This window comes from Rhamphochromis longiceps, linkage group LG23 (assembly GCF_057381845.1).
Source record: "Rhamphochromis longiceps isolate RC_006_pf linkage group LG23, R_longiceps_female_GT1.1, whole genome shotgun sequence".
Lineage (NCBI taxonomy): Eukaryota > Metazoa > Chordata > Actinopteri > Cichliformes > Cichlidae > Rhamphochromis > Rhamphochromis longiceps.
In genome coordinates this window covers 46,413,395-46,672,106 of record NC_140578.1, presented here as the reverse complement: position 1 = coordinate 46,672,106, position 258,712 = coordinate 46,413,395, and the positions used below count along the sequence as shown (strand labels likewise).

Below are 258,712 nucleotides of genomic sequence, written 5' to 3'. Positions count from 1 at the left end.
TGTTCTCTCTCCCTACTCCGTTTCTGTGTCAGAACTCTTATGTTTTCATAACATATAAAATACAGACTCTATGCAGTCCAGTGAAAATCAAAGTACAAAGAGGGTAAGTAGTAGCCAGGTGCTGCTATTCAAATGGACGTGATAATCCGATCAACAGCAAGTGTGAGTACGTCTGTAAAAGCAAACATTTAGGCAGTTTGGAGGTCCGGATCATTCAGCTGTGTGTTAGCACAATGCCACACTGTTACCAGGAGAGCACGTACCAGCAAATTCACCCCCATCAGACCGTGCGATACTCTAAGAAACTGCAAAAAAACCCTATCTCTAAGGGAGAGGCCAGCCACCCTTCGGAGGAAGCTCATTTCCGCCACATGTATCCGCGACCTCGTTCTTTCGGTCACTACCCACAGCTCGTGGCCATAGGTGAGGGTAGGGACGTAGATGGACCGGTAAATTGAGAGCTTCGCTTTAAAACTCAGCTCCCTCTTCACCACGACGGACCGGTACAGCGTCCGCATCACTGCGGCCGCAGCACCAATCCGTCTGTCGATCTCCGGCTCCCTTCTCCCATCACTCGTGAACAAGGCCCCGAGATACTTGAACTCCTCCACTTGGGGCAGGAACTCGTCCCCCACCCGGGGATGAGTAATGACAGAACAATTAGAAAAATACTGAACAAGTATGGTTTGTTTGCCAGTTTTTCCCAGGAGAAAGCCTCCCGTCTCACAGAAAGAACAGCACAGGTTTGCAAACCAGCAAACTTGGAACAATGCATAAATGTTTGGTCATAATGCACATGTCTACCACACTGGTGCTAAACGTAGCTCTACAAGCTATTGAATCATCGTGGGTGTACTTGGGTTTTCATACAGCTGCATAGATTTATGACTGCTCGTTGTATTGCCAATTTGCTGAAGAGTGGATTGAAAAGAAACACCCCCCACACCCCTCATGAAGCTCCAAACATGGCGATAGAGTTCTGCACGTGATCTACTAACAATATGATCATTCATAAACACAAAAGCAGCCGAGTCATTCACCATAAAGTGAAGCACAAACAACGAATAACAAACAAATAAAAAATGACACAGCTGATGAAGAAATGGGTAATACAACTGCCAATGAAATAATACTCTTCAAGAGCAGGTTTTCTGCTAGTGTTTCGCTACGGGAACAGCATGCCCGTTCAGAGAGGCACCTGAAGGAAATCATTAGGATATTTGATATAAGGGGGAGTCCTTTTGTTAGAAATTGCTGGGGATTGTGTGGCCTGTGTGTTATACCTAACCTGTACAATGCATAGAAAAACACAACGTATTTATTTACTGTCACATCCTGCCCCCCCCCGTGCCTGGAGAAGGTGATGATAGACACAAAGCAAGTCTGAAGACAGTTTGTTAAAGATTTGATATGTTATATCTATAAAATCATGTTCATGAACACAGAAAGTTGTGCTTTGATTTATGAAAGCAAAAACGTACACTCTGAAAAGCAGAAGACTGTGTAAAATAAACCCAATTCAATTTCTTATTCTTTCTTCATGCTTTTGTATAGTGCCAGTTAACAACAACAGTTGTCTCAAAGCGCTGTACAACAATAGTCCACCAATTAAAAAATCTGTCATGAGCATGCACGTGGCAAAAGTAGGAAGGAAAACCTCCATTTTAACAGGAAGAGGCCACTGGCAGAAACAAGGCCAGGGAGAAGGAACCATGTACTGGAGGATTGGAGAGGAGAGGAGAGAGACAAATGCATCAGAAGTGAGTGGAGAAGAAATGCCTAGTGTGTCATGGGAGGCCTGAAACTAAAGCCATTCTTGAGGGATGGTGGATGATCTCCGGAGCCAATCTTAGCTGGTTCCACAGGAAAGCGGCCTGAAAACTGAAGGCTCTGCCTCCCATTCTACTTTTAGAAACTTTAGAAGCTACAAGTTAATCATCAGTCTGAGAGCAAAGTGCTCTCTGGGGATAATATATCTGCTTCTTCTTGGTTCTGTACTGAGAAAGCACGGCATTGCTTTCCACTTTTAGGCTGATGACTGTCAGATCTATGTCCCTCTAAAGAAAAAACGCAGATACTTCAGACACATCTAAGCCCTGCAGAACACCGGCCCTTGAGGCCTGGAGTTTCCCACCCCTGCTGTACATGGACTCTACACCATAACACTTACCAGCACGTTTTACTGGCAGAACCTGATATCAACCATACACAGCAGAGATTTACTGGATACAAAAGATAATAAAAGTATCAACCACTTGTACAAGAAGGAGCAAAGCAAGGGCAACCGTTAACTTATAAAAGGCAAATGTACACTTTAGCTTCCTGTATGGTGGCAAAGCAAAATTGTTGTGACCTAACGTTTACATTCCAAAAGCTCCGCTGCACCTTGATTCAAAGTGATAGCACTTTTTACTGCATATCAAATTATCTCCAGTTTGCAAACACTAGCTTTCTGGTCTTTTATTTTCAGATAGTTGATAGAGGTCTTTGGGATATCATTATGTGTACTGTGGGTGCTCCTGTTGACTGATGTTCACTGACTTTTCTCAACCAGAACTTACTGGTTGATGACTATATAGCAATTTTTGGTGCTATTGAATGCCTTCCGTGGTGACCATGCTGAGGCTACGATGGGCATTTGGCATGCAGACTGGAGCAGACTGGGATCAAACCTCTTTACTACGTGTGGAGTTTGATATAAGAAAGCAGAGTCCCTCTTTGTCCCTGGGTCGATTAATGCTTTGTCATGATTTTCTTTTTATATCCCCATATGAGCCATTTTTCTAGTTTCCCTTTATCACCACTAGGGGGTTGTATTTCATTTTATGTACTGGTTATGGTTATTTAAGGTGAAGGGCAGTGTTGGGAGGGTTACTTTTAAAATGTATCCCACTACAGATTACAGAATACATGGCCCAAAATGTATTTTGTAACATATTCCGATAAGTTACTCAATGAGAGTAACGTATTCTGAATACTTTGGATTACTTACAGTAATCTAATGTCAGTTGGTCTAATGTCTGACAGGTTCCTGAGCTATGCTAAGCTGGGACAGCCACATTATAAAAAGACACAAGTCCTTCTGAGCCAACAAGGATTTCATGCAGCTGCCTGAGCAGTCACTTGATTTCTCAGATGGGATAATGACATTTGAATTAGGCCGAGTCTTACAAAACCTAAACCTTGTGTGAAATTCTGACCCAAATTCCCTCTTCATTTTTGAAAACTCACTATCAAACACCTTTATGACTCACAAGTAAAACTCACTGTGAAATATCACAAACACATAAGTGTTACTACATTAAATAGAGTTAAAATGTATCCTAATAATATGGTGATAAATGACAGAGGTAACATCCTTACTTTTGATGAATTGTTGTGCTTCAGCCTGTGTTTCTTATTTTGTCTCCAGCATGAGAATTAGGGTTGGGAGACCAGGACTAAATCAGGGAATGAGTCCCTCTGTTCTCCTCCTATCATGCCCTACTTTTCTCCCACAAGCTCAGGATTGCTTTCTCTAATACTCTTTTCCCCATTTCTACCAGTCTCTCATTTTCATTTCCTCATATCCATGTCATATGTCTTTTCTCTCTCCTCTCTCAACCTGTACTCCTTTTTATCTCTCCTGTTATTTCAGCCATCTGCACATTGCACTGCCTTCTAAACATGGCTCTTGTTTTACCTCTGTGTGTGTGAATGTGTGAATGACTGAATGTAGTGTAAAATGCCACACTACACTGAGTAAAGCGCTATACAAATGCAGGCCGTTTACCATTCACCTCTCAGTCGACCTGCTAACTGGCAAGATTTTTAGAAATTCACAAATAGTTCTGTGAAGTGTTAATTCTAAAGAAGCTGTATGTGATGACTCGTAGACACAAGACAAATCTGCAAAACTGCAGGTCAATGTGAAGCAAACAGGCGCAGTAACTGCTCGCTCTTGCTCCATAATATGGAAAATCATTAGGGGCTCTCACAGAACAAATCCTCAATCTGAGCAAACTAACTGAAATAAAGTGAATAAAATGGGGGGTAAACAGACTTAGGGATACAAAGTTGTGCAAAGTTGTTAGTGCAGTTTATTGCAAGGAGCACTTGATCATCTGTGCACTTTCTGTGTGGATTTTTTTCCACCAAGTTTCTTGTCTAAGGACATGACCAGGTAAAGTGGTGATTCTAACCTGGCCATGGGTGTGGATACAAGTACATGTACACCGGAGAGGACTAATGTCAATTAGTCTTCTGACTCTGTCTTCTGACTGGCAGCCAAGGTGCAGCAGCGAGAGTACTGACAGGGACTAGAAAGAAAGAGTGAAGTTCTCTTTATTGGCTCCATGATAAATCCAGAGCACTTCGCTCTCAGACTGTTGACTAACTTGTTGTTCCTTGGATAAAGGAAGTATGGGAGGCAGAGCCTTCAGTTTTCAGGCCCCTCTTCTGTGGAACCAGCTTCCAGTTTGGATTCAGGAGACAGACACCATCTCTACTTTCAAGATTAGGCTTCAAACTTTCCTTTTTGCTAAAGCATATAGTTAGGGCTGGACCAGGTCACCCTGAATCCTCCCTTAGTTATGCTGCAATAGGTGTAGGCAGCTGGGGATTCCCATGATGCTCTGGGAGTTTCTACTTCACTCACCCGTATCATTCACTATGTGTTTACTCTGTCACTCTGTATTTAATCATCCGTTATTATTACTCTGTCTCTCTTTCACAGCACGCCACTTTCACATAGCCCCAGCTGGCAGATGGCCGTCCCTTCCTGAGCCTGAGGTTTATTCCTGTTTATTCCAGGAAGTTTTTCCTTCTCGCTGTTGCAAAGTGCTCGGTCATAGGGGGTCATGTGATTGTCTAGATTTCTCTGTATCATCATAGAGTTTACTTTACCTTCCAGTATAAAGCACCTTGAGGTGATTGTTGCTGTCATTTGGTGCTATATAAATAAAGCTGCATTGAATTGCATCATTGTTTAGTGTTAAATTATCAGTGTGAGTCTGGAAGCTATTTCTGGACTCCAGTAGTTTTACTGTATCTGAAAGACGTCTGGTGTTTTGGTGCATCTTAGTTTAAGCAGGTTGGGTATGTTAAGTAAAACTCTGTTTTATGCTATATGAACAAACTGTTGTTGCTAATCTCCTGTAGCCTCCATTTGAAAGGCACCGTCCAATGAATCTCTGGTATTCATTTGTTTAATCAGTCTTGGTTACTGGCAATAATAACAGTATTTCTTCTTACCTATTCTTCCTTCCCATTCTTCTTTTCTCCGTCCATCTGATATTTTGTGTTGTTGTGACTGTTGCTGTGTAACATCCCAGACTGATAGCAGAGTTAATAACACAGCCAGTAGCCAACTGCTCATGCCATGTCAGGGACTCAGAACTGACAGTAGGTTGAGCTCAAACTCTAGAGAATAGAGTCTAGTTTAACATTGCTTTCTTAGATATGTTAATGGTAAATGGTAAATGGCCTGTATTTATATAGCGCTTTTCTAGTCCCTAAGGACCCCAAAGCGCTTTACACAACCAGTCATCCACCCATTCACACACACATTCACACACTGGTGATGGCAGCTACATTGTAGCCACAGCCACCCTGGGGCGCACTGACAGAGGCAAGGCTGCCGGACACTGGCGCCACCGGGCCCTCTGACCACCACCAGTAGGCAACGGGTGAAGTGTCTTGCCCAAGGACACAACGACCGAGACTGTCCAAGCTGGGGCTCGAACCGGCAACCTTCCGATTACAAGGCGAACTCCCAACTCTTGAGCCACGATCGCCCCTTGTGTTAATACATCAAGAGATCCACCAGTCTATTTATACATCTAGCTATACATACATACATACATACATACATATGTACATACACACAGCACAGATCAGGCAAAGCCACTTTCTCGGCCACATTCTCACGCATCACCACGCAGATCCAATCACTGACCTCTCCTTTTATAGCATCTACATCTTCATTTGAAATTAATTTCTGTGTTAGTGAAACCAAATTTCTACTCACAGTGCAATTTTGGGTAGCTTGACAGGTAAAAGAATAAAAGAATCTCTGGTTTACACTCACGTGTTGCTTGGACTGTATGAATAGGGAGCACTCATTCATTTGTAGAATAAATACATTTACTAATCTGCTCCAAGTTTCTGGTCTCTTCAGAAGGCACCCATCACCCAGTTCTGCTATTCTTCATTCAGTTCCTTCATTTTTCTTTCGCACAACTTCTTGCAATGATTTACAGCTTTGCCTTCCATCCTATCTCAAATATCCTCCTTCTATCTTATCTTGTTCCTATATTTTTATATTGGCATAGCAACAGGTTCTTGAAAGTCTTTTTAAATGTGGCATTGCACAGTGCATAACAAGCTGGGTTGATAGTAGAGTTGACATAACACAGCCAGTAGCCAATTGCCCACACTGTATCAGGGACACAGGACTGGCAGAAGGTTGAGATCAACACCATCACATTATACGGTGTCCATGTTATGATGAAAGCCAGCAGGATGGCAAAGATAGTCTTGGTTACCTATGAAGAATGGAAGAAAGGAGAGATGAAGAATAAATAAACCGGAACATGTAGACACAAAGTCCAAAGATAGATAATCTGTGAACTCTGTCAGCTCTTTGTTTCTCACACACTGCAGTGAGATGACAGTCACATAACTCACAGACGAGCTGACCATGTTAAGTATGCATAATGTGTATTATGTAAAAAACGACAGTGCCAAACCTTTTAGTATGAGCTACGTTAAAAACATGTCCAAACGTGCTAAATTGCCCTGCACCTCAATTAATATTTGCACACACAGGAAAACAGCCGCTCACTGTTAGCTTTAGATAAAACATATCTGCTCTCTGTGTCTCGGGTAATCTCAAGGGTGAGACAGCATTAAAGCGACTTAAAGCTGAGATCCCAAAAGGTTGATTCTGTTCATCTGGACGTAGCGTTTCCAGTGAAAACGCTACGTCCAGATGAACAGAATCAACCTTTTGGGATTTCCTTACCTGGATGATTGAGCGTGCACCAGGACATTAAAGCTGAGATAATAGTGACATCTGCTTAACAACTCTTCCTATGACTGTTAGAACCACTGACTTACATACGCTGGGTTTTAGCTTGAAACAAAGTGAGTGAGGGTCTTCCTGTCATATTTTATTTATTCTCCAAGACTTCTGTTCTTTGCTTGTGCAGAGGCTGAGTCCGATAATCAAATCTAAATAACGAGTTCCTCTATTATTTCCATTATATGTCTTAAACTTATGTCGTGTATTAACCTACTTTCTTTTCTCTGGCAGCCATCTGTCTTTTCTTTCTCACTTGGCTTCTAGCAATGCTTGCAAATTTTCTTGCCACAGTTCGAGGACGGCTGATTGGGATTGAATGCCTCTCGGCTCCATCTACAGGTGGAACGATCTCTAAAGCTGTGATGCATTCATCCCCAGACTGCTTTGTCACAATCTTTAACTTGGACCACCTTGAAGAGGGATTGATCTTGTGGATGGCAGAATTGGTTGTTGTCGGTACTGGAGTGGGGTTTGCTAGCACCTGTAACAAAACAGAGTACTGTTAGGACATTTCACAGCAAGTTTGACCTGTGACTTGCACAGTATCCTGTCTTCCTCCCCTTAACCCCAACCAGTTGAGGCAAATGGCTTCCCCTCCCTGAACCTGCCTTTGGTGGAGATTTCTTTCTGTTAAAAGGGAGTTATTCAATATTTAAATGTTGATTGTATTATGTAAGGTTCCCCGGCAGCTGCAGCCCAACAATGATAATAGTCCAGCGTCACCTGATAGATGCCAAAAAAAAAGCTACATCAAAAAGTAAAGTTTTAAGCCTAATTTAAAAATGAACTGTTTCACCCATATTCATAAGGAAAGCAATATAATAACAACCACAACTTGAAGCAAAAGTTCACAGTCCTGGCAAAATTTGAGGAAAAAAGAAATCCACGCAACAAAAAATACTCCACTCCGGGTTTTCCAATGAATCCTATGACTTTTCATGACATGGTGTCAGAAGTAGTCAGTAGGGATAGTAGGGATCTCTGGCAGGTAGCTCCATGCCCTCCTGGGTTTTAATTGCACCTTAGAACACACATGCATCAACATTACAATGAGCGGGTGGAGGGAGGTTTGGAGTCTTCTCTCACCCCCATTCTCTGCGACCTGCTGGAGCAGGGGGGCTAGGAGGAGGAGTTGGCCGTCCGACTGCGGTCTGGAGTGTGGAGCCTTCCTGCTGCTGCGGAGTCGGGGCGGTCTGCCTCCCCCCACCGCAGGGAAAAGGGAAACACCACCTGGGTCTGGGTGCAGTTCCCCCCTCCAGGGGCGGGGGCACCTAGACCCGGTTTGTAGAGTACGCTTGGGGAGTATGATCGTGTGTACAGCGTCTCTTTATGTCTGTCTCCACGTTGGTTGAGTGTGGAGTGAGTGCATATGAGAGCATGAGGGGGGGAATGGATGTTTGTATCTGTGTGTGCCTGTATGTCTGTGTCTATATGTCAGGTTGGGTGTCAGGCGCCACCTCTCTGGGGACATCTCAGGCCCTCCAAGGTTTGGAGGCCTATCTCCCCCTACCACCACTTCCCCTGCCAGTGGCGGACTCCCTCAGACATCGGTGCGTTGGTGGTTCTTTGTGTCCGGGGATGGGCGTCCAGGTACACACCGGCTCACTCCTTGGCGGCCGCTTATCGGGGCCTGGAGCCTGGGGCTCGCTCGGGCCACTTCGGAGGTGGGGTGCCCCCGGCCTCTCGGCCTGGGGCTCGGTCACTCAGGCGCAGCTGGCTGCCGGCGGAGCTCACGGGCGCGTCACTGCAACTCCCCCTGGCTTCTGCTCCGCGGCTGCTGAGTGAGCCCTCATCTGGGACTCTCCTCAGCTCTTTCCGGGACAGTGGCGCGGCTGCCCCTCTGTTGGTCTTCCTTGGTCTCTTGTGTTCTGGGGGCCTCTGGATGTCTGGAGTTTTGATCTCCTCCACACCTGCTTCATGCCCTGGAGGACGGGGCTGTGGCCCCCCCACACCCTCTAGCAGATTATTACATGAAGGAACCTTTTAAAAAACAAAAAACAAGCGCGTCCATGCTCACAGGTGTACACACGGGTGATCACACCCACAAACTACACCCTTTTTGGCTCCTACCTCAAAGCACACTGTGTTCTGTTGATCTTATGTGCTGCACAATAATGTTTAATATTTAGTATTTACTGTCATATTCCCATATATCATTGTGATGTTGTTTATTCTATTACTCTTGTTCTCTTCTGCTTGCTTTCTTTTTTCTTTCTCAGCAGGTGATCCAGGTGATTGATATATGCATTTTTTTTTTCTCTGCCCGTTCTGTTGGTTTTTGGTTTTTGCCCTTCTCCCCCGTCCCTCTTCTCAGCTGTTTCTCTTTCCCTCTTTCTTTCTCCCCTTCTTTCCCCCAGTCAAGTCTGTCCCGTATTCAGTAAGTGAAAATAAAATAAACAATAAAAGGTGAATCAAATGGACCATTACGGCAAGGCTGGGATGGTCAATTTGGTAAAGTAAATCCGTTGGGCATCTTTCTTTGCCTTTAGACAATAATTCTGATGCAAAAGAGCCAAACGGGACAGGCCAAAAAAAAAAAAAGAAAGAAAAAAAAAAAAGAAAAAAGAAATAAAGAACATGTTAACTTAAAAAAAATAAATAAATAAAAAAAAAGTCAATAGGGATAGGAATCGGTAAGAATTTAGCGATTCCCATGCCATTATCAATATAACTTGATTTGATTCCTTGTCGATTCTTATTGGCTCCACTTTGAGAGTCACCACCATGTCTAAGCAGCATATCATGACATTACATTCATGCAAAGTAATTTCATGCGTGTGGTCTAATGCGTGTGCATTTTAGAGGTATTTCCCCTCTTTTTTGTGTTCAGTGTTGGGGTCATTATTTAAAAGTAAAGTAAAAACGTTATTACCCGTATTACACAGAACACTTTTCCTAAAAGTAACGCAGTATTTTATTGCATACTGTCTTTGAATGTCTTTGAACAAAGACATTCATTACTCATTATGTTACCTTCATGTTACTCTGCAAAATGATCTGAAAAGCACTGTCTCATAATGGCCATTTAACAATATAAAGCTACAGTCCCACACACCAACACAAATCCCTATCCCAGTGAGGACACATGTCATCTTTGTCTTAGTATTTAGGTATGAAAACAAAGCTGACAATACAAAGCAAAGATGAAAACCAGCACAAGCAATCATTGCCGTGATTCTACTGTAGAAACATGAACAGGTAGAAATAGAAGCTGCAGCCTGACTGATCATCAGTTTGTTACAGGCTGGCTTCACCAGCCTGTAACAGTAAGAGCAATGTCAGCATTTACTGAGCTTTAACACCACTCTGGGGTTCTTGGCTACCTTAGCGTTAGCATGCAGTTTTGCAAAAGGCGAAGTTGTGTTAACATTATAACGCAGTTGTTTCTGTCCTGGAGCAGTCGTCACTTTGCCATCTCACTCTCCATCCCTTTGTGCATTAATGATAAAAGTAATGTCCATGTCTATGGTGAAGAATGCACCATTATTTTTACTTCCGACACACGAACTGAAATCAGCTGATCTTAGTGAGAGGGCAAGAACCGATAAGCGGGATCAGTAGGCAGGCAGACTAACCATTCCAAGGAACTGGACTACTAGGAACCTATTCTTGATTCCATCCCTAGCAGTCGATCATCACGTCTCAGAAATGTAGCAGGAGAGGGAGGAAGTCTGTAGAGTTGCAGAATGTGGCATGGTGGAATAACTGAGAGAATCTCCCACTAAACATCGGGTTGGCGTTTTTGTCATTTTAATAATTGCATGCTTTGGTGTTTTTGTTTTGTGTGAGATGTGGGCCACACCCATGTAGGAGTGGTGATTCTACTTTAGAGCAGCTGCAAGCTATTTGGAGTTGAGTACAGGGAGCCGTTGAATGGTAATGATTTGAGACCTTCTCTATAAAGGAGAGAGAAAACAGGAAGGAGGAGTTGTTTTTTTGTAGGACACAGTTGCAGCAGGGAAGCCAGTTGACACTGAAGACTCCAGTATGAGAAGTGCACATTTTAAAGGAAAATAGTTTTAACCTTTTTAAATAGCAAATGGGGTGATATGATATAGTACCATATCACCCTATTAGAGCACTTCACTCTCACACTGCAGGCCTACTTGTTGATCCCAGAGTATTTAACCCTTTAAGTCCTACCATAGAACCAAGTCCGCCAGAGCTTACTTTATATTTTTACATGCTGTGGAGCCATTTTTGGGAGCATTTCAAGTTGCTATACATCAATACAACTGTTATAGCCCAAATTTTAACAATATGTATGCATTAAGTCCATAGTAATTACATAAATTGCAAAAAATTGCAATAAACTACAAAAAAAATTGAAAATCATTTTTGTTTTTTGTTTTTTACATATATTTCTACTTAGAGATATTTAAAAGGTTTGTCCCTCAAAACTTTAAATACAAAAAAGTTGCAAAAAATAGTTTCCAACCACAGGAAATTTATTTTGAGCTGGAGCCTATCCCAGCTATCATAGGGCGAGAGGCAGGGTACACCCTGGACAGGTCGCCAGTCTGTCGCAGGGCCAACACACAGGGACAGACAACCATTCATGCTCACATTCACACCTAGCGACAATTTGGATTATCCAATTAACCTATCCCCACAAGCTGCATGTCTTTGGACGGTGGGAGGAAGCCGGAGTACCCGGAGGGAACCCACGCAAACTCCACACAGAAAGACCCCGGCCTGATGTTGGAATTGAACTCAGGACCTTCTTGCTGTGCGGCAACAGTGCTAACCACCGTGCCACCGTGCTGCCTCCACTGTTCAAGCCATCATTCAGAAATGGAAGGAGTATGGCACAACTGTAAACCTACCAAGACAAGGCCGTCCACCTAAACTCACAGGCCGAACAAGGAGAGCGCTGATCAGAAATGCAGCCAAGAGGCCCATGGTGACTCTGGACGAGCTGCAGAGATCTACAGCTCAGGTGGGGGAATCTGTCCATAGGACAACTATTAGTGGTGCACTGCACAAAGTTGGCCTTTATGGCAGAGTGGCAAGAAGAAAGCCATTGTTAACAGAAAACCATAAGAAGTCCCGTTTGCAGTTTGCCACAAGCCATGTGGGGAACACAGCAAACATGTGGAAGAAGCTGCTCTGGTCAGATGAGACCAAAATGCAAAACGCTATGTGTGGAAAACTAACACTGCACATCACTCTGAACACACCATCCCCACTGTCAGATATGGTGGTGGCAGCATCGTGCTCTGGGGGGGCTTCTCTTCAGCAGGGACAGGGAAGCTGGTCAGAGTTGATGGGAAGATGGATGGAGCCAAATACAGGGCAGTCTTGGAAGAAAACCTGTTGGAGTCTGCAAAAGACTTGAGACTGGGGCGGAGCTTCACCTTCCAGCAGGACAACGACCCTAAAATTGAGCTTAGACCTGATGCAGAACCCTACAGCATAACCACACCACGTTGTATTCCTTTTCCTATTCTACCACAAGTGGAGAAGGAAATTAAAAGGATGATGGCACTTGACATTATTGAGGAGGTAACCGAAGCCACAGACTGGTGTGCCCCAATGGTGCCAGTTATTGAGAAGAAAAGAAAGCCAAGGATATGTGTGGACCTCATGAAACTCAATAAAGAAGTAAAAAGAGAGAGATTCATTTTGCCCAATCTGGAGGATTTTGCACCAAATAAAACATACGGCACCACTATATTTTCAATCTAAGGAGCTTCGAAAGAAAAGCATCTGTAATTCTTGAAGACGTTTCACCTCTCATCCGAGAAGCTTCTTCAGTTCTAAGAGTAAATAATTAATAATTGAGTGCTCAAAGAAAGTCAGGGATCAGTGATCACTTTGTCTGTTCAAGAGATTCTCTGCGAATGTGGGAGGCCATCCAAACCATAAGAATTATAAGGCCCCACCACGTTTGTGTGTTACCGACACCGCTCTGCCAGACGCACCTAACACATTCAATGCCAAGTTTGAGACCCAAAACAACGAGCCGGCACTGAAAACCTCCCCCTCACCAGACATATGTTTATATTTTAAATATAACGAGGGTTTTTATAGACAAAAACATGGATGCAAAACATGGGCTCCCCGGTGTCACCTTTTGTAGACCAAAAGGTGACACCGGGGAGCCAAATGTGGTGGAGTGTGGCTTGGGCGCAGCTGCAAGGGAGGCTGAGACACACCGGAGCTCCATCAGCTCATCACACCTCCCCTGTTTAAAAGAGTGTACCGGGACCTAAGGTGAGCTGATAGTGAGTCTGGTAGCTCGGGTTGGTTCCTGGCCGACACCGCCGTTGGGCCCACCCGTGTCCTTCGACTGCATGGGGGAGGGAGGCAACCCCCACGCCTCCCTTCCCATGAAGGTCAGCCTGGTCAGCACTAGGCCAGCCCGAGTTCGGGGGCAGCATAACGGAGGTGCCCTTCCTACCCGAGTTGGAGGTTGCCGTGCTGTCTGGTCCAGCGGTGTCCATGCCAGAGGCAGGTGCGCCATCTGGACCTGGCTTGTCTTCGCTGCAGGTCAGCGTGCTGGCTGGACCTGCCACGCCCATACTAGAGGTCGCAATGCAGCCTGGTGCAGTGGCATCTTCGCTGGAGGTCAGTGCGGCATCTGGTCCTGCACGCTGGCCACCTGTCAAGCCACCCGTGAGCCACGGGTCATGTCCACGCCTGCTGATGCGCTGCTGCGCCGCTGCTGCCTGCCATGCGGTTGGGCTCCAGATCAGCTCCGTCACCGCCGCTGGGCACGCAGTCAGCCACTGAACACGTGGTCAGCCGATCGACCCACCTCGGCACTGCGGCTGCTGGACACGCGGTAAGCCACTGGATCCAACTCACCCCTGCTGCTAATCCATAGGCCAGGGACGCTGATGGCCATCGCCGATTTCCCCTTCCGTTTGCGAGGGGGAGGGAGAGTAGGCTAGGCCAGATTGCTCCCCGGCCTAGGTCGGGCGATATGGGTATGTGGTGGGATGTGGCTTGGGCTCATCACACCTCCCCTGTTTAAAAGAGTGTACCAGGATCTGAGGTGTTGTTGTGCGTGGGGTTGTGGCTGAAAAGCTGAAACTGAGTCTCATAAAAGAGCAACCAAAATAATAGTGTTAAAAGTGTAAACTATGTGGTTGAGTCCATCATTCCCATTAAACCAACCTTTACATGGAGGAAGTGGAAAGAATGGCTCTTGGCTCTTTTAAAGGGACAGTACCTAGCCACTGGTACAGAAATGTTGATGACACCTGGGTCAAAATCAAAACCAAAGAAGTGGAATCCTTCAGTGCTCACATCAACTCAGTGGATAAAAACAAAGTTCACCAGGGTAGACCCAAAGGATAGCTGTTTGCCATTTCCTTTTTCCTTTCCAGTCACCTTTCTCACTCACGATGTGTTAACAGACCTCTCTGCATTGAATCATATCTGTTATTAATCTCTGTCTCTCTTCCACAGCATGTCTTTTATCCTGTCTTCCTTCTCTCACCCCAACTGGTCGCAGCAGATGGCCCCTCCCCACCTGAGCCTGGTTCTGCTGGAGGTTTCTTCCTGTTAAAAGGGAGTTTTTCCTTCCCACTGTCGCCAAAGTGCTTGCTCATAGGGGGTCATATGATTGTTGGGTTTTTCTCTGCATCTACTGTACAATATAAAGCGCCTTGAGGTGACTTTTGTTGTGATTTGGCGCTATATAAATAAAAGTGAATTGAATTGAATTTCTGGACTTTTCTGAATGCATTGAAGAGAATGGAAATCTCTACATTGAAGTTTACCAGAAGCCCACACACCAGGACCAATACCTATTCTTTGCCTCCCACAAGATGCATGGAGAGAAGGTCAGACACCAACTAAGGAGGATCAGAAGGACAAATGAAACAATACTGTCATCCCCTATGTAGCAGGTTTGTTAGAGAAACTCAGGAGAGTCTTCTCCAAGCATGACATCCCAGTGAACTTCAGACCCAGCCACACACTGAGACAAAAACCTCTACACTGGAGAAGCCAAACAGCCACTTCATAAACGCAAGGCACAACATAGAAGAGCCACCTCGACGGGACAAGACTCAGCAGTCCATCTGCATCTAATGGTCAAAGGTCACTCTTTCGAGGATGCCAATGTTCACATTTTGGACAGAGAAGACAGATGGTTTGGAAGGGAGTGAAAGAAGCCATCTATCTTTTGGCTCTCAGCGAAGGCGGTCGCACTTTTCTCCTCTCCTGCCCTTAGCTTCCCTGCTTAGCTTCTTATGTCCTTGTCTTGTCTTGTGTTTTTACTTTTCCCTGGAACATTCTCTCACAGTCTGTTCTCTAAAACCTAAAAGAGGAATTATGGATTGGATCAACTGGTCCCTAAATGCAATTGACACCCCTTAACGAGAGGTTTGGGCTTGGGTGAGCCTGAGTGCTGAAGATATCTACCTATTCGGAACCATGGTAACAGGGTTCTGGCTGATCGGAGCTGGCTTGGCCCTGACTTATCAAAGAATTAAGGAAGCGGAACCGGCTGTTCAAACCCCCACAAGGCTGCCCGCTGGGATTGGAATGATGGGAGAGGCGTGAGTTTCTCAAAATGGGCTCATTGAGTGCAGCACGGATAAGATCTTGGAGAGGCTACGGCTGCTGTGAATACTCAGAATAAGATCTCTGACTGCAGACTGGATACATCTCGGAAGGGCTCGCTCGGAATAACATCTCTGGGCGCAAATTGGATGACATCACGGGGAGGCTCACTGCTGTGTGTTCTCAGAAATTGGCTCCTTGAGCACAAGAAATGACAACATCACAGAACGCAAGTATGGCGAAGCTCGCGGCTCTCCAACGGGAGATTGAGAGACCAGTGTTGGACTGTAGAACTGCTTTGAAATTCATATGAGTTGTTCGCACTAAAGTAAAAAAATACCATCACTTATGCAGATACCCCTTTGGCGCCATCAGCCTACCTTTCTGACATGTCTCCCCAATGTGATGTTTGTGTAAAGTTGGTCAGAAGGTTTCTTTGTAAGTGCGCATGCACCATTAGCGTGCTGCCTGCTGTAACCCTAATTTCCTTCGGGATTAATAAAGTATTCTGAAGGAAATTCTAATTCTGATTCTATTTCCACTGTAAACGACCATCTTTGAACAGAGGGAATAGCTTATGACACCAACTGTCTGCCATCTATAATCCAGTTTTGAGATCCCAGACGCCTTAATGCCCACTCACACCCTGGACTATTTGCCCTCGTTAAATCGCATGAAACCCCGAAACCCTGGCTGATTGTGACCTACACCTGTTTTCGCACCTTGTCTCGTGTGATTATGTAGAGGATCATTAAGGGGTCCATGTTCTCTTAGGGACCCTCCCAATAGGACTTCAATCTGGGACTCTCCAACAATTACTCTTAGAAATGAAGAAGCTTCTCAGGTGGGAGGTGAAACGTCTTCAAGGAAACTCAAAGAAGTCCAGACGCTTTTCTTTCCAAGCTCCTTAGACTACGATGACCTGGATGACTGAGAATCTTCACAGACATATATTTTCAATCCTTGATGCCTCCAGTGGGTTTTGGCAAATACTGCTCAATGTTAAGAGCAGGAAGCTAACGCCATTCATCACGCTAGTGAGTCGCTTCTGCTTTTAAAGATTGCCCTTTGGGATAACGTCTCCTCCAGAAATATTCCAACGGCAGATTAGCACCCTTCTCAAGGGTTATGCTGGTACTGTGGTGGTAATGAATGACATCTTAGTGTTTGGAAAGGAAAAAGCAGAACATGATCACAACCGTAAGGCAGTGCTGCAGACCATCAGGCATTCTGGGCTGAAATTAATCCAAGATAACTCCAAGATTGGAAAATCTAAGATCAAATGTTAAAGACACGTCATTGTGAAAGATGGTATCAAAACTCATCCAGAAAAACTGTGTCACTGAAATGCCCAGCCCCTCAAATGTCTCTGAGCTTCGTCAGATGATATGAATGATAAACTGTCTGGGAAAATTCCTCCCAGACTTCTTCACCGCTATGCACCAAAGCTACAATTTGCTCAAATCTGTCGATGTGTGGACATGGGGGGAATTGCAGAAACAAGGATTCACAGACATGAAAGCCATGTCAACTACAACACTGGCATTAGCACATTATGACGCTAGCAGACCAACAACAGCAAGCACTGATGAGAGCAGCTCTGGTTTCACAACAAAAGGAAGTACTTCTTCAGATACACAAGGATCACTAAGGCTTCACTAAGTGCCACAGAAAAGCTAATATGACTGTGTGGTGGCCAGAGATTGGACGAGAGATCACAAAGATGGTGGAGCAATGTGAGTTCTGCCTGAGAAATAACCCCACTCAGAGAAAAGAACCACTAATCATTAATATTATTATAATCACTACACCAAATAGCTGCTGATATATGTCAACTGGACAGTAAACACAACCTTGTAGTTGTGGATTATTACTCGCGCGACATCTTGATTGTACACCTCCATTACAAGCCAGCAAGTGATTGCCTGCTTGAAAAGCCTGTGTGCCATTGTCTGTGATGAGCTCAAACGCTATCCCCCACCTCACATATTATCTCAGCAAAAACTGTTCAGTAAGACGTACAACACTGGTCACACAACTTCCAGTCCCCATTATATGCAAGCTAATGGTGCAACAGAGAGAGGCATTGCTATGGGGAGGAGGATTCTTCGGCAGCAGGACCCCAACTGGCTCTCATACGCTACCGTGCCACGCCCATCACAGCAACTGGCCTAAGTCCTGCATAACTAATGAGTGGCTGACACATAAGGACAACAGTTCTCGTTCTAGCTCAGCAGCTGCAACCTCATTATATTCATTACACTAAGGTACAACAAAAGGATCTACAGGCGAAATGAAATTATTGTATCTTCTACAACAGATGTCATTCTACACCTCACTTGTCAGAGCTGCGCCCTGGTCAACTTGTGAAACTGGATGGTTAGAAGGGTTAAAAGACACTTGCAAAAAACATTACCAAAGCTCCATAGCCTGGATCATACTTTGTACCGAGGGTTTGCTCACTTGCAGAAACTGAAGACAGGAGGTTCCACTGTCTCTCTATCAGACTCCAGAGTTTCGGGCCCGTTTGGTGTTTCACCCGACACCCTGCCCGCAAGGATCCTGTATTGGAGGCCCTGCCAACCAGCTGTGAGAGAACCTTGGACAGAGAAATCAGCTTGCTATGGGGAAACAGCTTTACCCTTTAGGTGTGTGGAAGTATGCTTTATTTAGAGTTAATGGGGAAATTGTGGTCAATTTTGATTTGTTTGGTATTCATGCTTGGATAATTGGAAAAATATATGTGTACTGTTGATCACATTTTGACCACATGTTAATTTGTGGCCCCTGTTCCAGGCTTGGCACACAGTCTGGAAGACTGAGGAGACAAACTGAGTCCCACGACTGGACAAGATGTATTTAGGCAGGCACCAGCAAGTGAAGATTTCTCTCACTAGAATCTGGGAAATCACTTCAGGCATCTCAGGAAGTGGAAGTGCTGCTGGACCTTCTTGGTGATGGAGGTGGTGTTGGTGGTCCAGGTGAGGTCGTTTGAGATGTGAACTCCCAAGAACTTGATGCTGTTAACAGTATTTAACCACTTTTCTGAGAATACGCGCTTCTTTTGGGATACGGACTCCTTCTGACATTTCTTTGGAGGTGGAGGAACACCAAAGTAATTGCTTAAAGGAGCTTCTTCGACATCTTTAAGAGTTCTAAAAAAATGTCCTCCTCCAGAAAATCTTATGTACGCAAACGCGTGTTGCACCTTCTTATCGCGCGTCTTTTATTTTGAAAGCGCATGCGCACCTGCAGACCACTTATGTGCACCCCTGTGTATAGAGTTTGCAGGATGCAAAGCGACCTTCAATAACAACTACTTCCACTGCTAATAAGAAATGACATCATTCGACCTGTGGCTTTGAATAAAAAAATTAAATAACAAAATTGCCGCGCTGAGTAGAGAATTTCTTGCCTTCTTAATGAGGTTGGGACCATCAGTTGTGCAGAAGTCAGGTTGGCGCACGGCTGACAGACCTATTAGACAACTGTTAGAATTCATATTATGACAAGAACCAATCAGCTAAGTAAAGAGAAACAACAGCCCATCAATACTTTAAGAACTGAAGGTCAGTCAGTCCAGAAAATTGCAAAACTTTGAATGTGTCCCCGAGTGCAGGAGGAGGTGTGAGGGTGTGGGGGTGCTTTGGTGGTGACACTGTTGGGGAGTTATTTAAAACTGAAGACACACTGAACCAGCATGGCTTTCACAGCATCCTGCAGTGACATGCATCCCATCTGGTTTGCGTTTAGTTGGACCATCATTTATTTTTTCAAACAGCACAATGACCCCAAACACACCTCCAGGCTGTGTGAGGGCTATTTGACCAAGAAGGAGAGTGATGGAGTGCTGCACCAGATAGCCTGGCCTCCACAGTCACCTGACCTAAACCCAATGGAGATGGTTTGGGATGAGATGGACCGCAGAGTGATGGCAAAAGGGCCAACAAATGCTCAGCATCTCTGGGAACTCCTTCAAGACTGTTGGAAAAACATTTCAGCAAGAATGCCAAGAGTTAAGAAAGCAGTAATGAAAGCAGAGGGTGGATATTTTGAAGATTCTGAAATTTAAAAAACAAAACAAAACACGTTTTATTTCACAATGTTTGTTCACTACATAATTCTATATGTGTCCATTCATAATTTTGATGCCTTCAATGAGAATCTACAATGTAAACATTCATTAAAATGAAAATAAATGAGAAGGTGTGTACAAAACCTTTGACTGGTCTTGTACACAAAAAATAATAATCAATAATCAAGTGTTATTGATGAACACATTTCCTAGTGTGTTTCAGATTGTCCATAAAAACACTTGATGTCCAAGAACAGAACAGATGTCAACATGTCCTATTTAAATAAATATAAATATAAAGTATCAAGAGTAATGTGTTCATAGTGTCATTTTCACTTAGCCTCCATCTCACCCTTCTGCTAGCATACTCTTGCCCATTTCCTTATGGTTGACTCCATGTACTTAACCTACATCACTACTTCTGCTCCACTGTTATACCTCCCGCTCCTTCACACACATGTATTCTGTCTTTCATTCCTCAATATACCTGCTGTGAATCCGTTCCAGTTCTTTCTAGCCAACCGCCTACACTGCATGACAACTGCCTAAATGCAATGCAGGCAACTGGCTTGAATGTGGCCCCAGAAAGTACCGGGTAATTATGGCGTTACATGGTGAAATATTGTTTGTTTTTCTGAAAATTCACCATGAAATAACCCAGTAAAATGACTTACGCTGTACTTAAATTTACTTACAGTCGAATTATTTAATTGTTTCCTGTAAAAAAAGAAAAAACATGAAATTGCACATAGTTACAGAGTACATGTGCCTTAGTCACAGCTCTTACAGTGAAACATTTCACTGTTTTGCAGGTGCTGCAGGTGACTCCATAATATGACCGGCACCCCAGAAAGCACAGGGTACTTACAGTGGAATTGTTTCACTGTTTGCTGCAAAAACCTGACTTGTTGCTCACAATTACAGACATACTTGCGCCTTGTTGCCCTTACATTGCATGTAATTAAAGGGTACTTGCACCCTGGAAAATACAGGGTGTTTACAGTGTCATTGTTTCCTTGTTTCCTTCCTCATGGGACAATCTATGTATTTTTAAAAATTATTGAGTGACCTCCTAAGTTTACATTGATTAAAATTACCATGAAGAATTGGCGGCGCCTGGTGCGATGCATTAAAAACTTTGCATCGTCTCCAGTATGGTCCGAGTGGCAGCTTCCACACTGGTCCTTGGCCCTGGGCCATTTACACAACAGTAACAATGCACTGTGAAAATTCTCTTAGTAAGTGAAGCAAACGCAGGGAGACAGGTAAAACATCAGGAGAGAACAGGGATTTCTTCACCACTTTGTTACTCAACTAATTCTCATTACTATAAAGGCAGAGACCCCTGCCGAGGGCAGAGGTTCTCCAAAACCACTGATTTCCAAGTCAGAGTGTAAGTCCCGCTGCTGGAGCCAAGTCTCCTCAGAGGGATGAGGCAGGCATTTCTGTACTCAACAATGCCACCTTTATTATGTAAAGTCTCTGTTGCACTTCTCATCTGCCCCTCTGATTTAGTTCTCCAGCACTTGTTAACCATGGAAAAAGTATGTCAAAGGATTTTGCTGAGTAAGGGTCCCTGAGCTGCATGTTGCTGACATCAGGATCCTGAAGGAACAAAAGGGACTCTCGACTGTATCGAAGAATAGTCGAGAGTCCAGATGTCCAACACTGACAGATAAACATCAGGGTGAGGAAAATTAAAAACTAAAATGAGCCATAGTGACTCAACATCGACAGTCGTGAAACAAATGATTAACAAACATACACACTGCTGCTGCTGTATGTCTCCATTGTCCAGTGCCACGTAGTAACCCTCGGCTTGGCTCTAAACATTTAGAGTGAGCACTGAAGAGTCAGAGGACACAGCCAAAGTTTGGTACCATGAGCACAGCTTTTTGCAACCAACCTGCACCAACTGTGCACTTGTTTTGACATCTTCTTCTGGTTTTCCAAATAAATGAAGACTTATCCTGGCAACTATCAAGAATTAATTACTTATAATATTAAAATGTATTAAAGACATTGCACCACTCATGTTCTCATTCTGTGTAAACTGCCCTTTAATGCAGCAGTCACAATGACTATGTTACTAAAATATTATCAGGATATCTTCCAACGGTTCTGACACATCGTTCAACTGCACAGACTTTTTCCACCATTAAAGGAGGACAATTATCTGTCATAGTATAATACAATGACATAATATCATACAGTGGGTAAAGTAAGTATTGAAGTATTGAACACATAACCAATTAGTAAATACATTTCTAAAGGTGTTATTGGCATCAATTTCTCACCAGATGTTGGTAACAACCGATCCAATCTATACATGCAAAGAAATCAAACCATGTCCCAAAGTTAATTTATGTGTAATACTGAGAAATGACACACGGGGAAATGTATTGAGCACATGAAGAAAAGAAGGCACAAAAAGGATGAAAAGTCATTAAACCAGGTGGAATCTGTCAATAATTAGAAAGTAATCCTGCCACTTATTGCAAATTAAGATTAGCTGTCAGTGATGGCCTATAAAAATGTGTCTCATTACAAAGGTGTCAGAAAAGAAAAATTTCACGATGCTCACAAATTTCAGAAGCTCTTTCAAGACATTTGCAAGTTTATTAATAACATTTTAACCCCAAAGGGACCCGACATGACTCCGTGGGTGTTTTTGCCTTTTTTTATTTCGGCACAATCAGTTTTTACTGTAGCACAACGGTGCTCTCCTCTCTCTGGCCTGGCTGCTACTGAAATAGAGAAGGCTGTGACAAACCAGCCCCCTGATACCACACCCTGAACCTGCTGCTCCCTCCTCCACCAACCACACCCCACCACAAACATATTTATGGCATTGGTTACAGAAGAATTTCTAAAGTACCATTTCTAAGGTACTACTGAAGGTACCAGTGAGTACTACTGGGGCCATAATCCTGAAGTGTGAAGAACATTTCATCAAAAACTGGACACAGAGTTTTGGACAGAGGAGTAAAAAGAATTATCAGAAAACTTGTCCAAGAGCCAAGTACCACTTGTGGAGAGCTATGGAAAGACCTGGAATCAGCAGGTACAATTGTTTCAGAGAAAACAATAAGCAGCCATGGCCTTTATGCATGCCAAACACGCAACACTTCATTGCTGGAAAAATCTCTGGCTTCATCCAAGCCTCCATCTTCATCTCCAGTCCGCACCTGGGTCCATATGTCTCGATATACGGTCTGCCTACACAGACTGTGACAGACAGGACTTATACTAACTCATAATAAAATGGATAATCAAACACACGGTGAATGAAAAGGGGTGAGAGAGGGAGAAATGCTCAGTGCATCATGGGAAGTCTATTGCAGCATAACTGAGGGTCACCAGATCCAGCCCTAACTATATGCTTTATCAAAATGTTTTAAGCCTAATCTTAAAAGTAGAGAGGTTGTCTGTCTCCAGACTTCAAGCTGGTAGCTGCTTCCACAGAAGAACAGCCTGTTGGAGCAGCAGGAATGGAGTCTAACAGACACACTGATGGTTTGGAGGAAGTAATTACTGAAGTTATCTCAAAAAGATCAATTGGAGAAAACGTCTCTAGATGAATATCAATGGTACTGAAAGTATTGGACATAATGGTCATGTCATGGTCCCCGTGTCTCTCCAGCTGGCTCACGTTGGGCTACGGTGTTGTTTTTGTGTTTCTCCGTCCCTCTCGCTCTCTCCCTCTCTTTCCCTCATTGTCCTCAGTCTGCCTGGACGGAGCTAATTACTGGGCTCCTGCTTTTGGCCTACGCACCTGCGTTGATGGTCCGCACCTGCCACTGATTAGTTCCTGTTTTCCCAGGCCAGCTATTTAAGGTTGTGTCTCAGAGCAGCTCATCGCTGGAACGTTGAACGCCCGGTGTTCATAAAGCCCCAGCTAGTCTACAAGTTGTCTTTGTAATTGCTTGCTTCTGTGTAGGTTCCCTGGACCTGTTCCCTGGACCTGTTCCTGTTTCCTGCCCTGGATCCCCGTGTGGCTGTATGACTAGAGTGTGAGAGCAGAAAGGCGTGAGTGGCAGAAGAGGAGTGAGTGCAGACTGAGGAGAGTGTCACGGAGGACAGAGTGGACGAGCTATCACTGAAGATTCGTGTGTTTGGATTTCCTTCCCCCCCTGGAGCCCTGGACCCCCGCCTGTCACTTGTAAAATTATTATTCAAGAGACAGGCAAATTTATTATAATGTTGCAAGATTATAAATTTGTGAAGTAATTCATGAAGTCATTACTTCCTGTCATCAAGGTTAAAGTTCTTCTTCCATACGAGACTCACTCATCCATGTCTTTATAGGCCTTGCTTTGTGTTTTGGTGTGCAGTCATGTTGGAACAGGATGGGGCCACAAAATTGGTTAACAATTCCTTTCACTAGAACTAAGAGGCCGAGTCCAAGTACTTAGAAACGGTGCTTGCTGTCAGACAAGTTCTCCGGTCAACTGCCAAACCCAGACTCGTCCACTGGACAGAGAAGCATGATTCATCACTCCAGAGAACACGTCTCCACTGCTCTAGAGTCCAGTGGTGGCGTACTTTACACAGCTGCACTCAATGCTTTGCAGTGTGCCTGGTGACGTAAGGCTTAGATGCAACTGCTTGGTCATGAAAACCCATCCACGAAGCTCTGCACACCAGGGGTCGACAACTTTCTGTTGATGAGTGCCATGTAAAATTTCCTCAGAAGTCAATGTGCCATATCAACCACTGCATTAACAATAAATGTGATAATGCTCAACAGTTTCACACTATAATGAACAACTTAACAGCAAAGGAACGGTACAACAGAAAATGCAAATGCTATTTAAGGTCTCATCACAACAATGTTAAGAAAAAATAAACTGGGGCAATGTGACCTGTTTGTTAATACAGAGACACATGTTAATGTGATCCTGGTCTCCCACTCAGAGACACAGGTCTCCCACTCAGAGACACAGGTCTCCCAGTGTCCAGCATTCAGAGGCTGCCTGAGGACTCATGTGAGAGAAAACCTGCTCACACAGACATGTAGAGCCAAATACTGTCAATAAGGCCTCTGCAATGTTCTGAAGACAGTTAAACCTGTCAGGTAGTGACGTCCAGCAGGTGAACATGCAGCTCCATGAACACGCACAGCTGTGGATTCCAGCTGTGTTGGTAGTTCATTCGGATGTATCCGTGTATCTCCGTGGTGCTGATGCTGCGCTGAGCCGACAGCTCCTGAAGCTTTTGAAGAGTCGGGATGCGGAAATTTCAACATCGCTTGAAAAAACTGTGAGCTAGCAACGTCGCTCTCACTGGTAGGCTAAGTGATTTTTAGCCAGTTACAAGTTGAATCTGGGAGTTGGGGTTGTTGGCTAAGAGACCGTCATTATGCGAGCTAATTTGCGATGTGCACTGGTGGCTTGGCCTTAGATACTTGCTTTTTAATGCACCCTCTCAAATTAATTCACTGCGTGTTGTGCCATCAGTTAACCCTTCACGTGCCAGTTGTGTCATGAGTGCCCAGGGTTGCCGACCCCTACTCTACGCACTGTTCTTGAGATAATCTGAATCTGACTCTGCAGAAAACTGCCAACCTCTATGCACTATGCACCTGAGCATCCGCTCTCTGATTTTACATGGCCTACAACTTCTTCCCAACTTGCTGTTCTTCTCAATGCCTTCAACTTTGTTATAATGGGGGTGGCTGTAGCTCAGGTAGTAGAGCAAGTCACCTACTAACTGGAAGGTGTCAGGATTTGTGTGCGGATGCGAAGAAGTGACCCAAACGCAGGACTCGTGGATAGTGATGAACAGAAGATGGTTTATTATAAAGAGTGGATGAACAGAAGATGAACGAACACTGACTGGCTGGATAACTGAGAGCACACACGGGAACGATGACATCAATGACACGAGGTGAACAGAAGGAAACTGAAGACTTAAATACTCTGAGTGATGACGATTGGAGACCGGTGAGTACACAGCTGAAAAAAGCGCTTGTGCGAATGGGTGTGAATGGGTGAATGAGGCGCTTTGAGTGCTCAGAGTAGAAAAGCGCTTTATAAGAACCAGTCCCTTTACCATAATACCACTAAAAGTCAACTGTGGAATATTTAGTAGTGAGGAAATTTCATGACCAAGCACAGGTGGCATCCCATAATGGTACCATGCTGGAATTCACCGAGCTCCTGAGGGCAACACTTTCTTTCACGAACGTTTATAAAAGCAGTTTGAGAGTAGGCTCTGATTGGAACAGCTGAATTCAATGATTTGGATAAGTCAGTGAATACTGTTGGCAATGTTAGCTATGTGCAAAGCTGTTCAGTCTTTTCACTTAATTTCTCTATGGAAATACGTATTTAAATAAAAGCAGTTGTATACATTTTAGACACAGACCTCAGATGTTATTTGGTTGTTGGAATTGTCCTTTGGTTCTCTGGGGGGAATAAAAGCTGTGGAGGAATCATTGGAGCTCTCTTTTTCTTCCTAGATAGATCAGACAGATAAACATAGTAGCCATGAAGTTTTCAACTGCTCACATGTTGTAGCCATAAGCACTCACTTCAAAGAATTATTAGTAGATGGTACCTGTGTGAGTCTTGGCTGTGCCAGAGGCTGAGGCTCAGCAGCTTTTGATTCATCCACTTTTCCATTCTTCACAGCATCCAGTGCAGTGGTGGTGGAGTCCAAACTGAGTTTTGGAGTTGAGTGGGGACTGGCATGAGGACTGGTCTCATTGTTGTTGTTCTGCTTCAACAGGTGACTATTCATTAGGCAGGGAGTTCTAGGAAAATGACACGTACAGTAACTGTTGTATTAAACAGAAATTTAAGAATGAATTGGTTCAAAATCTATATAAATGTGATAAACGTGTCTGGCTGGATACATAGATAAGTTTGACATAAATGTCTACCACTTTGTCTACATTATAAAATCCAGAATGCTTCATTATAGATTTATTTATTGTTAATACCCTCGGTTTATTTTCCATGTTCTAGATACCATCAAATTTTAGTTAAGAGCAGCTATATATATAAAAAATCCAACGATACTAGCAACCTGCAAAATTTACTTTAAAAAAACTTTCTCCATCTTGTGGCTTGCATTTTTGTTGCTCGTCTTAAAGTAATTTGCAAGATATGCGAATGAAATAATTGGATTCCTTTGATGTCTTACTTCATTCCCTTCTTTTCTTTCTTCTCCGGTTTGTGTTTGGAGACCCTGCTCCTTGAGGCCAGGGAGATATGGATGTATAACACTGTCATGATGATGACAGGGAGATAAAATGCTGCTATTGCTGTTCCAAATGTCACAGCAGGATTAGAAAGGAACTGCAGGAAGGAAAGAAAGGAAAAATGTTACATAAAGCAAGTATGGTCAATATTTTTACTACATTTACAGATACAATATACATCATGTACCAGAACTTTGATTATTGTTGTATTTGTAAACTCACAGAATTAGTTTTAGCATTTCTCCATTAAAGTTAATCACAGGTAAACATTTAAGAGCTGAGGGAAAAACCACGTTAGTGTAACAATAAGAATCCTAGCTGAGGTTGACTGGGGTAGACTGAAAACAGATAACACTGTTTATAAACTCCAGACCAACATCATTATACGTTATGGAAGCTACCTCTGCCAGCTGGGGGTATTTTTACTCCCTCTTGACTACTTCCAGGTATCTGAGCTTTTATTACTGATTCCCGATTACTGAAAGGGAACTTCATGAGCAGGCCTTTTGTGGTTTGCATTATTAATGACAAATAGATGAAAATCTGTGAGGCCTCACATTTTAAACTAACAATTACTAAGGATTTTATTCAGAATAATGAAAGACCATTCAATAATAACCTTTACAAAACCTTGCAGTCATTCATTACACATGAAGTTACTGATGGTTACAGCTTCCAAAGACAAGTAGGAATCTGACTTTAAGGAACTGAATTTATCTTTCCAGGATCTTACTGGTTTCTCTAATTGCTGTAGTCAAAGGAGCTTGCAAAGAAAAGCGTCTGGACTTCTTTAAGTTGCTTGAAGACGTTTCACCTCTCATCCGAGAAGCTTCTTCAGTTCTAAGGTCAAATGGTGGAGAGTCCCAGATATAAACCTAGTGGGAGTTTCCCCCCACAGAGGGACAAAAGGACCCCTGATGATCCTCTAATCGCCTGAGCCAAGGTGTGAAACTGGGTGTCGGTCACAATCAGCCAGGGTTTCGGGTGAGCTCATTGTGAAACCTGGCCCCACCTTATCATGTGATTTCCTGAGGTCAGATGGCCCAGGATGTGAGTGGGCGTTAAGGCGTCTGGGAAGGATCTCAAAACTGGATTATAGATGGCAGAGACACCAACTCTCTGCTTTTCTTTGCAAGCTCCTTTGACTACAATGACCTGGATGACTGAGAACCTTCACAGACATTCTGAACAAATGCAAATTCCAAGATACATTCAAACAACATGTATACAACACTGGTCAAAAGGTTTAGAACCCCCCAGTGTTTCCAGTTATTTATTGCATTTCGAGTCACTCGAGTCCAGTGAATAGCTTGAAATGGTATAAAGATAACTGAAGTGCAAGAGGTTTTAAAAAAAAGGTAAGGTTACACAGAATTAGACAAAAAGGCCTTTTTAGGGAACTCAAAATGTATTTAAAGCTGTTCTGCAGCAATGGAGGTTGATCGAGTCTTGAAAGCTGGTGCTACTAATTCCAACTTTTCTGGATTGGGCAGCAGGATTTTTGTATTGTTTAGACATTTTTTTAAACAATACGATCAGGCTTTCAAACCAAAGAACTCATTACCAGCTGTTATACTATACAGATCTGTATTTTAGTGGGTTGTTAGCCACTTTCAGTTTGTTCAGTGAGATAATGTTATTGTTCTAGTTTATCAGTTTGCATCTTAACCTTTTTATTACCAAAAACTAGAAAAGCTATCAAGACTGCCGAAATCACTGACATCTCTGGCAGTCACAGCTGAATCAAGAGTAGGCTAACAGCACACAGTGGACAGCAGGACACTTCTACTAATAATAACAAAATTAAGTTAATTATAATGATTCAATGGAGCCTTTCTGTTCGAGTAAACTTAAACTTACTCGAACAGAAAGAGTGAAAAACAAAGTCGATTTCTCAGTAACTTTGTAGACTCTGTGTTTGTTTACATTGCACTTCCTCATTCCCTGCTGTATCTGATCAATAGGATTTTATACACAACACTGTACATAGATTTTGTTGTACCTGAATATAACACTCTCCAGGTGGCACCGTTCTCTGTCCAACGATGAACTGCCAGAACAAGATGGCAGGAGCCCATAAGATGAATGACAGGATCCAAGCCGCTGCAATCATTAATCCTGCCATCTTAGTTGTCCTTCTTGTGGGATACGTAAGGGGTTTGGTCACACAGAAATATCGATCGAAGCTGATAATTAACAGATTCATCACAGAGGCGTTTGACACAACATAATCTAAAGCTAGCCACAAGTCACAGACCACCGGCCCAAGTGGCCAGTAGCCAACAATAATGTAGACTGTATACAAATTCATACTGAAAACACCGATGATCAAGTCAGCGCATGCTAATGAAAACAGGAAATAGTTATTGACAGTTTGTAGGTGACGGTTCACTTTGATGGAGAGCATGACTAAAATATTTCCTGTAACAGTCACAAAGCTCAACGATCCTGTAACCATAGCAATAAAAAACATCTCCAAAGCTTTGTATGGACTTCCTGTTCCCACTCCACTCTCAACAGCAGAACAAGATGTTGAATCATTGGTGGATATGTTGCAGGATGTGTTGGAGAACAGGTCAGTCGTTTGGTTGAGCAATGAGCCTAAAAGAAGAGAAAAACAAGAGGATCGATTGAGAGAAATACGCACTGTGCTGCTGTAAGGTAACAACAACAAAAGTTGATTTTTTTAAATGTGGGAGACGGATTTAAACACCCACAGCAGCAGCTGGGTTTGTGACAGATCAAAATAGAGAAAGAAGGCTTTGCTTTCTAAACAGGGACAGTAAGAACATTTAGATGCAAAGTGGAAAAAGTAACAAGGTGATGACATCAGGGTAGACAGCTACATATAAAAACATTTACAGCTGTTTGAATTTAAAGAACTTAGTTGTAAACTTATTAGCTTCTCAATCTCATTATCCAGTATGTTCTGTCACACACACACACACACACACACACACACACACACACACACACACACACACACACACACACACACACACACACACACACACACATCTGTATCTTGTGTATTTTTTTAATGTTGACGACCCTTTGTGTTTTTGTTCTTATTGCATCGCTTTTATTTTTGCAGCCTTTGTTTTTTCTTTCCCCTGCTGGTCACCGTTGTCATTGCTGTGTTTCACATGTTTTGAGTAATTACTTGGACCGTTTCTCCCATTCTTCTTTACAAGCTCCATCAGGTTGGATGGGGAGTGTTGGTGAACAACCCTTTTCTAATCTCTCCAGAGATAATACATTGAGTTCACATCTGCGCTCTGGCTGGGCCACTGAAAGTCCTTTGTTATCTTGGCTGTGTGATTAGGGTCATTGTCCTGTTGGAACATGAACCTTCTCCCCAGTTCATGGTCCAGAATGCTCTTGAGTAGGTTATTATCAAGGATGTCTCTGTTCATCTTTCCCTCAACCCTGGCTAGTCATTCGCCACGTCATTGTAAGGATGGGCACCACTGTCAATAAGCACCTATGACTGCACACCAGCCCACCCAACCAGCTTCATTGTCAAATATGCCTAACATCTCATCTCGCTCATGTCTGCACTTCCTCTGTGTCCTAAGCAAGAATAACCTGGACCAGAGGCTGCTGTCCTTCTATCGCTCCTCAGTGGAGAGCATGCTCTCCTACTGCCAGGGTGCTTGGTACGCATGGGTGACTACTGAGACAGGAAAGCTCCACAGAGGGTAATTAACACTGCCCAAAAAATCATTGTCTGCCCTCGGGTCAATCAGACTCACAAACAGCTTCTTTCCCTGGGCCATTCGGATTGTTAACAAACACTAACCTGCCACACCCCCCCCGCCTCCCCAATCTGACCCATGATCTGAGTAACCGCCGTTACTCAGGCCACACACACTGACTCTATTCGGACCAAGTCTTTTTTTCTTTGCACTACTTTCACACACTTTGCAACCTGTTCTCTAATGTGTGTCCGTTCATCATGTGCCTTTCTTTTATTTTCGTATACATTCCTCTTGTTTTGTATATATTTCTCCTGGCTGTTATTTATTCCTGTCTACTATTTATATTTTATTCCAGCACAGTTGGTGTGGAGCAACCTCAATGTCATTGAACATGTACAATGACAATAAAGGGCTATTCTATTCTATTCTATTCTATTCTATTCTATTCTATTCTATTTTGCTAAGTGGCATTTTATACCTGAAATTAGTTAAAGGTTTTCAGAATAACTTTTTTGTCTACTCTTTAGACATTAAACATTGTGTCCCACAGAAAGAAAGCAACACTGAAAGTTCTGCCCAGCTTTGTCCAGGAAGATAAAACACACAGTTATTCATGAAGGGTTTGATCCATCCAGCCACAATTCTTTAAAAGAAAAATCATTTATATGGGTTTGGGTAGCAGGGACAGCAGCAGTCTTAGGAGCTTATCTGGGTGAACATCGAGATGTTCCCAAGCCCCCCCAGAGATATCATCTCTTCCCTAGTCTGCCCCTGGACCTCCTTCCATTTGGACACCTAGGAGGTGCATTATCCAGAGGTATCCGAGTCAGATCATGGAACCACCTCAACCGCCTCCTTTCAATGTGGAGGAACAGCAGTTCTACTCCAAGTCCTTCTCGAATGACCGAACTCCTCAACCTATCTCTAAGAAAGTGCCCAGCCACTCATATCATGCCTGCGACCCGATTCTACCCAGAGCTCATGAAGTAAGGGTAGGAATGTAGACTGACCAGTAAATCGACAGCTTCACTTTTATGCTCAGCTCTCTCTTCTGCAAGTTCCCACCTCATGAAGCCAACAGAACCACATCATCTGTAAAAAGCAAAGATGAAATCCTGGGAGACCCTCCACCACTTGGCTACCACAACAGATTGGCACAGCATATGCATCAGTGCAAGTGCCACCCCAATCCACCTGTCAATCTGTGTCTCCCTTGTGAACAAGACTCTTGAACACCTCCACTTAGGGCAGTACTTATACCTGACCCGGAGTGGGCACGCCACCCTTTACCGGCTGAGAGCCACCATTTTGCTACGCCCAGCAATTCTGTCCTTAAAAATTATGAACTAAATTGGTGACAAAGGGCGGCCATAGTGGGTTCAAAACCACCGGAAACGATGGGTGTTGACTTAATGCCGACAATACCAACCAAGTTTCTGCTACCGTTGTGCAGGAACTGAATGGCCCGTATCAAAATACTTGACAACCTATACTCCCGAAGCACCACCCACAGGAATCCCCCAGGGACCCGGTTCTTCTCCACAAAACTACAAAAAACTGTTTGAGCAACCCCCACCCACCCTGAGCCAATCCCTCAACATGTTTGTACTCACTGCTGATATTGACGTCATATTAAATAATGTTTTGCTTTTTAAAGTAGTTTGAGAACAATTTGAGAGCCACTGCACCAATCCTGATTCTGAATGCACTGATGAGGTGGTCAGCTGTATCAGATGCTGCAGTCAGGTCTAAAAAGAGTACTAACAACAACACTACTACACTGCACTTATTAAAATGTCATTCATACCTCTCAGTAGAGCAGTTTCTGTACAGTGCTTCCCCCCTACAGTCAGAATGAAATTATAAAGTAAGTTGTTGCCTTTCGTGTTAATAGGCTTTTTTTGTATATAGCACTTTTCTACTCAAGCATCTCACTTTTACACAAGTACCCAGTTTTCCTTCTGTGCCTAAGTGCTTTCTATCTAACATTCACACTGCGATTGGATGCAACTTAGGTTTCAGTATCTTGCTCAAGGATAATTTGGCATGACCAAGACACGCTGACTACACTGGATTAAGCATTTATGCAAAATTACGAACACTATAATAGTTTTATTTGATTTTGGCGAGAAATCAAGTCAAGCTGATCTAGAAAGTCTTACAAATCAGATAATCTCAGTACGACTTCAAATTTCCCAGTGTGAATCCTATTGGCAAATCTCATATAGGGTATGCGATTTAAGCTGTTTCAGCCTGCATACAGATGCTGCTCCCTCAGTAGGCTGTTTTTGCCAACCAACCTCCTTTCATGCTAATCATGCTGTTTCTGACTTAATTTTTTTCTGCTATCATGGATGCAGACTGTGTTCTGTGAGGGAGTCTGCTATCCTATCCCCGCATTAAGCTTTCCATGTATGCCTGCAGAAAGGGAGGGGGAAGGTCTCTGAGGCAAGCTGACAAAGGGAACACACAGCTCAGACGCTACAGTCAAATAATGTGTGTGGACAGAGCAGATTGTTGTTTGGTGAGTTCATGTTCAATTTGGCATTGTTGTTTAAAAGAAATAATATATTAACATGTGTATTAGTTGTATGTTAGTAATCTAGCTAACAAATTAACAGTACAGAGTGAAGCTAGATGACTAGAAATCTAAGAAGCCAACATGTGTGTGAGTTCTGAGGGACCACTTCAGCTCTGCGCTCCTCACGGGGAGAACATTGACAGCATGATCTCATCACAGACTACATTTCACTTCTGTGTGGACAACACTGTGCCCCTCTTGAAGGTAGAGTGTTTCTCCAATAACAAGCCCTGGATAAGCCCTGAAATTAATGCACTCCACAAGGAAAATAAGAGAGCTTTTAGATCAGGAAATAAGGAGGAGGAACTGAGAAGGAAGAAAACACCTACAGGAAGACGACGGAGGACCAACTGCTGCAGAATAACATCAGTGGGATTTGGAAGAGGCAGGAAATAATTTTAGGTCACAAAGCAGCCAAACGCAGTATGTGAGAACACAGGGCTGTGTCTCTGACGGGCTGGTCTGCTGTACTGGGGCCCTGCAGGAACGGTGCTGGGACCCTCTACACTGCAGACTTCTCCATCAGGCTGCTATCTACAAACGTTTTCCGATGACCCTGTCATAGTTGGCTTCATCACAGGTGAGGACGATCAGAGTACTGATGGTAGATTCAGGACTTTGTGAACTGGTGCCAGCTGAACCATCTCCTGATCATCACGGGGAACCCACCACATTGAGATAGTAGACTCTTAGAAGTACCCGGGTGTTCACCTGAGCAATAAAGTGACTGGAGTCACAACATGGATGCTCGTTACAAGAAGGGTCAGAGCAGACTCTACCTGCTGATGAGACATCTTTTGGAGAGTTGGGATGTGCTCCTAAAGACCTTTTTTGACTCTGTGGTGGCGTCAGCCATCGTTTATGGCATTGTCTGTTGGAACAGCAGATTATCTACAGCTGAGGGGAAGCGGTTGGATAAGCTCATCAAAAAGGCCAGCTTTGCTCTAGGATGCCCCCTCGACCCAGTGCAGGTGGTAGAAGACAGAAGAACTATATTTGAAGAAGAAAAATAATATCTCTCTTGGACAATGTCTCCCATGGGATTCATGAAGCTGCAGCAGACCTGCAGAGCTCCTCCAGTGACAGACTGCTGAACTAGATGCACAAAGAGGCATGATCATATAGCAGCTGTTAGACTTTATAACCATCACTGCTTCCAACACACACAAAAGGTTGTTTACATCCCACATTGTAAATATATGATCCTATTTATTTTGATATTTGTACATATAGTGCCGCAGAGCTGTGCACCTTTCTCCTCTTTTTTACACGTCTGCTCCTAATCTTATTGTACATGTGTATAGTGACAATAAAAGGCATTCTATTCTATTCAATTCTATTCTATCCCTGCTCTTATTTGCAGTTTTTCAATTTTCTTTAAATAGTCTGTCTTTGTTGTTTTTAAGCACAAATATACAACACTTTTTGTACATCTTTTTTTTTAAGTATCCTACTCAGATGCACATTTCTTTGAGTCTGAGCGTGGTATTTTTAATACTGTACAGTATCTTTCTTGCTTTTTTCCCTTATGTTGTAAGTTTGCCCTGTACAGTCTCTTATTTCTTGTTTTTTATTTTAAAATCTTCACTTTTGTGTGAACCTGCATGCTTGATAGGCCTGTCACTTTGCTGCTGGAACATGTGAATTTCACCAAAAAGGATATTTCTATTGTGTTCTATGCACACAAAAGAACAAAATAATCTTGAAATGTGCACAACAGGCTGATGAGAGGTATTACGACGGATTTCATCACTACCATCTCACACACTCATATATACATAAACAGCATTCCTGCAACGAGGCTCCAGACAGAAAGCTGCTGCGACTCTTGAACACAGGCGCACACATATGCATTCCACTAGTAGCAACTATCAGAATTCCTTTTGTATCAATGCTGAAATATTCATCTAAAGGAATTTATATTAAATTATACAAGCACAGCTGTTCACTGGTTTTATTCCTTATGTGCCTACAGCAGCTGCTGTATTTGACAGGAAATCTAAATATATATTCCATAACACTGCGTAACATTGTTTCAGGCTGACTTTTTAAAAATTGTTATGGACAGTCTATGTACAGCTGTACAGAGTACAAGCTTTGATCATTCAAACAAGGACAACACTGTCAAATAATATGGATAACTTTTCTTATTTTGAACGTGCAAATTAAAAGTTGCATCTTTCAATGGCAATGACGCCTACAGTGTGGTGACCTTCTGAATCCAAGTACTTCCATGGCTGGTATACCATTTAATGTCTTCTCTATGTTTCATGTAAATGTGCTTTCATGTGGTTCTACATATAACGACTTTTGCAGGCGTCTCACGTAAATGCTATTAGTATACATGAAACAAACAGGGGTAAAAGACAACCAGAATAGTCCAGAATAGTGTCCCAACACCTTCAATTATTGGAGACAGTTTAAATTAATTTTGTGAGCAGGACCACACATCATACGTTCCCCTTCTAGTTCTTTGTCTGTAGATATTCTCTTGCATTTGAAACTGTTTGTTCTCCTATCGACAACTAATCCTAGAAGAATCCTACTTACCCTTTTAATATGCTCACTATTGTCCCTCAGACCATCTGGCGAAGAACTCCATAGCCTATTTTCATCTCTTTCATGCTGTACATGAAACCTAACAAAACCTCTGACCAACATGCCCAGGATGCAGCAGAACGGCAGAACACCACTCCTGACACATTCTCACTGCCTGAGAACATCTTGTTGCATTGTTTGGCCTTGTTTCTCCTGATGCGACGCCACTGACATGTTATAACTTGTCATAAGACAAGGCTGCATAGTGGTTGGAGAGGCTATACCCTGGTGGAAAAGCAACACCATTCAAATCGCTCTTGAGCAAACTGGCAACCCTCTATCTCTCTCCTCGTTTTCTTCTTTACAAAATACATCAACAGACATTCCCAGCACCGGAAGGCCAATTTCTTTCTCTTCAGTCCCTTCTTTATAGAATTCCTCAACTAATATTCACCCCAGCTCAGGATACTTCACAACCCAAAAACTGCACATCCACTCACACCTGCTTAGCTCCAGCTGCTCCTCCAAAACCCTAAACTACTGAGCCCACACTATCTCTAGTCAGGGTGCCTGTCGGGATGACTGTTGTTGTGATTTGGTGCTGTATAAATAAAATTGAATTGAATTCATTGACTTTGGATGTTGCTACTTTCAGTTCTGTTCTTTCTGTAGATGTGTCCATCCCCGCCAAATTGATCACACAATCCAACTCGCCCTCAGTAACTACCTATCCCGTTTCAGGCTTCAGTGCCCACGGGGAAACTCATTTGTGTAAATCTCCTCCTCCAAAATTTACTCTGCCTTTTTGCACCAAACAATAGCTGCTCCCTCTTTTTGGACACCTCTGCAGTGCTCTGCCCATAATTCCTCAAGGCTATTCTTTAATTTCTCACTGATTCCAACTGATTCCAAATAGCTTTTCCCAGTAAAAATCTGGCTTTGACAACATCTCCTTGAGGTAACTGTTGTTTGGATTTGGCAGAATATAAATAAAATTTAATTGAAATAAACTGAGAATCTCACCAGCTTGAATGACATCACCTTCCATGATGATCAGCTGTCAAAAGCTGATAGTCTGAGCCCTAATGCTGCACCTTCTGCTGGTTTTAAGTGTTATCAGGGTAAATGGCCTGTATTTATATAGCGCTTTACTAGTTCCTAAGGACCCCAAAGCGCTTTACATATCCAGCCATCCACCCATTCATACACACATTCACACACAGGTGATGGCAGCTACATTGTAGCCACAGCCACCCTGGGGCGCACTGACAGAGGCGAGGCTGCCGGACACTGGCGCCACCGGGCCCTCTGACCACCACCAGTAGGCAACGGGTGAAGTGTCTTGCCCAAGGACACAACGACCGAGACTGTCCAAGCCGGGGCTCGAACCAGCAACTTTCCAATTACAAGGCGAACTCCCAACTCTTGAGCCACAATCGCCCCTAATAGGCGATATACAGAAGCCTTTTCCTCTAATAGGCTTCTGTATATATTTTGTGCTCCATTTTCGCCTCCCAAGACAAAACTGTCTCCCATCACCTTTGTTCATTTACAAAATCTAACCAGTAGTCGCTGCCTCACCTCACAAAGAAGGTCAAACTAACCAGCCAGGCAGCTCCATTTCCATATTCTATTTTAAGATAAACTCGTCCCTATGTCCTTACAAGGCTCCGTCCATTATCCTCATCCTCAAAGATTCCAGCAAACAGATCCTTTGTTCATCACAAAGTCTGGGCACGTCACTGCCAGATTTTTGTTCTTCTCACTCTTTCATCAAGTTTTCTCGCTGCCTGGAAATTCTCATGATCTCTTCTGTGGCCCTTCCTTCTGCACTGATGCCACCCAGATCTCATGAAGGCATCCTGATCAAGGTCATGGGACATATGGGTCATCACAAGCCTATCAGTTATATATTTGCAACAATCTTCAAGACCTTTGTAACGCGCAATCATCACTGCTTCTAAGGAATGCCTTTTTTGATTTGGATTTTGTTTGAGGTTAGCGCTGTGCAGGGTATACCCCAACTCTCATCACATGACAGCTGGAACAGCCTCTACCCTTACCACAGAATTAGATAAGTAAGTGAAATGAATTTTAGATAGAAAGTTGGTGTTAGAAATATGTTCATTTGTGTACAAAGTCACAAAGCCTAGCCTATTTTTATCAGACTTGACTGAATCTTCTGTATATGTAGATTTTTATGTTCCCTTAAAATTTGAAATGAAAATACATAATGTTTTAAAATATTTGTACAAATAAGCTCATTTTAATATGGCTGCTATGGCTGTTGAGTAATGAGAATGTTTTATAGGAGGGTTCAGATTTCAAGCCAATAGCCCATCAAGTGAGGGATTTACCAAGGAGATGCTCTGTCCCCATAGGCCTGAACCCCCTCAGTGAAATCATTGACAAGACTGGCTATGGATACAGAGTATAGAATGGAGCAACCTTTAACCACCAATACAAGGATGACATCAAGGTGCATGCCAGGAGTGAACGTGACATTGGTTCACTGATCCACACCACAAGGATATACAGCAACGGCATCTGAACGTCATTCAGACTGAAGAAGTGTAGTCAGATGGTAACAAAGAGAGGGAGGGTAGTCAGAACTGAGGGCATCACACTACCGGAAGGCAACATTGCAGACATCAAAGACAACTACAAGTACCTGGGCAACAGGCAAATGGAAACCACAAAGAGGCCGCTTGGAAAACTGAAACCACCAAGTACCTGCAGAGGGTAGGCAAGTCCTGAGGAGTCCGCTGACTGGTAAGAACACCTGGACCACACGGTGATCAGACACCTTGATGATAATAAGCTGACTAAAGGAGGAGATAGAAGCCACTGACATCAAGACAAGGAAGCTCCTTACCATGCATGGAGGGTTTCACCTCAAGTCCAGCAACCTGAGGCTGTACACTAAGTGAAAGGAAGGAGGACGGGGACTAATGAGTGTCAGAATCACTGTCCAGGATGAGACGATGAACATCCATGAGTACATCAGGAAGATGGCCACAACTAACCACGTGAAGAAAGAACCCCGAGAAAGAAGAGCAAGAGGAGGAGCCATCATGGAAGGACAGGCTCCTGCACAGTATGTACCACCAGTAGACAGGAAGTGGCTGACATACAGAAATCCTACCAGTGGCTGGACAAAGCTGGACCCAAACACAGCACAGAGGCACTAATCATGGCAGCACAGGAACAAGCTCAAGACTCATTGAGGCTGGGGTCTATCACACCAGGCAAGACCCCAGGTGCAGGCTGTGTAAAGATGCCCCTGAGACAATCCAGCACATAACAGCAGGGTGCAAGATGCTAGCAGGCAGGGCATACATGGAACGCCATAACCAAGTGGACGGCATAGTGTACAGGAACATCTGTGCCAAATATAGCCTGGAAGTCCCGACGTCAAAATGGGAGGCGCCCCTTGATAATGACCGAGCTAAGATCCTGTGGGACTTCCAGATATAGACGGGTAAACAGGAACATCATCTAAGACAGGGACTCTAATCTCAGGTGTGATTTCTGAGGCTGGTGACTCGGATTAATTTATCCTCAGTAGCAAAGGTGACTCTTGGTCTTCTTTTTCGCCATGTCTCAGTGTCAAATTTGCATCTTTGTGAATGTCTCGTTTCCTGCTTTACTTTGGGGTGGGGTGGCTGTAGCTCAGGAGGTAGAGCAGGTCACCTACTGATTGGAAGGTTGGTGGTTCGATCCCTGTCTGCATGCCAATACCATTGGGCAACCCCAACTAACCCCAAGTTGCTCTCCGATACAGTGTGAGTGTGTATGAATGTTAGATTGGGTGAATGAATTAGTTGTAGTGCTCTGAGTGCTCAGATAGAGTAGAAAAGCTCTATATAAGAACCAGTCCAATTACTTTGACAGTCGTGTTTTCAGTTTTCCTTCCTTCCCGTCTTCTTATGTCAGATTAGTCCCAGTTGTGTTTCCTTCCTGTTTCCCATTTCCTCGTGTTGTTTTTCTTAGTCTGTTGTCATTATGTATCCCATGTGCTATTATGTGCTCTGTGTTTCTTGTGTCCCTGGTAACGTCTAGATCCCTGTTTTCTAGTCTCTTATTTCTCAGTTTTCCGGTTTCCAGTCTAGGTTTAGTTTCCTGTTTTGGTTTTGTTTGTTTTCTGCTAATAAAGTTTTTGAGTTTACGTCTCTGTATACGAGTCCTGCATTTGGGTCCTTTATCCTGCCTGCCACAGCACTAAACATGACAATAATAAATAGCATCCCTTGGAAATGTTGCACTGTTTTTCTCTCCTATAAACTTTGTAATAAATTGCTTTACTCTCTCGTCCTCAGCAGTTGTACTGTCATCAGTTTCAAAAGAAACATGAGGCCGCCTTCATAATCCATCTGCCTTTCTGGGGGTCAGCAAACCCAAGCACTGGTGTAGATGTCAACTTCTCAATGAGGGTCTTGAAAGCTTCCTCACATGAGGGAGTCCATTTCTCATTAAAAGGGCGGTTCAGGTTGCTGTTTGATGGTGATTTGTGGTATTTCAGCTTCCTGGCAGGAACATAACCAGCTGTCAAATCATTCAATGGCCTTGCAATTTTAGAATAATCTTTGACAAACCTGCGATAATAACCGGTGAAGCCTAAAAATGACTTCAGTTCTGACAGGTTTGTGGGTCTGGGCCATGTAGTGAGTGCAGAGATTTTATCAGGATCTGTCTCCACTCCCTTTTCTGAGATAATGTGTCCTAAATACCTCACTGACTTTTCGAAAAAGTGACATTTTTCAGGTGAAAGTGTGAGACCAAATTCTTTCAGTCTGTTTAGAACTCTCAGGGGCCTTTCTTCGTGTTCCTCCAAAGTATTGGAGAATACTATAAGATCATCAAGAAAGACCAGTACTTCCTTGAGGTTCATGGAGCCCATGCATTTCTCCATAACTCTTTGAAAAGTGCTTGGAGCATTTGTGACTCCTTGGGGCATCCTGTTGAATTCCCAAAACCCAGTGGGTGTGACGAAAGCTGTCTTGTGCTTATCCTCTTCTTCAACCTCGACCTGGTAATATCCAGACTTTAAATCCATAACAGAAAACCATTTGGATCCTGACAGATCTGTAAATGCCTCCTCTATATTGGGCAAGGCATAAGCATCTTTGATTGTCTGGTTGTTCAACTTTCTGTAATCCACACATTGGCGAATCTGCCCATTTTTCTTTTTCACAACTACAATTGGTGAAGCAAATGGGCTCTCGGACTCTGTAATAATGTTGCTGTCGCACAGCTGCTCCAAATGAAGGCGGACAGCTTCATAATCAAAGGGATGAATGGGCCGTGGCCTTTGTTTGAAGAGTGTTGGATCAGAGAGCCGATCCTGTCTTTCCACTCGTTTGACAGGGGTGAGTCACCAAAATCGAACTGAATTTTGTCATTTTGTGGGTGGTGTAACACTGAGCATGTTTCTGCTCTGAACTTCCAGTTCGATTCCTACATTCAGACCTTGCAGGAGAAACTGAGAGTGGGACAGATATCTCTGTCAAAGGTCAGTGAGCTGGCAGAATGATATTGTGAGTTGTCTCATTTTTTTAGGAGAATGGGAACTTTAAAGGATGTGGGCCGTGACTTTGACATTACATAGCTGGAAAATACCTGCCAGAGAAGCATGCATGCAGATTTCTAATGAGAGGGGCATAAGTACAGTGCTCAGGAATGGTCATTTGCTTATTGAAGTCCTCATACAAGATGTTGAGGGCATTTGTACCAGTGAGGACTGGAATCTCTGAATTTGCTCTAATATCTGGGACAATTAGGGCTAGAACAGTTACAACTTTATCCTCCCAGTGAAACTCTGTGGGAAAGTGATGTCAACTTCCCCAAGATAAGGGACAATTTGGCCTGCAGCACCTTAAACCTCTAACAGATCATCTAATGGCAAAAGAAGATGAGAAGGTAAGTGGGTCAACTGAAATGATTTAGAAATTGTGGTAACCTGAGACCCTGAGTCGATGAGGCAACTATGTGGTAGTTCCCCAATCTTAACCTCTGCAAGAGACCTTGATCTGACTAGTCCATTTGGAAGGTGATTCGGAATGGATTCAACATGTTGTCGTTTACTTTGACATCTCTGTTCTGACTTGGGACTCTTTTGAATGTTCTTGGTTCCCGTATATCCCATTACAGGAAACTGCTCCAGTTTAAAGCTTGACCTTGGGGTGGCTGTAGCTCAGGTGGCAGAGCAGGTCAGCCACTAATCAGGAGGTCGGTGGTTCGATCCTAGGCTGCCTCCTGGCTGCATGCCAAATATCATTGGGCAAGATACTAACCCCATGTTTGCCTACTGGTGGTGGTCAGAGGGCCCGGTGGCGCCAGTGTCCGGCAGCCTCGCCTCCGTCAGTGCGCCCCAGGGTGGCTGTGGTTACAATGTAGCTGCCATCACCAGTGTGAATGTGTGGATGACTGAATGTAGTGTAAAGCGCTTTGCGGACTAAGTAAAGCGCTATACAAATGCAGGCCATTTGACCTTGCTGCTGGGCTTTCCATTCTTCCTGTCTGGCTTTTTAGTTCTTTGAACTTTTGATCAGCCACAGCCTTGTTTATAGCATTTTTGCAGTTCCTGGCTATGTGACCGTCTTCACCTAAAACAGAACCAAGCCATAGGCTCAGCTCTCACTGGGGTTTGTGGTAGAACTTGGAGTCTCAACCACAGGTGCGGGTGGCTCTTGTGTTTTTTCCATTGCTATAACTTGTCGCTTTCTTTGCTGTTTAGGTGGTTTTGTTGTCAGTTCCAGCTGCAGTTCTGCAACCTGCTTCTTTAGACTCTCAGTTTTAGAGATATAGGCCTGCAATACACTTGCACTTGAGTCAGTGTGATGTGGGAAGTCAGGAACAGAATGCATGTGCACAATAGGTTTTGTCTTACTAGACACAAAATGACGTTGCATCCTGTCCAGTTTAGAAGCCCTTCTGTCTTCCTCAGTCCTCAGCTCTAGCAGAATCTCTGCAAACTCAGGTGTGGTCTTTTTTTTTAGTTCCAGTTGCAGGACCAAGTTATGGCCCCAACAACCCCGTTTGAACTGCTTTAGCAAATGTCAACTTGCATCTGCTTGAATCACACCCTTCCTGCCTACAGCAGTGTTAAGGAGAGCTTGCAGCCTCTGTAGATAATCAGATGCTTTCTCGTCTGGATTTTGATTTGTGTTCAGGAACCTGGCAAATATCTCCTCACCATCCTCCATAAGACCACATGCAGAATCTAGCAGCCTGACATATTCTCGTGGATGTGCTAAATAACCAAGTTGCTTCACAACATCTGATGCTGGGGGAAGAAGACTCTCTAGTATTTTCCTCCGCTGAATGTCAACTGGAGTGCCATCACTGAACATTAGTTCAACATGCAAACACCATGTTTCGAAATCCACTTCTCCTGGGGGTTTTGGCACCCAGCCTGAGAATAAACGTAACCATTTGGATTGGCTATCTGTAGTGACAGAGTAATTTCTGATTACATGTTCCACTACTGTATGCTGTATCTCTGGTGGGTTAGTTACTTCATCTGTCACCACTGGAAGACTGGTTGGAGTAGTCTTTGGTTTAACAAATCTACAAGACTGAGATTTAGCTGAATGGGTGACTGGCTGGGATGTAAGGGGCCGTCTGTGGTCGTACTTCAGCTTTGCTGTCTTTATCAAGGGTGTAGTACTGTGGTCAGAATAACCGTCAACGTCAGTTTCATCACTTGAGTCAGTCAAAACAGGGTCTGACTCTGGAGTATGATGCAGTTCTGACCTTTCAATGCGACTAGCCTGCCAGTTTACATTCTTGTTGGTCACATTTTCAATCTCAAGGGGAAATTCTGACTCGTTATCACCCATCGTAATATCTGACTCAAACTCAGCAATAACAGTTTCCCCACACTCTGTTTATGCATTTGGGACCCTCAGATTCCTTGTTACCACCCCATACTTCTCCAAGGAAGCAATAATATCAGTATCAGAATCTAGACTAGTAACTCCAGTAATACTGATGGACCGTTTAACATCCACCCCGTAGTTCTATACCAAATCCATCTTATTTCAATGTTGTCTTAATTGAAAGCTTATCACAATAATCACACAATCCCAAATTTAACTAAAGTGTGCAGAATCCTGTAATTTCAATATTAGCTGTACCTTTTCGTGGCTGGCTCACCACAAAAAGGTACTATGTAACACACGATACTTTACCACTACAGAATGTAGAGAAAGTTAGGATCTTAGGCTTATGTTCTCTAGGAATCGGCTAAGGAGCGAATGACACACAGCTAAAAGAACAGTCAACATTTATTCAAAACAAAACCATAAACAGTCATTCAACAGTTCACAACAGTTCCAGTAGTCCATATTTGTCAGTCCGTGTATTCAGTTTCATAGTCCAGACTTCAGAGTTCAGGATTCTTTTCAGTCTTTTCAGTTCAGGTGTGTGAAGTGTGTGTGTAGGGTGTTAATGTTAGTGGTACTACCCTGGTAGTGTATTGTTTTGAGATCTCATAAGCTTATCTGTCAAGAAGTAACACAATTGTCACTTCTAAGCAGGCTGGAAACCTTCCTGCATCACAGCTGGGGATCCTGAATCCTGGTTCGCAGCAGGTGAATTTACTGGCCTCGCTCTCACAATTTTAGACTCCAACAAAGAAACAACCGGAAATGAACAGAAACCACAAAAACAGAGGTACATCGGCATCAACAAAAAGTGTCCGCGTTTCCCAACAAGCGGAAAAGTAAAATCCAATTTCGTGTCTTCACTCATAACCTTTTTTAAACAAGGATTAAAGAAAAACTCTCGGTGAGTAGCTCCAACCAGCATACGTAGCCTTAGCGTTGTTCTCCTTCTCTACATCAACTCAAGTTCACAAGCACTAAACAATCTCATAGTGCCACCTACTGACATTCTTTGGGAACAGCAGTTCATTTTCATGAGGCAAATTTTAGGTGGGTTGCAAACACAAACTGTTAAAATCCTTGAAGTGCAGGCTGATGAGTAGAGGCAGCGATCAGTGGTTTAAATAATTTAAAATCCTTACTCTTATCCATCCTTCTTGAAAAAAAAATCAGAAAACAGTTTTATTAACGGCAGTTTAATGTCCACCTGGTCCTCACTCAGTTTTTAATGCAAATGTGCTATCGTTTTTTTCATCAGATTTTGGGCTTAGTTCAGATAAAATAATTACTGTAGCTGATAAATCCCACAACCGCTTCCGTCAACATGTTGATGTCATCAGAGCTGCGCCGAAACATGTCCCAGTCTGTGTCATCCAGTGTATCTTGCAGCGCGGCCACTGAGTGGTCCATCCAGCGTGCGACTTCCCTCCTGATTGGTGCTTGCTGCTTTAACCTTACTTTGTAAGCAGGCATAATCCACCCAACCAGAAGCTGTGGGTGGATAGAAACATCCACGACACTCTGAGATCGCACACCGCCGCCTACAATGAAGGGCTCCGGTAATATGGACCAATACAAGGCTGCATCTTACAACGTGCGCAGCGCGGTCAGAAAGGCAAAGTGGAGCTACGGGGAAAACTGGAGTCACAGCTACAACAATGCGACTCTAGGAGCCTGTGGAAGGGACTGTGGACAATAATGGACTACAAACCAGCTTCTTCAGTGATGAATGCAGACGCTTCACTGGCTGTTGAGCTTAACATGTTTTATGCTAGCTTAGACGCTGCAGCAATTAAAACAAGAAATGGCTCAGCGAAGACAACACCTTCATCCTCACAGAGCATGCCATGAGGAAAGCTTTCAGGAGGGTGAACACGAGGAAGGCACCAGGACCAGATGCAATCCTTGGTCGGGTCCTGAGAGCCTGTGCTGACCAGCTAGCACCGGTGTTCATGGAGATCTTCAACCTCTCCCTGGCCCAAGCTGTGGTTCCCACGTGCTTCAAAGAGTTCAACAACAGCCCGCTTGCCACAATGATTACCGTCCAGTAGCACTGACTTCAATTGTGATGAAGTGATTTGAAAGACTGTGAAGAGATCACATCATTTCTTCACTTCCTGCCACCATCGACTCACTTCAGTTTGGACTAATCGATCCACAGACGACGCCATAGCTCACCTGCTCCACACATCCCTGAGTCACCTGGACACTGGCACAGGGAATTATGTTAGGATGCTGTTCGTGGACTACAGTTCAGCATTCAACACAATAATTCCCTCTAAGTTTTTCACCAAGTTGAAGGATCTAGGACTCAGCTCATCACTGTGTCAGTGGATCCTCAACTTCCTCACAGACAGACTCCAATCAGTGAGGGTGAGGAAGTCTCCCCCTCCATCTCACTCAGCACTGGAGTGCCCCAGGGCTGTGTTTTAAGCCCCCTGCTGTACTCACTGTACACTAGAGCCGGGCGATATGACCAAAAATATTCATCACGATATACATTTGAAAATTTGCGATAACGATATAACTGACGATATAATTGACACGAGACAAAATACTTTACAACTCCACAACTTTATTAGTGCAAAAAAAACCCCATCAATGTATTTTCACTTAAACAAGCAGCTGTTTTTTATGTGCATTAAAGTTATATAAACATGTAACAGTGCAAATGCAAATTCCTCGCTGACAGTTTAACCAAAAGGCATTTCCAGTGGAAACTGGCCGACATATCCTCTGTAACAGTTGGTGAAATGTTAGTATTTGACCACTAGGCGGAGCTCTTGTAATGATAATGTAACTAACTCATTTTATTTTGTATGTTTTATTTTTGTGTTGAGCATGTTAACATTTTCCTTTTTTGCCTACCGGATTGGTGTACAGTTAATTTGATACATGGAAAATAGCCGGTTAATTTTGTAAATATAAGGTAAGGGCAGAGGTCACTTCCTGTTTTGGGAAGTAAGGCCAGAGAAGCTGCTCATGGTGACGGTCTAGCCGTGTGAATGTTAAAGAAGAAATAAGTCCTAAGTTCCAATTACACCGGTTTGTCTACTTGCAGGCCAAAGTGGTATGTTTGTTTATATTTTGTGAATTTTATATTGTAATATGTTTTAATGCTGAAATATAATTTTCTTGTACATTTGTATTCACCAGTTCTACGGTGTACCTGTACGTTAAGAGAAGCACAGTAAACATCAGTAAAGAAGAACTCTCGTGTCTCTCATGTATGTGTACAAGCCGGCATAGTAGAACACTCCACTGCTCCGGAGAAGGCAACGAGATGGTTGGACCGACGCTACTAGCAAGAGACGCTACTAGCAAGAGAAGCTACTAGCAAGAGAAGTATCACATGCTCCAGCAAATGCATTGAATACGTAAAGAAGCAAGCTAACAAGTGAAAGATAGTCAAGCAAGCACAAAAGTCCGTGTCTTGGAAGTAACAAAGCACTTGTAAATTGTTATCAAGCCTCAGCTCCATTTGAAATTCAAAGTGACCTTTCATACTAAGGAGCAGCTAAAATCAAGATTTATCAAGTAAATGTTAAAGTCAAGTGAAAATACTATGAAGACAACATGGCAGATGAAAATGAAGATGCAATACAGCCCACTGAAGAAGAAAGTGCTGATGATAATTTTCAAAATGATGAAAGTAAAGAGCAGACAAATGGAGAAGAAACTCCACAGTGCTCAGTATTTACTGAAGGCACACAGTCAGAAAGCTTACGCAGAAGCCAGCACACACGCACTCTCACTGAAAAGGGACAATCCTTACAAGAAGCCAAGTTAAATGACTTGACAAACAATTTTGAGCGAGTTTACAAGAAGTGGAAATACCACATAAACTTATTTAAAAGAATGGTGAAGAGTAAAGACATTGAGTTAATACCTGAAGCTGTAAGTGTTATAGACACTAGTACGACTGACATCTGTAACATTCATGATGAGATCAGAAAAATACAAAGTCCTGATATTGAAATGCGCAGAAGATGTGATGTGTGCATGGCTATCAGTGAAACTGCCAGAGCAAAGGCTCGGTGCCTTTTAGAAGAAGATGGTGATCCAAATAGTATACCCTGGCCTGATTCAGAGTCCGTGTATGACAGCAGTTCATCCAGCGCTTCTTCAAGGATCACATATAAGTCAAGGTCTATCTCTGGAATGTCAAAGCAATCATCTCTGGTCACACTACAACAAAGACAAGAAGCTGCAGCTGATGTAGCAGCTACAGAAGAAGTCATTAAAATAATGAAAACACAGCATCAGTGTGAGGAAGAAATCAGAGAACTTGAAGTTGAGGATGCAAGGAAAAGAGCTCAATTTCTAACTGAGAGCACCTCAATAAAGACAAGGTTAGATGAAAAGAGAAAGGAAGTGGAACTTTTGAGAGAATTGCAAAAGCGTAATGCAGCACAAGCAAGATTGAAAGTGTATGCTGAAAGTGTGAATAGTGAGGATGAAGACAAATCTCCTGTTCATTCCCAAGTAAGACAAGATAGTTCCGTCCCGCAACCAAGCTTTCCAAATGTGAACTCGAAACCATTCATCCCATCTGAAGTTAGAGCTCCGCAACAAACTGCACCTCTCCGAGCCTCTGTCCCTCAAACAGCAATTCATAGTGCAAATGAAACGCCCTCCACTGATCTTGTAAGGATGCTCGCTGAAGCTATCACTGCAAACAGAATCCCAATCCCAGAGCCTCCAGTCTTCACAGGTGATCCACTGCAGTATAATGACTGGAAGTTGTCTTTTCAAACATTAGTTGACCGCAAGAATCTGCCAATTCAAGAAAAGCTATTCTTCCTGAGAAAGTATGTTGGAGGTTCAGCGAAGAAGGCTATTGAAGGACATTTTCTGGTTGGAACAGACACCGCTTATCATGCTGCCTGGGAGATACTCAACGACAGGTTTGGAGATCCCCTTGTGATAGGCAAATCATATCGTGACAAGATTCAGTCATGGCCAAAAATGAACAACAAAGACACTAAAGATCTACGTGAGTTTGCAGATTTTCTAAGCAGTGTTGAGTCAGCCATACCTTATGTTCAAGGTTTACAAGTTTTGCATGACTGCGTGGAAAATCAGAGGATAGCTGCAAAGTTGCCTGATTGGCTAAGTGCACGGTGGAACAGAACGGTGACAGAGTTTCAAGATGAACACAGAATGTTCCCAGATTTTAGTCATTTTGTCAAATTCCTGAATAAAGAAGCAAGAATTGCATGTAATCCTATCACTTTTCTGCCTGCAATAAAGCCAACTGAACAAGACAAGCATGCATTCAAAGACAAGCCCAAAAGAAACTACATGCTGAATGCTAAGTCACTTAGTACAAGCTCTAGTGAAAGGACAAATGTCACATGTCTCTTTTGTAAGAAACCTGGTCACACGCTTCAGAAATGTCGCAAGATAATGGACAAGTCAGTTGAAGAGAGAGTAAAGTTTGTGCAGTCTGAAAAACTGTGCTTTGGTTGCCTCAAGACTGGTCATAACTCTAAGAACTGCACTTCCAGAAGTGTGTGTGACAAATGGCAAAAGCCTCACCCAACTTGTCTACATCAAGACAGAGAGAAAAGAGACAAGGAACAAAGAAAGAATAGCCAACAACAATTTAAGGATAACCAGGAAACAGAGGTTTCTGAAGTACAAGAGCAAGTATCTAACCAAGTTACATCCAACAGAGTTGTGCAACAAAAGTCAAAAGGTTGTACTTCCTCAGTTGTCCCAGTTTATGTATCCACTGTGGATGAACCAGAGAATGAAAAGTTGGTGTATGCTTTGCTCGATACTCAAAGTGACACCACTTTCATCTTGAAAGACACAGCTCAGTCGCTCAATGCCATGTTAGAGCCAGTTAAACTCAAGATTTCCACTATAACGTCCAAAACAAAAGTTGTTTCAAGCAGCAAGTTAAAGGACTTACAAGTAAGAGGCATTTACTCTGAAACGAGAATCAAACTACCAACAAGCTATACCAGAGACTACATTCCTGCTAACAGATCACATATTCCCACAAACAAAACAGCAGAGAACTGGTCACATTTGAAACATTTATCAAAGGAGATGGCTCCCAAGCTTGATTGTGAAGTTGGACTACTGATCGGATATAACTGTCCTCAAGCATTGCTCCCTCTAGCGGTGGTCAGTGGTGATCGAGACCAGCCATTTGCACAGAAATCTCTGCTTGGCTGGAGCATCATTGGCTACAGTGACTCTGAAGGTGATTGTGAAGATGAAATAGGAGTAAGCCATCGTGTTATTGTTAGACAAGTCTTGCCAGCTGTAGGACCAGCTCACAAGCTCAAAACGGAAGTTCACTTTGTAAGCAGAAACAAAGTCAAAGAAATACTTACTCCAGCCGAGATACTTAATGTGCTAGAGATGGACTTTGTTGAAAAAAGTGTTGAAGAAGAGTCAATGTCACAAGAAGATCTACTGTTTCTAGCCAAAGTAAAAGAAGGCATAAAACAAAGGCAAGATGGCCACTTTGAAATGCCACTACCCTTCAGACAAGAAAGACCTGACTTGCCAAACAACAAACTTTGTGCAGAACACAGACTGAAGTGTTTAGAAAGGCGTCTCAGAAAAGACGAGCGCTACTACAAGGACTACGTGACTTTCATGCAAGACATCATAAAGAGAGGTGACGCAGAGAAAGTGCCAGAGGCTGAGCTAAATAATCAACCAGCATGGTACATTCCTCACCATGGCGTCTACCATCCGCAGAAGCCAAATAAGATCCGCGTCGTCTTTGATTGCTCTGCAAGGTTCCAGAATACATCGCTCAACGAGCATCTCCTGTCAGGACCTGACCTCACAAATACTCTTGTTGGAGTTCTGTGTCGTTTCAGGAAAGGACGTGTAGCTGTCATGTGAGACGTGGAGCGCATGTTTCACCAGTTTCATGTTGCCCCAAAAGATCAAGATTACCTCCGATTCCTATGGTGGGAGGATGGTAACATGGAAAAGTCCACATCAGTGTTTCGCATGAGAGTCCACTTGTTTGGTGCAGCATCTTCACCAGGATGCGCAAACTTCGGATTCAAGCATGTCGCTGCGCAAGGTGAAAATAAGTTCAGTGAAGCCACGGTGAAGTTCATGCAACGCAACTTCTACGTGGACGACGGTTTGGTGAGTGTGGATTCAGTGCAAGAAGCTATTCAACTTGTAAAGGAAGCTAGAGAACTGTGTGCCACAGGTAAGCTGCACCTGCACAAGTTCATTAGCAACAGCAAGGAAGTGGTTGCTGCTATCCCAAAGGAAGAATGTGTAGCAGGAGCAACTGATCTGGATCTGGCACTAGGAGAGCCAAAGATAGAAAGAGCCTTAGGGGTCCAATGGTGTGTAAGCTCAGACACCTTTCAATTCAGGGTGATTGTAAAGAATAACCCCTTCACTAGAAGAGGAGTGCTCTCGACAGTGGCCTCAATATTCGACCCACTTGGATTCGTCGCTCCGTTCATTTTAGTTGGTAAGAAACTCCTCCAAAGAATGTGTCAGGAAAAGCTGGACTGGGACGAGCCACTTCCAGAAGATCTCAAGCCTCAATGGGAAGCTTGGCTCAGAGACCTCCAGAACCTGTCCTCCATAAAGATATCACGTTGTTATGTCCCATCAACATCCGACCAAGTGAAGCAGTATGAGTTACACAGCTTTTCTGATGCCAGTGTAACCGGTTATGGTGTGTGCTCATACTTGAGAACAGTGACCAAGTTTGGAGAAGTACAGTGCACTCTTGTGGTGGGTAAAGCAAGAGTCGCTCCTACTAAAGTGACAACCATCCCAAGATTGGAGCTTTCTGCGGCTGTAGTAGCTACGAGAGCAGCTGACTTTCTAAAGAGAGAATTGGAGATCCAAAATATTCAGGTGTACTACTGGACTGATTCCAAAGTTGTCCTTGGTTATATTAACAACGACGCAAGGCGCTTTCCTGTATTCGTTGCTAACAGAATACAGAGAATCAGATCAAGTACAGAACCAAGTCAATGGCGATATGTTGCCTCTGAACAAAATCCTGCAGATCACGCATCACGTGGAGTCATGACAAAAGAACTAGTACAGTCCAACTGGTTCACAGGACCAAGTTTTTTATGGCAAAAGGAACTACCACAAGAAGATGCTAAAGTGAAAGAGATCAGTATCGAAGATCCAGAACTCAAAGTCACAACAGTATTCGCAGTTAAGGCAAAAGAAGAGAAATCCATTTTAGAACGACTGGAAAAATTCTCAGATTGGACGAGAGTTGTGAAAGCAATAGCAAGATTAAGATGACGTGTAAAGTATGCAAAGAACTCAAAGGAAATGTCCAATGAAAGTACTACGTTGGAAGAAAGGAAAGAAGCCGAGGAGTTCATCATACAGACAGTTCAACAAGAAGCATTTGGAAAGGAAATTAAGATCATAAAGGATAAGGAGGAAGTCAGACCATCTCACTCAAAGCTACTTCAGTTAAGTCCATTCCTTGATCAACACAATATCTTGAGGGTAGGAGGAAGACTTACAAAAGCATCAATCCATCCCAACATCAAACACCCAGCCATTCTGCCAAAGAAACATCATGTGTCGCACCTGCTCATCAAACATTTTCATGAGAAGACGCATCATCAAGGCCGAGGGATGACAGTAAATGAGATACGGTCCAATGGCATATGGGTAATTGGCTGCAGTACTGAAGTATCGTCATTTATATACAAATGTGTCAAATGTAGAAAGTACAGGAAAGGCAATCAAGAACAAAGGATGGGAGACCTGCCACCAGAAAGACTGGAAGCTACCCCTCCATTTACATACAGCGGTATAGACTGCTTCGGACCATTCTGTGTAAAAGAAGGGAGGAAAGACTTGAAGAGATATGGACTCTTGTTTACATGTATGTGCTCGAGAGCTATACATATAGAAGTTCTAGATGATCTCAGTGCAGACTGTTTTCTCAATGCACTCCGTTGTTTCATAGCAATTCGTGGCAACGTAGGTCAGCTGCATTGTGATCAAGGCACCAATTTTATTGGTGCAAGAAACGAGCTTCTAACGCAAGCAACTCAAGAGAAAGTCAAAGAGCTGGGAATAACTTTCGTTTTCAACCCACCTGCTTCTAGCCACATGGGAGGAGTCTGGGAGAGGCAGATTCGGACAATAAGAAATGTTCTGAAATCCATTCTTGACCAGTCAGCTTCAAGATTAGACACTTCATCATTGAGAACGTTCATGTATGAAGCTATGGCAATAGTAAACAGTCGACCACTAACTGTAGAGTCTATCAACGACCCTGTAGGACTGGAGCCGTTGACACCCAACCATATTTTGACGATGAAGTCAGCAGTGATCTCACCACCACCTGGAGAATTCACTAAAGAAGATCTCTACCTCCAGAAAAGATGGAAACGAGTACAATATTTGGCGAATGTATTTTGGACAAGGTGGAGAAAGGAATATCTGTTAAACTTGCAACAGAGAAGCAAATGGAATAAAAACAGAAGAAATGCAAAAATAAATGACATTGTGTTATTACAAGAAGACTGTCTTCCAAGAAATCAATGGAAACTCGCCAAAGTTGTGGAAGTCACTCCAGGAGCTGACGGCAGAGTCAGAAAAGTTAAGCTTCTCATCGGTGACTCTACTAGAGACAATAAGGGGAAGCACACAACTAAGACGATTTTAGAGAGACCCATACATAAGACTATACTTTTACTTGAAGCAGAGTAAAGACTCAACATAATGTTTATTGGTTAACCTTCGCTAAGTTCATTGTTGGGTCAAATTCCTTTAGGATCACACATGCTGTTGCGATAGTGTGATGGTGGGAGTGTAACAGTTGGTGAAATGTTAGTATTTGACCACTAGGCGGAGCTCTTGTAATGATAATGTAACTAACTCATTTTATTTTGTATGTTTTATTTTTGTGTTGAGCATGCTAACATTTTCCTTTTTTGCCTACTGGATTGGTGTACAGTTAATTTGATACATGGAAAATAGCCGGTTAATTTTGTAAATATAAGGTAAGGGCAGAGGTCACTTCCTGTTTTGGGAAGTAAGGTCAGAGAAGCTGCTCATGGTGACGGTCTAGCCGTGTGAATGTTAAAGAAGAAATAAGTCCTGAGTTCCAATTACACCGGTTTGTCTACTTGCAGGCCAAAGTGGTATGTTTGTTTATATTTTGTGAATTTTATATTGTAATATGTTTTAATGCTGAAATATAATTTTCTTGTACATTTGTATTCACCAGTTCTACGGTGTACCTGTACGTTAAGAGAAGCACAGTAAACATCAGTAAAGAAGAACTCTCGTGTCTCTCGTGTATGTGTACAAGCCGGCATATCCTCAGCATAACCATGTATAATATCCACAAAACTTAAAAAGAGGTTATACACACACAATACGGTAATATCATGTTGAAGCACAGCACGTCTTATTGCACGAGGCTCCTGACTACGATAGCCGTAACGCTCCGTCAATCCATCAAGCGGTGCGGCTTCGTAGCTTAGCAAAGTCGTACTGAAACATTTGACAGATTTTCGAGCGCCGTGCACATAAAATCGTTTCCAGGTCAGTAAACACAACCAGAGTTCAGACATGAGGCACACGGGATTATAAGGGGCTCTGTCGATTTTCAGAAAAATCAAAGGATTGATTTTAAGTGCGCCGTATTTTCCAAACAACACGGTAATAACGACGGCCCGCTAGCATGCGCTACCAAAAATAGTGCTTTGTTGTGTATCTAACGGACGAAAGCTAAACCAGTTCCACACCACTGAAGCTGCAGCATTTTTACAAACCAGTTCAAGTTCATCTGTTTCATTCAACGATCCACTTTCGCCTTTGTCATTCTCCGTCACCGCCATGCTTTTTCTGCCATGTGCATATGAAAACAAAGACACTGTGCGCGCGTTTTACCCATATTCTATTTTACCCATAACGTTGCCCAACATTATAGCGGTATTACCATGAACGGTTTGATATGGCCCAGCCCTACTGGCAGTGTTGCCAACTCCTCAGTAAGGAAAATCGCTATTGGTTGTCCTAAAAGTCGCTAAATGACGTCATTGCCTGATTTGCATAATTGATCATGCTAATCTAATTGTAACCTACGTTGTTGGAAAGAGAAATAACATCGTGGAAGAGACATAAAGTGAGTAAAAAAACGTCCTAAATGCATTTAGAGTTTATTTAGAACTACAAATTAAATTTATTTTAGCAATTATTGTTTTTTTAATGTCACAATTCCAACCCTGCTCCTTTACCCAGGCTCGGACCGGCAAAAGTGACCCGAAATAGGCACTCTGGTGGAGTTACTTTGTGTGTGTGCGCTTATAAGTAGTTTTAAACCTTGTGATCCACAAAACAGCATAAGAGTAAAAGAGTAAAAGAAGAACTGACTGCGTTGCAGCACCCGCTGCTTGTTGAGAGTAAAAGCGATACGCGCTTTCACGTCTTTTTCAGGGTCTGAAAACTCGCTAAATATAGCGACAAAGTCGCTAAGTTGGCAACACTGCCTACTGGACACTTATGACTGTGTAGCCACATCGGACACCGCCTCCATTGTCAAGTTTGCTGACGACACTGGGAAGGGCTTGCGCTCCCTTAAGGCCAAAACAGAGCAAATGAGGAGGAGCTTCTTCCCCCAGGCTATTGGGGCCCTGAACCAGGTGTAGGACTGGACTCTTTCACACACATCACATCACCACACGCACTCTGGTTTTTCTTTTTGCACACTTCTTATGATTTATAATTTCTTTTTATTAATAATTTCTTACGTAAACTGTTATTTGAACATTTTTTACTGTAAATTTCTAAGTTAAAATCTGTAAATTTTTGTAGTAATCTGTAAATCTTTAAATCCTACCGTCAATTCTTACTGTCATTTAATGGTCGGGCATTGCACAGCAATCAGCATTTCACCTCATGTCACACTCTGTATGGTTGTGTGTGTGACAAATAAAATTTGAATTTGAATGTGATTTTGAAAAAGAGGTTTTTGATCTCAACGGGACATTCCTGGTTAAATAAAGGTTAAATAAATAAATAAAAAAATTTAACATTCATCTAGAATAACGACTGAAATGCTGAAAACAATTAGACTCAACTGTCTTTTATTAAAATGGAAAGGAGGCGACTCCTTGGATTAATCATACGCTAGGTCTTGTTTTGACATGTGGCATAAGACACTGAGCATTTAACAGTATTTCACAAAAACCTTCTTTTGTCTAATCATTTCTTAATAACATTTAGACTACACAGAACTGGATAATTGATGTCATTACAGTAGATGTCTTTCTGAAAGGGCTCTAAGTTTAAGGAAATAATTCATCTACTGTTGTCATGTGCCAAAACAATGCCGAGCAGCCACTTAAACTTTACGCACACAGAGGTGTACTATCTTGTTAATAATGTTGCATAGTCACTACAAACAAAGCTGGACACTGTGGCTGTACTGTGGCAAATCACAGATGGTTGACTCCCTGGTATAAGTCAAACACATGTGCCTTTAAAGCAGATATAGTCTCCAAAGTGCTAATTAAACAAACATGTAGGACAGCCTTTTTTCACATGTGTAATATTGGTAAAGTGACACTGAACGAATGCATTTATTACACCTTGGAGTACTCTAATTCATTGTTATCAGGATGCTCTCACATTTCCTTTAAAAGCCTTCAGTTGATCCAAATGCTGCAGCGAGAGTACTGACAGGGACAATAAAGAAAGATTTGTGTGTCATCATTAATAACTGCTAAACTCGGCCCCTCTCCCAGAGTGTGTTTTTGCTTTTAAAAGACATTTCAAAAAACAAAAAAATCGTTATACATGCTATATTTCTCAACAGTAGTTCCATCCAAATATGACCTAGTGTGTGGAGGCTGGGGGAAACACATGTAAAACCACCTATCTGCTACAGAGGTGTCATAGTGTCTGGGTCTTTGACTCGTGGTTTTGAGTTTTTGTTATGGACTCATGAGCCTTTCTTCTTGATATATGAAGTTATTTAAGTTATAGTTTCATATTGTTTAGTCTTGAGCTTAGTATTTCATAGTGCCTCTGAGTTATGTTATCTGCATTTCTAGTTTATGGTTTCTTGTGTGATTATGTTAGTTCTTTTTCATTGTGTTTTGTCATCAGCATCAGGTCCTTGCTTTGTTCTGTCAAGTTCATCCTGACCTGTTACGTCCCATTTTACTGTGATGGTCCCCCATCCCATCATCTGTGTTCCCTGGTGTTTCCAATCTCCAAACTTAACTCAATTATTGTCTCACACCAAAGAGCTGATTCTGTTCTAACACTTTATCATTGATCGATGGCACTGATTAATAGCCATTGATCAGTGCCATTCACAGAGTTGGGGAATGACTGCAATCACAATGTTGTGAAAATGCTACATGCAGATGAACCGAAACATTTTGTGGTTTACTTACCTGGATGATTGATCATGCATCAAGACAATTACTGTCTCAAATTTCCCTGCTTTTTGCTACTTTCTCCCACTTGCTGTATGTCTCATGTGTTTCTTGGGAGTTTTTGTGCATTCCTAGTTTTTGCCTGGTCAGAGTTATTTTGTATTATGTATTTACTTTACTTCACTGTAACAATAGAGCTACTTTTTAGTTTATCCTTTGTTCCTGAGTCCTGCATTTGGGTCTTACTCTGCCTCCACTACTGTCCCTGAGAAGAAGAAAGCTTTAAGAAATCTAAATGGATCAGATTATTATGGACAAACTAATGAATTATTCATTTAATTTAATGCCTTAAAAATAACAATTTAATTGAGCTTCGCACTGAACTAATATTGTATAAATCAGCAATTTAAAAATAAAATAAGTTCACATTGAATTTAATTCTGTCTAGTGAATCTTTATTTGTTTAGTCATAAAAACTCATTTTGTTGTTTTGACATCAATCAAACATAAAACTAAAGTTCTTATCTTAACTTCTGTTTGTTTCCCAGAATCTGTTGTTGGACTGACTTCAGACTCCAGTACAAGAACCAACAAGGATTTCTGCAATCACATTCAACTCTCCATCACTTGACTGAAAGCATTCTACTGATGTAGTAAAACTCAAGTACAGAACTAAAGTACATTTACTTGAGTGATGTCATTATGTCAGATTTTGAGGTACGTGTATAATAATTTCCTGCTTTTTTAAAAATAGGCCACTACATAACGTACTAAACTAAACATAAATATAACCCACTAAACACTGGATGTTGGACAGATGCTCAGATTATGTCTATATTGGCTCCTTTGGTCCATGACCAATTCTGGAAATCGATGTCCACACTAGGTCCACAATTTGAATGTCCAACATTGACCAAACTTGGACATCCATGTGATGTGCAACATTTGAACATTGAACTGGGTAATTCTGTGGATGTCATGTGGACGTCTATGACAGGTGTAGGAAATTTACATGAATTCTAAATGTAATATTGTTTTATTTAAAAATATCAAACATTTTTATTTATTAAAATTTGTTGTATGTATGTATTTAGTAAGTTTAAAAGACCATTTGCATGATATATATAGTTTATTTTTACAAGTATCCTGTTTAATTGTGAAGAGCTCATGATTGTAAGACGAAGTGAATATGGCTATGATCAGTAGCTGGACTGAGAGAAGTTGCGACGGAAAGTACGCAATTATGGGCAAGCGTGTATGTATGAACTGCATTATATGCTTGCAAGTCTGTGCCGACACACACATTTGTAAACTGCCTGTGAGAAGCTGGGGACATGCTCAAAAATCCACCGTGCAGCTGTTCACTATTATTTTTGCATCAAGACATCTTGGAGATGTCCGCTGACTACTCTGCACTCCTTCACACATGGAGGACGTGCTATCGGCTCCAGATCATTTGATTGCCCCAGTCTCAGATGATTACTGGAGAATCATACAGTTATAAAGGTGTAAACAACAGTACAGAAAAATTAACTGGTAACCTATAGAAAACATGTCCACCCTCTGGAAACTTGGGACTACAGAGCCCATAGAAGCAGTATAAAAACGACGTCTAAAATACTAAAGACATTTGGACAAGTCAACACTAATCACTCAGTGGATGTTACAGAACAACCCCTTCAGTGGACCAAAACTGGACATCAGAAAATGACATATAAAAGACATCACTCTGACGTCACTTTACACAGCTGTTACTTTTAGGAATATTTGACACATGCTTTTAAAATCCCACATACACTATGGGTCAGAAGTTTTAGAACACCCCATTTTTTCCAGTTTTTTATTGAAAATTATGCAGTTTAATATCTCGTCGCACTCTGAAATGAAAGCACAGTACAAATAAGCAATTGGAGTTAAAAAAGAAATCATGGAATCGATTTATAGACCAAAATGTATTCTAACCTTTGACTCATCAGTAGCCACCTTGGGCAGATATAACAGTTGAACACACACTATTCTACAATAGAAATCAAATATTCTCCCATGTCTGTTGCAGAAGTTCCCATAAATGTGGACCTTGTAGGTTGCCTTGCTCTTCTGACAGTTCATCCGATGGGATTTAAGTCTGGAGGCTGTGCTGGACTCCATGTTTTCAAGCTCACCATCTTGTTCTTTTTCCTGAGGTAGTTCTGGCACAGCTTGGACTGATGTTTTGGGTCATTATCTTGCTGTAGGTTCTGCATGGTGCTGCAGAATGCTGTGGTAGCCACTTTGGTTCAGGGTGCCTCTTACTCTGTACAAGGGTGGATCCAGGGTCGGTGACTATCACACAAGCTGTTAACTCTCAGAAACCTGTCCTCTGATTCAGCTGTTTTATAACTTTGGGTCTGCCAGGGAGGCTGGCAGGGCAGCTGGGAGCAATTTACTAATCACACCCTCCCTATTTTAATAGGACTGGAGAGGGGAGCTAACTGGAGACAAGGCAGCTGGAAAGCTGCGGGAGCTCACGAGTAGATGTCACCATTGTAAATAAATGACCACTGCATGTTATCTAATGCAGCATTTCTAAACAGCTATGATAACATTTCATAAGCCAAAACATGACTGTGTTTATTGGAAAATCAGCAGATCAAACATGATGTTCAGAGCATTGTCGTTTATTTCTCCTTCTTTTTTTCTTAATTACATTTAGTCACATCTGATGCTGTTTTTACTTTTTTAAAAACCACATTGACCAATACTCATGTCGTGGTTACAATATCTGACACTAGATGAATTTATTAGCATTACAAAGGTTTAGCTGGTTATGATGACTAGAAGAATGAAGAGAAACCTTCCTGTAAGTATTGTTCTTCCATTTAAACCATAATTTGCCACGGCAATCATACCAGAATAAAATTAATGCTTTTAAAATCTTTATTTTGTGATCAACATCAGTACTCTCAATCCCAAGTTGTAATGGAACATAATGGAATGAGTGTTGTTTGATTTTGTCAAATACAAAGGGCTTTTACACAGACACACTCCTACTGAAACTGGTGTTATCTGCATCCCATCCAGGATGTAGATACGGTCTGATCCAGTTCTGGTTACTGAGAAAAAGGCTCTTTGTTCTGTCTCTATCAGTGCATTAATTGCCTCTCCTACATAATTATGTACTACACATTATTTTACACCAACTGATGTTCAGACGTCTCCAATCTGGAAAACATTTAATCTTATTAGAATGTGTTTGTCTTTGTAGAAGACATGTCAGGTAACAAAGAGGCTTAGTAAACAAAAAACAGTAAAAAAGATTCATGGCATTATCACTTCCTGCCATATCATTACTGTTTCAATGAGCTGCCATACTATGTGTAAAGTACTGTACATTACACAACATCAACACATATTACATATTAACAAATAGTTTTAAATTTAAACAGAAAAAGAAGGCAAGATTAAGCAGCTATTACATATTAGTAAATCTGAAGCACTGTTCTGGGCCCCTTGCACACATCCTCATCGGCTTGATGCCAAAACCCTGTCCTCTAATTCCACTATCACTCATTTTGATAGCAGCTTACTGGGAATGTACCAGTAATAATATCTGCAGTTAAAAAAACACTCATTCAGACACAAATGCACAGCCTGATGCAACATTGTATAATCAAAAGCCTGTAAAAAGTAGGCCATTACAAAACAGAAGTGGTGTAGCTGCTGTTCACAATCTGACAAAATAAATAAATAAATAAATAGTTCCAGTACTTATTTATCATAAATACTTGAAGTAATATCAGTAATGTCATGCAGTGACAGTAGGGTTAGTGTGGAAACTCTAAATTGCCCACAGGTGTGAATGTGAGTGCGAATGCGTGTCTGTGTCTGTGTGTTGGCCCTGTGACCGACTGGCGGCCTGTCCAGGGTGTACGCTGCCTCTCGCCCTACGACAGCTGTAATAGGCTCATGCCCCCCGCGACCCTGAGAAGGATAAGCGGAAGAGGATGGATGGAATTGTAAATTACTTCTTGGCCTATAATCTGTCAAACAGATCTTCTCGAGCTCCTCTCTCAGCCCTCGGTATTTCTCTGGCTTCTTGTGTTCATTTCCTTGATGTTGGTATAGCCACATCTATCACTACGGCCGTCTTCTTCTGCTTGTCCATCACCAGTTTGTCTCTTTGTATCTGGAAGTCCCCCAGGATCTTAGCTCAGGTCTGTCTCCAGGTTTGTCCAGTCACTGGTAGGATTCTTGATGTCAGCCATTTCTTCTATCTGATGGTGGTCCTGTGCAGGAGCCTGTTCCTCCCAATAGTTCCTCTCTTTGTTCCTCTTCTTTCTCGGGTTTCTGCTGCCAGATGTATTGACTAAGCACATGATCAGTTGTCCATCTGGCTCATGAATGCTTGTTGTCTTATCCTGGACAGTGGATCTGACACTCACTGGTCCTCGACCTCCTTCCTTTCACTTGGCGTACAATCTCAGGATGCTGGACTTACCCTCCATAAATGCTATATATATATCTCTATGTGACTTTTGTTTTTACACCGAGAAACATTGTAAATGACTTTTTGACAGGCAATGGCTTTTTGGCACACTAGCAGGAGGAGGAAAATAGCAGAGTGGTCTACAGCTTTTGAGAAGTGGAGATGCGGAAATTACTTTTATTATATCACAAAAGGACAAGAGCATGATGGTAGGGTGGAAACTGTGTCCATGACAGAAACTTCAGCGTGCTACTTATACAGCTTCTGCACAGATAGCTTTGCTACCACAAAGCTAGCCAAGAACCCAGAGTGATATATGAAAGCTGAGTGCATGCCAACCCAAGCCCAGCAGCCATACTCAACAGGTATTAAGGCAGCAATGAGCAGTCAAGCTTGCAGTGTTGTAAGAATCACCGTGGTGTTGGTCTATTAGTCTATCTGGGCTGGTTTTCAGTTTTGGTTTGTGTTGCTGAGTTTGTGTTCATATGTAAAACCTAAAAGAAATATTGTCCTTGTGTAGGGATTTGTTTCAGTGTGCGCGACTGTAAACCAACGTTTATACTGTTAATTGGTAATTTTGTCATATTATGAAACAATGAAAAAGTAATTTAATAAATAGAGTAATAAATTCCTTTCTTTGGCAAGTAGTACATAATGAACTGCATTACTTTTAAGAAAAGTCACAAGTAATATGTACTTTTGAATTTTGTGAACATTTTCCTGAAAAGAAGCTCATTGGAAATCCTCCTCAAGTGACTGATTTAAGAATAACAACTGAGAACAGGGTATGGACTCATCAGATGGCTATTACTCCACCAGTAGTGTAGTTTAACAGTCTAATGCCAATGTGATCACAGGATATCACACTAATTTTGTTCCTCTTTACAGTACTGATGCTTTGTGGTCAGCAAGACCAAGAGCCAAAGGCTTTCAGGTTTACAAATGTGTCAACTTTCTAGAAACCCTTGAACATTTTGTCAAGAAAGAGGAAGAAAAAGAGAGAGAAATGTTCTACTGTTCTGTTACATTTTCAGTCTTAATTGGTTTAATCACATGCTCTAAATGGAGGCAAGATCCTGCTACACTTGGACACCACTCAGAACCACTCTAAATCTGTGAGAGGATGACTGATTTTTGATGTGTATGTACATTTTCTCCTCTTGGATTAGAGAAATTTAAGCAAAACTCAAGAGATAGTAACAGGAAAGCAAAGAGAAGGAACTGAATGCAGAGGACCCAGCCGTGCAGATTGCTACATTCTGTTTTTAAATGCAACTATAAGCATTTAGGTTGCTTGCTACACAAGCAGGAAAGGAATTTGAAATCTAGGGACCAAACAAAGGAAACACAGGTATGATTGTTGTATAATGCCGGGATAAAGTTTGTACCTGGGCCGTTTAATTTTGATGTCTATCTCAACATCAATGGGACTCAAAATGAGCAGGTAAGGAGGGTGTGTGCAGACAGGTGAATGGAAAACAATGGAAAACTGAGGACATCTGGTGGGTGGACAAGGTGAGACAAGATGTACGGGGCAAAATAAAAGACAAAAGCAGGTCTCATGACTGAGAGAGTAGAAATTCTGCAAGTATTTTCTACATGTAATTTGCTAAAATTTGCTAAAATATTTATACATTCACAAAAATACATCTTTTTTGACTGTGTCTTGATGCATGCTCAGTCATCCAGGTATGTAATTTCCAAAAATATTGATTCTGTTCATCTGGATGTAGCATTTTCAGTGGGAGAAAGTCCATTGTTCATTCAGTGGGCTGTTTGTCATTGTGCAAATGTACTGTTTGTAAAGTTGAGGAAACCTGCAGTCAGCTGAGACTGAAGAAGTCAGTTGGATGAGTGTTGATGTGCCATCTCCTCCAGGATGGCACATCAACACATGCCACTGGCCCAAGGTTGCTGTGTCTCCCAGTAACGTCTCAAGAGCATCGAAGAGATTGTAGGAGAGCTAGACAGCAATGGAAAATCATTAACCATCTAACATATTCAGTATGACTGGTTTGGTCAGTGATGGTCTGGGGAGGCACATCCATGGAGGGACGTACAAAACTATAGGCTAGGCAACGGCACCCTGACTAGGGGAACCCAGGACAAGCTGCACCAGCATGGGGTCTCACAGTATGTCCAAGATGCATAATAATACCTGGAGGATGAAGGAATTGATACCACTGACCGGCCCCCCACACTAGCCTCACCTAAATCCAATAGAACAGCTTTGGGACATGTTTCAGTCCATCTGACCCCCCCCCCCCCCAGCTTACAACTCAGATGATCCAGGAGCTCAATGATGCCCTGGTCCAGATCTGGGAGACCCCCAGTACACAACTGCACAACTGATTGTCTCATTAGGAGAATGCCCCGACTGGGCATGCATACAAGTACGTTGCAAACTACTGAGTAGTTGGTATGAATGTCTAAATGTAGCATTTTGAATTGCTGCGAGGAAATTCAAAATGAATGAGCTTGCCTCATCATTCTTCACTTCATTATTTGGGGTGTCGTTGAATTCAGTCCTCTCTAGGCTGATAATTTTCATTTCTGTCAATCAATGTGGCCTCTTCTTACTTCTGTTTGTGTTGAATTCCCTCCTAAAGTATTTTATTATATTCATTAAACTGACTATGAGTTGCTGTAAGCTGTTTAGACTGGTTAAGTGGTATAATTCTGCATATTGCTGCATTTCATCATAAAAATAATAATATATCCTTTACATATAATTACATTTATTGTTATTCATGTGGTGCGTTATAATTCTATTCAGTGCCATATCCCCTACAGTAGGTTCATTTCCCCACACTCACTTCCAGCTCTGGTAGATAACGCTGGTAAACTAATTTAATAGAAGTAGAGTGATTTCAGCTTTTATGAATGATAAATCTTCCCACATTCCAATTTTTAGAGAGCTTCTCACATAAACATTAGCAATGATCTAGTAGGCCTAGAAGCATCTTTTCTCAGTTAGTTTGTATTGTTTAGTCAAAGGATAAGTATCACTGCTCACCGACCAGTTTTAGGAGATGAGATCAATCTTTTATACCCAAGAATAAATTTGGAAGTACATGCTATGACATTTTAGACAATATGATCTTCATAAAAAAACCCAATATATTGAAATAAATACACAAATGAAAAGAACAACAAAACAAGGGATCGAGTTAAAGTAAAAATCACTGCTCGGGGTAATTAAATATCAAAATTGTGTAATATGTAAAGAAAGCTTTGATGCTGATTCACTACAGGAGGAGAAAAGTGCCTCGGACACATTTATTAAGATCGTGTACAGCATAAGCTTATCTAGCTTCTCATGTGGAATTACAGATCTTAGATTACTGGTATATTTCTTCCCATAAACTCGATTCTGTTCATCTGGACGTGGCGTCTTCAGCGGGAGAAACGTTTCATCATCCAGGTGACTTCTTCGGTCTCAGCTGACTGCAGCAGTTGTCCTTCTTCTCTCCTGGATCACCTGGACCTTTCTTCCCAGCTTTGACAAACATTCAGCTTAGATAACCACATTTACTCAGGGCCTGTTTGATGGGATTTTCTGGCTGCTGTGTCTGTGGGGATGGTGTTCGCTCTGTGCTGTAGCGTCCTGATGACACCCATCAGCTGCTCCAGTCGAGGATGAGAGTCAAACCTTAATTACTGATCCATACGCGTCGGCTAACAGTACACATCAACTTTTAAATGCCCCCCATCACTGATGGAAATCTCATGGAAATGTGGGGTTGCTGTTGTGGTTCTATTTCAAAGGCCTGTATTTTCAGATCATTTATTACATTACATTACTATAAAGGGTGTTTTCACACTAACGTTTAGTTCTTCAAAAGTACATTTTACTGCTTTCATTTATCACAAATTGTGTTTTCTTTTACCTGATTATACAGGATACTAAATCTGAGTTGTTTCTATTTCTTTAGCTTCTCACAGTTGCCTCAAGGCCTCAGCTTTATTTGCTAAAGAAATGTCATTTTAGCTTGATTACTAAGGCAGTTAGTAATCAGACTTCTTCTGTCACTGCTGTGTGTGGCTAAGAACCCCCAACGTCAGGCAGGGCATTGCCACAAAGCATGCTCATATTTCAGGTAATTTCCCAAAAGCACACATTACACTTATTGTCTCACATAAGTTTTGTTTGGGGGTTTTGGGTTTTTTTTTTTTATTTCAACATATTTTATTATGTAACATGTATTTACATAATACATGTTACATAATATATGTGAAAAGTGTTGCCCCTTCCTGATTTCCTAGTGTTTTCCATATTTATCAAATCTACATGTTTCAGATCATCAAACACGTTTTAATATTAGACAGAGATCATCTAAGTAAATACAAAATGCATTTTTAAGTTTAAGCATTTCAGTTTCACTAAACACACTCAGGCCTGACTACTGGCAGACCTGTTGAATCAAGAAATCCCTTAAATAGAACCAGTCTGACAAAATGAAGCAGTGAGAGCCCCACTGGCTCTCTCACTGAACCACGGTGAGAGCCATTATCCACAAATGGCGAAAACATGGAACAGTGGTGAACCTTCCCAGGAGCGACCAGCCAACCAAAAATAACTCTACGAGTAGGGCTGCTCAATTAATCGAATTTTAATCACGATTACGATCTGGGCTTTCAACGATCATTAAAAATGACTGAGCCGATTATTGGCCCCTCCCTCATTTATCCGCGACACCTTAAAGACCGGTCCGTGAAAATATTGTCGGGCATAAACCGTCCGTGGCGCAAAAAAGGTTGAGACCGCTGATTAAGAGGACCCGAGGGAAGCTCGAAAACTAAGCAGAAGTTATTTGGAGAGGAGAGAGTGACTGCTGTTGGTTGAAAAGAGGTAAAAAAAAACTTCAGTGGTGTTGCACACTATTTTATATTATTTTTTAAAGTCATTATTCAATACATTGTTAACCCTTTAAAGCCGGTCAGAGCAGCACACTGTTTTGTGTAACTATTTTTAAATCCCTGTAGAACCTGAACCGTGTAAGCTAGCGCAATATTTTGTTTTGCATATGAAACTTACATCTGATGCCATCAGCTTGTCCTCGGTCACGGTTTCCTTCCACATAAACTGCATAAAAAGCTCTTGCAGGAACAAAAACATAATATTCCAGAAACACGCTTTGCCGATCCGATCAGCTGTTCGTAACACTTCGCACATTGAAACAGACTCACCGCTAACTATCGCATGTCCGCCATTTCCTGCCCGAAACCGGAAGTGACGTCATTTTCGCGGAAAATGTCGTTGTTTTTTTTTACTTGTAGGCCTTAAAAGCCTATACTGGTCATGTTTGACTTTTCTGAATAGTTTCTGGGATGCTTAGAACTCGAATTCCACAGCTGGAAATAGTTTATTTTGATGCACCTGCTGTTTTCTTTGCAAATTTGCATCATAGGATTGTTTTTGTTTTTCCTGCAGTATATAAAAATTTGTGTATCTCCAAAATAAAACTATGAAGACACTCAAAATAAATTTCCTGTTGTTGTAAACTATTTTTTGCAACTTTTTTGTATTTAAAGTTTTGAGGGATAAGCCTCTTAAATTTCTCCAAGTAGAAATATATGTAAAAAAACCAAAAACGATTTTCTATTTTTTTGTAGTTTATTGCACTTTTTTGCAATTAATGTAGTTACTATGGACTTAATGCATACATATTATTAAAATATGGGCTATAACAGTTGTATAGCAACTTGAAATGCTCCCACCAATGGCACTACAACATGTAAAAATATAATATAAGCTCTGGCGGACTTGGTTCTATAGTAGGTCTTAAAGGGTTAAATAAATATCGTCAAATAATCGAGATCTCAATTTCAGTGAAAATAATCGTGATTATCATTTTTGCCATAATCGAGCAGCCCTATCTACGAGCACAACGATGACTTATGGAGGTCACAAAAGAACCCAAGAACAACATTAAAGAACTGCAGGCTTCACATGTCTCAGTAAAGGTCAGAATTCACGATTCAACAATAAGAGAGAGACGGGGTAAAATGGCTACTATGGAACAGCTTAAAGAGAAAACCATTGCTGACCAAAAAGGACACAAAGGTCTCACATTTGCAAAAAAACCATCTCGATGATCCCCAAGAGTTTTGGGGAAATATTCTATAGACTGGTGAGACAAAAGCTGAACTTTCTGGAAGGTTGAGTCCCATTACATCTGGCATAACTCTAACAGCATTTCAGCAACATTAAAAGATGGTGGTTGTAGTGTGATGGCCGGGGGCTGTTTTGCCACGTCAGGACCTGGAAGAGTTTTTGTGGTAAAGGGAAACATGAATTCTGCTGCCTCCCAAAACATCCTGAAGGAGGATGTTCAGCCATCAGTTGAAATGCATTTGGGTTCTGCAGCAGGACAATGATCTACACCAACACCACCACCTCTGAATGTCTTGATGCATGGTCGATCATCCAGGTGAGGAAATCACAAAAAGTAGCGTTTCAGTGGGAGAAACATTTTGTTACTCAGTGACTTGGTTGGGGAAACCTGCAGTCAGCTGAGACTGATGAAGAGACGAAATGTTTCTCCCACTGAAAACGCTACGTCCACATGAACAGAATCAACGTTTTGGGGTCCACCTGTTGGAGTTTCCTAGTCCTGACCTGAATCTGACTTATCCCTCCACCGTGTTGTAAAGAACTCATTGCCGGTTACATCACTGTGGCTGTTGCTGCTAAGGGTGGCCCAACTACTTATTAGGTTTAGGGGGCAATCACTTTTTCACACAGGGCCATGTGGGTTGTTTTCCCCCTGATCATAAACACCTTTTAGAAACTGCATTTTGTGTTTACTTGTGTCATCTTTGTCTAATATTTACATTTGTTTGTTGGTCTGAAATATATAAATATATTTCAAAATATACAAATAAATAGGAAATCAGGAAGGGTGCAAACAATAAACACAGTGGTGTGAAAAGACCACACTGTATTTATTTGTTCAGTTTTTGTTTTGCACGCATGCTTGTCAATATGTAGCAGTACTCAGCTTTACCTAAGGAGGTAAGACTTTGTGTTTTCTACGGTGTATCTGAAGATGTTGTGAATTGTAACACTGGTAACGTTTTCCCTCACTGCATAATAACCTATCAGAATAACAAAGGTCTTTTCACACTAATTCATATAACTACAAACGCATAAAAACAAAAGCTTTCTTTGTTAATCGCTTAAGCAGTAGACACATCAAAGCAATAAACATTCTGTACCACTGCTGAAAAACACAAAGATTTTTCTCCAGTTTACGCACACTGTCTCTGCTTACATAGAACCTTAAGTAGGTCATAAAAGCACTTTATTTTACACAAAATGTTTGCAGTCACCAGCAACCTGGGCTTTAGTATCTTGCTCAAGGGCAACTGGCACTAGGAGATGCCAGGAAGCAAACAGCCAACCCTGCAATTAACAGATAACCTGCTTCTGTTATATGAGCCACAGCCACCTTTGTGCATGGCTACATGTACACACACACAGACATATTCTAGTTAGTTTTATCTACATGTCAAATACAATGTACATGCATATAAGCAGAACAAAGACTCCCCCCTCTGTACAGTGTAAATAGGACAGATCGGGAAAGAGAGAAGATATGAGAAGCAAAAAGAAGGAGAAGATCAGATAACTTACTGATGGGGGGGAAGTTGATGGGATAAACAGGAATAAATGGTGAGGAGAGGGGTTGTTACATCGACCCCCTGATGTTTTTATCAGGAACTAAAAGCTGTCAATTGTCTTATTATATTTATATTGGAACTCTTTTTGCATTTGAAATGCTGTTCTGTACATATAATATAATATATAGCAGCATAAGCACTCAGGAAAGAGTGCTTATGGATATGAACCTGATAACAGCATTTCATTAAATCTAACCTCCCCCCCAAGGATGTTCATGTGAATATTAAATCACTTACCTGCTGATCAAAGCATATTTTATTAGTTGAGTGGGCATATTACTGATAATAGAAAAATATGAAAGCATAAATACAGCTCTTATTTATTTACTGCAGTTCAGTCGCACAGTGTGTCCATCCTTAACAGTGTGTGTATGTTAGTCGTGGAATTTTGCGATGTTATATTAATTATTAAAATGTTTTCATTTTTGTTCATTCATAAATCAAAAAAACATACTTGTCATTGCACATTAATTCACTGACTTGTATTTCTGATACGTATTTTCTTTACATTTACCAAAGGACTGTGTTATTGTTATATGCCTTACCATATAAAGCGCCCTGTTGTCATTTGGCGCTGTATAAATAAAACTGAGAATAATTTAGCGGGTCTGGCTGTTCAAACAAGGCTGCTGTCGGCTTTTTCGTATCTGTATAAAATCCATTTAAATTACGCCCAAGACGTCCTTAAACTCACTTCACCCACCTTTTCAGGAAGGCATAAACCGCTGTGACAATATTTCTTTACAAGTCAATGGACTGCACAACTGATGACATTTATATGGAAGACCTGTATAGTTTTTGTCCTGTAAGTCATTTAACATCACACGCAAGTGAACATACTCAAAGCTTATTGGCAAAGCAGAAAAATATTCCCAAAAACCACTCACCATTGATGTTCCAGAGAGGCTGAAGCCCTCCAACTCCGTTACTGTCGTTACTCATGATTCATGGCGCTGAACCGACAACAGCCAAGACGAGACTTTTCTCTCCCTCCTTTTCTCTTTTTGCTCTCGTCCACGTTGTTTTTCTTTCTCCAAGTTTTCTACCCACTGTCACCCTTGCGTAGATGATGTTTCCGTCAAGCACACTCACAGTTCACATTATGTTCCTCCTGCTTGTGTGGTGTTTTCTCTTTAACCAGTTTTCATAGTGTAGTTTCCCTCCCTGGATGCGTTTTCTAATAATAATAATAATAATAATAATAATAATAATAATAATAATAATAATAATAATAATAATAATAACGGCGACAAAAATAAATTAACAGCTGTTATAGACTTAACACCTATCCATATCCCAGGCTTCGCTCATTGATCGCAAATCCAAAACGTGCCCGCTCAGCTTCAGCCACAGGGTTCTCGTTCTCGCGCGCACCGCACGTTCGTTCTCTCACAGCCTGTAAAGAAGGAGCGCGAGAGAGGAAGAGAGACGAGGAAGGACTTGTGATGTCATGTCCTTCAGCCAATCCCGGTAAATAACTTGGCATTGAACGTTGACTCACAGTGCTGTTGTACCAAAATGTTAGTTTAGGGATGCTAATAAGTCACTCCTGAGAATTAGCAGGTTGATATTCTCTAGTCTATGTGAAATACTTTAATTTAAAAACATGAAGTTCAGCTCAATGCATCTTTTTTTTACTAAATTTGTGGTTAAGTTTGCAAAAGCTGGAGATGGGAAAGCAGAGAAAGGAGAGCTGTGATAAGAGCAGAGAGGAGTGGGGAAATGCATTTTCGTGCATTCAGCAAACTAAAGAGTTTAGAAATGAGGCTGTTTATAACCAGCAAGTAAAAACCAAATGCTATGTTATCAGTTTTCTTCCACAAGGAGTGAAAATCATTTGCAAGAAATACTGCTTCGAGCCATAAACTACCATAAACCCTTCACTATATCAACCAGCTGTCTTTGTTTCACTCATTTGAAATGAAATAGGTCCTACCCTTCAAAGGAGCCCAGCTGATGTTAAGCTGTCACTGTCAGCACAGTAAGTAGCTTTAATTGTGACAGAAAAAAGAAACACACATAACCTACTGGTGTTGAAATAAATGAATCACTAAAATATTAGACAACAAAAGAACATGTGCCCCAAAAGTGGCCTCTTTCTCTGCTCCATCACCTTTTTCTGAGCAGTTCTGAGCATCTCAGCTGAACGACTGAGGTGGGCTGCTAATCACAAGGAGAGTGGAAATAAGAGAAATAATGACGACCAAGCTTTACAGCTTGATGAACTAGCAACTCGTGGAAATGACAATGTTACAAGTGAAATACTTCAGCACTCTGGTAAGCCAAGTTAGCACATTAGAGCATATTCTATTAATAAAATGGTAATGTTAGATCCCTTCCAGCTACAGGATATTAATGTTTTAAAGACAGACACTGCAAATGATGACACACCTTCCACGAACCAGCAAATGCTGGAGAAAGCACTGAGATGATGTCGTTAAGAGGTTAGACTGAGGCTGATGTCTCAAAATGCAGAGGGCAGTTATGTGATAAAGGGAAAAATACAGAGAAACAAAAACAAAACAACACTGCTCATGCTGTGCAGCACCCACAGCCTAAAGTTAATTATTGCACGTTCCAAAATTACAGAGCAGCGTTTGAGTCTCTTTGCGGTGCTTATTTAAGTCTTATATATAAATATATACACTGCCAGTCAAAGGTTTGGACACACCTTCTCATTTAATGGTTTTTCTTTATTTTCATGACTGTTTACACAGCAGGCATCAAAGGCATCAAAACCATGAATGAACACATATAGAATTCTGTGGTAAACAAAAAAGTGTGAAGTTCCTCAAAACATGTTTTATATTTTACATTCTTCAAAATAGCCACCCTTTGGCATTCTCTCCATGAACTTCATCCCACATACCAGATCACACAATGTGCTTACACATGGCCCACATACCGGAAAGAATGACGGCCCTTTGGTAGCCCAGATCTGGTTTGCCAGAGATGGCCCACACATGGACCAGTTGCATTCACACTGGTGGTGCTGTGCTGGCCCAGAACAGTTTCAACACTGGCCACAGATGTCAGCCTAATGTGTACCTTAATCAAGCCATGTAATAACGAAATGTGCCGGAACATAATAGTGCAACAACAGCATGACAGAACCCTGTTCACACAGTGAATGGACTGCTTCTTATGTAGCACTTTTCTACTCTCCCAGGTTACTCAAAGTTCTCTATACAACATGCCACATAGACAAACTTTCTCTAAGCTGAGTGCTTCCTAACTACATTCATACTCTTGACATGCAGACTGGAGGAGCTAGGAATCGAACCACTAACCTTCTGATCATTTGGTGACCTGCTCTACCTCCTGAGCTACAGCCACCCACTGGCAAACATGAGTAAACCCTTACTAGGGTTTGGATAAAATGTATGTTTCCATATTTAAGTCACAACTCAAAACACATCTGTTTAAACTGGTTTATTCGCTTTAGTGCTGATTTTATCTGTTGTCAAGCTCTGTTTCGCAATTTTAACTTGTTTTATGTATTTTATGACTGTTGTTCCTTTTATTAATGTTGTTCTTTGTAAGGTGACCTTGGGTTTCTGAAAGGCGCCCTCAAATAAAATGCATTATTATTATTATCATTATTATTATCATTACACCCACAAACCTGTCAAACCTGCATTTGAAACGTTGGCTACCATAGCAGTATAGTATTGCAACATGTCATTTGGGTCTTCTAACTAAAATAGGAAAATAGGAACTTAAATAGTGCCTCATTGCCAGACCTGGCCCACATCTGGTTGACATGCACCCTGCCATGACACCAGTCAGTCAGAAGTGCCAGCTTGACGTTGGATCCGGTTTAGACCTGTTTTCTATGAGCCTGGGCCACATAACCCAAACCACAATCAGGCCAGATGTAGCATGCCATCACATAAGCAGTGCCATCTACGCCAGGCCTGGCCCATGTCTGGATGACAAACCACTTACCATGCCAGAAGTCAGCCAGCAGTGCCGGCGTGACACCAGATCCAGGCCAGACCCGTCAGCTATGTGGGATGAGGTCGTCACCTGAAATGTTTCTCCAACAGTCTTGAAGGAGTTCCCAAAGATGCTGAGCACTTGTTGGCCCTTTTGCCTGCACTAGTCCGTCTCATCCCAAACCATTGGGTCAGGTGACTGTGGAAGCTAGGCCATCTGGCGCAGCACTCCATCACTCTCCTGGTGTTGAAAATTAAATGATGATCCAAATACACACAAACCAGATGGGATGGCATGTTGCTGCAGGATGCTGTGGTAGCCGTGCTGGTTCAGTGTGCGTTCAAGTTTGAAATCACATCTCCTCCTCCATGCTTCATGGTGGGAACCATGCATGTAGAGACCATGCGTTGACCCTTTTCTGCGTCGCACGAAGACACTGCAGGTGGAACCAGAGATCTCAAATTTGGACTCACAGACCAAAGCACGGATTTCCATTGGTCTAATGGTCATTCCTTTGTTTCTTGGCCCAAAAAATCTCTTCTGCTGGTTGCTTTTCCTTTGTCCTGGTTTCTTAACAGCTCTTTGACCATAAAGGCCTGATTCACACAGTCTCATCTGTCTCCACTGAGCGAGCACACCTGTGATGTTAAAAGTATTTCATCATGATTCTCACTGAGCCAAGGGTTTGCAGCACTGTCAAAAGGCAAAAGCTGGCTACTTTCAGGAATCTATAATATAAGACATATTTAGTTATTCATCAATTATCTCTTTGCTACATAATTCCATATATCTTGTTTCATATATCTTATTCTTTCATATATTAAATGTCTTCAGTTTGTATCTACAATGTGGAAGGTCGTAAAAAATTAAGAAGAACCATTAAATCAGAAGATGTGTCCAAACTTTTGACTGGTAGTGTAAATAATTATATGATCAACAATGAGATGAGAGACTTTTTGTCATGGCTGGGGCAGCAGACGTGTGGTGGAGTTAAATGAGGACCCAAGATGCAGGAAACGGCTAGATGCAGGTGAGTGTTTGTTTACAAAGGGTGAAATATAAACAGAAACAAGGGTGGCGAGGACTGCACAAAGACACGAACCTAACCTGGGAAAAACTAATGAACCTGGAACACGAGATGAGAACAGACAGACACGGAGTAATACCAACTAACACAGAGTAATGCAGACGACGCGACAAGGAACACAGGCAGACACACACTATAAATACACACGAGGTAATGAGGGGAATGACACACAGGAGGGGAGCACAGCTGAACCACAAGACGAGACACAAACCTTCAAAGTAAAACAGGAAACACACAGACTGTTTTACAATACAAACTTGGGGACACAAACAGAACAGAGGAAAGACACAGGTAGGGCTGGTAAAACACTAAACACCAGATTCAACCCTAAGAACTAATACAAAATCAGAATTAGCACAAAACACAAGATGAAACCAAAAGGAAACACAAAACGCTGCGACCATGACACTTTTAGATGACAATGAAACCATTTCTGCAGTAAGAGGCCTAAAAAAGGAGATAAGATCATGAAAATCCCTTCTAACTGTGGTCATTCAGTACAACATGTGTCTGCCCAGATCCCAGAAGTGGGAATTAATGAGGTATAGCATGACTCTGAATTTCATCCAGAAAAAACCCAAAACTCCATCTTTCATCAGCCCAAAGGGATGATCGAGATATAAGACTTGGAGATGACACTTCCCTTTCTGCCACATAAATCTGAAAAGCAAATCACCAATTTCAGTATGAGTCTAAAAATGCAGACTTTCCCCTGGTGGTAACATACACTGAACAGTTCAAGAGAGATATTCTCCTCCCTCTTGTGAACTCAGTACAGACATTAGGGAATGCTCAGTTTGATGGAGTAATTTCACACACTGTTGGGGATTAAATATGGAAGTGGGGACATGAAGCAGGCTCTCCGAAACCACTTAAAGATGGGCACAATATTTGGTGATGTGGATATTAAGGAGCATTTGACCAAAGTACAGTACTGTGTCTGTGAAGGAAACCACTGGTCTGTATGGTCTTAGTTTTTTCTACAGCAGCAATTTAGCTGAACTGTATCCCAACCTCAGCTCTGACGTGTGACTCAAAGCAAAAGCTCAGAAATGCATCTGAGGTCAGGAGCATCTATCACCTCTTGCCCAGATTTATTAGATATTCTTGATATTCAAACACACGAGGGTGCAGTAATGATAATATTAAGTTTAAGTTATTAGTAAAATATTTATTTTACTCAGCATGTGTAACCTGCCTAATTTCTTTCCCTCAGCATTTTGACATGTCCCATTCTTCTTTCGGGTAGTCAGTGAACTGTCCATGGTGCTGAAGTTTATAGGCAATGACTCTTTCACTTACTTTAAATTTCAAAACACGGACAAACCACCAGAACACAAAAGTAGGAAAATGACGAGGCGTCCCCTCATTCTATTCCAAAAACAGCATTGTTTTAGTCAAGGCAGTTGGTGTCATTTGTTTGTTATGCTTAAAGCTGTTACCAGCTTGAATCCTTTCCCTTTTTTATTGGGGTGGGGTGCATATTACCTCTTTAAACAGTCCCCCAAACGCTTAAGGTCAGTACTGGTTATGGCAGTAGTAGTCTCTAATGGTGCACCAACAGCCACGACCCAGATCACAGAGGAACCTCAGATTTGGGGAGTTTAGGCAGCAAGTGTCCTGTGAACAATAATGCAGCTCTCAGTTATAGCTGTATCCAGTCGTCTATATGGATATAGACATATTGGATACTGCTGTACACAGTTAGAAGATGTGTGCTTGCTGGTAGTAAGAATAGAATAGAATAGAATAGAATAATCCTTTAATTGTCCCACAAGGGGAAATTTGGTTGTAACAGCAGCCAGAAAGACACAAATACAAACAACCAGGACACAGAACAGAAACATACACAATTTTTCTTACATATTTACATCAAGGAGAATGGTTACTATAAACAGAGTACTGTACAGTTATTAAATTAAATTAAATTAACTACAGATAAGAGGCAAACTCAGGTTGTAGTGATTAAATTATTGCAGTTACAGCGCAGACGTAAACATTTACAGTGGGGCAAAAAAGTATTTAGTCAGCCACCGATTGTGCAAGTTCCCCCACCTAAAATGATGACAGAGGTCAGTAATTTGCACCAGAGGTACACTTCAACTGTGAGAGACAGAATGTGAAAAAAAAAAAATCCATGAATCCACATGGTAGGATTTGTAAAGAATTTATTGGTAAATCAGGGTTGAAAATAAGTATTTGGTCAATAACAAAAATACAACTCAATACTTTGTAACATAACCTTTGTTGGCAATAACAGAGGTCAAACGTTTACTATAGGTCTTTACCAGGTTTGCACACACAGTAGCTGGTATTTTGGCCCATTCCTCCATGCAGATCTTCTCGAGAGCAGTGATGTTTTGGGGCTGTCGCCGAGCAACACGGACTTCCAACTCCCGCCACAGATTTTCTATGGGGTTGAGGTCTGGAGACTGGCTAGGCCACTCCAGGACTTTCAAATGCTTCTTACGGAGCCACTCCTTTGTTGCCCGGGCGGTGTGTTTTGGATCATTGTCATGTTGGAAGACCCAGCCTCGTTTCATCTTCAAAGTTCTCACTAATGGAAGGAGGTTTTGGCTCAAAATCTCACGATACATGGCCCCATTCATTCTGTCCTTAACACGGATCAGTCGTCCTGTCCCCTTGGCAGAAAAACAGCCCCATAGCATGATGTTTCCACCCCCATGCTTCACAGTAGGTATGGTGTTCTTGGGATGCAACTCAGTATTCTTCGTCCTCCAAACACGACGAGTTGAGTTTATACCAAAAAGTTCTACTTTGGTTTCATCTGACCACATGACATTCTCCCAATCCTCTGCTGTATCATCCATGTGCTCTCTGGCAAACTTCAGACGGGCCTGGACATGCACTGGCTTCAGCAGCGGAACACGTCTGGCACTGCGGGATTTGATTCCCTGCCGTTGTAGTGTGTTACTGATGGTGACCTTTGTTACTTTGGTCCCAGCTCTCTGCAGGTCATTCACCAGGTCCCCCCGTGTGGTTCTGGGATCTTTGCTCACCGTTCTCATGATCATTTTGACCCCACGGGATGAGATCTTGCGTGGAGCCCCAGATGGAGGGAGATTATCAGTGGTCTTGTATGTCTTCCATTTTCTGATGATTGCTCCCACAGTTGATTTCTTCACACCAAGCTGCTTGCCTATTGTAGATTCACTCTTCCCAGTCTGGTGCAGGTCTACAATACTTTTCCTGGTGTCCTTCGAAAGCTCTTTGGTCTTGGCCATGGCGGAGTTTGGAGTCTGACTGTTTGAGGCTGTGGACAGGTGTCTTTTATACAGATGATGGGTTCAAACAGGTGCCATTCATACAGGTAACGAGTGGGGGACAGAAAAGCGTCTTACAGAAGACGTTACAGGTCTGTGAGAGCCAGAGATTTTCCTTGTTTGAGGTGACCAAATACTTATTTTCCACCCTGATTTACCAATAAATTCTTTACAAATCCTACCATGTGGATTCATGGATTTTTCTTTCACATTCTCTCTCTCACAGTTGAAGTGTACCTCTGGTGCAAATTACTGACCTCTGTCATCATTTTAAGTGGGGGAACTTGCACAATCGGTGGCTGACTAAATACTTTTTTGCCCCACTGTATGTTTGCTGGGAGCAGTTCTGGTTGTACAGTCTGACAGCTGCAGGGAGGAAGGACCTGCAGAAACGCTCCTTCATGCATCGAGGATGCAGCAGTCTGTCACTGAAGCAGCTCTGCAGTTCAGCAGCATTTACATGCATGGGCTGGGAGACTCTGTCCATCAGAGATGTTATTTTGGCCAGAGTCCTTCTGTCTCCCACCACCTGCACTGGGTCCAGGGTGCATCCCAGAACAGAGCTGGACTTCCTGATGAGTTTATCCAACCTCTTCGTCTCAGCTGCTGATAAACTGCTGCTCCAACATACCACACTGTAAAAAATGACAGATGCCACCACAGAGTCATAGAAGGTCTTTAAAAGCGCTCCCTGGACTCCAAATGACCTCAGCCGCCTCAGCAGGTGGAGTCTGCTCTGACCCTTCCTGTAAAGAGCATCAGTGTTGTGGCTCCAGTCCAGTTTATTATTCAGGTGAACACCCAGGTACCTATAAGAGTCCACTATCTCAATGTCCACTCCCTGGATGTTCACCGCTGTCAGTGTGGTGGGTCTGCGTCTCCGGAAGTCCACCACCAACTCCTTGGTTTTCCCGGCGTTTATCAGCAGGTGGTTCTGCTGACACCAGTCTACAAAGTCCAGAGTCCACCGTCTGTACTCGGAGTCGTCCTCACCTGTGATGAGGCGACTATGGCAGAGTCGTCAGAGAACTTCTGTAGGTGGCAGCGTGGGGAGTTGATGGAGAAGTCTGCAGTGTAGAGGGTGAAGAGGAACGGTGCCAGCACAGTTCCCTGTGGGGAGGGAGAGGTGATGAGCTGTATGCCTCCTTGGTGTTGGCATACAATAAGTCCAATGTTTTATTGTCTCTGGTGTAGCAGGTAACATACTGGGTGAAGGTGGGGAGAGTGGAGGACAGGGAGATGTGATTAAATTATGTGTATAATGATGTTCTCATTTGGGCTGCAGGTACCTGTGATAACATTACACATCAACTATTTTTTTGATCAATGCATAACCAATATATATCAAAAAATAAACTGTTTTTTCACACATTTTCTGTATATGAATTTTACTTAAATCTTTAGTTTAAGAGGATGACGTGAATACATGAGAAAGAGATGGCATGTCATGAGAAATGTACCACTACACACCAAAGACAAGAAGGCAATCACTTAAACATCAACCAACATGCTCTGGTTGGACATATATGTATGCATTTGCATGTATGTATTTCTCTTTGTCAGTTTAACAGTTTCTGTTGTGCCCGTCACTGCTCCCTGTCTGTTTTCTTACCTGGTTCTTCCTGACCTTGTACTTTCTCCTCACGTTCCCTCTTTCCTCGCTCCCTTTGGACTGACAATCATACACAAATAGATTGTATGCAATGAGATGAAAAATTACATTAATATGAAAAAAATTCTGTTAAGATCACTAACAAAAAGTCCTCTCAGTGTACTTTCAACCAAAAGGCAAATAACCAAACCACATGAACATCTAATAAAAGATATAAACATTGATACACTGATCCAACATTATTCTTGATTGACGGATCATTTGATCTTACACTTTTACCTGATGTGGCTCCTTTTTTTGAAAAAACGTCCTTATATCCATTATGAACCTGGCTGTCTCTCTGTACACAAACACACACGCACACAACAGTTATAAGGTTAATGGGCATTCAGTCAGTTAGCATCCATTTCAAACAGGACAGTGGTAACAACAGCAGGCTGCGGACAATCTAAAGTTTTAGATTTTAAATAGGCTGTATACATTTCAATGGGAGCAACAGGACGGGTCAAATGTCGCTGAATTTACTACAGAGTAGGACGGATTGTAGGGCAGCAAACATCGTCGGAAAACACGTTTTCAACACTGCAGGTTACCTGGTGTAATGCTTTTCAGCTAAAAAGAAACATGGTCTGACTCCTACCTAACTGTAGAAAGAGTAACTGAAGGTTAAATGCAGCTAACATGCCCTGTTTTAAGCCAGGCACTTACACCTCTGCACCGCTGCGTCTCAGCCACCATCGCTCTGGCAGCCAGAGCGCTAGAGTCAGAGTAGGGGAGAGCTGGAACAAACCATTTTGGGAGGGGGGGTTATCTATACTTTTGTTGTTAAAATATTACGCCTCAAACAAGTACAGTACTGTATGCTTTTTATATTTTTAGTAGTGTGTCACACAAACAGCAAATATTCTCAAAAAAGTAAGAAATCTTTGGGGGTGCTTTGATTAATTTCGCACAATTACACTGTGCTATCAAGTTGCTTGACCATTACACAACTTAAATTTAGTCCCAACTTATCACATATGATTAGGTGGTGTATTTGTGAATCAATACAAGTTTGTGACATGTTCTTTTAAACGACTCAACCTAATAAATTAACAAGACACTGTGCTACATCGAGAAATATAGAAACCAGGTAACCAGGTACTGCTCAACAGTAGCCGGGGGTGGAGCTTAGCAAATGCGTCAGATGCGTTCTGTTCAAATGAATGTTGTCATAGCATTTATGGAAAAAACACATTTTGAAAAATGCTGGCAGAGCTGGTACATGCACTTTGGATTACAGAGGAGAAAAAGAGAGGAGAGGAAAGAAAAAGAGATTATTTTTTAAGGTAAGGACCGCTCGACAAGTGACATTTGCTAAAGTGGAATTATTAAGGGGACATGCAGTGTCCACGTTTATGTTAAACTTTTCTAAACACAGTGTGGAGGGACCTGTACATGTGTTGGTCTTCTAATGCTGGGCAGACACTGTGCGATTTTTTCAGTCGCGCGATTCAGCTCCTGCTCAAACTGTACGGTTGACTCGCAGGGGTCATAGGTCACGATGCAGGGTCTCACACTATACCGCCCGATGCTCTGATGCGACCTGAGTGCTCACACTGTGCGTCCATAAAATGAAGGTTATAACAGAAATTCTGTCGCTCGCTCTCTCTGTCTTTCACTCACACAGACACACCACCACCATCAACTTTGCTAAATTGCTAATGAAAAACATTGATCAGCTGTGATTGAGCAGCAGTGTCGATCCAACTATTTTCACGGTTGTTGTGGTCGTGATAATTTTGTGAGGCCACATCGAAAAGGCTCGGATGAGCTTTCCAAAGTTCTACAAGTTGTTCCTCCATCGCTTGTGTCCAGATCACACGCTGCACTGCTGTGCTGCTCCGTCTTTTTCGCTGACATTTGTGTTTGCGCGTGCGCAGTGTGACAAACTGCGGTGACACCCTCACGACGGTCGCGAGGGTCGCTCACGACCAAGCGATTGATGATCGGGAGCTGGTCGTGAGGGGTTAATCGCGTCTCGTTACCCCACGTATACTATACGATGCATGACGCACGATGAAGGCCAAAATCGGGCCGATCGCCAAAACGGTCGCACGACTCAAAAATCGGCTCAAAATGGGCCAAAAATCGCACAGTGTGAGCCCAGCATAAGGCAGCGGTCCCCAACCTTTTTTGCGCCACGGACCGGTTTATGCCCGACAATATTTTCACGGACTGGCTGTTCTAAGGCAGGGGTCCCCAACCCCCGGGCCTCGGACCGGTAGCGGTCCGTGAGTCGTTTGGTACCGGGCCGCGAGAGTTGAGGCTCAGGTGTGAAATGTCTGGTTTTCAGGGTTTTTATCGGTTTTAAGCGTTATTTTGTTATCGTTTTTATTGTTAACTCGGTTTTCCTGGGTCTTTTCACATGTGTTATGAATAAATCTTATTTTTTTCGATAATGATACTAGTTTTATTTTGTTGTATTTATCTGAGACACTGGTCCGTGAAAATATTGTCGGGCATAAACCGGTCCGTGGTGCAAAAAAGGTTGGAGACCGCTGTTCAAAGGTACCTTCTTGCTGCATAAATGCTTTAAAGAGTAGAATTTGATATTCGCTGCATGCATGTACATGGGTGCTCACATTTTGTAATTTCTTTAGTGTGATATAACCAAGCAAGTACTATCTTACAGCCTGTTCTTAGACAAATCATGTTTGTGTTCATTTTCCTGCCTACCGCTAGACTCTGAGTAACTGCTAAAATCTAAGAGGAATGAAAATGTTTGTATCTTAGGATCTGTTATCTTTTGTTTGGCTACAGAAGCTATGTGTGTGTGTGTGTGTGTGTGTGTGTGTGTGTGTGTGTGTGTGTGTGTGTGTGTGTGTGTGTGTGTGTGTGTGTGCTTCTCTTTCCTAAAAAAAAAGTGAGATTTGTGCCATAAATCAGGTCGATTATTTTAATTAGAATGTGTTTTGTTCAAATGAATGTTGTCATATTATTAATAGATTGAAACCTTTTGAAGAGTGCAGTAAGGACCGCTCAGCAGGTGACATTTGCTAAAGTGGAAATGTTAAGGGGACATGCAGTGTCCACGTTAATGTTGAACTTTTCTAAACTCAGTGTGGAGGGGACCGGAGTGTTTTTGTGGCGTGGGTGTGGTGTGATCCTGTGCGCGTGCAGGAGTAGCTCGGAGTGACATAATCTGGTGCGCGTGCGAGAGGTGGCCCGGATTGAGTGGTGGCTGGGTGTGGCCCCCTCTCGTGCGCGTGCACTGTAAAAAAGAAAAAGTTGAGAAAACTTAAAATTTCAAGGCAACATGATGCAAGAGATTTTTGAGTTTTCTCAACTTCTGCCAACTGTAGTTGACTTAACTAATATTTTCATGTTCTGCCAACTTGGATCTACTTGTTCACCTAATTAGGATAATCCTGTAAGTCTAACAAAGAAATTCTGGTTTCAATGCCATGTATTTCTGCCTTCACCAAACAAAGATATTCCTGTTGAATTAACATACAATCATTCCCTCCAAGGCCATGTATTCCTAAATTCACCAAACACAGATATTCTTGTTGAATAATCATACAATTCTTACTCCAGTGAGTTGAAAATTTACCAATATTAATAAAGAAAAATGTATGCTGTTATCGTACTTGAAAAAACACTCAAACAGATATAGAATAAAACAAAGCACAACTGAATGTTATGTAAAAACGTATTTATTTTTTTCAACAGTGCTTTCAGTATATTTCAGAAGGTCATGGGCAGTGGGGTGAATTTCTGTAAAAAAGCAAACAAACAGAAAAAAACGTGTTGCCAGTTTCTTTAGGGTGCTTTGAGCACCCCAGCAGAGACATTAAAATTCCAGAGTCCAGAAAAAAAGAAAAGTGTCCAGCAGCTTAGTCATTCACGTTCACACCCTGACTGTCCTGTAAAAGCTTAACTTAACTATTGCACACTAAATAGGGTAGTGCAACAAACAATTGCCTTTGTACCCAGACATTGACATTTTACATGGGCTCACTATGATGAACTACAGAAGTCAAAAGTTATTAGAAATGTTACCATCAATGAACAGTGAACTATCAGGTAAAATGAACGATTATATAGAGGGAAAGGGGTTGAACTACTGGGTTTTGTTTTGTTTTTTACATGACTCTACAATGCACTTGAACATGTTTAAGAACAAGTTAAACTCATGTCTGGCTTCCCCGTTAACAGTCACAGCAAAAGCTTTGTTTTTAGAGACCTTGTGCGCTGTGAGCATCGAGAGCCACCGAGTTCAAAAAAGATGCCCTGAATTGCTTCAAAGGTAAACTCATCTGCTTTGGATAATCAATGTTGAGGGCATACAGAAGGCCAAAGAGGTATGCCAAGGCAGTAGAGAGGTCTGGAATGTTATGTAGCACGATGTCCCCTTCCAACACAACAGCCTGTTCTCGCACAGACGTATCGGCATCGTCATCTTGCAGGATGGTGAGGATGGCAACTGATGCACCGTTCAACACTGGTTCCAAAATGTCAGTGTCCTGAAGAGAAGAAAAGTAAAATATGAATTATTGAAAGCTAAGAAAAATTAAAGACAAAATACATTTCTAAAGATCTTAACTTTAACCTCTATACCATGATGCTCATTTGACTCATGGAGGTTTTAAAAAGAAAAAGCTTATTTTCCTTTAATTAACAGCACAATATCTTTCACCAACCAACCTTGTGATGAGTTTTGTACAAAAATATTTTCTGCTGTTGAACACCCGCTAACAATGCCCAGGTGCTCCTCAGCAGAAAAAAAAGCAGCGAGAGTTATGACAACTGCAATCCTCACCATAAAATTATCTGGACTGCACTGAGGAAGTGTACATTTCCATTTTGGATTAAATCATCTTTTAAAAACATCTCATAGCAACTAGTTTTTCTTGCATTACTTTTTTGTACTTACTAAGCACTTCAGGAAAACCTGTGTTGCATCCTCTCCGAGGAAAATGGGCAGGCCTCTCAGTGCTGCTGTCTTTTGGTGGGACACAATGTCAGATGTCTAAAGAGTATTCAGTGGAAAACAGACATTTAAATTAGTATAGTAACGTGGTGTACCTACACACAATGCAAAATCAGAACTCTTATAGTAATGAAAATAAAATACAGATCAGGCCCAGCAACATGTAAAACTTAAAAAAACAAAACACCATTTTAACAATTTTACTTTCTTTTTACAAATTAAATAAAATACCGCCAAATAAAAACAAAGTAATGACTGATGACATTCATTTCCATTGATGTGTTTTGGCTGAAGCCAACATTTTTTTCTGTTATGACAAAGGTATACTCTCTTCTAAAAATGTCAGGTAAAGGAGCACTTACCTGTTCATCAAGTTTATCCAAGATGTCTTCCATCTCCTCACCAAGAGCTCCCTTCTTAGACCGGTATAGTTTCAGCAGGCCAGGCACAAATTTGTCCAGGGATGCATTGAACGTCCCCAGGAGGTCTTTGCTTGTGATCCGATGAAATTCTTCAGATATCTAAACAAGACAATAACCAAAATATTGCCATTTATTCAGCACAGAAAATTTCTGGGTAGCTGCCTTGTACAGTCTGCACCATGTTATATGCCTGACTGTGTTATCAACCGCAAAACCTACTTCAAAAATCTCTCATGAATACACATTTTGCACAGGAATAGAAACACCCTCCACAAAAAACAGTATCAATATGCAAATATATATTATGTTCACACTGAAATGTGGAATTTTTGTGGATTTTTACTATTGAGTGTGACCTTGAGAGGTGTGATCGTAATGCTCCAGGTGTTTTAAATACACATACACAGTCTGTGTGAATGCATGGCCAATGTGCACCTTGTCCGTGATGAAGGCGGAAATGTTTCAAAAGAGTCTCTTGACTGGAGCTTGTGAATTTGCAAAATCGGCACTGCATGAACTCCACCCCTGAAACACAAGAGACATAGTCAATTTTGCCAAAAGCACTTTTGCAATGGGATAAAACATCCATATCTAACACACAGAAGGAATCCATAGATGCAGGAGCTGAATGCATCAACAAGCCAAAACCAGAGACATCATGAAAAAAATATGTAAGGAATCATATTAACTTACATATGACCACTTGTCTACTATATCAAGTATATGATTGATAACATACATGACATGTAACATAAATGCAAGCTTGAATTCAAACATTTTTTTGTTACTATGATAAAAAAATGCAATAACTATAGAAAAATTAATACTATCTGTAACACAGTATACATCAGCAACACACAATCATTCCTTTAATATTGTCTCCTTCCCCACTATGTAAAAAGCTCTGAAAATGTAGCAATCTTATAATACAGAGCATGAAGTACAACTTTAATTTGCGTGTGACAATTAACTTACAGTACATTAGGCAATCTTACACCAGCTGACAAACTGTCAAGTCAGCTTTAAACATTACTTTAAAGTAACAGTGCTGCACCGGATAAACGGTGACTATTGAAAAAGTGAAAAAACAATATTAGACAAATATTAGACAATATGCAAGTTACTTATATCACTGTCATATAATTGGCGCACATATCCTACACCGACCCATGAAAGAGTCTCCATGACAACGCGTGCTTGGCCCAGTTTGTTGTCAAGGTTAACATAACGTTTTCATGCAAAGATAACATTGAAACTGGTTACAAAACGGGTAATAAGCTAATAAGTTTTACCATGGCAGAAGTGCTGTAAAAAGCCAGTGTGAGATACCGTCATTTAGTGATGTCTGTCTGAATTTCAGAGTGTTTAACATTAAACATTACTTTTTGCGCTGGCCACTACTCTGAGCTAAAACCTTTTTTTTTTTTTAAATATTAAACTTTATTAAGAAACAGTATACAGAACATGTATACAATCAGAACAAAATTAACATATGCCAGGGGGTGTAATACAAAGAATTACATACATTCAAATAATTTGTAATTACTACAAATGGTAATAGTTTTCATAGCCTTTTTGTTAAGTGATCCACTAATCAATTTTATGTAACATAAAACATCATTATAGTAATGTTTAAAATTAGGTTTTTTGTTACTGTATTTGCATTTGTGAAAATAAAATTTAGCTAAGATAACTAATAAGTTTATTATAAAGTAAACATCTTCTTGTTTTTGCCTTCGAAAGAAACAAAATACAACATTTTCCCATTTCACAGTAAAGTCATTATAGAGATGTCCAGCAATGAATCTACTGAAGTCTTTCTCTGAGCTAAAACCTTCAGAGGCTGCTTGTAGCCCGATTACGACACAGCGGCGCGACGAAGGCTGCCCAAATTCATAGTGGACTCCTCTAAATGCGTCCGAGAAATACGTCCTCCTTATAATAAGCATCTCTTAAAATGTTTGCAATATTGAAACATTTCAATATAATGTAGAAAAAAAACGAGAGAAAAAAGTTACGGATCGGACTCCCCGATCCTTATTGCGCATGTGCAAATTCTATCTGTGGAATTAGTTTTAATATTACTCTTTCTGGGTCACAAAATAAACTTTTAAGATATTTTCAGGCGTTAATGTAGCTGTGTAAATTGCTAATATCTGTTCAGTTTATTAAGACAACATATATTTGCAAAAGTGCTCCGACGCTTTCGGAGACGTCTGTTACCCACCAGCTCGATAGCTAGCCAAGGGGGGGGGGTCAATTAAGTCACTTAGATAACTTAAAAATGCTATAGTTGGCCTTTTTCAGTGTTTTACTAGTTCCATCCTCCCGGGTCCTCAGGAGGATGCAGCCTAGGCGCTTGTAGAAAATCTTAATAACACATGTAGTTAGCTTACCTGCTAGGGTAAATGGTCGGCAGCTCCAGCACCTGTCCAAAACTGCAGAAGTGAAAATCCTCAATGGTCGAAAAATTGCATTTTACATCCAAATCTAGCCACGATGGTTCAAATTTTCTTAGGAGGTTTTTAGTCTAGAACACATGGTAAACCACTATCACACAGCTCAGGTCTGCTCAAGCTCAGTTGAAAGTCCGTTTGGTTTAGTTCAAACTTGTTCAGACCACATGTGCCAGTCATCTACGGGGTTTCCCACTGGTTCCCAACTTGACTCAGAAACTCTGCTCAAAAGTTGATAATCTTTGTTATGCTGTCTAGAAAATCTTAGTTAGGACAACAATGAAAGAAATTTGTTGGGTAGACAAGCTTTTTTAGGTTGTAAATGGAAAGTTTTATTTCTAAGTCAGTTTAATTTAAAAACTTTAGTGAAATCAACAATTGCTAGTTATCGTTTTTACAGTGTGTAGGAGGGGCTTGGAAGGGTGTAATCTTGTTGCGAGTGCAAGAGTTTGTCCAGTGTGACACTCTCTTGCGCACGTGCAGGAGTGTGAGGTTCAACGCTGGAACGTTGAGCCTCCTCCCCCCCACTTCCGGACCAGGTTATGGATCGTTCCTCAGTGGGTTTGTGAGAGGTGGCCCAGATTGAGTGGTGGCTGGTTGTGGCGTAATCTTGTGCATGTGCAAGAGGTGTGTAGGAGTAGCTCAGAGTGTGAGGTTCATCTGTAGAACGTTGAACCTCCTGAATCCCTCCTCCCGGACCAGGTTATGGACCTTTCCTAAGTGCATGTGTGAGAGGTGGCCCGGATTGAGTGGTGGCTGGGTGTGGCCCCCTCTCGCACACGTGCAGGAGGAGCTCGGAGTGGTGTAATCTGGTGCGCATGCAAGAGGTGGCCCGGATTGAGTGGTGGCTGGGTGTGGCCAACTCTCGTGTGCGTGCAGGAGGAGGTTGGAGTGTTCAATGTTCCAGCGTTGAACCTCCTGAATACCCCCTCCCGACCAGGTTATGGACCTTTCCTCAGTGCACGTGCGAGAGATGCCCCAGATTGAGTGGTGGCTGGGTGTGGCCAACTCTCGTGTGCGTGCAGGAGGAGCTCCGAGTGGTGTAATCTGGTGCGTGTTTGAGAGGTGGACTGGATTGCGTGGTGGCGTGGGCGTTGCGCACTCTTGCAGGAAGGGCACAGAGTGGGTAATCTTGTGCAGGAGTAGCTCAGAGTGACATAATCTGGTGCGCGTGCGAGAGGTGGCCCGGATTGAGTGGTGGCTGGGTGTGGCCCCCTCTCGTGCGCGTGTAGGAGGGGCTTGGAAGGGTGTAATCTTGTTGCGAGTGCAAGAGTTTGTCCAGTGTGACACTCTCTTGCGCACGTGCAGGAGTGTGAGGTTCAACGCTGGAACGTTGAGCCTCCTCCCCCCCACTTCCGGACCAGGTTATGGATCGTTCCTCAGTGGGTTTGTGAGATGAGCCCAGATTGAGTGGTGGCTGGTTGTGGCGCCATCTTGCAGGACGAGCTCCGAGTGGCGTAATCTTGTGCATGTGCAAGAGGTGTGCAGGAGTAGCTCAGAGTGTGAGGTTCATCTGTAGAACGTTGAACCTCCTGAATCCCTCCTCCCGGACCAGGTTATGGACCTTTCCTAAGTGCACGTGTGAGAGGTGGCCCGGATTGAGTGGTGGCTGGGTGTGGCCCCCTCTCGCACACGTGCAGGAGGAGCTCGGAGTGGTGTAATCTGGTGCGCATGCAAGAGGTGGCCCGGATTGAGTGGTGGCTGGGTGTGGCCAACTCTCGTGTGCGTGCAGGAGGAGGTTGGAGTGTTCAATGTTCCAGCGTTGAACCTCCTGAATACCCCCTCCCGACCAGGTTATGGACCTTTCCTCAGTGCACGTGCGAGAGATGCCCCAGATTGAGTGGTGGCTGGGTGTGGCCAACTCTCGTGTGCGTGCAGGAGGAGCTCCGAGTGGTGTAATCTGGTGCGTGTTTGAGAGGTGGACTGGATTGCGTGGTGGCGTGGGCGTTGCGCACTCTTGCAGGAAGGGCACAGAGTGGGTAATCTTGTGCAGGAGTAGCTCAGAGTGACATAATCTGGTGCGCGTGCGAGAGGTGGCCCGGATTGAGTGGTGGCTGGGTGTGGCCCCCTCTCGTGCGCGTGTAGGAGGGGCTTGGAAGGGTGTAATCTTGTTGCGAGTGCAAGAGTTTGTCCAGTGTGACACTCTCTTGCGCACGTGCAGGAGTGTGAGGTTCAACGCTGGAACGTTGAGCCTCCTCCCCCCCACTTCCGGACCAGGTTATGGATCGTTCCTCAGTGGGTTTGTGAGAGGTGGCCCAGATTGAGTGGTGGCTGGTTGTGGCGTAATCTTGTGCATGTGCAAGAGGTGTGTAGGAGTAGCTCAGAGTGTGAGGTTCATCTGTAGAACGTTGAACCTCCTGAATCCCTCCTCCCGGACCAGGTTATGGACCTTTCCTAAGTGCATGTGTGAGAGGTGGCCCGGATTGAGTGGTGGCTGGGTGTGGCCCCCTCTCGCACACGTGCAGGAGGAGCTCGGAGTGGTGTAATCTGGTGCGCATGCAAGAGGTGGCCCGGATTGAGTGGTGGCTGGGTGTGGCCAACTCTCGTGTGCGTGCAGGAGGAGGTTGGAGTGTTCAATGTTCCAGCGTTGAACCTCCTGAATACCCCCTCCCGACCAGGTTATGGACCTTTCCTCAGTGCACGTGCGAGAGATGCCCCAGATTGAGTGGTGGCTGGGTGTGGCCAACTCTCGTGTGCGTGCAGGAGGAGCTCCGAGTGGTGTAATCTGGTGCGTGTTTGAGAGGTGGACTGGATTGCGTGGTGGCGTGGGCGTTGCGCACTCTTGCAGGAAGGGCTCAGAGTGGGTAATCTTGTGCAGGAGTAGCTCAGAGTGACATAATCTGGTGCGCGTGCGAGAGGTGGCCCGGATTGAGTGGTGGCTGGGTGTGGCCAACTCTCGTGCGCGTGTAGGAGGGGCTTGGAAGGGTGTAATCTTGTTGCGAGTGCAAGAGTTTGTCCAGTGTGACACTCTCTTGCGCACGTGCAGGAGTGTGAGGTTCAACGCTGGAACGTTGAGCCTCCTCCCCCCCACTTCCGGACCAGGTTATGGATCGTTCCTCAGTGGGTTTGTGAGAGGTGGCCCAGATTGAGTGGTGGCTGGTTGTGGCGTAATCTTGTGCATGTGCAAGAGGTGTGTAGGAGTAGCTCAGAGTGTGAGGTTCATCTGTAGAACGTTGAACCTCCTGAATCCCTCCTCCCGGACCAGGTTATGGACCTTTCCTAAGTGCATGTGTGAGAGGTGGCCCGGATTGAGTGGTGGCTGGGTGTGGCCCCCTCTCGCACACGTGCAGGAGGAGCTCGGAGTGGTGTAATCTGGTGCGCATGCAAGAGGTGGCCCGGATTGAGTGGTGGCTGGGTGTGGCCAACTCTCGTGTGCGTGCAGGAGGAGGTTGGAGTGTTCAATGTTCCAGCGTTGAACCTCCTGAATACCCCCTCCCGACCAGGTTATGGACCTTTCCTCAGTGCACGTGCGAGAGATGCCCCAGATTGAGTGGTGGCTGGGTGTGGCCAACTCTCGTGTGCGTGCAGGAGGAGCTCCGAGTGGTGTAATCTGGTGCGTGTTTGAGAGGTGGACTGGATTGCGTGGTGGCGTGGGCGTTGCGCACTCTTGCAGGAAGGGCACAGAGTGGGTAATCTTGTGCAGGAGTAGCTCAGAGTGACATAATCTGGTGCGCGTGCGAGAGGTGGCCCGGATTGAGTGGTGGCTGGGTGTGGCCCCCTCTCGTGCGCGTGTAGGAGGGGCTTGGAAGGGTGTAATCTTGTTGCGAGTGCAAGAGTTTGTCCAGTGTGACACTCTCTTGCGCACGTGCAGGAGTGTGAGGTTCAACGCTGGAACGTTGAGCCTCCTCCCCCCCACTTCCGGACCAGGTTATGGATCGTTCCTCAGTGGGTTTGTGAGATGAGCCCAGATTGAGTGGTGGCTGGTTGTGGCGCCATCTTGCAGGACGAGCTCCAAGTGGCGTAATCTTGTGCATGTGCAAGAGGTGTGCAGGAGTAGCTCAGAGTGTGAGGTTCATCTGTAGAACGTTGAACCTCCTGAATCCCTCCTCCCGGACCAGGTTATGGACCTTTCCTAAGTGCACGTGTGAGAGGTGGCCCGGATTGAGTGGTGGCTGGGTGTGGCCCCCTCTCGCACACGTGCAGGAGGAGCTCGGAGTGGTGTAATCTGGTGCGCATGCAAGAGGTGGCCCGGATTGAGTGGTGGCTGGGTGTGGCCAACTCTTGTGTGCGTGCAGGAGGAGGTTGGAGTGTTCAATGTTCCAGCGTTGAACCTCCTGAATACCCCCTCCCGACCAGGTTATGGACCTTTCCTCAGTGCACGTGCGAGAGATGCCCCAGATTGAGTGGTGGCTGGGTGTGGCCAACTCTCGTGTGCGTGCAGGAGGAGCTCCGAGTGGTGTAATCTGGTGCGTGTTTGAGAGGTGGACTGGATTGTGTGGTGGCGTGGGCGTTGCGCACTCTTGCAGGAAGGGCTCAGAGCGGGTAATCTTGTGCGCCCAGATTTTATGTGGGAGCAGCGCCCTTTCGCACATTAGCGAGAGGGCGCTGCTCCCACGCGTTTTTCCTGTCCCTGCAGGAGCAACAGGAACTGAAGGAGGAGCAGGAGCGGCTGGAGATGCGACAGGAGTAGCAGGACCTGCCGGACGAGCATGAGCAGCATTCTTCACCTGATGGAAGAGACAGGAGCAGCAGCCATCATTAATAAATGCAACATCATATCAAAATAATAAAATCAATCAGTGTCATTCATAAAGTTGAAGTTGTGTCACTTCAGTCTTCAGCACTTCCTCAAAACATGAAGAAATCCTTTCTCCTTACAAATATCTCTGCCTCACATGATTCTTTGATTAAAACTCATTGTTTAAGTTTATTGGTAAATATTGACACTGATACACACTGTGAATGTGTATGCCAGTGTTGGTGGTCATCTCAAGTTCACTGTACAGATAAATATATATATACATATACATAAATATATGTAAATACGTATAAAGTATGCATTTTTAATGTGCCGTGCTCAGTTATGTTGCAGCGCTGACTCAAAACTCAAAAGAAACCCTTCAGATTTTTCAGCAATGTCTTCAAACCTGGTTTTTTGCTCTTCAAACATGGGAATTCCATTTAATATCACATATAATTGTGGGAGCCAAACTTAAGGTGCCAATGCTGTAATCCACAAACCTATGGGTGATGTCAGGGTGGCTGCATCGATCGTTTACATACAGTCTGTGGTTAAGATGCAGAAGTGCATCTTTTGTACCACTCTAACATAAACTGCATCAAGAAAAAAACATAAATCTATTTTTAAGTAAACTGAATTCACACATTGATCACACTTTCTGCTTCTTTTACCTGCACTGTTCACTATTGTCTGCAATGGATATTTAATCTCCTTTGTTTCAAGGCTTGAATTAGTCCAGCAGAAACTTCATTTAGATGAGAAAGAGAGAGAAAGTTGAGGGGTGATGATTATCCGGTTGTTCAGTCTAACGTCACTAGCCGTGTCTGGGTCTAAACTCCGCTGCAGGTCCATATATCAAACGATCACTATGGCATTACTGAGAGTTGAAAAACTGTCTAAAGTCTTTCATCTTTAATAAAATGATCCGCGTTCTTCTCTACCAGGTGTAACAATTGAGTTTAACATCCAGGCATCCATGAAAACGGAATTTATGACATTTAACAGAGTTAGAAGTTAGCAGGGAGTTAGCTCGCTAGCTTCTATCTAAATACAATATAGCATGTCCTGACTGCGGGGTTTTGGAAACAAATTCAAACGTACAGCTCTGTTATCACTTCCAACATAAATGAAGACAGAAAACTAAACAGCAGTGACGTTTGTAGGGTCACTGAAGTTTGGCTAGCTGGTATATAATGATGTGCTACGTGACCGCTAGCGACACAGCTATGTTAGCATAATATAAACAAGCTAACTTTTTTTCCACTCGATAAAAGTTAACGTGAGTGTTCTCGGTGGTCAGGAACAAATGTAATTGCATGGCAGGATGCTGTAAAAGGACCAAACTTCAGGAGAACAACTGAGATAATCCATCCATAATATGAGGTTAGTCATTCATATACTGCTGCATGGGCTGGGCTGTAGTTACATCCTAAGGTTTTAAAAACTGAGCTTAAATAAATGATTAGTGGTAATAAAAGCCGAGGGAGGTCAACAGGGATCACTGACTGTTTTAGGAGCTTTTTGAGATCAAATAGAAGAAAATACAAAACATTAAACATGTTAACAACACAAAAGCCAAAGCTCGCTTCTGTCAGTCTGCCCCAGGGCAGCTGTGGCTACAACCGTAGCTTGCCTCCACCAGTGTGTGAATGTGAGAGTGACTGAATAGTGGCATTGTAAAGCGCTTTGGGTGCCTTGAAAAGCGCTATAAAAATCCAATCCATTATTATTATAACTCTGCTTCCTGGGGCCCGTTCTTCGTACGTCGCTTACTACATCCAAGATCAAATGACACATCCAAGACCAAATCATCGCGCTAACCGTGAACTCGCTAATCTGGTTCTCCGAACACACCTGCTGTTGACGATTAGTACAGCTAGATGAAGTAATGTGACATCACTGGGTGTCATAAAAGGGGCTACGCATCGATAGTAGAAACATTGATCGGCAACCCTCTGATTGGTCGGCGAAAATGTGGAAGGAGCGCGCTCGGCTCGGTATTTGTCGGCAGCAGAGCAAGAACTCTTGAGTGAGGGATTTCAGGAGTTTCAGAGTTTAATCAGAACGCAAGGGAACACTGCAAAGGCTGCAAAAGCAAGGAGAGAGGGCTGGCAGAAAGTTGCTGACAAATTAAACTCGTAAGTAATTTAATAATAACAATAATAATGGAGTGGATTTATATAGCGCTTTTCAAGGCACCCAAAGCGCATGACAATGCCACTATTCAGTCACTCTCACATTCACACACTGGTGGAGGCAGCTACGGTTGGCCCCTCTGGCCAACACCAGTAGGCGGTAGGGTAGATTTATCATATCACACTAAATATAGTGTGATATGATAAATATATCACAAAAATATAAATATATCCAATATTATATTACATCATAGCTTTGGTCTACAGCAATTGATTCATTTTGCCAACTTACTCCAAGAGCCATATTCTTGATATTATCTGTTGTTCTGGTGTTACTCCTTCAACCTCTCCATATCTGATCTCAAGCTGGTATCTTTTGATGTCAATTTAATATTATCTAAGTCAAATTATTTTCCCTCTGTTTCATATCACAACATAACTCGGGCGTCAGAGGGAGTGCTCGCCCAGAGCGCCAAACAGGCTAGGACCGCCACTGCTTGGAACACCTTTGCACAAAGACTAGTCTGAGGATGTGTCACTAACAGATGTGACAGTATAAGGATGCTCTCTCTGCAGCCAAATCTGAATATTATGCTGTTCTAATCAGGTCTGGTGAAGGAAAGGGTCAGACCCATCGGTCTACTTTAAACTGCATTCTTCAGTCACTTGACAGTTTTCCACCCCGGCTTCACTGGACTGGGCAGTGTAATATTTGTATGACCTTTTTTAATAGTAAGATCAGTAATATCTACTAACAGCTGGCTCTGGCACCTGCAGCGCTGTGCTCTGAAGCCCATTACATTCAGAAGTTTGCAGACGACACAGCCATCATGGGGTGTATCTGGGATGATCAGGAAGAGGAGTACAGAAGTCTGGTGAGGAACTTTGTCGCATGGAGTCACACAAACCACCTGCAACTCAACACCTCAAAGACTAAGGAACTGGTTGTGGACTTCGGGAGGTCTAGAGCAGGTCCACTGCCGGTTCAGATAGAGGGGGAGGAGGTGGAGGTGGTCAACAAGTACAAGTACCTCGGGCTGTGGGTGGACAATAAACTGGACTGGTCATGCAACACAGAGCACCTGTATAAAAAAGCCCAAAGCCGACTGTACTTCCTCAGGAGGCTGAGGTCTTTTAACATCTGCAGGAAGCTCCTGAGGATGTTTTACCAGTCGGTGGTTGCTGGAGTACTTTTCTATGCTGTGGTGTGCTGGGGGAGCAGCACAGCAAAGAAGGACTCATCCAGGCTGGAGAAACTGATCAGGAGGGCTAGCTCTGTGGTCGGCATGAAGCTGGACACTCTGGTGACAGTGGCAGAGAAAAGGACATTAAAGAAACTGATGGACATTATGGACAATGCTGGGCATCCTCTGCACACGGCCATAAACAACCAGAAGAGTCTGTTCAGTGACAGGTTGCTTCTCCCCAAGACAAGAACTAACAGACTTAAAAACTCCTTTGTCCCACACGCCATCAGACTGTTTAACTCCTCTCTGGAGGGGAGAGGGAGGGGAAACAGGAGGACAAAGCAGGGGGGAACAACTAAGCTGTAGTGCCTCTTCACCTCACTGTGCAATACCTTTTGTGCAATACTTTTGTAAATAGTCAACGGTGCAATAGACTCAATACTTGAAATGTGCAATTCACTTGTATTTTTATTTTTATTCCTATTTATTCTATTTATCCCCTTCGTATATTTTATTTATATTTGTCTCTGTATTTATATATATGTGTGTGTGTATAACTCTGTAACTTCTGTCGGTGCTGTGCTTTTTTGGAAATCGAATTTCCCAGAGGAACCCACCCGAGGGATTAATAAAGTTCTATCTTATCTTATCTTATTTCATTTCAGTAGTTGGGACAGTTACAAAGCTTTCTTCTTCATGAATAAGCAACACATGTTTGTTTTAATTTATTAAACATAATACAACACAAACTATTGTAGAGGATACAAAGTCAGAAAGATAGAAGGACCCTGTGTATCTAGTGGACTTAGAGCGAACACACAAATGACGTGTAGGCAGGGTGCAGCCTACAAGTTCCTTTGCTCTGCGGTCAGTGCAGCACATGCACCGTCCTTTGTGAAAAGGCCTTTAGGTCCCCTTCTATTTATTATTTATCTTTTACCCTTTGATGACATATTTAGGAAATTTGGCATATATTATCACTCTTATGCTAGTAATACCCAGCTCTGTCTGTCCACTAAGCCTAATTAGGCTCTCCCACCACCTTCTCTCACTTACTGCCTACGCGAGATTAAATCATGGTTGTCTGCTAAACTTCTTAAATTAATAAACACGGACAAAACAGAGGTTCTTCTGGTAGAAACTAAAATCGTTTTAGACAAAAGTGAAAGATTCTCGCTGTGCACTGACAATTTTCAAACGTCTTCCTTCCAGGTTAATAATTTAGGTGTTGTTTTTTAAGCTCCTTAAATTTTGGAGCACATCAATATTATTACTGTCTGCACATTTCCACTTACGTAATAGTTGGCTGTGCCCGTCCCTTACAGCTAACAGTACTGCTCTTCTTGTACATGCTCTGGTTATAACCCGTGTTTATTACTGTCATTCTATCCCCTCTGTCTTTGTATGCAGATTTCTTCACAGACTTGGTCTAAAATGCAGTCGCTTGTGTCATTAACAGAAACCCTTCTAGTACTCCTGTCCTTCAACAGCCTCACTGGCTTCCTTTAAAACATCGCATTCATTTTAAAATTCTGCTTCTTACTTTCAAGCCTCTTCATAATCTCGCACCTCCATGGCTCTGTTTTTTTGCACAGTGTCACTTCTGCCCATACTTTCCCTATCTTTAAAGCCGTTCTTAAAACACATCTTTTCTGTTTGATTTTAGTTTATGATGTTAATTCTATGGCGTCTTGCCACTGTTATTTTATCTATGCTATGATTTTTGTTTATTTGCTTGTAAGGTGTCCCTGAGTTTCTTGAAAGGTGATTATGAATGAAATGTTGTGTCTACATGGGAAACTCTTCACTATCATTCGCCTGCACTCAAAAACCAAGGTCAGGGCGGTCCTCATCCACGAATTGCTGTTGCAAACTGCACAGCACTGATGTCACACAGAGAAGCTGGTTTCCAGCAGGGACATGCGAATTATACTTCTGCCAGGCACGTTGGAGGCATTAGAGCTCCAAACCCACCCACTTCCTCATGCCAGAGGAGACGAGGCTCCGCGAGTAAAATTAAGACTGTGTTCACTGTTCCTGAGTTGGCTGGTAATAAGACTGTGTTTTCTGTTCCGATGTTAAAGACATGAAGACAGTAGTCTCTGCTTGTAAGCTCTCTGTGAGCTGGCTAAGAGACTTTAAGTGTTTCTGAGACGGCTGATCAGGTTACGTTTTGTGTTGCTGGCCGGTATTATAATAAAGAAATGAACTGTGTGTCTGGTTCGCTGAACTTAAAGACTGTTTTTGAAGGCTTAGACACCTCAGTGTGAGTCTAGTCGACATGCTTGTGAACAATGTGTGTTACCAAAATGTTCTTGTGTATGAAAGACTCTTAGGTTTGAGGATAAGCCTTCTTTGTCACCAGTTTGTTACGCTCATTCTCAACCATCTCCTTGTGAGCCATTGCTGACCTGATACCTTTTAACGGACTCAAATTTTGCTCACTGTGAGCCAAAGCCAGCTTATTCAGACATTTCATGCATCCAAACCTGTTGCTCCATGCACTGCTTGTGGTCATTCTCTCTGTGTGCAGGCCTTGGCAATAAGTGTTTGTGTCCCAGCCTGCACCTTAAAAACTGATTATGCTACAGGACCAAAACGTCCCAGCTTACTGTGTCTACATGCCTATAATGGCACTATTTATGCACCACAGCCTGCACTCCCAACAACTATTGCTCTTGAGCCCCTTTTCAGTGATTTGCATCCTGAGGACTGTTTTGCTCCACAGCCTGTGACTTCAAAGACTGTTGCCAGTGTCCACCCCTGAGCCTATTACTCAACCTGTTCCAGTTCCCCAGGACAGACTGGCTAGGGCCCAGCTAGTCCCCTGTCTCTATTCCCAGGGAAGGTTGGGTCCAGCTTTTCCCAGCAACCATTTCAGTTCCTGGAGTAAGGTTGGTTAGGGCCCATCTGGTCCCTGTTCCAGTTCTCAGAGCAGCTAGGTCTCCGCCGCTCAGCTGCACCTGTTCCTATTCCCAGGGAGAGAGTGGCCAGTCTTCCTTATCAGCCTCAGCTATCAGTGGATGCAGCTAAGTGCCCTGCGCATCCCCAGTCGCAGCACCCAAAGCAGATTGAGCACCCTGTGTCTGGTCCTGTTCCATCCCAGCTAGAGGTCTTCATTTAGTTCTAAGAATCCTCCTGGGTCCAATCCTTCCTTGCTTCACACAGCGTACATGACAGTTTGGCCCAGGATCTCTGCCCTAGACAACGTACCTCACCTACCTAACTCTGGCGATTCTCGTACTCTGTCTGAGAATGAGAATCGCCAAAGCTGTAACCATCATGCCAAGACTGAACAAACCCGTGTAGAGCAAGAGCTAGCTGACTTAAGACACCAAGCGGGAACAAGGCTATGGCATACATGGACAAGGGAGAGAATAGGGGACTGCTAGAATGCTGCTACACATGTAGCCTCAGTTAAAGGGGTTACATGAAGAGGATGTGGGAACTATGGGTTCTTTGACACCCAACTTCTACAATAACATCAATACAACTAGTAACTCATTGTTAAACATCCAGCACCCTGAGACTGTAGGCTAAGCTGAAGAACGGGGCACATGGACTAGGCCGTGTAAGAACCACTATAAAGGTCGAGACAACAAAGATCCATGAGTACATCGGAAGATGGCCACAACCACTAATGCGCTTAGTGAATACCTCAGGCGGAAGACACCAGAAAAAAGAATAGGAGCAAAAGGAGGCATTATGGAAGGACAGGCCCCCATATTCAATGTACCACCAGCAGGGAGAAGAAGTGGCTGAATAAAGCTGAACTAAATAACAGCACAGAGGCACTAATCATGGCAGCACAGGAAGAAGCTCTGAGCACAAGATCCATAGAGGCTGGGGTCTATCACACCAGGCAAGACCCCAGGTGCAGTAAAGATGCCCCTGAGACCCTCCGCTATTGATTTGGGACCCCTGGCAGAGTATTTTAAATCTGTTGTTACAAACCTGGGTTTTAAGATGGACAGTGATTTTAAATTAGAAAGTCAAATTAGGGGTACTGTCAAGTCCAGTTTTTATCATCTAAGGCGCTTGGCAAAGATAAGACCTATTTTATCCAGGCCGCATATTGAAACGGTAATCCATGCTTTTATTTCATGTCGTGTAGATTACTGTAATGCACTATATTGTGGAGTTAGTCAGCATCTTCTCTCTCGTCTGCAGCTGGTCCAAAATTCTGCTGCACGACTTTTAACCAGAACTCGTAAAAGAGAGCAAATAACTCCCGTCCTGGCTTCACTCCATTGGCTGCCTGTATATCTTAGAGTTCATTTTAAAATTCTCATGTTTGTGTTTAAATGGTCTTGCCCCAACTTACCTCTCTGAGCTTCTGCATCCTTACTCACCCCCCAGGTCTCTCAGGTCAGCTGACAAGCTGCTCCTGGAGGTACCCAGGTCCAAGAGGAAGCTCAGAGGGGACAGGGCCTTCTCTATTGTTGCTCCTAATCTGTGGAACAATCTTTCCCAGCACATTAGAGAGGCCCCTCACTGTCCACTTTTAAAACACGTCTTAAAACCCATTTTTACTCTTTGGCTTATGACACAGTCTGACCCTGATTTTATTGTTTTAAATGTGTTTTTATATATATATATATATTTTACCTCTCTTATATTATTATTACTATTTTTCTCATTTTTTTAACATGCTCAATGTATCATGTTTGGCATGTCAAGTGTACAGCACTTTGTGCTCAGCTGGTGGCTGATCTGAAAGCGCTATATAAATAAATTGCTTGCTTGCTGAGACAATCCAGCACATAACAGCAGGGTGCAAGATGCCAGCATAACCAAGTGGCCGGCATAGTGTACAGGAACATCTGTGCTGAGTACAGCCTAAAGGTGCGGAGGTTAAAATGGGATATGCCCCCCATGGTGGTTAAAAAAGACCAAGTTAAGATCTTGTGGGACTTCCAGACAAACTCGCAATGGCTAACAAACCGAACAATGCTTGTTGGTTGGCAAACAGTGGAAGAAGGCCTTAGTGATAGATCTAGCTATACCAAGTTAGAACAACATCAGGAAGAAGAGAAGCTGGAGAAAACAGCCACCACCACTCATTCATGTAAGTATCTAATCAGACAGTCAAATGGTAACAACTTACACATGATAAAGATGACGTGATGAAGCAGTGACTTTGAATGTGACAAGCTGTTGGTGTAAGACAGGCTGGCCTCAGAAAATCTGAAACTGCTGATCTACAGGGACACACAGACATCCTCAGGGTTTACAAAGATGGTAAACAAAAGAGAAAATAGGCCGTGAGCGTCGGTTCTGATGAAAATGCATTCTTGATGCTGGATTTAGAGAAGACTGAGTTTGAGCTGATAGGAAGGCAACAGAATCAACCACTCATTACAACCAAGGCATGCAAAGAGAGTATCTATGGATAAACAACACATTGAACCTTGAGGCAGATACACTGCAGCAGCAGAAGACCAAGCTGGGTGCCACTCCTGAAAATCCCTGGATGGTCTAGTGATGAGTCTGGACTCAAGGGTGATGGTGTAATGCTGTGGGAGGATACTTTCTTTCTTTGAATGCATTAGTCCTAATTAAGCGCCGTTCAATTAAGCACTTGTGATTCAGATTAAGGTCGGCTCAAATTACAGTGTCTGTCTCTGCACGTGTACACTGCTCTACAGTTTTTACTGAGGAAATTAGGATTCATATACTTTACAGGTGTTTTTGGATGTAATGCTACAAGAAAAAGTGGAACGAAATGATGCTTCTTGAATTCACTGAATACAGCAGTAAGATGAACTGTGTGCTTGTGTGTGTTTGATACAACAAGCTTACATAAGGAATTCTACTCAACCTCATCTCTGACTTGCACAAAAACACACTGCATGTGTCATTATGAGTTGAAGTGGAGCAATTTTGGCTCAGCCATTATCTGCTTACACAACCCACTACAGTGAGGAGAGTCTTGATGTGTGCTTGTGTGTGCGAGCACTAGCTGGTTTTTGTAGTGTACAAGGACAATGTCCACCACACGTTTTATATTACGAGGACTGGGCCGGTGCCCTCATAACCCACCTCCACGATTTCTCCAGATGTCATCATGGCTCAAAATAACTCAGCTTTTGTTTCAGGAATCTGAAATCTGTGTATTTAAACAGTGCCCCTTTGGTGGGCGTGTATTGGTTTGTAGCTCTTAGTTGGCAGCCTCATCAAGTAACCTCTTCTTTGATCCTCAAGCCCTATGTTGACTGCTTCACTCTAGCCCAGCCAGCTGCTGAGCTATTCAGATGGCATTCATGACTGCTCTTTGTTGTTAAGGTAACATTCTGTGATAGAGCTGAGTAATGAATAGCATCCCTCTCGGGACACAGCCCAGGGTGCAGTTATTAAATATTCTGTGGTTACAGAGAGAAACAGCACAGCCTAGAAGAGGAACTATGTGCTACATGAAAATAAGGTGTTTCCTGCATGGGAAAAACAGTGTTGAGCATTCGAGAGCTGTGCCACTGCAGATATTACCAGGAAATACAGAAGAAGCCTTACATAAACATGCCTTTGGGACTGTGCAATTAGGGAAGAAGGGAGACCTACTGTGTGCTATTTCAGTAGTACACACAGACTGCATGTTAGTACTTGTGATTTAGTTGTGTGAGAGACGATGTGAAGCACTACTCTCGGTCATATCAAAACCCTGTGACTGCTGGCTTGTTGACTTCTTGTCTGCTAGAGGTCTGTGCTGCCACTGCTGTCCCTGGGATGTGAAATTCTGCCTATTTGTGCATGTTGCCCATTTTCTCACGAGCACATTGTCTAACACAGGCCTATGTCACAAGCACTGACATGCATTATTTCAAACTGGATAAATCTAGCTAGTTACAATGTTACTGTAACCTTTCCTGAGCCTGCTACCCCAGACCTCTGAGGTCATCAAGGGTAACCAGCAAAAATATACATTTCTAATTGGACTGGCATCTAAAATAGCAGTGTTTTTACACTAAAACCCAGTCTCTAAGCAGTTTTATATATAACAGCCCCAACATTAATGCATTGGTTTCACAAGAAATGCTAATATAGATTAACATAGACCTGCATTACAATTCAAAGGTTTGGACACAACTTCTCACTTAAGTTTTACTTTATTTTCATTTTCATTGTAGATTCTCACTGAAGGCATCAAAACTATGAATGAACACATATGGAATTCTGTAGTAAAGAAACATGTGGGGAAAAACTCAAAATATGTTTTATATTTAGATCCTTCAAAATAGCCACCCTTTGCTTTGGTTACTGCTTTGCACACTCTTGGCTCCCTCGATGAACTTCATGAGGTTGTCACCTGAAATTATTTTCCAACAGTCGTGAAGGAGTTCCCAGAGATGTTGGCCCTTTGCCCTCACTCTACGGCCACGGCATGTCACTGCAGGATGCTGTGGTAGCCATGCTGGTTCAGTTTGCCTTCAGTTTTGAATAAATCCCCAACAGTGTCAGCAGCTCCTGCACTGGGGAACACATTGACTGAGAAACTGTCATTTCTCTTTAATTAGCTGATTGGTTCTTGGTATAATATGAATTCAAATAGCTATCAAATAATGCTTTCGGCTGTGCACCAACTTGACTTCTGCACAACACAACTGATGGTCCCAACTCCATGAAGAAGGCAAGAAATTCCACAAATGAACCGTGACAGGCTCACCTGTGAAGTGAAATGTATGGTTTTCGGGGTTTTTAACGTGAACTCTGTCTTTTCCCGTGTTGTAGCTGTGCATCTTATTTTGAAAGAAATATTTACGCGTTACCATAGCGACCAGAGAGCATTATGGGGCAGAGAGGAGGATGTTACTCTCTGTCGTTGGTGCATTTCAGGAGGACGCTGCTAACAACGTTGCACAATTACACAGTGAATTTGTGTTTATTATTATATTTACAAAATACCAGTTTCTGTCTCGGCCGTATGGTTTTATTTTGCTGTATTTATCTGCGACAGCTTAAAGGCCGCTCCGTTAAACTGGTCCGAGGCGCAAACAAGGCTGCGGAGCGCTGCACTAAATGTTACTAAATTATATTATAAAGTCCCACATTTCACCTCAAACGAATTCTTTATACAGAAACAGCATTCATATTTAAAGCTTTAAATCACCATTGATCCTCATGATACTGATTTAATTTGTTCAAATACTGACTTAGTTTGGTGAGCAGTGTGTATTTTACAGTGATGTCCTCAGGCTAAAATATCAGCATAATCTGTCTCCATTTAGGTCTATTTTTAGGAGGTATAATACCATGTTTATGCCTCAGCAATACCATTACACAAAGCTCTGATTAAAAAGTGTGTGGAGCACCAGTTTAGGTCCAGGTGTGACTCTGAGCGGAGGTCTCCCCCTCCCCTTTCTCCCTGCTTTCTTGAGTCACTAAAACTATTTAACAAAGGTGACAAAAATCTCCCCCAAATCAAAGCATCTTCTGCCATTTATAGTACACAGTTTAATATGAACGATCAAACGGTTCTTTGCCTGACTGCATGTAATGTGTTGACATTTAGACAATATGTTGGTGTTCATGTTCACGGCAATTTAGCAGGATAAGTTACACTAAACATCAGGTCGAGACTCCAGAACAACGCCACCCTCATTAAAAATGTTGGTCTGAAGTCAAAAGTGCTAAAGAGTGCTGGTATAGGACTCTGAACAAAGAAAGACAATGCAGTCCGTCTACTAAATAACATAAATATAATCTTTATTTCTGTATACATATGTTTAGAAGGCCAGAATAAAAGTTTAACAGCCTTGTATGAGAAACACTTTTGTTTAAATTTAGGTCATCAATGTAACACAAAGACTAACATTAGCTGTCATTCACAGATACAACTTTTCACTAACAGTCCAGTTTGCTTCTGCTTTTGTGTGACTATGAGAAATGTCCTGCAGACTGTCGGCTGTGTGTTAGACGTAAGTGTTGATCAGCTAATAGAATATAGGGCTAAACTGCTACTAAACTATACATTTGTCATACATATGTACACACACGCATGCACACATCGTCCACTTTTACTATGATCACTTTTTACCACTCCTACCCCTACAAAAACAAACAAGGTGATCATTCAAGTACCTTTAGAAAAGGTGTGATGTCTTATAGGCATAACACTGGTCACGATCAGCACTCTGAACCTGCTTTCATTGTTCTCATGTTATGTGCCAAAGGTGGTAGTTCTTGAAATATAAATGAGCCTCCAGAGTGGAAACACTGGTTAATCACTGGGACTGAAACAAACAAAAAAACAACATTGGTGACAAACTAAAACTATCTAAACCACTCATGGAAGACCTTGTAGCAGTGCTGTGGTAGCTGTCGTTACTTCACAACAGTTGGTTCCCCTTTTTGTGTGGCATTTTCTTCAGGTGTTCTCTAACAGTACAAAGACACCTGAGTCTGTTTTCAGGTACCCTGTGTGATTGGTGTACCTGTGCCTGTTACCCAATGGGTGGGAGGACAGGGCCACATGACCCTGGTTGATTAAGCAATTAAGGAGCCAGGTAGACACTGTGACACTGGGAAAGTAGATGGACCATGGCACAAACCACAGGACCAGCTTCAGAGCTCTGGGCTTTCCTACTGTGACAAATCAAAATGTTTGCCTTGAACAGGGTCCATATTACATTTGTAATGTGTGCATGACTATGTAGAGAAAAGCGGGCCTGTAGAAGCAGCAGTGAAGACAGGGCCAGTGTAGAGTCCTGGTCCATCCACAGGAACCTTTGGATAGAAGAAAATAAAAAATTAATGCAACCTTGCATTTTTATTATTGATTATGCCACCAGGATTTAAAAAGCAATAAAAGCTATTTAAATTCTATGTGTAGTACAACTTTCAGAATGCCTTAATTACATTACAAAAACATTTACGTTAGTCTTCAAAATAAAAGGAATTTTATCATTTTAGTCTATTTTCCTACTGTATCCTATAACGTCTTTAGATTGTTGATTCTGTGCCAAAGGTTTTGGCTCCTTTAAGGACGCAAACAGAAGTGATTACGTTCACGGTTCATACTATCCATCTGTATATGTTTAAATAAAATCTTTTTGATGTGTTTTCTTTGTTGATTTAAGCACATAAAGACATTCAGAAGAAGTGCCCTTCAACTGCACACTATCACTGCTCTGTGAGGCTGAACCTGCACGGTGACATAAAGGTTCTCGATCATTTCAGGGTCACAGCACACAGACTTATGACTAACTACATAAATAAATGCTACATTTATTTATGTAGTTAGTCACAACTACATAAGCAATAGATTCTTTGAATTGTGTCAAAACTTGTTGAGTTATTACAGCAGCCAGTGTAGACTGAAGGCTCTCGCTGAGCAATCAGTTACAGCGGATCCACTCTTTTCTTTGTAGTTACACACTTGCAGGGTGACTTATATTAAAAGTGACGTGACTGTCAGAGCTGTGGGTTACCTCTCCCAGAGCTTGCAGGGCAACTGTGGCTGCCATGGCCTTGGCGTGCTTCTTATTGGGACTGGCTGTCTGGGGTTGGTAGTCCACACCATTCACTGTGACCTGGAGATAACACAACACATAACTCTGTTCACTAACAACATCCAACAAACACAGGTCCAGATTAACAAAATCCACTTTCTGGGATCGTAAACAACACGTGAATCTGATGCATTCAATTAAAACACATTTTTAGCAGTTTTTAAAAAGGTTTTTAATTACATGCACTCTCAAGGATTTAGCATGAGGGACAATAACACGAGCTAGGAAGTACACCTGTGTGGTGCTCAATCATCTTTGATCAAATAGATTGAAATAAAAAAGTATCACATATACAAAAACATGTGTTTAAGAGTTGGCAATAGGGTCACAAATGAAGTTAAATAAGGCCAAAATGCATACGAGAGGAATAAAGAGCTGGCTGTATATAACAGAATCAGGTGCTTCCCTTTGTGACATACATTTCTTGGTACATCTTTACAGTCACATTGTACCACTACAGTAACATCTTTGAAACTGACACCACACCACAACAACTGGGAAGCAGCAGAGACTCCAAACTCCCCCTGAGATGCTGGATATTACGAACACAGATCACTATTTATAATTTTCATTTTCTCAGATGCACCTGTAAGTTACCCAAAAGTAATGAGATTACTGTTACTTTCCCATAAGCACGCTGCGTTACTGCGTTACTAAACCGTGGTTTGTTTGTGAGAGCGTCTCATGACAACGACGTACGAGCGTGCGACGCCCGTGGCAGCAACAGACGTGTGCAGATCAACAATGGATAAAATAGTGCAGAGAGAGTACATGCAGCGTTCAACGCTTGGAAGTAATCACATTACTTTGAGTTTGATTCTGTAAAAATCCACTGTTCACTCTGCGTGGGAAGAAAACTTTCTACAGCGAAAAATGAAACTTCAAATGTGAGCGAGCGGCGAGTGGCGAGCGGCGAGCATGCTGCCACGGGAACGTGACGCTCACAGAGAAACCCCTGAATGCGTAAATGAGTAAACAGTAAACTAATGGGATTACTTTCTTGGAGAAGTAATCAGTAATTAGTAAGTAATTACTATTTTCAAGGCCAACACTGTTTGTCATATAAGGTGATTTACCCACCACCAGCAGTAATGTGATTACTATCGTCAGATGATTTTTGTTGCCTCTCGATTATAAAGCCCTGCAGAGCAGGAAGCTCCAGCTGCACAGAGTGACTGTGTGGGGTTTAATGACGTAGTGGAGAAGGTGCAGATTGTCGCCAGCTTCACGCAGAATGAAAATGACCCACCTTGAAAAGAAAATTCTTGCGGTGGTCAGGACCACTGTGATGGACCATAACAAAGTCTGGCTGCATTATCTTTCTCTTGTTACACAACTCAATGAGAGCAGACACCGGGTGCTTCCCTGCACACAGATAAAAGGACATCGTTAGATTTGGACAGCGCTCAGAGGAAGAGATGTTCTACAGAAGCATTGATATTTATGATGAATATTTTTTGTCCTTGTTTATGTTTGACATGCAGCTCAGACCCTTGCAGGAGCTTTTGCGGTTTACTGCAGATTTAGAAGTTACTATTCCTGAAAAAAGATCGACTGCAAAAACAGTTCAGAGAATTCTGTTTATTGTTTATGTGAGATCGCCATCTTGTGGAAAATATCAGTACTGCGGCTTGTTTGTTCTTGTTTTTGCACATTTTATATGTTGGAGTGGCAGAGCTGCGTAAGTATGTTGCACATAATCACGTATATCTGCACCTTTGTTCTGATTCACATCACTTTGCTGAGGATAAATTACACACACTGTTCTGATGCTACCGATACTTTGATCCTGTGGATGAAGGCTGAGAGCCAGACTTACAATGCAAACTGCACGTTGGAAATGAAAAGTTACTTCCTGGATTTACCAAAGACGTGCAGCAGCATGTTTGTAATTGACAGGCATGGTTGTTTATTGTTTATGTATTTGTTGGAATTTTCCTTTTAGAGGTGAATGCCTAAACATGTAAGTGCTGCTGCGTTTATGGACTTAACAGCAACTTCTTTAACATGCAAATTGGTTCGTTTCTGGACACAAATACTGTTTTATCTTCTTCTGTCAATCCTAAATGTCAGCTGATACACACGGATTTCAGATTTGGTGGAGTAATATATTCATTCTGTCAGATTTCTCCAGCTATCACACCCTCACAGATGACACTCACGCAGCAGAAACCTCTAACAGCAGGGTCTGATTCTCTGCCTCTCACTGGTCCTAAGCACCATCGTTATCATAAAGAAATGCATGTAGAACAAGTTTACTCTGTATTTGCTCCTGTGGGTCTGATTGGGTTTTTTTGATGAGCTGCAAGACTAAAGGTCAACAGTATCACCATCTTTAAGGAAACAAATTCAGGTGTATTTTACCCATTAGGTCCTTGGTTACTACCAGTCCACCAGTTTGCTTCTGTAGTTTCTCTCCTTCAGCAACTAGACCTAAAACATTAAAGTCAACATCAATAATGTGGTATTATTTATAATATCACCCATACACTTCCCTAAAGAGTGAAATGTGAGAATCGTACTATAAACTAATATTTGTGGCCAAATAACAGTAAATCCATGCAATATGACACCATAAAGATCCCACTGCCTTCACTATCACCGTCTTGCAAAGCTTGTGTGAGCATCTATTGTCGAGACTCAGCAGCAAAAAGTGCATCACTTGGTTTCTCGTACCTTTGCGGTCAACCTTAAAGTCAATAACGATGGGTTCCACGGTACCCTCGCGGTTCCTTCCGAGCCCTTCGCCTGTCTTCCACCCCATCTTTCTCATCAGGAACTCCCCGACACCCCCTGACACTGGAGCTGCCCTGAGAAACTGGTCCTAGTCAGAACACAAACAACACAGTAAAAAGTCAGAAGGGAGAAAAGAAAGAAAACAACATCTACACGAGCGCAGGGATGGACAGGATGTGTTATCACATTTTCATCGCAAACATTTTCTTCTCATGCTCCTTGTCACAGTCGCAATTGTGTGGTGTCTCTTTAAGACAGCCTAAGGTGATGTTTTGTGATGTCACAAGTATGCGCTGCTGCCCATGCTGCACATGAACGCTGACTGAGATGAACCTCGTATCTTTACCTCCCTAACTCAAAGCAACGTTACGGGTTGTGTGAACACTGCTCGCTTCATATATGATGAGACAGCAGCCGTTCAACCGGGCCGTGTAAGGTTGATGAAGAGTGTGTTTATTAACGGACGAGCACTGTGGAATTCCCAGTGTGGTCGTGAGTTTGTGACCGTCCTGCCGAGTGTTTCTGCCGCCTCCTCTCAACCACTGAATACAACCCACGTTGCAGCATGCAGTGAAGTACACGCAGGTTAAATGTAGGTAACACTTAACTCGAACTGAACGTGAACCAGCGATCGATTAGAGCAGGCAGATACGTCTTCTTCATGTTTATGCTTTGAGAACATGCGATTCGATAAGACTCCAAAGGTTTTGATCACGACAGCAGTGATGAGTGCGGCTGCTGTCTTAAAAACACACTGTTTGTATTCCAGCTGTGTCAGACAGGAAGAAGAGGCTGCACAATAACTTACACACTTCTTTGCTGCTGTTGTTGAGAAAAAAAGGGTTGAATCTTGCATCACTTTCTATTTGCACTCAAGCTTTTGGATGTATATTACAGTACGCATGTGATGACACGGCTGCACTACTGCACGTCTTTTCTTTTATATTCTCTAGAAGAGTTATAACCTCTGCTTTCTAACAGCCTCAGATGTGAGGCTCAGTGTGAAAATACTGAGTATAGTATACTAGACATGGTGCAGAGCTTCACTAGGAGATGACTACCAGGGGGTTAAAACTAAATCAAGCTTGATTTTTGCGTTGAATGCTGTGTACATTACCTTCTTCAGCCATGCTTGTGGTCCACTGGTCGAGAGCTCCTCAGAGCTGAGGACCTGGGCTCCAGTTGAACCAGTGAAAAGACCAGGAACCGTGTTGGATTGGGCCCAAGCATCTACCTATTGAAAAAGGACACTTCTATAAAATAAGAGCGTTTAAGCATGTCTGTATTTGTCTGACACAACTGTCAGTATTCCGAGATTAGCTATCCCCATTCTCTGGGCTTCACGTTTGCTACCATGGGTGGGAATGCAGATTTGATTTGGCAGGTTTTCTGACAGATCCACAGGCCTCTGGCTGCTCTTTTTGATTTTATAGAAGAAACACTGTCACATAAATCATTAAGACTAATTTCATTCACGAAGCGTCTACAAAACATCTGCTTCCAAACAGATCAACTGCAGCTGCTGCAGTCAGTATCAAAGTGGCAGCTCCACCTCACACTCATGACAGCCGCACAGATATTTATGAGGCTCAGTCACCACTTAATCAAAGCCTAATGTTTTCCCAAGTTTACGCTTTTGTGAAATTGTATAATACGCATAAAATACTATAACACTCAGAATTAGCTGTGAACTCACCAGCTACAACATTATACAAGTATTAATATGTGAGTAACGTCTCAGCAGTGGTACACCAGGGACAGATCACCTACTACCAGTGTGTGAATGTGTGTGTGACTGAATGTAGTGTAACGCACTTTGGGGTCCTTATGCACTGAGTAAAGCACTGTGCAAATACAGGCCATTTACCATTTTTACCATCTACTAATCAGAAGGCTGGTGGTTCGACCCCCATCTGCTCCGGTCTGCATGTCATCCTTGGGCGACATACTGACGCCAAGTTGCTCGAATGTGTGTGACTGTTGGGTAGAAAGCACTTAGAGCGCATGGAACAAAGTGCTTGTGCAAATGTGTTTGAATGGGTGAAGGAGGCAAGTTGTGTAAGCAGCAAAGCACTCTATAAGAACCATTTACACTGAACATGAAATGCTTTTGTATCTTTTGTCCATTTTCCTGTTTTACAAAATGCTGACCTGACAAAATGAGAAAAGCCATGTTTTGTTTTTATTGAAAAAAGATGATATTAGGAGCTGAAACCCAGAACAACATATACATGCTGCACCTAAAACTGAGGCTGCCAGAGTGGTGATACAGTGTGATTATGCTGCTATTATAGCATCTTCATAGTTTCACACTTGCTAATAATATAAAGTTTTTATGGTGAGCACGTTAGCTGCTTTAAACGTTTATTCTTTTGAGACTTATTACCTGCTCTTGTGCTCGGGTGAGCATGCGGATGGCACTGATGTCATAGGGGTTCTCAGCCAATCGCCTCTGAGCTTTGATTCGTTCAGTTACAGCCTGGGTGATGTCTACTTGCTGGAGAGACAGAAAAACAGAGAGAGTCAGACACAGGTTTGAGGGTTAAGAAGGAGAGAAGACCCAAACTAGAGTTGTTTTAAACTCTTACAGTCTGAATAAGTCCGTGATACAAAAATATCTTAAACCATTCAATTGTTTTGCAGCTAGTTTATCCGTTTACCTGTAATTTGGAGAAAAAAGCAAACTGAATAAAAAAACGGAGCTTCCTCCAAAACCCTAAATACAAGCATACTGGGTTCATTGGTAACTCTTAACTGGTCAAAGGTTTGGCAGCTGTGTGGCTGAGACTTTGTGTTAGCCCACTGCTGGCTGGTTCACACTCCAGGGCCCCACTTATCTAGAAATCTCTGCTCACCTGTTTGTTCATAAACACTTCACTTTACTGATGATTACCTCGTTAAAGACTAAAGCGTTGGGAAGTGTTTTCAAGAAACTGTTTAAATTCCATTTTCTCATTTTATATGTCAATAACAACATTACAAATTCAGCCACTTTATGTGCAGAATTGTGGTTTCCAAATCAATCCATGCCTGCCACCAAATCTAGTGCTTATAAATCAGAAGGTGTGGAAACACAGCAGTTCAACAATTCAGAGAAGATAAAATCTCGAACCACATAAAAAAATTGCACCCTATGTTTCAATTACATACTTCATTTAACTTTTGTAAAGCATTTAAACAATGTTTCCCACAGACAGGCAGTGTAAAAATAAGAGCTCTCCCACACAGCAAGACAAAATATCCCCAGAGATCCTTCCAGGAAAATTCATGTCAGCTCTGCCTTCACCACACAAAATCTGTTTCAACGCTGATATTGTCAAAGTTGAACATTAATTAGCATCTCATTAAGCCGCATTTTAAAAACAGCGACCTTTCCAGTCCAATAAAAGTAATGTCTCTGTGCCTTCCCTCAGAGCACGTCTTTGGTGGGACGGGAGTAATCTTGTCCCATCACTGTAGACAAACACTGTCAAATCACGGTCCAGGCAAATGGCAACAACATACTGTTTGGATCGTTTTGCATTTTATGTTAAACGAAACCTTCTTTGGGGAAACACATGAGGAAGGACGCATGAAGGAAAATGCAACAAAGAACAGAAGCAAACTGAGGGTTTAAATATGGGAAGAGTGAAGAAAGACAGAAACAAACAGCGAGAAAGACACCAGACCTTAGGGCTGCTCGATTATGGCAAAAATGATAATCACGATTATTTTCACTGAAATTGAGATCTCGATTATTTGACGATATTTATTTAACCCTTACGACCTACTATAGAACCAAGTCCGCCAGAGCTTATATATATATATTTTTTTTTACATGCTGTAGTGCCATTTGTGGGAGCATTTCAAGTTGCTATACATCAATACAACTGTTATAGCCCAAATTGTAATAATATGTATGCATTAAGTCCATAGTAATTACATTAATTGCAAAAAAGTGCAATAAACTACAAAAAAATTGAAAATCGTTTTTGGTTTTTTTTACATATATTTCTACTTGGAGAAATTTAAGAGGTTTATCCCTCAAAACTTGAAATACAAAAAAAGTTGCAAAAAATAGTTTCTCACCACAGGAAATTTATTTTGAGTGTCTTTATAGTTTTATTTTGGAGATACACCAATTTTTATATACTGCAGGAAAAACGAAAAAACAATCCTATGATGCAAATTTGCAAAGAAAACAGCAGGTGCATCAAAATAAACTATTTCCAGCAGTGCAATCTGAGTTCTAAGCATCACAGAAACTATTCAGAAAAGTATAGAGTCAAACATGACTTATAAAAACACCAGTATAGGCAATTAAGGCCTACAAGTAAAAAACTACATTTCCGCGAAAATGACGTCACTTCCGGTTTCGGGCAGGAAATGGCGCACATACGATAGTTCGCGACTTCCAGTGTTGCCAACTTTGTCGCTATATTTAGCAAGTTTTCAGACCCGCTAAAAATAAAGACGTGAAAGCCCTTATTGCTTTTACTCTCAACAAGCAGCGGGTGCTGTAACGCAGTCAGTTCTTCTTTTACTCTTATGCTGTTTTGTGGATCACAAGGTTTAAAACTACTTATAAACACACACACAAAGTAACTCCACCAGAGTGCCTATTTCGGGTCACTTTTGCCGGTCCAAGCCCGGGTAAAGCAGCAGGGTTGGAATTGTGACATTAAAAAAGCAATAATTGCTAAAAGAAATTTAATTTGTAGTTCTAAATAAATTCTAAATGCATTTCGGACGTTTTTTACTCACTTTATGTCTCTTCCACGATGTTATTTCTCTCTCCAGCAACATAGGTTACAATTAGATTAGCATGACCAATTATGCAAATTTGGCGATGACGTCATTTAGCGACTTCTAGCGACTTTTAGGACAGCCAATAGCGATTTTCCTTACTGAGGAGTTGGCAACACTGCTGACTCTGTTTCACTGTGGGAAGTGTTACGAACAGCTGATCGGATCGGCAAAGCTTGTTTCTGGAATATTATGTTTTTGTTCCTGCAAGCGCTTTTTATGCAATTTTTGCAAAGCTTTATGTGGAAGGAAACCGTGACCGAGGACAAGCTGATGGCATCAGATGTAAGTACAACTCCTCCGGTTTCATATGCAAAACAAATTATTGCGCTAGCTTACACGGTTCAGGTTCTACAGGGATTTAAAAATTGTTACACAAAACAGAGCGTGCTGCTCTGACCGGCTCTAAAGGGTTAACAATGACTTTAAAAAATAATATAAAATAGTGTGCAACACCACTGAAGTTTTTTTTTTTACCTCTCTTTTCAACCAACGGCAGTCACTCTCCTCTCCAAATAACTTCTGCTTAGCTTTCCGAGCTTCCCTCGGGTCCTCTTAATCAGCGGTCTCCAACCTTTTTTGCGCCACGGACCGGTTTATGCCCGACAATATTTTCACGGACCGGCCTTTAAGGTGTCGCGGATAAATGAGGGAGGGGCCAATAATCGGCTCAGTCATTTTTAATGATCGTTGAAAGCCCAGATCGTAATCGTGATTAAAATTCGATTAATTGAGCAGCCCTACCAGAAGGCACAGGGAATAAAGGGAAGGCATAGTAGGAACAACAAGAGAATATAAACAAACTAGATAATTCAACTAAGGAGAACTAAGAATACAAACACTCCAAAAAACTCAGCCTAAGAATTTTATCTCCAACTTCCTTTCAGATAAGTGGTAAATCCACCTCTTGGAAGAAGAGACCTGGTTGAGCTTGCTAGCATTAGTACAGGATATCCAGTGGATTTTGTCCAACTAAACACTGTAATGCCTGGCATAGTGGAATCACACAATCACATTTACTCCATGCACTGTTCACCAGCATCGCCCAAATCATCTTTAAAAAGGTGAGAGGTGTTCACTTCTGTTGTATCTCATTTCTCACCTGCAGTTGTGGGTCAGGAAAAACTTTGTCACTGTTTGTCACAAACGCTGGCTGTTCAATAACTTCCTGCAAAACCGCTGCCGTTTCCCCTGATGATGATGAGGAGGAGGAGGGTGCTGCTGACAGAACATTTGTTTGGGCCTTTGTTGTAACAGCAGCCTTCTCGGTTGTTTTGTCAACTGGCACCCATTCTCCATAAGCACCCAGTCCCTCTCCTTCCTGTAACACATTACATTAGATAAGTAACTATGGGTTTATATTAAAAGACATTTTCTTTGATAATTACCTGCAATTAATCCGTTTAAAGGGAGACATTTATTCTGTGGAATACAAAGTGCAGCTCAAAGAATAAACTGAAGCTAGAATTGTTTCAATGCTTACTGTTCATATAGATCAGATTCAGATCATTTTATTGATTCTGACAATTCATTTGCAGCTTAGCCACAACCTGCTCATGCAATCACAGGCAAAAATAGAAATGTGTCCACCAACGATCATACAAAGAAGTCAATCTAAGTGTGTCAGAGTTAAGTGATCTAATAGCCAAGGGAATAAAAGATTTGAAGTATCTGTTTGTGTTTCACTGGGAACGAGGTAATGGTGACCTGAGAGGAACTTCCTGAACTCAAATGACGAACATGGTCAGGACAGCTGATTCTTTGGGGGGTATTGAGAGGTGCCCTGCTCCTGTGGATCAATCAGGATGCAAACTGACATATCTAATGCACCACCAGCTACAGGCTGAGACGTCTGCCACCGTGCACCTTTCTTCTCATACAGCATTACCCCATTTTTCTTTTTGTGGTTTTTAAATTTGTAAATGTCTGCATGTGATCGTCCCGAGATGAAGAAACAAACAGAATATTGTTGAGATATTGATGGTGTGAAAAGTGCCTCGACCATGGCCCCAGAAAAAATATTAAATATCCATTAAACTCGAAAGCCCAAAAAGTCTCCTGAGATGGAAACCAATTCCTAATAAGACAAATGGCACAAAAATGTAGGAAATGTAAAAGTTAAATGTTCTCTCGACATCCTGCAAAGTTCCCACCACGACCACAAAGTAAGATCCACAAAGATGTTCATTCATTCAACAACAAAAAGAACAAAATTAAGGAAGAACACCGTCGTAGTCATGGTTACTGCTCCCACAAACTATCCTGCAACACAATTCTTGGGACAGATAAAAATTTGTATTCTTAACTTTTCAACAAAAATGCACAACACATGTTTGGGAGAAAAAAAGATTTTGCACACCAACAACAAAACCTCATATTTACCATAAAGCATGTTGGGGGGGTTCGTGCTTTTATCTCAGCCCCTCAAACCCTTGAAAACTTTGTAAAGAAATCATAAATAAATAAAATTTAAGAAGAAAATTCAAGGCTAGAGTCCGTTACTATGTTGTTTATGCAACAAGACGATGACTTGAAAGCAGCAAAATATTATGGTTTTGAAATGGCCACGCCCCCTGCTGACCTAAAGAAAGGAAGATGCTAACTCAGACATCCCGGTTAAGTGGAACAGAAACGTAGCACTGAGATGCACACTGGAAGTGATTCTATTCAGTCTAATAAAAACGAGTTTCATACCTTCTTACGATGCTGTGTTCCTGAAGACACTGGAAACTCCTTGGCCATGCCTGCATCACTACGGACTGCTGGACGAACTGTTGAGTTCTGATTGGACAAAAATTGGAAATGGTTACTTCTTTTTTCGAAAAAGTTACTTATTACACAACTGCGACTATATCCACCAGAAAAACCCTATGAAGGACCAGGTGACCCCATCATTACATGCCTCTCTGCAGCTTCTCTCCTCCTGTCCCTGCCCACAGAGAATGTGCCAGGCCATCAAAAATAAACCCAAAATGAGCCAAGCAAAAGTCAAACATAAAGACTCACAAAGCTATGACTTTTCAGCTGGTGGAATACATTTGAGGTACTGCTACCTTTTGCAGCAATAGTTTTGCTGCATGTTTTGCAAATTACCGGATGTTTGACATCCTCTTTGTGAAATCCAAACGGCAGCGAGTCTCATTCCCTCGCTCTTCTGAAACTCCCACTTTCACCATATTATTCCCTATCTGGGAATTTGAACTGAGTTATATAATTGACATCAGCTCAAGAACAGAAAAACCACTCAAAACATCTGCCCAGTTTTGGGATAGCATTCTTCAGAAAGTTGAAACTAAGATAATCAGTTCACAGTTCACACCAGAACCACAGGAAGAAAACAGTGTGACAAAGAAACCTGCATGTGATGACAGGGTCATGTGTATAGGGACATACTGTCAGCTCAGATTCAGTTAAATGAATCGCACAGACAGATGATAACCTTCAGCATACTCCGCAATGAGCCAATCATGCGAACTTGGCCTGATGAGAAAATGGATTTTAATGCCTGTAAAGAATTCCTAAAATATCCAAGATAAATAAACCTCTGAAATGAAAGGATTGTGTAACAAAATGATTGTAAATCCTAAAAGTTTCACGTAACATTTCAGCTGTATCACTTATATTTAAGTTAAGTCTGCATCTAATTGGTATTTCAGCTCCTGCATTTCAGATGTGTTGTGTTGTGGGTGTACAAAGACTAAGCTATGAAAACTGCGTGTTTGTCCAAATATTTCTGGGTCTAACTGCATTTAAAACAGACACGATGCAGCGCACGTGTGCATATTACATTAACACTGAAGGTGATTGCTTTTGGTTCTCGTAGAGCTGCTCCTCCAAAAGGTTTCTCATCATCCTCTTCATCTGAAACATGAGGCACTGCCACTGGCAGCTCTTCTGTACTGTCTGCAATCATCTTGCATTTCTGCAAACACACACACACATATAAAGAGTAAGCTATGTAACTACGACGCATCGCTCTTGTTTTTCCACATTGCAGGCTGCAGATCTCCATGGCTGTTACAGAACACTGCAGAACTGTACTTTAGAACTGCTATGATCTGAGTAGGATCCTGTATGTAAGCAGACAGAGACCTTTCCACCTATAAAGGTAGAGCGGCAGAGCTTTAACAAAACGTAATGCACTTGTCCTTTAATGTAAGGCTCACTCTATGACATTAACCAAATCTGGAAAAGAAAATCCCACTTTCCCTCTTTGAATCAGCTCATATTTTATACAACAACTGTTGGATGTATGTAAATCCATGCTCTAAATCCAAAATCATTTTTAAGTATCAGGCTCATCGTTGCTATGTGAGCATGCACAAGGGCCTGGATCACAGAGGATCATGGAGTGCTTCAGTGTTTTAACTCATTGCCTGTTCAGCTTGTGACCGTTTTCTTTTGGCATACGATGGCCTGTCCTTTGCACTAACTTTAGTTGTTTTGATACATAGAAAACATGAAACTTACGTCAGTAAATTCTTTAATGCTAATGCTGTTCGCTTGCTTTGCTACTTTCCTTTTCACCTCCTCCAAATTAGCGATGTTGGGTTGGGCAGGGGCAACGGGTGGCTTCTGCATAATGGAAGGCAGTGGAACCAGTGACGACAAAGTGCCAATGTTAGTCAAGGCTGCTGTCACAGTGGCTACAAGTGAGAGGAGACACGGCAAAACACACAAATCGGTGAATAAGAAGCACAACAGCTGACTCAAATAATATTCGAACATTTCAGCTTCAGTCGTGTAATTCTGCTTATAGTACTTATTTTATTGACTCAACACACTCGACACTTCACTTGACCTTCATGGTTATTTTGCTCCAGAAAACTTACTCATCAGCAGTAGAACTACTCACACACAAGAAAAGACATCAGGGATTAAGGTTAGGTGATATTTGAAAAGTTTCCAACCGACAATCGTCAGTCCAATAAATGACAACAGGTGATATATTCACGCAGGTGACTTTTCGATGGGCGGAGCAACGTAATCATGCACGTTTAGAATTTATAAGATTTGTTTGAATATTTTACCTTCTTTTCTTGTTTCAGTATTAATATTGCTACTTTTTGGATTATTCATTCATTTATTTATTTATCTGAGATGAGCCAAAGCACACAAAAACCTCAACATTACATCAGATTTTTTTTTAATGTTCGCAGGAAGAGACATTTGGATTTTTAACTTACTTATTGTTTAATTTTGTATTTGTTGTTTGGTCGAGTGTGTGATAAGATAAACACAGTTATAGTGCTAAAAACAGCGCTATTATGTTTTCCGTTGACTGCTTCTCTTAGTTTCAACCAACATTATTAGCAAACCAACTCATGGGCAAACAAATAAATAAATCGCTCTTGTAAAAAACGACTGGTGAAAGGCTCAGCCTATAGTCAATATATCCGTCCAATTGCCCAACTTTATTGGAGATGCAGTTTACTGTTGAAGAAAGAAGTCAACTGGATGTCTGTATTTGTACATTTTGATAAATTACAACTTCATTCCAAACAGACAGATTCAAACTAAGTTAAACAGTCCCCTCAAGGAAATGACCAAATCTGTATCGATGGAGCAGCGGTAACTAGGGATGGGTAACGGTATCCAGTGTTCTGACATAAACGGTAGTAACCAGACCGAAAAGCAGCGCACATTTCGGTGCTTTTTTTCTGTGCTTTTTTTTTTCTTGACATGTCACACACTTTGGATTTTAGCCAATCATTTTACCTTTCCAAGGATAGTAGGCGGGCCCAGGTACGTACGTTCTTTTAGAGCAGATGGATGATGATGCAGCAGCAGCCGTTCTTCTCTGCGTGAGTAGCTTCATGTTGTTCGTGTGTAATTTACGCTGAGTAGGCTAACCACGTTATTACATTAATGCATGTAAGGTGAACTAGCAAACACCGTCGTAGTTACATGTCTACCTGTCTTCTTGTTTGATAGAGAGATAGCATATATGTCCTATAGCTGCAGAAAAGGCTAACATTGTTATCTTTTTACAAAAAAACAGCTAAACATGAGAGGTTTTAGGACAAAGTTTGTGTTCTCCATTCTCTAAGCACCGGTTCGAGCACCGTTTAAGCACCGGCACCGTTTCAAAAGTACCGGTTTGGCACCGGTATAGGATAAAACCTAAACGATACCCATCCCTAGTGATAACAGGAGGAAAAAATCATGCAGGAAAGAGGAAAGTCAAATTCCTACCAGCAGTCATACTGGCCATTGCAGCATTCATAGCCATTGTTGGCAGAGCCAGGGGAAGCACTGAGGATCTCAGGCTAGCAGGGATAGGCATACCAGCTTTGGCACACATGGCAGCAGCATTGGCCTTAGCAATTTCCAACAACTGCTCCTTATCTGAGAAACAAAAAAATAAATCTTACATTTTTTAGACATAATACATAATATGAAGTTTCTAACAGCTATATACAGTTTTATTTTCCTTTTTTTAAAATAGAAATCTGAGCATATGATTTTAGCGGTAAAGAAGATAAGAAAATTGTAATCTCAAGTAAATCATCACAACAAAATGAATTAATGGGAATTAGTGTGATGATCACATAGTCAGAAGCAACATATAACCATCATCTTTCAGAGGTAATGGACTCAGACTCAAAGTGCTTTATACTACTTGCCTAATTCATCATTCAGACAAGCACTTTTTCTATTCACACTAACTTGGAGTTCACAGCCACCCCATAACATACAGGATCCCACATATATTTACTGGTACTGACTCATGATAGAGTACAACATTGAATCCCCTGTTGTTCTCACAGTATTTAAACTTGAGCTTTATCATGGGGGGGGGGAAGCATCAAGTTGACAAGGAAAGGTGAGCAACTAAAAAATGAAGTAAACAAGAGGTTTACTTCATTTTTTAGAGGTTTTTTCTAGTAAAAACTGGCACCTAGTAAAAATCAGGCGCTAACTTATTTACAGTTACTTTATGACAGCAGCCTCCTCTTTGTTATATACAATAGCACCAAAATACAAGTAACAAAAAGGAAAAATGGCACGTATTACATTCACACGAGTGACTTCATAATATCTGACCCAGTTCACTGATACGGTGAGGGCTGTTGCTCAAGCTGCCGTGTTTCCGTGAGGGCGACCTGTTTTTGCGTAGGATTAGCACAGGGGAATGGCTCGGCTCACGCTTCCAACGGTCTCTCTGGCTGTATGCAACCCTCCGCCGACTTTGTGACACTGACCGCGAGCGTGACCGCCGTGGCCTGCGGCCCCTTGACCTACAAAGCAACATGCAGTCTCATTTATCTTTCAAAAAACCAACTGCTAAACAACATCTGTATACAAATATTCATAGGTGAAACTTTACAATGTAATAAAAGCACTCACAAACTTTCAAGAACCACTGTGTACAGCTACAACTGTGATAAATATTTTGGGCACCCTCCTCTATGATTCTGTTCCATGGACTGAAAAACTAGATGTGATGAAGACAATGTGGTGATTGCAAAATGGCCAGGAAGCACTAGTTTCATCAGAACACTCTTGCCAACACATAATCAGGCAAACTGCATTTGCAACTGTGGGGAAGCAAGTTGCCACCTCTAAATGAGGCCGTGGTCCTGTGGAACAGGATGACTTTGACGCCATCGTGCACGCACGGGCGTCTGCTTTGCATGCACTGCTACAGTTTCAGGGTCCTGCAGGTACCTCCCTGCACTCAGAGAGAAATCCTGCTCACGTGAATAAACTTACTTTTGACTGTCGGGAGGTAGAGCCCAAAGGAGGATGGGCTCCTGATGTGATTGGCCACTTTGATGGACACTTCAGATTACTGTGTTAAACTGAGTTACACTGTGCCAGCGACAAATGCTGTTCTAAAGCGCATTTGTTTACAATTTGAAAGATAAAGTTTAGTGAATTAAGTATCAACAGCTATTGTTTACTGAGTGGAAATACACACAAGTGTCACTGGATTACTTTAATGCTGAAGAAATATTTGAAACCATTAATCTGTGGTACAGAATAACACAGCTTCTATGATTTAGAAAGAAATCATCATAATGAGGACGCATCATTCCTCAAGTCAACTGAGTAAACTTAATTTTATAAAATGTGAACAAGTATAACATGTTTTATGTTTTTGCCAGTGGGTGGCTTCACTCAGTGAAATAGCTTTACACATCTGGCTCAGGCTCCACTCACTGTGGGCTCAGAGCTCCACTCACTGTGGGCTCAGAGCTCCACTCACTGTGGGCTCAGGCTCCACTCACTGTGGGCTCAGGCTCCACTCACTGTGGGCTCAGGCTCCACTCACTGTGGGCTCAGGCTCTACTCACTGTGGGCTCAGAGCTCCACTCACTGTGGGCTCAGAGCTCCACTCACTGTGGGCTCAGGCTCCACTCACTGTGGGCTCAGGCTCCACTCACTGTGGGCTCAGGCTCCACTGTAACAGGTTCTCTGAAAAGACAGTCTGTGGGCTGGACAGGAGAGCAGGACGTGACGAGTTGTCCAAGGTAAGCAGCTAATTTGTCTGACAAGCAGTTCAGGTTGTTCCCAAAAGTTGATTCTGTTGATCTGGATGTTTTGAGTGGGAGAAACATTTCGTCACTCATTCAAGTGACTTCTTCAGTCTCAGCTGACTGCAGGTTTCCCAGCCTTAAGATACACGTACTGTTTATGTACGACTGAAACTAGCACCAATGGTGAGCAGTGGGATATGGGGTCAGTTCTTGAACTCAAACTCGTGCACTCAATGCTAGTTTTTTAAACGTGTTAAAGATGCCTGGAAAAGGAAGAGTCCAAAGAAACGATTAAAAGCCTAAAATTACTATGACAGTCATTTCTACTGTGATGGGTCTGTATAAACTTTATATAGGGCTTTTTTGTTCACTCAAACCACCACACACACATTCATGCAGCACTATTTTATGCCTTATCTACACACAAATGCACACACTCAATTTCACAAATGTATTTTTGTGTCTATTTTAGCACTAAAAGCTTTGTCCTCTTTCACTGAGTGAAATTAATGCTTTACTTTACCAAACAACAGGATTTTTTCAATGTTTAAATTCTTTGTGCAAGAGCAGTGATAAATTATAAGCAATGGATGAATACTACTGCTAACAATTAAACACAATCTAGCAGTATGCAGACTGGAGGCAGACTCCCGTGTACTAATGAGAGGTGAATGAATAAAGGGAGGGAGGGTCCATGGGGCTATTTGGTGTATGGATGTCATGTATAGAACAGAACCATAAGGCGTGTGTGAGGTGTGATCATGCTTCTCAAATGCAGATAAATTATCTCCAGGTAAGTAAGCCAGCGCAAACACACTCCACCCCCTGACCTACCTTGAGCGTGATCTCTTCCTAAGTGAAGGGCTCGTGGATCTAGATTCTCTCTTGTAGCCTCTACGTGGTGACTTGGATTTTTTCTGCTTCTTTGATGACTTCTCCTCTTTTTTCTTCTGTGGTGACTTTTTTCTTTTCTTTCCAGCAGATTTCACATTTGCAGGAAAGGACGTTTCTGATGCCTTGCACTGAAGCAAGCCAGGCTCAGTGCTCAGGTGATGTTTAGCAGATATGGACTGGCTTGGCACGGACGTGGATGCACTAGAAGCTGAAGTTTTTAGAAAATCACATGACAAAGACCACAGCTTGAAAAAACCCAAATACATCTAAATTAAAAGCCACACCTATTAATAACACAAAGCACTGATTGGACATTACAAAGTATTTATTTTAGTTTTATTCTAGTATTTTAGAATAAAACTGTGTATGTGTCTGTAAGACTAGAGAGGAAATGACATTTTTCAAGTTATCTCTATTATCACCAGATTTATAGTGTGTATGTGTGGCAAGTTGAGGCTGATGGCTCAGCTGCAGGGGAGGAGTGAAGCAGCAGGTTCAAGGTGTGGTATCAGGGGAGGCTGGTCTTCGCAGTTGGCGAGCATCATCTAATCATGCCTTCCCTATTTCAGTAGCGCCTGGGGCGAGAGAGGGGGGATATCTGATCAGATCTGCTGGAGGTGGAGGAGCTGGCAGCGGAAATCGCAGAGAAAAGAGAGCAGAGCACTGTAAAGTGCAAAACATAAAATAATAGTTTGCACAAGAATCTGGGTGGAGCCGAAACCCAGGACACCAGCATGTCATAGCCCCAACCCCCGCAGCCGGTGGAGGCACTGGCGAAGATTGGGTCTGAGCTGGTGGCAATACACCGGGAGTAGGTGGCGGTAGGGCTGGGCCATGTCAAACCGTTCACGGTAACACCGGTAAAATGTTGGGCAACGATAAGAAAATGAAATATCGCGATAGAATTTGGGTAAAACGCGCATGCGCAGTGCCTTTGTTTTCATACGCACATGACCGATAAAGCATGGCGGCGACGCAGAACGAGAAGAGCGAAAGCAGATCGTTGAATGAAACGATGACCCAGAACTGGTTTGTAAAAATGCTGCAGCTTCACTGGTGTGGAACTGGTTTAGCTTTCGTGCGTCAGATACACAACAAAGCACTATTTTTGGTAGCGCATGCTAGCGGGCCGTCGTTATTACCGAACCGATTTCATGTACACGGCGCTCAAAAATCTGTTAACAATGTTTCAGTACGACTTTGCTAAGCTACGAAGCCGCACCGCTTGATGGATTGTTGGAGCATTACGGCTATCGTAGGCGGAGCCTGGCGGAGTGATACGTACTGTGCTTCAACATAATATTACCATATTGTGTGTGTATAACCTCTTTTTAAGTTGTGTGGATATTCTACATGGTTATGCTGAGGATATGTCGGCCAGTTTCCACTGGAAATGCCTTTTGGTTAAACTGTCAGCGAGGAGTTTGCACTGTTACATGTTTATATAACTTTAATGCACATAAACAACAGCTGCTTGTTTAAGTGAAAATACATTGATGGGGTTTTTGCACTAATAAAGTTGTGGAGTTGTAAAGTATTTTGTCTAGTGTCAATTATATTGTCAGTTATATCGATATTGCAAATTTTCAAATATATATCGTGATAAATAGTTTTGGCCATATTGCCCTGCCCTAAGTGGCAGTGCATCAGAAGCAGAAGCATTGTGTGGACCTCCAAGCTTTCTTGGAGGTGTTCCAGGCGATGGCCGGCAGAGGAGTCGGCTCCCCGGCTGCTCCCGTTGCTCTTAGGGGAAGCCCAAGTGGTAGCGCTGAGTCTTCCCACAAGGCATCCTGGACCAGCTAGGGCTCTCCTCCGAGGACCATCTGCACCACTTTCCAGGAGGGTCGGATAAGGCCGGAGGTCCACGTATGTCAGCCGGCTGCAAGACACCGGGATGGCGAAGTGGGTCTGTTGCCACCAGCCGCCGAGCCTTGATGCTGCGGTGAGGCTGACTTAGGACCAACTGGCAGCGTGGCAGGAAGGTCCGCAGGAGCAGCTGTGTGCAGCAGTGGCTAACTGACTGTTCCCAGCCGTGCGAACAAGGGTCCAGGTACTGTTTTATACAACACTATTTCCCACACAAATGTGATCAGAGCTAGTTCTTACATTTTCTACTCAAGTCCTTAAAGCCCTTTATACAACATGCCTCATTCAGCCATTCGCACGAGCACTAAGTGCCTTCTATTACACACACTCCAATGAACTCATCAGAGAAAATGTTGGGTTCAGCGTCTTGGCCAAAGATATTTAAGAGTGAAGACGAGAGACTCGAGCACCGACCTTTCAATTAAGTGGAAACTGGCCGACATATCCTGAACATAACCATGTATCATATCCACAAAACTTAAAAAGAAGTTAAACACACACAGTACGGTAATATTATGTTGAAGCACAGTACGTATCACTCCGCCAGGCTCCGCCTACGACAGCCGTAATGCTCCAACAATCCATCAAGCGGTGCGGCTTCGTAGCTTAGCAAAGTCGTACTGAAACATTTGACAGATTTTTGAGCGCCGTGCACATAAAATCGTTTCGGTAACAACGACGGCCCTGCTAGCATCCTCTACCAAATAATGTGCTTTGTTGTGTATCTGACGCACGAAAGCTAAACCAGTTCCACACCACTGAAGCTGCAGCATTTTTACAAACCAGTTCTGGGTCATCGTTTCATTCAACGATCCGCTTTCGCTCTTCTACTAAACGACCCTGCTGTTACAGCCACCCCAAATTTGTGTTAATAGCTTTTGAGTAAGATTTACAGTATTATTCCTGGATACATGGTGTTTATACTGTTTGAACAGTGATTTCCTCAAACTTGAAATTTAAGATTTTAATATTCTGAGATCCTGGATATCTGATTCCCATGAACTATGAGCCACAATCATCACAACACACTCAGGACCTGCTCAGTCATGGAAACCAACGTCCATTTCATACAGGTCTTACCTAGTTTTTCTGTTTCCTCTCCTTCACTGTGGTTAGAGGTCTGCCGTTTTATTACTCTTGATTCAGTCAACTCTTCTGCTTGTAAATTACTTTCAGTGTTGCTGAGGTTGCCCTGAGGTGGCTTGGGCCAGTTTGGAGGCCATTGGTGGGAATGAAAGGATTCATCTTCTACATCTTTCTTCTCTGACGAGCTACAAGTAAAAATAGAAATCACATAATTGCAGGATGAAGTAATATCACAGTGAAACATATTTATCAACAGTGCTGTCATCAAGCACAGAGTGTTTCATACAGTTAGTTGCAAAATCTTCCTCCATTTTTTTCACTTACAGTGGGGCAAAAAAGTATTTAGTCAGCCACCGATTGTGCAAGTTCCCCCACTTAAAATGATGACAGAGGTCAGTAATTTGCACCAGAGGTACACTTCAACTGTGAGAGACAGAATGTGAAAAAAAATCCATGAATCCACATGGTAGGATTTGTAAAGAATTTATTCGTAAATCAGGGTGGAAAATAAGTATTTGGTCACCTCAAACAAGGAAAATCTCTGGCTCTCACAGACCTGTAACGTCTTCTGTAAGAAGCTTTTCTGTCCCCCACTCGTTACCTGTATGAATGGCACCTGTTTGAACCCATCATCTGTATAAAAGACACCTGTCCACAGCCTCAAACAGTCAGACTCCAAACTCCGCCATGGCCAAGACCAAAGAGCTTTCGAAGGACACCAGGAAAAGTATTGTAGACCTGCACCAGACTGGGAAGAGTGAATCTACAATAGGCAAGCAGCTTGGTGTGAAAAAATCAACTGTGGGAGCAATCATCAGAAAATGGAAGACATACAAGACCACTGATAATCTCCCTCGATCTGGGGCTCCACGCAAGACCTCATCCCGTGGGGTCAAAATGATCATGAGAACGGTGAGCAAAGATCCCAGAACCACACGGGGGGACCTGGTGAATGACCTGCAGAGAGCTGGGACCAAAGTAACAAAGGTCACCATCAGTAACACACTACAACGGCAGGGAATCAAATCCCGCAGTGCCAGACGTGTTCGGCTGCTGAAGCCAGTGCATGTCCAGGCCCGTCTGAAGTTTGCCAGAGAGCACATGGATGATACAGCAGAGGATTGGGAGAATGTCATGTGGTCAGATGAAACCAAAGTAGAACTTTTTGGTAGAAACTCAACTCGTCGTGTTTGGAGGACGAAGAATACTGAGTTGCATCCCAAGAACACCATACCTACTGTGAAGCATGGGGGTGGAAACATCATGCTATGGGGCTGTTTTTCTGCCAAGGGGACAGGACGACTGATCCGTGTTAAGGACAGAATGAATGGGGCCATGTATCGTGAGATTTTGAGCCAAAACCTCCTTCCATCAGTGAGAACTTTGAAGATGAAACGAGGCTGGGTCTTCCAACATGACAATGATCCAAAACACACCGCCCGGGCAACAAAGGAGTGGCTCCGTAAGAAGCATTTGAAAGTCCTGGAGTGGCCTAGCCAGTCTCCAGACCTCAACCCCATAGAAAATCTGTGGCGGGAGTTGAAAGTCCGTGTTGCTCGGCGACAGCCCCAAAACATCACTGCTCTCGAGAAGATCTGCATGGAGGAATGGGCCAAAATACCAGCTACTGTGTGTGCAAACCTGGTAAAGACCTATAGTAAACGTTTGACCTCTGTTATTGCCAACAAAGGTTATGTTACAAAGTATTGAGTTGTATTTTTGTTATTGACCAAATACTTATTTTCCACCCTGATTTACCAATAAATTCTTTACAAATCCTACCATGTGGATTCATGGATTTTTTTTTCACATTCTGTCTCTCACAGTTGAAGTGTACCTCTGGTGCAAATTACTGACCTCTGTCATCATTTTAGGTGGGGGAACTTGCACAATCGGTGGCTGACTAAATACTTTTTTGCCCCACTGTACATTTGCAGCCTGTTGTTCCCCCATCCCATTTTTTTAGACATGTTGCTGCCACCAAAGTCAAAATGAGCCAAATAAAAACCGAATAAAAACGGAACTGTTCTCTCTGCTCTCTTCGCTTCCGCTTATCCTTTTCAGGGTCGCGGGGGGCGCTGGAGCCTATCCCAGCAGTCATTGGGCGAGAGGCGGGGTACACCCTGGACAGGTCGCCAGTATGTCAGGGCCAACACACAGGGACAGACAACCATTCACACTCACATTCACTCACATTCACACCTAGTGGCAATTTGGATTATCCAATTAACCTATCCCCACAAGCTGCATGTCTTTGGACGGTGGGAGGAAGCCGGAGTACCCGGAGAGAACCCACGCAAACACGGGGAGAACATGCAAACTCCACACAGAAAAACCCCGGCCTGATGGTGGAATTGAACTCAGGACCTTCTTGCTGTGCGGCAACAGTGCTAACCACCGTGCCACCGTGCTAAAAACGGAACTGTCTTAGTTTAAACATTCAATGTGTTTTCTGTTTTCAAGTGTGAATAAAATGTGTTTATGGGAGTTGCAAATCACCACATTCTGTTTGTGTCTATATTTTACACAGCAGCTTAACTTTTAAATTTAATCTAAAAGCCACAACACGACCTGATTAAAAGCCTAGTAATTTTACTAAGGACTCAATATTTATTATGGAAAAATAAATATTGCCATTATTTTGCAAACATTTATTTTACATTAACTGGGAGATATTGTGTCTGTCTCTTTAACCTTTAAACAGGCAGGTGGAGTCGGTCAACCATTCATCGGAGGACAGCTGAACATAAGAAAGTTGGTAGTAGTTCCTAGATCTTCCAGTTAGCATGTCAAAGTATTGTTGGTTAAGTTCATAAATCCAAATCATGAATGTGGAATGTCAGGTAAAGTCTACAGAGTGGTAGAATAAATACTAAATAAATGCGGTACATTTACTGTTGGCAGCCGTCTTGGCAAATTAGGATCATCAGCCCACAGATTTGAAGGGAAAACAGTTTGTATAACAAAATAAACAGAGGAGGAGCCATCAACATTTCGTTCAAAGTTTGCTTCCCACCTGGAGCGAGTCCTAGACCTCTGACGGTAGTGTCGAGTCCGAGAGTCAGAGTTCTTCACTGGGCAGGAATGTGACTGGGAGTAGGAATGTGAAGGTGAATGGCATCCCTGCCTGTCACGTCTTTCCTCATCTTCTATTCCTTTATTTGAGTTTTCCTGTCAGAGAGCAATAAAAAATAAACCTTATTTTCATTATTCTTTCGTGAGTGTATCATGGACTGGTAATGATATAGCACTTTCAACTAACAACTATTTGACCACACAAAGTGCTTTCTTATAACCAGCTTCATTAAACCCCCACACACACTTTCACACCATCACACGGGGCGACTCAGGTTTCACTGTGATGTGCTTATCCTGGCTTTTCCGCCTGAGCCAAAGCTGCCCCAGTTACATCAATATGTAATTTATTTGACCCATCTCCCCTCCGAAGTTATTTTCCCATGCACTCTCAGAACGTCTTCAGTGTGACTGTTACACACTTCCACCCTCAGAGTTGCAGTCTCAGTCCATTCACTTGTGCATTTGCAGAGGAAGCTGGATGTGTATAAAATGGAGAGTCTTCAACTTGATTTTGTGGAAGTGGGCGAAGTTGAAGGAAGGAAAATCTGACAAAAAGGGCGGCTTTTAAGCAACAATTGTGTTTTTATAAGCGAAACCCTTTTGACCTCATCGAGAGGTAGAGGCCGTTCTTCCACAGATGCCTCGAGACAGCACACCAGAACCCTGCAGCCACAGTCTCACTCTGGAGGACAAATTCATGGTTGTGCTTCTCATCTCTCCCCATTAGCAGAAATATTCTTAATTATCTCACAATCAAACAGTTGGTTCAAAGACAGTGGCTGAATCGACCAAATGGCCCAAACTTGAATTTGAAAATTGAAGAATTTTTCATTAAGCCTTATGTATTGGATCTAATGGTAACAGGCAGAAATATATTACTGTATTATTACTATTACCAAGCACAAAAATATCATCACACAGACTTATAATCAACACACTTAAGATTTACAATGAAAAAGATAAAAGCTCGCATGCAGGGGCTAAATCGGGCCCAATGTCCCGCCTCAGACGCTGGCCCAACAAATGCAGGACACTCGCTCCTCCTAAGATAATTAGTCCAACTAAACAGTCCGACGGTGACGACTTTGCAAGAACAGACTAACAAGCTACAGTCGCAGTCAGAAGGACAGCAGTACATAAATTTAACGTGTATTCTACTTGACATAGTTACTTGTGAACACTACAGACAAATCAAACATGAGAAAGGAATTCTCTCCTACTCTTAGTAAAAGCAAAGGGATAAATCTGTATTAGAAACTAAAGCTGATTTATGTATTGGGACCACAATGAAAGTACTTTGTTTTCACCTGTTTTGGGATTATATCAGGCAGCTCCTCCTGTCGTTTTAGTTTAGTATGCTTTAACACAAAAGCAGAGTCAGTATCTGATGAATTCTCATCGTCTTTCCTCCTTTTCTTCTTCTTCCTCTTTCCAATTAAGTGCTTCTTGCGGCATCTGGACTTACTCTCACGATCCCCACCTGGAAAACAGTTTACCAGCTCTGCATATTTTTGCAGCAAAAAATATTGTATGTGACATATACAGGACAACATATGGCAACGTAGACAGAATTTACAAGGAAATGGGAAAGGAGAACCGTGGAGCTCACAGAGTCTGACTGCACTTGGATGATGTGACAGCAGATGCTGTTTATGTGGGTCTGCTGTGGTGAAACGACAACATGCCGAAGATGGACAACAAAGCACGCGTCTTAGATTATAGCCACTTACCAGCAATATTCGTTGTTAGTTTTTATAAATGATCTACCAGTACGTAAACTTTAATGAAGGATGGCCCCCTGTGGACTAGGCTAAAAGACATATGTCTACATCATTAAAGCAGTACTGAAGAAGTTTTTAGAGAATTCCACACTGATAATTGTCACATTACTCAAATAGAAACTACTAATACACTATTGAACCTGGCCCTTGTTTTGCTCTTCAACTTCTCTGAGTTTGGTTATGCAGCATGTCTGTAGGTTCTCAGTCATTCCAGACATCGTAATCTAAGGAGCTTGGAATGAGAAGCAACTGGACTTCTTTCAGTTTCTTGAAAACGTGTGTAGACCTCAGACCTCTGCATTGGAGAAACCAAACAGCCACTCCATAAGCGCACGGCACAACATAGAAGAGCCACCTGGACAGGACAAGACTCAGCTGTACGTCTGCATCTAAAGGTCAAAGGTCGCTCTTTCGAGGACACCAGAGAAGACCGATGGTTTAAAAGAGAGTTGACAGAAGCCATCTATGTCCACTGTGAACGACCATCCTTGAACAGAGCGGATGGCTTACTACACCAACCATCTGCCACCTACAATCCAGTTTTGAAATCCCTTCCCTGGCGTCTTAATTAGGGGTGGGTATCGTTTAGGCTTTATCTGTGCCAAATCTGTACTTTTGAAACGTTGCCGGTGCTTAAAGAATGGAGAACACAAACCTCTCATGTTTTTATTTTTAGCAGTCTCTTTTTTTCTGCAAAATGATAACCACCGTCTAGCCCCACGCACGGGGCGATCCGCGCTAACTCACTAATGGAAATTTACCACACCCGCAGTAGATGTGCTCGGTGTGAGGTCTCGCAGCAAGCTATCAAATACGGCGCATTTCTCGGCTTTTAAAACAACGCTATGCGTCGCCAGGTGCTTCATCAGATTCGAGGTGTTACCTCCTTTGACAGTATCACAGTATCAGCTTAAAGCACTTGTTGCTGCTGAGTTTGCATCTTTTGCTGTGAAGTACAGCCAGACTTTGACCGCTTCGCCTTGGGCGTTTTTAATCTGTAGCTCTGCTCTAACAGAACGTACGTACCTGGGCCCGCCTACTATCCTTGGAAAGGTAAAATGATTGGCTGGAATCCAGAGTGTATGACAGCTCAGAAAAAAAATGGCACCGGATATCGGTACCCATCCCTAGTCCTAATGCCCACTCACATTTTGCGTCAGTTCATCTACACAGACACATGATAGGGTGAGTCAACTGGCCCACACACTTTTAAACAGCTTGGCTCATGTGATGAGGCACATGATCAATAATAGGTTGAGGAGACTTTTCCTCACCCTATCATGTGACCTATCAGGTCACCTGACGCAAAATGCGAGTGCGTGTTGAGGTACCTGGGAAGGGATATCAAGACTGCTTTGTAGGTGGGTGTCTTAAGCCACCCCCTCTGCTCAATGATGGTCATTCACAGTGGACATACATGGTCTCTGAGAACCTACACAGACATGCTGCCTTCCAGAGCAGACAAAACCTTGAAAAGGGTGCAGTTAGAATACAGTACAAAGGACCAGAGTCTTCATGTAGCTAAAGAAGGACATCAAAGACGGGGACAATGTCAAACCAATCAGCTTCTGGGAACATGAGACTGAAAAGGGCCTGGGCCAGCTGGTCAGCAGTGACTTAACTTTTAAATACGAACAAAGGGATTGTCTACTGAAAATATTTTTTAAAAACATATATAAAGATTAGCCACAGAATAGGGCAGCTGTGAATATACCAAGTCTATCTGCGGTAAACACTCGATGCTCAAAAAGTTGACAATATAATAAAGAGCCGTACCTTGCTCTGTTTTTCTTTCCGTTGGTGTTCCTCTTCTATGAAGCAAAGATAAAGCCTGAATTAGGCACATTTAAACAGTCATAATTAACAGTAAAACGGCAGGAAGCTATTGGCTGTTTTTGTACAGTAGTGTTGCCCCCCTGAACGATCTAGGTTGCGGGCTACACGTTATCCCACCGTGTATGTAGTAAACCTTTTTACTCCCTTCATTCACTGACTTTTGAAACTGGACATAATGCACAGGTAAAGTTACAGGTTCCTTTGTGAGCCCAGCCCCTTCCTCTCAGACTATCACATGCTTTCTTTGGAGTTATATTTGCTGGCTGAGCACGTGAGCACACAGGTTTTCTGACTGTGGATGTTGCAGCATGTGCTTTCAGGATCACCTTGACTTGTGTTTATTTTTTCGCTTCAGGTCTGCCCCAGACTCTGAACTACTCTCCTTCTCTCGGTTCCTCTTCTTCCTCTTGCTTTTGTGTTTTTTGTGCTTCTTGTGCGAACTGCTGCTTCTCACGTCTTTGTGTCTCTTTGTAGAGGCATTTTCTGCTCCATCCATGTTACTGCAGTCACCCACTCTTTTAGCATCACTGATGGACAGAGGCAGAGAAAATACGTGTTACTGTTTGACCAGAAAGAGTCAGCCAACGTTTATTAAATGTCTAATATTCTGAAGCCTCTCCCTGCACCGCTTATTGGATAGTAAGATCCAGATGAGGTGTTTAACAGTCATGCCTGTTGAAGATTTAAGAGGTTTCAGGTTTCTTCTATCATTGCTTCGAATTCTTTTCATAGTCTTATCATTAAAACCGGCAGTGACTTAAATAGAAAAATGTCCGCTTCAAACCTAATGAACTGTTTTTAAACTTTACGGACTCTCTCGGCTTTCTTTTCGACCTCCCGCGTCCACGAATGGCCTCGCTCCTAGCGGTACAGTTTAACTGAAAACAAACCTAAGCAACGTTAGCTTTCATCTTTTATTTGGCAACTGGTGCAGCAACCGGTAGCTGCAGCAGCGACTAACATGTCTGTTCAGTGAAATTTCAAATAACGTCTCAATAGAAGAATACAAACAAACAACATACGCTTTGTCCTCATTCTGGTCTTCAATTTCTCTGATTTTATTTAATATGAAATCTTGAAAAATTTGCTCTATGTTGGCCGCCATGTTTTAATGTGCATCGCTTTGCCGTTCCGGGTGGAAAGTGAATATCTGTGGCAATGTTCCGGATGAAAATCTGTTCCTCCTCAGCAGACTACACGCAATCCTATACAGTTCCTCTGTATAGGGTATTGTTTTTTTCAATAATCATTGTCATAATGATGATGATTATTATTATTAATTACTATTGTCTCTGCTCAGTTTATTATTATTATTATTATTATTAGTATTATTATCATCATCATTATTATTATTAGGGCCCGAGCACTGAGGCCCTACTGTATCTTTCATCTTCTTCTTCTTCAGGCGAAACAAGTGCCTTTTTGAGGGCTTTAACATGCTCAAAAACTCATGAAATGTTGCACACGTGTCAGGTCTGGTGACAAATTTCGTATTTTAATGGTTTTACATATGAGCATTGGAAAATGGCTCTGGAGCGCCACCTATGTGTTGTTAAATGCAGTCCTACGAACACATCGTTTGAGCTACATGAATGAAATTTGACCCACATGTGTATCATGCTGACATGAACAAAAAAGTCTGTGGGACCATTGACACAAACCCAACAGGAAGTCCATCATTTTGGACTGAATGTGACATTTTGGCTCAGTTTTTGCTATTTCCAGGCCTTGTACTTTTGCAAACTCCTCATCGGGATTTGATCTTATCAGCTTCATATTTGGTCAGTGCCAGCTGCACACCTGGGCCATGTTAAATTGTGGAGCTGTTGAGTTTTTGGGATAGGGTGTGGCCGTGGCGCCACAACCGATCCAAAATATCAATTACCAGTCTTATGTTGTTAGTTATGTGTCTGCCATTCATAAAACCAGACTGTGTTTCATCAATGATATCATTAAGTGCACATTTTAATTTTTTAGCCAAACACATAGCAATTATTTTATATTCATTATTCAGTAGTGAAATATGTCCAATTTTCTATCAAAAGGGCATCTTTTTGAGGGTTAGGAATCCAAGTAATTAGTCCCTGAGTCAAGGAAGGAGGGAGCTTTTCATTATCAATGCTTTCAATATATACTTTATGTAAAAAGCGTGATAAGTTCTTTGAAAATAATTTGTAAAATTCAGAAGTCAACCCGTCACTCCCTGGACTCTTATTAGGTTTAATTTTATTAATAGCACATTCAATATCTAGTGTTGTGATGGGGGCATCACACACAGTTTTATTATTGTCACTAATTGTTTTAATATTACCTAAGAAATTATAGAATTTTTCCATGGCTTCTGTAGAAAAATTAGATTTATAAAAAGTTTTATAAAAAAGTTCACAAGTCTTGGAAATCACTTGAGGTCGTGTGTGATGACCCCATCTGAACAAAGTTTAGTCATGCTGCCAAGTGTATTGTCATGCTTTTCTAATTTTAAAAAATAGCTCGAGTTTTGTTCTCCCTCTTCAAGCCATTTATTTCTTGACCGCACAAAGGTGCCTTTGCCTTGTAAATATATATATTATCTCATTTTAATTGTAAAATTTGAAGTCTGTTCCGGTTATCTTCAGATAAATGATCAGGTGATCTAGACAAAGCGATAATTTCAGAAATTATTTCAGACTCTTCTTTTTTTCTATTTTTAACTATTTCAGCTCCTCTTTTCATTAAAAGGGACCTCAATTTAAATTTCATGAACTCCCAATTTTTACAAAAAACTTTTTCAAAACATGCCTTATTCCAATACTCATCTATTTTTGTTTTAATTTCCTTTACCAAAGAATCATTCAGTAGAAGACAATTATTTAATTTCCAATATGAATTCTACGGTGGCCCTGAGAGGCCAAACAGACTGCAACTTCAGAAAACACCAGCAATAAGAAAAATGCTGCAAAAGCACACAAAACACAACGGAAATAGGAAAAAACACAATGGAAGTGTTTCTGGGGAGACAATAACCTGACGGACCAGTTGCAGGAAGCAAAATAAACTCTGGACCCCACGTGACTACCAGTTGTCAGGTGACTAGTGATGGTAAATTCAATTCTTTTTACTAAATCGAGTTTGAATGAGTCACTCGCCAAAGTGAATCGGATTTTTTGAGTAATTTAAGTCAGTTGACCAGAGAGTGCAAAAAATTTACATTTTTCACTCAAACTTAATTTTATTTCTCTTTTCATGTAAATTCTGCTAAGATGAGTGATTGGAAAAGAAAAAACAATTATTTTTATAGAGCAAAAAAGAGCAAAAAAAAATTTCTAAAGGGAACATTTATTTTTATTTTTATTTTATTAGTATTTTCCTCAAATGTGTCAAATATATATTTTCTCATCTAAATGTCCTCTGAGCTGTGAGCCAGGGGGCGGTAATGCTCCTTAACATTGGTTGCCAACCAAGCTGTGAGCCAGGAGGGAGGGGGTGAGTACTCAAATGTGCTGTTAGCATGTTAGCAGAGTGATGCTACTGTGAACTGAGGAGTTATTGTCTTGATGTGAGCTTCTACTCAGGGTTTTTTCCTCCAGTGCAGAGCAGAAATGTTTTTGTTAACAAACTGGCTGTTGCTTCCCCCCCCACAATTTTAATTATAAGTTAGATATATTTCTACTAATGAGATTAGTTTGCTGTTCTGTTTGGCTCTCAGCGAAGGCGGTCGCACTTTTCTCCTCTCCTCCTTCTCCTTACCTTATCTTCCCTGCTTAGCCTCTTGTGTCCTTGTCTTGTCTCGTGTGTAGTTCACTTCCCTGGAACACTCTCTCACAGTCTGTGTCTAAAAACCTAAAAGAGAATTATGGATTTGATCAACTGGTCTCTGAATGCTTTTGACACCCTTTTCTCAACGAGAAGTCTGGGCTCGAGAAGTCTGGGCTCGGGAGAGCCCGAGTGCCCTGGAGGGACTTTCCCTGCCGGATACACGATGGACGGGTGGCAGACCTGGAGGGTCGTGTGCTTGCGGTCTGTCGATCGAGAACACTGAAGATATCGACCTATTCGGAACCATGATAACAGGGTTCTTGCTGATCGGAGCTGGCTTGGCCCTGGCTTATCGGAGAATTAAGAAAGCGGAACCGGCTGTTCAAACCCCCCCAAGGCTGCCCGCTGGGATTGGAACGATGGGACGAGGTGCGGCTTCTCAGAAAGGGCTCACTGAATGCAGCAGGTTAAGAGCTTGGAGGCGCTAACGGCTGCAGTGAAGGCTCAGAATAACACCTCTGAGCGTATATTGGATTACATCAGGGAAGAGTCCACTCGGAACAACACCTCTGGGCGGAAGCTGGATTACATCGCGGATCAGTTGGCTGCGGTCGTGAGGTCTCAGAATCTGCTATGTGAGCAAAAGTGTGAAAAGACCACAGAATTGAAGGTAAATAACATCATGGAGAAACTCGCAGCTATCCAACGGGAGATTGAGAGACCAGTGTCGGAGTGTTAAAAACAGCTTGAAATTCTCATGAGTTGTTTGTAAAAGAAAAACCACCATTATAATGCGGCTACCCCTTCGGTGCCAGCTGTGGGCTCAAGCTGAACAAAAACTCCCTGATAACGACTGTGTTGAGTCTGTTCCTTCCCATTCCATGCAAGGCCACCTGGGGCCCGTTCTTCGTACGTCGCTTACTACATCCAAGATCAAATGACACATCCAAGATCAAATCATCACGCTAACCGTGAGCTCGCTAATCCGGTTCCCCGAACACACCTGCTGTTGACGATTAGTACAGCTGGACGCAGTAATGTGACATCACTGGGTGTCGTAAAAGGGGCTACGCATCGATAGTAGAAACATTGATCGGCAACCCTCTGATTGGTCGGCGAAAATGTCGACGGAGCGTGCTCGGCTCGGTATTTTTCGGCAGCAGAGCAAGAACTCTTGAGTGAGGGATTTCAGGAGTTTCAGAGTTTAATCAGAACGCAAGGGAACACTGCAAAGGCTGCAAAAGCAAGGAGAGAGGGCTGGCAGGAAGTTGCTGACAAATTAAACTCGTAAGTAATTTAATAATAACAATAATAATGGAGTGGATTGATATAGCGCTTTTCAAGGCACCCAAAGCGCTTTACAATGCCACTATTCAGTCACTCTCACATTCACACACTGGTGGAGGCAGCTACAGTTGTAGCCACAGCTGCCCTGGGGCAGACTGACAGAAGCGAGGCTGCCATATCGCGCCATCGGCCCCTCTGGCCAACACCAGTAGGCGGTAGGGTAGATTTATTATATTACACTATATTATCCAATATTATATTACATTATATTATAATATGTTATATTTTATCCTCTTTCACATTAGAGCCACGACAGGACCCACTAGAACATGGGAACAGGTAAAAGTGAAATATAAGAATATCCTACAGAATGGTAATATTTATCACTTATATTGCTTTTAGTCTCTTGGAAAGAGACCCTGGAATAATCTGTTTGTTTATAACAGCAACCAAGAAAAGGGCAGAGGAAAAAAAGACAGGTGGTGGTCCTGCACCCCCTCGTCAACAAGTTGGTTAAGTGAATAATACCCTCACGGGAAAATCGATATCTCTCTATGAGCACACTGTCGCGCTGAGCTAAAGGATCCTGTCTGTCCCGCAATATACGCTGAATTCTGAGGACTCTCCTTATCAATCTTGCACCTTCCGCAATGGGTTGGTCGCGTATACGGACAGGACATGGCTGCGACAGACTTCCCAAATCCACCTTCGCTTTTATAGCCGTGGTCTCTCATCTTGATTACACGAAGTAATTTACAATTGCTACTCTGAAATATGAATTACATCTGTAATAATCACATACATGTAATAGAATATTAATAGTACATTTCCCTTTTTTAGGAAATGACCTGTATGTATCTGTGTGACATCAATAAAAGGATCAGGTGCTGCATTGTCTTTAGTTACATTGATGTTATTTATTTATGGTGAAACAGTGGTGGAATATCGCTGTTGCTTTCGTATGATGACGCGGACATACCTGCGTGCCCGCGATCTAATCCTGTTTACATAAAGTAAACCTGCTCCCGAGCAGGTTTACGCTTACGGCTCTGTTGCTATGACAGCAAGTCCCGGATGAGCTTCGGGGAACCGACTGATCCAGGATCACGCGAAATCGTCAACAATCTAATCCGGCTAACCTACTTAGCGAGGTACGAAGAACGGGCCCCTGGGTTGGCTGGTAAACTGTTTACTTAGCCTGGCAGGGTGAAGGACACTGTCTCAGCTGAACTCTGGACACGCACACACATATACACTTACACTGATGAGCACACACTCATCCCCCTCCCTTTCCAAACGCCTTCGATGCTTGTTTCCTGCGGGGGAACATGGCGGGTCTGTGTGCCGCGCTGGAATGGTAGCGCTGTGCAGGGCGGCTGCTGTGTTCGCTTCGGATTACTCCTCACCCCCCACCCGACCCTGTGGCTTGTCATGTCTTTCACAATGTTGTGCTGTGGACATTTATGCGCTTTTTGTGCAGGGGAGTTTTTTTTGTTTCCTGTACTCATGCTGTCCCACCATGGAAGCACAGCATGAGTAGAGGTCTCTTTTTTTCCTCTTGTACTTTCCCCATTGTAGTGTACATTTCAGTGTTTTTCTGTAACGCTACCGATCTCCGACTTGTATCCCCATGTAATGTCTGTGTTGTGTGTGTAAGGTCGGGGGGGTCCCATTTCACTGCAGGGCAACCTGCATGTGGCGAATAAAGCTTTGATTGATTGATTGATTGATTGATTGATTGATTGAGTAATAGCAACAGGGATGAGTCAGTGAGTCAGTTGGGTGTCAGTAAAGTGATTCTGGAGTATTGAACGATTCGTTCATTATTCGCACATCACTAAACCGAGCAGATATTTGAAGTTTACACACCCACATTCACAGGCACTGAAAAAATGTTAAAAGTTTCTTTTGTGACCCAGAAAGATTAATAAGAGTTGTTGTGATATTTTGATACCATGGTAGCATTTACAGGATATTGTTTTATAGTGATATTATACAGGAAAACTGTTACTCAATAAGGCCCATTTACTAGTTGTTTTTCTCTTTCTCTGTGACCCAAGAATTAATGTGTAAGAATCACAGGCTGGTACCTCAAGGTCGAAAACACCACAGAGACCACTTCCTTACTCCCATCCTCCCTTCCTTATCCTTTAGAAAAGAGCTTGTTAAAGGCCAGGTGGTTTGTTTCAGAATTCACTAATGAAAGAACTCTGTATTCTATGTCTAGGAGTGTATTTTGCTGGAATGATCATAAATTGTAGCTGAACTGATAAACTACACAAAGGATACTTCTTTGCTCAGAAGGCAGGAAGACGTTTCCTTATTTGGTCTGTACCGGTTTGAACTGAGAATCTGCTGACACACGAACCTTTTTTTTTCCTCTATATAAACTGTTGTATACTGAATAAACCTTTGAGTTGATTTTGGAAGAGCAACCTGAAGCAGTTTCTGTGTCATTTTGTTCTCCCAAGCTACTCCCGGCGCTGTAACTAACCTGCTGAACGGCATACCTGAGCTTACTTTGAATAATTAATTTTACACAGATCTCCTCATCGGTGCTCACGCCTTGGAGGAAACCCGATCCACGGAGAAACCCGGGACGGAGATTTCTTTCAATTTGGTGTCAGAAGTGGGATCCGCTGACGAAGGTAAATACACGTCTTTAATATTTATATGGGACTGTATTATACCTCTCTCAGTGATTGATCTATAATGAAACGGGATATGCTGACGAAGTTTCACTTAGTGATCCAGAGAGATACACTGACGACTTCCTTAGTCCCCGAATAAAGTAAATTAAAAGCAGAAAGACACAGGAAGTTGCCTGTTGTATTGCGAGAAGTTGCTCGTTAAGTGAGAAATTGCTCACCCAAACAAAAATTGCTAGCTAGCGATAAGATTTAAAGTAACCTCAGCTGTGCCGCAGCAAAATACTAACATAAATCCTTCAAGCGTGTAAACCCCTCTGGAAATCACTGAACATGGGTCAGAATAATTCAAAGACCACAGACCGGTCCGATAAAAAATCGAAATTACCTGTAAAACCAAAAAATAATAAAATACCAAAAGCGAAACATCAGCATTTACCACAACCAGATTTTCCATTTCATACATTATGACTCCATCTGCAGCAACCAAATTATCTCCATTTGAAATAAGACTATTTCCAACACCATGGTCAGCTTCCAGAGGGGCACCGCTAGTAGAAGGTGATGTATATTGCATTGTCCGACTATGTTCACAATCTGGTAGAAACACTGAATAATAACTATCAGAAAGTTTGTCTCTCTCAGCCTCTCCCCTCCACAGTTCCACCAGTGGAGACAAGGAGATGCGGTGTTGGTGAAGTCGCTAAAACCAAGGACACTCAGGGAGGCCGCGCGTTTTCCAGCCCCCAGACTGTACTGGCAGTGACGAAGAACCAGCATCCTCACAGACGGACAACCTCAGTGGATTCATGCCAGCAGGGTTAAGACCAGCCCAACCAGACCATCTCAGGCGTCGGATCAAGCAGACGACGTCTCCGGCGAGCCAACGCCCGGATCCATTACACCTACACACACGCAATCACTGATTAACACACAACGCCTGAAAGAGCCAAGACTCAGAGAGCTCTTTGATGCTTCACCTGAACAACAACAAGGTACTCAAACATCCAGCAGGAACAGAAAGCCGAGAGTACCACAGGCTGTCTAACCTGATAAAGCTAGACTCATTCCATCCTGATAATGGAGAAAATGAAATGCCCATTGTCATCATACGACGCTTATTCTATGTCTCTCGAACCTGGGACCAGGCCAGAAGACGACTGAAGAACTGTTTTTCTTATATATTTAGGTTATTTATCATATCTATCGCATTAACTTTAGGATTTTTCTTTGCTATTTTGTATTGTAGACTGCAACCATGTTCACATTTCTGCAGGTCGTATCTTGCTGACAATACCTCATGCTCCATTTGGCAAGACACCAACCTAGTACGCTCCTTACGCTCCCTAAAATCAGTAAATGGCAACATAGACGCCACTAATAAACCATTTTATGCACCCCCTAGAGCAGGAGCTAACGCCTGGTATGAAAATGCCAGAACAGCCGCTCGTGATTTAGGAAACAGTAACTGTTATGTCTGTTCAAAGGGTAATCCAGAACAGGTAATAGTAGGATACCCCATATCCGGTTTCCCCCTCACTGAGGGACTAGAGAAAATCGGCGGAGATAATGCTCTCCTTAAAGACGCTTTACAGTTGACTCTGAGCCCTCTCGACTGCTTACTTAGACACACACACACACCAACTAACCCTGAGACTCCATTAGGCGAATTATTGAAGTTATCTGATGACACCGCAGGGACCTGCGCCCCAATGAAACGCCCTAAGAATAGGTTAAAGCCCTCACTGCCCCTAGGACAGATCCCTTTCCATTTTAATACTAGTATGATATGTCTGCGCAGACTAAAGTTAACTGGCCCAGACACACACATAGATTATACAAAGGATAACTATACATTCTTCTCTGACTCCCCAGGTGCACGCTGTAATGAGACATGGCTAGCTGTCTCTGTGGCTGAAGTTTTATCATATCTGGAGGAACACACACACAGTTCAAGTTCGAGCGGAGAATCGATCATTGTTCCCCCAGAGGGTGTATTAAATGACACTGACTGGGGGGAGTTAGTTAAATCACACATGGTCACGCGCCTGACCAGAGCAATCTCTAACGGTTATTGGTTGTGCAATAATACCCTTAGATTAGCTTTACCTGTTAATTGGACCGGTACCTGTGGTCTAGTGACCGTTGATGTATGCTGTACTTTCATTCCCAATAATACCGCTCCTAACGGTTCATTCACACAAGCTATGAATAGACTTGAAGCATTGAAGATAGAACTAATTGCCGATACAGGCCACGGTCAGTGGCTACATAAGTGGCTACAGGACACGTTTGGAAAATGGAAGGAACTAATTGTAGCCTTTGTAACCGTTGCAGCATGTTTTTGATGATTATTGTCTGTTGTGTGATACCATGTATACGCTCTCAGAATTTTGATATTAAGCTTGCTCGAAGGACCAGTTACATTTATGATTTGTTTTAAGTTTATGATTTGTCTTTATATTATGTTATTACATTCTGTCTTTATACTATGTTATCATTTCATGATAAAAGGAGGGAACTGTTGTGATATTTTGATACCATGGTAGCATTTACAGGATATTGTTTTATAGTGATATTATACAGGAAAACTGTTACTCAATAAGGCCCATTTACTAGTTGTTTTTCTCTTTCTCTCTGACCCAAGAATTAATGTGTAAGAATCACAGGATGGTACCTCAAGGTCGAAAACACCACAGAGATCACTTCCTTACTCCCATCCTCCCTTCCTTATCCTTTAGAAAAGGCTTGTTAAAGGCCAGGTGGTTTGTTTCAGAATTCACTAATGAAAGAACTCTGTATTCTATGTCTAGGAGTGTATTTTGCTGGAATGATCATAAATTGTAGCTGAACTGATAAACTACACAAAGGATACTTCTTTGCTCAGAAGGCAGGAAGACGTTTCCTTATTTGGTCTGTACCGGTCTGAACTGAGAATCTGCTGACACACGAACCTTTTTTTTCCTCTATATAAACTGTTGTATACTGAATAAACCTTTGAGTTGATTTTGGAAGAGCAACCTGAAGCAGTTTCTGTGTCATTTTGTTCTCCCAAGCTACTCCCGGCGCTGTAACTAACCTGCTGAACGGCATACCTGAGCTTACTTTGAATAATTAATTTTATACAGAACTCTGCTTATCGGTGCTCACGCCTTGGAGGAAACCCGATCCATGGAGAAACCCGGGATGGAGATTTCTTTCAAGAGTAATTTTAAAACTTAGTAGCAGCCGCCATTGCTGGAAACTGGAGTTTGGCTATGAATTCTGGGATATGGTGGGCCACGAAAGGACACACCCGACCCATCCTTCAAATTCAGGGAAAAGGAGGATGCATTTGTCGGCTGCATTCGGAGGAGTCTACGAATTTGGACAGCCTTCGGCGCGTCACTGTGACATAATTGGTCTACGAATGCGCCCTCAGCAGTGTTGCCAACTCCTCAGTAAGGAAAATCGCTATTGGTTGTCCTAAAAGTCGCTAGAAGTCGCTAAATGACGTCATCGCCTAATTTGCATAATTGATCATGCTAATCTAATTGTAACCTACGTTGTTGGAGAGAGAAATAACATCGTGGAAGAGACATAAAGTGAGTAAAAAACGTCCTAAATGCATTTAGAATTTATTTAGAACTACAAATTAAATTTCTTTTAGCAATTATTGGGATTTTTTAATGTCACAATTCCAACCCTGCTGCTTTACCCAGGCTTGGACCGGCAAAAGTGACCCGAAATAGGCACTCTGGTGGAGTTACTTTGTGTGTGGGTTCCAAGGCACTTGTAGCTATTCTGGTGGTACAATTTCTTCAGTTCTGACTACTTCTCTCTCTCTCGCGCTCTCTGATACCATCTGAGTATGTCCCCCCCAGTCCAAATGACATTCCAATGTTGTTGATGGGCCCTTCCTGTTCGAGCATTACTGTACACCAGTATACAAAGCAAGGTCCATGGATGAGTGGGTTTGGTGTAGAAGAACTTGATGGTCCTGCACAGAGAGCACAAATGCTGCTGGCAGTCCTTATGTCCAAATATATCCCCTCACTTTCCTCTCTTCTCTTTCTCACACCTTTCTCTATCTCTGATTTAAGTTATCTCTTACTCTTTTCTCTCCTTGGGAAATACAGCAGGTGTACCTTTAGCTAGCACAGTGTGACAATGTGTCTTTGGTGATTTTTGTTCCTGCCATCTGAAGGTACTTATGGATATCTGGACCAAAAAGTCTGTTCCAGATGGTTCTGGCCTACTTTAAAGATATTTGTATTAAAATGTAAAAAAGTAAAAGGTTGTCTGAAGTCGTCTCAGTAAATAGTATTCTAAAACTAGAAAACAACAAATCCTCAAAGTTAATGATGTGTAGCACAGATCAACTATTAGTGATTTTCAATTTATTCAAGATTTATTCAAGATTTATTCAAGCCAAAGGCAAAGATTTATATATTTGTCTTGTACTTAAAAAAAAAATACAGTTTCACTACCACTCAGAGAATGACTGGGAAGTGTTAGCAGAATATCCAAATATCCTCATTTCAGTCTTCATCTCACTTTTGCCATCATTCAGCTAGTTACATATAAGATAAGATTAGGTCCCAGGTGTACAGTAAAACAGCAATAATCTGCCTATGGATGATTCATAATTAACACATTCACATTTGAAATGTAGAAAATATTAAGGATTATATAATCTATTTTATAATAATAACACAATTCTTCTTGAGCTCTCAGTGCAGGCGGTCGCACTTTCTCCTCTCCTCCTCACCCTTATCTTCCCTGCTTCGCCTCTATGTCCTTGTCTTGTCTTGCGTGCATTACTTTCCCTTGAACAGTCTCTCACTGTCGTTCTCTAAACCTAAAAGAGAATTATGGATTTGATCAACTGGTCTCTGAATGCTATTGACACCCTTTTCTCAACGAGAAGTCTGGGCTCGGGAGAGCCTGAGTGCCCTGGAGGGACTTTCCCTGCCGGTTACACAATGGACGGGTGGCAGAACTGGAGGACCGTGTGCCTGGCGGGACTGTCGATCAAGGACGCTGAAGATATCTACCTATTCGGAACCATGATAACAGGGTTCATGCTGATCGGCGTTGGCCTAGCCCTGCTTTATCAGAGAAATAAGAAAGCGGAACCGGCTGTTCAAACCCCCACAAGGCTGCCCGCTGGATTCGAAGCGACGGGACGAGGTGCGACCTCTCACAACGAACGTAATATGGTCAACACCTTGGAGACGCTTACAGCTGCTGTGAAGGCTCAAAACAACACCATTGAGCGTATGAGGGGAAACGTCAGAGAGAGGCCTGCTCAAAATGACACCCTTGAGCGACAGCTGGAAAACATCGCAGAACGGCTCACTGCAGTTGTGAAGTCTCAGAATCAAAAGACTGACAACACCATGGAACAGAAGTTTGATACCATCATGGGGAGGCTCGCGGCTCTCCAACGGGAGATCGAGAGACCAGCCTCGGAGTGCTAGAATTCGAGCTGCTCACAAAGGAGAAATCAACAATATTCAACATTTGGACACCACGGCCCCAGCTGCAGGCCCAAGGCTGGAGCCCACCAAAACAACTCCCTGATAACGACTGTGTGATGACTATTCTTCCCGTCCCATGAAGGACACCTGGATTGGCTGGAGGACTGTTTACTTAGCCTGATAGGCCGAAGGACACTGTCTCAGCTAAACTATGGACACGCACACACACACACTTACACTGATAGACACTCACTCATCCCCCTCCCTTTCCAACGCCTTCGATGCTTGTTTCCTACCGGGGATGATAGCAGTCAACTGGACCAGCACAGATGCTGCAGGACCGGATGCGCTGTCTACGCCGGCTCTCTCTTACCCTTTACCCGCCCCTGTTGCTTGTCTTGTGTTTCTATGGTGTATTGATAGTCATGTGCTTTTGTGCTGAGGTGTTTTTTCTGTTATCAAACTGTTCTCCCACTAGGAGCTCAGTCTGAGTGGAGTTTTTTTTCTCCTCCTCTTACCTCATGTAGTGTATTTTCGTTGTTTTTTCCTATCAGCCTACCTTCTGACATGTCTGCCCAATGTGATGTTTGTGTAAAGTTGGTCAGAAGGTTCCTTTGTGAGTGCGCATGCGCCATTAGCGTGCTGCCTGCTGTAACCCCTAATTTCCCTCGGGATGAATAAAGTATTCTGATTCTGATTCAATTATATTATTATATAAAATACTTTTATCATTGTGCATCTTGATGTTTGGTTTAATCTGGTATTATTATGAAATTTAAGCCCCGATTCATCGTCATTAGACACAGAGTCTGTCATTAAAAACCAAACAAAAACTTCAATAGAGATGAAACTTTATTTTAGAAGAGAAGTGCTTACAAATATTCATATATTAAAGTACGGTGGACTGGACAGACTGATTGGCTGTCAGATGTGTGGCTGCCACGTAAGGCTCAAAACTTTGGTACATTCTAGCCAGACAGACAAGTGAGAGAACTGACAGAACTGTTTTCAGTACGAGAAGTATTTGAAGTGAATTTGTACATGAAATTTTACTCAGCTTCCTGCCAAAATGTATCTTTAGTCTCTAAAAATATAAAGAAGGAGAATATGTCTGTGAAGGTTCTCAGTCATCCAGGTCATCGTAGTCAAAGGAGCTTGCAAAGAAAAGCGTCTGGACTGGACACATCCTGGGCCATCTGACCTCGGGAATTCGCATGATAAGGTGGGGCCAGGTTTCACAATGAACACACCCGAAACTCTGGCTGATTGGGACCCACGCCCAGTTTCCCACCTTGGCTCAGGCGATTAGAGGATCATCAGGGGGTCCTTTTCTCCCTCTGTGGGGGGAAACTCCCACTAGGTTTATATCTGGGACTCTCCACCATTTGACCTTAGAACTGAAGAAGCTTCTCGGATGAGAGGTGAAACGTCTTCAAGCAACTTAAAGAAGTCCAGACGCTTTTCTTTGCAAGCACCTTTGAATAAAGAAGGAGAACAGTAGGTCCAAGACAAAATCAATTTCAAATATTTAAAGCAGCAGGAGTGGTTCCAATGTTCTAAATAAATAACTGTGCACTAAATAATTTACACTGTTGAATGCCATCTAACACACATAAACCTCTCTGCACAGTAGCAGTCTGTATGTTGTTACTTCAGGCACACATCCAGTGGTGTAAACCCAGTGGGACACTCATTTCAGCAAGAAAAGAAAGTAGATGAAGAATTAAGCATGTTTACACAACACTCATATTACAAGAAAATAAGTCAGAACTAAAGGGACAGTGAAAAGTGATGAGAATATAGACACATTCAAAGTAAGTAAGTAATTGAGAACTTGTGTCAGCATTAATGATAGTACATCAGAATTACTCAGAAATAATTAGTTTCATTAAGGGCAACTTTTTCATGCACTGCTTTTAGGTTCCTTTTTAGTCTTTAATATTCTGTGCATGAAATAATAATATAAACCAAAGTCCAGGACTAAAGATTTGACTTGTTTTTCTGTGGTAGTGCAGTGCATGCTTAAATTTATACTGCATCCTAAGTGAAGATCTGAATATACAAAAGAGAATAAACTAACTGCAAAGTCCTTCGAACTGGATTTTATGGGTAATGTTCATGCTTCTACCATTACAGAGTTTTTACTGCTGAATGACTGAAGAAGGTCCAGGTGCTTAATTGGCTGACATCTAAGTCTTTCATCAGTGAAAAACATTTGATACATGAGGAAGTGAAAAACACAACAAAGAAGACTTAAGTAACTAGAATCCTATATCAGACAAGGAGATAACATTCCTTTTCCAAAGACTCACTCAATAGTGATAAACATGACACGATCCCGTCTTAATTTTTATGAGATGTGTTTCTGCCATTAAATTCAAATTGACTTTTTTTTCCCTCAAACTCCTCAAATTTTCTGTCTTAATTTATATTTTACATAGCATCCTAATGTTTTGAAGACTGGGGTTGTAAAAGTAAAATGATAAATTGATGATCATATATTGGTTGTCAATATAGTAACTCAGGTAAGTGGTGACCAAATATGTTTTTGCCAACAGATCCAGATCTGGTAGAGATATCACAATCTACACTGTAAAGCTAGCTAGTTAGTTCAGATCACACATGTCACTCCTGCATCATTAGAAAACGAGTTAAACAACAGGGTAGCTGCAATACCAAAAATGTCTGACTACACTCCAGAATTAGCTGAGGACAAAGTCCACTGAAAAAACAAAACAAAATTACCTTAGGTCTACCTCAGCTTTTTAATAAATAAATGCACAACCTACACATAGTGAAGTTACTACATCACAATAACATGCTGTATTACAAGTGCATTGTAGAGACACATAGTCTTGGATGGTCCTTATAGTCCTCCAAGATCCATCCAAACTCAGTTAAAGAAGTAGAATCAGGTCAATATTCGCAGGGAAGGCAGTGGCTGCAGGTTCTTTAATTGGTCTAACCATTTTAACCTCCTTGATTCCCCCCCCCCCCCCAAAAAAAAAAAATAAAAAAAAACTCAGGCGCCCTTGACCTCTGATTGGTCAGATCTTGGCAGTTCCAGTCAGAGTCCTAAAGCGAGCGCAGGTCTTCATTTGTCATGTCACATAGGTGAAAGCAAGTTATTAAGTAGGTGTGAAGTACATGCAGGTGCAACAAAAAAGGTTTACCTTTGTACACAAAACATTTCAAAGGGTCAGATCCTGTAACAAAACATCCTGTTATAAATTTAAATCAGGAGTTGGACTTCAAAATCTGACTTTTAAACGTCACTATCAGCAGCAGTCTTCCAGGGGCAGACGCAGGGTAAACTGGGATATGGGGGAGACGAGAATCTCATTCCAGTCCAAAGGTGCTGGTCTCTTCCACAGCAGTCAGCAGCTTCTCATACAGCACTGAGAAAGATGGGTACGGTGGTAGGTCCAGCCGGTTGAAGCAGGTGTGAGCTCTGGAGAACAGAGCAGAGACAGTGTTGTTCATCAACAAATGCTTGAACAGAAGCCACAGTGTGTATTCTGGATGTATTAAAGCACAGGCCACTGACAGGATACATAGAGAAGCTCAAATCTAAGAAAAATCAGGTTTTATTATCATAATTACTACAGTGCATGACCGAAATAAGTGCCTGGAAATGCAGAGAACTTTAATATTTAATATCATAGACACAGAAATAACTAGGATTACCCCAGCAAACTAAATGTGGGGCACAAAGTTTGACTGTGTGAGAATATTACCATTTCTTCTTTTTGCATTAACATTTACAGACGTGACAGACAGACAAAAAACATGTCAACGTTAAGAAACTCAACTGAAAAGAGAGAAAAATAAACAAATTAAAAAACATATTGTTGCACCAGTATGTGTAATCATAGCATGTTTCTGTGAAGACTAAGTATCTTTCAAGTTCTTTTCTAGTATAGCACATATATACATAATAATACATTTTTGATTAGAACCAGAAATCCTATCACTATTGTATCATATCAAAATTACCCCTACATGGAGAAAGAAGGAGAGCACCTCTGATTAAAAAAATATTACATTTTGACCACTAATTATCATTTTTATCAGTTAAATGTTTAAAGGAAAATTTCATTCTTTCCATTGCATGTATATGTTATACAGTCTCTATCCTATCTATCCTAACAATCTTCAATAGTCGGACATGTGATATGAAAAATCTTAAAATGCTCTTCCCAATTACTCCTTTGCATGTTTCTGAATTTGAGGTGTAGCAGCATTTCTTATACATATTAAGCCTGTCATTTTTATTTATTTTATATTTGCATCTTTCTCCCTAAATGTACGAGGTAGATAAAAGTAGATCGACGTTTTTTCCTTCTTGCAGAGACTCGAAATAAGTTTCCCCTTTGTGTTGCCTTCATATGAGTTCACAAAAATAGTGATCAGGCCAGATTCTTTACCTTGTGTAATTGTGTCTTTTTTGAAGATGTCTAAAAAACATCCTCTTTTTCTAAATTACATTTATTAGAATGTTTTTGGAAGGAATCCAGGCCTTCTTCAGATGATACATAATGCCATATGAAGTGATTCCATTCTCTACCCATTTTTTTAATCTGCCATCTAATTCTGCTGGAAGCAATTCTGACAATAGTGAAGTCAGGCTGCCTTGTAATAATTTTCTAGGCAATGCAGAGCTATCCCTCTCTCCTCTTTGGTTAACTGCAGAGGTAGGAAGTAATGAAGTACAAATCTTAAGTAGAATTTTCAGATATTTGTACTTTACTTGAGTAGTTTTGTTTTTGCCTACACTGCATGCCAATTGGCTAGAATGTAGGTTTAATTTGCATGTAGGCAATCCTTGATTATTGTCCTTTTGTAAAAAAATAAAAAAATAAAAAAAAAAAATACAAAAAATACAAAAATGTGTTTCTGGAAAATTGCCCAATACTTAAAATTACTTGATGTAATTATATCATTGTTTCCTGCAAAAACCTGACTTGTTACCAGTACGTATACACCTTTCTGGATTGAATTGTCATTATTATAATTATTTTTTGCACATATTTTGACCAGCTAATAGTCAATTTCAGGCTTTTATCTTTAATAGTTTTGAGATATTTATATGCAAACAATTTTTTTCAAAGTGCAAACAAAAAGAACAAAACCATAACATTTTTACGCAAATCTGAGATGGTTGGTATTTACTAGAGATGGCACGATACCACTTTTTTATGTCCGATACCGATACCGATATCATAAATTTGGATATCTGCCGATACCGATATGAATCCGATATAGTGTTTTTTAATCAACAAAACTGTTTTTTAAAATATCTTGCTGCATTTTGCAAGTCTGCAAGTTCATACTCAAGTTTAAAACAACAACTACACTAAAGTTATTCTGTTATACCTGTGTACAAAAAAAAAATTTCATAGTTCAGCAATACTGATCAATCTAATAAACTTAAACCTACACCATCCTCCCTATTCTGGTATTTTAAAGAGTACTTAGCATATATATTAAGCAACCTAACTAAAAAGGTTCCAACTCCCAGCAACAACAAAAATAAATAAATAAAAAATAGGGAAACACCCCTCACGCTCCACCTCATGATGCTTAATCGACGTAATCAACCTTAATTTGATGCAGTGTGAAAAAAAAAATGCACAGAAATCAATTATTTTTCAAGAAATATTAAATAGATTCAACATCTTTCTTCAACAAAATTGCAGACTGCACAGATGGTACCTTCCCAAAGGAAAAAGTACTATAGCTTACTAGGGTATATATATTAGACTTAATAGTTACTATATACAGTAATGGACTTCTATTCATTTTGCATCAAATTAAAACTTTGGGTGTCAGATAATTATTTATTAAAAGCTCGACATTTTAAATGAGAATAAGAAAGAAAAGTATGTCTTTGTGCCCCCTTTTCCCAGTTAATGCCCTATCGGCCCCCCTGGCTAAACTTTGCTAGATCCGCCCCTGCACAGTTACCAGCGTCAGCTACGTAGAAAAAGATCCTCGAGTAGAAAGTAATAATAAATAAATTCTAACAACAGCTGATCAAGCTTAAACGTGCTGCTGTTGTTCAGCCGCTGGTTTCCTCTTTCTGGTGCAAAGTGGGCCAAAAACAAAGACGGACTCGTGACAGAAAAGCCGATCAGCTGATCATTTAAGCAGTTTCACGATTGAAGTAGCAGCCGGAGAGCGAGAGGCAGTCGCTCGTTAAGCTTAACGCAGGAATGCTTTACAAACATTCAGAGATGGACTTACACACTTGCTTTACTTCTCTCGGGATAACTTTGTCGGAGATGAAATGCCGGGTTGCTAGCGAAGCTCCAAATGCTATCCAGACCACCGACAGGTCCCGCATGCCACAGCTGCTCTATCACGTGATGCATACTGCTCCGACGTGCTAACGTTCTGAGGTGAGTTACGGCGTGTTGCAAGTTTTGTGAGGTGCTTTCATGATATTTAATGGATCGGATTACATTTTTTATTTTTCTCCGATATCCGATCCAGTAATTTAGGTCAGTATCGGACCGATACCGATACGTAATATCGGATCGGTCCATCTCTAGTATTTACCTGGGTAGGGAGGTGACTTTACCCCACTTCTCCACACAGAACCTACGGGGTCCATTGCTGCCTCGCAGAGAAGCAAAACCCTCATATGGAATGCTGGATGTCCCAGTCACAAACTGAGGATATAAGGTGAGAGACAACAAGTAGAAAAAAGACATGCGGATAAGAACACCAAGAAAGAACTGCAGTGTTACATGTTTGTTTGTTGTTATTGTTGTTTTTAATAAAAAGCCTCTTTAACTAAAACAAAAAAGCCTACCTGTAGGAGCCGCAATCTCTGCTCATTATTGAATCTCTCCACCGCTGCCCAGAACCACCGGATCACAATGTGGTTATCATGGTAACCTAAACACAACATTTCATGTTTTGTCAAAATGTCATGGTAATAGGACTATAATGAAAGCCAAAAAACCAAAGCTCAAGTCTGAGTGAATCAAGGGATGAGCTTTTTGAAACCTTATTCTTAGTAAAAGTCGCCGAAGTTGTTAAAGTTTTTTTAAATCCTTTTTTAAGTGATGTATTTATTTTTTCATTTTAAACCACAATGACAAAAAAATCAAAATCAGAAAACCACCACGAAAACAAAACACAGCAAAACAACAAATGTCTTGATGCATGCTGAAGTTGATCCAGTTCATCTGGACGTTTTGACGTTTTTAGTGGGAGAAAAGTTTCATCACTCATCCAAGTGACTTCTTCATTCTCAGCTGAAGGCAGCAGTTGTTGTTGAGATGCAGTTGTTGTCTCTGTGGCTTTCAAATCCCAAAAACTGGTCCACCTGAACGATCCGGTCCCATGGCACAAATAGAGTAATATAGTGTACACTGTTCAGTCGAATGATTTATAAATCGGGGAAACCAAACAACCTCTCGACAGCCCAGGACTCTGCAGTCTACAGGCCAGTGGCCACTCTGTTAATGATGAGGATGTAACATCCTGGACAGGGAGAAACGCAGTTTGAGTGGGGAGTCAAGGAGGCCATTTAGATGAAAAAGGAAAGACCATCTCTGAATCAATGAGGGGGCCTAAGGGTACATCTGTCACCATCTTACAAGGCTGTGATTGCAGCCATTCCCCAACTCTCTGTGAATAGTTCTCATGGCGATTGATCAGTGGTCTTTGATCATCAATGGTCATTACAATTTGCAGTCTTTTGAATATGTGGCTTTACAGCTGAAGGCCTCATCCAGAGTTGTGTTTCTTAATGTTTACAGGCCTCCCAAATACTGCGCAGACTCTTTTAATGATCTCAGTGAACTGCTGTCTGTGATCTGTGTTGATTTTGACTGTGTAATTATTGTTGGGGATTTTAACATCCATGTGGACAACCCTCAGGACAAAGGGACTAAAGACCCTGAAAGTAAAATTTCAGCGCACACAAATACATCAACAGCAGTGATCACAAAACGGTGTATAACTGAAGACAGTAGTCAGATCTTTAACCAGGTCTTCCCATTAACACCTGACCTGTCCAGAGGGTCAGTCAATGAGCTCGTCAATAGCTTCAATGCTAACATGTTAAATGTAATGGACACTATTGCTCCCATTAAGGTGAAGGTTATCTCTGGAAGGAAAAAGTCTCCATGGAGAAACTCCACACTGGTGAAAAAAGAAAAAAGAGAGTGTAGGAAAGCTGAGCGCAGATGGAGAAAAACAAACCTCCAGGTTCATTATGACATCTATAAAGAGAAACTTCACAATTATAATTTACAACTGAGGAGTGCAAGGAGGTCCTACTTCTCTGACATCATCACTAAAAACAGCCATAATGCTCGGGTCGTATTTTCTACAGTTGACAGGCTAACAAACCCTCCTGTGCCAGTGGCAGCTGAACTTCAACCATGGCCTGCAATGACTTTGCCAAATTCTTCACAGACAAAATCCAAAAGATTAGACAAGCAATTGGTACATCAACAGCAGATCCAGGATATATACTGTGTCCACCAAAAAACTGTTTAAACACCATGAAACAGTTTCAACCTATTAACAGCAAAGACCTGGAGGACATCTTAGGTCAACTGAACTCCTCCTCCTGCTGTTTAGATGTCCTGCCAACAAGTTTTTTCAAAAAGGTCTCAAAGACTTTAGAGTCAGACCTGTTACAGATCGTCAACTTTTCTTTATTATCAGGTGTGTTTCCAGAATCACTAAAAACTGCTGTAATCAAACCTATACTGAAAAAGGACAATCTTGACAAGACACAAATGAACAACTACAGGCCGATCTCAAATCTCCCATTTTTAAGTAAGATCATTGAAAAAGCAGTTTCTCAACAGCTCAGTTACTTCTTAAAACAGAATAATTGCTACGATGCCTTCCAGTCAGGTTTTAGACAGAACCACAGCACTGAAACCGCTCTGACCAAAGTGTTTAATGACATATGTCTGAATACAGACAGTGGAAAAATGTCAGTCCTAGTTTTACTGGATCTCAGTGCAGCATTTGATACAGTCGACCACAACATATTACTCAAACGACTGGAGAACTGGGCAGGTCTTTCAGGAACTGTACTAAACTGGTTCAAAACATACGTAGAAAACAGGAAATACTTTGTATCAATAGGTAACTTCACATCTGAGCAGACAAGTATCACATGTGGAGTTCCCCAAGGTTCCATCTTGGAACCCCTTCTGTTTAACATCTACATGCTCCCACTGGCACAGATTATAAACAACAACAAAATAAACTATCACAGCTATGCAGATGACACACAAATATATATCACAATGTCACCAGGAGACCGAGGCCCTGTACAGGCTCTTGGTAAATGCATTGAGGAAATTAATGACTGGTTGTGCCACAATTTTCTCCAGCTAAACAAAACAAAACTGAGGTAATAGTCTTTGGCGCCAAAGAAAAACGATTACAGGTCACCAGAGAACTTCAATCTATACATCTAAAAACCACAAACCAGGCGAGAAATTTGGGTGTAGTGATGGATGCAGACCTAAACTTAGAAAAACACATTAAGACAATAACAAAGTCAGCTTACTATCACCTCAAGAATATATCAAGGATAAAAGATCTGATGTCTCAACAGGACCTGGAAAAACTGACCCAATTTGTCTCAGGGTCACTTTTCTGTTTACACGCAGACAGGCGCTCGTGTGTGTGTGTGTGTGTGTGTGTGTGTGTGTGTGTGTGTGTGTGTGTGTGTGTGGTGCCACTGGCTGGAGTCGCTATAGCAACCAGGCTCACACCTGCCTGCTTAATGAGCTCTGTCTCTGTGAGCTCATTGTGAAACCTGGCCCCACCTTATCATGTGATTTCCTGAGGTCAGATGGCCCAGGATGTGAGTGGGCGTTAAGGCGTCTGGGAAGGATCTCAAAACTGGATTATAGATGGCAGACAGTTGGTGTGTTAAGCCCCGCCCTCTGTTCAAAGATGGTCGCTCACAGTGGACATAGATGGCTTCTTTCACTCCTCTTTCAATGAGCTCACCCGAAACTCTGGCTGATTGGGACCCACACCCGCTTTCACACCTTGGCTCAGGCGATTAGAGGATCATCAGGGGGTCCTTTTGTCCCTCTGTGGGGGGAAACTCCCACGGGGTTTAAATGTGGGACTCTCCACCATTTGACCTTAGAACTGAAGAAGCTTCTCGGATGAGAGGTGAAACGTCTTCAAGCAACTCAAAGAAGTCCAGACGCTTTTCTCTCCAAGCTCCTTAGACTAGACCTGGATGACTGAGAACCTTCACAGACACAGTATGTCTGTAGTTAGTGCAGGCCATCTGATCAGAGCATTCTGCTTGGCCCGTTAAATTCAAGCTTATTGTTCATCGGTGGATTTGTCTTCTGCACACAGGTGGTTCAGATCTGGGCAGTTGGAGTCAGATGATGACTTTTAGAATCATCTTTTCTGACTGAATGACTAGAACTTGCAGCATTTACCTGTCTGTAGTGAATCCTCCCACATTTCAGTCATTCAGTGATTAAAAGAATATGAACTTTTAATATTCATTCAGATGTTTTCTGACTCTAAATTTCTTTTGTCATTACTCAGCTTTTTCTAATATAAATTTTAAACATGTTCAGCTACTTTTCAACTTCTTCTGTGTGAACGTCAGCTTTCAACAGTTCTGCACTTTAGTTTTCAGGTGAAGAATTCAGAACAACATTCAGCAACATTCATTTCAGCTCAAAACATTCAGCTATCAGCATTCACGCTGCAGTGTCTTTAGAAAATGCATTTTTCTAGTTACCTTTTGTTTCCAGCTTCTTATTGGTTGTTACATGAATTTAATGCTAGTATTTCTCAAACATAAAACTGCGACTGTAATAAATAACTAATAGCAGGTAATAGATTCTCTTTCCCCTGGGTCACAGGTTGGCAGTTTGCATAACTCTATTAACACACATGCTATATGTATTCATTTATCCTCCCCCAGTTAGATCTGTGATCCACCTGTCTGTCCCCAGCTGATCCTTTTCTCCTGTTCTTTTGATGTTGAAGTTTGCTGACACCTGCCTTAGTTAATTGTAAGGACAACACTTTATCTTAAACTTTATCTAAAGGTTTAAACAAATCTATCCTGAAAAACAAACATTCATTCTTAGCTTCCTCCACACCTCCTCTGTACTCAGTGTTGTTCCTCCAGTCTGTTAAGTCAATTTCCGCAGTGCCTGCAATTACCAGCTCCAGTTCCCTAGCATCAAACACAGACACCAACCTGGCATCCACCACCTGCAAAAACATTCAAAATGTAAAACAGTGAGATCTTTTTTACACTGTACATTTAGGGGCACTAGAGATAAACTGGGTGATGCATAACATGTGAAATATATATAAAACTCTGTCACACTAAGCCATACCTCATAGAAGCCTCTGACCAAGCTTTCAGTCTGGTGCACCACTCCTCTCTCTATCCTCCACTTTACCATGCGCTCAATGTATTCCTTCTTGTTCTTCTCTGAGACAGGAATGTTGGCTCCACCGGGCTTCAGCTCCCTTTCTGTTATCTATGGCAAAACACAATTATTTGGTGGATATCAGGGATTGTTTCCTTTCTAAATCATGAACGGTTAACGAGATTCAAGCTAGAGTGTCTTTCCTCCTCCTCTGCACCACTGTTCAAACTGCAGGAGAATCACTTTTCGTTCTCAAATCCAATTTCGAGATTTTCTACCCTGTTATTTGCAACAGCGTATATTGGCAGTACATTCTGTATCTTCACATATATCCAACAACATTTTTCTAAGTGTTTCGATGATGAAAGTAAATCTAGTATCTTTATTTTTCAATTATCTTACATTGGCTCTTTCTTACTTGGCTCTCGGTGAAGGCGGTCGCACTTTTCTCCTCTCCTCCTTCCCCTTATCTTCCCTGCTTAGCCTCTTGTGTCCTGTCTTGTCTCGCGTGCATTACTTTCCCTGGAACAGTCTCTCACTGTCGTTCTCTAAAACCTAACAGAGAATTATGGATTTGATCAACTGGTCTCTGAACGCTATTGACACCCTCTTCTCAACGAGAAGTCTGGGCTCGGGAGAGCCCGAGTGCCCTGGAGGGACTTTCCCTGCCGGATACACGATGGATGGGTGGCAAACCTGGAGGATCTTGTGCCTGGCGGGACTGTCTATCGAGGACGCTGAGGATATTTACCTATTCGGAACCATGATAACAGGGTTCTTGCTGATCGGAGCTGGCTTGGCCCTGACTTATCGGAGAAATAAGAGAGCGGAACCAGCTGTTCAAACCCCCCCTAAGCTGACCGCTGGAATTGAAGCGATGGGACGAGGCGCGGCCTCCCACACCGAACGCAGCATGGTTAACACCTTGGAGACGCTTACAGCTGCCGTGAAGACTCAAACTAACACCATTGAGCGTATGATGGGATACATCAGAGAGGGGCCTGCTCACAATAACACCCTTGAGCGAAAGTTGGATAACATCGCAGAACGGCTCACTGCAGCTGTGGGGTCTCAGAACCAAAAGAATGACAACACCACGGAACAGAAGCTTGATACCATCATGGGGAGGCTCGCAGCGCTCCAACGGGAAATCGAGGCCCCAGTGTCAGAGTGCTAAATTCGCTGCTCGCATAAAGGAGAAATCAACAATATTCTACATTTGGACACCACGGCGCCAGCTGCTAGGCCCAAGGCTGGAGCCCACCAAAACAACTCCCTGATAACGACTGTGTGATGACTATTCTTCCCATCCCATGAAGGACACCTGGATCGGCTGGAGGACTGTTTACTTAGCCTGATACAGCGAAGGACACTGTCTCAGCTGAACTATGGACACGCACACACACACACTTACACTGATAAGCACGCACTCATCCCCCTCCCTTCCAAACGCCTTCGATGCTTGTTCCTGCGGGGGAAGGCAGCGGGTCTGCGTGCCGCGCTGAAATGATAGCATGGTGCAGGACGACTGATGTGTTCCTTCGAATCACCCCCCACCCCCTATCCATCCCCTGTGGCTTGTCATGTGCTCTGATGTTGTGATGTGGACATTAATGTGCTCTCTGTGCAGAGGAGTTTTTTTTTGTTTCCTGTTCTCATGCTGTCCTCCCATAGGTTGCCCAGCGTGTGAAGAGGTCTCTTTTTTTCCTCTTGTACTTTTCCCAATGTTGTGTAATTTTTTCAGTGTTATTCTCCCAACGCTGCCGATCTCCGACTGTATTCCCTTGTGTTGTCTTGTTGTTGTGTGTGTAAGTCGGGGGGGGTCCTATTCCTCTGTGGGGCAACCTGCATATGGCCAATAAAGCATTCATTCATTCATTCATTATATTCCCTTACAGACGTGAACAGCATGCTACCTGACTGGACAGTGCTGTGCAACACCCACATTACCAAACTTGGTGTTGGTGACAGCATGTGATGTTGTCTGGTGTTGCAGATTGCCCACCCTTGGTTGGTCAAGTTTGTTTATTTGTTGGTCAGAATTGTTTAGGCCCCATGAAGACCTCTAGTGAATAAAGTTAACAAAAACTCAAAGTAAATGAAACGACTGTAAAATAATGAAAAAGGATTGATAAAACTGGCAAATCACTCGGTAACCTTCATCCACTGGAGAGACGGGTGAGACTCCTTACACTGCCAAGGCATCTGGGATGTTGGCTTGGTGTGAGGCCAGGATTGTACCCAAGTTGTGTATTTTAATTTGGTAATTGGACTGGTGCTTTTCTACTCTACCTGAGCACTCAAAGCCCTCAATACAATTTGCCTCAGTCACCAACTCACACAAGCACTCTGCTTTCTCTAAGTCACGTTGAACTATCTAACATTCACACATAAGTATCGTATTTGGCATGTCGACCGAAGCAGCCAGGGAACCACCAACCATCCGATTAATAGATGGCCTGCTCTACGTCCTGAGCAACAGCCACCCCCATTTGTTGAAAGTATAGTTGGTGTACACACACACACAAGCACGCACACACCTACATACACTGACCTGTCCAAAAACTTCTTCATTGACAGTGAAGGAGAGGTCCAGCATATCGTCTATGTCGTTGTCCTTCATCCACTGAAGAGACTGGTGAAACTCTTCATCCAAATACTCCAGATCACTCAGGTCACAGGGACTACAAGTTGGGAAAGGCAGATAATGTGTGTCTGCTGTCTTAGACCCACATACAGATTAACTTATCCTCACACTGGCTCTTGTTCACAGTTAAAATCTGTTTAAAAATGTACATATATATATTTCAGCAAACTGTGTATACATTAGTCACTTTGTATTTCGTATTTCTAGTACTGAGGTGGACCCCTGTTGCATTCAGAACTGCCATAATTCTTGATGCCAGACATTCAACAAGATGCTAGAAACATTCCTCACAGATTTTGACAGGAGTGGCACCTGGTGTAGTGCATCTGCACCAAGCTCCTCTGCCTGCTTTGGTTGGTTGGTTATTTTCACATTACTATCAGCTTGAAGTGCTCTGGCCATTGTCCTTTGACCTCTGGCATCAACACATGTTCAGAGAACAGCCACTCACAGGATATTCTATATTTGTCATACTATTCTCTGTAAATCCTAGATTCCCAGCTTTTGAAATAGCAGACCAGCCGGTGTGACACTAAAAACAATGACACTTCAAAGTAACTTAATCACCTCTCTTGTCCATTCTGATGGTTGTTGCGACCATGTCTACAAGCATTAAGTTGCTGTCATATTATTGGCTCAATAGGTGCGCTGGACAGCTGTCAGAAGACTGCTGTGGCTGGTGTGGTTTGGGGTTCAGCAGCAGGGGAAGGGGACAGCGTCAGGGCAGAAACAGCTGATTCTGATTGGACTGATTGTTTTTTCCTCTCCTTATTTTAGTATCTGCTGGGGCCTGGAGAGTAGGGATCGGCCCAAGGCTGAAGAAATGCCAAGAGGGCTGGAGATGGGCTGGGTTGGCGTGTGCTGTAAACACACACTGACCCAGAACACACTTCTATAGCAGCTATAGTTATAGCTGCAGTATGTTGGCCCACAAAATATTAAACCCTGGATTAAGAATGTGATATCACTCAAGACGAGCGAAAACATAGAATATATGTGTTAACGAGCAGCTGCTCAGGCGTACCTAACAAAATGGCAGGTGGGCGTATACATACAGACATTTCATGTGCATTTGAGTATTGTGTGTCAACATACATCCGAAGTAGGCCTTTATAAAAGGGTCTGGTGAAGAAGGCATCCAACAGGTACTGATGGATCAGAGCCATTCCCAAAATGCGACCACTGAATCGGAACCTGAGGCACACACAAACACAAAAGTTAAATACTGTGTGTGTGTGTGTGTGTGTGTGTGTGTGTGTGTGTGTGTGTGTGTGTGTGTGTGTGTGTGTGTGTGTGTGTGTGTGTGTGTGTGTTTGGGCGGGGTTTCAAATTGACTTTTACCACTCATGGTGATTGTCAACGAAGGCAGACATGGGACTGATCTGAACGGTGTAGGTGTCATTGGCAGAGTACTCAAACAGACCATAATAAGGGTTAAACAGTTCTCTGGAAACCAAGAAGAAAAATTCTCTCGAGGGCCCGCTGTAGTCCAACCTGAAACACACACATTTAGACTTTAGATTTCCTTTCTTTCTTTTCTTCCCTTCCTTGCCCCTCCCAGACACTCACCCCTCCTCCCCGACAAAGCTAACATAGAGCTTGCTCCGCTGTAGGTCTTTCCGGGAGTAACACATGATTTGGTTGAAGGCATCTTCCAGGAGTTGGTCGCGACGGATGATCAGTCTAAGACAGACAGACAGACAAGAGTGAAGACAGACAACTCCCAGCAGACAAAGAGTGCTGTATTTATCGGAACATAAGGCGCATTAAGCGAAACAAAACAGGCAGATAAGTCAAACTTTACTCAGTTCATTTTTTTTTGCTTGCTTCATTTTCGTACCATTGACTCATTAATGTCATATTCTCTCCAGCTGCTCTATTCCCCTGTTGTTGCAGTATATTAATGACTAACCTCGTATTGTGGATGGATTATCTCAGTTGTTCTCCTGACTGAAGTTTGGTCCGTTTACAGCATCCTGCCATGTGATTACATTTGTCCCTAACCATCAGGAACCCTCACGTTAACTTTCATCGAGTGGAAAAAGGTTAGTGTTCTTCCTCTAACTTCACTGTGTTTATGTTATAATAATGATAATAATAATGATACATTTTATTTGAGGGCGCCTTTCTAAAACCCAAGGTCACCTTACAAGAGAAAAAGACATCAAATAAAATAGTAGATTAAAATAGATTCTAATAAATTAAAATACAGAAAACCACAAACAACAAATTAAAAACAAACAAACAAACAAAAAACAAAAAAACATGATTTGACAGCAAGTAAAATCTGTATTAAAGCGAGTAAGCCAGTTCAAACAAGTAGGTTTTGAGTTGTGATTTAAATAAGGGAAGGGGATCCATATTTCTTAAGGCTGAAGGAAGTGAGTTCCAGAGCCGAGGAGCAGGGCGACTGAAAGCTCTGAGCCCCACAGTGGTGAGGCGAGCAGAAGGAACAACAAGATGAGTGGCAGATGAAGATCTGAGAGAGCGGGAAACTGTGGTGATATGAAGCAGATCACAGAGATGACGAGGGGCAAGGTTATGAATACACTTAAACGTGAGAGCTAAGATTTTTATCCTGGCTTCTATGGGCAACCAGTGAAGCTGTTGAAGAATTGGGGTCATCTGGTCTCTTAAGGGAGTGCGAGTTATGACCCAGGCAGCAGAATTCTGAAGAAGTTGAAGTTTATGGAGGGACTTATTGGGGAGACCAAATAGGAGGGAGTTGCAATAATCGATCCGGGAAGTAATAAGACTGTGGACGAGGACGGCAGCAGCATGGAGAGTAAGGAAGGGACGGAGTCGGCTAATGTTACGTAAGTGGAAGTAAGCAGACCGGGTTATGTAATTCATGTGAGACTGGAATGAGAGAGTATTATCAAGTATGACACCCAAACTCTTAACCTGAGGGGAGGGGAGGGTGGGAGAACTTTCAATGTTAATGGAACAACTGTGGTTAAGGTAGAGGCCGTGCCAACAAGTAAAACTTCTGTTTTATTACTGTTAAGGTTGAGAAAATCGGAGGAGAACCAGGATCTAATCTCCATAAGACAGTTTGAGAGGGAGGTAGGTGGGAGGGATGAATTGGGTTTGGAGGAAATGTAGAGCTGGGTGTCATCAGAATAGCAATGAAAATTGGTATTATATTTTCAGAACATATGACCAAGAGGGAGCATGTAGATAATGAATAAAAGAGGCCCTAATACTGAACCCTGGGGCACACCAGCAGAAACAGGATAGAGACTTGAAGAATGGGATTTAACTCATTCACTGCCATTGACGTCTATAGCCGTCAATTGCAGTGAATGAGTCAATGGGTTTAACTCATTCACTGCCAATGGCTGGCAGTGAATGAGTTAAATTGGATAAACGGAGTGCGGTCTGAGAGATAGGAGGTGAACCAGGCAAGGGGGGTGTGACTAATGCCAGTGGATGCTAATCTGCTCAGGAGGATATTATGACAAATTGTGTCAAACGCTGCACTAAGATCCAGAAGGATGAGGATGGTAAAAGACCAGAATCAGCTGCCATCAGAAGGTCATTGGTAATCCTTAACAAGGCAGTTTCTGTACTATGATGGGGCGGAAACCAGATTGAAATTGTTCGTAGAGATTATGGTTATTGAGGTATGAGTGAAGCTGAGAGGCAACAACTTTCTCAAGGATCTTTGAAATAAAGGGGAGCTTGGATATAGGACGGAGGTTATCAAACCTATTGGGATCTGCACCAGGCTTTTTGAGAATTGGAGTGACAGAAGCAGTTTTCAGGGATGGAGGAATAACTCCAGTGTTAAGGGAGTTATGCTAACTTAGCGATCACATAGCACAGGGGTCGGCAAGCTGCAACTCCGGGGCCACATGCGGCTCTTTAGTCCTTATAGTGCGGCTCTGCGTGGTTTGGGAAAATAAATTAGAAGCTATTAGCTGAAGTGTATTTTATTTATATTCTTTTTTAACTTGTAGTTCTAAATTGGAAGATTATTGTGATATTGAAATATAAAAATGAAATTATATTATATTATTTTTTCATCGCTCAAAATAAGCGTCACACTCGTGGAAGCCGGTGTACCCGCCGAAACGCCGTGCATTTATCGAGACTTTCAGCCCCAGGTAGGTCAGTTATGGATCTTCAGATCCACATTATGTCAGCAGCTGTTCTCCACCGTGAACATGAGAGGTTTTTGGACCAATTGTGTGTTCTCCATTCTTTAAGCACCGTTTAAGCACCGGCACCGTTTCAAAAGTACCGGTTTGGTACTGGTATCGGATAAGACCTAAACGATACCCATCCCCAGGTAAAATACATATTTAGGCAGAATTTTGCAAATATCTATTTTGCATCTTTCAGCAGCATCGAGCTTTTTTTCCAATTATTTTTTAAAAGTCAGGTCAAGGCTCCAAAAGCACAAAGGCGATATAAGGGTGGCTCACAGCAGTTTTTGTTTGCTGGATCATTTTAGTTCAGCTGGGTGTCTTTCCTTTGGTTATATTTCTTTAAGAGTTCAAATGTGTTCATTACATAAATAAAATGTAATTTTCTCTGTAGCACTTCATGGATTTCATAAGCAACACACCTTAGTTGTTCACACAAAGCATAAAGGTAAAACAACAATACATACAGTGTTATCTTCATTTTAGATGTCAGAAAGTATTCGCGGCTCCCAGTGTTTTCTTTTGCGTGGAAACTGGGTCCAAATGGCTCTTTGGGTCTTAAAGGCTGCTGACCCCTGGGTTAGCACATCATTATATACCAGCTAGCCCAACTTCAGTAACCCTACAAATGTCACTGCTGTTTAGTTTTCTGTCTTCATTTATGTTTTAAGTGACAGCAGAGCTGTACGTTTGAATTTTTCAGAAATCTCTCAGTCAGAACATGCTCATGTTTAGGTGGAAGCTAGCGAGCTAACTTCCTGCTAACTTCTAACTCCGTTAATTGTAATAAATACTTGTAATTGTTACACCTGGTAAAGCAGCAACACTGATCATTTTATTAAAGATGAAAGAATTTAGACAGAATTTGGACCTGAAGCCGACGGCGTTTTGGACCCAGATTCCTCCGCGAGGCTCCTGACTACAGTAGCCATAATGCTCCAACAATCCATCCAGTGGTGCGGCTTTGTAGCTTTGCAAAGTCCTGCTAAAACATTTTCTAACAGATTTCTGAGCGCCGTGTACTGCAATAAATCGGTTTCGTTGTCAGTAAGCACAACCAGAATTCATACATAAGCGCACCCGATGTGTAAGTGTGCCTTACAGTGCTGAAAATACGGTAAATAAAAAATGATGAGAAAGGATGCCTTCTACAGTCAAAGCTGCTGACTTACTTTAGCTTCCCTGGTCCTTGTCCATAGCCCTTAGTTTCCAGTTTCCTGTAGAAGTTTCGCAGTTTTGCCTCAAAGTCTCTCTTGTAGGGTGCTGGTGCTCTGGCATTAGCTCTCTGAGTACCTACGCACACACTTAAATGTTTACTTTGATGGGTTATGTCAACAAGCTGACAGATAAAGCAGAAATTTCATTTATATGTGCAGAATTCTACCAAGCAAGAATATGCCAATTAATTTCGTCACATGCACAACAACAGTGGTGCAGCTGTCATACAAGGGTGTTTATTTGTAACCTGGGTTGCAGGTTCAGCTTCTGCACTTTACAGACAATGAACTGATCAGTTAAATCTGTGATTAGTGAACAACCTGCTCTAACATGACTAGCTGTGTTCTGATTTTACCAATGGTTGTCAGAAACATTAAGTCTTTATTGTTGGTGTGAAAAGTCATTCATTTTAGCTCAGAGCTCAATTTCTTTCAGTTGAACTGGAGTTCTGAGTTCAGTTCAAGGTCAACATTTCCTAGTTGGCCAATCCAGATATTCTACGTGAATCAGCTGTACAGCAATGTGAAGTGCACTTAACGAAAATATCAGCAAAGTACTCTGCAGGGCTCAAACACAGTAAAAGGTTCCATATGAATTTGTGAGAGAGGGTTTGTGGATAATATTTTTTGCATGTGTTGGGTTTTTTCACAATGACTTTTCTGTTGATCTTTTACCAGGTGAATTCTGTGGGGAAGAGACAGGTGACGCCCGAGGTGACTGGCAGTAGCTGGGGTGAAGTAAGGCATGAGGAGGCACATAGGACATCACTTCTTCTTCAAAGAGACTGCAGATGGAAGGTTGGAGAGGGGATGAAGGGACATAAAAAAGAAACCAATTCACTAAATGCAATTACTTCAGCAGAGCAGCGAGAAAATGAAAAAAAAAAAGGTAATAACAAGAAGGGGATACACAACTAGTCCGATTAGAAAAAGGAAAGCCAAGAAAAAAAAGAATAAGACAGAGGAGGTAAAGCAGAAATATGTCACCTTAGCAACATGACAAGGTCGGCAGATCCCGACAGCCTGGCCAATCCTGACACTCCATCTGTGCGGATCAGCTGCACTTTCTCCCTGTTGTCACAGCAACATTACAATGGCAATGCTGTTCATTAATGTATCCTATGCATGTATTTCACTTTGACTTTGGCTACTTGAGGGACAACTGGAGCAGATCCCAGTCTGCTCCAGTCTCTGTACGAACCCCATGCTCTCCGATGCAACCACTGGAGTATGAATGTGTGCGTTAGACAGAAAGCACTCAGAAAATAGTCCTGCATGAGGCTGTGTAAAGCGCTTTGAGTGCTCAGAGAGAGTAGATTAAGCGCTATATAAGAATCAGTCCATATTATTTGTGTGTTGTGACTGCTTCTTGCAGACAAAAGCAGTTTCTGCTGGAAAGTCTTGGTTTGCAGTTGCAGTATGGTCTCCAGAAAATTGCAATTTTTATTTTTGTGTTTGCAACGACAGATTTATCATAGTCAGGACATTTTGCATTGATCTTTTCACATTTCCAGGCGTATTTGAAGGTTATGATCAGATTTTAGGGCTAGTGTTTTCAGCTTGTATCAATTTATAGTTTAAATATTCATTTAACAATAATCTTAATTAATTTCTAATATGTTTTTGTAAATGTTTCATCATTTTATTATTGATTTTTATTTCCATTTTCATTTTTTGGCACTTGCTGTTTGTGCACGTCTTTGATTATTATGTTGTAAAACTTCAAAAATTAATGGAAAAAAAATGTAGCAGTAGCACAATGAACTTTGCTTCCTGCTTTGATGATTTTCTCTTCTGACGATTAGGTTTTCTTGCAATACTTAAATGTTTCTAAATATGATACCAAGGCACAGCAATATTTTTCATCTTGTCTAAGGTCTCTAATGTATGAAGTTGATTCTTGTAGTTTGTTTCCTGCAAGCTGAATCGTGTTCCTCATCAAAGCTACTTAAAACACGTTTAAGTTCTAACTGGGTTTTTCCTAATGAGCCACATTCAACATGTCTTCATAAAGTTTAGCTCAAAAATAATATTTCAGTAAAAATCTGTCAAGATCACCACCGCTTTTAGGAAGTCAATCTCTATACCATGAAACAGAAAACAAATTATGCCCAATTGGACTGAAATATCTACCAACTTGGATTTTTCATTTTTATTCTTTTTGTCATTTGAGACCCGTGGAGCAATCATAAGGTCTATGTGGAGTTTTCTGAAAACTCTTGCACTTAAACTCGACTTAAACCGTGGGAACAGACGACAGGTCTGAGGGTTAAGGCGGTGGAGATGTGGATCAGAGGGATTGGATAGTGAAGATGATTTCAAATAATGTTTGTGTACCAGACATTTCATCTAGAAAAGCTGTTTTTCCTCCCATATTGGTGCGGCAGCAAAGCTCTGCATCAATGACACATAGTGGTGTTGTTTGTGGAGTTTGTGGAGTCCTGGCACGAGAAATGTCTTTTGAATATATTTTAAGCATGAAAAATAGCACTCTTAAACTTTTACAACCCGGGGTTCGTGCTTGAAAATGACATGCCCAAAATGTAGTGATTATTTCTCTGCTATTACAAACACTTGCAAGACTTAAGGGGCCATTATGTGTAAGTATCACAGCAGATGCCATTGCATCAAAGTAACTGAGAACAAAGAAAAAATCTAGTCACCAGATTAAGGAAAGCATTATATAAACGCCAAGCTGTGCATTTCTGTATGTGTGTACCTGAGTGCATGGTTCCGGTTAAAGTCAGGCTGCCTCTCCTGCAAAATCTCAAAGATGTTTGGTTGTCGTAGAAATGCCACAATCTTCTCATTGTAAGCTAGAAAAAAGTGAACAGAAATTTTTTGTCAAATGTATTCATCTCTTCCTCTCAGATTCTTGTGTGTGTGTGCACGTGTGTGTGTGCGTGTGTGTGTGTGTGTGTGTGTGTGTGTGTGCTTGTGCATGCACTAACCCACTGGTATTAAGTCTTGGCATGGCCCTCTGTTGGCAGATGTGAAGGTGCTGGAAGGTCGTGGAAGAACAGGTGGGCTAACATGACGAGGGTCCTCACCCAGCTATAAAAACAGGATGTCAATAAACATGCTGCCCAGGTTTACATGATATGTAAGTGGAGGAAGAAAACATGTAACTGTTCCTGTTATGATTAGAGGACCAATTTAAGTAGCTGTACTTTCTGTTGTCCATGATCGTTACGTGTCCCTTACCAGTCGCCGAGTGGTCACCTCTCCAGCACTGTGGCTGCGCTGGCGAGTCAGGTGTTGGCGGTGAGCGAGGAGGCTCAGCGGCCGAGAGCTTTGGAGAGGCAGCCGGGGGTCAATGAACGTAGTGGCACGGCAGTTATGGTCTACAAAGAAAGGCTAGATGGGTGTGCACACAGATACACATACAAGCTGTCAAGTGTTAATCATTTTTAATTTGATTACAGTTTTTAAAAAGTAAGAAATACTTGACAGAATAAGTGTAGAACAGTTAGATACTATTGAGGATCTGAATACAGTTTAACTGTATTCAGACCCTCAAAAAGTCATGAAATGTAGACATTGGGGCACTGACTGATTACAGTGTCAGCCCTACCTTGCCGGTCTGGTCGTGCTTCATCTCCCAACCCCTGGGCAGCTCCAGCTGTTTGTTAGCAAACATGTTGAGGAAGGCCACCAGGTCCCTGTTGTGCTGGTAGCGCTCAAAGTGATGAGCATCCCGACGAACCTTACTGATCATATGCTTCAGACATGTGTTGGTGGTGAACATGTGGTAGGCACTCTAGAACCAGGAAATAGATTCCAGTAGACAGGAAGGAGATTCAGCACAGAGGAAACACATCAAGAAAAGAGTAAGTTTTAAGTGCCTTGTGCTACTATTACACTATGTAGTCACTATCGTATGCACACATTTCAGAGGGAAAGCAAAGGGCATGGCTGTTGTGCTTACTACTCACAACCACTACACAATATAGGTGCTGTTTTGTATGAGCTGAAGCTTTGAGTCTGGGATTTGAGTCTTTTGCATGTTACGAAAATACACTATGGAGCCTCTGCAGTTACTACAGTATGTGTGTGAGGCTTTTCTAATGCTGTTAATAACCTAGTAAACACCTTCAGTATGCACCATCAAGTATTTCAAAAGATTACAATTTATTCTATCTATCGCATACATACAACGTTAAATATTTTGTCCATTTTATTTGTATGGCAATGTCAGTCTGTCAGTAAGCCTCAAGTTTGGTCAAATTAAATATGAGAATTCTGCTGAATTCTACTTTTATGCCTCTTAAAGTTTTCAGTTGCAAAATTGTGATTTTTCACAAAATACATGCGTTGTTATGGTTGCTATGCACTTGGCTTCCAGTGTGCCACTGAAGGTTTTGCAGTCTTCTCTTCATTTCCGAAAAACTTCTTGCTACTTGCTCAATTTTCACTCAACTTCCACAAATTATACATCAAAACGTAGGTATTTTTGCTGGCTTTCCGAAAATGTCACTATCATTGTTATGGGATTTATAGAATTTTGGCAAATCTCCTCAGACCAACACAAAGTCGCAAAACTCTCCATAGAAAGTCAATGGAGAGCTTGTTCAAAATCACCGCTTGATTTCTGTAATGAGAGGCATATTCGAATCGTCATATCTCCTTAACGAAGCAAAGTTAAGACATAAGGCTTGTCCCCGAATATCTTCAGACACCTGACGCTCACAATTCAAGAATTATTTTCTCACCTATTGCCGTTCTGAAATGAGTTGGACTTGTTTGAGGGTAGGAAATTCGTCCTTCGCTCAGATTTCTTCAGATTTCAAACTCTGGAAATGAACCACTTTTTTCTCTCGTCATATCTTTTCAATGGATTTCCACAGAGACCTGAAAATTTCCATGATTGTTCGCCTGCTGTCTCTTACGGTGAAAGAATGATATTGATACTCCAAATAGATTTAGAGTTAGAAAGCGTTGTTTGAGGGCAAGTCAAGGCAGTTTTTGCTTTGCTCTACTCAGTTATGGTGCATTAGAAATCAAATATCTTTAATAATTCATATTTTAATGATAAATTGTCAACACTGGAAGATTCCCCCATCTCTTCTGAACAAAACGGTGTAAGAATGACCGCTCTAGCCCCTACGGTTTGGAAATTATGGTCATTTGTTTGAGGGGAGTCCTCACTATGAGAAATAGACTGCAAAAATCCTGTCTCTCTGTGCTGCATGCACCTGTTTTGGCGGGAAAAAGTACACAGCCTCTCTGATTGGTGGATTCAAATTCAGCAGCTCCCAGGCTGCTTGACTGAGCTAGAAACTTGCTTCTCTCTCCGTGTGTGTGTGTGTGTGTGTGTGTGTGTGTGTGTGTGTGTGTGTGTGTGTGTGTGTGTGTGTGTGTGTGTGTGACAGAGAGAGAGCGAGAGCCTTTTAATGGGATGATCTCATTGTAAGATTCAAATTCAATATATTTAGACTGGGTGACTGAATTGGATCATGTGTGTGTGTCTCTCTGTGCATGTGTGTTTCCTTATGTGTACATATTTCTGATTGTGTGGCTGTTATATATTTTTTTGCTGATTTTTTTCATTTAACAAGTATATTTGAGGGACCCTCAGCATGTTCAGCATTTTTTCAGCTGTCCATTTTGCTTTTCCAATTTTTCTGTTTAAGTTATTACTATTGTGCTAAATCATACTATTTCTGCTATTTTATAAGATTTGTGCAAAATATAGTATTTCTGCCAAATATAGTATTTCTGATTAATTATAGTTTTTCTACCAAATCATAGTACAGTATTTCTGCTTTTTATAGGATTTTTGCTCAAACATAGTATTTCTACTAAATGTAGTATTTATGCTTAATCATACTATTTCTGCTTTTTATAGGATTTGTGCTTAATATAGTATTTCTCCTAAATTATAGTATTTATGCTTTTTATAGTATTTGTGCTAAAACATAGTATTTCTAGTAAATGTAGTATTTATGCTTAATCATAGCATTTCTGCTGTTTTATAAGATTTGTGCTAAATATAGTATTTCTGATTAATTATAGTTTTTCTACCAAATCATAGTATAGTATTTTTGCTTTTTATAGGATTTTTATAGGATATTTATATTGCTTAATATAGTATTTCTGCTTTTTATAGGATTTGTGCTTAATATAGTATTTCTGCTAAATGTAGTATTTATGCTTAATCATAGTATTTCTATATATTTCTGCCAGGTCCCCAGGCAGCCAATCCTCTGTGAGGACTGAGGCATTCAAATTTACATATCAGGGCCTGCACGGCTTCCCAGCCAGCCAATCATATCTGAGGTCTGCCGTTTCTTCTCTCGTCATATCTCAGCGACGGATGTACAGAGAGCAATGAAAATCGTGGTCAAAGTACACCAGAGTCCGCTGATTCACCCAGTACAAGAATTATGCTTCTAGTCCACCTAGTTTTTGAGTTACACAACGTTTTGTAACTCCAAAATACGGCGTTTTTCTCCTCTCACCGCGATCTAATTCTGACTGCTCATCACCCTGTTTTTCCAAGTACCTGCTCTCTTTCCCAGTGGGGCAGTTGGTAATGACACGGGTCTGCAACCCAAACGTCGTGGGTTCGATTCCACCTTAGTCAACATGTTTTTTTCCCTACAAATTAATACACTATCACAGACCAGTAATTCATATTCATCATTTATTACAATTCTGCAAACTTTTATGATTTTACCAGCTTTTCTAATATGGACCTCACATTCTTGTTAACACTCCATGGCACAAATACTCTTCCCTTTAGGCTCTGTGTATGTATCAATATTTCTCCCATTTTAAAGTATTACTCCTCCATAATTGTATTTCTGTTAAATCAAAGTACTTTTACTACATCTTAGTACTTCTGCTCAATCATAGTATTTCTGCTCAATCATAGTATTCCTGCTACTTTTTGGTACTTGTGCTAAATACAGTATTTCTGCTAAATCATACCATTTCTACTTTAATATATTTTTCTTTCTAAATATAGCATTTCTGCTATATAATTGTATTTCTGCTATGTTATAATATTTGTGCTAAACCAGAGTATTTGTGCTAAAACATAGTATTAATTTAAAATGACAATATTCATAGTTCATCACAGTGTCTCTGGTAAATCACAGTATTTCTGCTATGTTGTACTATTTTTCTAAATCATAGTGTTTCTGTAATGCTTAAGTATTTTTGGCTAAATATATTCTTTCTGTTATCTTATACTATTTCTCCTAAATTCTTGTATTTTTGAGAAGTTATCATGTTTCTGGTAAGTTACAATATTTCTGCAAAGTTCTGCTATGCTATTGTATTTCTGCCAAGTATTATGTTTCCTCTAAGATATTGCAGTTCTGCTAAGTTATTCCATTTTAGCAAAGTTCCTTTGCTTCTGCAAAGTTTTTACAATTTCTGCAACTTTTCAGCCTTTTCAGCTAGTTTTTGCATACAGCTTCAGCTTTAAAGCATCCACACTGCATTTTCGCAAGAAATGCAAATTTTTCTAGTTATTATTAATCTCCGATTCTCTTCCACAGAGTGTCTTTGTCGTTTCTTCCCAACCGGTTGCATCAGGTGTCCAGCCCCTCCCAGGTTTCTTCCTATTAAAAGGGAGTTTCTTTCCCACTCTCACCAAAACACTTCCTCAGAGGGGATCATATGATATTGGAGTTATCTATGTTTTCTTTGTATTATTGTAGTTTCTTTGCCTTACAATATAAAGCACCTTGAGGCAACTGTTTTTGTGTTTTCTTGGCTTTATATAAATAAAATTGAATTGAATTGAACAAATATAAGCAAACTCACAAACTGTGTGCAGTTTATTGCATATTGCATCTGCTAGGTGCAGCTGCTGTATTTCACAGGGAGATAAAAGAATTCAAGATAACTTGAAATGATGATGTATGAAGACAGGATACGACAGGATGAAGAGGTAAGGAGTGCTCAGTGGTATTTGATAAACTGCAAATTTAAGGCTTACATGTAATGTCATCATTTTAATTAGCTATTCGTTCTGTATATGTTGCTTTGACAAATTATGTATTTTCATATAGTAAAATGTTCTGCAAAACAAACTAAGGTATTGTACAATGTTGTACTATGGTGAGTTTGAAGTTTTACCGGTTTACAGTGGTTGAGGCGTTCGAGAGTCAGATCAAGTTTTGCAGATATTAGTTTGTATTAAGTTGGTGATACTTAAGAGTTACTCCCTAAATTCAGTATTTATACTACCTGTATTTATTTATACACTGTCCAGTATTAAGACAGTATAAACTGTATAGTGTCAGTGTAGGGGATGGACATCAGCCAGGAGGCATGAAACATCTGCTTGCATCTTGTTGAATTCAGTTGTATGAATCCACAAAAAGCAATAAACCTCAAGCAGCAGCAGGTCAGCTGATCACAGGCTGTACGCCGTGAAAATCTAGTTCACATTAGAAATTATTCATTCATATTGAAATGTTTTAGATTGATCATCAAACAAATTTTAACATGTCTTAAAATGCAGTTTTTAAATGATTTTATTTATTAAGGGAAAACATACACGTCCCTATGTGAAAAAAATGATCTCCCTCTCTAATAACTGCAGGATCGCTGTCCTGCTGCATAACCTAAGTGTATTTGAGCTTCTGATCAATCAGTCTGAAGCCCAAATACTTCTTTAGAGTGTGGCATGATGCATTGCTTTTTAAGATTTTTAAGCTGCTTTACTTTGTCAGCCAGGATCTATTTGAGTGACTTATTGATTCAACAACAACAATAATAATAATAACAATAATAATAATAATTTATTTGAGAGTGTTGATGTGGAAGTATAAAAAAAGGTCAAAAAGAGTTGTGCCATGTCTCTGTGGATCTAGAGAAAGCACATGCTGGGGTGCTGTGGAGGTGATTGAAAGAGGATTTCACGATGCTGGGTCTTTTGACTCAGCGTTTTGAGTTTTAGTTTATTTTGATGTTTATGGTTTATGTTTAAGTTCATTGGGTTTTCTGAGTTCATTTGTTTATTACTTTCCCCGTATGTTTTCAACGCCTCTGTTAAGTCTCCTTTGTCCTTTATGTGTTTCATGGCTGCATGTCTTTTGTTGTCACATCTTTGTTTCATTATGTTTCCTATTTTATTTTGAAGAGGTTCTGTGTTCCTGTGTTTAGCTTTACGTTTCCCCTGTGACGTTGTTATGCTCACTTATCCTCATTATCCTCCTGTGTGTATTAAGTCCGTGTGTTTTCAGTCATTCCTTGTCAGGTCGTCTGCTTTGTTCACGTCATGGATCCAGTTTTTGTCCATGTCTCCATGTCAGGTCCCACGTGCACGGTTTTTTCATGCTTTAATCTTAGTTCACCCAGTTTAATTTATTGTTTAGTTTCACCTTTGCCTTTTGTTTTGTACTTCTTGGCCAGCCTTAATAAACGGCTCATTTTTTGTTATTCGACGTCACGTTTCACATTCTGTTTTGATCTGCATTTGAGTCCTTTTTTGCAATACATACAGTCTGCCTCAGCCAGACTGTGACAGAGGAACTGGACGTCAGGAGTGGCAGAGAGTATGAGGATAGTGGTGAGGTGTCAAGTAAGAGTGACATGGTTTGGGGGGGTTTGGGGGTGGGATTACATCAGGTATTCGCTTTGAGCCCCTTAACTATCCGTGGTTAGAATCATAAACTATGGCAAGCCAAAAGCTGATTCTATTCTTTTGCTTTTATTCAAAATGTTTTTTGAATTTCTGCCAATGAGGAAACAAGGAAAACACTTCTGACTGTCACAGATCACAATCTATTTACATTTTTCTTAAAAAAAACAACTACATTTTCTTTTCTTTTTTTAAATATAACAGTAGAGTAAGGTTAGGGTTATCATCTTTGATGACCTCAAAGGGTTAATAAGTGCGTTGTTTAAAATCCCTTTCTTGAAACAAATAGAATGTGGTCTGTTATAAAAGAAAGACACATGAATGGAAGTAAAAGAATAACAAGAGATAGAATGGAAGTAAAAAGTGTCCATACAGGGTTGGAATGCAGCACAGTGAAGAATTCAGGGCTGGTGAGGAACTTGGCGCTAGGGGACTGAAGCAGCAGGGTTAGGCGAGACCTGGGACTGGACTGTGGCAAATTGCTGTCCCTACGTAGCTCTGCAAAATATACCAGAATCGTCAAAATAAAAAAAAGAAAATCACAGGGGAAGAACATGGATCAGGATTTTGTGCCGTGTAGAAGGGGGCTACCTGGGAATGAGGGTTGCATATCAGTCTCATCAGCTGAAAGCTCATTGGGTAGCTGCTCTTCTGGTCTACTGTCGTTGGTCATTGTCCTACGTATACTTTGATACCTGCAAATTTATGTGTACAGTAACAATTAATGATAATGTTACTAAAAACAAAAAAATGGGAAGTGGCAAATTCATTTCCATTTTTAACTGAAACTTTGGACGAACATCTAGTTTGCGAATCTTCATGTGCATGTTTGTTTTCTGACCTGCGATTTAGCTGTTCCATCTGCTGTATGGAGTTAGACCTCTGAAGAGTTTGTGGGGCCGGGGGTGCGGTTGGACGTTGCCATGTTGTTGTTCTGTTCACGTGGTCCACATAGAAAATGCGACCATGGCTGTCTATGCGAGCCTCCCAATCTGGATCACACACAATGCAACAGAAGAACACATATAGTAGTTCTCCAAAAGATTCTGTTCCTCTGGACGTAGCGTTTTGTGGGAGAAACGTTTCGTCACTCATCCAAGTGATTTCTTCAGTCTGCATCAAGACATATAGTAGCTGTTTTTCATGAAAGAATATAGGTTTCTAAACTAAGGTTTTATGAACAAAAATGACACAGTAGATTATATATAATTATAATCATATATGTATAAAATTTTGGCCTTAAAGTTGCATAACTACTGACTACAATCTACAATCTAGCTGTTTTTAAGATTAAAATACAAAACTGAATCTGTGGCTTATGGGTTTATTACAAATGAGAAATTCTAGCATTTAAAGCTAAGGTTGCAAATTCAAATTCAGTAGCAAATTACACATCTGGAAAATAGTAACACACATTTGTGTCAACTTGTCTAGTCATACATACATGTAATTGGAAAGGCCTATTACAGTATTTTCCACACTGTAAGGTGCACTTAAAATCCTTTAATTTTCTCAAAAATCGACAGCGTGACTTATGTATAAATTCTGGTTGTGCTTACTGACCTCGAACTGATTTTATGTGCTACACGGTGCTCAAATATCTGTCAAAAAATGTTCTAGTACAACTTCGGTAAGCTACGAAGCCGCACTGCTTGATGGATTGCTGGAGCATTACGGCTGCCATAGTCAAGAGCCTTGCGGAAGAATCTGGGTCCAAAACTCCGTCCGCTTCAAGTCCTAAAGTCAAACGAACACTGCAGCATCACTGAGAGTTTAAAACTGTCTGAATTCTTTCATCTTTAATAAAATGATCAGCGTTGCTGCTTTACCAGGTGTAACAATTAAGTTTAACATCCAGGCATCCAGGAAAACAGCATTTATTAACAGAGTTACCAGTTAGCAGGAAGTTAGCTCGCTAGTTTCCACCTAAACATAATATAGCATGTTCTGACTGAGAGATTTCTGAAAATATTAAAACGTACAGCTCTGCTATCACTTCCAACATAAATGAAGAGCGAAAACTAAACAGCAGTGACGTTTGTAGGGTTACTGAAGTTGGGCTAGCTGGTATATAATGATGTGCTACGTGACCGTAGCGACACAGCTATGTTAGCATAGCATAAACACAGTGAAGCTGGAGGATGAACGCTAACTTTTTTCCACTCGTTAATGGGAGGGTTCCCGATGGTTAGGGATAAATTGCAACGCAGGATGCTGTAAAAGGACCAAACTTCAGTCAGGAGAACAACTGAGACAATCCATCCACAATACGAGGTTAGTCATTAATATACTGCAACAACATGGGAATAGAGCAGCTACCAGAGCATTTAACATTAATGAATCAATAGTACGGAAGTGGAGGAAGCAAAAAGAATGAGTTGAGTAAAGTTTGACTTATCTGACTGCTTTGTTTCACTTTATGCACCTTATAATCCGGTGCGCCTTATGGTCTGAAAGATACGGTATCTAAATTCCTTATCACAGCTCCTGTGCTATATCTTAATAGTTCCTCAAACTGCTTAATCCAGAAGACTTCTAGGGACCCTAGTACCCTATGCATAAACCCTGACTGCTATACTCAATCTTCAAACTTGAAGATATCTGGTAAAGAAAATATGTGTATGCAGTTTCTGTGCTGTATTGTGTACTTTAATGTTCTTTAAAACAGACATATACACACACACACTCACCAGGGGGCAGTGGTTCATCTACTCTCTGGTAGCGACTGATGTCATGGCGAACAGATGGCAGGGAGTGAACAGACTGGTGGCCATTGACCTGTTCTGTGGCACCTGGATAAAAACACATAAACAAGCATCAAAATGAATATAAGAAATCCAAAAAAGTTAATTTTTTTTATAGTCATGGTTCATAACAGCTCTGCTGCTTAATATAATTCAATAACATGAAAAGGTTAAATAAACAAAATTGTTCCCTTTAAAGCCAGTGCATTATTTGTTTTGAATTAAGTGCCACTACAGTCTTTCATTAATACTTCCTGATCGCTCGGTTATTTTTTTTTTAACAAGGTTATTCATCTTTTGCTGGACTGGACCCCAAATGGCACAGCCATACCAGGCTTGGCACAGAGAAAAACCTATTGACACTTGAAGCACCCATCTGTAGGCAAAGAGCTGAAAGGGGGGTCACTGGTCACCAGTCTGCCCTCCTGTGTGTCTTTACAAATTTCATGTGCATGAATCTCAGGATTTTGTTGAAATGTTTAATAAGCCTATCCATGCACTGCATGAAAAGTTTAGTTTTTGTCAGTGAGCAACACTGTAAGCTGCTATGGAATTACAAGTTAACTCTATACAAAGGTTTTGAGGCAATAGAAGAGAGCTTAGTGTGTAAATCAGGGGTGCCCAATCCCGGTCCTCGAGAGCTACCGTCCTGCAGCTTTTAGATGCATCCTTGTTCCCACACACCCGAATCAAATGAATGGCTTGTTATCAGGCCTTTGCCAAACATGATGGCATGCTGAAGAGGTAATCAAACCATTTGATTCAGCTGTGTTGGAGTAGGGATGCATCTAAAAGCTGCAGGATAGTAGCTCTCGAGGACCGGGATTGGGCAGCCCTGGTGTAAATGAATGAATATCATGATAGTATGGAAGGGCCAACACAGAAACACAATTAAAGTAACACTTTGAAAACATCAGATCGCTACAAGAGAAAACATATTAGGTTCCGTTGAGTGAACGCTGGCGCGCCTGGCTGCTGCTGCCAACCGGTTATTGTTATTATTTTTATTATAATTTCTTCAGATGCTGACAACAATTTGAATCGTACGTTCACACTGCAGGCGAAAGCGCATCAAATCCGACTTTTCCGACCCTATGCGACCCATATCCGATCATGGTATGACAGTGTGAACGGCACAAATCCGATATTTTCAAATCCGACCTGGGACACTTTCGTATGTGGTTCTGAATCCGATACATATCTGATGTTTCAGAAAGCGACTGCTGTTTGCAGTTAGCTCCTAGCATTTCTCGACAGCTCTGCCTCCTTTTTGACTATACGAGTCTGCTCCTTCCTATTTGTGTGACCTGCTCCATATCACCACTGTTTCCAGGCCTCTCAGATCCTCATATTCATCTTACTGTTCTGCCCACGCGTCTCATCACTGTGGGGAACAGAGCCTTCAGTCACTCTGCTCCTCGGCTCTGGAACTCTCTTCCTCCAGCCATAAGAAATATAGACTCTCTTCCCGCATTATTTATATTATATCATTATTATTATTTTTATATCATGCTGGATACTGATGTGGACCGGACAATGTGTTAGGACTGAAAGGATGCCACATTCTTTTAAAGAAAATGATCCACTTATGGAGGGCTGAATTTAAAGACACTCCAAAAGTCCAAGTGAAAAACTGATGCGGCAAGCTAGTTCATTTTGCTGAAATCTTATTGCAGCAACTCAGAAAGGTACCTGACAATGTTGGGGCATGCTCCTAATGAGATGACAGATGGTGTCCTGGGGAATCCCTTCCCAGATCTGGACCAGGGAATCACTGAGCTCCTGAACAGACTGAGGTGCAACCTGATAGCGTCAGATGGATTGAAACATAATGTCCCAATGGTGCTCTGTTGTATTTAGGACAGGTTAACATGTGGGCTGGTCAATGGTAACAGTTCCTTTATCCTCCAGGAACTGCCAGCATACTCTCACCACATTATCCCAGGTATTATCATGCAACAAGAGGAACATAGGACCCACTCCACCAGTGTAGGCACTTAGAATGGTTCCAAGGATTTCATCGTGATGTCAAATGGCAGTTGGGGTCCCGTTGTCTGACTTTTAGAGGTCTGTGCGTCTCTCCATGGACATGCCTCCCCAAACCACCACTGACCCATCATCAAACTGATCATGCTGAACAATGCTACAGGTAGCATCATATTTGGAAATCATGTATCGGTATTTCAGGAGCAGGACCACGCCTCCTAACATGCTCCTTCCAGTTGTCATCTATAAATGTTCCTCAAGTTTGGCAAGCTGTTCATTCTCGTTTACGTGCCCTCCCTCCCTCCTTCCTTGTTCTCAATTCTTTAACTTCTTCACTTCTATTTAGTGCATGAGGATCTGCCAGGCCCGGGAGCCGTCGCCAGTCCCCTTCGAGGCCTTCCCCAAACCGCAGCTCAATACATGTCCAAGCATCACCTTTACCTACCAAAACACTGTCAAACCTAAAATGAGGACGTGGGCCCAGCTAGTGAAGTATAAATATACTCCATGGCTTCTACTGAAGAGAGTTCAGTAGACGACGTGGGCTCTCATGCCACCCTCATAAAGTCTGTTTCTGATTGTTGTCACTGAAATTCACACCAATGACTTGCTGGAAATCCTTTTGTAGGGCTCTGGCAGTGCTCATCCTGTTCCTCCTTGCACAAAGGAGCAGACGCTGGTATTGCCAATGGGTTAGGAACCTTGTATCAGCTGGTTCAGCTCTCCTAGAGTAACTATCTCCTGGAATCACTTCCATGCTGTTGAGACCATGCTAGGAGCAAGCCTTCTGGCAATGGCACATATTGATGTGCCATCCTGGACCGGATGGCAATTTAATACGTCCGTTTCTGTCAGTATGGAATTGACGTATTGATTTCGTATTGAATATGTCATTCCTTTATTGGACTACCTTTGCAAAGTCTGTAGGGTCCAGACATCGACCCTAGCCAAATGCATAACCAGTGAAAAACGGTCCAAAAAGAAATGAGGATGTGGAGACGCAGATAATCGACAAGTAGTTTGATGGTGTCGTACCCTTGTGGGGAGATTAGGACTGTTCTGCCCTGTGTCAGTCTGGATGAATACCTGCTGTTAGTAGCTCCTTTACTTGTCCTGCCAGGTCATTGAGTGCTGTTAGTATAGAGGTAGAGGCAGTAGAGGGGCACTATTTGTGATCAACTATGAAAAGGTCACTATTGTGACCTTTAACTTTTGTGATAATTAGACCAATTAAAGTAAAAAGATGAGTTTTGGTGCAGTTTTTGGTGCATAAATACTACATGCAATAGTGAGCAGACTGTTGTGTATTGAAATGTATAATATAATGCCCTGTATACTCATAATGGTAATAGGGGTAGCATGAGGATTGGGTTGGGGCCTTTCTGTATGGAGTGTGTATGTTTTCGTCATGGCTCCTCCCACAGTCCAAACATATGCAGTAAGTGGAGTTAGTCTGTCTTCATGCATGCTCAATCATCCAGTTAAGGAAATCAGTTAGTCGGTGGTGCTGGTGTCATTCTGCAGATGTTTATAAGGTTGGGGAAACCTTCAGTCAGCTGAAACTGAAGAACCGATGATTCTAAATTGTCCATAGGTGTGAATGTGGAACATGACTACGGATGATGTCTGTCTGTGTTGACCCTGCGACAGACTGGCGATCTGTCTTGGGTGTACCCCACCTGTAATCTTATCACAACTTGGATAGCCCTCCCATAGCCCCAAAGTTTGATAAGTGGAAAGAGAATGCATGGATGGATGGAAGCTTAATAATTATAAAAATAAGAAGAAGAAGAAGAAAATATTTGTGTCTGGAGTTGAAATGGTCAAAAGAACATTTGGTTAAACTTTTGCTCAGTGCCTTGGATATGGGTTTTTACATATGGATTTGTTGATCTGGTTAGATGTGCAAAGGTTATGTTAAACTTTCACATTGTTACACATGAAACCACTCACATTTAATGTAAAAAATATAATTACTATAATCATTAAAAGATCAGGCTGAAAATCTGAAATGTCCTGATATACATGGCCAAGGTTTTTATTTTTAAAAATGCATTTCTTACACTCTACATACTTGAATAATATGTAATGCCTGGATGAATTAAACTCCTCTGGTATGGACAGATCTATTGCTCAAGATAGCTGCATTACAGAAGCAGAAAAATTATTCAATATGTTGTTAAAGAATTAGGTTTGTTACACATGAGGATAAAACTACAGCAGAATGTTAAGACTTGTATTCTTGTTCTTACAGTATGTGAACAATGTGGACCCAAAACAGTACAAACAGAAAACTGCGTAACATGATGACGAGCAGACAAAAGCTGAGGGTACAAATAAACATGGAGACACTTGCAGAAAGTGAACATACAGGTGCAAGCAACTGGGAGATCGTGGCTGAGGAAAGTAGAGCTGAATAAAACACATAAAAAAGTTTATCAAAATAAAACAGCAAATAACATACGAAGGAACAGTTATAACTATAAAACCTGAAGACTAAACAGAGTATAAAAAGCAGACAAAACCTGCAACCGGAGATTTGCACAATCAAATGAAAAACTATGAGTGAAAACAAAAGGAGTCCTTTGAATGTATTTGGTACTCCTGTATTTTTTCTGTTTCTTTTTGTATACTTTATATAATAAAAAATGAAATCGTGTTTGAAACTTTTTTTCAGTGCCTTTAGCAAAACTTTGAAACTTTTTGTGACAGAACCTACCAGCTTTAGATGTCATGCTTCTTCCTTGCTCAGCCATGCAGGTGGATAGCGAAGGTGGTGCTGGCCCATTTGCCTCACTGCTTGATGGCTCCCCCGGTTCCTCCTCTGCCTTTGGAACAACTGCTTTTCTTGTTCTCACTTCCTGAAAAAAATGAGAGAGGAAACATGCAGGGGTGAAGCTTTGTCAAAGCTCTTGTCAAGATGACAGTGATTGTCAGCAATGAACTATTGATAATTTATAGTTTCACTTCAGCTTTTAAAGGTAATCTGCCACATGTAGAACCAATATTAAAGAGGGATGATGCTCCTAAAGTCACAGTGCCTCACCTGAATGGGTGAAAGAGGACCAAGTGAGGGATTGCAGTGTACTTCTGCGTTTTCCCCAGTCCTGATGCTGTGCTCCTGACTTGGACATTCCCCTGGAGATTCTCCAGATCTGACTTCAGCTGCCTCAGCCCTTGATACCTGAGATGAGTTGGAAGCTGTAGCAGTTTCTCCAACAACCTGTGCAGCCATTGTTCTGGCAGCTTCTTCAATTCTATCTGCTGATTGTCGTGTCTGTATTGGGAGTGCAGCAGCACCTTCTTGTGCTCCTGCTCCAGCTTCAGGCCCTGCAGTGTTGGCTCCAGACTGAGCACCAGCAGAAGAACCTGCCTCTCCCGTGGCCTGAACTCCAGGCCCTGCCTCACATGAGCCCTGTGACTCGCCTTTTGAACCACTGCTCCCCTGTGGAGACTCAGGTGTAGCTGAGTTGGTATTCTGCTGTGTCTTTGTTTCCAGCGATTGATCCCAGTGCTGCCCAGCTCCTTCCTCATCCTCATCTGAGTCAATGTGTAGCATGGCACTGAGCCGTGTGTCTGTGGGAAAGCTGGAGCTGAGCTTTGGTAATGGCCCTGCTGCAGGTCGGTCCCCAATGCTCCTGGGACCTTCGAGAGAATCTAGGTAGTCATTAAGTGACACCTGCCTTTGGGTGAAGCTGCCAAGAGCCACAGGAAGCAGATTCACCTCTCCCACTTGCCCAGGCTCCTGCCACACACTGTCATCGCCATAGTAACATGAACCATTAACATATAAGGAGCCCTCATCAGAACCAATGCGAGAAGGTCCACATGTAGCACCTAAAGACGAGGAGAGCTGATGGAGATCTTCGTCGTCAGAGGGACTCCCAGGGTCACCATTCATCACACCACCCAGGATCGTTCCCAGAGGGTCTGGCGAAGCTTCTAGAGCAGAAAAGAGGATGGATGAGAAGGACAGGATGTGACAACTGAGAGATAAATAACGTGTGCTTTCATGACATGTTAGCAGAACAAAAACAACACCTCCCACTTCCTCGTCTTCTTCTGGCTGTTTCTGTTAGGGGTTGCCACGGGGGAACATCTTATTCCATCTCGCTCTATCTCTAGCATCCTCCTCTGTCACACCAATTGTTTGCATGTGCTCCTTCACAACATCCATGAATCTTCTCTGTGGTCTCTGTGGGTGCTGGTCACGCCCAGAGAAAACCTTAGCATCTTCAGCTCTGTCACCTCCAGCTCGGCCTCGTGTCTTTTTGTCACTGTCTCCAAACCACTCACCATGTAGACCAGGTTTCGCTACAATCTTCTAAACGTACTCTTTCATTCTTGCTGCTATTGTAACAAATCACACCGTGACACCCATCTCTATACACTCCACTCTGCTTGCCCCTATCTTGTTCACCGCTCTTGTGTACTGTCCGTGGCTTTGGAAGGTTGACCACAGGTACTTGAACACACCCTGCTCCTCACTATTACGCCTTTCTTATTTACACACATGTATTTTATCTTGTTTTCACTGACTTTCATTCCTCTTCTCTCCACAGCATGCCTCCACATGCATGTGGCATGTGGATCTTGGTCATTTTTTTGGCATGTTTTTATGGCCCTCGCAGTGCTTTTGTTTTTACATTTTGCAACACACCGCTGCTGCCCAGAGTTCCACAGGAACTCAAGAGGAGACATCAGGCCAGAGCAAGAGTTAAAACAAGGAGAAGGGAATATAAATCCCCTGTTCCATCAGTCATCATAGGGAATGTGAGGTCTCTGACTAATAAGATGGAGCTGATAAAACATCAGAGGCAGTATTGGGAGGCAGCTTATTATGCATGGAGGCATGGCTGCACTCAGTGCCACCGGCTTCGTCATCTGGCTTTTTCACTGCTCGGGCCAACAGAGAGGCCAAGCTGAGCAGTTAGAGGAAAGGTGGAGGGATTGCAGTGTTTATTAATGAAAGGTGGTGTATTCCAGGATATGTTACTGTGAAGGAACATCTCTCCTCACCTAACGTTAAACTTTTAGCTGTCAGTGTGCGCCCATATTATTTATCGCAGGAATTCTCCTCCACTATATTAACTTTTTTTTGTACCACCATCAGCTAATGGTGCAGCAGCGTGTAACATCATACATGCAACTGTTGATGGCCTATAGTGTAAACACACAGAGGCATTGATCACCATCAGTGGTTATTTTAACCATGTCAGTCTAGACTCCACTCTGCCAACTTTCCAGCTGCATGTGGACTGTAAAACACAGGACAAACGAACAGTTCTCTCTACAACTTCTGTTCCCTTTCAGTCGATTCACTCGGTACAACACATAAGGCTGGGACATATATACACGTCCCGCAGAGCAGCCACCGAACTGGAATCGGACCACCACCACCTTAGTGTGCAGCAGACCAAGCAGACAGGACAGTATGAGCCACCGAAGGGGCTGTAACATCCAATCGATAAAACCAAAGCAAACCAAAGTGTGCGAGTGAAAGTTCATATCCACAGACTCAATGGGTTCAAACGGGGGCTACAAACGGCCTCCAGCACCAAAGATAAGTCCCAAGCAGGGACACTGGACTTAAGCACAGGTCTCAGCCAGCGAACCCCTTTCAGAAAACATATGGCAAGGGGATGTGCACCTGGTGTCACCCCATCAAAGCCAACATGACAAGCAAATATAGCCGCTAGACAGACCTTAACTGTTGAAAATGAAAGGCCCGTATTCAGCAGCTCCTGCAGGAATGTCAAAACATCCACAATAGAGCACTGAAATGAGTATGGAGGTCCTGGCACCATTGCTCGAAGGCTCACCATTTGTAAGCGTACACATACACACCTTCTTGTCCAGCTGAAGTGATGTCCACTCTGAACATAAGCTGCCCGCTCACATGGTCCATAGGAAGACGACGACACAGGCTGTAGCTGACTGTCTGATCACTGCACACACATAAACAATTGTTTTGTCCCTACTGACAAACACCTACTAGCATTTCAATACGGTACAGAAAACAAGCTCTCTTTCCTCAGCACACTGATCTCAATTCAATCAACAATCTGCATCAACTACATTCTGCTGATTTATATGCAGTTTTCCACAATGGGGAATTTATTGGTAATTTCTGTGCAACTTGCCTGGAGACTGACAATTGTTGTTAACACTGCACAAACTGTATGCCATCATTGCTTACTTAAATTAATGCCTGACCAGCAAGCTGGTTGGGAATTATGGATAGGTACTGACTGAACTACATAACTACTACCCTCCAGAGAAGGTTGCTCTTTCTGTCTTAAAGAACAACCTTCTATGAAAGAAACGTAAAAAAAAAGTACAACACACGTGACACCGTCACTGACGCTGAGTCTGACTGACTTTCCTTGCACAGTTGTTTTGTCCTTTACCTGTTTTTGGTTCTGAACCCATCTCATGTTTGGCTCTGCGTGCCAACTTACTCAGCAGCTGGCCGTTCCAGAAGTCTCCGGATGGGGATGATCAGCTGGCCCAGGAAGCGCTTGATGATTGGCCGGCTCTTGGCAAACTTGTCCTTCACCTCAATCTCCAGCACATCAGTTATCAAAGCCACAAATGTATATTTCTAAAGAAAGAGTAAATAGCAAAATGCTGGAAAGTTTAGTATATTTATACAGTTTTGCTTGCATTACATAAAGTTAATTATTGACTCTGCCCAGTGACTCTACCTGGCCTACCACTTCTCAGTTGCTGTCGTTCCTAATCATTTCTACTAACAGTTGACTGCAGAATATTTACAGTGGGGCAAAAAAGTATTTAGTCAGCCACCGATTGTGCAAGTTCCCCCACCTAAAATGATGACAGAGGTCAGTAATTTGCACCAGAGGTACACTTCAACTGTGAGAGACAGAATGTGAAAAAAAAAATCCATGAATCCACATGGTAGGATTTGTAAAGAATTTATTCTGGTCGATTCTAGCACCAGTTTTCTACAGAACGTTGTTGGAAATTAAAGAAAAGGGCAGACTTCCATCAAATATGAATTCTGCAAACATTAATCTCCTGCTAAAACCAGGCAAAGACCCTGTATATCCCTCAAGCTATCGTCCAATATCCCTTATAAATGTAGACCTTAAAATAATCTGCAAAGCTCTCTCAAAGAGACTGGAGAAAATAACCCCCCTCTTAATTCATCCTGACCAAACTGGTTTCATAAAAGGCAGGCACTCATCAACAAATACACGTAGATTACTTAATTTGATAGACTACTCATACAGTAAAAACCTAGAAACTACAATATTCTCTTTAGACGCAGAAAAAGCATTTGACAGAGTTAACTGGAAATTTCTATTTGCAACTTTACACAAATTTGGTTTTGGATCCTCTTTCATAAACTGGTTAAAAATATTATATAATTCCCCAACAGCTTGTGTTAGAACAAATGACCAGACATCCTCCAGCTTCTGTCTCTTGAGGGGCACCAGGCAGGGATGCCCACTCTCCCCTTCACTATTTGCAATTTTTATTGAACCACTAGCAGCAGCAATTAGACAGAATTCAGTAATTAAGGGCATAAAATGCAAGAACGTGGAACATAAAATCAGCCTTTATGCGGATGATGTGTTACTCTTTCTCCAAAATTCACAAACCAATATCTCTGGGGTGATTGAATTGATAAACTCTTTTGCAAGAATATCAGATTACTCAATTAACTGGTCAAAATCTACAGTCCTACCGATTAATTGCTCCTTCCATAATTCCTCTTCTACACCACTGCAATCGGGAAATATAAAATATTTAGGTATTAATGTTTCTCCCAAGCTTGCAGATCTAACTAAATTAAACCATATCCCACTTTTAAAGAAGGTAGAAGATGATCTGGCTAGATGGAAATGTCTACCCATATCACTCATGGGAAGGGTTGCCGCTATAAAAATGATGGTCTTACCAAAAATAAATTATTTATTCTCAATGATCCCAACTAAACCGCCACAAGATTGGTTCAGATCTCTAGATTCATGTATGTCCAAATTCCTTTGGAAAAATAAACCCCCACGTATAAGCTTAAAAACACTACAAAAGACCAAGGATAAAGGAGGACTAGAACTGCCTAACTTTCAGCACTACTTCTTAGCCAACAGGCTTCAGTTTATCTCAGGATGGCTAAAACACACCCTCTTAGATGAACCTTGGCTAGATGTAGAACAAGCACTCTGCAATAATCTAGAGATCTCAGACCTACCATTTATCAGCTCAAACATCCAACGACATGAATGCTTTAAAAGCATCAACATCAGCTCTTCTCTGACAGCATGGTGGGAGTTTCTAAAATTGACGGCGTCTTCATTAATCCCATGCAAACGTACACCTATCTGGAACAACCCTGACATATTACAAAACAATAATATGATAAACTTTTCAGATTGGAGTGATAAAGGAATCAAATATTTAGAACATATACTAGAAGGAACAGAATTTATTTCATTTGACGGACTAGTTACACAATATGGGATCAACAAGAAAAGATTTTTAGAATATCAACAAATTAAATCCATAGTAAAAAAGAAATTTAAACCGGGTCAAGTTGAACTACAAACACCACCAAGTGTGGTTCAATTTCTTACTCTTAAACCCCCCAAATTACTATCCAAAATATACAGAATGCTTTCTAAAACAGATGAATCAATATCACTTCCTATTGCAAAATGGGAAGCGGATTTATCAGTTAACTTAGACCTAAACTTCTGGTCTCAGATTTGCTTAAAAACCTTTCATCTAATTAGAAATCCCAGTCTTCAATTAATTCAATACAAAATATTACATAGAGTGCACTATACAGGTCATCGGATGTTCAAGATGGGCTTTACGTCTACCAACAACTGCTCACACTGCCAAACCAATTCACCGGACAATTATATCCACGCTCTTTGGTTCTGTCCACCAGTTCAGAAGTTTTGGCGCGAGATATGTGAAGACTTATCGAAGTGTCTGAAATGTAACATTCCAACTTCCCCCTTAGTGTGTTTGTTGGGCAGCTTAGATAATGTCACTTCAGAAAAGAATATCGCCCATATGGTTTTCACTGCCCTATGCATAGCCAAGAAAACAGTCCTCATGAACTGGAAAAATAAAAATAATCTTAATTCTAACCAATATAGAAATTATCTATTAGATTACATTAGTCTTGATACAGCCTCTGCCACCACATCAGATCAATTGCTCTGGGCTCCTTTGATCAGCTCCATCACCTAGTGGGGGTGGGGGGTCATAGTTTGGTCCCGCCTTCACTGTTGTGATTGGTGTGGGGGTAGGGACAGGCTTAGGGCGTCGGGGGGTTCCCCGGAGGCATCTTCCTTGGGGGGCTCAACCCGGGGTAGCGGTCATGTCCGGTTAGGGGCTCTGTTGGCTCTCAGGTGACTGTTTCCTCGCGGCTGCGTGCAGCGGGGCTAGGGGAGGGTCTGTGCTGACGGACGTGGGTTACTGACCTGGTAGCCTGGCTGCCCCTGGGTGGGTCCGGGATGGGCGTGAGGTTCTGGGGGCGCTCCGTCTCTGGGCTGGGACCCGGACCGGGCCTCGGGGGCTTGGGTCCTGGTTGGTGTGTTGCCGGGGTTGTGGGCGGGTGGGTGCATGGGGGCCCAGCCCTGGAGCAGGGTGCCACCGGTGCATTGAGCCACCTGGGGGGCTCTTCAACTGGTGGGGGAGATTGTCACATCTTGCAGGAGCTTTCCTCTCCTCAGGAGCTCCCTCTGCAGGAGGGGGAGATACAGGAGAGGTGGAGGAAGATCTCAGCCTGGGTGTTTATTGTCTTATGTAGTCTGGAAGATGAGTGGATGGTGGGGTGGGTGCAGTTTTCTCTGTGGTGGGGTTGGGTGGACTGTCCCGGGCTCTGTGGGGCCGGGCGGCGCTGCTGCGCTGGGCCCCGGTCTGGATGGGCCTGGGCCCCCTTTCCCTGGCGGGTCGCGGAGTGTGGGGGTGCCTACTGGGGTCAGCGGGGGAGCTGGCCCCAGGGAGGGGTCACTTGCCCCTCCCTTCCTTCCCTCCCCATCTCCAGCTGCCTCCCTCTTCCCGCTCCACCACAACCACCCACACATGCAGGGCCTTGGAGTAGGGGTATGTCACCAGGGTGCAGAGGAGGCTACCCCCCCCTCTGTCCCCTTCTGGCTGCCTCTGCCTCAATTTTATCCCACAACTTAGACATTCACATTACTCACACTCTCATTACACATACATATAGGATCTTGGGGGTGGGCACGATACACGGAGTCCAAAGTACCATCAGGGTGTACACCCCACCCCTGGCGTCGTTGCCCACCTCTCAATTTTAAATACACATAGACATTGAGGGCTAGCAGGAGGGACCATGCGCTTACCTGCTGCTCTCTGGCAGGTAGCTCCAAGCCCTCCTGGGTTTTAAATGCACCTTAAAACACACATGCATCAACACTACAATGAGCGGGTGGAGGGAGGTTTGGAGTCTTCTCTCACCCCCATTCTCTGCGACCTGCTGGAGCAGGGGGGGCTAGGAGGAGGAGTTGGCCGTCCGACTGCGGTCTGGAGTGTGGAGCCTTCCTGCTGCTGCGGAGTCGGGGCGGTCTGCCTCCCCCCACCGCAGGGAAAAGGGAAACACCACCTGGGTCTGGGTGCAGTTCCCCCCTCCAGGGGCGGGGGCACCTAGACCCGGTTTGTAGAGTACGCTTGGGGAGTGTGATCGTGTGTACAACGTCTCTTTATGTCTGTCTCCACGTTGGTTGAGTGTGGAGTAAGTGCATATGAGCGCATGAGGGTGGGAATGGATGTTTGTATCTGTGTGTGCCTGTATGTCTGTATCTATATGTCAGGTTGGGTGTCAGGCGCCACCTCTCTGGGGACATCTCAGGCCCTCCAAGGTTTGGAGGCCTATCTCCCCCTACCACCACTTCCCCTGCCAGTGGCGGACCCCCTCAGACATCGGTGCGTTGGTGGTTCTTTGTGTCCGGGGATGGGCGTCCAGGTACACACCGGCTCACTCCTTGGCGGCCGGGGCTTGCTCGGGCCACTTCGGAGGTGGGGTGCCCCCGGCCTCTCGGCCTGGGGCTAGGTCACTCAGGCGCAGCTGGCTGCCGGCGGAGCTCACGGGCGCGTCACTGCAACTCCCCCTGGCTTCTGCTCCGCGGCTGCTGAGTGAGCCCTCATCTGGGACTCTCCTCAGCTCTTTCCGGGACAGTGGCGCAGCTGCCCCTCTGTTGGTCTTCCTTGGTCTCTTGTGTTCTGGGGGCCTCTGGATGTCTGGAGTTTTGATCTCCTCCACACCTGCTTCATGCCCTGGAGGACGGGGCTGTGGCCCCCCCACACCCTCTAGCAGATTATTACATGAAGGAACCTTTTAAAAAAAACAAAAAACAAGCGCGTCCATGCTCACAGGTGTACACACGGGTGATCACACCCACAAACTACACCCTTTTTGGCTCCTACCTCAAAGCACACTGTGTTCTGTTGATCTTATGTGCTGCACAATAATGTTTAACATTTAGTATTTACTGTCATATTCCCATATATCATTGTGATGTTGTTTATTCTATTACTCTTGTTCTCTTCTGCTTGCTTTCTTTTTTCTTTCTCAGCAGGTGACCCAGGTGATTGATATATGCATTTTTTTTTCTCTGCCCGTTCTGTTGGTTTTTGTCTTTTGCCCTTCTCCCCCGTCCCTCTTCTCAGCTGTTTCTCTTTCCCTCTTTCTTTCTCCCCTTCTTTCCCCCAGTCAAGTCTGTCCCGTATTCAGTAAGTGAAAATAAAATAAACAATAAAAGGTGAATCAAATGGACCATTACGGCAAGGCTGGGATGGTCAGTTTGGTAAAGTAAATCCGTTGGGCATCTTTCTTTGCCTTTAGACAACAATTCTGAGGGCAAAAGAGCCAAACGGGACAGGCCAAAAAAAAAAAGGAAAAAAAAAAAATTTATTCGTAAATCAGGGTGGAAAATAAGTATTTGGTCAATAACAAAAATACAACTCAATACTTTGTAACATAACCTTTGTTGGCAATAACAGAGGTCAAACGTTTACTATAGGTCTTTACCAGGTTTGCACACACAGTAGCTGGTATTTTGGCCCATTCCTCCATGCAGATCTTCTCGAGAGCAGTGATGTTTTGGGGCTGTCACCGAGCAACACGGACTTTCAACTCCCGCCACAGATTTTCTATGGGGTTGAGGTCTGGAGACTGGCTAGGCCACTCCAGGACTTTCAAATGCTTCTTACGGAGCCACTCCTTTGTTGCCCGGGCAGTGTGTTTTGGATCATTGTCATGTTGGAAGACCCAGCCTCGTTTCATCTTCAAAGTTCTCACTAATGGAAGGAGGTTTTGGCTCAAAATCTCACGATACATGGCCCCATTCATTCTGTCCTTAACACGGATTAGTCGTCCTGTCCCCTTGGCAGAAAAACAGCCCAATAGCATGATGTTTCCACCCCCATGCTTCACAGTAGGTATGGTGTTCTTGGGATGCAACTCAGTATTCTTCTTCCTCCAAACACGACGAGTTGAGTTTATACCAAAAAGTTCTACTTTGGTTTCATCTGACCACATGACATTCTCCCAATTTTTTCACACCAAGCTGCTTGCCTATTGTAGATTCACTCTTCCCAGTCTGGTGCAGGTCTACAATACTTTTCCTGGTGTCCTTCGAAAGCTCTTTGGTCTTGGCCATGGCGGAGTTTGGAGTCTGACTGTTTGAGGCTGTGGACAGGTGTCTTTTATACAGATGATGAGTTCAAACAGGTGCCATTCATACAGGTAACGAGTGGGGGACAGAAAAGCTTCTTACAGAAGACGTTACAGGTCTGTGAGAGCCAGAGATTTTCCTTGTTTGAGGTGACCAAATACTTATTTTCCACCCTAATTTACAAATAAATTCTTTACAAATCCTACCATGTGGATTCATGGATTTTTTTTTCACATTCTGTGTCTCACAGTTGAAGTGTACCTCTGGTGCAAATTACTGACCTCTGTCATCATTTTAAGTGGGGGAACTTGCACAATCGGTGGCTGACTAAATACTTTTTTGCCCCACTGTAGTAGCAAGTAAATTTCTCAACTGAAATATTGCACAGGTGCCATTCTATCACAGTACCACACTGGAATTTACTGGAATGACAGTATTACATAGCTGGCATGGTGGATTCAAACAGAACAAAGTAAAAAAGCTGCTTCAAAATGAAAACAGTGAAGGGAGAAAAGAAGAGGACAAAGCAAGGATTAACCTGGGACAAGGATTTACAGAGTTTTAGGATTTAAGGGGCTTAAAAACAGAAACCCAGGAGTTATCATCTAACTGATGGCTAAGTAACAAACCATGCCATATACATAAAAAAAAAAACACCCAGCACGCCCCTGCGGGCGGTTTATCCTTCAAGCTCGGGTCCTCTACCAGAGGCCTGGGAGCTTGAGGGTCCTGCGCAGTATCTTAGCTGTTCCCAGGACTGCGCTCTTCTGGACAGAGATCTCCGATGTTATTCCCGGGATCTGCTGGAGCCACTCGCCTAGCTTGGGAGTCACCGCACCTAGTGCTCCGATTACCACGGGGACCACCGTTACCTTCACCCTCCACATCCTCTCGAGCTCTTCTCTGAGCCCTTGGTATTTCTCCAGCTTCTCGTGTTCCTTCTTCCTGATATTGCTGTCATTCGGAACCGCTACATCGATCACTACGGCCGTCTTCTTCTGTTTGTCTACCACCACTATGTCCGGTTGGTTAGCCACCACCATTTTGTCCGTCTGTATCTGGAAGTCCCACAGGATCTTAGCTCGGTCATTCTCCACCACCCTTGGGGGCATCTCCCATTTTGACCTCGGGACTTCTAGGTTATACTCGGCACAGATGTTCCTGTACACTATGCCGGCCACTTGGTTATGGCGTTCCATGTATGCCTTGCCTGCTAGCATCTTGCACCCTGCTGTTATGTGCTGGATTGTCTCTGGGGCATCTTTACACAGCCTGCACCTGGGGTCTTGCCTGGTGTGATAGACCCCAGCCTCTATGGATCTTGTACTCAGAGCTTGTTCTTGTGCTGCCATGATTAGTGCCTCTGTGCTGTCTTTCAGTCCAGCTTTGTCCAGCCACTGGTAGGATTTCTGGATATCAGCCACCTCCTCTATCTGCCGGTGGTACATACCGTGCAGGGGCCTGTCCTTCCATGATGGTTCCTCGTCTCCCTCCTCTTTCTTGGGTTTCTGCTGCCTGAGGTATTCACTGAGCACTCGGTCAGTTGGGGCCATCTTCCCAATGTATTCTTGGATGTTCCTTGTCTCATCCTGGACTGTGGTGCTGACACTCACCAGTCCCCGGCCCCCTTCCTTCCGCTTAGCGTACAGCCTCAGGGTGCTGGACTTGGGGTGAAACCCTCCATGCATGGTCAGGAGCTTTCTTGTCTTTATGTCAGTGGCTTCTATCTCCTCCTTTGGCCAGCCTATTACCCCAGCAGGGTACCTGATCACGGGCAGGGCGTACGTGTTGATGGCCCGGATCTTGTTCTTACCATTCAGCTGACTCCTCAGGACTTGCCTGACCCTCTGCAGGTACTTGGTGGTTGCAGCCTTTCTAGCGGCCTCTTCATGGTTCCCATATATACATATACATATATATATATATATATATATATATATATATATATATTAGGGGTGCAACGATACACAAAATTCACGGTTCGGTTCGGTTCGATACTTTGGTGTCACGGTTCGATATTTTTTCGATACAAAAAAATGTTCAAGCATTTTTAATTTGTCATTTATTAAAATTATAAATATATATTTTAACTCAAAAGTACAGTTTTTAAATTTAACCCTAACCCTTGTGCGTGTTTTTTATTTTGACAGCGAATGCACACCTGCGGACCACTTATGTGCAGCCCTGGTTATTTAGCTCGTCATATTGCAGCCACAGAAATTATTTTGTCCATGAAACCATAAAGCTGCACTTTCTTTTTGCCTTATAGTCTGATTTGTCATAACTTCTCCGTTTTGTGGTAAGCTTTTCTTTGGCTGTCACTTCTTCACCCTGACCTGTCTTATTTGGCTCAGCAGAACTGAAATGCTTTTACACACGCACTCACATAAGCTCAGCGATTCTCTGCGCGATCAACCTCTCACATGTTTAAGCTGCGGGAGATTTCACTTGTCATGTTTCCATAATAAGCTAACGATTAATAAGACGATGTCAGAGGAATTGGTGCACAAATTATCATCACTCACAGATCAGTGCTGTCGCTCTCTATACACAGTTCGCAGGATTGCAAAGTGAAAGCAAAAAAACAAGCGCAAATTCAAACGCGATTTCAATATGTCACATATTGACAGTGGCTCACCGATGCCAATGACATAATTACCCAGCTACATTTCTGAAAGAATGCAAAAGCATTGACATATATTTTTCCTTCCTACAATAGCCCGACGGGCAGGGCAGAGATAGAATTTTGGTAGCCCGACTGAAAAAAATCGCTAGCTCCGGGACGTCGGGCTAGCGATATTGCAAGCCCTGTATCTGATTGAGGAATCACTCATCTTTGGAAAAGAGAGTTTATTACAGAGAAATGGCTCTTTCCAAAATAAAAGCTATACTATCCGCTTCTTCTGGGCTATATTCTCAGCAGCATAAGGAGAATCATGTGCTAACAGCTGTCTAAATGACTCGGCTAAAGTTAGTAGCATGCTTGTTGTTTTTGTCTTTGCACTAGGATGATGTCGTTGTAAATGTGCAGTCATATTCGTCGTGTTCCCACTAGTGCTTTCAGGTTAATCTCGTTGAAATGACCTTAACGCCACAACACGGCAAATCTCCGTTAACGAGCTACCGCCGATCGCCCCGTGCATGGGGCTAGACGGCCAACACGTTAACGAGCTAACTGCGCTAACACACTAGTTCACACCAATGTAATTGAGCATTGCATGGCACATCCAACATACTGTTTTACTTTAGTCCATGACTCGCTTACCTTCAGGGTCATACGTCACATGAAAACCAAAATAATTCCAAACGCCAGATCTGAATGAGAGTGGGGGAGGTCCATGTTAAAAGGAGAGCTTAACTTCTGTCTCGCTAGCTTGCCCTGCGCTCTTCCTTCTGACTATGCTGTCTGTGTTGAGCGCTCAGTGGATCTGCGCTGGACAGTGCAGCCTAGGCGGAGTAGTCGAACACAGATTCACTGAGCGCTCAACACAGACAGCATCGTCAGAAGGAAAGTTGATAAAATAAATTACAAATGTTGTATTGTTCGATACATATGCGTACCGAACCGAAAGCACTGTATCGAACGGTTCAATATCGATACGAATATCGTTGCACCCCTAATATATATATATATATATATATATATATATATATATATATATATATAGGGAGGGAGAGAGAGAGAGAAATATAGAGATAGATAGATAGATAGATAGATAGATAGATAGATAGATAGATAGATAGATAGATATAGATATATAAGACCCTAGAACACTTCTAAAATTTTTCTGTTGTTTTTATGGTTGCAACGCTGCAGCTATCCATTAACCCATGTTGTTCTGCTTATAAAATTCAGGGTCACAAGTATTGTTTTATGTGGTTGCATGTGGTGTGCTGACCTTTGTTAAGCTGATAGAAACGATGCTTTTGAAAGTACCTGCCACTTAAAAAACTCATGTCATGCTTGCACTTCTTTTGTAGTGCTAGCTAGATGCTGAAGTACCTCAACTGCCACTTATGGATATTAACACTCGTTACCATGTTGTGCCAATGAAAAACACCGGCCCATGTTAACCCCTGACCTTGGCATACAGTTCTGTCTCTTTCATCTCTTTCTATGCGACATCCCTTACTGATTGATACACCATTAGGATGTATGATTAGGAACATAAAATAACTCCTCTCAGATGTGTTCAACCGAAAGTAACAAGCCTGTTTTGAAAATGTAAGGAGTACAGATATTTACTTCAAAACGTAGGGAGCCTCCCTTTTTTCCGCTTCATCACACCAAGACACATGCAGGGCCTTGGGTACAGGTGTGTCAGTGAGGTGCAAGGGGGCATTCCTCCTCTGTCTCCTTCTGGCCAACTGTGCCTTAATTTTATTCCACAGCTTAGACATCCACATTACTTACACACTCATAACACATACATGAAGGGCCTTGGGGGTGGGCACGCTAAACAGCATCCAAAGGACCTCACCTCTGGCGTCAGTGCCCACCTCTCAATTTTAAATACATGTAGACATTGAGGGCTCTTGGTAGGGGCGGTGCTGACAGCAGCTGCTTCCTGGCAGAGAGTACCATGCCCCTCCCATGTTTTTAAAATGCATTTTAGGTATGGGGTCTTCACACCCCGGTTCTCTGTTCGCCATCTGGGGTCTGGGATGCTGGGCTTCCGTGCTGCTGCAGGACCGGGCGCGGTCTGCTTGTCTCCACCCCAGACCAAAGGGAAACATCTCCTGGGTCTGGGGGCGGATTGGCCCTCTGGGTTTGCCCCTCTGGATCTGGAGGTATAGAGTACGTTTGGGGAGTGTGAGTGTGTGTACAGTGTTCATTTCTGTTTGTCTCCATGTTGGGCGAGTGATGAGTATTTGTATATGTGTGCATGAGGGTGTGAATGCATGTTTGTGTCTTAGTGTGACTGTTTGTTTATGTTTATGTGTCAGGTCGGGTCTCCATCTCTCTGGGAACATCTTAGGCCAACCCAGGTGTGGCAGCCCATCTCCCCTCACCACACTCCCTGCCAGTTGCTGATGCCCTCACCTTTCGGACACTAAGAACCACCAATGGGTGGTTCTTAGTGTCCGGGGCTGGGTGCCTGGGTGTGTATTGGCTCACTCCCGGCGCCTGCTTGGTGGGGCCTAGCACCCGTGGCTCAGTCGGGCCCCTTCCGAGGGGTGGAGGGCCCTCAGGCCTCTGGGCCTGGGGCTCAGTCTGCGCTTCCCAGAGTTGTCTCTATTTTCTGAGGCAACTGAGGTAGTTTGCGTTGGTGTCTGTTGTGTAGGTGACATTCACCATGCTGTTGCATGCTGGGGCAGCAGGCTGACGATGCCAACAGACTCAATAAACGTATCTGCCAGTGACATTGTGGAGAAGGAGCTGAACATATATTGTCCAAAATAAGCAGAATGTTGGACAACACCTCCGACCCAGTCGTTTAGCACCACTGAACAACAGGAAATATTTTTGTTTAATTAATTTAGGTTAGTTAGTTGCTGTTCTTACTGTCTTGGAGCAACTATGCCCACAATAATGTCTTCTGTGATTAATAAAGTACTCCAGCTTTGATTGTGATTCTGATCAATCCCGAATTATTTAAAAGTAGAATGGGAGGCAGAGCCTTCAGCTACCAGGCGCTCATGTATTGAACCATTTACCTTTTCATCTTAGCTTTGATGCCTGACAGGAGTTTTCCTGTAGGCATCACAGAGCTACCAGGTTATTGGCTGGTAGTTGATGGGACCTGCCTTTTCTGAAGATCCTTAGCAATCAGGACTGTTCAGCCTTTACTTCGCCATTCCAGGCGTGTCTTGTCCAATAGCAGCTGGTTCCTTTGTGCTGGTAGATGCTCACAGAGTGCAGTGCGCTTGTTTAGCCAGGAGATGTGAATCGTGTCAGGGCCTGGCTCTGTCCAACTCTACATACTTGAGACTCTTTCTCAGATGTCTACCATGGTGATTGTTATTGGATCCTGTTCAAGGAGGTTGCTGTGACCTGCTCTCAGATCCATTGGCTACTGAGCGTTGTTGTTATATGATGTCTCCTTCTCCCATATGCTCTTCCAGTTGCTCTGTCTCCAGCCTTGGTGGGGCTGCTCTCATAGTGCTCCTCTACCACTGAGAATATACCTTGGAAGGTTTATTCTCCTGCCTTCTGTCTCTTGTGTATACCTCTTCTAGCGGCTAGTCAAGGCTGTGGTTCTTTGTTGGCAGTATCCAAGGCCACAAGTATAGGCAGCTTTCTGTACTTCTTAAACATCCGCTTCTACGTCTGCAACTCCGACATTTGGCTAACTGCTCTCCATGCTGCTTTGATTTTGGTCTCTAGTCTCCTTCTCCATCAAGGGTACTGCTCCTTGTGGCTGTTCATCTTGTAGCCAAGCATGTCACTGATCACTGCTGCTGTGGTGTACATAGGCTGGCTGGTTTTGCTGATGGTCACAGTAGAGATTCTCCATAATGCATCTTTCTATAGACCTTCAGAGTATACTTCATGTAGTCTTGATAAATGGCCAAAGGGGGTCCAGGTTTCCAGCTGCCAGCTGCTCTAGCACTCAACGCCTCCAATTTGCTAATGCAAGTTAGCCACACTGTCCCATGTAAGGAGGACTCTGATTGGTTAGAGAGAGACACACTGGCTGCCTGGATCTTTCTGCAGAGCTGTGCAGATAGCTTTGCACTGCTAAGAAGTATCTGTGCTTATACAAATACAGCCTCTGTATTTACACTCTGCCCAACAAAGACATACGTGAAGAATATGAAAGGATTCTGCAGTGAGATAAAGAGCTGAACCTTGTGTCTGTGGACAGCCTGACCCCCTGTTGAAAGTAATGTGCTAAACATGGCTAATGCTATTATTACTGCCTTAAAGCTCATGATTAAAATGCTGATTGTAAATACATCAGTCCATATGTTGCCACATAACTATAGTTGTCTCTTCTATCTTTCCTTTTATTACTCTGCCAAGGCAAAGAGTAGAGTCAACACTATTGCTGTAAGTTCATTTATTTTAACTACACGAGTATACAAATTCATCCTCAGCTGGACATAGATGATCATCAAGGACCATCTTTACCTAATCCCAGCCTCTAGGGCTACGCTCAAACTGCAGGTCTTAATGCTCGATTCTGAGTTTTTGAACAAATCCGATTTTTTTGTCTGCTCGTTCACACTACAAATAAAATGCGACAGCAAATGCGCTCTAGTGTGAACGCTCAAAGCGGCCGCATGCGCAAAAGAAGACGTCACGCACAACGCGCTCTGTTTAGACCCAGAGCAAACAGTATTGTTTGACTGATGGCCTTAATATAAAGACTTGTTTCTGACTTTACGTTTCCCAATTTTGCTTCAAGTTATTTTGTTATTTACATAATAATGTAGATAACCTAATAATGATCCTTATTGCTGTTTTAGAGGAGCAGTGCTTCAAAGGATAGCTGCAGATTTCTGTCAGAATCTGCAGATTATACAGGACAAATAAAATGTTCACGTTTCTCCAACGTTGTCTTCCCAACAGTTTCACTGATATCTACACTGGATGGACAGGAAGCGTTCACGATGTCTTCTCCGGAGCTGATAATTAGCGTCTGTCTTGTGTCAGTGATGTAAAAGACGGATTTAATGCGACATGACCATCAAACAGCAGTCGCTTTCTAAAACATCGGATATGTATCGGATTCAGTGCCACATACGAAAGTGACCCAGAATATCGGATTTGTGCCGTTCACACTGTCACACCATGATCGGATAGATGGTCGCAGAGGGTCAAAAAAGTCGGATTTAATGCGCTTTCGCCTGCAGTGTGAACGTAGCCTAATACGGTATGTTCAATCTTATCAGTGAATGCCCAGCATATTGCAATGAGTATCATTTAACCATTTACTGCACCTACAGTACCTGTATGTAGTCAAATGTGTGGTAAAGATGTAGATAATTGAATTTAATTATTAATAAACTGCATGCAATGAAAACCAAAACTGAAATTGATTCAGTTTATACATTTCTTCTGTATGCCCTCTAGAATATATACAGACATCCATGTTTACAGTGATACAAAGCATTAGAACAGTTTATCTATATGTACTTTTGCTAATAACAAATAATCTTTATTTTTAATCAAAAACATAAAGTACAAGTCTAATTAGTACCATGAATAAGAAATTTGAGTAGTGAAATGGTTCAAATAAAAATGGATGTTCATGTGACAGTGAGCTAATGATAATTCTATTAGAAGTAAAAGAACTGTAATGGCCAGGGCATGCAAGACTACTTAGGGCTGCCAGTTTATTATTAGAATAGGTGTCACAGATAGAGTGCCCTCACCCATCGGCTCCATCCAAGCTCTGTAGTGCCTGCTGGGTAAGGTAATCTTATTGAGTCAGTGTGAAGTTATGCTAACCTCCCCAAGCCACACAGGGTTGATGGTGTTGGATATGATGGAGGAGCGTCTCTCCTGGCCATGGTGGGTAAACTTTGGGAGGCCGCTCCTCTTCCCGGGCTGGATCGACATTTTCAGGTAGGGGTCCGGGTTGAAGAACATCCCTTTCTTTAGGTTCACTGCTCGGAAGTCTGAATTGGAATACTTCATGAGTATTTTTGTATTCATTCTCCAGCACATTTCCACTGACTCATTCATCTCACCTGACAGGGTGAAGCTGACAAGTTTCCGACAGTGCTCATACTCTGACTGCTCCTCCACCTGGCCTTCACCCCTCACCTGATGACAAAAAAAAAGAAAAACAAAAAAATGAACATGTTTTCAGCCCTGACTCTAACAGATAAAAGTTTAACCAGGAAGACTTAAGTGGGTGGAGTTAAGACTGTTTCTCACATCTCTTCACATGAGAGAGGTTAGTGCCATTCACCCTCACTACAATCACACCTCATTGAATCTCACTGTTTAAATTCAGTTTATGGCTTCCCAAAGCCACAAACTATCCAAAATATATTATTCTTTTCACAAAGCTCCATGTATTAATGCTTGAATTTATTAGCCATTATTTTATCAGGATGAGTCAGTAAGAGTGAAAAATAATTTTGTGAGCTCTTGAACTCTTGAACAGTTCCTCGTGTAACCTGGATTTATTATCCATCCATTTTCTTCCACTTATCCAATTCTGAGTCACGGTGTGGCTGGAGCCTATCCTAGCTGTCTTAGGGCAGAGGGTCGGGGTACCCCTGGACCTGTCCAGGGTGTACTAACGCATAGAGACAGACAACCATTCATACTCCAATTCACACCTATGGGCATTATAGAATTACCAATTCACCCCACTAACTGCAGGTCTTTGGACGGTGTGAGGAAGCCAGAGTACCCAGAGAGAACCATACAAACACAGGGAGAACATGCAAACTCCACAGAGAAAGGCCCTGGCCTCACAGCAAGAAGGTCCTGAGTTTAGTTCCACACTGAACCTTCTTGCTGTGAGGCAACAGTGCTGACTAGGGCTGGGCCATATCACACCGTTCACAGTAACACCGGTATAATGTTGGGCAACGATAACAAAATGAAATATCGCAATAGAATATGGGTAAAACGCGCATGTGCAGTGCCTTTGTTTACATACGGCGACGCAGAATGAGAAGGGCGAAAGCAGATCGTTGAATGAAACATGAACCAGAACTGGTTTGTAAAAATGCTGCAGCTTCAGTGGTGTGGAACTGGTTTAGCTTTCGTCCGTCAGATACACAACAAAGCACTATTTTTGGTAGCGCATGCTAGCGGGCCGTCGTTATTACCGTGTTGTTTGGAAAACACGGCACACTTCAAATCAATCCTTAGATTTTTCTCAAAAATCAACAGAGCCCCTTATAACCCCGTGTGCCTTATGTATGAACTCTGGTTGTGTTTACTGACCTCGAAACGATTTTATGTGCACGGCGCTCGAAAACCTGTCAAATGTTTCAGTACGACTTTGCTAAGCTACGAAGCCGCACCGCTTGATGGATTGTCGGAGCATTACGGCTATCGTAGGCGGAGCCTCGCGGAGTGATACGTACTGTGCTTCAACATAATGTTACCGTATTGTGTGTGTATAACCTCTTTTTAAGTTTTGTGGATATTATACATGGTTATGCTGAGGATATGTCGGCCAATTTCCACTGGAAATGCCCTTTGGTTAAACTGTCAGCAAGGAATTGCATTTGCACTGTTACATTTGTATATAACTTTAATGCACATAAAAACAGCTGCTTGTTTAAGTTAAAATACATTGATGGGTTTTTTTCTTTTGCACTAATAAAGTTGTGGAGTTGTAAAGTATTTTGTCTAGTGTCAATTATATCGTCAATTATATCGTCAGTTATATCGTTATCGCAAATTTTCAAATGTATATCGTGATAAATATTTTTGGTCATATCGCCCTGCTCTAGTGCTGACCACTGTGAGATTGCAGAACACTGGTCAACTGTTCTGCAGGTCAAGTTAAAGTCCGACATCACAAAGGAAAGTCCTACAACACAAGGCACACTGTCCTTTTTTAGTCACTAGTGACTAAAAGATTCTCACCTTTCCACGCACTGAGCACATACTGCTTTGCCTTTACAGTATGGCCCAGATAAACCTCAAATTCACACTGTACAAGATCTATCGTAAAACATTGTTAGATCCCAGGAGGTCTGGACTCCATCTACATTAAACTTTTCTATAGCATTGAAGGTCTCAGTGAGCACCATGGCCTCTATCATCTTAGTCAGGAAGCTGAGTGTTAGGGTACCTGGGTCGTCCACCCAGTGTTTGTGTTTTTGTTTCTCTGAGTCTTGTTAATTTATTCGGTTCTCTGTGTATTTTAGATTTCTTTGCCCAGTATGATTTTACTCCTGAGTTTATTCTCTATTTCTAGTCTTGGTTTGCCTTCGTGATTCCTCCCCTGTTAGGTCAGTCTTGTCTTCATGTGCATCTGTCTGTTCCCTTAGTCTGTGTCTCTGCGTACTTCCTGTTTTACTTTGATAGTCTCCCGTCGGTGTGCGTCAGGTTCTGTTTTGCGTCTCCCCGGTCTCATCTGTTTAATTAGGGTCAGCTGTGTTTCCTTTCTGGTTCTTGTTCCCTTATTTAACCCTTGTATCTATTGTCTGTGTTTTCCTCTGTTCAGTGTTGTGTGTTTCTAGTTTAGTTTCTAGCGTTCCCCAGTTTATTTCCTGTATTGACTCATGCCAGCAATAAAGCTGAGGTTTTTGAGTTTATGTTCGCATGCTGGAGTCTGCATTTGGGTCCTCCATTCCTGCCTGCCGCACACAGACCATGACACGAAAAACCTGACAGTGCTCCGGCGCTGCTCTGAGGATAACCTTCCAATGAGACAACCATTTCTGCAACAGTTACGCCTGTCTGGCCTGACAAAAGCCACTCCTCAGTAAAAGGCACACAACAGCCTGCATGGAGTTTGCCAAAAGGCACCTGCCAGGCAACCTATCAGATAATGACAAAACAAAATTCTCCAGTCAGATGAAACAAAGATTTAAGTCTTTGAGGGTCATGTCTGGAGCACTGCTCATCACCTGGCCAATATAATCCCTAAAGTGAAGCATGGGGGTGGTAGCATCATCCTTTAGGACGGGTACTCTGGCTAGTCTTCCCAGTTTCTGAGGAAAAAAATGAATCTAGCAACACAGAGACATCTTTGATCATGTTCTAAGCTGAGTTCAAGGTTATGGCACGGTGGTTAGCACTGTTGCCGCACAGCAAGAAGGTCCTGAGTTCAATTCCACCATCAGGCCGGGGTCTTTCTGTGTGGAGTTTGCATGTTCTCCCCGTGTTTGCGTGGGTTCTCTCCGGGTACTCCGGCTTCCTCCCACCGTCCAAAGACATGCAGCTTGTGGGGATAGGTTAATTGATTAATCTAAATTGTCACTAGGTGTGAATGTGCGAGTGAATGTGAGTGTGAATGGTTGTCTGTCCCTGTGTGTTGGCCCTGCGACAGACTGGCAACCTGTCCAGGGTGTACCCCGCCTCTCGCCCTATGACAGCTGGGATAGGCTCCAGCGCCCCCCGCGACCCTGAAAAGGATAAGCGGAAGCGAATGGATGGATGGATTCTTGTGTATTGGTTTGAATAACTGTGTCCACCTTTTGCTGTTCTGGCTTGGCTGGTAGGTACTGGACCTTCTGTTCTGGTCATGCTTCACCTTTTCAGGTGAAGATGGCTATTAGAGTCCTCTACTATAACTGAGTCGGCTGGGTCCATGATCAACCCAATATCACGGCAAAGGATGTTATAGACAGGCCAGTCCACTGTGTCCATTTCATGTTTTAGAAAGCTAAAACATGAAATGGACACAGTGGAGGGGAGTTGCCATGATGGTCACATTCTTTTGTCAGGCGGCAATTTGATCCATAATAAAGGACTTTGAAAACCACACAAAAACTGAAATTTCAGTTTCATTGTTGAGTTCTTACAAAACACTAAATAAAACACATCACAAGGAGGAAGCCAGTGGAAGAAAGTGGCATTGAATAGACTGTGACAACACAAGATAACGGGGGGATAGGAAACAGGTGGGAACACAGTTTGTTAATAATAATAATAATAATAAACTTTATTTATAAAGCACACTTAAAAACCAAGGGTATGCCCAGGTGCTTAACAAGTAACATAGAGAATAGGAGGAGGATAATAGAAATAGGACCAAAGCAAGTACTAAGTATGCAAGCAGGTAGCTGTCACTGATACACAGGAAAGCAACAGGTACAGAGCAAACAAGAATTTAAATGAGCATAAAAGTGCATCATATAAAATCATAAAAGAAATATTAACTAGAGGGAAAGGCAAGATTGAATAAGTGGGTTTTTAGTCGTGATTTGAACAGTGCAATGGAGTCAGATGCGCGGAGGTCGAGAGGAAGGTTATTCCACAGTCCCGGGGCAGCCAGAGCAAACGCACGGTCACCCCGGGACTTCAGCCGAGATCTGGGTCGGGTCAGAAGTAGTTGAGTGGCAGATCTGAGTGTTCTAGCAGGAGTATGTGGTTTGAGAAGTTCACTAAGATAACTTGGCGCTAATTTATTAATAGTTTTGAATGTAAGGAGTAATATTTTAAATTGAATACGGTACTTTATGGGCAGCCAATGTAAGCTAGCTAGAACAGGAGTAATATGGCAAAATTTCCTGGCACCAGTCAAGAGGCGGGCTGCTGGATTTTGGACTGTTTGCAGTCTACGAAGAAGAGAAGAAGGAAGACCGTAGTACAAGGAGTTACAATAATCCAACCTGGAGGTCACAAAAGTGTGAATAAGCTTCTCCAGGTCCTCGTGCAGAACATAATGCCTAGCCTTAGAGATAAGGCGCAGTTGGTGGAAGCTAGATCTCACTACAGCAGACACTTGCTTATCGAGTTTGAGCGAGCTATCCAGCAGTGCACCCAAGTTACTGACATAGTCACAAGAAAAACTAGCAAAGGAACCCAGGGCAGCACAGAGTTGGGCACGAGGGATTTTACTGTTGAACACCACAATCTCAGTCTTCTTATCGTTTAAAACGAGGGAATTACTCAGGAACCATTCTTTGACCTCCCGCATGCATTCTTGAAAGTAGTGCAGGGACACAGCAAGGTCGTCAGTAAGGTCAAAATAGATCTGTATGTCGTCGGCGTAACAGTGGAAGGCGATGTTGTATTTTTCAAAGATTGCGCCCAGAGGGAGCAAATACAATGAGAAGAGAATAGGGCCTAAAACTGATCCTTGAGGCACACCACAACAGACCAGAGCGGAGGAAGAGGAGAAGGTGCCTAAGTTAACTGATAAGGATCTATCAGCGAGGTATGATTTGAATCAGTCGAGGGCAGTGCCTCTAATACCCACAGTGTGCTCAAGTCTTAGTAATAAAATGTTATGGTCCACCATATCAAAGGCCGAAGAGAGGTCCAGTAAAACTAGGTTTATATGTTGAATTGTCATTTATGCTTAGAAATATGTACTCATATATACTTTGATTTTTATAATCGATTGCATAATGATAGAGGTCTGATCCTTAGTAGTCTGCAAAGACTGTGTGTGCCTCCCAGAGTGTTCTGGCACACACATCCTAAGGTCATGAGAGAGGTCGTACCTTCTCTTACTGTTTTATGGTACGGTAAATACATCTATGTCTGCTTAGGTATAAGTGTCTTTTGTTTAGATAAACTGCTGGACTTCCAGGTCCAGCAGATCTAGGGGAGTCATTCACGGGGTCACATGCTTTTTGCCATTGTAGCAGATCCATCTGCTTCTGCTTATCCTTTTCAGGGTCGCGGGGGGGTGCTGGAGCCTATCCCAGAGGTCATAGAGCGAAAGGCGGGGTACACCCTGGACAGGTCGCCAGTCTGTCGCAGGACTAACACACAGAGACAGACAACCATTCACTCCCGCATTCACACCTATGGGCAATTTGGATTACTCAATTGGGAGGAAGCCGGAGTACCCGGAGGGAACCCACGCAAACTCCACACAGAATGACCCCGGCCTGATGGTGGAACTGAACTCAGGACCTTCTTGCTGTGCGGCAACAGTGCTCACCACCGTGCCACCGTGCTGTAGTAGAATTGTCTCTAAATGTTCCAGCAATAGGCCTGTGCGAGACAGACCTATCACAGTTCTAGGTTAACCAATCACTCTGGGGGACGGTAACAACTCAGTTTTCCTTTAATATAGCTGGTGTGTTTTTCTTTCATTTTATGGAAGAGATCAGCAGAGTGTGATGTAGGAGTGCGTTTAAGTTTTAAGGAGTTTGTAGAGCTGAGCTGCCTTTTATTTTGAAAGGTTTTCTCATGTCTGATATATTAGACGGCCAAATAAAAGCCTGTATTTTGGTCAAGTTTTGGCTTGTCCTCACTGTGACGCTGATTTAAACTCCTTTATTTATTGACAGATACAAAACATATACATTTGTAACAAATCGCAGCTGCTTGGGCCCACACCTGGACAGAGGACACAACAATCACTGGGAGAAAAGAAGGTGGGACACACAGACAGCTATACATACTGGTACTGCAGGATTCTTGACGGTGATACAAGGTGTTGTTGCTCTTAATGCTCCACTTATACCATGATAATATTTAAAGCAGATCTTTGTCTCGGCTGTGGAGAGAGAAAACACAACACTCTACCTTTATGATCATAATTCCATGTATTAAAAAACATTTTCATAAGAGTTATGTAACTTGGTAAAATATGTGCCAACAACAGAAAGCATTGATTCCAAAATCACCTTATTTAAATAAAATTGAAACATAAATCTGCTACTACATTATATTACACACTGTGTAAAAGTCTTGAGTTACCCCAACCATTCATTATAATTTGCTAGAAAAATGGGAAATGTAGTGATTTATTGAAAGACATGCAAACACACATGGAAATACAGTTTGTAAAGAAAAAAAAAAGTCTGTACAATTTTCAATGTAAGTCAGTATTTTGTATGAGCACGCTGAACAATCTCAGACACGCATCTTTGTCATTTCTTTAAGCAGTCTTCGCAGATAGCTCTCCAGGCTCGGTGAAAGACATTCCAATGCTCTTCTTTGGATGTTGCAGATCAAAATCTGACCATACTTTTCTGTGTTTGTAATGCCATCAATTCTGACAAGATCCGTAACAGCACTGGCTGAAATTGTTATTCAGATGCCAGAAGAGAACGGATGTTGTCGCGACCTCCTGAAAATACTTTTAGGATTTAATCCACCATATACACTACTGGTTAAACACCTTCTCATTTAATGTTTTTTCTTTATTTTCATAACTATTTTCATTGTAGATTCTAACTGAAGGCATCAAAACTATGAATGAACACATATGGAATTGAATTATTCCAGGGTTTACCTTCCAATATAAAGCGCCTTGAGGCAACTGTTGTTGTGATTTGGAGCTATATAAATAAAATTGGATTGAACTGAATTTAATTATGTATATCTGCTACTGGAACTCTGTGTGGCATTTAAATGGACTCTAATCTGAGGTGCTGTTAACTTGCGATTTCTAAGGCTGGTGACTCGGATGAATTTATCGTCAGCAGCAGAGGGGACTCTTGGTTTTCCTTTCCTGAGGCGGTCCTCGTGTGAGCCATAGCACTTGATGGTTTTTGCAACTGCACTTGGGGACACATTCAAAGTTTTAGCAAGATCTGAAAACTGCTGTTCACAAACGCTGCCCATCTAATCTGCCTGAGCTGGAGCTGTTTTGCAAAGAAGAATGGGCAAAGATTTCAGTCTGTAGATGTGCAAAGCTGGTAGAGACAGACCCGAAAAGACTGGCAGCTGGAACTGCAGCAAAAGCTGGTTCTACAAAGTGTTGACTCAGGGGGCTGAATAATTACACACACCCCACTTTGCAGTTATTTATTTGTAAAAATGTTTGGAATCATGTATGATTTTCGTTCCACTTCTCACGTGTACACCACTTTGTGTTGGTCTTTCACCTGGAAGTCCAATAAAACTGATTCATGTTTGTGGCTGTAATGTGACAAAATGTGGAAAAGTTCAAGGGGGCCGAATACTTTTGCATCCACTGTAGTTTTACTAGTGTTGTGAAACTGGCTCTAGATTTCAATATGCTAGATTTTAAAATGGCATGGAAGTGGGTTGATGACTTTTTAAAAACTATTTAAAAGCTAAGTATTTGAAGTTAAAAATATAAGGAATTATATACTGAATGTTTAAATTTTGTATCAAGTTAAAATAAAATAATTATTTTTTTAAATACAAATAGAAATTTGATCATTTGAGACTGGAGTAAACCAGGTCTTTAAATCTGTCCCACATTACTAATTCAAGTTTATTTTGATGGTAAGAAAGACCAGTGAAAATTGAACCTTCAACAATTTGTGAGATATTCATATATAAACATCACCTCAAATTTCAATGTGCAACAAAATGGCCTGAAATGAATATCTATGTATCTTGAAACATATTTAATACATGAAGCTAAAATTTCACAGTAACCACGATATATGTTCAAACTTTGTTCCATAACATTTCATGCAAACCATGCAAACCAGATGGAATCACCCACTGATATAACCTTGTTGTCCTTTGCATCTCCAACTCAGAAACGGAGACTGAGACTTTAATGCACTTGTTCAAGCCCTGCACAGACCCCGGTGAAGCCTGGCCTCCACAGCATATCATTAGGTTTGTATCACCAAACTCAACAAAGCTATGCAGCATTAACGGGAAGTATGCATCGCATAAATACAGGATCATTTGTAATTAACAAGAACACAAGACACTCACGCTCCATAAAATAGGGTCCCGGCTCCAGTCTCCACACAATCTGTCCTCTCTGGGTGCCGTTCACACCGCGGTTCTTGGATTCCCACACATTGGCCACACAGTTCTCATCTGTGAAACATTTATATGTAAATATACATAAATATGTTTAAGTAAATATACATTTCTAAATGTGTTCTTTACCTCTGCACAGATGCTTACAGACATAGAAGGATGCCAACAGTTATTGATACAAGAAGAACACAAAACTAAGTTTTTAAACAGTGAAATTACAACTCACACAACTACACTTAATTTTCTATTTGTTTGTTTAATTGTTACATTATTTCAATATCTTACATTTTATGTATTTACCTTCTTATTCTTAAGATCTTTTGTACTTACATTTTTCCATATCATTGGTTTATTTTAAGTTTTTCTTCTTCATTGTCTGTCTGGTGTGTAACATTGTTGTTAATGCACAATTTGCACAGTTAAGCAGCATGATTCATTATTGAAGAATTAGGGGTGCAACGATATTCGTATCGATATTGAACCGTTCGATACAGTGCTTTCGGTTCGGTACGCATATGTATCGAACAATACAACATTTGTAATTTATTTTATCAATTTTCCTTCTGACGATGCTGTCTGTGTTGAGCGCTCAGTGGATCTGCGTTCGACTACTCCGCCTAGGCTGCACTGTCGAGCGCAGATCCACTGAGCGCTCAACACAGACAGCATCGTCAGAAGGAAGAGCGCAGGGCAAGCTAGCGAGACAGAAGTTAAGCTCTCCTTGCAACATGGACCTCCCCCACTCTCAGATCTGGCGTTTGGAATTATTTTGGTTTTCATGTGACGTATGACCCTGAAGGTAAGCGAGTCATGGACTAAAGTAAAACAGTATGTTGGATGTGCCACGCAATGCTCAATTACATGGGTGGGAACTAGTGTGTTAGCGCAGTTAGCTCGTTAACGTGTTGGCCGTCTAGCCCCATGCACGGGGCGATCGGCGGTAGCTCGTTAACGGAGATTTGCCGTGTTGTGGCGTTAAGGTCATTTCAACGAGATTAACCTGAAAGCACTAGTGGGAACACAACGAATATGACTGCACATTTACACCGACATCATCCTAGTGCAAAGACAAAAACAACAAGCATGCTACTAACTTTAGCCGAGTCATTTAGACAGCTGTTAGCACATGATTCTCCTTATGCTGCTGAGAATATAGCCCAGAAGAAGCGGATAGTATAGCTTTTATTTTGGAAAGAGACATTTCTCTGTAATAAACTCTCTTTTCCAAAGATGAGTGATTCCTCAATCAGATACAGGGCTCGCAATATCGCTAGCCCGACGTCCCGGAGCTAGCGATTTTTTCAGTCGGGCTACCAAAATCTATCTCTTCCCTGCCCGTCGGGCTTTTGTAGGAAAAATATATGTCAATGCTTTTGCATTCTTTCAGAAATGTAGCTGGGTAATTATGTCATTGGCATCGGTGAGCCACTGTCAATATGTGACATATTGAAGTCGCGTTTGAATTTGCGCTTGTTTTTTTGCTTTCACTTTGCAATCGTGCGAACTGTGTATAGAGAGCGACAGCACTGATCTGTGAGTGATGATAATTTGTGCACCAATTCCTCTGACATCGTCTTATTAATCGTTAGCTTACTATGCAAACATGACAAGTGAAATCTCCCGCAGCTTAAACATGTGAGAGGTTGATCGCGCAGAGAATCATCAACATTTTATTTGTATCGAAAAAATATCGAACTGTGACACCAAAGTATCGAACCGAACCCAACCGTGAATTTTGTGTATCGTTGCACCCCTATGAAGAATGTCATAAACGGTTTAAAGTGCCTTTATTATTAGATTTTTTTCAGTCTTCACTAAACGGTTCTCAAATTTAACTTAATATCTGAGTGTCTCTTAGCTTTCAACCAGTTGGTTAGTCCATTTTTTTCCTCACTAAGTTGACTAAGAAATTGGTTGCCCTGAACATCCATAATAGCCATTTATTTACAGGCAGCGCCTGCTAGTCCATATCTGATGATCCCCAGTTCAGTTCTGAATTGGCCTTTTCCTGCTCCTATTTTTAAGCATATTAAAGGACAAAATCAGCAGTGTCATCCAAACTGAGTTATGATCTGCACCCAGTTTTACTCACTTTACTTAAATTCACCATCTCATATTTGCTGGATGACGCACATTTGACGATGAAATTAGCCCACTATGGTTGGGCTAATTTCTGACGGAGATGAGACAGCATACAGGGTAGAGAATTTAAAACATAACTTATGGACTTGGCACAGACAGGTCCGCTCCCCTCTCATTATAAATGGAGAACGGCTGGCCTCTGCCACCCCTGAGGCTATTGCCAGTTCATCCTGTCTCAAGAAACCAGGACAATCACAGGCGACCCCTTGCACCTTGCCCACCACTTGACTCACTGCCCTCTGGTCGGCACCTCAGGTCAATGAGGTCCCACTCCAGCCTCAAAAACACCCCACCCACCAATCTGAGCCGTGGTCTGAGTAACCCTCAGGTCACTCACACACAGACTCTATACTCAGACCAGGTCCAATGCACTACTTTCAAGCACTTTGCAACCTGCCCTCTAATGTGTGCCTTCATCCTGCTTTGTATCCGTGCTGTCCTACTATTTACATTTTTATTCCATGCACATCGTACATGTACAATGACAATAAACGTCTATTCTATTCTAAGATGTGCAGACACACACATGGAGTAAAGAAGCAAAATGCACACTCACATGCAGGGGTGGTTAAACACAAGGCGAGGCATTTATTTTGGCCAGAGAGAATAATAGAAAACACAATAGAAAAAGATGGAACAAAAGCCAATAGTGGGAAATAACACTAGGAAAACAGTAATACTAAAGCTGGCAGACCCAAGGAGAAGATGACTGATGTTCTGAGAAGAGACAATACATACACAAGGAGGTGATTAGGAAAAGTGGAGACACATGGGAAAAGACACAGCAGAATGGAATTAAGCTAATGAGGCAGGAACAGGAAGCATAAACAATGAGATCCAGACTAAGACACAAACTTGACAAAGAAAATGTAAATGGACATGACTGACTTTACAAAGGTGATGCTGGGGAGAAGACTCTTAGATGAGACCAAGACCGACTGGACGCAAAAGGGAAGAAATCTTCCCGTTGTTTTCATGGCATCGCTGGAAAAAGGCTGAAGTTAACCTTGCAAACCACATTTTCGACATGGTGTATACGGGGTACAGTGGTCACTCAGCATTAGCATGATTTTATTTTTTCTAAGTAAACACACCTGTTTGACATTTGACCACTGTTAAAAATAAATGTATTCATATAGCACTTTTCACAGATAAATGTCACAAAGTCTTCACAATAAAACGAAAAAAACTCAGATTAATTAAAACATAAAACAACAAATGAATTGTTGTCTGTATAGAAGTGTCTTCAGCTGCTTTTTAAAAGAGTCAATGGAGTCTGTACAACTTAAAGACAACTGAAGAGAACTGTATAGCCTTGGTGCCTGAAAAGCCCAAACCTGGCGTGTTTTGAACCTTGTACCAACCAAGCATGAGGTTTCAACAGCTCAGAGTTTTACTGGGGAGCTTCACCACGTACAGCCCTAAAACTTAAAACTAAAATTTTAACATTTATCAGCAAACAATGAAGAGAAGCCGAAATGCAATATGCAATCTCTTGTTAGGGCCAGTTAAAAGTCTTGTCGCAGCATCATGTCGCAGTCCAAAATCCAGAGTTGATTTGGAGAATCACTGAACTGTCAAATATGACGCCCAAATTTGAGACTCGACTGAACAGAAGAGCCGGAAAACCCACTGATATTCCAACTTACCCAAAAGGAATATAAAAGGAGCCCGATATCGACCGCCCACTTACCCCACGTCATAATAAGACACCGAAGAAGAAGGAAGCATCCAGGGTAGCCATTCTTGTTTCTGTTACACTGTCATCGACTTTAAACTGGTGTAATTTTGCAATTGAAACTATGATATATCCCATGATATTGATGGACAAAGTTGTAGAAAATAGTTCAACTAAGATAAATTACCTATCATTACAAAAGTACAGCAGACTGAATGCACAGTCTAAACAAACACTGTTACTGTAGAGCTGCAGAAGGAAGAATATTTCAAGAATCCAATAGAAATTCAGAACTTGTAACAGCTTGTAATAAAAAATGTAATTATGATAAAGATAAACAAAGATTAAGCAAGCTTTGAAAGTAAAGTATAAACAGTATTTTTTTTTTTTAAAGTGTTTTATGCAAATCTAAATGTGTTGTTCATATGTTTGAGCTTAAAAATTTTTTTAGTTTGAAATATATACTGGTCAAATAATCCGAATACCTTAATAATCCCTAAGTATATGTATGTATTATGTAAATAAATAAATATAGGAACACTTTGGAAAACACATCTGATCTCCATCCATCCATTCTCTTCCCTGTATCCTTATCCAGCTCACAGTAGGTGCATGAACCTATCCCAGCTACCACAGGGTGAGAGGCAGAGTACACCCTGAGAAATGTGCCAGCAACAAAAGAGTCCAACGTCTTGAAATGAAAAATGTACCCACAGAACACCTGAAAAAGTAGTGAAAAAATAATGTGGCAGACTAGTCCATTTTTCAGAAATGGAACTGCAACAACCCAAAATGGCACTTTGTATGGCCACCACATGCTTTGATGCATGCCTGACAGCAGCAGAGCATGCTCCTAATCAGATGATGAATAGTGTCCAGGGGCATTTTTTTCCCCAGGGTATCACTGACCTTCTAGACCAGGGATGTCAAACTCAAACACACAGTGGGCCAAAATTCAAAACTGGAACAAAGTCGCGGGCTAACGTTAATATTTATTGAAATATATTTATTCCTCCAGATACAAGAATGAATCTTATGGACTCAAACATGTTTTGCTGAAAAACTGAATATGGAACAAGCAAAGCTTAATACTAAACAATATATATATTAGCTGTATAATACCAGCAGGCCAGCTCTAATAGTAATTTGGTATGGCTTCACGGGCCAAATGTAATTAGGCTGCGGGCCAAATTTGGCCCGCAGGCCAGAGTTTGACACCTATGTTCTAGACAGTGCGTTTCTGATCCGTTAGACATTTACACCAGTCGATCACTGGAGGTCGATTTGTAGGCTCTGCTACTGTTTATTCTGTTTCTTGCTGCACAAAGAAGCAGATACTGCTGAAATCTTACCAGCCACTTTAACCAGATTACCAGGTTTGGTCTTACTGGTTAAGAACAGATTACCGTACCAAGCTATGATACAAGACATTCAAACAGATTCAACAGGTATCACCTCCACTGTAACTGTAGGTTGTGGTCCTGAGTGTGATTACTGTGTTAGACTCTGCACAAATGAACCACACCACGAGTAAAACGAGCCAGAGTTACATTTAAAAGGGCCGAACACCAAAGGTTTGGAAACATCCTGAGAAACTTAGATCATTGTGCCAAAACCACAACACAGTCATCTGCTGTCCCATTTAAGAAAGCGAGCTATCTACATAGTCACAAAAATACAAAAAGAATTGTTAATAATTAGTAAAATTATATAAGTGTAATAAGTATAAAAGCAATAATAATAATAATACCTGTGCTAAAGTCATTAAAAGCTGTTGTAGTTTTTCCCAACAGAACGGGGAGCATCTGATTAAAAATTAAGAAGCTTTTGTCTATTAAATCTTTCAAAAGTAATCCATGAAATCAATCTGGCATGTTGTCACAGTTACCAGCTACCTGTGCCAGAGAAACGCCCACCATCTTGTTCTGTACCTACGGGCCCAGCTCTATGAGGTTACCTTGGATTGATACTAAGCTAACTTCAGCTTTGTTCTACTAGTTCACGAGTAACAAATAAGAGATTTATGCAGAGTAACTGCTGATAAAGTAGTAATTAAATTTGTTTTCCAGTTTCTCACCAATGTGGTATAAGCCGATCCAGTCAGTTGCATCCACTTCCTCCTTTATGTCCCAGGAGATCACCAGGTGGCTGTGACCCAGAGTCACCTGGTATGTAGAAGCTGTGAGCGATGACCGACTTTCTGAAGTCACCAGGTCTGTGTCACTATTGGCCCGCTGAAGCCCCAGTCCTGTTTCTGGCTGATTCCCTGATGACATTGTAGAGGAGGCCGAGGCCGAGGCTCCGATTGGTTCCTGCACTGACAAGCTGCAGACGCTGTCAGGCCCGATCGTGTAGGGTCGGGTATGTGGAGTGCGTCGACGCACCGCCAGCAGGTGTTCCCTGGCACTGCCACTAGGTGATGATGAGGATGATGAAGAGGCAGTGGCAGCTGTTGCCATGGTAACAGTAGAGAGAGGTGAAGGGAGGGGATGAGAAGTTAGGGGGTTAGGTGATTAGCTAGTGGTGCTGGTAGTGGTGAGTGTGGGATGTAAAGGTGGAGATGGTGATGATGATGATGGTGGTGGTGGTGGTGGTGGGGGGGGGGGGGGGTGACTATGGACAGGGGCGAGGGGGAAGGACAGCAGATGCAACAGAAAGGCGAACGGTGGTGACAAAACAAATGGACTGAAAAAAGAAAACAAATAAGGAAGTGGAAACGATGAAATCAGAGTATGAATAGCAAGAGATAAGACCAGCGACCTTACAGGAGAAAAGAGACGAAGAGGTGGAGGCAACTCTTCATCAGAACTGAATATTTGGAGCAGTGCAACTGCAGTATAAAGTAAAGGGAACTGCTTGGATCATATTTCCACTGAAAGAAATCTTCTGCTCGGTGGCAACATTTAGGACAAGGCACTTGAGAGTTCGCAGTTTCCACAAGCTATCATTGAGAAGAACGTAAAGTGTTGGTGGCTGAAGCTTCTGTAAGCAGTCATTTATATCCTGTCATGTGACACCAGTCCATTTTAACACACACTTAAGTGCCAACAGTACAGCAGCCTCTTGCTTAAGAATTAGTTTGCTTGAAAGGTTGAAAGGTTGAAAGTCATCCAGCCACACATTATAAAAAGAGAACCATGGAGGTGGGACAGGGGCAAAAAAGACGCAGGAGGAAGGATAAAGACAAAGCCAAGATGCTGCCACTTGTATGTCCAGGTAGGAGGAAGTGACGGGGGTGGTCCTACAATCCACAAGGACTGTCAGGGATGAAAGGAGGCTGGAAACCTAAAGGAGAGAAAAAGAAGCAGCTGATTAAACAGGAAGAAAACAGGAGTGAATTATCTTTTGTCATAATCTTTTGTGTGCTTAACAGTGGCTGATGTCACCTGAGACGACTGTCTGGATAATAATCCGTCAGTTTAAAATCATTTAAACGTTACTAGAGCCACTTGCAACACATGCAGAGCTTCGATAACAACAAACATGCAGCAATTAGCACAAATGTAACGTCTAAGGGTGCTTAGCGATCAGGGGCGGGGGGGTCATTTCACCATACACTGGCTGTGACCAGTCGCTCCCTGCAAGATTTCAGACAGAGGAGGTAAAGGAATTATAAGAAGAGTCGTCCAAGAGCCAAGGAACACTTGTGGAGAGCTACAGAAGGAGCTGGAATCAGCAGGTACATGTTTACAAGAAAACTATAATTAATGCACTCTTACAAACAACTTAATGAACATCTGCTGTTTGATTTCTTTGGATGTGATTGGATGAGTTATTACTGACGTGTGGTGAGAGTTTAATTTCAATAGTACCTTTGAGAAATACATCTACTTAAAAAAAGTGGTGACATATTCAGTACTTATTATTATCTACATGATACATTAATGGGAAGAAAAGCCGAAAACCATCCTGACACTGGCAAAGGCATCAACTACAGGCCACCACTACAGCATCATCTGCCCCTAAATTAAGGAAAATATAAATTATATATGAAGCAGCTGGAAGTGCTTTCAGCCTGCAGGTAAAATAAGTATTGTGTTGTGGTGTAATTTTCTGGCAGCAGGGACATCACAGTTAAATTATTAACTCTAAATTATTAAAAACTGTGTTTATCTTGAAGAGTTTCTGGTTAACCCAAAGTTAATAGCTAATTTTTTATAAATCTGGAGCAAGTGTGTAGAAAAAGAGCCGAGCTCTTCGACAGCACCAGTCACAGGGACGCTACATAAATAGCTGCAGCATGATTAGAGAACAATAGAGGGGCCAAAGGGAACAGCTTCCTGTTCCCAGCACACCCACCACATTCCTCCATGCCACTTTGTGTCTGTTTGTTTTTCCATGCATTGCTCTGCTCGAGCTTAGAAGCACAACAAAGTGACTGAGTGTGACAGACTCCAATTATTTAATTAACTGTCTGCACATAATTGAGACAACACTATCAATCTGAGAGATGTCAGGACAAACTAGAAATGCAGACAACAAATGCTTTTGTCTGAAGCAGTGCACTGATTGCTTTGCTTTTTTAAGTCATATAGCAGCTGCAGCACTGTATCCAGGACACAATGGCAACTTAACGTACCCTTCCAATAATTAAAAGAGATGCAAATAAAGTCTAGAAAGATGCATTCTGGACACATACGTACATGTTTACATTGACACTGAAATGCATTTGAAATAATTCAAATGTAACTCATATTGTACACAAACAGGCCGGATTTGTAGTTCAGATTCTGTAAACTTACCTAAACAACAACATTGTCCAGCCATAAATATTGCCAGTGTAAATTTGGCTATTATAGGATTTGCTCCTATATGAATGAAATTGTCCAAAATGTCTTGATATGTTGAAGGATTAAAACTTTTAACTAAAAACAGCCCCACACCATAATCCCCCCTCCACCAAACTTCACACTTGGCACAGTGGGGTCAGACCAGTACGTTTCTCCTGGTGACCACGAAACCCAGACTCCTCCATCAGACTGCCAGATGGGAAAAGTGTGATCCGTCACTCCACTGCTCTAGAGTATAGTGGCGGCATGTTTACACCACTGCATCCAACGCTTGCATTGCACTTGATGATGTAATGCTTGGATGCAGCTGCTTGGTCATGAGGCTCTCTACACACTGTTATTGAGCTAAAGCTCCAGAGCTCTATAGCATGCATGTCACTTGCATTTGCCACTAAAACAGACCTGGAGTAAAACATATTAAGCCCAAGCAGCCCATAGGTCTCTCTGAATATGCTATCATCCTTCAGTGTGGAGTCTGTCTACTCACAAATGCCAGGAAACAAAGAGGCAGAGCTGCCACAGAGATGCTGAGCATCCACTAGCATCCAAAACAGAAGCGCTTGTTACTGTAATCAAAATCCTTTACTTGGAAAAAGCAGGTGGGAGTTCTTAATTAAACCAGCTTTTCGAAAACTTAAATATGAAGAAAAGTTACTTTGAAGCTCCTCCCATCCACTGCAGTTCATGTTACACAGTGAAAAGTCTACAGTAACACTACAGACGTTAAATTAAACCATACGTACGCCGATGAACTATTAACTTAGTGTGACATAATGTTTAAAATGGGCATCTTTTCTGTCATAGTGATACCTGCAGTAACCAGGTCTGCTTGACCATCTATATTTCAAGGCTTTAGTAACATTGTTTTGTGGAGTTATAGAAGTATAAATATATAAAAATTACATTTGAGTTGTGTTAATGTTTTAAAATATAAAAATTAAATCCCACACCGTCCCAACATGCCCGTAAAAATATACATGGGAGAGTAAAACGCCACTGACCTGGTGCTGTTAGGCAGGACAATAAATTATTAACATGTAAACCTAATGTTGCATCAAAGCACAGCGTGTTTTCTTTCTTGTTGCCACCACAGTAAAGGCTTAGAGCCACACATACTCATTCAAAAACACACAGGCGCGCACACACACACAAAAAGCATATACCCATGAACATACACCCACTTTATCTCATCCAGGAGCCACAACACTCTCAGAACTGCTTCTGGCTCCTCAGTATTTAAGGAAGCATTTCATGAAGAGTAAAGGCTATTTTATTTTATGCTTTAGTTTAAATGATATGTAAAACTTATTTTATTTGACATTAATGTGTTTGTGAATATTTGTTTTTGCATTTAGGGAAATGATTTCTACAAAAAAAATCTAATTTTTAATCAAAGGAAGGGTTTTTGCTTTTTTGGCAGATATTGTATCCTGTTAAACTGTTACAACACTTGAATTCTAAACTGGAACCAATGAGCAGTTATATTTTAAAAGACATGTAGGGCTAACCCTTTTGAATATTCACTGTTACTTGCTTAGGACGTATTTCTTATGTGATTACTTGACAGAGTAATAAACAGAAAACTCGCTAAAATAACCAACAGCTGCAACATAATACAAGATTTGAACTGCAGCCAGTTTGATTGGCTGGATGTTGATGTAACTGGAAATAAAAAACTACTCACAGTTTTAATATTACCCACAGACTAGAATCAGCCGTTTACTGAGGTTTGTGTTTAAAATCAAAAAAGCAAGTTAGAAAAGACAGTCAGGAATTTAATTCAAGTAACAACAGGGCAGGATGTCCTGCAAAGGAAGTGGTATCAAGTATCAAGTCAATAGCCCCAGCTGTCCAAGGTAGGCTTAGTACACCACAGAACAGTGCTGCCAGTTTGCTAGTGAAAAAGTCACACATTCACCCAAGGAGAGAAAAACAAGTTGCCACTCAACCTACAAACAGACCCTTGGTTTATACTACAGTTTACTGTATACAGATTACACAGTCAGGCTCAGACCCTGAGTAGACGAGTGGACACGGTGAACAAATCAGAACTGCAGTGCACATTCAGGTCAACCTCAGAATAAGCCCTGATCCCCTGCTGAGTTTGTAAATGTGTACACAAAGTCATTCTCTCTCTTTAGGACAATTTCATTTTAATGACAGAGTCAAGAAAGGAAATCATTGCATAAAAGTTATAAACTGATCTGCAAGTCACTGAGTGACCTAAGTGATGGTGAAGCACACCTGTCGACAGATTCAGTTTCATCTATTTCAACTTCTCCAAAACCACAACAAGACCAAACAGCTGTGTCAGGGACAAGCTTCTATTCAATTCACTTTTATTTATATAGCGCCAAATCACAACAAAAGTCGCCTCAAGGCGCTTCATAGATACAGAGAAAAACCCAACAATCATATGACCCCCTGTGAGCAGCACTTTGGCGACAGTGGGAAGGAAAAACTCCCTTTTAACAGGAAGAAACCTCCGGCAGAACCAGGCTCAGGGAGGGGCGGGGCCATCTGCTGTGATTGGTTGGGGTTCTAGACATGCACAAGGCTAAAACAAACTACAAGACCACCAGCAAAACATTTGGTGAGGTGGTGATCACTGTTTTTTTAGGATTATTAGAAAATGTTAGAAATATAAAATGACCATCAATCTCCAGACCATCGTTGGGTCTGGAATGATCATGAGAAATGTGCAACTTCAACGCAAAACTACACTGAAGGAGCTTGTTGATGATCTAACGGAAGTTGGGTCTCCAGTCACCAAGAACACTACTGGTAACACACTTTGCTGTAACAGACTGCAGCACCTGCGAGGGCCCTGCTCAAGAAGGTACATGTACAGACCCATTTAAAGTTTGCCAGTTAACCTTTAAATGATTCAGAGGTTTGGGACAAAGTGCTGTGGTCAGATGAAATCGGGCGCTTTGGCATCAACTGTGTTTGGAGGCAAAGAAATACTGAGTATGACCCAAAGAACAACATCCCCACCATCAAGCATGGAGGTGGAACCATTATGTTCTGGGGCTGTTTTCCTGCTAAGGGGACAGGATGGCTTCACTGTCCCATGTACTGTAAAGTACGAGAACTTCCAAAACAGTAAGAACAGTGAAGCGATGGGTCTCCAGCATGACGATGACAAGAGTCAAAGTGGAAAGACAATATGTGGAGGGGCTAAAGCTTTGAGGTGCTGAGCAGCAGCCCATAAGCCCAAAGGATTTACAGTTTCTGTAGAGACAAGTGGACCAAAACCTGTCTGCATATGTGCAAGAACGTCGTTATTGCAGAGAATGGTTCTGATAACAGGTTTAACTCTTTGCTCCTGCAGCTTTTCCTCCTGACAGCAATAAATGAAGCTGATACTCGAGGCTAAAGCGTGTGCTGTGTGTGCTGTGGCTAATTACAGATTTATTTGTTGCTGCTGCTACAAATGGATCAAAGAATGACTTCATCCGCTCACAATAGCAAGCTCGTCAGAGTCAGGCTGTTGCCTAAAGAAAATGGGATCATGCAGCGTTAACGGGAACAAAAACAACAGTTAAACCCAGCTGTTGAGGTTCTTCTCATAAACGCATACTCTGTTGTGCTACAAGAAGTGTGTTATTGCATATATAGAGGCGCCTTCCGTACCTTTGCTTTGAAAAACAAAAACAACCCGTCGTTTACACGCTGAGAGCGGCGAAAACACGTCGCGCACTGAAGGACAACAGGCCTCCTCACGGCCCTGACACAACAGATCCCTCATCAGCGGAATCCGCCGTCCAGAACCAGGCGCAACCCCGCCGCCTGCTCGTAACCCAACAAGGGAAGCAGCACCTCTTAAAACGTTTGCTTCTTACGGCTCCCGTTTATAAATCATGGTCCAACCTCGTTCTGTCTGCTGCTCGGCGAGGTTTCCGATTTAAAAGATCGACTTTGCCCGGACCGCTTCAAATCCCATCTCCTCGTTTCCTCGCATCCCTGCTCTTCATCCTTAGTTGGTACAGACGCCAACTACGCTGCGTGATCGAAAACAAACAGTACTCCGAACATGGAGCTGTGCTCCTGCTCAGGAACTTTTGTTTGTAACCAAACCAGTTCTTCCTGTGGGAAACCATGCAGCCCGTTCAGCGTCGAAATCACTGATTTGACTGACACCTCCCACCTCCATCCCCTCCTTACGCCAAACGTGCCAAACATGAGGGTCGGGGACCTTCAGGGGTCGCTTAGAAGTATTTCAATTACAGGAGGAGAATTACTGTGTTAATCACAGAATTCAGTATGCTGTTTATATTTTTTAAATGAAAAGTTGAGAATGTGAAAAGCATTGATATGAGGGGGGCAAGGTCTGAATTAATAAAGAATAACTGCTTGAAGAAGGAAAATATACTAACAAAGGCTGAAACAAAAGCAAAAACATTCATGCCGTAGCAGCGCTATAGCTCGTAACCATGTAACAGGTAAATGTGTGCCTGAAGAGTAGCGACAGCACCCGGTCAGGATGACACTGTCACATTTCAAAAGCTATTTTTTTAAAAGAAAAAAAAAAAAGCATAAAGATGTCTTTTGCTAAGCTATGTTGCTGTATAGCTACAGCAGGGGTGTCAAACTCAAATACACAGTGGGCCAAAATTCAAAACTGGATCAAAGTCGCGGGCTAACATTAATATTCATTGAAAAAAAACTTCCTCTAAATATAACAAGGAATCTTTTCTTATGGACTCAAACAAGTTTTGCTGAAAAACTGAGTATGGAACAAGCAAAGCTTAATAAATGTATATATAACTTAATATTGCACACATGCAAAATCAAAGTTCCAATTAAATAACACATCAGTGGAATTCATTTCTTAAATAAAAACTGTATTTGCAGCCTTCTGAATTAAATTGTATCATTTTATCATTTGTCAAATTTTCATCATATTCTCCCACCTGCTCCTTTTTTTATTCTTTTAGCCATTTTGGGATCGGTAGCATGGCAGTATTTGCATGGTTGCTATGACTATAGTCAACAGAGGAGAGGGAGCTAATAAGTCCTGTCGTGACTGACAGGCCAAAACACCAACAGAGCATTCTAGGAATTGTAGTATTAGCAGTACATGACCTGTATAATAATGGCAGGCCAGCTCTAATAGCAATTTTGTATGGCTTCGTGGGCCAAATGTAATTAGGCTGCGGGCCAAATTTGGCCCGCGGGCCAGAGTTTGACACCTATGAGCTACAGCTAACTGCCACATCTAGCATAGCAACATATACAACACTGAAAGTGAAGTTGCTGAGGTTAATAATTTTCCTTCTTCCAGTTACTACTCAAGCCGTGCATTGTTGGCTTTGGGACCTCAGCTACATGTTTCTCCCAAGCTGGAAAGCACCACAGTAAAGTGCTTCCATTCACGACCAGTTTATACGTATCACCTAGTAAGGACATTTGTGTTTGATCGATTTGTTGTAACAGTGGTTCTTATTAAGAATTATAACAATAAATCAATAAATGCAATAAATTGATAAATCTGAAAGCCTTTTTTTGTTTTTGTGGGTTTTTTTATTTTTGTCCACCTTTAAATAGTGTGACATTTGTAAAGAAATATGTGGGTTGTGCCCATGAAAAACCTTAAAAATCTTCTCTGCCAATGCCAAACACCTTTCTGCTTTTATCTTCTATTAACTCCTGTCTGCAGTCCTGACCTGAACCCCACTGAATACTTGCAGGATCAGCTTAGGCCACAGGTGTCGAACTCCAGATGCATTACTAATGGTTTTCATCACACTTATTTGTGTTCAAAGTCTCCTTTCTCATAAGTTTGATTCTAATTTCTCGCTTGATGCTGTAAAATTGGGTTGCAGCGCTTTAACTGCAGCTGCAGCAGTCACGCAGAAACTTGAATGCAGTGTCGTATTGTAAAAATGCAAGTCGAGCAGGTACGTTATATAACTTTAAGTATTAAAGATAAATATATAAAAGATTTAAAAAAAATACAAAATTGAAAAAAGAAAAGGAAAGAAAAAAAAGATGCAGAGCGATTTTTAAAAATAAAAAAAATTTAATTTTGGTGTTCTAAACCAATTCCAAATCTTCAAGGATATAATGCCTTTTAACCTGATTAGGGGGAAAAAATCTTTGACTAAAGTCATTCTAATAAATTTGGAGATTTTTCAGTCACTAAAGTCAATATATTGAATGCTGAGTTTGCTCAAACTAGGGACAGTGCAGCAGATCTTCTCTAACCGTTTTAGAGGAACTGGCATTGCTTTTATCACCGTGTATATTTTAGGATCTGTTCTTCACACAGTAACACATCACAAATATGATTCATGAAATGTGATATTTCCCAAAAACCTTTGGAAAACTCCCTTTTCATTCAAATTTTCTATTAATAATAACACATCTATAGTCCATACTGGTCTGTTATGTGAACTTCTGTTTATGAATCTCAGTAGAGAAGAGCCTGTTGATCAAACTGACTGCTTGTTATTAAGAAAAGATTAAACAGTTTTAGCTTTAAAGCAACATTCATGACACCAAAATCAATCACATTTCCCTCTTTATAAATGTGTGTGTCTGTACATACATGTATATATATTATTTTTAACGAGGTCCAAGTTGTGTGCGTGGGAGTTCGAAGCAGCCACTCCACCTAATGTCACTACTGTGCAGGATCCAAAAGCACAACGTGACAGCTCCTAAAGGGAAACAAGTCCAATTTAAAATCTTGAATAAAATTTACCCGACAAATAGACTCCTTGGTGATAGATTCAAAATAGAAACTGGTAATTGTGTATTTTGTGAAACAGAAGAGGAGGATTTGGACCATCTATTCTTTTTGTGCAATTTTATACAAATAATTTGGTTGGATTTTCATACCTGGCTTTATTCCAGTGGGATTCAAATTACCCCATTTACCTTAAATATGATATTGTTTGGAGTGTTTTTGAAAGAAAAGAAAGCTAACTAGAAAAATTTGCATTTCCTGCGAAAATGCAGTGTGGATGCTTAAAGCATCCACACAATTATGGTGTTAATGTGTTATTAATCTTGTGCAAGCAATTTATACATAAATGTCGTTTTTTAAGACTAAACCAACACTAGCTTACTGGAAAAACGACTTAAACCTGTTGGTTAAATCTTTGACCTTAGTTAAAAAGAAAAAGGCTGCTTTTTTTGTTTCCTTTGTGGAAGATTTTGATTTAGTGAGTTAATAATCTGTATATTTTCTTTTCCCCATGTATGGAAGTTGCTAATATGTAAGGAATGTTTATTCTCTCAATCTGTAATATATGGTGCATTTTGTTTGTATGTTAATATTACTAAAAAAAAATAATTAAAAAATAAAAAATAAAAAAATAAATAAAAAACAACAACGTGACAGCCCCACACAAACGGGAAATGTTTCGTTTTCTACAATGGGACGGAGTGCAGCCACAACAGGGAACACAAATACTGACAAATCATCTGACCACAAAGAAACAGAAACAGTTAGTTTTACAGTTATTTTAGATTAATAATACTGAACATTTGTGCTTTGTATTTTAAGCACAACTGCAATTCAGAAACAAAAGAAAAGAAACATAATTTAAAATGAATTATTTAATTATCCTCCCCATGACAAAGCTGCACTTGGTATGGCCCAATCAGCACTTCCTGTGCTGTTATTTTGAGAGCGCTAACCCGGAAGTTTTTGAAGGATCACGTGGTTGCCGTTTCACGTTAGTTAATGTTGACTTTTGCTACAGTCTGAGTTTAGAGTGCTAGCGGACGTCACGTATCGGATGTACAGCGTCGTACACATGATTTATGTGTCCGTAAACTGATGTGACAGCTTGTTTGAAGTGGCGGGAAACATGTCTGGATTCAGTAATGAGCTCATAGATTACCTCGAGGGTAGAATAACTTTTGAAGAGTTCGACAGAAGGAGAGACGAGCGGAAAGCCAAGGTAAGTTATGTTGTTAGTTCGGTAACTGTTAGCTGTCTAGCTGAGGCAGTATCACTCCTCAGCATCACTTGGACTTGTGCTCCACTTGTGTGACATAAAATTATATACTTCCTTCATTCTGACCTCTCAGTCAGGGCAGGTAGCTGAAGATGTGGAAGACGCTGAGCTCCCGTCGACGTCCGGACTCATCTCAACGAAGATCGGTAATCTCTCTCTGTCAGTGGCTCTGGAAATGTAAATAATGGACCCTTCTTTCAATAGATAGCGACACTGAATCCCATGAGCGAGTGTGTTGTAATTGTCATGGTTTTAGGAATATAACAAAGTTTTAAAAATAACTGGAACAACAAAACTGGATGAACATATTCACCAAATGTAAATTCCAACCTGCCATCATCTTTCCTCTAATGGAAAAACTAATAGATTTCAGTTCTGGACTATTTAGCCTTTATCATGCTTCTTGAACAGGTCAGAATTTCTCTTAATGGAACTCTTGTGATTTTCCTACTTTGACAAGTTAAAATGTCTGAAACTGCCTTTTATTTGATATCAACATCAATAAAAATGACAGATAATAACTACTGTTCTTAAGGGTTCACAAAGTACTGAGTGTTGCTCATAAAGCTATTGTTTTGGTCAGAGACTGCTTATAAAAACTGGGTCAGCTTACTTTGATTCCCATCCTGGATTGCATGCAAAGTATGGTAATGTTACTCAAGCCAGCTTTCCTGTCTTCTCAGAGGATGGAGTTAGCCCAGGAGTCCAGCTGGCCTTTGCCTCCATGCTGGGAGAAACTGCTGAACCACAGTCTTCAGAGGAGGAGGAGGAGGAGGAAGAGCAGGACAGCCTGAGCTATGTTGATGATGCACATGATAAGGATTACATTGCAGACAAAGAAGAGTTGCAGGCAGAGGAGATAGGGAAGAGGCCAAGACAAGTGGGGAGACAACAGGGAAAGAAGAGTGAAGCTAAAGAAATGGCAGAAGATGTGACTGTAGGAGATGTGTTTGCACTGGAGATGGAGCTGAATCGAGAAAACAAGAAGATGATGAAGGTGAGACGGGCGAACGGTCATGCCTAGGTGAGTTTTTGCAGTTCTTAGTTAATATATAACTATGTGAACAGGGGCGTCGTCATGGCAGCAAGCTGCCCCGGGCTCTGAGAGGCTTGATGGGAGAAGCCAACATTCGCTATGCAAGAGGAGAGAAAGAGGACGCCATCCTGATGTGTATGGAGATCATAAGACAGGGTACGAAGTGGGTTTGCGTGACCTTACAGGCATATATTCACTCGCTGTTTGTGTCGACACTAACTTTGGTTTGTCTGTGTGCCAGTTAGTGTTCAAACACTATGAAAAGTTAAAAACAAAATCTCTTCTCCCTTTGTCCCTCAGCTCCTCTGGCATATGAGCCTTTCTCCACGTTGGCTATGATCTATGAGGATGAAGAGGACATGAGCAAAGCGCTGCAGTTTGGCCTGATCGCCGCCCACCTCAACCCCTCGGACTGCGAGGAGTGGATCAGACTGGCTGAAATGTCTCTGGAGCAGGACAACATCCAGCAAGCCATCATCTGCTACAGCAAAGGTCAGTCTGACACGGACCGGCACGCATCACTTCCCACTGGAACTTCACATCTGTTTATTGTCTGTTGGTGGGCCTGTTGAACAACACAGTTCCTACCTGTTGTGTTAAAGTGGATGTTCATTACTGCAGGGCCAGTACTTCAATCCCATGGTCCTATAGCTATATTTATGCTGCAGTAATAAGCCCTGTAATTTCCTCAGTCTGTAGTTGGGGTGATTGCTGCAGCATATTTAAAACTCTCAGACTGGATTTACTTAGTGGGATAAACTGGCTTAAGGCTGCAGTTGGAAGAGCCATGCAAAGTAACAAATCACCCGAGGGGCTGAGAAATGAACTAATAAAAGTAACGCACATCAAGTGTGTTTGTCTCTACAGTTTCTGATCAAACAGCACAAGAACAATGGATTTTCTGATGTAAGAGCAAAGTCAGAAGGTGTCAGGGATTGTGTGGGGTCTTAAATATGGGACAGGTGTTCCTCTGGATGAGTCCTGCGTACCACTTGAGCTGTCGAATCTATCCAGAGACGAGCTGTTTTAGTGCAGACAAGTCCAACGTGTAAATCTGAAACGTGTCTGTGAACTTTGTACAACAGAAAACAGTCAAGTCCTGACAAATCTGCGGTTTAAAAATGACTGCTACTGCGCCTTCTATCGTTGGTGCTTCTCATACCGTTGAATTGTGGAATATGAGCCACCACTGCAAAACAAACAGGGACCAGGGAAACGCTGGTTATCATTTATATACTTCTCTAGGTTCAAGCCTTGCTCCATTTCCACAGCTATCAAGTACGATCCTACCAATGTGCGCTATCTGTGGGAGCGCTGCAGCCTGCAGATGCGCCTGGGAGAGCACAAACAGTGCATGGACGGCTACCGCAGGATCCTGTCACTTCTGCCGCTGGAGGATGGAGAGCACTTCATACAGCTCTCCAAAGACATGGCCAAGTAAGGGACACACACTGACATGCTATGGTATGTGTTTTTATAGACACATAAACTATGTTCTCGTTTTCCCCCCTAAAATACCGTCACCTCAAACCATCTGATCTTGGATTATCACCTTGACAGTTCAGTTATCGGTATTTGCTTGTGTGGGTCGTGTTTAGGAGTTACTATGAAAGCAGTGACCTGCCCTCAGCTCTGAGTGTGATTGAGGAAGCTTTGGCACGACACCCCGACCTGGTCAGTGATGACTTTATCAACATGGCCGCTGAGCTTTATATCACCAACCGGCAGTACAACAAGGCCCTGCAGGTGGGTCTCTGTGGAAAAACCTTTATTGCCGTTTAGACTGAGAACAAATGTTTTCGGTTTAAATGGATAAACATTCCACGTGTTTGCTCTCCTAGGTCTTGGTGCAGTTTGTAGGCATCGTTTTGGTCAGAAGTGAATCCACTTCAGATGTTATTCCACCAACACAAGAAGAGGAGATTAAAGAGGAGAGCACCGAAGACCAGGAGAAGCAACCTGCAGACGGGACACAGTTACAGAAGGAAGAACAAGCTGCAGCAGAGGAGAGCGGTAAGTTGCAACGACATGAGGCGCTACACATTTACATCCTTACAAGAGGATTCAAACTCATCGTGGCTGTTCTTCATCATATGAAGAACTCTCATAGCCTTCATGACGTCTTATAGGAAGTGCAGAAAGATGAGGACACAAAGTGAGCGTTCGTTGTGGCTTCTTTAGTGGTGCCTCTGTGACTACGTTTGCATAAACAGGATGTGTTTAGATGTTGTTGTTTTTCAAAATGTTTTCCACACTCGAGCACTCAGTGATCTCAAAAGACACTTCAACAGATGCATGCAGCGATCGCTTTATATCAGCAAAATCACCTGTAACTCGTGATTGTGTGTTTAACACTTGCAACATACTCGATAACATTTCTTATATTCAGAATTATTTAATGAGGGGTGGAATCACATTTTCTGTCTTTCCTCAGTATTTCATGTCCACGCACAGAAAATCCAGACATTAAAACATTTCTTTACTCAAACTTTTCATTCCACATATTAAACAAACGTATGCTTTCATTTTATCTTTGATTAAGAATAAAGGTGATTTACTGTTAACACAAATAGATAAACTCTGTTTAGCACCATCTATCATTTTAACATACCTTTGGCAGCAATCCTGCTGAGACACGTTGGCATGGCTTCAAATAGGATATTCAGTCTCAAAACCCTCTAAGTAGAGTGGGCCAAACATCCTCCAATGACGTGAAAGAATCATTGCCTGAGTCTTTGGGGAACTCTTTTTTACTGATTGGTCGTTGTGTGCTGTTTCCAGGTGAAATTGTGGATGTACAGGTACCAGACAGCGTCCCAGTGGACCTGAGGACCAAGTTAATTGTGTGCTTCATACACCTACATGTCTACGCACCCACCGAGGTAAAACAGGACTCAAAAACATACAGAGCTCAGCTTATTAATGAAGTCTTTATTAAAAGATCATTTCATTTTAGAATCTTCTTGCTTTTAGGGCTTGGTTTCAACACTGATGGAGCAGAGTCCAGAAGAGATCGGCGACTTGTACCTGGATGTCGGTGAAGCGTATCTGGAAGAGGGCAAGTACATGTCTGCTCTGCCTCTGCTGACTGCCCTCGTCGTATCTGAAAAGTACAACCTGGCTGTTGTTTGGTTGCGGCATGCAGGTAGGTCCAGCAAAAAGGGAATGATGTTAAAGGAAGAGGTGCGTCTGCAAACTTAGACTAAAAAGACATTTCACCTTCCATCCCGACTATTCTTCATGTGTGAAACTCTGTAACAACAGAGAAGCCAAGACCTTAAACGAGGTCTCACTTCAGGTCTGGCTTGGAAAAAGAAAACCACTGTTATGTGTCTTTGTCACTTTCCTTTGTCATCTGCAGAGTGTCTGAAGGCTTTGGGCCACATGGAGGCAGCAGCAGAAAGCTACACCAAGGTGGTGGAGATGGCTCCGCAGCACCTAGAGGCCCGGCTCTCCCTTGCCACACTGCAGCAACAGTTGGGCCGCATGGATTGTGCCCTTAAGGCGCTGGAGTCCATGTATGATAGCAACATACTAGCACACGATTCTTCAGCCGCACAAAAGGCAGGGGATCTTTGTTTTTGCTTTTTGCATTATCACGTTAGGTTGCATTATCTTACATTTACAATGTTCCTGAAATGTCATGGAGGGTTCTTAGAGGTCTTTTTCATGGACATTTTCTGGTAACACCAAAGGGGGAAAAGGAGTGCAAACCTCTGTCCTGTCAGGAGGCACTGACAGTCACACCTTATAAAGGGGCATCCCCACTGAAGCTGTAATCAGCAACCCAGTGACCAGAGACCACGGAAAGTGAATGTATTTGGGAACTTCAAGCAACAATGGGTGAGATAGTGTAGTGATGTGAAGTGGGTGGGTGCCACTTTTGGCTTCTCTCAGCTTAGACGTGAGCCATTGAAGTGATTAGGTGTGGAGAGCACAATAGTGAGTTGGATTTGGAGCCCGGCGAGTCTGGTAGTTAGTTTCCAACTGTTAGTGGTAATATGATGCAGAGTGAGCAAACGACTTCCTGCCCACATCCCCCTCATTGCTTCATTGTTTAATGCACGACTCCTCAGAGCTTACAGTGTAATCATGCGTGTTTGACCCACAGCAGTTTACCTGCTTTCATAGTTTACTTGGATTCTGGTTAAACACAAGATTTCTGTGCTTTCCAGACCTGAGCTGAGATTAGAGTCAAGAACACGTAGTCTGGTTACCAGCTGGAAAAAGGAAAACCATCACCTGCAGCATTTGGGGATGCTATGCTGTTTGGTCAGTGCTCTGTGTTTGGTAACTGGTTTTGTATATCTCTGTGTTTGTAGGAGTTAAAGCTTTTGCTCCATCGCTCTACGCTCCTGAAGACACAGGGGAAAATGCAGGACTACCTGGACACTGTGATCACTATGATCTCGATGCTCCTCAAGGTAACACACTTTACGGTTGCTTTTTATCCGTCAGCCGCTCATGATGGGGGGTCGTCGTCACCCTGCTGGACGGGCAGCATGAATAAGTTTGTGAATGTGAGAACTCTAAAACGAAGCTACATTGGAGTTTCAGATTGATGGAATAGGAGTCTGAGAGATGGCCACCACAAATATTCTGTTTTTATTCATACTGTGGCTATAAAGAGTGCTTTTTCCTCTCTGATAGAGTCAAAGGAGTTGGTACAACTGTTCCACATATAGAATACACTACGTTTGACCTCAGCTCTGCAGTCTAGCCAAGTGTCAGTGAAATCAAAGAGGGAATGATCTTAGAAGTTTTGAAAAAATGCAGAACTACTTGGATGCTTTGAATTTGGGAGGAACGTTCGGCTGCTTCGGCTGGATCAGAGCTAATCTGCCTGACACGTAAATGATGTTAACTAGTTCGCATTAGCAGCTGGGTTATTTCATTAATATTTCATAATTCAGTAAACAGGGCGGCACGGTGGTTAGCACTGCTGCTGCACAGCAAGAAGGGCCTGAGTTCATTCCACCATCAGGTCCTTCTGTGTTTGTGGGTTCAGTCCAAACACATGCAGTTTGTGGGGACAGGTTCATTGATTATTCTAAATTGCCCACAGGTGTGACTGTGAGTGCGAACGATTGTCTCTGAGCCCTGCGACAGACTGGCGACCTGTCCAGGATGTGCCCCGCCTCTCGCCCTGTGACAGCTGGGATAGGATCAATAAGTAAATATATACTATACCAACAATATTAATGCACTTACCAGGAGAACTGTGACTGCTCTCAGTCTGTCAGTGATATTGACACAAGTACAAATGGCTAATGGTGTAAACACAACTTTAGTGTAAGTTCAGTTTGTTGTTCTTGATATGTAATTGTTTGGTTTTTGACTGTTGGTTCAATTCTTAACAAACATTTTTATCATTCAAGTTATTTTGTACCCGACAGGGAAAAAGGACAAACACCTCAAAGTTGATAAGACGGGCTTTTTACTGTAGTTTGTTTACTGAGAGTTCTCCTCAACAATGAGGTTACTGTGAGAGAAGGTGAATCTGAACAAATAAATGCTCCATTTTTTGTTTTTGTTGCGCACATTTCATTGCGTCCTGGGAGTCATTCAAAGGTGCATAACGCATGCATGTTTATAGGTGGCCATGCAGCGAGCTAAGGTGTGTGTGAGCTCTGTAAACGTGTCAGGTGAGAATCACCTGAGGCTCGTGAAGGTCGAAGACATGCTACCAGAGATTGCTGACCATGAAACGGCCTATCTGGACAACACTGGTATGTTATCTTTGTCTGCATCGTACTTGGCTACAAGGTAGAGCCCGTAGTTGGTCTGGTCACTGGATTTCACTTTGTCACTGTCATCAGGTAAAACCAACGTCCTGTCCAAAGAGGACTGGTGGCAGCTGCTGCTGAGCTGTGTGCTGACGCTGTGTGAGGTGCAGCGCTTCCAGGAGGCGGAGATGCTTGTGGATTCGGCCATGGAGTTCTACTCGTTCTATGACAACAAGCCCAGGAGGAAAGAACTGGAGTTCATTGGCCTGTCTGCCACAATCCTGGACCACAACTATTACAAGGCCTACAACTACATCAGGTAGTTAATATGGGCGTGGCCTGGCATAAAGAGCATGCCGCAATTATAATAAATATAACATTTCTCTGTTTTTCCTCTCAACAGACTGATGCTGTTGGAAAATGTGGCTCTGCCTCAGCTTTGGAATATTTTTAACCAGGTCTGCTTGTGTGTCAGCAGAATAGAAGATCACTAAAGGAGAAACTGGCCCAACTATTTTACTAAACTCTTTTCTTTCTAGGAATTAAAGCGGCACATTTGTGAGGACAAACTTTTAAATATATTTAAAAGTATTTGTTTGTATTCAGGAAATGCGTCACTACACTTCTTAATGAGAAGCAGGAAAGTTTGTCCTCATGAAATGTGCCTGCTTTCTTCTGAAACGACCACTTATCTTGAATTTTGACTCTTTCATTTTTACCGTCTTTGCACAGTTGATTTATTTATTAACCAGAGAGCCTCTGATGCATTGTCATAGTCTGTATGAAGATTTACTGCTAATACTAAATATTCAAATGAATCAAAAGCATAGATTTCCTGAATTTGGTGGAAAGATTTTGTAAACAAATGTTTGTTTGTTTTTGTTTGTTTTAACTCTCTGCAGCTGACAATAACGTCGCAGCACCAGCGCCACCATCGCTTCTGTCTGCGCATGCTGTTTAAACATCCTGACAATCACGCCCTCTGTGTTCTCTGCGGACATAACGCCATGGTGTCAGGGAGCTTCAAACATGCTCTTGGTACTCGCACACGAATCGACTAACTAGAGATGATAAAAACATTTAACATCACTACCGCTGCCACTGATGTGCACCAGCATTTTAAAGGAGCCCTTCCTTTGCTTACGCCACACCTCTCAAACTAATGTCATCAAGTTTTGCTTATTAGCTTGTTCTTGATTGCAGATGTCGATGATCACATACCTCCAACACTGCTTTGCATTGAAAGAGAATTATGTGAATTAAAATGTGTTTTATAACAATATCCAAGCAACTGGACACATATTGGTAAAGTAACATTGCTTAAAATGATATAAAACACTAAAAAGGTGCTTTGAGTGCCAAAGAGATTTGATCCCAACATTTAAATAAATAATTAACAGTCTAGCAGTTTTGTCTCCATTAAATCTCACAAGATATTTTTCTGTTTTTCCTACATAGTCGATTTAAATGACAGTCGGCATAATTTTCGAGTCGTCAGCCATTAGAGTATAATTCAAATGTTACTGAACTAAACTCCCGATGAAAACAGTTTTTCAAAAATACAAAACTTGAAACGCACGCTTCCAAATTATTACGCACACACAGTTTCAAAAGATTTTACAGGTTGTAGAGAATTGAAAATGGTGATTTGTTGAATTTGCAGCATTAGTGGATCAATTTCACTGAAATCAGAAACATCCTAACAGGTCAAGTTACACATTAACACAGGACCCCTTATTTGATAGCAGTTCTACAATTCTTGGAAGTTTTTGGAAAGTTTCTGCTTGAATGTGTTTGCAGGATGTCAGAATAGCCTCCCGGAGCTGCTGTTTGGATGTGAACGGCCTCCCACCCTCATATTTGTTTGCTTGAGGATGTTCCAAAGGTTCCCAATAGGATTGAAGTCAGGGAGGAATGGGGACCACACCATGAGTTTCTCTCCCTTTATGCCGACAGCAGCCAATGATGCAGAGGTGTTCCTTGTAGCATGAGGTGGTGCATTGTGTTGCATGAAGATGGTTTTGTTGCAGAAGGCACAGTTCTTCTCTTTCTACCATGGAAGAAAGTGGTCAGTCAGAAACTCCACATCCTCTGCAGAGGTCATTTTCACTCCTTCAGGGACCCTAAAGGGGCCGACCAGCTCTCTCCCTGTGATTCCAGCTCAAACGTGACTCCACCTCCTCACTGACGATGCAGCCTTGTTGGGACACGGTGGCCGTCCACCTCTGCATCCATCTGGACCATCCAGGGCTGCGCTGCACTCATCAGTGACCAAGACCGTTTGAAAACGAGTCTTCTTGTAGCCCTCAGATGTCCTTAGGGACATTTATTGTCTTTTGCATTTTTAATTTTAAACCATTTTCACTGTGTTGAGTGGAATATAGCCAAATTTGTCAAAGAATTTTCTTTTTAATTATATTTTATAATTGTGGTGTAAATTCATTAAATCAGCCTAAAATGGCTAAGTTACAGCAATCCATCCACCTTAGTCCCTTTGGACAAAAATGTCCACATTGAAACCCATTATAAACGCTATTTTTCACGCCAGAAAAATTACGGTCAAAGGGATCGTCAGGTTTCCAGCTTAGGTTTCGTTTTGGACTACAGGCCTTAGAGTTGTAATTTTTTTATTTGTCCACCGGGTGGCGCCCTTGCTTCACATTTGACCTCTGCTGGAAAACAGCGGGCTGCTTGGACAGACCTGCCGGAGATGAAGCCTCATCTCCGGCGTGCAGCAGCGGCTTCGCCCGCTGATCGGGCGGGACCATTTTTTGGTCCCTAGGACCATGAGAGGGTGCATTTTTTTTTTTTTTTTTTAGTCAACAGGAAATGACGTATTTGTTGTCACGTGGTATCGGGCGTGTGTGCTGGAAAAAGGGGTCCCCGGTGATCGTGCCCCGGTAATCGTCGCGACTTACCCCGGCAACATGCACTTATTTCGGCCTAGAGGAGGAGCATTTGCCGCCTGGAGACCATTTTCTGGTCCTGAAAAAAAAAATAAAAGGCGATCGAAATGAATGTTGGTGCCAATCTTTAGTCCATCTAAAGGCCTAATTATAATAACAATCAAATATTACTTCAAATGTTTTTTTGGGAAAATATTCAAGTTTTATGTTTTTTGGGGCAAAAAAAGCAGTGCGCTCATGTGACGAAACCGGGATATAAAGGGTTAAAATCCGCGAAATGTAATTAAAACTTGACATGAATATTTCAAGGAGAAGTAGGTCTAAAAGATTGGCTAATTTAAAGTGAAAAAAAATTAATATTTAATATTTTTATTGCACATTTTGGGGAATGGACATAGGCTTAAAGGTGGATGCATTTTTTTTTTTTAATGTGCTCCTGCAAAAAAAATAATGGCAGGTCAAAATGAATTTTGGTGCCAATCTTTGGACCATCTAAAGGCCTAATTATAATAACAATCAAATATTACTTCAAATGTTTTTTTTGGAAAATATTTAGTTTTTTTTGTTTTTTGGGCTAAAAAAACAGGGCGCTCGTGTAATACAACTGGGATTTAAAGGGTTAAAACAACGAAAATATAATTAAAACTTTATATGAATATTTCAGGGAGAAGTAGTTTTAAAAGACTGACCAATTTAAAGTGGAAAAAAAATATTAATACATGAGATTTTTATTGCACTTTTTGGGGAATAGACATTTATGTCCATTAGGGACCAAGGTGGATGTCTTTTTTAGGGATCTCCAAGGGGTAGTTCTGGGCCCACTGCAGAGTTTCTGCTTGTGAGCATTGGTTGGAGGTGGTTTATGCACAGCTGCAGGTCTCTGGAGGATCCTACAGCTTGATGTTCGCAGGGCTCCAGAGGCACCAGCAGCTTCAAACATGTGTTTGCTGCTTTGTGATGGCCTTTTAGCAGCTGCTCTCTTAATCTGATGCATTTGTCTGAAACCTTCATCATTGTGCCTTTACCTGCACGGACCCATGTGTGCTCTGACTCACAAATCTCTTAACATGATGGTGATCACGCTGAAATATTTGTGAAATATCTCGTTACGTGTCCAAGGCATTCAACTATTTCACACTTTTCAGCAGCAGAGATCCTTTTTCATTCCTCTGTTTCTTGAAAATGGAGGCCTGCTTAATAATGTGGAACATCCTCCTTTAGTAGTTTTTCCTTTAATTGGGCTCAGCTGGCAAACTAACGATCACAGGGGTCCGAGGTTGATTTCAGTGAAACACAGAGTCCTGAGACACACTCCCATCCATGGTTTTTATCGAAGAACAGCTTATTTAATCTTTATGACACTTAAACACAATTTGCATAATAACTTGGAGCGTGGTGTAAAGGGTTTAGGGATTATGTTCACACTTGGTCCACTTTGCACAGTAGTACATTTTTCAAACACTGGATGTGTTTTCAGGTCAGTATGTTCAGGCCTTCCAGACTCATCCCAGCAATCCACTGCACAGCCTGTTTGTAGGTCTCACCTTCTTCCACATGGCATCTCAGAGGTTTGTGGCTAAACGGCACACGCTGGTGCTGCAGGTACAGAGTTCGTTTATTTCTGTGCACAGTTCAGTCCTATAGTCTGTTCTTTTAAAACCAACGTGTGCTCTCAGGGTTTCTCCTTCCTGTGGCGTTACGTAGAGCTTCGTGGAGAGTGTCAAGAGAGTATGTACAACCTAGGCCGAGCGCTGCACCAAATGGGCCTCACACACTTGGCTATGCATTACTACCAAAAGGCGCTTTTACTACCAGCAAAACAACTGGAGGTGGGTAAAAACACAACTTGCTGCTTCAGTGCAAACGTAGCCTTTAGGACAGTGATGGATGTTTGCCTCTTTCTCTCTCCCTTTGTCTTCTTATTTTTTCTGCAGGGCATCCCAGGTGACCAGGTTGATCTGAGGAGGGAGATTGCCTTCAACCTGTCACTCATTTACCAGGCCAGCGGTGCAGTGGAAAAGGCCAGATACCTCCTGAACACACACTGCATTATTTGAAAATGCATACTCGTCTTTACTGGTTCTTTTTCATTAGAAATTTCTACCAACTAAACCCCCATGAAATGGATTCAGGAAGTCTTATTTATTAAAAAGTGTTTGTAAATATTTACCATTTTGTATGGCGTATGTCATTTCTACATTTGTGCGGATTTATCTCTGTAGTTCAGTGTCTGATAACATTTGAGGCATGTACTGATACTGGATCTTTCAGTTGTATTATTTTTGCAAGACCTATAGTGTCTGTCTGCTGTTATACAAATTACCCTAGAAAAGCCCTCGTTTATTTTAATAAAGAAATACAGAACAAAGTATTTGAGGTGACAGTGTTAGCCACTGATCCACCCTGCTGGCTGACAACAGGATAAATCATTACCAAATCTCAGAATCATGTATAAAATGTCAAAATTCAATTTTATTTTATTTACACAGCAAATCACAGCAACAGTCGCCTCAAGGAGCTTTATATTGTAAGGTTGACCCTACAATAATACATACAGAGAAAAACCCAACGATCATATGACCCCCTATGAGCAAGCACTTTGGCGACAGTGGGAAGGAAAAACTCCCTTTTAACAGGAAGAAACCTCCAGGAGAACCAGGCTCAGGGAGGGGCGGGGCCATCTGCTGTGATTGGTTGGGGTGAGAGAAGGAAGACAGGATAAAGACCTGCTGTGGAAGAGAGACAGAGGTTAATAACAGATATGATTCAATGCAGAGAGAAAAGGGGGAAGGAATGGAGCCGAGTCTCCAACTGCAGCATCTGTAACAAAACACACTAAGAGTGCTGAAGACCTGAGGCAGCAACCATCCTTCAGCAGAAAGAAGAGGGAGGCCCCAGATGGTGTGCCTAAACTTAAAGTCTGCATTTATACACCTCTCTGTATTTAATCTTTAGTTATCATTGACCTCTGGCTCTGTCTTTATCCTGTCTTCCCTCTCTCACCCTAAACAGTCACGGCAGTTGGCCGCCCCTCCCTGAGCCTGGTTCTTCCAGAGGTTTCTTCTATTAAAAGGATATTTTTCCTTTCTTTAAATAAATGTGAATAGAATTAAGCCCTTCATTTTCAGAGGAGCAACGCAGGCAGTGGAGCCCATTTGTTGCTAATGGGCTCAGTATGGTTCGCCATTGGCAGACTGCAGGTATGGACTGCAAAGTGTATCTGTGGCCAGATGTAGGCAGCATCATCCACGTCGAACTGCATAAACAATAACTGTGTTGGATGGTTTTGTCATTCCTGTTAGATCAACCCTCACACTCTACTGGCACAATTTCATACAGTAGATGCCTGTCACCGATGCTATTACGCTGCAAGATACATTTCATATCTTTTTTAAATTTCCTTTAAAAAAAATTGCTGTTCAAAATGAGTCTCATGTCTGTGGTCAGTGATGTCTGCGGCGTTCTCTGGTTGGTCTTTGCACTACTTTCACTGCCGTTAGCCTTTCCATGCACGCAGCTGAAAATGCTGGGAAGTCCTTGAACAGATCAATGCAACCAAATTTAAAAGTTTACCTTTGGAAATCACACAAACTTAAAATACTCCACTGCAATATTTTCCATTAGGAAGTCCTACCCTCTGCTCCTGCCTTTTCAGTGGTTCATTGTCAGCTTACTTATCCAGATCCACTCTCATCATATGCGGGAATATTTATCGCAGCAAACCCTGAGAAACAGGACTCGGAGATATTTCTTCAGTCTGTGTAGGTTCTCTGTCATCCAGGTCATGGTAGTCTAAGGAGCTGGGAAGGAACACAAATACAAGCTAAACAACATAGTGTGTGCTGTGTGGTGCAGCGAGTCCTCCTCAGACCTCTATAGTGTAGAAACCAAACACCATGTCGACAGGACCAGACTCAGCAGCACATCAACATCCAAAGGATGAAGGTCAGTGTTTCAAGGATGCCAGTGTTCATATTCCGGACAGAGAACGTTCATGCAGAGATTTCCTGCAGGATCCTGTGTTTACGTTTTCTTTTTAATTCAAAAAATCAAGTGTCTGAGTCAAATCAGTATAACTGCGTGCTTTATTGATATACAGTAAAGCATTTTATAATACAATAGTAAGGCATATATTTGGTGGAATCTGATATGTTGTGAAGTACTGATGTTATTTGAAAAATGATGAGACTGAAACAAACGTTAATTCAAAACCTGGCCAGTCAAATCAAACTTAGTGCCAGAAACATCTCTGGGATACTGCTCGATGCCAAAACACGCATGCACGTAATACTGTACTACTTTCACATACTTCTGAGTTGTTAAATATTAAATAATGATGAACTTCCTGTAGTCACACATGCTTTAATTGAAACACAACACACAGCACAAAATCAAATAACCTTTAACCAAAGGAAAAAACGTAATGTTTGCTAGAATAAAATACCTCCTCCACATAGAAAAAGGTTTAGTATATCCCAGGTTTGACAGTAGTGCACAGGGATTAATGCATGGATGCACGGATAAATGCATCTGGGCATTCAGGCTGGAGGCTCCTACAGTGCATTTACTGAACAGTATAGTTCTGAAATGAATTAGCTAGCAATTTATTAATGCGAGGACTGAGAACAGCGGAGAAACTGCCTCTGAACTTTCACACAAACTCAATTTAACCAGTCTCTAAACATTCTTTCATAGTTCAGGAAATCCTCACAATCTAGCAGCCGTGTAACACTGCAGTGCTCAGATTCTAGTCTTACAGTACTGCTGAAGTCGGAAAGCTGTGTTAAAAATGAAATTCTCATGTTGCACGTGTCAGTGCAACAACCAAGATCGGAACTTCAAGGTCCAATGTAGAGCTGAAGCTGAAAACTAGATAATACTAATATTCTGAAGAAGATATAGGAAGTACTTATGGAGAAAGAGAGGGACACCATCAGATCTTTATCGCTGAAGAAATGCCTCTTGCTCACTTGCACCAAACATCTTTCTCTGACTTCTCAGGTCCTTACTGCTCTCATGCACATGTTTACTTTGCATCTCCACGAGAGAAAGAGGCAAGGTTGCTCTTGCAGCGCAGTTCAGTCATTAGAAATGACAGATCTGAACGAGGCCTTTGGGCAGTAAATAAGGTGAAAAACTGAGAATAACAACAGGGATGAATGTATGGAAAGAACTCAAACAGAACAAAGTTTGTCACCCAAAACCCCACACCCCCACACACACACACACACACACACACACACAAATATACAGAAAAAGAAGCACAATCGTGTTTCCCCAAAAGCTTGGCCAATGGCTAAAATGTCAATAAAATGAGAATTCAATTACTTGCAAATCATTTAAAATGTGTGTTTGATTTAATAAATGTTGAAACTAAGAATTTATTTTCTTCTTTAGGCTTTTATCTTTGACATAAGTCAAAGATACTTTTAAAAGTTCGTTCACTGTTATGCACCATAGTGGATGGAAGTCACTAATCCTCACCGACAGACCACAGTACGTCAGGCTGAAGGACATCACGTCTGACACAGTGGTCAGCAGCACAGGAGCACCACAGGGAACTGTGCTGTCCCCTCTTCTCTTCACCCTGTACACCTCTGACTTCTGCTACAACTCTGAATTATGCCACATTCAGAAGTTTGCAGACGACACAGCCATCATGGGGTGTATCTGGGATGATCAGGAAGAGGAGTACAGAAGTCTGGTGAGGAACTTTGTCGCATGGAGTCACACAAACCACCTGCAACTCAACACCTCAAAGACTAAGGAACTGGTTGTGGACTTCGGGAGGTCCAGAGAAGGTCCACTGCCGGTTCAGATAGAGGGGGAGGAGGTGGAGGTGGTCAACAAGTACAAGTACCTCGGGCTGTGGGTGGACAATAAACTGGACTGGTCATGCAACACAGAGCACCTGTATAAAAAAGCCCAAAGCCGACTGTACTTCCTCAGGAGGCTGAGGTCTTTTAACATCTGCAGGAAGCTCCTGAGGATGTTTTACCAGTCGGTGGTTGCTGGAGTACTTTTCTATGCTGTGGTGTGCTGGGGGAGCAGCACAGCAAAGAAGGACTCATCCAGGCTGGAGAAACTGATCAGGAGGGCTAGCTCTGTGGTCGGCATGAAGCTGGACACTCTGGTGACAGTGGCAGAGAAAAGGACATTAAAGAAACTGATGGACATTATGAACAATGCTGGGCATCCTCTGCACACGGCCATAAACAACCAGAAGAGTCTGTTCAGTGACAGGTTGCTTCTCCCCAAGACAAGAACTAACAGACTTAAAAACTCCTTTGTCCCACACGCCATCAAACTGTTTAACTCCTCTCTGGAGGGGAGAGGGAGGGGAAACAGGAGGACAAAGGAGGGGGGAACAACTAAGCTGTAGTGCCTCTGCACCTCACTGTACAATACCTTGTGCAATACTTTTTGTAAATAGTCAACAGTGCAATAGACTCAATACTTGAAATGTGCAATTCACTTGTATTTTTATTTTTTATTCCTATTTATTCTATTTATCCCCTTCGTATATTTTATTTATATTTGTCTCTGTATTTATATATGTGTGTGTGTGTGTGTGTGTGTGTGTGTGTGTGTGTGTATAACTCTGTAACTTCTGTCGGTGCTGTGCTTTTTTGGAAATCGAATTTCCCAGAGGAACCCACCCGAGGGATTAATAAAGTTCTATCTTATCTTATCTCGCAGCTTTGTTGATGTGCTAGTTGGATTCCAAACAGATACCTTTGATTTGGAAGAGTTTCACACTCAGTGCCCTCCAAACATACAGAGCGACCTGCTGTGGCAGGGAGCAGCCTGCAGGAGCTGCTTGGCAACGTGATTCTGCAAAACTTTGTCAAATGACAGTCATTCTGCTTGATTAAGTACAAATTTGTTCATTCTTTCTTTCTTTCTTTTATTTTTAAATGAAGGAATGATTGCAGCTGACGAGGAAAGAGTCTTCTACTTTCATCTACAGCGTATGGCATAATATTTGAAAAATTGAAAATGAGATAAGGGAGCAGTTTTCTTAAATCTTAGCTTTTCTTTTTTTAGGCTTTGCAGCAGATTAAACCATAAGAAATGTTGTGGCTCTAAAGCAAAGGCTGGCTTCAGAAGCCATGTTTAAGACAAATACACTTTATAGCAGCTGCTATAATGTATTAAGTGTTTATTTAACTGCTATCATGCTAAATGATTAAATGACTTGCAAATTGATTTTTCCTTTTATTGACCTCTTCCATTGCTTCTCAACCTTTTGGAAAAAGGATTGCAATATGAAATTTAGGCACCACCACATACACGACCAAACACGCGTCCATACAGTCTTGCAGACACTCTACTTTAAAGATCCAATAGGTCTGCATTACTTTGACAGTGTATGTTTTACAAAGACATGTTTTCTCTTACAAAGCACCCTTATTATTTCAGTCATTCATTTTGATACAAATATGTCGTTCCCCCAGTTACAAAGAGATGGCAAATATATGACCATGCTTCTTCGTATCTCGACCCCAGCCCAGAGCCCCATTGTTGTTTTGTACAATTGCATAGAAGTTAAAAAACAAAAACAAAACCCCAAAACAGCCTCTCTTCATAATAAAACAACTTTAGGACATTTTAAGAAACTACTGAAATCTACATGTACTTTTTTGATGAGACCTTGCTGGAACTTTAATCTTTCACAAAAATAAATGTTATATATATATTCTCTTTGTAAACTGTTTCCAATCCAGTTGTTTTGACTAGAAAAGCATGCGATAGGTAGGAAAGTAGGGAGGGATGGAGGAGAGGGGGGAGTTGGGGCTGAAGATTAAAGGCAGGATCAGAAGTGCAGGGCCTCGTGCTGTTTGGTGCTCCGTTCGTCCGTCATCACACTGACCAGTGACTCCATGGCACGGCCCAGATCGTCAGCCATGTGAAACAAACTGCCAATGCTGGGACCTGAGGGGAGGAAGAACACACTTATGGAAGATTTCACCTAAACCCCGCTTGCACAAGAATTTTAGCATATCTGCACATGAAAAACGTTTTCTTTGTGCTATGATTTTCATTTTTTTGTGAACTTTTCACATATTTATGAAATAATGAGGGCTCAAAATGTTGAAAACATTTAAAGCTCTGTTAAGACCTGCAGCATATCAAAGTTACAGCCAATATCACAATGTAAACACTAAACTCTGTATAATTCAGCAAAGAAGGGATAGAAGCAGAGTCGTGTGACTAAACGGGAGCTGGCAGAAATACGTTTCTGCGTTGTTTCCTGGCATGACCTTGTTCAATCAATTTTTCACCTCAAAATTCTGCACACAAATAATATAATATATAATATAATATTATGACAAAGTGAAAAAAGTTTGAAATTCTTGCATGTAAATAACACGTACAAAAATATTCACAGCTTTTCCTATGACACTCAAAAATGCGCTCAGGAAACTAGTTGGGTCCTTGATGATAACTTGCACCAGTGCGGTCTGGACCTTTTCCTGTTGGAAAATGAACCTTTGCCCCAGTTCAAGATGACAACAGTGGCTTCAGGACCACTCTGTGAACGTTTTTGAGTCACTAACCCAGCCAGAGCCCAGACTTTGGTTCAAGTCTGGGCTCTGGCTCCAAACTCTGAAGAGATCTGAAAATGTCTGTGTACTAATGCTCCCCATTCAAACAGTTGGAGCCTGAGCCCATCATACTTAAAAAGCCTGTAATTGCTTGAAGTGGTGCTTCAACACTTACAGTTTTCACCTTGTCATTATGGGCTATTGTGTGTGAATTTTGAGATGAAAAATGAATTTAATCCATTTTGGAACAAGGCTGTAACCTGACAAAATGTGGAACATTTATGTTGCTAGCTCCTGAATTTATGAGGTTACGAGAGGTCGAAAAAAAAGGATGAATTAAATCGTACAAATTTTTGAACCCGTTTATTAAGTGTACTAAATATACAGCTCAATGCACCAACTTTAATGATCTCATCTGAAAATGGAGAGGCATGTGTCTGAAAAACACATCTGAACATGTGCATGTTTGAAAACAAACTAACTGATAAGCGATACAGCACATTTTTAAAGCTCCCATGACCTCCACAGAGGCACTGAGGCCACCACACTGGAAACTCAATCAGATTCTAAACCCACAAGTTTCAGTTCTTAAACAAATCAATTAACAAACTGAAGCTGCTAAAAGGCTGCAACAAAGCAGTAACAGTCACAGTGTCATCTTGTATATGCAGCCATTACGTAAACACATAGCACCGACTTTACATTGGAGCACTAATTCCACTGCCTATCGTGAAAACAGGCGCCATGGTGCAGGCTGGACTGGGACACGCACTGGGACAGCCACTTGCACTTGGCACGTGTTCCTGTGCTGCCATGATTAGTACATTTTCTACTCTCGTGCAGAACTTAAGAGGGTTTTATGCTCATGTCTCATTCAAAAAAGCACTTTTTTTTTTCTATGCTTATGATTAACAGTCACAGCTCACACTCAGTGCTATTAACACATCAGTTGTGGTGCTTGGTACCCAATCATGGAGGGTGGGGATAATGACATCTCACCAATGACCTAATGTCCTGGCTCCACCTTGCTGTAGCATTTGTTTTGTACCTCGTCGATCTCTAGTTGTGATAGTAGTTACTTCTTCCAGATGTTGGAACAAAGCTACTAGTTGTTTCACCAGAAGTGTAAATGTTGGATTTCCAAGACTCCATAGATCCCATATCCTCTTCATGTATCTCTGTCGCTGGAATTACTTGTTAGTAGCATTCAAAAAGCCCCATATTCTCATTCAGTTCAATTACATTTTATGTACAGCGCCAATTCACAACAACAGTCGCCTCAAGGCGCTTTATATTGTAAGGTAGACCCTACAACAATACATATGGACCCAACAATCATATGACCCCCTTAAGCACTCTGGTGACAGAGAGAAGGAAAAACTCCCTCCAGCAGGAACAGGCTCAGGGAGGGGCGGGGCCATCTGCCGCAACCGGTTGGGGTGAGGGGAGAAAGACAGAAGACATTCCTTGTCTACTGTGCCTTCTTGTTCCAGTAGCCAGTGTGTCCTGGTTCTGTCACACCTGACACGGTATTTTTCGGACCATAAGGCGCACTGTCGATGAACGGGTCTGTTCACATAAATAAGGCTCACCGGATTATCAGGCGCATTAGCGAAACAAAACAGTCAGATAAATCAAACTTTATTAAACTCATTCTTCTTGCTTCCTCCACTTCTGTACCATTGATTCATTAATGTTAAATTCTCTGGCAGCTGCTCTATTCCCATGTTGTTGCAGTATATTAATGACTAACCTTCTATTGTGGATGGATTATCTCAGTTATTTTCCTGACTGACGTTTGGTCCGTTTACAGCATCCTGCCATGCGATTGCATTTGTCTCTAACCATCGGGAACCTTCACGTTAACTTTTATCGAGTGGAAAAAAGTTAGCGTTCATCCTCCAGCTTCGCTGTGTTTATGCTATGCTAACATAGCTGTGTCGCTACGATCACGTAGCACATCATTATATACCAGCTAGCCCAACTTCAGTAACCCTACAAACGTCACTGCTGTTTAGTTTCCTGTCTTCATTTATGTTGGAAGTGATAGCAGAGCTGTATGTTTTAATTGTTCAGAAATCTCTCAGTCAGAACATGCTATATCATGTTTAGGTGGAAACTAGCGAGCTAACTTCCTGCTAACTGGTAACTCCGTTAAATTTAATAAACTCTGTTTTCATGGATGCCTGCATGTACAACTTAATTGTTACACCTGGTAAAGCAGCAACGCTGATCATTTTATTAAAGATGAAAGAATTTAGACAGTTTTGTAACTCTCAGTGATGCCGAGTGTTCGTTTGGCTTTGGGACATGAAACAGACGGAGTTTAGGACCCAGATTCCTCCGTGAGGCTCTTGACTACGGTAGCCGTAATGCTCCAACAATCCATCCAGCGGTGCGGCTTCGTAGCTTAGCAAAGTCGTACTAAAACATTTTGACAGATTTCTGAGTGCCGTGCACATAAAATCGGTTCCAGGTCAGTAAGCACAACCAGAATTCATACATAAGGAGCACTGCTGATTTTTGAGAAAATGAAAGGATTTTAAGTGCGCCTTATAGTGCAGAAAATACAGACCCTGACTACATACTGGTCAGAAGTTGAACCCCAGAGCCTAAGCAACAGTAGCTTCCTGTTGGCGGTGCATCAGCAGCCCTGACAGCTAAGATGTTGGTTAATTCGACATTTTGCTGCAGTTTTCTTTTTCTCTGTTCTACAAGGCGCGTGAGTGCACAGCGAAGGTAGAGAAAGGGCTGGTTGTACTCATTAGTTCATTTTCATTGTCAGTGCTTGTAGGGCCAGTGGCCCAGTATGCCAGATTACCAGTCCAGCACTGCTGTGGTGCGACAGAAAAGGGGGGAAGGAAATGAAAGCAAAAGCAAAAGAGGATAGATATTTACATTTTCCCACAGCATCACTGCACCATGTCATCTCCACTCTGCCATAATATGCCCAAATTTCCGAATAATTTCTTCAGCTGTTAGACTTCTATTAAGAGCTCGGCTCTGTTCCAGATGATATTTAAACCATAATTTTTTAGGGCAAAAAGTGTTGCAAACATGGTACTGATACAGCAGTAACAGAAGCGTGCAACAGTAGAGTGGGGAAGGAAAGAGGAAGGTAAGCCACTAACCTCTCATGGGTGTGCCTTTCTCCCTTCTAGCTCATGTAAAAAGGAGGAAAGAAAGAAAAGACAAGAAAGAAGGTAAAATCATCTTGTGTTGGTAACAGAGAGGAAGAAAGACGCTTGAAGGTGACACCGAAATGATGAATTACAGCTATGATAAAGTTTGATATAAGTATGTAATTGAAAGGAACTCTTCAACAAAGCAGAAGAGTGTTTGAAACCCATAACCTGAGCACTACATCAATCACAGCATAGTTATTCATATAAATGAGATGCTCAGTTTAGTTTCAGTAAAAGGAGGCATCTTGCTGCAGAAGAGGTGAATTATTTCATACCCTGACTTTGAGGGAAAGAGTTGTTGAGCTGTTCCATCACTTCCTCCAGCCCAGCTGCATCTTGGGATGGGCTGGACAGCTCATCATCACCTGAAACAGAAAAGAAACAAAGCGTTTAAGGATAGTTGGACGAGTACTGACCCGAACACACGTACGCACACACACAGCATGAAACACACATGCAAGTCTTTAGCGTGTGTGTTGTCTCATGTAAACCGATGTCCAAGGTACATCTACAGGTACTAGAAATCTATTTATATCGTCTATGCGTCACAAAGGGTGGATGCAAATTAAAGAATATAAATGGATGTGTGGGTGTTTTTACCCATTGTATCAGTAGTTTGGCTGGCAGCCACACGCAGCAGAGGGAGAGAGGAGTCGGAACGCTGAGAGGAGGTGGATGGCGAGGACAGAGCTGTGCCGTTTACCTTGGAATCCGTCTGAGGCACACATGACATAAGGACAGCATCTTTTATTTGCTGTTTGTACACTGTTGTGCAGAGCTTAGAGTCAGTCATAAATACAGATACATTTACAGTATAAAATAACGTGCAAGTTGAGGTAACGTAGGTTTTTTTCTATAAAGAGATAAAGATTAAAAAAACCCAATATGTCGAGTACAACACAAACAAAACAAGAAACTGGCAGTAATACGACAGAGCAGAGACGCGTGCACCCTGCTTATTCTCAGCTCTTTGCTCACTGATGAAAATCAGAGACCATCAGTATCTTGTGCTACTTGGAATTGACGCCCAGCTTAAGAGCATTTTATCATCAGTAGATATTGAAGAATAGTCTAAACTCACTTGATCAAATCCAGTAAAGTTTAACTGTCTTTTACCTTGTTAGGTAGTATTCCTAAACATCTTAGGGAATACTACCTAACAAGGACTAACAATAGGCTAGCATACATGTGTGGGCCTTAGTTTTTCCAAATACAAACAATAAGAAATATTCAGAAACACCTTCACCTGCTGAGGGTTTCCATCAAGAAAATGGTGATTAGATCCAAGCAAGTAAAGAAGAAATAAAAACAGAGTGGAAGAAGAGTGGACCAAGGAGAAGAGTGAGCTTCAGAAGCAGAGAAAAGAAGAAACCACACCAGAGTTTACTGAACTTCAAAGGAAAGCTGGAGACTAAGTCAGCTGACCAGAAGGGAACAGATGGGTTAACATCTATTGCGTTCAACTTCGTGTCTTTGCAATTCAGCGCAACAACGTGATTGGATGTCTCAGTGGGTGTGGCCAGATGCCTCTCAGAAGATGTGACGCCCAGAAACAGAGGGAGGGTAGAAAGACCAGATATAAAAGTTAGGTGAAGAAGAAAAAAGTTTTTTCCCTTCATCTACTGCGAGATGAAAAGATCAGGCATAAGATGTTCAGTTAAAATATTCCAGCAGAGATGCCAGAAGGATTATCCGCTCCCCAAACTGTGAACCTGCAGATTGGGTTTGTGTTTTTTGGCTTTTTCGCTGCTCATTTTTGCCGTGTTAGAGTATGGAATCAAGAAGATTTGCATTTCCACTTGGAAATATAGAGATATGCCAAATATCCTTGGGCAAGATACTGTGTGAATGTGAGACAGAAAGCGCTTTCAGAATTGAATTAAAAAACAGGAGCTCACTGTATGGAAAAAATTAGCAGACATCCAAAAGTTAGAGATTGTCCTTTTGTCTCAACATCTCACTCATCCTACTTAAGACTTTTTATGTTTAATAAGGATATTATGCAGTATAGAGATACAAGCTCATGAAGAATTAGGACATTAGATGTCTCTGAACATAGTCCAATTTATATGGATTTGAAAATTCAAAACAACAATAAATTTTCATCCATCCATTCGCTTCCGCTTCTCCTTTTCAGGGTCGCGGGGGGTGCTGGAGCCTATCCCAGCGGTCATAGGGCCAGAGGCGGGGTACACCCTGGACTGGTCGCCAGTCTGTCGCAGGGCCAACACACAGGGACAGACAACCATTCATGCTCACATTCATTCCTCCATGGACAATTTGGATTACTCAATTAACCTATCCCCACAAGCTGCATGTCTTTGGACGGTGGGAGGAAGCTGGAGTACCCGGAGGGAACCCACGCAAACACGGGGAGAACATGCAAACTCCACACAGAAAGACCACGGCCTGATGGTGGAACTGAACTCAGGACCTTCTTGCTGTGAGGCAACAGTGCTAACCACCGTGCCACCGTGCTGGAAACTTTAAATTTACTGAAAGGATCGATCCTTTTAATGGTCTTCTTGGACTTGGCAACCCTATCCCTAACCCCTAACCCTATTTCTTTGTGCTAAAAGGAGAGCGCCACAGAATATCCAGTGGTTCTATTGATTTATCTGATCATGCTCCTCTTTCAAGCATTGTTCAAACTGGTGAGAACCCAAACAAAAAAAAAAAAACGCATATAAAAGGAAGGCAGAACAATCAAGATTAATAGAGCTTAAAACGCAGCGCAAGGAAGGAAAGAACCAAACCCTGATTACAAAACATAAATACACTATACTCACAGGAAATGGTAAAACGATGGTATTCACAAAACAAAAAGTTTATGAATCAGGCCATAAATCAGTCAAACTATTAGCAAGAAAACCTCAATAAACAGCAAGTAGACAATACGATATACAAGATAAGAGATCCAAAGTCAAAAACTGTACAGTATCCCCTCAGGTAAAGAGTTTGGGTCTCAGAATGATTGATTTTAATTTATTTTATTCATTTGCCCCCAGAAAGCCATCAGCTGGATGAATGTCTAAAATGCAGGAGTCCATGTTTGCTAAACAACATTTAGACAAGCCTGTGAAATACTGCGAGAACACAGTCTGGTCAGACCGAAACTGAACCGTTTGGATGACAGACACCATTCCAAAAAACACAAACACAAAGATTAATAGTTTTCAGAAACTGGAACAGTATAGAGATAATGGTCTGTAAATGTCTGCGATTCTCTTGCTAACATGTCCTGCTACTGATGTCCCTTCGCCTGGCGTGCTTGAATAATTGCCAGAGGTCGAAAGACATCCATACCACAGCGTTCTGACACACGCAGATGTCGCACACTCTCACCGGCTTGTTCAGATCAAACTTGATGAGCACTTGTGGCACAGTAGACGCCCACAGTGGCGGCAGCGATGTTTTTATGGGCTCTCTTTGCAAAGCATAACTAGAAGGCAACTGCTTGGATGCAACCTGGTGGCTGAAATATGATACCCTGATTACTCCCAGGTGAGCCCCGCCCCTCACAACAGCACAGGCTTGCGTTTGCCTTCACATAGGCCAGGAGTAGAACTGTGTTCCCTCTGCTGTCAGCTTTGTCCAGAGGATATTCAGGCATACGCTGGAGTAGAGCAGGGCGATATGGCCAAAAATATTTATCACGATATATATTTGAAAATTTGCGATAATGATATAACTGACGATATAATTGATGCGAGACAAAATACAACTCCACAACATTACTAGCGCAAAAAGACAACCTTCCATTTATTTTCACTTAAACAAGAAGCTGGTTTTTATGTACATTAAAGCTTTATAAAAATGTAACAGTGCAAATGCAAATTCCTTGCTGAAAGTTTAACCAAAAGGCATTTCCAGTAGAAATGGGCTGACATATCCTGAGCATAACCATGTATAATATCCACTGAAGTTAAAAAGAGGTGCTTTGCAACATTAAACTGCAGTGTGCAGTACGTATTTTTCGGACCATAAGGTGCACGGGATTATAAGGCACATTAAGCGAAACAAAGCAGTCAGATAAATCAAACTTTATTAAACTCATTCTTCTTGCTTCCTCCACTTCTGTACCATTGATTCATTAATGTTGAATTCTCTGGCAGCTGCTCTATTCCCATGTTGTTGCAGTATATTAATGACTAACCTCGTATTGTGGATGGATTATCTCAGTTGTTCTCCTGACTGAAGTTTGGTCCGTTTACAGCATCCTGCCATGCGATTGCATTTGTCTCTAACCATGAAGAACCTTCACGTTAACTTTTATAAGTGGAAAAGTGTTAGTGTTCGTCCTCCAGCTTCACTGTTTATGTTATGCTAACATAGCTGTGTCGCTAGCGATCACGTAGCACATCATTGTATACCAGCTAGCCCAACTTCAGTAACCCTACAAACGTCACTGCTGTTTAGTTTTCTGTCTTCATTTATGTTGGAAGTGATAGCAGAGCTGTACGTTTGATTTTTTTCAGAAATCTCTCAGTCAGAACATGCTATATCATGCTTAGGTAACTAGCGAAACTAGCGAGCTAACTTCCGCTAGCTTCCTGCTAGCTTCTAACTCCGTTAAATGTAATACATTTTGTTTTCATGGATGCCTGGAAGTTAAACTTCATAGTTACACCTGGTAAAGCAGCAATGCTGATCGTTTTATTAAAGATGAAAGAATTTAGACAGTTTTTAACTCTAAGTGATGCTGCAGTGTTCGTTTGACCTGAAGCATACGGAGTTTAGGACCCAGATTACTCCCAGATTTAAGGGCATCTTAGTCCGACAAATACGACAATAACGACGGCCGCTTGCATGTTCTGCAAAAAAATGTGCTTTGTTGTGTATCTGACGGACAAACACCAAACCAGTTCCACATCACTGAAGTTGCACCATTTTTACAAACCAATTCTGGTTCATCTGTTTCACTCAACAATCGGCCATGTGCGTATGAAAACAAAGGCACTGCGCATGCGCGTTTTACTCCCATTCTATCGCGATATTTCATTTTCCTATCGTTGCCTAACATTATACCGGTATTACCGTGAACGGTATAATATGGCCCAGCCCTACGCTGGAGGAACAACTCAAAAATGGCAGCAGCATTTTCTTTGCCTTTATGGCACATAATGCGGTGGTGACTGACTGCCGAGTTCGACAGTCTCAGCATCAATGTTGGACTCTGTGAGAAGGACTCTGACATTGTGAAGGCAACCCTGCATCACAGCCAGATGCAGAGCATTATTTCCATACTCGTCCTACACACCCGACCATTTCCTTGACTTCCTTTTTATCCACTGGAACGTAAACTTGGGCCGACCCAGAACCCAACACCACTGGGTAGAGAATGGTAACACAGAAATGTGGAACTTGGAGTGTGGTTAAAGTAAAATCAGGATGCGTGAACTGGAGTGTGTGCATACCTGCTCCAGGAGCTGTCTCAGTCTGTGAAGCTGGGACTCCAGCTGTTTGTTGTGGTCCTCCAGTATCTGCATCCGGGCCTCTAGACGGCCTTTATGTTGCCGTAGCAACTTAGCCTCAGCGATAAGCTCAGCATCACGTGTGCACTGTGGTGACACTGGTAGCATCTCCGGGGGCGATGGCAGTGGGGAAAGACCCTTTCTGTCGTGTGTCTTCTTCAGACGGTCGTACTCTGCTTGCAGTTTCCTGCACAGATGAACAGAAATGAGGTCACTTCCTACTACAAGCTCTGGTAGTGGGCCAGGAACAGATGGATTCGAATGAGGGCAGTGAACCTTTCAACCAGATTATTTAACACAATCCTGAAGAGTAAGACGAAGCCTGAGCAATGGAAAAGGAAGCAATTTCAAGAACAAGGGTGATGTGCAGAGCTATAGTAGGTACAGAGGATGAGTTGATGAGCCATACCATGAAGCTATGGGAACGATTTGTTAAAGCTAGCGAGGTGAAGGCAGAAGCAAAAGAACAAGACTTCTTATTTTTATTTTAATAAAAATAAGATGTATCACAATCTTATTATAAATGAAGCCACACTTGTGTCTGCTGTGGAAAAGGAATAAATGAGTATGATGTGGGCATCGCATTTTACAGACTGTCCTTTCAACCGACAGAAGACTTGAATCATTTCTTAGTGTTCATGAATGATTTAAAGTTGTGCCATCATTGTATAATTGGTCATATTTACATTACGTATGACTTATGGCGCGTTAGTTCAGTTTAAATAAAGTTAAAGAGACAGGATGATGATTCAGGCAGCAAAGGTTAAGTTTTGGAGCAAAGCAAAAAGAAAAAACCCAAGAAACAGTTCTTAATGCTCGTCAGGGACAGTTACTTGTTGTTTTGTCCCCTGACTAGATCTGGATTTTCTAGTCAACCCTTGTGGTCAAATCTAAAGTCCGTTAAATGTGTCATGTGACCGCTTTCAGATTCAAAGCTGAGTTGTGTAGACTGGAGTGTGAGGCACAGTAACAGGATCCACTGACCTGTTCTCCTGCTCCAGGTCATTAAGGACCCTCTCCAGCTCTCCCTTCTCCTCTGTCTCCATGGAGATGAGGATCTGGGCGGGGCTGCGGGGCTGGCTGAGAGGAGAGCCTTGGTTCAGAGACTGGCAGTAGTGCTGGATCAACATGTGCTCGTCATCGCTGCAGACACACACACGTCAAACATACCCACCAATGATGCACACACATAGCAACAGAGATGCCAGTGCACGTACACACAGACACACACACGCACGGAAAATGAAGGAAAAAGAAAAGCAATTGAATGAAAGAGCAGCAGCTAAACACAACAGCACCACAAAAGAAAGAAACATGAAGCGCATGGAGACAGAGAGAGGGCCAGAGCGATCTCCTGTCAGGAACACTGGACTGGTCACACGCTGCCAGCTCTGAGCAATGAGTTCTGTGGCCTGAAGATTCAGGAGCATTTAAATAGGTCAGGTTTTTAGCTATGGCGCTCACTGCACTGCTACCATGAATATTATGGGATATGTGCTTCACCTTCAACATGACTGCTGATTTGAAAGTGAAATCCACTTCGGGTAAAGTGGACTCTCAGCTGTCTTTAAACTTTTTATTCATGGACCACACCTCATCAACCAAACTCCATATTGCACTTTATGTGGATGTGAAGCCCGAAGCCGTTTTTGAACTTAGCCTTAGTTCAATTTCCATGTGTGCTGGACTACTTTTAAATGTTGGTGTTTGTCAAGGAACTAACAGGGCTGCAACTTTTTTTTTGAAAGTGGTTAAAGCCCACTTTCAAAGGTAAGAACACTACTAGAACAAGACTATTGTTCCATTATTGTTACAACAGGTAAGGTAAAGACGCACAAAAGGAACAATAAGTTATCCTATACTGAGTAGTCCTTAGCTTTAAATCTGGTACCAGGTAAAACCACCTAACTTCTCTTCTTCTGCCTGTCCTGTCTTCCATACATCTTCATCTCCAAGTGAAATCATCTCACATCCTTTTCTTTATTCTCCCTGGAAATCTGGACTTCTAGCTAGCAACACACTCTGTGCCAAACTCTTTATTTCCTGATGTCTGTTAAACTAATAGAAATGATCTAAAGGTTTAACAGACTTTACTGCCTTTATGCTCGAGTGCAGCATTCGTTCCGCCCCTCTTTAACCCCCCGAGTATAAACACTAACTGATGCCACTGAACCAAAAGTAAAAATGCAAATGTGGGGAGTAAAAGCCAAAAGCTGTCAGAAAAATAAATACTCAAGAAAAGTACAGAAATCTGAAAATTCTATTCAAATACAGTAACAAAATATTTGTACTTTGTAACTTCCCACCTCTGCTTAGTTACCTTTAAAAATGGCTGGTTTCCCCCCCCCCCACCCCACACACACACACACACACACACACACACACCAGCTTTAATGCTACAGGTGATCTGTGATCTGATTCTAAGCTTTATGCTAAACAGGTGTGAGGGTGTTTAATACTGTGCCTCTGTGTCAATATAGTTATAGCAGTATCAGTTATTCAGAAAGAATAACCACAATCAACACAACATCATTTATCTGTTGTTTCTCACCCTTTTGCTACCTCCAAACTTAAACATAGCCTCATGAGCCCCTGTGGTTGTGTAATTGAATAGCACAGCAAAAAGTGCTTGTGTGAATGTACAAGTTGTGTAAAGCACTTTGAGTTCTCAGATCAAGTAGAAAAGTGCTTTATAAGTCTTCATTATGACCCTGCCTCTTTGATTTCACTGTACGTGTGTTTGTATTTGGAAGAAAGAGGAACCTGTAGCCCAGCGGTCCCCGACCCCCGGGCCACGGTCTGCTAGTCGTTTGGTACCAGGCTGTGAGAGTCGAGGCTCGGGTGTGAAATTTATCGTTTTCAGGGTTTTAATCGTTAACTCGGTTCCCCCGGGTCTTTTCCCGTGTTGTAGTTTGTGCATCTTATTTTGAAAGACATTTTTACATGTTACCATAGCGACCACAGAGCATTAAGGGGCAGAGAGGAGGATGTTACTCTCAGTGTTGTTGGTGCATTTCTAGAGGACGCTGCTAATAAAGTTACACAGTTACACAGTGAATTCACGTTTATTATTATATTTACAAAATACCAGTTTCTGTCTCGGTCGTATAGTTTTATTTTGGTGCGATCGTGCGCCACGCCTTAAAGGCCGTGAAAATATCTTCTGACATTAAACTGTCCGTGACACAAAGGCACCGCTGCTGTAGCTGATGCCATCCTGGTGCCATTGACCTCTTTCAGGACTTGTTTGGCTGAATATTATAACACTATGTGCTGGATCTATATTTCCTGAGGTGGCTACTGTCACCACATATTGGGGCAACTGACCATTTAAGATTTTGCGTTTAGCTTTCTCATTAAAATGTAGCCACTTTTGAATATTCAGTCCTGCCAATCAGAGCAGAGAAAGTAACCACTACAAGTTTTGTCGTTGCTGTGAGGACTTTGAAAACATACAAACTTTTACTGATGTATTAATGCATAAACATGCTCCTGTCATACTTGGACATTTAAGAGTGTGGGTATGTTTATGTCTTGTGTAGAGGTTGTGGAGGTAGGGCACAGTTTACTGCTAGAACAGTAAGTTAATAAAACGTAAACAGAAATGGAAAAGAGTAATGATTAAGCACGCCAAGGCCTTCATTTTGACTGCAAGGCAGCCAACGTGGACGGACCGTCTGCTCCTCTCTCTGTGCCTTGCTGTTTATTTTGTTTAAATAAGTCAATTTGTTTAGACTCAAGTCTAGAAAGTTGTTGGGATGATGCTGTTTTTGGTAAGAAATCTGACGGGACTGTGAAGGAGAAAGAATCATGATAACAGACAAAAACATTATATCCCTCAGGACAACATGATCATCGAACCCACCAACTGCACTACAGCTACGTTTGTGTGGCTGTGATGATGCACACGAGAATAACACCTGGATCCAGGAAACTCAGCACAGTCACTGACATATACAAAAACCAGCCAATGGAAACAAAGAAGACAGAGCCAGTTCACAGACATCAAGGCAGTAAGTGAGTGAGAAGGGTTTGGCAGAACAAGACACAGACAAAAAGCGGTTCTCACATGCTCTCATTGGGTGAGATACTGTCAGTGAGATAAGAGCCATTACGATTCTCCATTTCTGCTAACCTGCAGAGGGGGAAGAAACAGAACAGTCAGTCCCCAAACCAAATGGTTGAACAATTAGCAGATGAGAAGGACACACAATGCTAAACCTTTCATGTCACTGAGAGTTTTCAGAGTACTCAAGAACATTTAGTTCGACAGGGAAAAACTCATTTTACTGGGAAACTGGTTTAAAATATAAAATATCATTGTTTTTCCCCAGTGTTTGCCATATGTTGTCATTATTTTGTCCTTTGCAGATGAATGTTAGACGCTACAGGGAATTAATGGCAGAGCCCAGCAGATTTCAGCATATCACATGGGAAAAGCTTCAGCCATGCCAAGCTAAGCATTTACTGCAAGGACCTTCTGTTTCCAACGTACAGACCACTTCATACAAAAGTATTAACAGAAATGTTCAGAATGAACAACAACATATTCCTAAGGATAGTGCTGCCTTAAAGACTTTCACCCAAGCTCATTGCAGAGAAATAAAAGCCAAACGTCCCAAAGAAAGACCCTCCTCTGGCATAGTAACCATGTTACGTGTGACATGTGATGAACGTTTTGATCAACTGGGACTGGACACGAGTAGAAGAAGTCATTTCTTGAAACTTTCATTAATAGATTAAATAGACACATTTGTAACATTGACACTGACATTCCATTCTTCCCCCTCCTCTCCTCTCCGGACGGACTGTGACAGACTGACGACTAAGGCTGGTGTTGTTACAATTAACAGATAACCTCATGGCTTGGGAACCATCAGCTCACTAAAGGCTTAACCATGTTATTTCTGCACCCTACCACCAGCTTTAATCAGCTGCTGGATGTTTTCTGTGCCGATCTGGGCCTAACAGGCTGAAAGCGCTGGGCTGAAGGGTTTGTTTGTGTTAGCCTAAAGCAACAGTGAGACGTGTCAGAACCCTGGCAGAGATCAAATACTTAGCCTTGGCTTAACGTTTGGCTCACACCAGAGGAAAGCCAACAGCTCCCGACTGACTAAAATGCAACTGACCAGCTGCCTGATTGAGTCATTGTTTAATTTAACTTCTTCTAGTCCCTCAGCAGTGGGTTAGTGGGAGCAGTTAGCTGCAAACTAAATTAACATGTAAGCAATAAGTTCTAACTGACTATATTAATGGCCTTTGCCCAGAGTCCAGTACTGGAGAGTATTACATGGATATAATATTAGTTTATGGAGATGTAGATTTAGTTTGTACTTCAGTCAGATTCAGTCTTGATCGTGAGCTTAGTTAGACCATGACTAACTGAAAACAACTTGAGCATACTTGGCATTAAAAGCACAAAGACTCCGGGCTGTAAGGACTGTTCGCAGTGACTCATGACCTGAACTTAAATACAAAGTCATTATTGTATGAAATTGACACGTCTTTGAAAAGGAGACGTGTTTGGTGACTACATCAGTGAAAAGTCATCACTCTTCAGGTCCAGGTCGATGAGAAGGTGACACATTTAGGACCTAAAGAAGGCAGCAGGTTTCAGGTGTAAATCACTGAGCATCTGCTCGTGGGACGTGCAGAATGTACGTGGAGCCAACAGGTATGTGAAGGTACCTTACATCAGAAAGAGAGAAAGCTCCAGCAATCCCACAATCCAGTGAGGACAGGAAAAACTGTCCTCTGTGACTAAATGTCTGCATGAGCACAGTGGGGGAGGGGCACAGAAAATGCTTTGCTTTAGCATTTTTCCCCAAAATAATAATTTCAAGTCACATGAGTCAAAATGACTGTTCTGCAGAGAACATCACGCTGCCCGTAACATCGTTCATGCTTGGGTTTGTGGTGGATCAGTGATGGTCTGCGGAGGCCGATCCATGGAGGGACAATGAACCTCTACAGCACCGTGACTGCCCTTAGGCATCGGATCGAAAACCTCGGACCCATTATCAGATCCTATCCTGGTGCAGGTGGTCCTGGGTTCGTTCCCAGTGCGTGACAACGCCTGGCCTCATGTAGTGTGCAGGTACTTCCTGTAGGATGAAAGGGTCCACACCACTGACTGCCCCTCGCCTGTCCTAAATCCAGTGGAACAGCTCTGGGACACTATGTTTCGGTTTCATTCGTGCAGGAAAATCAGTAACGCCTTGGACCAGATCTGGGAGGAGATCACCCAGGACACCGTCTGTTCTCTGATTATAGTGGCACACGGGGGGCTTACAGACTACTCTTCCACATTCTGAACGGCTGCACTGAAATATCGGCACAATGGACGAGCCTGTTGCATCGTTCGTTCACTCGATTTTTGGGGTGTCTTTCAATTCAGCCCTCTGTAGGTCGATCGTTTTTCCTTTACATTAAAATATATGGCATCCTTTATTTGCTAACACATTAACCAGTCCTTTTTAGTATAGATATCCAGCATAAGCAGTGTATCAG

At 42.2% G+C, this 258,712-nt stretch overlaps 7 protein-coding genes across 11 annotated transcripts in view; 2 read left to right on the top strand and 5 right to left on the bottom strand.

Moving 5' to 3' along the window:
* Positions 1 to 5,943: 5,943 nt before the first annotated feature.
* Positions 5,944 to 70,043, bottom strand: chrm4a (cholinergic receptor, muscarinic 4a). Its single transcript, XM_085398092.1, has 7 exons — positions 69,989 to 70,043; positions 28,865 to 29,463; positions 26,805 to 26,959; positions 26,217 to 26,412; positions 26,025 to 26,114; positions 7,278 to 7,544; positions 5,944 to 6,524 (listed from the first exon to the last, which is right to left on the bottom strand). Exons 1-7 carry the CDS (start codon positions 70,041 to 70,043, stop codon positions 6,279 to 6,281), a joined length of 1,608 nt encoding a protein of 535 aa, XP_085254218.1. The 3' UTR covers positions 5,944 to 6,278.
* Positions 70,044 to 83,243: 13,200 nt separating this feature from the next.
* LOC146642920 (uncharacterized) lies at positions 83,244 to 87,274 on the bottom strand. Its single transcript, XM_085399330.1, has 5 exons — positions 86,817 to 87,274; positions 84,824 to 84,945; positions 84,361 to 84,519; positions 83,942 to 84,037; positions 83,244 to 83,531 (listed from the first exon to the last, which is right to left on the bottom strand). Exons 2-5 carry the CDS (start codon positions 84,932 to 84,934, stop codon positions 83,244 to 83,246), a joined length of 654 nt encoding a protein of 217 aa, XP_085255456.1. The 5' UTR covers positions 84,935 to 84,945; positions 86,817 to 87,274.
* Positions 87,275 to 103,555: 16,281 nt separating this feature from the next.
* Positions 103,556 to 133,084, bottom strand: sonb (SON DNA and RNA binding protein b). Its single transcript, XM_085397872.1, has 20 exons — positions 132,952 to 133,084; positions 132,256 to 132,456; positions 131,870 to 131,904; positions 129,620 to 129,792; positions 128,251 to 128,405; positions 125,229 to 125,419; positions 122,223 to 122,490; positions 119,953 to 120,146; positions 119,101 to 119,253; positions 117,376 to 117,551; positions 116,693 to 116,827; positions 115,600 to 115,686; positions 114,008 to 114,226; positions 110,507 to 110,617; positions 109,238 to 109,354; positions 108,061 to 108,208; positions 107,749 to 107,817; positions 106,634 to 106,749; positions 105,304 to 105,405; positions 103,556 to 104,599 (listed from the first exon to the last, which is right to left on the bottom strand). Exons 1-20 carry the CDS (start codon positions 133,032 to 133,034, stop codon positions 104,522 to 104,524), a joined length of 2,811 nt encoding a protein of 936 aa, XP_085253998.1. The 5' UTR covers positions 133,035 to 133,084; the 3' UTR covers positions 103,556 to 104,521.
* Positions 133,085 to 144,452: 11,368 nt separating this feature from the next.
* LOC146642918 (uncharacterized) lies at positions 144,453 to 145,738 on the top strand. Its single transcript, XM_085399504.1, has one exon. It carries the CDS (start codon positions 144,453 to 144,455, stop codon positions 145,059 to 145,061), a length of 609 nt encoding a protein of 202 aa, XP_085255630.1. The 3' UTR covers positions 145,062 to 145,738.
* Positions 145,739 to 145,900: 162 nt separating this feature from the next.
* On the bottom strand, positions 145,901 to 221,497 carry hecw2b (HECT, C2 and WW domain containing E3 ubiquitin protein ligase 2b). Of its 2 annotated transcripts, none has more exons than XM_085398750.1 (30): positions 220,990 to 221,497; positions 214,641 to 215,848; positions 208,693 to 208,800; positions 206,448 to 206,542; positions 200,136 to 200,211; positions 199,894 to 200,063; positions 185,277 to 185,419; positions 184,663 to 184,763; positions 181,862 to 182,757; positions 181,535 to 181,676; positions 176,776 to 176,877; positions 174,927 to 175,077; positions 174,677 to 174,780; positions 174,459 to 174,583; positions 168,059 to 168,244; positions 167,689 to 167,841; positions 167,436 to 167,538; positions 167,204 to 167,300; positions 165,472 to 165,555; positions 165,160 to 165,269; positions 164,440 to 164,560; positions 160,686 to 160,799; positions 160,458 to 160,610; positions 160,212 to 160,310; positions 159,024 to 159,153; positions 156,434 to 156,580; positions 156,191 to 156,305; positions 151,879 to 151,964; positions 151,623 to 151,735; positions 145,901 to 148,512 (listed from the first exon to the last, which is right to left on the bottom strand). In XM_085398750.1, exons 2-30 carry the CDS (start codon positions 215,020 to 215,022, stop codon positions 148,401 to 148,403), a joined length of 4,518 nt encoding a protein of 1,505 aa, XP_085254876.1. In that variant the 5' UTR covers positions 215,023 to 215,848; positions 220,990 to 221,497; the 3' UTR covers positions 145,901 to 148,400. The 2 variants fall into 2 exon arrangements, with proteins under 2 accessions (XP_085254876.1, XP_085254877.1); XM_085398751.1 differs by having other exon boundaries at positions 221,227 to 221,497.
* A 3,520-nt stretch (positions 221,498 to 225,017) lies between these two features.
* gtf3c3 (general transcription factor IIIC, polypeptide 3) lies at positions 225,018 to 237,163 on the top strand. 2 transcript variants are annotated; one of them, XR_014909652.1, is made up of 19 exons: positions 225,018 to 225,269; positions 225,400 to 225,472; positions 226,010 to 226,323; positions 226,395 to 226,518; positions 226,663 to 226,854; positions 227,634 to 227,799; positions 227,961 to 228,108; positions 228,204 to 228,375; positions 229,144 to 229,244; positions 229,336 to 229,507; positions 229,724 to 229,926; positions 230,685 to 230,786; positions 231,959 to 232,091; positions 232,182 to 232,407; positions 232,492 to 232,546; positions 232,991 to 233,126; positions 236,472 to 236,596; positions 236,699 to 236,823; positions 236,929 to 237,163. XR_014909652.1 is itself a non-coding variant. In XM_085398706.1 (19 exons), exons 1-19 carry the CDS (start codon positions 225,177 to 225,179, stop codon positions 237,049 to 237,051), a joined length of 2,811 nt encoding a protein of 936 aa, XP_085254832.1. In that variant the 5' UTR covers positions 225,018 to 225,176; the 3' UTR covers positions 237,052 to 237,163. The 2 variants fall into 2 exon arrangements, 1 of the variants encoding a protein (XP_085254832.1); XM_085398706.1 differs by having other exon boundaries at positions 236,671 to 236,823.
* Positions 237,164 to 242,672: 5,509 nt separating this feature from the next.
* dmd (dystrophin) overlaps positions 242,673 to 258,712 on the bottom strand; it is a 314,957-nt gene continuing 298,917 nt past the window's right edge. Inside the window, exons 77-83 of one of the 3 annotated variants that reach the window (XM_085398705.1) lie at positions 256,272 to 256,337; positions 253,187 to 253,345; positions 252,146 to 252,389; positions 247,329 to 247,443; positions 247,004 to 247,093; positions 246,675 to 246,700; positions 242,791 to 242,929 (exon numbers count right to left, since the gene is read on the bottom strand). In XM_085398705.1, coding sequence (XP_085254831.1) covers positions 246,678 to 246,700; positions 247,004 to 247,093; positions 247,329 to 247,443; positions 252,146 to 252,389; positions 253,187 to 253,345; positions 256,272 to 256,337 — 697 coding nt within the window. In that variant the 3' untranslated portion in view covers positions 242,791 to 242,929; positions 246,675 to 246,677. Of the gene's footprint in view, positions 242,930 to 246,674; positions 246,701 to 247,003; positions 247,094 to 247,328; positions 247,444 to 252,145; positions 252,390 to 253,186; positions 253,346 to 256,271; positions 256,338 to 258,712 lie in introns of all 3 variants that reach the window. The other 2 variants (XM_085398703.1, XM_085398704.1) reach the window with 2 other exon arrangements.

Excerpts from the sequence above, each read along its gene's own strand:
- chrm4a (XM_085398092.1), bottom strand. The coding sequence starts at position 70,043 with ATGAGTAACGACAGTAACGGAGTTGGAGGGCTTCAGCCTCTCTGGAAC. Across the intron at positions 29,464-69,988 it reads GCCTCTCTGGAACATCAATG|GCTCATTGCTCAACCAAACG; the intron begins GTGAGTGGTTTT and ends CTCTTCTTTTAG. Across the intron at positions 26,115-26,216 it reads CACAGCCAAGACTCACACAG|GAAGAAAAAGAGAGCTCCAA; the intron begins GTACCATCTACT and ends TGATCTATCTAG.
- LOC146642920 (XM_085399330.1), bottom strand. The coding sequence starts at position 84,934 with ATGCAGTGCCGATTTTGCAAATTCACAAGCTCCAGTCAAGAGACTCTT. Across the intron at positions 84,038-84,360 it reads TGGATAAACTTGATGAACAG|ACATCTGACATTGTGTCCCA; the intron begins GTAAGTGCTCCT and ends AATACTCTTTAG. Across the intron at positions 83,532-83,941 it reads AGGTTTTCCTGAAGTGCTTA|GACACTGACATTTTGGAACC; the intron begins GTAAGTACAAAA and ends TCTTCTCTTCAG.
- sonb (XM_085397872.1), bottom strand. The coding sequence starts at position 133,034 with ATGGCGGCCAACATAGAGCAAATTTTTCAAGATTTCATATTAAATAAA. Across the intron at positions 115,687-116,692 it reads CAATCACCTTCAGTGTTAAT|AACTCAACAGTTCGTCCAGC; the intron begins GTAATATGCACA and ends TTGTCCAATCAG. Across the intron at positions 104,600-105,303 it reads CCCTGCAAGCTCTGGGAGAG|GTTCCTGTGGATGGACCAGG; the intron begins GTAACCCACAGC and ends TTCTATCCAAAG.
- LOC146642918 (XM_085399504.1), top strand. The coding sequence starts at position 144,453 with ATGGATTTGATCAACTGGTCTCTGAATGCTATTGACACCCTTTTCTCA.
- hecw2b (XM_085398750.1), bottom strand. The coding sequence starts at position 215,022 with ATGGCAACAGCTGCCACTGCCTCTTCATCATCCTCATCATCACCTAGT. Across the intron at positions 167,301-167,435 it reads CCAAGACTTAATACCAGTGG|CTTACAATGAGAAGATTGTG; the intron begins GTTAGTGCATGC and ends ACTTTTTTCTAG. Across the intron at positions 160,311-160,457 it reads GTTGACAATCACCATGAGTG|GTTCCGATTCAGTGGTCGCA; the intron begins GTAAAAGTCAAT and ends TGTGTGCCTCAG.
- gtf3c3 (XM_085398706.1), top strand. The coding sequence starts at position 225,177 with ATGTCTGGATTCAGTAATGAGCTCATAGATTACCTCGAGGGTAGAATA. Across the intron at positions 226,519-226,662 it reads TATGGAGATCATAAGACAGG|CTCCTCTGGCATATGAGCCT; the intron begins GTACGAAGTGGG and ends TTTGTCCCTCAG. Across the intron at positions 236,597-236,670 it reads GGCACACGCTGGTGCTGCAG|GGTTTCTCCTTCCTGTGGCG; the intron begins GTACAGAGTTCG and ends GTGTGCTCTCAG.